The sequence below is a fragment of the Prionailurus viverrinus genome, chromosome F2 (genome assembly GCF_022837055.1).
Source record: "Prionailurus viverrinus isolate Anna chromosome F2, UM_Priviv_1.0, whole genome shotgun sequence".
Taxonomy (NCBI): domain Eukaryota; kingdom Metazoa; phylum Chordata; class Mammalia; order Carnivora; family Felidae; genus Prionailurus; species Prionailurus viverrinus.
Window position 1 is genome coordinate 17,194,452 of NC_062578.1, and position 225,997 is coordinate 17,420,448.

Sequence of the window (225,997 nt, forward strand, 5' to 3'; positions counted from 1 at the left end):
TATTTCAAACCAATATCCTTTGCTCTACTCTTTTGTGGTAAATGGCCACCCAAAGATATCCGTGTCCTAATTCCCAGAACCTGTGAATATAATACCTTCATGGCAAAAGGGACTTTGCAGGTGTGATTAAAATAAGAGTCTTGACCTGGGGAATTCAGTTTGGATTATCCAGGTGGATCCAGTGTAATCACAAGGGTCCTTAAGAGTAGAAGAAGGAGGGACACCTGGGTGGCTCAGTCAGTTGAGCATCTGACTTCAGCTCAGGTGATGACTTCACAATTCGTGGCCCAGTGCCATATCCAGCTTTGTGCTGACAGCATGGAGCCTGCTTCAGATTCTTTGTCTCCCTCTCTCTCTGCCCCTCCCCTGCTTGCTCTCTCTCAAAAATAAACGTTAAAACAAAAAAAAAAAGGAAGAAAGAAGCAGGAGAAAGAGAGAGATTTGGAGATGTTATGTGTTAGCTTTGAAAATGGAGAACAGGGTCATGAACCAAGGAATGTAAGCAGCCTGTAGGAGCTATTAAATAAATCAAGGAAATGGATTCTCCTCTAGAGCCTCCAGAAAGGAACACAACCATGCTGACACCTTGATTTTAGCCCAGGCAGATTCTTGTGGAACTTCTGACTTCCAGAATTTTAGGATATTAAGTTTTTACTGTTTTAAGCCACTGAGCTTGTGGTAATTAGTTATAGCAACAATAGGAAACTACACCTCTGAAATTTTCAACATTTTTAGCCTGTGGTAATAAAAGTAGTGCTTTCTTTTCAAAAGGTAATCTTTCATGGCATTCAAATTTTAGCACTTATTTACAACAAGTGAGCCTAATAACTGAGGATTCAAAATGAAGAATAGGAACTCCAAATTAAGAGTACTCAGAGCATTAAACAAGAGAAATAATTTACCAGATACCCCAAAATCCTTAAAGCAGGACTATTGCTTATCTATAGGAAACATGACATGTGCCAAGATACGAAGGTTATGTGCTTCTCCTCTTTAATTCTAAGCTTTCTACCTTTTTAATTTTATTAACTTCCACTTTATCAGGGACAATATCTTGTTTTTCTTTTGTTTTTGTTTTTGTTTTTGTTTTCAGCTTCCCCTACTCTCCTGGCTTAGGACATCCAGGAACTCCCAAATGGAACAATGAATTTGGAAGATTTGGAGGGAATTTGTGGTTATTGAAGATCATTACTGGCATTTAGTGTGCCAGTTCTACTAACAGAAAACTCTTTTCATGTTTGAAACAGTTCTGCACAAGGAAGAATTATCCTGACTTCCATTCAACATTCAACCCACACTAAATGATAAACCTGATTATATTTAAGCCCAGAATCAACTGTTTTTACTTATAAACACAAGTGCACACGTGTTTGGGTCTTTTTGCAGTTTTAAAATACACTGAATATTTCCAAAAGTACAACTACTATGTAAGCCAGAGGAAGGTTGTGTTTTATTTTGTTCAGACTTAATCAAGAGTTGTTTCTCCATTTTAGAAAATCACATCACTGAGGGTAACTCAGCTTAAGGGTTTAAGACAGAAATGGAGCCCACCAATATCTATGTTTCTAGCTATTTTCATAGCGATTCTACATATATATCAGCTGGATTTTATTATAAATCTCTTCTGTTTCTCCTCCGTATTATAGGGAGAACATTAAATTGATTTTTTAAAAATTTGTAAGTTATCTATTAATATCACTTTAGTAGGGTATAAGGAGTAGAATATATGGTTATAAAAAGGGGACACAGGCTCTGGTAGTTTTGAAAATATTGATCTAAATCGATTCATTCATCCATCTGTCCCTCCCTCCCATAACCCGGTGTCTGCTATCTTCCCTTCTTCCCTTTCAGGCAAACTTCAAAGGTGTCTTGACGTGGCTATCCCATCAGTCTTCAGTCCTAGTGTAATCTAACCTTTACCACCATGCAGTGGAATTGTGTCTGTAAAAGTCACCAAACCCTGTTAAATCCAATGGACACTTGAAGAAAGAAATTCAATTTCATTTTACTTGAACTTACTATAGCATTTGACTTTATTACTTCCTTTTATTTGAAACTTTCACCCTTGTTTTCCGTGACCTCACCTCCATGATTTCCTTACCTCAGACTGTTTTGGAAGTCTCTCTTCTGCCAGCTCCTTAAATGTTGGCATTCTCCCAAATTGCATTTAGCTGTCTTCTCACTGTACACTCTCTTCCTAGACTAGAATTCACTCCCTTTCTACCAATCTGGAATTACTCCAGTATCCTATTCCAAATTAGTAGGACTACCATCCAGCCTCTCAACTCCTAACCTGAGAGTCTGGATTCACTTTTTACTGTCTCTGCAATATCCTCTCCTTGACATGCCCACAGCCAGTGGGTCAGTTCAGGCTTCCATCTCTCACCAATTATAGCAAGACTTTTTTTTTTTTAATGTTTATTTATTTTTGAGGGAGAGAATGTGAGCTGGGAAGGGGCAGAGAGAGAGGGAGACAGAGGATCGGAAGCCAGCTCTGCACTTTAAGACCTCAGAGCCCAATTCAGGGCTCACATTCATGAGTCCCGAGATCATGACCTGAGTTGAAGTTGGACACTTAACCAACCCAGGCACCCCAATTACAGCAAGTCTTTTAACTGATCTCTCATCCTCTAGGCTTGTCCAATTCACTGTATCCTCTCTACTTGGCCACCTGAGGGATTTTTTAAAACACAAATCTGTTAAAAATTTTTTTTCTAATGTTTATTTATTTTTGGGAAAGACAGAGACAGAGCATGAGCATGAGCAGGGGAGGGGCGGAGGGAGAGGGAGACACAGAATCCAAGCAGGCTCCAGGCTCTGAGCTGTCAGCACAGAGCCAGACTCAGGGCCAGAACCCACGAACCATGAGATCATGACCTGAGCCAAAGTCGGATACTTACAACTGAGCCACCCAGGTGCCCCTAAAACACAAATCTATTTAACTTCTAATATCTGCCTTGGGAAAGTTTCAGCTTCTAGCTGGAGTCTCAAAAAACCCTTCTCATTTTGATATTTGGGATCACCTTGCCTATTTTCGAACTATATTTACTTTTAAAGTAATTATGGCTACAAAACATATTTTGAATAACATTAGGACTTGGCAACATAACGGTAATAGTATAGCTCATAAAAGTTAGGAAGTAGCAGGGGCGCCTGGGTGGCGCAGTCGGTTAAGCGTCCGACTTCAGCCAGGTCACGATCTCGCGGTCCGGGAGTTCGAGCCCCGCGTCGGGCTCTGGGCTGATGGCTCAGAGCCTGGAGCCTGTTTCCGATTCTGTGTCTCCCTCTCTCTCTGCCCCTCCCCCGTTCATGCTCTGTCTCTCTCTGTCCCCCCCAAAAAATAAATAAACGTTGAAAAAAAAAATTTAAAAAGTTAGGAAGTAGCATGGGAGGAACTCACGATTTATGAGTTCGAGTTCTGCATAGGGTTCTGTGCTGATGGTGTGGAGCCTGCCTGAGATTCTCTCTCTCCCTCTCTCTCTCTGCCCCTCCCCCACTTTCTTTCTTCTCTCAAAATAAACTTTAAAAAAATAAAATAAAAATGAAATAAAATAAAACTGATGACTCAATAAGACTTAAGTATATTATATGAAGTTAGAAGATGACCTAAAAATGGCAAGGGAATTCATCTTTCATAATGGAGGAATCAAATACTGTCTAACGTTGATAAATCAAGAGATTAGACCTGTTATGGAGGTAACCACCAAAATAGAAATAGTTGATTTAGCAATTGAGATGAAGGAACTGGGTGTCTTTCTATCTAGTTTTGAATTTTTTTTAAGTCAAATACATTCATTGCTTTGAGAATAACTTTTTAAAAAGGAATACAATTAAGGCCCATTTCAATGAAAACTTTTATAGAATACTTTTTCAGCTATTGATTTAATTTCTCTAATTATTTCACTGCACCAAAAAATAAATTTAATAACATTGTAAAGTTTATTATACTAAAGACATAGCCAAATCACTTGCCATAAGATCACAAAATGAAATAGTCTTAATTTGAAAAGCAAGCTTGGGGGCACCTGGTGGCTAAGTTGGTTAAGCATCAGACTCTTGATTTTGGCCCAGGTCATGATTTCACGGTTTGTGAGTTCGAGCCCTGCGTCAGGCTCTTCCCTATCTGCCCCTTCCCCCAACTCTCTCTCTCTCCCTCAAGATAAATAAAAAACACTTTTAAAAATCTTAAAAAAAAAAAAAAAGAAATATTCCAAGTGCAACTTTTACATTGGTTACTAGTCACTTAGGCAGTCCTACTGCTACATGGACACAGAGGAAATGACAAATACCATGACAGGGCCATGAGAAGCTAGAGGAAGAAATGGAACTAATCTTCCTATAATCCTGGTAATGCTGGAGAAAAAAGCAAATAATTGAGGGTTTCTAGCTCCTAATTTGATTCTTTCTTGACTATTTTGCTAAAATTTTTGTTATACATCCATGCATCTTATTTATACTGGTCATATTCAGTAGCAAAGATACCTTTTAGTTTCAAAGGATAGGCTCATATTCTCAAGTTGGTTTTATGCACTGAATTTAGAATCTCATTCTGCTACAGTGTGTTTCCTTTTCCTTAGCAACCCTATTTGCACGAGCTTTCTCAAACTTTTTCGTCCCTATCCATTAAACTGGATCACCACCCTCTTACAGGAAGGATTTGGGGTCTAAAGGGTGGCAAACATAAACGTCACACTTAATTTTGTTTGATTCACTGCCCTAAAAAATATTTTTGGTAATACTGAATCTTGCCAATTTGATTTTTAAACATCATATTAATTCTTTTGATCTCGAATGACATCACTTCTAAGGAATCCTTCTCTAAACCACTAGTAGGTCAGGTTAGTTCCTCCTGTAGTGTAACCCTCACCACCAAGGGATGCCCATGCTGACAAGTGAGCTTGTTTAAATGACTCCTTCACTAAAGATTATGATGGCAGGAAGTAAGTCTTTCTTACCATTTTATTATTTCTTATGTGTAGCAAAGTACCTGGCACATAATAGATTTCATAGAAATGTTTTCTAGGGGAAATGCAAGTAACCATGAGGGAACTGGACTTTCATCTAACCAATGATTCTCAAATTTACCCAGATCAATTATCTAAGAAATGTGGAAATCCTTCTCTAAAGCACCTCCCAATTTGGAGAAGGAAAATCCAAGAACTTGGGGTAGAGGATTGAGGTTCAGGAAGGGAAATTGTAGGAAGTGAAATTAAAGCCAGGTGGTACACACATTGAAATGATTTCAAACCAGGTTGGCGTACCTGAAAACGAGCTAGATTTAACAATAGACGTTTTTATAGACCTATGTGACCACCAAATTTTACTTGGCCACCTATTAAGTCCAGGACCTTGGGTTACTACCTAACCTACTTGAGTCTGTGTCCTGAAAGATGAAGACAATGGCGTTACCCAACCACAAAGAGTTGTTTTGAGGGTTTAACTAATTTTACATGTTGTGGTTCATCTATTGTCTGGATATAGGGAAATGGTCACTAAATGATAGTTATGAATGTGTTTATTGCTTGTCTCCATCATTGGGATGTAAGCTTCTACATGGGCTTTGTCTCATTTAGAATTGTTTCCCCAGTTCCTAGAACAGAAGCTTGGCTTTTGATCAGTGCTTAATAAACAGATTAAATGAATGAATGATTCAAGTATAATGTTGATTCCATAAATCAAATATAAAAATAAGTCATTATTTTACAGGTAGACCTCATACTATACGTGTTTCTTTCTATACATGGAACTGACAAACAGGAATAATCCCCCCAGATTCCCACACAGTTTGTTTTAGATGAAGATTTATGTGGTCTGACAAATGGACCAAAGACAGGTTTAGTTCCAACAAGGGAAGAGTACAGGTTTAAAAAAAAATTGTTTATTATTATTTTTTTTTTAATTTTTTTTTCAACGTTTATTTATTTTTTGGGGGGGACAGAGAGAGACAGAGCATGAACGGGGGAGGGGCAGAGAGAGAGGGAGACACAGAATCGGAAACAGGCTCCAGGCTCTGAGCCATCAGCCCAGAGCCCGACGCGGGGCTCGAACTCCCGGACCGCGAGATCGTGACCTGGCTGAAGTCGGACGCTTAACCGACTGCGCCACCCAGGCGCCTATTTTGAGAGCAAGAGAGAGAGAGAGAGAGAGAGAGAGAGAGAGAGAGAGAGAGAGAACAGGGGAGGGACAGAGAGAAGACACAGAATCTGAAGCAGGCTCCAGGCTCTGAGCTGTCAGCACAGAGCTGGATGCAGGGCTCAAACTCCCAGAACACGAGATCATGACCTTAGCTGAAGTCAGATGCTTAACTGACTCAGCCACCCATGTGCCCCAGGAAAGAGTACAGGTTTAAAGAACCTGTAAGTTTTTCATCTCAATATACCATATACAGTTTAGGAAATCAATTAAAGACTTACTTCATTTTTCTGTATACATTTTTAATGATTAGAAACAATCAACTATGCAGTCATAATTGCAGTTACTGGGGTCTGAAAAAGCCAGTCAATAAAAATAAAATCCATATTGAACTGTCATGAGTAGGATGTTTATCTCATTTTATTCACTGAAGTTTTTGAGAGCTTCCAACTATACGGTATGTGACCAGTGGGATGCATGTACAAGACCTCAAGTCCAAGTTTGGGACAAGTGTAGCCAGCCAAAGCATAAAGCAAAGCTAATTGTTTAGTTTACTTGGAGCCCACACCAATGTCACTTGTCCCATAAGCACTAGATCATCAGCAAGTGAGCCCATGATGACATGGTCAGCAGAACAAGAAGGTAACAACTGTAGAACCAAAAGATTATAGTAGAAATGGAGGCCTTGAGAGGCTCCATGACTTGCCTTAGGTCACAGAACAAGTTAGTGAGAAGCACAAGACTGTCAGTTCTCCAGATTTTCAGTATTGCATGTGGTCATAAAGCTCTTGCATAAATATTTGAACATACAAACCATTCAGTTTTTAGCCCATTAACCATATATCACAAATAAAGCAGGTTTTAACCTAACAAAACGAACTATTTAAATAATGTGTCCTGTATATGAGGATTTATCCCTTTTAGATGGCAACTGAACTCTACTGAATTACTGTGATATGTAAATAACAGTAATAGTAAACATTTGAGTGTTTATGTCAGGCACTATTCCAATCATCTGATAAGTATTAACTCTTTTAATCCTCACAACCACCCCAGGAGTAGATATCCTCATCATCCTCCTAGAGAGGAAAATGAAGCATAGAGCGATCATACCATAAGCAGCATGCCCAGACTCAGTTCTAGAAGTCTAGTGTCTGAGACTCTGCTCTCACTAAGTTAAACAGGTCTAACAAATTGGATATTAAACATACATATTAAAACTTCAAAGTAAGTATGTCATGTTGATTGCTAAGCTATACAAATGTTACTATTTTCTTTATTTCCCTTCATTTCATTATGTCTAACCAGTATTTTTTAAAAAAACAGCACAAAACTAAGTTCTGTCTTTATTGGAACATGTCTGTTTTGTCTTCAAATATTCAGTAAGCGTTCCATAACCCAATTATGTAAAATGCCTAAAGAAATTTTGCTCATTCTTTTCTAATTGAGTCCACTTCATTTCCATTGAGATCACATTAAGGGGGAAACTTCTGTCCCTATATGATGTCCCACTAAAAGTTTAGAAAAGACTTTATTATAGTAAGAATTCCTTTATAAAACTGAACTATATTTTCATGCATTATATTATTAAAGTATAATTCCAGGAAACTAAAGAATAAAAAATTATTTTAAAAAGCTACTGTGGAGAAGTCGAGGGGAAAATCAGTATGTATTAACTTATAGTTTTATTAATATAAAAGAAAACTTCAAATACTGTACAGTGTGAGGTGTGCTGTAGAACACTATATAGTTATAATACACTATTACCAATTATTTATTACTCAAATGTAATATATACAGCAACCACAAAATCAGAAAATAATGGGTAACAGCCAGTGCCTTAGGGATGATAGAACATTTATACTATTTAATTGAGCAATTAAAGCACTAGCTATGTGATTTTTCTAAATCTTTACATTACCACTTATTTTTACATATTCTAAAGAGTATTTCTCTCCAAAAAGTAGACTCTCCAGCTCTTGGCACTAATTCTTAAAGTCAAATAAACCTGAAATATTGATAACCTTTTCACTCTTTTATTGCCCTATCATAGGCATAAAAGGCTCAGGGACTTGTGCATTCTAAAGAAAAATATGCAATACCTTCAAATTTTAAATACTAAGTAATTGATACTCACAAGCAGATAATATCAACTAAAACTTTTTTTTTTTACTAATTTTCCTTTTCTTTTACAAGAGAATAATCATTGTATTAATATTATACTACAAAAGCATGTAGACTCCATAATTTAAAAAATTAAATGTCAGATATACAAGTAATGGCATTTTCTCCAATAATTCACAATTTTTTACAATTTCTGCTATTTTGGAACAAACGTTAAAATTCCCACAATTTAATTAACATTAAATATGAATTGAAACACAGTATCTCAAAGAATTATTAAGAATGGCAGAACTTACAGTTAACTATAAATCTTACAATAGCTCCGCTTTGTTATTTTATTTCTTAAGTAAACATTCTACTGTGGTATGTTTTCAAGTGAATAGTTCTCTTTTGCAAATTAATTTCTTATATTGTGAAGAGCCTTGAGAATGTACAATTTTGTTATATAATCTTGAACTGTAGGATATATCTACTCAACTTATGTAGAGTATGTATCTCACTACTGCTATGATAAGGGTCATTTTAAATTCGTATCAAATGCAGCTTAATTCAATTTTGCAAAGGCTTCTAGGAAAATCTTAATATGGAGATCTTGTTTTGGGAACCATGAAACTCTCAGTATCTACTCTGCAGTATTTTAAGTGTGGGCCAACTGAAATTCCTATTGAAAAATGAAGACAAAATTGTACTGATATTCTGAAATAAACACAGTATTAGATATTGTCACTATATTGATCAAAGCATAATTAATGACAGAAGTTACGAGTTTACTTCATAGCTAAAGATTAGTAATTAGCGAGTTCTAAATTTTTAAGAAAATGTTCACTAGCAGTCAGTATTAGTAGGCAGCTCCATAAAGTAATAGTTATAAATTGTGCATTTAGTAGCTAACATGTGATGTCAGTACAATTCTCAAAAACCTGTCATTAGTAATATATGAATTGCTAGCAAGTGATCTTCCCTGAGGTAAGAGACCATACACAAAAGTCTGCTCATTTCAAATCAAGTTAGATACTTAAAAAGAATGGCAATAGGGACCTGTGGCTGGGATTCACAGATGCATTTCAGATTGATGTCTTAATTGCAAGCAGTAGGCTTGATTGTGAAAACCAAACTAAAAATCATCAGAAGATATAAAGCAAATTTCACAGTCAATAGCATTTGCTAAATTTCTCTCAGGTCTTCATTCTAACATTTTCCAATAAAATACTTGAAACATAGTGAAAGGGGAAACTTGGGCTTACTTTTTAACCAGTTCCTGAGTAAACATTCTCTTGGAGTTCATTATATTCTAGCTTATAATATATGGCAGTGTCTTGTTTTCTTCAATTTCAACCAGTTTGTCATTACCACTATTCTAAACATACACCATCTTCAACTCTACTTGGACTTTTGGTCATCATTTCAAACTTGGTATGACTACTTATAAAATGTATTACTGAAGAGAAAAATTTACAATTTTACTTTAAGTTTCAGTGAAACATCGCAAATAGAATTTAATTATAAGATTGAGTTATGGTTATGTTACATCTAGGGCTAAAAAAAATATTTTAACGATTTATGATCTCTAGCTTGAACTCAAAGTTGTGGTGACCACAAATGGCAGTACTAAAAAATAAGAAGTCTGTGGTCATGTATTTGATTATGATAACCATATGGAAGGACAAAGGATGAAAATTAAGCACTTAAATTCTTTCTAAAACTTGTGAAGATGATACCTGGCCCACTTCTCAAAACCTGCTAGTTACTCCACCCAAATTTCAACAAATTTAAAATAATTTCAGAAAATCTGACCACTCTCAAAATCAAGCCTTTTATTCTTTATCAAGGGAGAACCCAAACTATTATAATATTCATACCTAACTGGCTTCTAAATAGCATTGCTGTGGCAAGAGAAATTAATAGTGTTATCAGAGTTTAAAGCCCTTCTTCTAATGTTCACAGGTGCATTCTAATTTGACTAAATGCAAATATTTAATATAATAGGAAGATAAAATTTATTCCTGACACTTTTACTTTATGCTGTGAGAGTGTATTTCTCAGTTATTAACTAAACATGCCAAGCCACAGGTGAAGAAAATATTTGTTAAAGAAAAGGTGATTATATCATTTACCTGGAAGCAGTGCATCTGCTTGCTAAACAGTTTTCCTGTATTTAAACTAATAAGAAAAAGCCAGTTTCAGTGGGTGAAAGAGCCCAAAAATAATTATAGTGGTTAGTGATAGTTCTAATTTCTAGTTTTATACCCAGAAGCCACCTATACTAACTAAATAATTATTTGGTAGCTGCAGTTCTTTATGCAAAACGAGTGCACAATATAAAAGTCCTAAATTTTCCTGCTAGGTATTAAGATAATTGAAACTAAATTTAGAAGAAAAGAGATAAAATATGGTTTAAAATGTGATGTGATAAAACCCAAATATATATCTTGCTCAGATATCACTTGCAAAATGTCTAGATTCTCCATTCTTTCCTGATTCAAAATGGAGTAGTTCATTTAGTAAGTGGATTAAGTCAGAAATACTTTCATAGAAAGAAATCTAAAACCTCCCTTCTTTGGAAACACAAGTCAAAGTACTGTATATATATTCCTTAATAAATCAACAGGTTGAAATTTTGAAACACCTGATAATATTACTTTCTGATGAACATTTTCTTAGACTGAAAACACAGTTCTGTATCTGTTACATGTGCAAACAGAGACAGCCAGGCTTTGAATGCTCTAGATAAGAGATTGTATTAACATACATTTTGTCTTTCATCCATTCAAATTCAACTTAATTTCAGTGAACAAAGGAAAAAGATGGATTGAAATGTACATTTCAGAATACAGCTTTGCAGAATAGGATAAAATAGTGCAATACCAATCTCAGGATAAACATTCTTTGTCTTTAAGGTATAATAAGCATGAAAGCTGCTTCTTGAGGAAACTGGCACTAAAGATTTGATGAATACACTATTTAAGCAAATGCCCAGTTGATCAGGGTATGATGCAGTAAAATTTGCATCCAAATCCAAGTGAAGCCAACAAATAAAGAAAATTTTATGGATGCTAAGGGAAAAAAGGAAACATTTTTGGTTCAAAGGGGCTCAAAGACATTTAGCATATACAAGCTTAAATACCATTGATCAAAATTGTAGAACAATGTAACTCATTCATAAAGATAAATTCTTATATATAAATTCTCTGTGAATCTGACAAACTCTGAAAATTAGAGATTAACTACTGCTACCATTATTTTCATATTTTCTACCACACTTTGAAATCAACTTTTCTGCAAGATTAAAGAAAAAAATTCAGTGGTACTTGACCAGGCCAGGATTAAAAAAATAATGGTAACATATTATCAACAACAGAGCACACAATTGGCTGTGTTGGCTCAGACAGCAACATTACTGAATCACATTGACTTTATCATTCTAGAATAGATATTTTCCCCCTAGCCTTGCTTAAATCAGCAAAATGTTATATCATTACACTCTATTCTCAAGGTATTTTTCATCAAGAATACGTATCTCTATGAATGTGTTTATGCTCATGGAAATGTCAGGATCCCAGTATCTAATAAATCTTTCTATGAATTTTAAGATACAATTTAGTTCAGATAACCTTCAAATTTACATAAATCTTTTGACACTCTAATAAATATGTGGAATGGTTATCTTGATGACATCAACATTAGCAAAATCTCATTTCCCCCTAGTTCTATCCTTTTCAGAAATCAAACATTAGCAAGAGAATTTTCATGTTTGAAACATTAAGACTTCCATGGAATTAAAGTTACAAAAACTTCCAATGAACCACATGTATGGAAGAAACTCATCTCAGCAGATCTAATAACTAATTTATAGGAATTCAGAGCCAGCCTGGGCAGCAGTATATTAAAAGCTATTGCCAATCACACACTTGCTGTCATGCACTGAATAACAAGATATAATCTTTGAATTATATACGTACAAGATTTTTTATGACTAATTGAGTTATGTGGCCCAGCCAACAAATGTTACATATTCACAATAAACATTCTGCCTTTATTATTAGCCTCTAAATAAATCAAGAGTGATCCATTGGCTCAGTTGTGTTTGTCATTTCAGCATCTTGGCTATCCATCTCTTCAGGCTCCTCCACTGAATTTCCCTTTTGTGCTTTTGACCTTGTGGCAAATGCTGCTCCCAGTGCCTCTGCCACACAGCTATCAGTTGTTTCTATATTCAAATTTTCAGTGCCACCAGTTAAGGAAAAAGATTCAGGTAAGCCAGTCTGAAGACTCCCAGACTTCACAGAAGAACTCACAACTTCTGCTTTCCTTTGAGGAAGATCAGATGGTGGCTGCTCTGTACTTTGATCCCGCAAGTGCTTGTCCATTGAAGCCTGGATAGAAGAAACCATTTCCTGCAATTTTTTTCGCTGGGCCTCAACCAAATCAGGATCAAGCTGCCTGCTGTCTCTCATTGTAACTACTCCAGGAGCTATTCGAATAAGCTCACTATTACTAGGAGCAGCTGTGAATACAGAAGGCTCTATTTTAATGGAACTAGTACTAAAGTCTGTCCCTGTGTTATGCTTCCGTACAACTGGGGCTTCCCTAGCTCTTGAATCAAGGTGTGGGTTACTGGATGCAGTTCCTAGAGAATGCCCTTTTCCCTGAAAGGCAGTTACGTTATGAAGCTGCTCAGATTTCTTTTTCACTACTCCACCACTACCTAGTTTTAATAGCCCATGTGAGGGACTGGATTCTCTACTTCTTGTAGTAGCCTCTGCTCGAACCTGACTTACAGCCTCTTTAACTAAATCTTCAACATCAGGACCGATGGGGAAATGTCCTGCAGCATCCACACACAACTCCAGTCTATCTTCAGAAGCATTATAGACAAAGGTTTTGCCAGGCAGATGTGGAAAAGTACAATGCTTGCCATCAGCCATACCTAAAGAAGGGGGGAAAAAGGTGTTTAACATATTAAAATCTTACTTAAAAAGTGTAGTAAAGACCATTATAGTTGAAATAGTGAATTTGCAACAATAGCCAGATCAGTTTTGAAAAACAAAACTAATTTAAAAATAACTCATTATATTTATTAATAGAATTTGACACTACTAAACAAAAAGAAATATAACAGACCTTACTGTAGTTCCCCAGGGGACTTTTTTTTTTCTTTTTTTAAAGACCATCATTAACCTATTACAAAGTTAGGAAAAGGGCTTGCAACAAACAACTGAGTTATGGGAAAATACTAGCAAAATTAGTAAAACAACTGCTTACAGTAAAGCAGTTAGAAAATATATTTTTATTTACTAAAACTCAAATTTAAAACTCAGCAAAAATACTTATAAGGGCAAAGTGTTGCACAAATAAGCTGCACATTGTGAATTACAATTAAAAAATCATAAGTAATTCTACTGAATTACAGAATACCAGAATAAAAGTAGTTTTCTCAGCATACCTTAGGTACATACTTTTCACAAATATAAAAAAATATGTACTTTCAAAATAAGATATCCCCTAGTTAAAGTAGTAATTATGAGAGCACATTCAGGAAAGCTAAAAAAGAGCTAAAAGATCTTAATTCAATTCCTTTAAAAAAGGAATTATATTTCAGTTACTTCTCTTATTCTTCTCTGGTAAGTCACAATCACCAAAATAAGCCTGACTTATAGATGCTCCTGCGATTTACTTCTGATCGTCAACTAATACAGCAACAGAAGAACTTGAAAGCAGCTTCTCTTTCTTTTCTAGTTGAGGGTCTTGACCGCACTATATGGCATTCCAAAACTGTATATTCTTTCCAGCGTACATGTAAGAAATATGTGTGTGTTTTAAACTATCCAATATTCCTACATTTTAAATTTGTTACTCAGAGTATACTCCAAGTATACAAAAATAGGGGTATAAAACCAAAGATTTTCCATGTTAGCAACAACAAAAGAAAGATGAAGTATAGAACTCTCAACAACATGTGATGAAAATGGTATGTTTATGGCAAAATATAAAGGCAAAAGCAAACTAGTTTAAAATGAATGAAACTATTAGTAAGTGCTGTAGAAACACAGAGGTGTAGGGTTAATGAATTCAAGAATGCTTAGTGGGCATTTAGGTAGTCTCCAGTTTTGTAGGTTGTTAAGAATAGTTCTTCCTGGGGCGCCTGGGTGGCTCAGTCGGTTGAGCGTCCAACTTCGGCTCAGGTCATGATCTCACAGTCTGTGAGTTTGAGCCCAGCGTCAGGCTCTGTGTGCTGACAGCTCGGAGCCTAGAGCTGCTTCGGATTCTGTGTCTCCCTCTCTCTCTGCCCCTCCCCAGCTCATGCTCTCTCTCTCTCTCTCTCTCTCTCTCTCTCTGTCAAAAATCAATAAACATTAAAAAAAAAAAAGTTGTGGGGCGCCTGGGTGGCGCAGTCGGTTAAGCGTCCGACTTCAGCCAGGTCATGATCTCGCGGTCCGGGAGTTCGAGCCCCGCGTCAGGCTCTGGGCTGATGGCTCAGAGCCTGGAGCCTGTTTCCGATTCTGTGTCTCCCTCTCTCTCTGCCCCTCCCCCGTTCATGCTCTGTCTCTCTCTGTCCCAAAAATAAATAAACGTTGAAAAAATAAAAATTAAAAAAAAAAAAAAAGTTGTTTAAAAAAAATATATAGTTCTTCCTCCCTCCACTGAAAAAAAGCTACAGAGTGGTTCTAATGTATCTCACTGAATATTCCAAATAACCAAAGAAAAGAACGAAACTGCAAATGAATAAATAACATATAGTAATTTTAAACACTCATTTCAGCAGAAGTATCCATTAATACAAATCCAACTAGAATTTCCTCTTGACAGAACATTTTTGGCAGAGATAACTGACAAAAAGAGACAAAGTTTAAAATCAGAGATGTGGTCTAAAAAGTGCCTTTCAGGCCACAACCCTGGAGTCAGTTTATTACCAATCCCCTCCCTCAAAGATCTGTAAAACTTGGCATGAGAAACAAAGGTAGCAGAGAAGGGAATTTTGAATGGTTAAGTCCAGGGATGACCCTAGGCAAAACTTTTCAAACATTCATTTCAGTAGATAACATCTATTGAGTCTCACTATGTGCCAGGAACTAAAACAGACCCTGAAGATTCAAATAAAATGTAATTCTTAGGAGACAGATACAAACAGATCATTATAATACAATCAGGTAAATATATGACAGGCATACTACTCATTTCACTGATTTGAGGATTAAATGAAAAAACATGTAAAGCATATACCACAGACTGCCTAATATTAATCAGTCAGTCAAAGTTTTAATTCCTCTGTTAGATCGAAAAAGGTTTTGTAATTGTTTCCAGGCTGCTATTGTGATGCTTTTCCTTGACCCTCCCTGGAAAGAATCATAGTCCCACACATGTTCATCACAGTATTTTTTATAACAAAATACCAGAAACAATCTAAATAAGCTTTCAACAAGAAGAGAATGGCTAAGAAAATTATGGTCTATCTCCCTAATGGAAGTAATATCCAGCTATTAATAACTGACATAAATAAGAAACCTATGATGTTTCATATATATAGTTAAATGTGCATGAATAGCAGGAAACAAATCTAAGTACTATAATTACAATCTGGCCAAAACATATATGTATAAGATAAATATTTAAAAATTATAGGTGATGTTTCCCATTTCTATATTTTCTAAACCTTTATATTATTAAAAAAATTTAAATTGTATTAAAAAATCACTGCAAATATGTTAAGGGTTGTGACCCCTTTAAGCATAATTATTTACATTTTATATAACTTATATAGTCCTTTGAATTTTAAGAATCAAAGTGTATTAAAGTTCCTATATCACATATCAACAATTCCATCACACTGGATACACCAAAAAATGTGTATACTAATGTTTATAGCTACATTCTTCCTTATATCAAAAAACCCAAAATGCATCAGAACAGTAGATGAATAATATTAAAATGATACAATAGAATACTATGTGGCAGTGAACATGAATGTAGTTGAATCCATCAACATGAACGAATCTGAAAAAGTGTTGCATAAAAGAAGCAAATCACAGAGAATGTATACAGCACAATTTTCAATGTCCATTTTCACAAAGTTCAAACACATTATAAAGATACCTGTACAAGTTTTAAAACTAAATTTTTCATTCATGTCTGCATTTATCTCTATAGAAAGACCTGCATGGAAAATTACTATACTTTAAGCAAATTAACTTTAATTTTTTTTTAATTCATTTATTTTGAGAGAGGGAGAAAGAGAGAGAGGGAGGGGCTGAGAGAGGCAGAGAAGAATCCCAAGTAGTCTCCTCACTGTCAGCATGGAGCCCAATGGAGAGTTCAAACCCACGAACCGTGAGATCATGACCTGAACTTAAACCAAGAGTCAGATGTTCAACCGACTGAGCCATCCAGGCACCCCTTAAACAAATTAATTTTAAAATATCTATCCAAATATAAAGACTAGGAACATTAATAGTCTGGTTAATTAAATTGGGAAATATTCCTGTTCAAATGTAGATATAACCATCTATTTGTTAGAGTGAATTTGAAAAAAGTAAGAGAAGTATGTTCCAATTTTTGGAGGATATGGTTGTAAATTTTGGGGTGAGGAGGGCTTGATATACTTTGATTCTTTGACCACCAGATAATAACAATGATTTGCCACATAAATCTGTCCTAAAAAAAGGAGAGATCAGGGGCACCTAGCTGGCTTGGTTGGAGGAGCATGCAACTCTTGATCTCAGGATCGTGAGTTCAAACCACACGTGGGGTGTAGAGATAACTTAAAAATAAGTTAATTTAAAAAAAAAAGAGGTAAAACTTTGCCACAAATATTAGAATTGTATTTTGAACAGTAAAATAATTTTCTGACAATGACCCATTTCAAATGGCTGTTGTAGTCAAAAGAATTTTAATTATTCTGCAAATGCCAGCTGAAATTCTAATAATAATAACAAACATTAGCTAATTATTTATTAGGTGCCAGGCCCTTTGCTAACTGTTTCATGTGCAGGATCTCATTTGATCCTAACAATCTCTAGATTATAATATCCACTTACAAATGAAGAAACTGAGACTTAGAAGTCACACAGGTAGGGGCACCTGGGTGGCTCGGCAGGTTAAGTTTCAGACTCTTGATTTCAGCTCCGATCATGATCTCACGGTTTGTGAGTTCCAGCCCTATGCACTGACAGCGTGAAGCCTGCTTGGGATTCTCTCTCTCTTTCTTTCTCTCTCTCTCTCTCTCTCTCTCTCTCTCTCTCTCTCTCTCTCTCTCTCCCTCCCTCCCTCCCTCCCTCCCTCCCTCCCTGTCTCTCTTAATAAATAAAGTTAAGAAAAAAAGTTTAAAAAAACTTTTTAAAAATAGTAGTAATGGGAGTAAATGGTAGAACCAAAATTTGCTATCAGATGTTCTTACTTCAGAGCTCTAAACTACTTCCTAATAAGGATAAGTAACACCGGTAACATTTAAAAAACTATAATGGCTCTATTGAGAAATAATTCACATACAATTCACCCGTTGTAAGTGTACAAATGAATGGTTTTTTGTATATTCACAGAGTTGTGCAACTGTTACCACAATCACTTTTAGAACATTTTCATCACGCTAAAAAGAAACCCAAACCCATTAGCAATCATTCTCATTTTCTCCCCTTTCCCTAACTCCCAGCCCTAGGCAACACTGATTTCTGTCTCTCTAGGTGTGCCTATTCTTGACATTTCATATAAATGGAATAGAATGTGTGGTCTACTGTGACTGGCTTGTTTCCTGTAACATAATATTCTCAAGGTTCATCCATGATATAGTACATACCAATACTTCATTCCTTTTTATTTCTAAATAATATTCCATTGTATGAATATACTAAATCTCACTTATCCATTCATCAGTTGATGGAAATACTGGGTTGTTTCCACTTTTGACAGTTATGAATAGTGTTATTATGACCATCTGTGTACAAGTTTTGTGTGGACAAGTTTCATTTCTCTTGGTTATACACCTAAGAGTAGAATTGCTGGGTTGTAACCATGTTAAATCTTTTGAGGAACTGTCAGACTGTTTTCCCAACTCACTGTACCATTTTACATTCCTACCAGCAGTACGAGGGTTCCAGTTTCTCTACATCTCCTTGCCAATAGTTCTTATTATCTGCCTCTTTAATTATAGCCATACTAGTGAGTGTGAAGTACTACCTCGTTGTGGTTTTGATTTGCATTTCTCTGGTTAATGATGCTGAGCATCCGAACATCAGTTCATGTACTTACTGGCTGTTTATATATTTTCTTTGGAGAAACATCTATTCAGATTTTGCCCATCTTTTAATTGAGTTAGTTGCCTTTTTACTGATGAGTTCTTTATATTCTAGATGCAAATCTATTATCAGGTACATAATTTGCAAAAATTTTCTCCCATTCTGTGGGCTGTCTTTTCACTTTCTTGATGGTGTCCTTTGTAGCACAAAAGTTTGCTTTTTTTTTTTTTAACGTTTATTTATTTTTGCGACAGAGAGAGACAGAGCATGAACAGGGGAGGGTCAGAAAGAGAGGGAGACACAGAATCTGAAACAAGCTCCAGGCTCTGAGCAGTCAGCACAGAGCCCGACGCGGGGCTCGAACTCACATACCGCGAGATCGTGACCTGAGCCGAAGTCGGATGCTTAACCGACTGAGCCACCCAGGCGCCCCCAAAAGTTTGCTTTTTATTTTCCTACTTTTTTCTTTCGTTGCTTGTACTTTTGGTGTCATATCTAAGGTTTTGCCAAATCCAAAGTCAGGAAGTTTTAGGCCTATGTTTTTTTCTAAGAGTTTTCTAGTTTTACTTCCTATACTCTGGTGGTGGATACATTTGGTGTGAGGTAGAGGTCAAATTTCATTCTTTTGTGTGTAACTATCCAGTTATCCTAGCACCATTTGTTGAAAAAATTATTCTTTCTTTATTAAATTGTCTTAGCATTACAGCTAACAGTTTAAAAATAATTTCAAACCAGAAACATATAAGTATTCAGAAAATAATCAAGAGTCATCCCCACAATCATCCACCTCCTCCCTCCCACACACAAAAAACTGAGGGAAGTTACTTTCAGTTGCATGAAAGACACTGCATACTTACCCTAATTACTGAAAACACCATAATCAATCCTAATTAAATACTAACTTTTAAAAAAACTATTAGCTGGTATCAATATAGTTCAGGATGTAGAATAAAGTGAAAATGGAAAGTTAAAAAGAAAAGGATTAAAAAAAGAGGGGAGGATGTTAAGAGAGAAATTTATAGCTTTAAATTTAAATAATTCTACCTTTATTAGAAAATAAAAATAGAGAAAAGCTGTGAAACCAAAACCTGTTTCTTTGAAAAGATCAATAAAACTGATAAACCATTAGCTGGATTGGCCAGCAAAACAAGAGAGGCACAGATTTACCTACATCAAAATGAAAGAGTTAGAGACTTTACAGATATTAAATAGATAGTAAGGGAAGATTATAAATAATTTTATGCCAATAAAATTGATAACTTGAATGAAATGGATAGATTTATTGAAAAATAAAACTAACAAAGCTTACTCAAGAAAAAAGACATAACCTTAAGAGGACTCTATTAAAGAAATTAAATTCATAGTTTAAAATGTCCAGCAAAGAAAATTCCAAGCACAAATGGCTTCACTGATGGATTCTACCAAATAGTTAAGAAAGAAATAATATCCTCTAGAAAACAGTATGGAGGTTCCTCAAAAAGTTAAAAAACAGAACTACCCTACAATCCAGTAATTGCACTACTAGGTATTTATCTATAGGATACAAAAAAACAGACTCAAAGGGGTACAGGCACCCCAATGTTTATACCAGCATTATCAACAACAGCCAAACTATGGAAAGAGCCCAAATGTCCATCAACTGATGAATGGATGAAGAAAATGTGGTAAACACACACACACACACACACACACACACACACACACACACACACACACACACTGGAATATTATCCAGTCATATAAAAGAATGAAATCTTGCCATTTGCAATGACATGGACGGAGCCAGAGTGTGAAGTAAGTCAGGGAGAGAAAGACAAATACCATTATGATTTAACTCATACATGGAATTTAAGGAACAAAAGAGATGAAAGGATGGGAGGGAGAGAAAAAAAGAGAGAGGGAAACAAACTGTAAGAGACTCCTAATGATAAAGAACTGAGGGCTGATGGAGGAAGGTGGGGGAGGAATGAAAGAGATGGGTGATGGGTATTAAGGAGGGCACTTGTTATGATAAGCACTGGGTGTTGTACATAAGTGATAAGTCATTGAATTCTACTCCTGAAAGCAATACTGCACTGTACGTAAACTGACTAGAATTTAAATAAAAATTTGAAGGGGAAAAAAAAAGAAATAATATCAGTTATTACAAAATCTACCTGAAAACAAAAGAGAAACACTTCTCAACTCTATTTTATGAAGCCAATATTACCCTGATTAAACGGTCATTACAAGACAACTACATTCTGGGGTATCTGGGTGGCTCAGTTGGTCAAATGTCTCTCTTGATTTTGGCTCAGGTCACGATCTCTCGGTTCATGGGATCGAGCCCTGTGTTGGGCTCTGCTCTGATAGTGTGGAGCCTGCTTGGGAATCTCTCTCCCATTCTCTCTGCCTCTCCCCAACTTATGCTCTCTGTCTCTTTCTCTCTCTCTCTCAAAATAAACATTAAAAAAAATTACATGCCATCATACCCACATAAGTCACAAAACACTCAACAAAATAAGTGATTTGAATCCAGCCGCAAAGTTGACTCAACATCCAAAAATCAATATAATTCACCCTATCGATAAACTAAAGAGAAAAACCATAAGATCATCTCAATAGATGCAGGAAGACAGCACCTAATAAAATTCAACATCCATTCAAAATATAAATTCTCGGTAAACTACCAATTGAAAGGAATGTCTTCAACCTGAAAAACCTAGAGGCTGAATGCTAATGCCTGCCCCCAAAGATCACCACTGTCACCACTCCTATTCCACAATGAACTTATAGCCAGTGCAATAAGGCAAGAGAGAGAAATACAAGGCATACTAACTGAAAAGGAAAAAAATAACTTTTTTACTTGCAAAAGATATGATAACCTACACAGACAATCCCATAGAATCTGATCAAAAGCTACTAGAATATGTGAATTTAGCAAGTCACAGGATACAAGGTCAATGCATAAAAATCAATTTTCTATGCACTAGCAAAGAACAAAAGGAAACTGGAATTTTTAAAAAGCATCTTTTACAAGCATTCCCAAAACATGAAATATTTAGGATTTCCAAGAATTGTATACTGAAAATTACAAAATTTTGATGACAGAAATTAAAGAACGCTTAAATAAATGGAGAAAAACAAAGTTTTCCTGAAATGAGAAGAATTGATGTAAAAATATCAATTATCCTCAATTTGATCTATATAGTCAACAAATCACAGTAAAAATCCCAGATTTTTTTTATAGAAACTGACAGGTTGATTCTAAAATTTATATGGATAAGCAAAGCACCTAAAATATCCAAAAAATTTTTTTGGTAAAGAATAAAGATGTTTGCAATGACATAGACAGAGCTAAAAAGTATTATGCTAAGTAAAATAAGTCAGAGAAAGACAAATACCATGTGATTTCACTCATGTGGAATTTAAGAAACAAATGAGCAAAGGGAAAAAAAGGGGGGTGAGGGAGAGGCAAATCAAGAAACAGACTCTTAACTACAGAGAACAAACTAATGGTTACCAAAGGGGAGGTGGGTGGGGGATGAGTTAAATAGGTTTGGGCATTAAGGAGTGCACTTGTTGTGATGAGCACTAAGTGTTGTATGGAAGTGTTGAATCACTATATTGTATACCTGAAACTAATTATTACACTGTATGTCAAATGGAATTTAAATTAAAACTTTTAGAAAATAGAAAAAAAAGAATAAAAATGGAAGACTCATTCCAACTGATTTCAAGAATTACTATAATGATACTGTAATCAAGACTACAGTATTTGTTAAAGGAGAGACATATAGATCAACAAATCAGAAAATAATATCTAAAAACAGACCCACATATACATGGTCAATTGATTTTTAAAAATAATTTTACTGATGCTATATTTTGCATATACCCTTTTCAAGTGTATAACCCATGGTCAGTTGATTTTTGATGAAGCTACCAAAGTAATTCAATGGACAAGGCATACTGTTTTCAACAAACAGTGCTGGCACAATTGGATGTCCATACATAAAAAAATGAACCTCAACTCATACCTTGTGACATATAAAAAAATCAACTTGAAATAGATCATAAACCTAAAACTATAAAAACCCCTAGAAGAAAACATAGAAGAAAAATTTTGTGACCTTTGATTAGGTAAGGATTGTTTGGATAGGGCACAAAAAGTATAAATCATGAAAGAAAAAAATTGTTAAATTGGTTATCAAAATTGAAATCTCTGATCTTCAAAAGATACTGTTAAGAGAATGAAAACACCAATTACAAACTGGGAGAAAATATTTGCAGAACACTTACCTGATAAATGATGTGTGCCTAGACTATATAAAGAACTCTCAAAACTCAACTTAAAATAAAGATTCAAGCCAATTTAAAGATGAGCAAATGATGGGGTGCCTGGATGGCTGTCAGTTGAGCGTCCGGCTTTGGTTCAGGTCATGATCTCACATTTCATGAGTTTGAGCCCCACATAGGGCCCACTGGTGTCAGAGCAGAGCTCACTTCCGATCCTCTGTCCCATTCTCTCTGCCCCTACCCTAATCACACTGTCTCAAAAATAAATAAAACATTTTAAACAAATGAGCAAAGGAAGAAGTAGGAAGCAAATAAGCATATGAGAAGATGGTCAACATCATTGGATATTAGGGAAATGCAAATTAAAACCACTATGAGATAGTACTATAAACCTATTAAAATCGTTTTAAAAACAAAAACTGATACTACCAAGTGTTGGTAAAGAAAGATACAGAGCAACTGGAACTCCAATGCAGTGCTAGTAGGAATAAAAAATGATCCTGCTACTTTGGAAAATGGTTTGGAAGCTTCTTATAAAGATAAACATACACTTACCATATGACTCAGCAATCCCATTCATAGGTATTTACAAAAGGGAAGTGAAACATATGTCCACACACAAAGACCTGTTCACAAATGTTTATGGTGGCCTTATCCATAGTAGACCAAAACTGAAAATAATCCAAATGTCCTTCAATTGGTTATGGATTTTTAAAAATGTTACATATCCATGTCCAATGGAGTATTACTCAGCATAAAAAACAATGAACTACTAATATATGCAACCAGATAGATGAATCTCAAAAGCATTAAGCTAAAACAGAAATTGGCAAATTTTTCCTGTAATGGAACAACACAGTAAATACTTTATGTTTTCAGACTATATAGTCTCTGTTACAACTATTCAACTCTGCCATTGTAGTGTGAAAGCAGCCATAGACAATGTGAGTATGGCTGTGTTCTTTTTGGCTGTGTTCTGATAAAACTTTATACACAACGGGCAGCAGACCTGATATGGCCCACAAGCAGTAGTTTGCCAACCCCTGTGCTAAATCAAAGAAGCCAGACACAAAGGGTTGTATTAAATTAATCCATTTATATGGCAATAATGAAAAAAGCAAACATAAAGAGACAGAAATAAAATCAGTGGTTGTCAGGGCCTAGGGGTAGGGGTAAGGGATTCATTAGAACGGAGCACAAGGCAACTTTTTGGAATGATGGAAATGTTCTGTATCTTGACTGTGGTGGTGGCTACTGGGCTGTATATGTTTGTCAAAATTCATATTACACTGAATACCTACAAAGGGTGAATTTTATTATATGCAAATATGCTTCAACAATCCGGTCTTAGAAAGAAAGGAATGAAAGAAGTAAGATCAAGGGAGAAAGGAAGGAAGCCAGCCATTCTTTGGTCCCTGATTCAAATAAAATCAAAGAAAAAAAAAATGGAGACAATCAAAAATCAAGGAAATTTAAGCACTCACTGGATATTTGGTGATGTTTTAAAAATTATTTTTCATGTTTTTAATATGTGATAATATATTGTAATTTTTTAAGGAAAGTTCTTACTTTTAGAGATACATACTAAAGTTCTTACAGATGAAATTATATTATGTCTGGATTTCTTTTAAAATAGTCCAGTTGATGTAAATAGAAATGTACTGAGAATTGCTGAAGACAAGTGGTGGGTTAACAGGGGTTCATTATATTATTCTTGCTACTTTTACATATGTTTGAACATTTCTACAACAGCCAAGTTGGGTTGTTTTTGTAAGAAGGAAAAAAGGTGTGTAAGAGATAAAATCCATAAATAGTGACTGTGCACTTAATGTCTACAGAGGTCCGGTAGGTGGAAAAATGAGAAAAGCCAGAGTGATAAAGTGTGGGGCCAAAATTATTCACATCAAATCTTTGAAAAAACATGTGAGATCCAAACACACACACACATATTGCCAACATTTCTCTTAAGACCTTAAAACTCTGAAGTTGCATACTTGCATATATCTTTACAAACAATGCATATACAATATGAGAAGTTAAATACATAAAATGAACTATTTCTTAAAATCCAGAAAACACTGAGGTATATAATAAGAATAGCCAAAACACAACAACAATAACAACAACAACAACAAAAATACTGTATTATCTGGTTCTGGAAGTCACTAGCATTACAATCAATTCTGCTTCTAATTTCACAATTTGTCCTTAGAATCATATACATAATTTAATGAGAAAATAGGAGCAAGAAAGTGATAGGAGACTTTTTGTAATATTATAGCAGAAAATATAGCTGACCATATCAAGAGAATAATCCACTTTAATTAGGCAGACTGCTGAAGAATATATACCTAAAATAAATGTTGGAAATAGCCTTATTTTTATTTAATTTTTTTGTTTCAGAGAGAAAGCAAGCATGAGCAGGGGAGAGGGGCAGAGAAGAGAGAAAGAGAGAGAATCTTAAGTAGGCTCAGCGTCTGTCACATAGCTCAACAAAAGGCTTGATCCCATGACCCTGGGATCATGACCTGAGCCAAAATCAAGAGTCGGATGGATGCTCAACCAACTGAGCCACCCAGGTGCCCTGGAAATAGCTTTTAGAAGAATACTATCTGATCTTTCTTAATCTTATAATAGCTTAAATGGAGATATTATCTAAGAATAAAATCATATATTAACTATACCCATGGTTTTCTTCATAATATTGTAGAACACTCCACCCTGCTGGAACATGTGAGGAAGCCCCTTTGCATAAGACCATACATCTTCTCCTGTAAAATAAAAACAAACAGTATTAGCAACAAACAAAAGAATTCCACCCAGTGTTGCTTAATGATTAACCTTGAACAGAGATTGCAAGGTAGATCTCCTAAATAAGTGATGCAGCTTGGTATAACATAAGGAGATGATATGGAGTGATGGGACTGCGGTAAACTAGAAAATCCATGACCTATCTAAAGGTGGCAGCCACTGACTGCCAAGTGCTATCATAGCAGAGTGTAAGCCCAATGCTTTAAGACCATCTGGCTTTTCAGAAGCCAGAAAGCTAGGTTTTTCATGTGAATTCTCCCTATTTTTAAATGTAGAAACTAATTCAAAAATGTCTTTAAAACTGCATGAGTCAATACTGGGCATATGAAACAAAATGTATCTGAAGACTCAATCCAACTCAAAGGAAAGTATTTCTCAACACTGAACTAAACCAACAGAGAGAGTGATAGGAAGATATTTATTTTTAACAAGTAGAATACAGAACATTCTATATTTATGTTAAAACTAAACAAAAATAGATGAAAGAGGCTAGGGAGAAAAGTCTATAGGTAGACTGAAGATAAGTAATTGATGTTGTATTGTGTTGTTCCAAAGTTGACTTTTTAAAATAGAAATTTAGAGGGGAAATGACTTGTTGAAGAGATTTAGAATAACCTTTAGAAGTCCACAAAATGTCCGCAAGCAAATCACCATTTCACGAAAATATTTTTTCAAGAACATCCTTTGACAGTGACTATTCAATAAGAAGGTTCAAATAAAAAGTTAAGAATGATAATCACTGTTCAAAAAGGTAATAAAGAATGGAAAGAACGTAATAGTTACTTCTGGTAACTACAGGAATGGTTGTTTTTGTTTCCTTATACTTTAACTATTTTCTCATCTGATAATGTACATGTACGATCAGAATTTTTTAAGTTAATCTTAACAAAGAAAGGTTTTTATTTTTCCTACTAGAAGATTATACTGGGTCTGAGTTTTGAATGGAGGTTACTGATGATGAGGCTTAATCACTATGTACATGCAATCTCTCAGAGCTCTAACCCCTTCCCACATTTATAAACAAGAATAGGAATTTGCATGGCAGTTGGCTAAAGTTATTCAGTACATCAGTTTAAAGTATGCAAATTTTAAAAGGCCAGGCACTTAAAGTTTCGGTTGAATAGAACATTTACTTACACACAAACACTTCATTCATTAATGATACAGTATTACCAGAAAATGGCTAAATTTAAGGGTGGGCATACAAATTTAAAATTTTAATATTAATAAAATCCCCAAATACAGAATGTTAATAACTTCTAGTAGAAGTTCTGGTTGCTGAATTTATCATTAGACTTCATTTGGATGAATTATTTCTATGATAACCTTTCATTTACTTATCAATATTACTTTGTACTATTTTATAAAATATCAGAATACAATTTATTTGGAAAACGTAAAAAATTATAATGGTAGCACTTAAGTTTTTTTGGTAAAAGTCTGAACAGGTCTCAAATTAGGGAACTCTTCAGAATTGACCACCATTAAATACTAGTAAAAAAAAAAAAATGACATTTCTTAGTGCTTTACATAACTTAACTATTCCTATTCCTTAACTATTCTGGAACTCTAACCGATTAGAACTCTACTGGAGTGGTTATTAATCTTGTTTTCATTCTGTCCCTCTAAGGATCCTTCTTTTTTTTAATTGTTCCTAAGGACCCTTTTAAGACACTATATTCCTATGCTGCCTCCTTCATTACATTTGAATACTACAGATATACAGATATACTGTTTGTCTATGTACTACATCAGAATTTTATTCATTAAAGTTTTTTTTACTCTCTCCATCTCCCAAGAACCAAATTCACCCCCTTTGAGAGCAATATGTGGCCCCACTGAGTATGCATGCTCTGTTGCTTAAGGGAAGGATAAATAAATCAAAACCTCTATTATCTACCCAGCTTTGAGCTGGAACTTTACAGTTTCATTTTTTCATCACAACTAAGTCCTATTTTACAGAAAAAGAAACAAGCTCAGAGTTTAACCAATTCTCCCAAGATCAAACAGCTAGTAAGTGGCAGAGCCAGGATTGGAATCCTGTGTATCATTCCAAAGCTTAAACCTACCCTTTCCATTGATATTAAACCTCTACCAGAGGTCAAATTGTGTTACTACAAATTTGACAGAACTATCCGCAGTCTTTTCTTACAGAAATCCATGGCATCAACAACTGGTTAGGAGGAAAAAGTAGGCAAATTATTTCCTTTGGTATACAGATACTTCCATTTGTTGGCAATAGAACCAAAAAAAGAAATTAGAGGTCAGGAAAAATGGATTGTGACATTCTGCACAAGAGCCCCATTAGCATCATATGGCTCTCCACTGCATTTGTCTCCATCAATTCTACAATTGCCCTGGTTCAGGCCTGTCTCCTATTCGAATTACTGCCACCATCTCCTTAACTGGTTTTCCCTCCAATCTTGTTCTCAAATCCCTCCTCCATAATACCTTCAGAGTGGCACCTTTAATGGTTCCCCCAAAAACATAAGGTAAAGTCCAAGCTCCTTTTTCATGGCAGATAAGAGTAACCCTTGCATTCTCTCCTATCCCACATCTCACATCATACCCTAACTTGAGTTTTACAAAGCAACACCACCAAAATGCTCTCTGGTTCCCAATGGCCAATAATTGCTATATATTCTTTAAAACTCAATTTAGGTGTCACTTTCTCTAGCATTCTTCAGAGTGGTGGATAGGTAGGTACCTTCCTTGCTACTCCTATGCATATGAGTACCACAGCCCTCATCACACTACAGGGTAATTTAGTGTATTTTTCTGTTTCCCCTTCTAGACTAGCCTTTCAAAGTCAGGAAAAGGTCACTGGTCTATCTGACTTTCTATTTCCAGGGCCTGGCACGGTGCTAGGTAGACAGTATCATTCTTAACATTCACTGAATGAATGTACATGAATGAACAGTATAAATGATGTTTTTCCTTTTAACAGTGCTCAAATAAGTTCAGAAAAACTTAACTGAAGCAGCACCATGATAATTGTTCTTCAGTGTCAATACTGATAAAATATAACTAATGGAACCATCTATACCTCTTCATGAATCTAATAAAAAAAATCACAGCAAAAACAAAGGAAAAGACTTTTAGGTACAAACTTCCAGTTATCAAATAAATAAGTCATGGGAATGTAAAGTACAGCATGGTGACTATAGTTAATACTGTATTGTCTATTTGAAAGTTACTAAGAGTAATCTTACAAAAAAGGGAAAGAATTATTTTTCTACCATTTCATTAGAAAGCAAACTCTTGGAGAATAGGAAAAGCTTGGTAAAACATTGAACAAATATTGTATTAATTCATATTGTTAGTCCTCAATTAATTTTACTTTTATTTTATTAAAAATTTTTTTTTAATTTATTTATTTTAAGAGAAAGAGAAACAGAGCACACAAGCAAGGGAGGGGCAGAGAAAGAGGGACAGAGAGAGAATCCCAAGCAGGCTCCATGCTGTCAGTGCAGAGCCCAATGTGGGGCTCGAACTCACAAACTGTGAGATCATGACCTTAGCTGAAGTCCGAAGAGCTGGATGCTTAACCAACTGAGCCACCCAGGTGCCCCAATTTTACTTTATAATTCATTTGTTTCTCCACAGTGAACAGTAAAATATTTATATTCAACATATTGTGTGTATGTATAAATGTAGAAAAAAGTCTGTATCACCATCAATAATCTCTGTCCAAACTTTGTCTTCCTCCTAAAAATCTTCAGTTCTCCTAAGTTATATATGGCAGTGATATTACAGATGGTTTTTCTTTTGGTTTATCTGACTTTTTTCCTCCTTAAGAAGCAATATTTAATTTTTAAAAAGCATGTTAAAATGAAACATTTTTAAAATTTTCATTTTTCTAACTTTTACTACTAATAAAATCATGGGGTTAAAAGTGGGCTTTAAGCTCATCATTCCAATCTTTTTTTTATTTGGGGAAGAGGGGCAGAGGGACAGAGAGAGAGAACCCCAAGCAGGCTCCACACTAAACAATGTGGGGTTCAATCCTACAACCCCAGGATCATGACCTGAGTTGAAATAAAGAGTCAGACACTCAACAGACTGAGTCACACAGGCACCCCCGTCATTCTAATTTTCTAACTAGATTTTTAAAAAGGCAATTTGAAGTTTCTACTTTGCAATTTATAAAGTGAGCAAATTTTAAATTCTAACACCTATATGTAATTTATTTATGTGTTTTTATCGAGGCATAATTGACACACAATGTTACATTAGTTTCAGGTGTGTAACACCATGATTTGACAACTCTATAGGTTATGCTACACTCAACATAAGTGTAGCTACCACCATACACTATTACAATACCGCTGACTATAGTCCCTAGGCTTTAACTTTCATCCCCATGACTTTTTCATTCTGCAACTAGAAGACTGTACCTCCCATGCCCCTTCACCCATTTGGCCCACTTCCCATCCCCACGACCATCAGTTTGTTTTCTGTATTTATGGGTCTGTTTCTGCTTTTTTGTTTTGTTTTTTAGATTCTGCATACATGTAAAATCATATGGTATTTGTCTTACTCTGTCTTATTTTACTTAGCATAATACCCTCTAGGTCCATCCATATTGTTGCAAATGGCAAGATCTCGTTCTTTCTTTATGGCTGAGTAATGAAATGAAATATATTTTTAAATGCCCCCCCCCTTTATATTTTTAAAGATGCCCAAAGGTACTAAACATTAACTCTGAACTCCAATATCTATGACCATAAAATAAACTGGCCAAAATGTAAATTTAAACTAGGAACATGGGACTGTTTCTACTAGAAATACTCCTAAGGGTATTCAGTAGCTGAAAGAACCATTGCCATCACTCCACCCTTCTTGCAGATCCTCCCATCTAAAAATGGATCTACTTTATCAGTAGTCAAAACCATTTCTAAGAAAGGCATGCCTGTTTTTCTCCTTATACTGAATCCCTGAAGTATATCCAGCCCATACAACTTTTAGCAGCATCATTAGCATTAAATGATGTATTTATCACACACACACACACACACACACACACACACATACACACACACACACACACACACACACAGTCTCTGGGGAGTAAAAATGTTACAGGCAACTATCATATTTTACTTTATACACACTTAAATTCTTTGAATTTTTAAAAATATTATCTTATAACTGAAAAATATGAAGGAAAATAAAAAATATCAAAGTAGCTAAGCACAGAAAGGAACAGAATCAATGTTTAACTTAATCTTCAAAATATGATAGTATAAATTCATGTATAGACTACTATCTCTGCCTTTGAGTAGTTTATAATAAATATGGTGGGGTAAGCAAATGAATAAGTAAACCAACAAATAAGATAATGGAAACCTGTAATAGGTGCTATAAGAGAAATGAACTGGGTACCATGAGAGAGGGGGCCTACTTAGAGTGGTTAGCAAAGGTCTCTCAAACCCTTAGAAAAGGTAGTCAGGAGAAAGCCTCTCTAAGGTGGTATTTAAGCCTACACCTAAACGAGAAGGAGCCAACAATTCAAACAGCATAATGCTTGATGAACTATTTTCATAACAGCTCAGTTCACATCTGGTAATTCACAAAGTAATTTCTGCATTTTGAAATTTGCAATTTTATAAATAAGCCCTGTCATTTTCCATTTTCCAGTCCTCTCCAAACTAAACATCAATAGTTCTCCAGCACTCTTTACATAAGGTTGTGTGTATATATAACTATCCCCAAACTGACATTTTTACCAACACATCAGCTTTTATTAAGAATGTCTTCTGCATAATTCAAATACAGTTATAAGAAAATTAGAGGTAAAAAAACTAATGTTTAATACAGGGACTAATACAGGCCACGCAGTGTCTTAGTACACTACAGCAGAAAGTCTCTCAAGTGCTACACTATGAAATCAGCAAAACACTCTTTTTTTGCTCAAATTTTGTGTTGGGAATAGAAGATTTAAAGAGATTTGTGTATTGAGAAGGGAAGCAACATAAATGTTGGAGGTAAAGAGGAAAGGGATCATAACAAGAAGACACTACTTTACTGAACTCATTGCAGTCAACAGTCTAGTACTCAGATATTCAGGTTGAGAAACCTCAAACTAAACTCAAAAAGTGACCAATCATAAACCAGAACTACATTTTACTAATTTTCATTATAAAATATATTATTATGCTAATCAGACTTTTACAGTACTGATCATAATCTCACCCTTGCCAATTTATTTATCTACAATGGAGAACACAGTCTTCTAAGTGAAGACTACAGGTATGCTCTCACCTGTACATCAATACTTAGGAAGTTAAATGAATGATCAGAATACTTGATGAATACAGAATCCCTAAACGGATACAGTTCTTTCAGCCAGGCCATGGTGAGGACTGATCAAATATTCCAGCCCCTAGAGATTATCTTTCTAGTTACCAGAATTTTCATGAACCCCAGATGATGTATCTTTTCCCTTTGTACAGTAGTGTATAAACAGTGCCAAATTCTGCTTTTCAACTCTTTTTCAATGTTCAATGCTGACCATCCATTCCATTTCTGCTGACACAGCCTTTCTTTAGACATGTTAATGTCATCTATTTAATCCAATCAAAAACATTCAGAGTGCCTACAACCTGCTGGGCACTATACTAGGTACTGAGCATCCAAGGTTAGATAAGAAATGAGCCACATCCTCAAGAGTTCATCTTCTACTGAGGAAGACCTTTTCTTTTCCTGTTTTTGACCTGGGAGATTGCCAGTTTTTAAACTACCTTCTGCATGTATCTAATTTTATCCATTCTTTGCTGATGTTATTTGATTTTCACAGTTCTAGGAGGATTTTACTGTTGCCCTGTGTATCAACCACAAAAGGCATTTTGTAAAGAGGCAACTGAAGTATCGGGGAGTTAAGCAGCTTGCCTGAATCACTAAGTTAATAAGTAGTGGAGCCAAATTCGAGGTCTTTCGGACTCCAAAGATCACACAATCTTTCCTACATTTCATGCAGTCTCTAAGAAACTAAAAACTCTAAGAGATAGAAATACACAAAGTGCCTAGTACATTTCTTGACATATCCCCCGATTTGATGGCTATGTCTGCCAAAATAAAATCTACAATATCAATATCAAGTTATTAATGTGTACAGGGCTTTTAGATCTCCTATTAACTTCTAGGCCCCCAAATTTAACAAGCCAGGAATAATCTTTATTTTGGTAGGTCAAGGCCCAACTCACTGATACTTAGTACTCTTAGAAAACAGAATCAAAACCCAGATCACTTTTCTAGTTAAAAACTCTAATCTCAGCAAAAGTAAGGCTCTTCTAATATGTAATATAAATTTTAACTCTACTTTAAGCCTTAGTAAAGCATATTAACAGTGATTTAAAAACAAAGAGTAAGCAAATAAAAATAACGTAAAAAGTGCACCACTGGATCATATCCCAAATCATCTAAAGCTTTAGTTTACATATTTGGTTGATATTTTTAATTTATGCTGAATTATTAAAAAGAAATGCTTCTTAAGAAACACATTAACATCCACCTCTGTTTCTTGTATTTCTCAGGAGTTATAATAGTACAATATGTTTGAAAGCAAAGAGTCACTGAGCAAGGAAATTACTTAAACACAAATCCTAATGTACAAATAAAAATGTGATGAACTAGGAAAGGAAGAACAGGAAATGGAGGACAGAGACTATTAGGTGGGAGTGCAGTGAGAATATAAACACCAGAAACTGCAATTCATCAAACAGGAAGTCCTGAAATCACATGACATGCAGGAAAAGAAAATTTTAAAATAAATGAAAAGGGACAAAGTGACCAGGCTCAATACAGCCCTGGGGGGAAAATATTTTAAAAGACTTTAAATAGATACATTATAAGCTATTAAAAAAATATGAGAATAAGTTATATTTAAATAATCTGGTGACAGTTAATGGACTACTTTCACTTTCTTAGTTGTCCTAATGTTTACTCAATGGAGAATCATGCTAACATCCATCTATTTAGGAGGAAGAAAATAATCTCTTCCTAAAATATTTATATAATCAAATCGTTTTTATAATGATCACAGATTGTTTTTCATGAAGGCAACAGAAAAATATTCACAATTAAGAAATACCATCTGAGTTAAAATGATCTTACCCATTAATGTTGCTAAAAGACACAAGGAGTACATTTCTTTGTCAGCTTGCTCCTGAAGTTCCTTGGATAGTTTACCAGTAACAGCAATCTCTTCTTGTTTCACAGTGTGGGCAGAGTGTGCTGCAGCAGACTGACCACCTTCCGCTTTACTTTTTAGAATCTCTATTGTAATTCTGTCACCATGCTGTAAAGGAACCGGCTCCTTTTCCATTCCTGCCTGGGGTGGCATTAACTCTTTAGGAGGAAAGCCATATCGAATACACTGTAAATATGGAGGAATGTTAAATTCTCTGGCTATGCTTTCTTGAAGTTCAAAAAAGGTTGTTGAAGATTTAAGTGTAACCATGGACTGTCGTCCATCATTAGTTGTTATTCGGATCTTCTTTTCCTTTGAAGTTGTTGGTGAATATGGAGCCTTGGTAGGGGTAGCAGGTGCAGAGGACGGACCATCACGAATGGTACTAGGAGAAACAGTCCTGGGTTGCCCTTTTTGTTCTTGTTTTAACTTCTCTGTTTTCCGTTTCTGCATTACAGCAGCCTGTTCCGTAATATTCTGTTGAATAGTTCTTTCAGTTTTACTCATGTTTAACTCCTCCTTGTGCAAAGTTTTTGTTTTCTGTCCAGTAAGAATAATTTTAGTTGGGAGCTGAGACTCTGACTCTTGTCCTTGTACATCTCCAACTCTTTGGGCGTGAGCACCATCTATATTTACAGGAGTATAATCATCGGGATTCTTTTTGGCAGTCTGATGCAGTATAGTATGGACAACTTTCTGAACTAGGATTTCACTCCCAAATTCACCTGGAAAGTGCTTGGTAACAAGTTTCATTGCAACATCATAAACATTACTATTCAAAGATGAATCACTTTCATACTGGAACCAATATACTGTTTCTCTGACCACTCTTCCACCCCATTCCAAAGTAATAGGAAAAGCTTCTGGTAGATTGTCATACTCTTTACCATCCCAAAAATGTTTGAATCCACAACCACATTTGCCACCAGTGGACCTAGAATTAGTTCTGTCCCCATCCAAATACACAATAGACCCATCTCCTCTGACCCTTCGCACAGATGTGCCATGGCACCAATTACAGGCTGTCAGGTTACTCAATCCATAGTCTGGTACCAGAACATCTTTCACTGAATCATATGAGCAAACTAAATTGTTCAAGGGAAAGCTATAATTTTTGTCAGGCCTCAGCTGTCCATGAGTACTTTTTGCCAGGTTATACAGTTTCCCTCCTGGAGCCAACCACTCTGGAGGAACATGAAGTTCAGAAAGGGCACCACAGAGCAAACATTTGTGAAGGCGATTATCCATTACTGCTTTTTTAGCAGCTGCTGTAACTTCTTCAGGCTGAACTCCTATCACCCCAGTCCTCCTGTAGAAATACTGATGGACATCAGCAACCAAACTAGGATGGATACCGTGTTTGTCCATAAAGACTTCTTCCATAGCAGCCACAAGCCTAAGTAAGTATTTATCCTGCAAACTTCTGTCTCCTCCAATAACACAACCACCATCCTCCTCAAGTTTAATGTACTTTTTAATAAGGTCCTGAGGCACACCCCATGCTTTAGGCAACAAATTCATAGGCAATTTGGGCAAAGCAGCCCCTTTTATGCCTACCAAGGGGATATAATGGTTCCTACCAGAGCTACTCCATGCAATACAGATTGGTTTGTTCAAATGACCATCTCTCCCTGTGCACTTCTCTGCAGGGATGAGCCCAGGCAGAAAGGTGGCTGAATAATCACCAGAGCTTCTCATGCCACTGAGAGAATCTAGCAGAATAATAGGGCGATGTAATACATTGGCAAGGCCAAATATGTGGATGTTCCTCAGGCCCAAGGGAACACCCTCAGGTGGTACAAACAGAGGGTCACACTCATTGATAATATCCTCCCATTCAGCGGCATCAATGAAGTCATGGAACAGGGCTTGATATTGGGCCAGGTGCTGCTGAAAGTGCTGTTTAAGATTCTCTCTCAAGGCATGCCAGAAGAGCTCCCGGCCTACTAGAGCACGGGACACAGCATGCACCAAGCAGTGTCCATCCCCGTCCACATGAACTGGAATGAGGCATTCCTGGCTTTTATTGGCCCGCTTGATGTCCTCAAGTGTGTCATGCAAATACAGGAGGCTTCCGGAGCGGTCCTTGCCATAGCCCACTGTGTTAACATGCTCTGGTTCGATGAGGAAGGCGCGGTCACCTAGCAAAGCGCAATCGAACAGTTCGCCCTGGTTCATGTCCCGGAGAAGCTTAGCCCTGCCTGTCTGTTTATCCATTCCATAGCGAGCTAATATGGGCGACAACAATTTGCAGTGGTAGTTAGAAAGGCCCATCACCTTTACCAGTTCCGTGTTCTTCTTGGGTGCCCCTGTCACCCCAAGCAGCGCGTTCCGCAGCAGGTTGTGTAGCACTACGTCCGGGTCGGTCACCTCCTCCACCCCCAGCAGCTGTTGCTGCTCGTGCCGCTGTCCGCACTCGGTACACTCGATGCTGACAGAACCGGAGGCCGGGAAGAACAGACGCGCCTGGCACTTCGGATCCGGGCAGCTCCCAGAGAGGATTCTCCGGTCTCTCCGTTTCGAGAGCCCCCCCGGAGGAGCCGCCGCCGCCGCCGCCGCCAGGGACGGCGGAGTCTGCGGAGCCTCAGGGGGAGGAGGTGGCGGCGGCAGCGGAGGCGGCGGCGGCGGCTGAGACATACCTCTCGGCTCTCGTGTCTCGCTCCGCGTCCCAAGCGACCCTCAAAGGCTCATAGCCCAGACACCCACCGGCCCGACTCTGTCTAGTCCAGGCCCAGGACGAATCACTTTCCTTTCCCTACCAGCTCCTCCTCCTCCTAAGCGAAGGCGGAAGCGCCGGACGTTGTTTCTCTTCTTACTTCTCCACTGCCGTAGCCGTTGCCCCGAACGTAACGGCCACCACCCTACCCAGCACTCACACTCACTCACTCTCGCTCTCTCTCTCCCTCAGACACACAGACATACACGCCCTCACTGGGAGTGCGCAGGCGCAGCTACCGCTCTGCCCTCTGGGAATTAGAGTCTTGCAGCCTCTCTCCGGGCCATTAAATGCTAGGATTTTGGATCCGCAAAGAACTACAATACCGTGAGGCCATGCGGTTCAGCACCAGCGGAGAGGAGGAAGAGGAAGGCAATAGGAAGGGGGGGCAGAAAGGAGATCGTCATTCGTGTTGCTTGCCGGGAGTTGTAGTTTTAACTGGATCTTCTTTGTCGTCTTCCTCACTCTGGGGCTCAAGCAAAAGAGAATGAGAGACCACATTTCCTAGGATGCCCTGCGGTGCGTTCAGCCTCACTTCCCCCTTAGGCGGAGAGAAGGATACAGGGAAGCTTGGTAAAAAACAGAATTAAAGGGAATGGGTGTCGGAAGCCGAGGGTCTGAAGTTCACGACTCATAGAAGGGGAGGGGAATTGAAAGGCTCTCAGTGAAGAAGGTACAGTAAATAAATGTCCAGCGGCATAGCGGGCTGGGAAGTTGAATGAAATGGCCTAATCTAGGCCGGAGGTCGTAAGAGAGAAGGGAGGGGGGGCGGGGGGTAAACAATGAATTGATTCTCGGAGTATTTCTTAAGGTCTTTTTTTCTGCCATACTTCTCCTCTCATTCCTACCGCTATTCCAAGCTACTGAGGCACCTAAGTCCCCTTCTCTGCTTTATTCCCCTTCTGTATTGAGGGTCACTGAGGCGCCATTTGTTTCCTAGTTCCCTGTACGTCTTTGCAGTTTACAGTACAAATAACAGTACTTTGGATGCGTGTAGAGTTGTATATACATGCAAAGGCTTTTAACTAGATATAATTTACTTACGATCCTCTCTTCAAAACTAATAATAGCTATCATTTATTAAGTTCTTAATATATTTCTGCCTCAATCTTTACGTACACATTATATTTGCTCTTCATAAAAACCTTGTTAGAAAACATGCCCAAAAGGAAGTGACTTCCTTAGGTTCACACAGCCAGCAAGCGACGGTTAGGCATTCAGATCTAGATATGTACCCATATTGCAGACGGGACATAGCAGGAAAGTTTAGGCCAGTATTATATAAAATAATAACTAACTTCCGGTTACTGTTGCTTTATAGTTTACATAATACGTTCACATATATCATTTCATTCTGGCACCAATCCTGTAATACGATACCAGGTATTGTCGACTCCATTTACAGTTATGGAAACAGACTAGGAATTAAGTGACTCGTCCAAGGTCAAACCACCAGTGTATCTCAGACCCAGAGAGTGTTTTTTATACTGTTTTCTACAAAAGAAAAGAGCTGTTAAGCTCACACCTTTTGTTAGGCCTCTGGATCTCTTAGGGGGAAGGAGCGATAAGGATGTTTACCCTTAAGGAGGCAACAGAGCTTTATTTTATTGTGTGCTTGGAAATTGCCTCTTCATGCACAACACATTGATATGTTAATTGAAAGCTAGTATTGTTTTAATTATTATTGTACAGTGAGCCCCTTTCACTTATTCTGGAAAGTCTTGCTTTCTGAAACCTTAGATAAGTGAACTATGTCAAAATTTCTGAAACGTCTGGGACGAAATGTATACATCAGTGCAGTCCATGAGGCCATTTGAGTCTTCTGTAGCTGCCAAGGGAATTGTTTACCATACTAGGTTTTTTGGGTAAATAGAATTTGATGCTTTGAAATGAACCATCTGTGAGACACTCCTAAAAGGTATTACTACTGACTTCCACCTTAATTATTGTCTACAGTTTTCTTCAAAAGAAATGACATGTTTGAAAGAGAAATTATTTAAACATTATTCTCTTATCCAATTCTCCTGGCCCATGGCACAAATGATGTTACCATAATACAAGATAGGTAATGTTACTTATCTTGAAAGGGATAATTTTCAATAAAGTTTTTTGGGGCGCCTGGGTGGCTCAATCGGTTGGGCATCCGACTTTGGCTCTGGTAATGATCTCATGGTTCGTGGGTTCAAGCCCTGTGTCTGACTCTGTGCTGACAGCTCAGAGCCTGGAGCCTGCTTTGAATTCTGTGTCTCCCTCTCTCTCTGCCCTTTCCCTACTCACACTCTCACTCTCTGTCTCTCAAAATTAAATAAACATTGAAAAAATAATTTTTTTAAATAAAGTTTTTCTTAATTCATGCAAGAAAAGTTGTTTATTTCTATTCTGACAATAGTTTGGTGGTAACTACATACATGGTCTTGGAACTGGTTTTTAATTGAGTGTTTTTAAGTTGAGAAATTGAATATGCCTAGTAGGTGGAAATTATTGTCTACTGTTACTGAGAAGTTACACCTTCAGTGAAATTTTATTTTCGTCATACAGAATCCAAAGAATTGAATTATGAAAGCCTCAAAACACATGAAAAATGACAGCAGTGTGCACATGGGCATGCACTTTTATGTTTTGACATCACCAAGCTAAATTTTCTTTACTGATAATACATATGAATAGTGAAATAGATTTTTTAAATCGCATTTGAATATGTCATTCTAAATCACCCTTGACAAAATAACCACTTCCCACCTTACTGAAAAAATGGGTAGCCTTTTGCTGGTTTGTCAAGCACAATCCATTTGACTCATCCAATGTTCATTTCCCCATGTGGAATGATTAGTTAGAAATACTCTTCCAAAACTAAATCTGACATTTAAACCCATTTGTTACTATAGTACTAATTTTAAGAATGATACTTTTGAAAGGAAAAAAATAAAATACCCTGATATAAAGCACAGTTCATAGGAGGAGGGAAAGGAGTTTTCGATCAATTCTAGAATTAAATTGGGTCATTTAACCTTCAAGTCACTTAATGAGTCTGTAGATGCAAAGTTCAGAAAGTAAGAAGGCTAACAAATAAAGGGGCATTAACCATGCCACGTTCAGTATGTGAATTATTTTTTTACAGGCATTTAGAAGGCATGGGTACCTGTAAAGTAAGAACGTTTTGTTAAGACAAAATAAGACATGCTGTTTCTTATAAGGCCATAGGAGTGCAGCAAGCTTCTAACTTGCTTATGTGAGATATACATGCTTCCTTCCTCTTCTTCCCCAAATCCATGATCTTAATTGCCTAATAACTTTTAAAAGATCTTGATGAGATTTCTAATAGTTTTTCTTTTTTTAAAGTTTATTTATTTTTGACAGAGAGAGAGAGAGAATGTGGCAGGGGAGGGGCAGAGGGAGAGGGAGACAGAATCTGAAGCAGACAGCAGAGAGCCTGATGCAGGGCTCAAACTCATACACCGTGAGATCATGACCTGAGCCAAAGTCAGATGCTTAACCGACTGAGCCACCCAGGAGCCCCACTAATAGTTCTTATTCTCATCTCAGTATTCCCTATGGGAAAATGAGCTGAGCCCCTAATGTTAGCTGCTCTGATATATACCTCTTCTATCACCATTACCCCAGCATCACCTCTATCTGAATTGACAAAATGCAGTTAAAACTGAAACCCTCTTTTTCCCCGTAAATTTCTAGTATGGCACTTCTAAAATTCCTCTATTGCTTTTTTTTTTTTTTTTCAATGTGTATTTATTTTTGAGAAGGAGAGGTGGAGAGAGAGGAAGACAGGATTCAAAGTGGGCCCTGCACTGACAACAGAGAGCCTGATGCGGGGCTTGAACTCACAAGCCGTGAGATCGTGACCTGAGCCAACGTTGGACACTTAATCAACTGAGCCACCCAGGCGCCCCTAAAATTCCTATATTGCTTTTAATAAACCTAGTAAATGTAAAAGCAAGAGGCACCCACTTAACAAGAGCATAACCATTATTGTTTTTCTTTTATATTGGAAAAGGAAGGGAATCATAACTTTGGGGATTGTTATAAGTCAGCCACATACTTTCTTATATGAAATATACATCTGTACTAAGAGTTGACTGTGTTCCTCCAGATCTCTACTCCAGATAATCAGACTTTGAGTCATCAGCTTTTGTTGAAGCTGAGGGTGGATATGTGAGGGACTTAATTACTGAAGTAGGTATTGTGAGAACTTGAAAGGATGCAGAATGCCATCCCTGATGCCGAGGAACTCCAAGTCTAGTAGAAGAAATAGGCTAAACTAAATTGTTCATAAATATAGGTAGAATAAAGTATGTAATCAATCAAAACAGTATAAGAAAATAAATACCACAAATGCTATGAAAAATTGAGGGCTTGTTGTAGGGGGAGTGTTTTTCAGAATATTATCTTAGTCTTTAAAACAGTCCTGTGAGATAGGTTTAACTCTGGAAGGTTAACATGATCATCATCATTATTACCACCCAGCTAGCAAGTAGCAGAGCTGGGCTTCAAATCAAGGTTTTCTTCCATGTTTAGTACTCACTCTTTCCACTACATCACAGCTGCTTAGTGATTTGAGAGAGAATTAGCCAAGAAGTGAGTGCAAACTGGTGGCCAGTGGCCAAACTTGGCTTACATGTGTTTTTGTTTGGCCAGCAGCAGTTTAACTTTTTTTTTTTTAATGTGAACATCTTTGTGCAGTGGCCAGCAGTTCTCTCTCTAAGGTCATATACCAGGTCCCTTGAGACATATTACCTGCTTGGCTCCAGAAAGCATTTGCGTTTTCTGTGTCAGGCAGTAACTGGTGACAGAGAGGAGATATTCTCAAAAGGCTCATGAGAGGTATTTCAAAGGGTGGAAGAAGGACTTTGTGAACAAGAGTTGCAGAGAGTATTTGCAGAGAGTATTTGAAGAAGAATGATTGGCAGTATTTCTTATTATATAAAGGTGAAAGAGGTCAAGTAGAGTTAAAGGTTATGCTTTAGCACTATAGTTTTCAAACTTTAGTGATCATCAGAATCGAATGTAACAGTGGGTTGCTGGGCTCCACCCCAGAATGAGTGCATTTGGGATGGAGCCTGAGAATTTGCATTTCTACCAAGTTCTTTGGTATTGCTGATACTGCTGGTCCAAGGATCATACATGGGAAACTAGTGTTTATCAGACTGTGGGTCATATCTGGGGAAGGACTTAAAACCCAGACTTTGGTTTCTGTTGTTTTAAGTACAACAGGAATTTACATAGAATGTTTAGAAAATAAGTAAAAAAATTAAAATTAGTCTTATCAATTAGAAGGTTACAATTAACATTTTTAATGGACTGTTCAATTTCCTTTTTTCTAAAAGTATTAGGAAACCAAAATTGTATCATCATTATTATCACCATAATAGTAGCTATTAAATTAACACTAATTAGGGATCTATTATGTGCCAGGGTCTTTACATATATTTACTTAATCCTTATAATATTTTTTGAGCCAGGTACTATTATTATTTTTATTTTACAGATGAGGACTGAGGCACAGAGAGGTTATTTAATTTGTTCAGTGTTTCATTGCTAGTAAGTGGCATACTTAGGATTAAAACCCAAGCAGTCTGGCTCCAAAGCCTGTATGCTTAATCATTATGTTTACTATAATGAGTCTTCTGTCATACTGACCATTATGCTGTACTAGTGTGCTAAACTACTTTTAACCTGAATTGTTTAATCAAATCATGAACAATTTTGATAACATTAAATATTCTTGTCCAACATTTAAAGTGAAAGCCTACATTTTTTTCTTTTAAAATATTTCAAACATTTTAAGTGTACAGAAAAATTATATAAAAATACTCATGTACCGACTACCAGGTTGAACATATGTTAATATTTCAGCATATTTGCTTTGAACCCCCCCTTTCAAAAAAGAAAAAAAATGTGTAATTTAGTAAGACCATGATTTTAAGATTTAATTTTACTTAAAATGGTGCCTTATGAGTTATAAAAGAAATCACCCTTTCCCTTAATAAAAGTAGGATCCTGGGGTGCCTGGGTAGCTCAGTCGGTTAAGTGTCTGACGCTTGGTTTCAGCTCGGGTCATGATCTGAGCCCATGGATCTGTGCTGATGGTTCAGAGCCTGGTTTAGATTCTTTCTCTCCCCTCTCTCTCTGCCCTACCTCGCTTGCTCTCTCTCTCAAAATAAATAAATAAACGTAAAAAAAAAAAAATAGGACATCCTTTAAACTTATAAAGGAGGAAGAATTTCTATGTAGTAAACAACCTCGTAATTACTGTTGTTATGCCATCCCAGTGAACACTTCTCCTCCTTCAACACTCTGGCCCATACGTGGGCTTTTAAAATTATTTGGTGATAAAGGTAATAAACACAGATAGTAACATAAAACTAGGTAATGTGACTTGTATGGTTTACTCAGTTTTCAGGCTGCTTAGCCTACTTTCATGTGGCAAAGGTCAGATTCCACCTGGGTAACAACTGTGCGTTGCCAAATAGAACTATCTGCAATGATGGAAAAGTCCTATGCCTGTCCTGTCCAATATGGCAGCCACTAGCGTAGCCCTTGAAATGTGGCTAGTACAACTTAGGAACTGAATTGGGTTTTTGTTGTTGTTGTTGTTGTTGTTTTGTTTTGTTTTGTTTTGTTTTTGAGAGAGAGAGCATGCACAAGTGAGCAAGGGGCAGAGAAAGAGAAAATCCCAGGAGAGGGGAGAGAGAGAGAGAGAGAGAGAGAGAGAGAGAGAGAGAGAGAGAGAGAGAGAGAGGAAACTTGGGCTCACCCAATGTAGGGCTTAAGCTCACCTGCAGCGTGGGCACATGCTCACCAGATGTGGGGCTTGTGCTCATGAACCACGAGATCATGACCTGAGCTGAAGTCAGATGCTTAATGACTGAGCCACCCAGGCGCCCAGAAACTGAATTGTTAACTTTATTCAATTTTAATTAAATTTAAGTAGCCACATGTGACTAGTGGCTCTCAATTGTCAGCACAGATCTAGGTCCTTACAGCTCTAAGTCTTCATTAAAAATAATGATTCTCCAGATTCCAGGGAGTTCCTGGTTCTGGTGCTGGGTCAAGGGATGCAGACTGTAAAAGGGAACAAGGGAGCTTTTTTAGGATGATGGAAATATTCTTTATTTTGATTATGGTGATGAGGAGATGGATATATACATTTGCCAAAACTCATCCAACTGAATTCTTAAAAGGGGTGCATTTATGTGTGTAAATTATACCTCAATAAAGTTGATTTTAAAAAGTAAAAGAAAAAAAAAGGGCTGAGTTCCAGGGACAGAAGTTCCACCTCTAGTCTATCTAAAGCATGCCTTCTGCAATCCCATTTTTTCCTTAGGAACCACCAAAGTCATTACTACAACATCATAGGACCCTTTGTGATCTGGCGCCTGGGTACTTCAGACATTTCCTTGGCTGGATGCTTTGGCACACTGACCACCTTGTTAGTCCTCAAACACTCCAATACATTCCTGTCTCAGGGCCTTTGCACTTGCTCTTCTTCTGATTGGAAAATTTTTCCCAGGTAATCATTTTAGGTGTCTGCTCAAATGTCAGCTCCAGCAAGATGCCATTCCTGCCAACCTCTGTCCTTTTCACTCTCCATTTCCTTATCCTGCTCACTTTATAGCACTAATCACTATCTGAAATTATATAGTTACTTGTCTATTGTCCTTCTTCCCCATTAGACTGTAAGGCTGTTCATAAGGGCAAGCAGTTTGTTGATTGTTAGATTCCCTGTGCCAGGCACACAGTAGCCTCAATAAATATTGTTGAATGAATGAATGGCTGTCATCCATGGTAGTGTTTCTCAGCCTGAGATCGAAGCATGCATTCATTGAAAATCCACAGATTCTCTAAAAACTTTTTAAAATTTTTGTGTTGTAATTTTGATACTAATCTAAAACAATATTTATGATTTCCTAAATGAGCACCTTAAAACATGAAGTTTTGAATGCCTGAATTCATGTAGAGTTTAGGATTTTGTTTGTATCAGGTAAAAACCAAAGAACATCATGACAAAACGTATAGATAAAGATTTCACAGTAATTTTGATAGAGTTAGGTCATCACATGTCACACAGTAGCCTAGACTTGCCAAACTCAAAAGAACTAGGCCTTTAACTGCCAGTGCTACATTCAGTTAGAAACAGAAATTGCACAAAGCATGCATGCATGTGTGCACACACAAACACACACACTCTCATATATTCTGAACTTAGTAGCATAAGTGAACTAGTAAATACACTGTAAGGAATTTTTTTTATGTTTTTATTTTATTTTTGAGAGAGAGAGAGAGAGAGAGAGAGAGAGAGAGACAGAGTGGGGGAGGGGCAGAGAGAAAGGGAGACAATCTGAAGCAGGCTCCAGGCTCTGAGCTAACAGCTCAGACTAACAGCTCTCCAGGCTCTGAGCTAACAGCTCCATGACATGGAGCTCAACCCCATGGACTGCGAGATCTTGACCTAAGCCAAAGTCGGACACCCAACCAATTGAGCCACCCAGGAGCCCCTCTCACAGTAAGGAATTGCTTTATGGTTTCCAGCAATACTCAGATTTGATACTACTTAACTAAGATGTCATACTTAAAGGGGGGATGCCTGATTGGCTCAGTTGGTAGAGCATGTGACTCTTGATCTTGAGGTCCTGAGCTCACACCCCATGTTGGGTATAGAGCTTACTTAAAAAAAAGAGAATGTCAAATACTCAAAAATACTAACCCTATCTTATGAGTGACCACTTTACAGTTATCAGGTGATCCTCAAAATTGGCATTCCAGGATTTTGTAGCACTAGAATTTTTATTGAAATATGTGATCTAATCTTCTCAAACTAGCAGCAGGAAACCTGGAAGATATTAATACAGTGTATTTGTACAAACAGGTGTCATTTGCATTGACATTATTAAAGTAAACATACAGAGACACATTTAATATAGATCAGAAGTTGCATCTTAATCTTCGTAAGCCTAACAGCTTGCAATTCAAACTAACATTAATTTTTAAATGGCTGGACCAAATAACCAATGTCTGTGGAGCAGGAGAATACTTATCACTGCAGTTTTATTACTTTTCCTTCTTCCTTTTCTTTTCCCTTTACTTAGAACTCAAAGGGTACTTTGGGGGTAAAAGAAAGTAAAGTTCAAGGGTTTACTGAAAGAAACTTTATCCTCATCCCAGTAGCATTCTTGAGTTTTTGTAGAATGGCCTGATCTCTCTGTCTGAACCTTCCGGCTCTATCTCCTGAACACAGTCTAATTCAGTTCCTTTCGTGGGTATGACCTAAAGAGTCAGAATAAGCATTACTTTTTTTTATATGTATAGTCTCATAAGACATATGTGAATGGGTAAGAGAAGAGCAAAAGTACAAGGTGACATACTTTCTTAGTCCTTTAGATTATTTACATAAATCCTTGCATAATATTCCAATATATAAGTGTGTTATAATTATGATGTACAAGAATATAAATCCAAGGCAGTCTGCAAGCAGGGATTTTTATTTAGGTGGACAGGAAAGTATTGAAAATTATGTATGCATGTACTAAATTAAAGCATCAGCACTAGGTGTCAGCAGATCACAACATTGGAGAGTGCCTCAATTTGGACATTGGTAAAATAGCAATAAATGGACAGAGTGTCTTTCATGACACCTCTTGCCTAGCATTTTCCCATTCATATATTAATTTTCAGCCTGGCATTTGCTAACTGTGTCCACAAATTCTATGGATATTAATGGGTATCATGTTGAGGGGAGGCTTCTACAGTGAAGTAAGTTTAGTAAACAATGAGTAAATAAAGTTAGTTTTTCTACTGAGGACTTTCAGAGCCTTTCTATGCTGATGACACTGTGACTCCAGAGAAAAAGCAGTGATGCCTCCAAAATGTCTAGGGAGAGGAAGGGTTTAATGGCAAGAGTCTGCTAGCAGCTTAAGATAATAGAATGTATTACATTTTTCATTTTGGACATTATTTTGTTTACAGTGTACATTTTGGGGTAATCTGGGTGTGCTGATAGAGATAACAGGGATGTTAATACCCTAAGCCACCCTGGCAGTATTATTGATATGTAGCATTTCTGCACTTTGTTAGCCACAAAAACATTTGAATCTGTCAGAGGCACATATTTTTAGGAAAAACCAACACAGAGAAATAGTGCCTCTCATTATGGCCTCTACTTTCATCAGTATGCTTAAAAAGGAGTTAATGCTCTCCCATATTCTCTGGTCATTATGGAGGTGTTTTCCATTTAGTGTTTTAATACAGCTGACATGTATTTTTGCATAGGATGTGAGGGAAAGATTCAAATGATTTTATTTACTTATTTTATATTGCAAAATACCGGTTGTCCCAAAACCTTGCATTAAATATGTTTTTGGTTTTGTTTTCAGGTCCAGAATCCTCCAGATCAATTTACCAATAAGTTCAATGTGTAAAACAGACCAATGTGATTGAAATGGGAACGAATGAGAATTATTCCAACTTGCCAGCAGTACTTACCCCCTTTTCCACCCTCCCCAAAGGGTGTACTTTGAAAACCATTGGAAAAACTCACCCCCTCATGAATGGCTTGAAATACCCCATCTGTAACATGCTACATTAAAACGTTTGCCTATCTCAGTTATTTTTCTGCCAGTCTCATACTTTAATTTATGGAGCCTAGGACCTTTATAATTTAACAAAAGAAATTGAAACATCTAATAAATAACAACATGAGATTTGGGGAGACCCATAAAATTAGGATATTTCTTTTAAATGTCTGTTGTTGGCAAGAGTTGATTAAGTCCCTTCAATATATATTTGAACTAAAATTATTTCTTTAAATTTTTTTTTTAACGTTTATTTTTGAGAGACAGACAGAGCATGAACGAGGGAGGGGCAGAGAGAGAGGGAGACACAGAATCGGAAGCAGGCTCCAGGCTCTGAGCCATCAGCCCAGAGCCCGACGCAGGGCTCGAACTCACGGACCGCGAGATCGTGACCTGAGCTGAAGTCGGACGCTCAACCGACTGAGCCACCCAGGTGCCCCTGAACTAAAATTATTTCTGAATAACTTGGTAAAACTATATACTGGTTGATAATATGATAATGTGTGTCACAAGTTTACAATGTGGATATTCTTTGATTGACTAAATCACTTGTAAGATTTAACCCTAAAGAAATAACCAGAAATGTATGGGAAAATTTTGCTGTTGTTTATTCATACTATTGAAGATGTTCCAGATTTTTAACAGTGTGGGACTGGTTAAATGGACCCTGGCACAGCCATAAGATGGAATACTCATTAGCCATTATAGTGATGTTATAAAAAGAAAACTACCTTATTGAGTACTTGTTACAAATCTGGCACTGTACCAGTCACCTTAATTGTATTGTCTTAAGTCTCACAATATCCCTAGGTGATAGGTATCACTCCCATTCATAGAAGAGAAAACAGTTCAAACAGCTAGTGAAGTAGTATTGTTGGAATTCAACCCATGTCTGCTCTTAACCCTTGTTCTTAATCACTATCGTAATGATATGGGAAAATATTCACTATTTACTGATAAGCAATTGTTTTAATGTAGTATAACTGACATTGAAATAAACAACAAGCAGAAAACTTCTGCCTGGGGTGCCTGGATGACTCAGTCGGTTGGACGCCTGACTCTTGATTTCGGGTAGGGTCATGATCTCATGGTTTGTGAATTCAAACCCTGTGTTGGGCTCTGCGCTGACAGGGCAGAGCCTGCTTGGGATTCTCTCTCCTTTTCTCTCTGCCCCTCCTCCACTCACTCTTTCTCTGTCTCTCTCAAAATAAATAAAAACTTAAAAAAAAAAAAACCACAACTTCCTCCTACATGAAATTCCTTCCTTTCCAAAGTTACTTATGCTTGGTAATGTTTCTCCCCAAATGAATCTACCTTTACGCACGTTTTTTAAGTTGATTTTGGAGGTCTTAAATGCCTGGTCTAAGAATTCAAACAGTACCCATGATTATAAAGTTGCTGTACCTTTATTCGTAAATTATATCACTATATATGAGTGGATACACTTGTAGGCTCTTTTTTATGTTCCCTGTATTCTATTTCTTCTTGCTCTGGCGTCAACTTGTAGGCAAAGTGAGGGGAGGGATCTGAAGGTCCATATGGCTAACTTTCAACACAGGAGTCCCTTGTGTGTGTGGTGTAGTGCGGTAGTTAGAAGTCCTAGTTCTGGAACTCAACTGGTTAGACTGAGTCCCAGCTTTTAAATGAAAGTGTTTTCATTAAAATGAAGTGCTCATTGTAGCCACCTCATAAGATTGTGGTGAGGATTAAACTAATTGACATGAAAAATGCTTAGAACAGTGCCTGTGACATAGTAAATGCTCAACCATCAGCTATTATTGTCAGGATGATGATGATGATGCACATGTGCAGAGATGGGGAAGAGAAGAAAAATTACTTAGGAATGTTCATTATGTACCACATACCTACATGATCTCTCCATTTGATCTCAGATATTTATTTGTATTCCCTTTTATTATAAAGGTGAGGAACTTAAAATTCAGGGTGGTTATATATGGAAGGAATAGAATGAGTTATTAGACCCATTTCTAGGACTAAGGACAAGATAAATACTGAAAGGTGCCTGACCAGGAGATAGCAAAACACTGAGAAAGGAGATGAGAAACAGACCTGTAGAGCCACACCACCCTTCGGGACCAAGGGACAGTGTTGTAATTTTCAGGACTGAGTGGGTGCCCAACCCAATCTGTATCAGAAAACTGTGCTTTGGAAATTCAACTGTTTTTACACTAGTTGTATTTTCTGTAAATATTTCTTGTTTTGTTCTGTTGTACGTACTAAAATTATTTCTGAATTGCCAGTCTGTCTCATTTGTACTTTGAGAGAGCCAAAAGGAAAAAAGAATTTTCGGGCATCTTCTGCAGGAGCTACATGTCAGACACCAGGTGTCCTGGGCTTCAAATGCCAGAAGCCCAAGACAGAAAAGAAATGCAAGGAAGAAAATCCTCTTCCCCAGAGGCTTCTACAGTGTTCTCTGTTCTAACCTTAGAAGGCTTTGAACAGTGTTGCCTAGAGAATGGCCTTTTACTTACTCATCCGTCCAGCATGACTCATCCCCAAGACTGTTGAGTAAGTGAAATTTTACAGTATGTATGTTTCTGTGACTTTTATAAACATGGTGATGTGGAAAGAGCATGGACTTTGGAATCGGACAGGCCTAAACTTTGTTACTTAGTGCTTGTGTAATTTGGGCTATTTAATGACTTCTCTCAACTTTCTTATGCATAAAATAGGAATAATAAAATCTATTTCACGGAATTGGTTTGGAAATTAAATGAGGCAGCAAAAATGAAGGTATAACCTCTGGCACATGTAGGCACCCATGCCTTTCCTTTCTCTGTCACGTTGTGGGTTTGGAGTGAGCGTTTGGCTACATCTTGTATTTATTTTTATACTTTTCTACTATATCCAGGGCCGTGCTTTGTTTACAGTGAGCATCCTATAAATAGTAACAACATCATTGGCATACATGCACAGAAATTGAATGATGGGTCAACAATTTTAGGTGTGTCTTAATGTTTATTAATCTATTTATCCTGTCATAGAGAAAAACTGCCAAATGTAGGTAAACAGGATGTGGAGCCAGGGCTGAAGAGCCAGGCAGGTTGTTCCCTGCATAGGGCCAGCAGCTGCAGAGGAGAGTGGGGACCAAGCCCTCAGCCCCTTCTGCTCCCAGAGCCCCCTGACACTCCCTATTTCAGGTCACTCAAAGGCAGTGTTCTGTGGGGGAACGACAGACTTGTCTCTTCTGACATCAGGGGTGCCTCTTACAGACAATTTGCTATGCTTGATTTTAATTGTTTTCTTTTTCTCTTTTAATTATTAAATACTTAAAAGGTAAAAAAGATAATGTGGGGCACCTGGGTGGCTCAGTCGGTTACGCCTCCAACTCTTGATTTCAGCTCAGGTCACTCACGGTTCGTGAGTTCAAGCCCTGAGTCAGGCTCTGCACTGACAGTGCACAGTCTGCTTGGGATTCTGTCTCTCCCTCTCTCTGTCCCTCCCCACTCACTCTGTCTCTAAAAAAAAACAAAAACAAAAAAATCCCAGATGCTCTCACCACATTACCATTATTATTATTTGTTATCTGGAATACTGCAATAACCTCCTAATTGGTTTTCCTGCTTTTACTTAGTTGTCTATTTTCTATTTTTTTTCAAGTTTATTTATTTATTTTGAGAGAGAGAGAGAGAGAGAGAGAGAGAGAGAGAGAGAGAGTGTGACAGGATCCCAAGCAGGCTCTGTGCTGGTAGCAGAGAGCCTGATGCGGGGCCTGAACCTATGAACCATGAGATCATGACCTGAGCTGAAGTCAGACACCCAAGCAACTGAGCCACCCAGGCACCCCACTAGTTTCTATTCTCCATAGAATAACCAAAGTGGAGTGATTCTATAAAAGTACAATTTACCACTTCATTCCTCTGCCTAATATTTTCTAACATCTATCACATTTAATCAAAATGTCTTTCCATGGGGATGCCTGGGTGGCTCAGTCAGTTAAATGTCCAACTCTTGGTTTTGGCTCAGGTCATGATCTCATGGTTTCGTGGGCTTGAGCCCCAAGTAGGGCTCTGTGCTGACAGTGCGGAGCCTGCTTAGGATTCTCTTTCTCTCTCTGCCCCTCCCCACTTGCTCTCTCGCTCTCTCTCACTCTCAAAATAAATAAATAAACTTAAAAAAAGATAATGTGATACTCCTTTACCCATAAATTGACATTACTATAATTGTTATAAAATCTTTGAAATTATAACTTAATTTCAGACTTTTAGAAAAATAGAAAAAATACTACAAAGTGTTCCCACACACCTTTCACCGTTTACCAAATGTCAATATTTTGCCACACTTGCATATCCTTGTCTCTCTGTATTACATATGCAGATTATTTTTGGACCACTTAAGAGAAATTTCCCTTCCTCTTCCTTCAATCATTTCTTCTTTCCCTCCTTCCTTCTTTCCTTTCTTCGTCTCAAATAAAACATTAGAGCTAATATTTCCCTGCTTCACCCATCCCCTTCTCTCCCTCTCTGCCTCTCCTTACCCTTGTCAGGGAACCTGCTGTCTTACATGTTTCTGTGCTTTTACTACATCTGATTAGATGTAAAGATATTGAATTTTCATTATTTGTTGAGGCTTGCTTTGTGATCAGTACATGATTACTTTTACAACTTTTCCATAGAACCTGAGAAAGAATATGTACTTTTTAAATGAGCCAATAGCTGTAAACCCCTTGCAATAGTGCCTGGCACATTATCAGCACTAAATAGTGTTAACATTTTTTAAATAATCATATGCTGTACAGTCACATAGAAGTCCACTGGCTCAGATTTGTTAACTGTCTTATTCAAATTTTGGATGCTTGAACTCTCAATTTTTATTTAAAAATTTTGTTTTTACTTATTTATTTTGAGAGAGAGAGTGAGCATGAGTGGGGGAGGGGCAGAGAGAGAGGGAGAGAGAGAGAATCCCAAGCAGGCTCCTCAATGTCAGCACAGAGCCTGATATGGGGCTGGAACTCACAAATCATGAGGTCATGACCTCAGCCAAAATCAAGAGTCAAAATCAAAATCAAGATGCTTAACTGAGCCACCCAGGTACCCCCTTGAGCTCTCAATTTTTAAAGAAATTTGCTAAAATCTTGTGATTGTGGATCTGTACATGTTTGTGTGTATTCCACCAACTTTCGCTCCCTGGCATAGGAGTGAGACCCTGGTCTGTTGTCTGCATCCCACCTCTAATCCCACCCTTGTTAGTGTTTCATCGCAGAGAACTGGGATGGAAATCAGGGCCCTGACTGAACAGAAAAAGCATCACAGGGAAATGGAAGTTTATGAATCCAAACCCATCAAAAATCACAGTGACCTTGACATTTCCCTTTTGTAAGGCTGCTCTGCAGCCTGATCATCATTTGCTACACTCTGATACTTGCTACACTCTGATATTTCTCCCCTCTAATGCCCACCACCATTCCCACCCTACCCCCACCCCCTCCCCCAGTCCCTCAACCATAATTCCTCTGAAGTTTAAGCCAATTTTTTTGGATAATATTCACCAAATTCCCTCTCGCTAATATTTCAAAACTAAATTTCCATATTCCTGTAGTTCTGGGACTAGAAGCTTGGGAAGAAATGTTTCTTAACTGATTCACTAAAAATTGAATATTGTTGGCTGTATTATGATAAACAGAATACACATGAAGAGTGGGAAAACAGACATGAAATAAATAAAACCAAATAAATTGTGAAAAATGCTAAAAGAGAAAAGAACTGTTTCTAGAAGAGAGAAAATGGAGGGGGCGTGTCCTGTGAAGATGTGTTGGGGGAGGATGTTCCAAGAGGGGTGACCGGGTCTGGGAAGGTCGTGGGGCAGAACAGAACTTGGTAGTGAAGAGCTGAAATAAGCCAGTGAGGAGGGATCAGTGAGTAGCCCAGAGGTCTTAGGAGAGACACAGGCTAGCTCACATAAGGCTGTATGAGCCACGTTAGAGCTTTTGATTTTATTCCAGAAACTGGAATCCATTGAAGGGTTTTAAGCAGAGAATGAGGTGACTAGATTTATGATTTTAAATGTAACTCTAGCCAGAAGGTAGAAATGACTACAGGAGATCAAGAGAGGAAGCAGGGATCCCATTCACAGCAACTTTAGCAAATGGGGGTTTTTGGTGAGCTCAACGGGTGTTTCATTCTTGTCAGAGAGTTTGCTAAAACCACAACGGCAAATGAAACAGATTTTAATTCATCTGTAAAAGATCATTTGTGCAGTTTGTGATGACCATCATAGACTTTTCACAGGTCTGGAAGGTCTAGAGTTATAACTAACTCCACCCCCAATTTAAATTTTGTGGGTATCTTGTGAGAACTTTTGATTTGAAAATTTTAAACTTTCATTTAAAAAAAGTACAGGGGTGCCTGGGTGGCTCCGTCTATTAAGCATCTGGCTCTTGATTTCTGCTCAGGTCATGATCTCACAATTTGTGAGTTCGAGTCCCGCACTGGACTCTGCACTGACAGTGTGGAGCCTGCTTGGAATTCTCTCTCTCTCCCTTTCTCTCTGCCCCTACCCCACTTGTGCATGCGCTCTCTCTCAAAATAAATAAATAAATAAATAAATAAAATTAATTCCCATCCCATTACCTTGGGAATTACTTAATGATTGTTAAGTTTGCTGACATTTACTTCATCTGTTACTTTTTTTCTTCCTTTGCTGAACTTTTTTTTTAAGTTTATTTGTTTGTTTATTTGTTTATTTTGAGAGAAAAATGAGAGTGTGTGCAAGCAGGGGTGGAGGGGCAGAGAGAAAGAGGGAGAGAGAGAATCCCAGGCAGGCTCTGTGCTGTCAGCACAGAGCCGCACGTGGGGCTCAAACTCATGAGCCGTGAGATCATGACCTGAGCTGAAATCAAGAGTCGGACACTTAACCAACTGAGACACCCAGGTTCCCCCCTTTGCTGAACTATTTAAAAGCAGATTCTAAATATATAATTTTGTCCCTTCATATATTAAGGAACCACCTCCAAAATATGAACATTTTCTTACATACCACAAAGCCATATTCACAAAATTAACAATTTATTGCTAACATCTAATGCCAATTCCATTACAAAATTTCTCTGATGTCTCAAAAATGTCTGTTTATAGTTGGTTTGTTCAAATCAGAATCTAAATAAGATCTGCACAATGCATTTGGTTGGTAAATCTTTTAAGTCTCTTCATCCACGGCACTGCTTTGTTCTTTTTTTTTTTTTCTTTTTTTCCTTTTTTAAAATTTCTATTATTGACCTGTTGTAGAAACTGGATTAGTTAATCCTGTAAAATGCCTAATATTTCATAATAAAAACCATTTTTATAAAGCAGGATAAAATATGGGGTTTGAGCCTTCAAACTTCCAGTAAGTCAGACCATCTCTCTGGAATGTTCTTTGAAGTGTCTGGCATACAAAACAGTTGGTGAACCATCAACACTCACCACACTTGGCACGCATAATGCAAGCTGTTAAATAAGAGTGCTTGTGCTTAAGGTTTTAATTTTATCATTCAGTCTTCTCAGGTTCTTGACCTGCTTACTCACTGTGATTTGCCTACTGTTATTAAATTAACAGAATCTGAAAATAGCAGTTTCTCAGATGTTTTTAAAAGCAATTAAGATAATGCTTCAGTTTGCTAACCTCAGCCTTTTTCACTTCAGAAATTAGAAAATTAAAAATAGTTGAACTGGAGGTAGCATTAATAAAAGCCCAGTTTGGTTCCACTCTGAGGATGCACAGAAGCAGCAGTGACCAAACTACATGTTTTCTTCACCTCAATGTCAGTCTCTCTGAGAAGGACGACTTTGGTTTCTTTGCTATAATTAGCCTCTGTTGCCAATGGAGCAGAGTCTTATTACTTGCAGTAAATAGAATTAGATCACTAGTTCTTTTGGCTTTGTTGATTCAACAGGTTGTGAGTGCATGAACATTATTGACAACAATACCATTGTTATGTAAAATGTTGACATTAGGAAAAACTGGATAAAGGGTATGTGGGAACTCTGTGCTATCTTTACAACTCCTCTAACTATACAATTATATCACAGTCAGACATTTTAAAATACTAATTTCCTCTTCTAAATGATTATCTTAGGGGAGTGCATGGTTATTCTGTTAATGATGTCATTGGTTTAATTATTTTTGAAGCCCCTCTTTTGGAACTGTCCTCAAAAACCTAAAGGTCATAAAATTGGAAAATTGTAAGAGATCTGAGGAGTTATCTAGTCCAGTCTGCCAACCATTCCGGAGAATTCTGCTATGTACCATAATTTATTTACCACCCCCCTAGTGATTAGTACTTAGGTTGTGTCCCAAATTGTCCCCTTTACGAAGTTTATGTGAATTTTTTGTACTTATATCTTTAGACATATTAGGGATATTTCAGTACTCTAGATTCAAAAAGTGGAATTATTGGGTCAAAGGAAATACACATTTAAAATATTGATCCAGGGGCGCCTGGGTGGCTCAGTCGGTTAAGTGTCCGACTTCAGCTCAGGTCACGATCTCGCGATCCCGCGGTCCGTGAGTTCGAGCCCCGCGTCGGGCTCTGGGCTGATGGCTCAGAGCCTGGAGCCTGCTTCCAGTTCTGTGTCTCCCTCTCTCTCTGCCCCTCCCCCGTTCATGCTCTGTCTCTCTCTGTCTCAAAAATAAATAAACGTTAAAAAAAAAAATTTAAAAAAAATAGAATAAAATATTGATCCTGAGAAACTTAACAGGAACCCATGGGGGAGGGGAAGGAAAAAAAAAAGAGAGAGGTTAGAGTGGGAGAGAGCCAAAGCATAAGAGACTCTTAAAAACTGAGAACAAACAGGGCTGATGGGGGGTGGGAGGAAGGGGAGGGTGGGTGATGGGTATTGAAGAGGGCATCTTTTGGGATGAGCACTGGGTGTTGTATGGAAACCAATTTGACAATAAATTTCATATATTAAAAAAAATAAATAAAATAAAATATTGATTAAGTCCTTCCAATTTGCCATCCAAAACAGCTGTATGTTTCTACCAACAGTGTGTGGGCTTATACTAACATGGGATGCTATCACTCTTATACATTTTTGCTGTTCTGATACAGGCCTGCTGACACACAGACAGTGTGAGTGGCCTGTCTCCATAGGGAAGAATATTTTGCCAATGACATATTTTAGAATTAGCATGATTATATGTTTCATAATTATTTTGAACCCTCCTTTCTGCTGACTGTTCACACCACCTATCCATCCCTCTATATGCTGCTGCTGCTAGGTAAAAAAACCATCTTGCTTTATTTGCATTTCTCTAATTAGCAGTGAGGTTGAACGCATGCTTATTTGTTTATTGACAGCATGTATTCCTTTCTCACTGAATTGCCTATTCACTTTCTTGGTCAGTTCTATTTTTTATTTTCTTTTTCTTATTTTAAAAGAACACTTGATATTTGGTGAATAATAACCCCTTGTTGCCCAGGTTGTGAATGTTTTCTGTGCGTCACTCATAACTTTATAGTCTCTTTTGCTATTTTGCTGTTCGAAAGTTATGTTGGTGTTTGGCAGAAGATACAAGAGAGTTTTCATTTCATTTAAATTCATTTCAAATTAGAAATACTGTGCTTATCTGAGCAGGGAGCAATGCTCAGGATCAAAGCAAAGCATAGTAAAAGACTCCTGGGTAGCCTTCCTGGACTCCCTCCACTTGCTTCCCAACTCCCATCTCTCACCCCATGCTATTGCTCCCCTGGGGATTCCAAGGAGAGAAGGATGACCATAAGGAAAGGCATCACTCTTTACGAGTGTTTAATCATCATACAATCTCATCAATCCATCATGGCTTCCAGGTTTTTGTGTCAGACTAAGGAAGTTCTTTCCTACCCAAAGTTTGTAAAGACATTTTTCTATATATATTTTTTACAAATAGTTTTATTATTTTGTTTTTTTACATTTAGATGTTTAAATCACCCATGGTTTATGGGTAATTAAGCCAATTATCCTTCTGCTGTTTATGTTGAATTATCTAGTCTTCCCCCACTGATTTGAAATGCCACCCTGAGGAGTACCTGGCTGGCTCAGGCAGTTGAGTATGCGACTCTTGATCTTGGGGGTTGTGAGTTCAAACCCCATGTTGCATGTAGAGATTACTTAATAAGATATCAAAAGGAAAGAGAAAGAAAGAAAGAGAAAGAAAGAAAGAAAGAAAGAAAGAAAGAAAAAAAGAAGTAAAGAAATGCCATCTTGAGCACATGTGAAATCCTGTAAGTATGAACCTGGATTACTTTCTGGACTCTGTTCCATTCCATTGATCTAGTTGTCTTTTTTCTGATCAGTACCATACTACCCTGTTTACTATATAGTTTTATAGTTCTTTTAGTGTGTTATAAGCCAATTTTTATTTTGTTACAGTTGTCTTTCAAAACCTTCTTAGCTATTTTCAAACATTTACTCTTCCAGAGAAACTAGAGAATCAATTTTTAAATTAAAAAAACTCCATTGGGGGGCGCCTGGGTGGCACAGTCGGTTAAGCGTCCGACTTCAGCCAGGTCACGATCTCACGGTCCGTGAGTTCGAGCCCCGCGTCGGGCTCTGGGCTGATGGCTCAGAGCCTGGAGCCTGTTTCCGATTCTGTGTCTCCCTCTCTCTCTGCCCCTCCCCCGTTCATGCTCTGTCTCTCTCTGTCCCAAAAATAAATAAACGTTGGAAAAAAAAATTAAAAAAAAAAACTCCATTGGGATTTTGATAAAAATTACATTTAATTTATAGATTGATATGGAGAGAATTGACTTTTAGGAAATACTGAGGTTTCTTATCCATATATGACTCTCCATTTTCAAAAAAATGATATGTCCTTCAGTAAAACATAATTTTAATGGGTTTTGAATATTTTTTATTAATTTTGTTTCTAGGTATTTTTTTTTCAATGTTATTCATTTTTGAGAGAGAGAATGAGAGAAAGACAGAGCATGAGTGGGGAAGGGGTAGAGATCTTGAGAGGGAGACACAGAATCCAAAGCAGGCCCCAGGCTCTGAGCTGTCAGCATAGAGCCTGACACGGGACTGGAGCTCACGAACTGTGAGATCATGACCCGAGTTGAAGTCGGACGCTTAACTGACTGAACCACCCAGACGCCCCAATTTGTAGGTATTTTAGAGTTGTGATTATTATGTGTCATTTTTCCATTATATTTTTGAAATGGTTCTTAATACATAGTAAAATCATGATTTTTGTATATTCCTTTTGTACTTAGTATCTTGTATTATTGTACTTTGTTTACTTAACTCTCCCCCATTTCTGGGCATTAGGTTGTTCCCAAGCTTTGAGGATCATAATTAGCCTTGCTATAAACATCTCTAAACTGGTAATTTTTTCTCTTTAAATTTCTTCCCACAAATGGAAAAACAGATTTAAAGAGTATATGGAACTTTATGGCTCTTATTACACATTGCTCTGAGTAATCTCCTGAAGGGCTAGACTCCTTTCCAATTCTGCCTATAATAATATCAGCAAATGAAGTAATAATGATGAAGATAATGATGACGAGGATGATGAGACTATTGGTAAGAGCCATATTATGCTCTGGGCTTCCCATGTCTTTTCATCTAATACTCACAATGAATCTATAATATGCTATTGCTGTCTCATATGGACAGATAAGGAAACTGAGGTACAGAGAGATTAACATCTGCACTCACACCTGGTAGGAGGCGAAGTCAGATGTGTTGTGTTCCATGGTCAGTGCCTTCTCAAATACCCATACTTTTTTTAAAAGCATTTTTAAAAGTTTATTTATTTATTTTGAGAGAGAGAGGGAGGGAGAGCAGGGGAGGGGCAGAGAGAATCCCAAACCAGCTCCACACCAGTAGCTCTGAGCCCGACTCAAGGCTCAAATTCACAAACCATGAGATCATGACCTGAGCCAAAACCAGGAGTCAGATGCTTACCAACTGAGCCACCCAGGCGCCCCATCTAATACCCATACTTTTTATATTTCATTTATATTTGAGACTTTAAAAGGTATATAAAAGCTGAAAGTTGTTTTACTTTGCATTTCTTAACCAAGAAGTAGGTTGCTAGATAACATACTTGTTAAACCTCTTTTTCATCTCCTTTGACCACTTATCCAATAGATTGGTGATGTTAATTAGATATTTGTAACAACGCCCTCTAAATTGGATAGAAATTGGATAGAGATTATAAAAAAAGATTGTATTTCTTCCCCATATGTTTACATATATTCTTAGGTTTTAGTGCCCATTGATTCTTCCTTTCCTCTATTCTAATTTATGTCTTCTGTAAATTCCTTTTTTTTAAATAAAATTTTTTAAGTTTATTTACTTATTTTGAGAGAGAGTGAGCATGAGCATGGGGAGCGGCAGAGAGGGAGAGCGAGAATCCCAAGCAGGCTCTGTGCTGTGCTGTCAGCACAGAGCCCAATGCAGGGTCCACCCAGGCACCCCTTCTGTAAATTCTCCTTATCTGAAAATTCCATTACCAGCATGGGGAATAGTATATTAAGTATTACTTAACACTCTTATCTTATTCATACAATGGTAGTCTTAGTAGAAGTAGTAGTAGTAATGGTAGTGATAGCAGCTTTCAAAAACTAAGTGCTTACCAAATGCTAAGGATATTACATACATGAACTCATTTAATTATCACTATAATCCAATGAGATATTATCTTTGTTTTACAGATGAATAAATAGGCCCAGGAGATCCTGGGTGGCTCAGTGGGTTAAGTGAGTAAGCATCCAACTCTTGATCTCAGCTCAGGTCATGATCTCGAGGTTCGTGGGTTTGAATCCTGTATCAGGCTCTGTGTTGACAGCATGAAGCCTGCTTGGGATTCTGTCTCTCCCTTTCTCTGCCCCTCCCCACTCTCTCTCTCTCTCTCAAAATAAATAAACTTAAAAAAGAAAAAAGAAATAGGCTCAGATTTATCAGCTTGGCCAAGGACACACAGTTAACAAAAGGAAGTCCTGTCTATGCCGAAGTCCATGTTCTTAATAACAGTACTGCTGGCCCCCCATTATGTAGAGTATAAAATTAACTCTCTTTGAAAACAAAATCTCTTTATAAACGTAAAGAAATCTTCCATACCAATTTATTTCTTTTTAAAATTTTGAATGAATGGGTTTTTATAACATTATATTAGTTTCACGTTTACAACATAATGATTCAATATTTGTACGTACTGTGAAATGATCACCACGCTAATCTAGTTAACATCCATCACCACATCTAGTTATAAATGGTTTATAATAACTTCTTACAAGCTTTGAATCAAAGAGGTTTTTAATTTAATCAAATATTTTCTTAACGTTTATAAAGAATTTTGTCATTACCCTTGCCTATCCTAGCTTCTACCTCTGGTGGTCTCTGGGCATTGCCACTCTGGCCTCCAGGGGGCACTGTTACCCCTTTAATACTGTGGCTCAAGCCTTTGCTAATTCCCTTAAGCACAGATAAGACCAGGAAAATATTTAAACAAAGTTTACAAGGGGCTCAGATGAACAGAAGGCAAATGAGTACAGAGAGTAATATACAACTAGATAATTTGGTTCACTGAATGCAGAGTAGGCATTTCAGTATTTGACACTGAAATACCTTGCTTCCCACTGCATGCACAAAGCAGAAAACTTTTTTTCTATCCTGCACTATGTCCTCAAGCAAGCAAAATTCTTCAAAAACTGGCTCTGAGATTAGTAAGGCTAGTTCCAGCTAAGGGCTTCCTTCCAAATTCTACTTTCCAGTTTCAGTGTCTGCCTCTCCCTACACACTGGACACTTAACATGTCAGCCCTCTTCTAGAAAGATGGCATTGTCTGCTTCTGGTTTGTAGCTTTACCCTGTTGTTTGGGAATGGTTATCTGTAGGTGTCTCATACTCCTTCATGTCTTAGACAGTATGCCAAGAATGTAAGGCCCTAACAGCTTATACAGCTTATATTACATATCTATTACTACATAACTGATTACTTCAAAATGTAGAGGCTTAAAAAACAAACTTCTTTTTTTTTTTTGACAGTTTCTTTTGATTAGGAATCTGGGCATAGCTTAGCTAGGTGCCCCTGGTTCCAGGTCAAGGTGTTGGCCAGGGTGCAGTCATCCCCAGTCTTGAATAAGGGAGATTCTTCTTCCAAGCTCATTCAACAGAGTTGTTGGTAGGCCTCAGGTTCTTACTGTGGCCAAAGACATCCTTTCCTTGCCATGCAGGTCTCTCCATAAGGCAGCTCACAACATGCTGTCTACCCTCGCAGTGAGTGAGAGAGAACATGAGAAGGTGCCCAAGACAGAAGCTACAGTCTTTTTATAACCTCATGTCAGAAGCAATATCCTGTCATTTGTGCTGTATTAAATTAGTTAGAAGTGAGTCAGTAGCTCTAGCCCACGGTCAACTGGAGGTGATTACACCAAGGAGTGAGTACCAGAAGGTAAGAATCGTTATGGGCCATTTTAGAGGCCTTCTACTATATCACTTTACGCAAGCCATTTCTCATGGTGGTGTTTACAGCAAGCAATCTTTTTTTCTTTTTAATTTTTTTAAATGTTTACTTATTTTTCAGAGAGGGGAGGGGAGGAGAGAGGGAGACACAGAATCCAAAGCAGGCTCCAGGCTCCGAGCTGTCAGCACAGAGCCCAATTTGGGGCTCAAATTCATGAACCAGGAGATCATGACCTGAGATGAAATCAGCACCCCAGTCCTTTTTTTTTTTTTTAAGTTTATTTATTTATTTTGAGAAAGAGAACAGGAGAAGGGCAGAGAGAGAGAGAGAGGGAGAAAAAGAACCCCAAGAAGTCTCCACACCCAGCCCGGTGCCTGATGTGGGGTTTGATCTCACAACTGTGAGATCATGACCAGAGCTGAAACCAAGAGTTGGACATTTAACCAACTGAGCTACCCAGGTTTCTTGCCCTTTTTAAAAAACTTATGTCTACTCCCATCTTGGGGCTTGAACTTACAACCCTGAGATCAAGAGTAGCAGGCCCTACTGACTGAGCCAGCCAGGATTGCCTACATCAAGCAGTCTTGAGGAATGAAGTAACCTCTCCCTCTGGGAAAGAGAAGCTGGCTTAGCTTGTTGCTTGCTAGAAAAGCAATGGGCTCCCCAAGCTCACTGTTACCCCCAATGAACACAAACCCACTGCACATGTGGCATCTATCTGGGGCTCTTAGTATCACACCTGTGGGACTTGAGGCAAGAGGAGTTAATGTAAATAATTCATGCTGTTTATGCTGTGCTGTGGGTAAAAAATTTTTTTTGCCTAGGTGGCTCAGTCTGTTGAACGTCAACTCTTGGTTTCAGCTCAGGTCATGATCTTACAGTTCATGAGTTCAAGCCCTGCCTGGGGATTCGCTCTCTCTTTCTCTCTCTCTGCCCGACCCTGCTCTCTCTCTTTCTCTCTCTCTCCTTTCTCTCTCAAAATAAATAAATAAACTTTTATAAAAGTTTTTTCCCCCTCTTCCTCAGATATTCCATGTCTTCTTTCAGCATCTGTAAAACAGTAAAGGTTAACTTGTTGGCTTGTAAGTAGGATAAAAACAAATTGCAGACCTGACAGTTTGACTCAACAGCACAATTCAGAATTGTATACAAGCCTGGGAGACCATCATTCATACAAGAGATCCACGTACATATATTTCATTTTATTTGACAAACACTTATGTGCCAGGTAATTATTCTCAGAGTTTATAGACATAAACTCATTTCATCCATGAGGTAGGCACTATTAAAAACCCCTGCTTTACAGATGAGGCAGAAGAGGCCCAAAGATGTTGAGTAACTTGCTGCAAGTCACATTGCTCATAAGCGTCAGAGCCTCAAATAGTCAAACAGAAACAAACACAAAAGTCCTGGCTACACCATCCATTGATCCACTGTATCATGCTAACTGTGTTCCAGGTTGGGAAGGGGTGAAGCAGAGACAAGATGGGGGGAAATGACAAAACAGAGAGTTCATTCCTCAAAACATGAGTTGAAATCAATTTAGAATTTTTCATTCTTAACATAGTAACATATTGTCTGTTGTTTCAAAGGATATTCAAAGGATAAACTCTACCAGTTATATTTGACTGGTTAGGATTTGACTTAGAACACTTGTTCTATATTCAGACTATGAAGGTTAAAATGTATTGTTCACACACACAAATCTGAACATGGAATTTATAACAGCTTTGTTCATAACTGCCCAAACTTGGAAGCAGCCAGGATGTTTTCAGTTGGTGAATGGACAAACTGTAGTACATACAGACAATAAAAATTAATTAATTTTTATTTTAGATAAAGAGAGTGTGTGAGCAGGGGAGAGGGGCAGAGGGGGAAAGAGAGAGAGAGAGAGAGAGAGAGAGAGAAGGAAAGAGAGAGAAACTTAAGCAGGCTCCATGCTCAGCACAGAGCCCGATGTGGGACTTGATCCAATGACTCTGGGATCATGACCTGAGCCAAAATCAAGAGTCAGACGCTCAACCAACTGAGCCACCCAGGCACCCCTCAATAGAAAATTATTTAATTCTAAAAACAAATGAGCTATTAAACCATGAAAAGATTGGGGGGAGGGGACTTTAATGCATGTTACTAAGTAAAAGAAGCCATATGATTCCAGCCATATGACAATCTGAAAAAGGCAAAACTATGGAGATAGTAAAAAGATCAGTGGTTTCCAGGGGGTGGGAGGAAGGGAGGGATGAATAGGCAGAGCTCAAAGGATTTCAGGGCAATGAAACTGTTTTGTAGGGTACTGTAATGGTGAAAACATGTTATTATACATTTGTCCAAGTCCACAGAATATGCAACAAGAGTGAACCCTAATGTAAACCATAGACTTTGATGATAATGATGTGTCAATGTAGGTTCATCCATAATAATGAATGTACCACTCTGATGGGGCAGGTTGTGCATGTGTGGGGACGGGTTATATAAGACCTCTACACTTTCCACCCAATGTTGTTATGAACCTAAAACTGCTTTAAAAAATAGTCTTTTTGGGGCGCCTGGGTGGCGCAGTCGGTTAAGCGTCCGACTTCAGCCAGGTCACGATCTTGCAGTCCGTGAGTTCGAGCCCCGCGTCGGGCTCTGGGCTGACGGCTCGGAGCCTGGAGCCTGTTTCCGATTCTGTGTCTCCCTCTCTCTCTGCCCCTCCCCCGTTCATGCTCTGTCTCTCTCTGTCCCAAAAATAAATAAATGTTGAAAAAAAAATTTAAAAAAAAAATAGTCTTTTAAAAAATGCTTTGAAAATTACAGTGTACTTAAATTTAAAAAAAAATTTTTTAAATTTATTTTTGAGAGAGAGAGGACACACCAGCAGGGGAGGAGCAGAGAGAAAGAGAGACACAGAACCCGAAGCAGGGTCCAGGCTCTGAGCTTTCAGCACAGAGCCCAATGCGGGACTCGAACCCACGAACCATGAGATCATGACCTGAGCTGAAGTCGGATGCTTAACCGACTGAGCTACCCAGGCACCCCAAAAAATTATAGTGTACTTTAAAATTTAAACTTTTTTAATTTTTTAATGTTTATTTATTTTTGAGAGAGAGAGAGGCCACGAGCAGGGGAGGGGAAGAGAGAGAGAGAGTCACAGGATCCGAATTTGCACGTCACCCTTGCACAGGGGCGGGCTAATCTTCTCTGTATTGTTCCAGTTTTAATACACGTGCTACCCAAGCGAGCACAGGAGTCGCAGAATCCGAAGCAGGCTCCAGGCTCCGAGCTGTCAGCATAGAGCCTAACTTGGAGCTAGAACCCATGGACCATGAGATCATGACCTGAGCTGAAGTTGGATGCTTAACTGACTGAGTCATCCAGCACCTCAAATGTAAACTATTATTAATAGTGTAAACGTGTAGTAAGTTTTTGTTAACCTCACTCTATACCTGTTCAAGTCCCCCTTGCTCTTGGTCTCATCCTCTGTCTGTTGCCTCCTCCTTTCCTTAATAAGTGTAAATGGCTTGGCCCCCACTTGGGCTCTCTTCCCCTCCTCCATTGTCCTTCTCTTCAACCTTCCTAACTCAGGTTTAATGCGGCTGTCTCCTCCATATCTATACCATGGCTGCAGAACTCTGCGAAGATGATATCTATTGTACAACTTGCATTTCTCCTACATCAGTTCATCCCTCAGTGTGTCCTGCAACTATTTCTGTTTCTCAAACCAGAGCTTTCTGCTTAATATATGTATCAGCAAATTTTAAGTGTAGTTTTTATTTTTGATATTGTACTATTTTGAATAAATATTTTCAAAGTCATGCCATTTCTTCTTACTCAACAGATTTTATATGTCAGGCTTTTTGCATATATATATGTAATTAGATTCATGTTATTAAGCTGTTTTCTATTTAAAAATTAAAATAATCTGGCTTCTAATGATCATGTACAGATATATGGCAGATAAGCATATCTATCAATGATGATTCACCGAAAAGTGCTTATGTATCAGCACACCCAGATGGGTTGATGTGTTTAGAGTTGCTTTAATTATTGGTCTCCTTTTTTTTTTTTTTTTTTTTTAAGAAAAGATGACTTTTATTTATTTTTATTTGAGAGAGTGAGTACAAGTGGAAGAGGAACAGAAGGAGAGGGAAAATCTTAAGCAGGTTCCATACTCAGGACCCTGTGATCATGACCCGAGCCGAAATCAAGAGCCTGATGCTCAACCAACTGAGCCACCCAGGTGCCCCAATTATTGGTCTCCTTAAGAAGATTCTGTGAAAAAGTTGAGTCATATTCCCTTCTTTAATGTGCCTCAATGCCTTGGAATAAGCCTCCCTTGTTCTTTAGATTAGGGTATTTCTTCACTCAGTGAGCTCAATCAGAATCTAATTCAATCCTTTCCATAGCTTCTCTTTTAGCAAGACTAGGGACCACTCCCTAGGGATTAACACTACTGGTCTCAAATTGTAGCCGATCGGGAAAATTTGCTTGATAGATGTGGCTCGTTTGGCCTGCACAGCATTTTAAGAAAATCTCAATTCGTTCCTAGCATTTTGGAATTATGCCATTTCACATTAAAAATGTGTATTGCTAGTTTTTATTGAAAGATTAGTGGATCTGGCCAATTGGGGCTTTGTGCTCACATAGCAACAATCAGCTGGTAGCAGCCATCAGCCATTCCATTTAGAGAGGTCATGCACCTCTTGCCACTCATGAAGACTGATGGTCAGTTGCCATTTATCACCTCACTTTCACCTCTTCTGACACTCACCATTAGAGGTGCTTCCCAGGTGCTTTAGGCATTTGAGTTTGTAAACTTCTACACCTGGTCCTTGCTGCCTTTCACCCAGAACCACCTATTGACATTGAAGGCTCTAGAAACACCAGGGCTTCAAATCAAATGGACTCAGCTCTGCCACTTTCCTGCCATGTGACCTGGGTAGGGTTATTTCACCTCTTTGAATTTCTGTTCCTTTATCTGTAAAAAGGGGATTATGATGGCATGGTTATGTGGATTAAAGGCAATAATGTATATAATGTGTTTCTGATAAAGCCAAGAAGAGGCAGGAAGGACTCAGTGAGTGTGGCCTGCCTCCTTTGACAACTGCTGTGCTCACCTCTCAAGATGACAGGGCTACTCCTGTAAGTCTCTGGGATAGTTAATTCACAACTAATTTGTATGATATTCTCAGGTGTCTAGACACAAATAAAAATATAAGAAACCAGGGGTACCTGGCTGGCTCAGTAGGTAGAGCATGGGACTCTTGATCTTGGGGTTGTGAGTTTGAGCCCCATGCTGTGGTAGAATTTAGTTTAAAAAATAAGATAAATTTTTAAAATAATAAATAAAAATAAATAAATAAAATATATGAAACCAGATAGTACTTAGGTAAAATTTATATTCTGTAACTGTCATCTGCCATCATCAAGGACCCATGATGGGTTAAGTAAGTTGTTAGCCAACAGCACTTAGATTGCTTGGAGAATAATCCTGTGGCATGGTAAATTGAACTCTTGCAATTAGTTATATAAAGAAAATAAAAATGGAAAAGTCTGTGAGTTGGCATGTTTTCTAAAACCACGTGGAGTGAGGGAGGGAGACAATTCTCTATATGCCACACTTGCCCTCACACTGCAACTTTTGTAGAGTTGCTGATGTATCTATATATCTAACTTGTTTTTTAATCTGCTGCTGTAACAAATTACCACAAAGTTAGAGACTTAAAACCACATTTTTATCCCTCTAGGTTTGAAGTCTGACATCAGTGTCACTGAACTAAAATTAACGTGTCAGCAGGGCTGCACCCTTTTGCAGGCTCTATGAGTGAATCCATTTTCTTGCCTTTTCCAGCTTCTAGAGACCACCCACATTCCATGGCTTGAGGCCCCCTTTTCCACCTTCAAAGCCAGCAATGTTGTATCTCTCCAACCATCCTTCCATAGTCACATCTTTTTCTCTAACTCTTCTTTTGCCTTCTTCTTCTTCCACTTTTGAGGACCCTTGTGATCACCTTGGACCCACTCAGAAAATCCAGGATATTCTTCCTATCTTAAGGTCAGCTGATTAGCAATCTTTATTTCATATAACCTTTCTTAAAATTAATTTTTTAAATTGAGATATAATTAACATATGACATTAGTTTCAAGTGTACAGCATCATGATTCGATAGACTGCTAAATAATCACTCCAAGTCTAGTTGACATCCATCACCACACATAGTTACGTTTTTCTTGTTATGATAAATTTTAAGATCTACTCTCTTAGCAGCTTTCACATATACAATACAGCATTATTAATTGTAGTCACCATGCTGTACATTACATCTTATGACTTATTTATTTTATAAATGGAAGCTTGTAGCTTGTGACCACCTTCACTCATTTCATCTACCCTCTCCCCAATCCCTGATGCTGTCAACCACGAACCTGTTCTCTGTATCTGAGTTCATTTTTGTTTTGTTTGTTTTAGATTCCATATATAAGTAAGATCATATAGTATTTGTCTTTTCCTGTCTGACTTAATTCACTTGCAATAATTGCCCCAAAGTCCATGCATATTGTCCATGCAAACTTAATTCTTTGCCATGTCATGTAACATATTTACAGGTTCCAGGGACTAGGATGTGATGTCTTTGGGATGCCATCGTTCTGCCTACCATAATGAGTAGGTACATTACTATAAGTTTATCTCACTTAATCTTCACAACCACCTTGTGAAGTAGGAACTACATTTGCGAGTAAGAAAACTGAGGCTGAGGAGTTAGGAAATGTGCCTGGGTCCAGAGCTAGTAAGCAGAAGTAAGATTCAAATCCAGAGCTGTTTTCCTCTGAAGCCATGTGCCTAATCACTACACTATTCTGAAATTTCTTCAAATGGTGTTTTTCTTTCTATTTTCTATGAGAATGATTATTATAGTGAAAATTGGATTTTGGGGAGGTTAGTGGGATAGCCCAAGGAGTACATATGTATCAGTTAAAATTCAGATTGTCTCTTTATTGCCTTAATGTGCTTATATTTTTCTAAATTGAATTTTCTGTTATCACAGACTTCTGCAACTAAGTCTGACTTTCCACACTATGCCCCAGATTGTTAACACCACTTGCTTTTAAAAAGCCAAACAGATACAGGTTCCTCCAAGGCTGTGAACTTTGACTTTGCAGAGTTTAAAAGTAAATAAGACCCCAGATAGTTATGTGATCCAGTTTCTTGCCTTCAGTACCTCACAGCGCTGTTTTTTGGTTTGGTTTGGGTTATTTTTATTTTATTTTTATTATTTTGCTATTTGGGGAAATGTTATGAGATTCCATTGTAGGAGTTTAATTTCTATGCTCTTAGCTTCTAGCAGTTTTTTCTTCTACCTGTTTTTCATTTTTTCATGATTGTTCTCCAATGGAAATAATTAGCAATTAAAAGCAATTTATCCCAGTCACTAGTGGAAATTATAAGTAACGAGATAAACTTTTAAAGCCAAATAGCACACTTGTAAAACTTTCAAACAGTATGGTATCAGGCTTGAAGAAATACACCAGGCAGAAGTGGTGAGATAGTTAAAAAGGCAAGGTACTGAGGAATATTCAATAGTGAACAGCATAAGGAAAAATTAATGTGCTTTTCTCATTTTCTATCAAGGATATAAAATCCCCTTGAAAGCACAATGCATGTTGTACCTTGAACCGCTGTATTAACACAGTGCTTGGAAGAGGAAATGTTTGTTGAATCAGTGGTATTTATATTTCAGAAAAGCACCTTGCAGATATCTAAAAGAGAAAATAAGTCAGAAATGGTTTATTTAAACTACATGAGGGGCATCTGGGTAGCTCAGTCGGTTAAGCATCCAACTCTTGCTTTCTGCTCAGGTCCTGATCTCACAGTTCATGGAATCGAGCCCTGCATTGGGCTCTGCTCTGACAGCATTGAGCCTGCTTGGGATTCTCTCTCTCCCTCTCTCTGCCCTTCCCCCACTTATGCGTGCACGCTCTCTCTCTCTCTCTCTCAAAACAAATTACTTAATTAAAAAAAAATTAAACTACATGAGGGGTGCCTGGGTGGCTCAGTCGGTTAAGAATCTTACTCTTGATTTGGGCTCAGGTCATGATTTCATGGTTCATGAGTTCAAGCCCCACATTAGTGGGGCTGTGCTGACAAAGCAGAGCCTGCTTGGGATTCTCTCTCTCTCTCTCTCTCTCTGCCCCTCCCCACAATAAATAAATAAACATTAAAAAAAAATAAACTACATGAAAACTAAGTGGGTGTTCAAATGACCAGTTTCAAATTCAAATCCTGACCCCACAGGAAATAATTATCTATGCCAAGGGCTGGGAGAAGAGGTAGGGGAGGGAGCTGAGAAATAGGTGATTCTGTGAAGATTAGTTGTTGGAACAGTTCTTTATTATATGCTTCATAAATTATTTAAACTGCTGTTTGTGGGTGAGAATTATATTTTTAATTTCTACCTCTCTGAGCATAGTACCGTACCTGGCACACACTAGGTACTCAACAAAAGCTACTGAATGTAGAAGAAAAAGAACAAAAGACATTAAATTCTTAGATGACACCAAACCAGCATGCACACACATATAATTTATGACCTCCTATACTAATATATTGTACACATTGTAAACCAGAAACCCGAAATTTAAAAACATGAAATAATCAATATATTTTAAATAATTCAATGGTATTTTATTAATAGTAGAAGAGCCTTTTTGCTTTCATTTGATGCTTTATTCCTTGGTAATTCATTACTTTTTAAAAATCTTGGTTTAACACCTTATGATATAGTGATTTGAAGATCGGGTACTAAGTTCAGCTTATTTTGATATTACATTTTAATAGCTGTCATAGCTGAAAAAGATACTTCAAAAAGCTATTTGGATTTAAATTGAAGAAATGCATTGTTGTTGGTTTCTACCTATTAAATTACTCATTTTCTTCTTCAGTCTTATCAACCAGTTCTGCAAAGGTTTTTGCTGAAGTCTTATTAGTACATTCTCATTTTCTCTGCTATCAATCAGCAGTTCTTGAAAACTAATTTAAAGGCATTGCATTTTAATTAGTTTGAGGCCCACTGAAATTACTTGAAAAATATTTAAAGAAATAAAAAATTGTTTCCAAAATTTTTAATTATGCATATGAGTTTTAAAAGGACACACACACACACACACACATTTTTTTGCAACAAAATTACACACTGATAGAAATATTTCTGAACGTAATTTTCAAACATTCTCTAAAGTGTTTCTTTCTAAACACATGTACACTTAAAGGAGAGGGTGGATGGAGTTAGTCTCTCAGGCAGTGTTAAAAGTTTGCCTTAAAAGGAAAATACCACTCACCACAAATGTAGGGAAATCTGGATCCCTTGTATTGTTGTCAGAGGAAAATGTATCATTCATCTTGCTATTTATTTATTTAAGTAATAATAATAACCCGTGCTTATGTAGTGCTTATTTTGGTGGTAGATTTTCACATTTTTAGCTCATGTCATCCTCAGAACAACCCGGTACAGCAGGTACAGTTATGCTCTCCAATTTACAGGTGGGGAAACTGAACCCCAGAGATGTTAAATAATTTGCCCAGGATTACATGGCTGGTCATGGCAGAACTATGGTCAGAACCAGGCAGTGTGTATGCAGGAACAATGCTTTTGACCCCAAGAAGTATCTTGGACACTTCAATAGAAGATAAAGAGTTTCCACGATTACTCTCCATCTCAGTACAAAGTATTATATATATTCTATTGAAAGCATTTGTTTTTACAAAATTAACCACATCAATGACCTCCTATGCTACACAAAACTGCAATACAGTGACGCTGGATAAAGGAGAGCTTCCCTGCAAGGGGGAAGCCCACCCTTCTCAGGATACCTCACAGAGCACATGAATGACTGCCTGACAAAGGACTGTATGAGCAAGCCATTGTCAATATGTATGTTAAATAAGAAAGCTTATCCTCTTTGTGTTTAGATAAAATAGACATTGGGGTATGTTCTTTCTAATCTGTATTAGATTGTCTTGAGCACCCTTAGGACATGCACCCTCTACCTTAGATGTTTTTGTCTTAACAAATATAAAATTCAAAATCACCAAGGAAAAGTACAGTTTGGATAAAATAGGTACAGGGGAGTTTCATAGGATAATCAAAATAACTTCTTAAATATAATGCAAGAATACATAAATGGGCTAAATAAGCACTTAGAGTTCAGATTTTAAAATCTGATAATGAAGAAATATAATTTTAAATGTGAGAATAATTTTAAGTTCCAATATAGGAGCGTGAATTGAAGAGCTGTGAGAGAATGCTCTCACTGTACTAAGGACTTACCTGATCTTTTATAGAGTTCCATGTCTCATACTGGGCATCTCATCTAAATAAGAACATGGAGTATTTGGAAAGAATTCATATGAGAGTCATTTCACATTTAAAAAAAAAAAAGAGGAGGGGAGGCTGGGTGGCTCAGTTGGTTGGCTCAGTTGGCATCTGACTTTGGCTCAGGTCATGATCTTGAGGTTGACGAGTTCAGGCCCCAAGTTGGGCTCTGTGCTGACAGCTCAGAGCCTGGAGCCTGCCTTGGATTCTGTCTCCCTCTCTCTCTGCCCCTCCCCTGCTCTTGCTCTGTCTCTCTCAGTTTCAAAAATAAATAAACATTAAAAAAAAAAAAAGAGGTGAGGGAGGGGGGATGGGCTAAATGGGTAAGGGGCATTAGGGAATCTACTCCTGAAATCATTGTTGCACTATATGCTAACTAACTTGGTTGTAAATTAAAAAAAAAAAAAAAAAAGTGAGAAAAAGTTAAAAGGACTGAGGTTGTTTATTCTAGAAAACCTAGAGAATTTAAGGGTTTCCCCATATATGAAGCGTTATAATCCCTTAAAGTCTATTTAAGTCTTTCACACATTTGGTGAGCCAGACACAGACTCCTCAAAGAATCAGTTGTGGAAATAACAGCAACACACTTCTTTAAGCCAGGGGCTATTAAGCTTTTGCATTTGAAATGGGTTCAATCATTAATTGCACATAATTAACAGTAAATAACTGAGTCACCAAATGAATAGTGTTTAAGAAAAGCTATTATTTCCTACTGATAAGCAACTAAAATAATTGTTATCTTCAAAGTCCACCCAGTAGGTTTGAGCTCACAGGCCCAATATGATTCTGAGGAACATCGTAACTGCTGACACATCTTATGTAAGTTATTGCCAACTATTTACAGATGTAGTTTATGTATGTAACAGACTAACCAGAGATCAAAACAAAAAAAGGAAAGAAAGAAAAAGAAAAAAATGAGAAAGAAAAAAAGGGTGATTTGTATTTTGTTCTTGATACTTATAATAACTAGATTGGAAGACAATGAGGTTTCCTTAATAGGGAAGGATAATGGTTTTACTTCAGATCTTAGCAAAATTTAAAGTAATTTCTAGCAACTATTTATCAAAAAGCTGTGCCAGCATTTTAAGGGTTCTGGTCTCTTAACACTTCCCCTGGATTTTTCTCAGGAGTCTAATACAGAAAGTGAAAAAGTCCTGTAATCTAAGAGGCCTTATATTTGATCCTAATGTAGTCTTGCTTTAAAATGGTTTTCACATTGTTACAAAACACACTTGAACTTTGGGCACTTCAGTTTTGAGTTTGAACATGGCTAATTTGGCCCAACAAAGATGTTGAGCTGTGGACCACTCCCACCCCCAACACACAGAATGAGAATACTCTGAACCATTTTCTAGATGAAGGAAACAAGTTAATTTGGCTCTGTGCCAAGGCAGTATAAAACAGTATCAATTTCAGTTCCCATGGATATCTGAGTTTTTTCTGCCTATACCTTGGGTGGCTTTGTGTTTTATTATATGGTTTTGCTCAGAAAATTCAATAAATTTGTCACTTTAATTCTCATATTCTTACCTATTTATAACAGGCTTTTCCGGGTTAATTATTTCCTGAGCCAATTCATGACTTTGGATATCCTTAAATTGCCTTTCCAAGAAAAGTGGTTTTCATTTTTTTTGAAGCTGTGGGATACTGCATTTGATATACCAAAGGATAAGCATAGCTGGAAACTATAGCAACAACTCGTGGTGTCTGACCCACTTAAGTAGATGAGTTTGTAGTAGAATGAAGGAAAAGGTGCTATGGAAGCAATACAAATAATATGAATCAAAAACATCTTTGCTTTTGTAATCATGTGGTTGGTAGCACTATTCTTCCTTCTCTAGTCTTGTTGATTTATCTGCTATAAAACAAATATTCCAATGAATGCTGGCCCTCATTTCCATTACCAACTGACTTATGAATGAATAGAAGCCATTCAGGTCCCGTAGGTGTCATTTTATCAATTTTTCTCCTTATGGGAAGTGGTATTTCTTTTCTTTTTTTTTAATTTTTTTTTTCAACGTTTATTTATTTTTGGGACAGAGAGAGACAGAGCATGAACGGGGGAGGGGCAGAAAGAGAGGGAGACATAGAATCGGAAACAGGCTCCAGGCTCTGAGCCATCAGCCCAGAGCCTGACGCGGGGCTTGAACTCACGGACCGCGAGATCGTGACGTGGCTGAAGTCGGACGCTTAACCGACTGTGCCACCCAGGCGCCCCGGGAAGTGGTATTTCTTATATTGTTATGCTCTTCAACTCTTCCAAAGTTACAATGAAAGAACTACAAACAACAGAGGACTTTATTATGATATAAAAAGTCATGATGGTTCCATATCAGGCACCAGTTTAGGGAAAAGGTTTCCCATTTTGAAAAGTAGGTAAAAACCAAGCACTGATCTCAGTGGAACATATTACCTAAAAAGAAAAAAAAAATGCTATATTACCTCCTTAGGTAGTTGTTTGTCTTTATTTTTAATATTCGGGTCAACAGTTTACAGTATCACCAGCCCAATTTTCTAAAGTTCTGAACATAACTATATCTTAGTATTTCTTTTATGGTTTTTTCCCTGTTACTTTTAGGACTTCTACAAAAAAAAAAAAAAAAAAAAAGAAAAGAAAACCTCTAAATGTTGACCATTCTTTAAACTAGCACAAAAGAAATATAAATATTGGTATTTTTATATCTGTGTTAGAGCTAATAATAATGATGATGACAATAGCAGTCTACTGATGTTATGTTCCAGGCATTCTACTAAGTTCATTTGATCCTCCTAGCAATTTTATATGATAAACACTATTATTATCTCTGTTTCACTGAGGAGAGAAAAGTACTATTATCCTTATGTTACTGATGAAACCAAAGCTCAGAGAGGTAAAATAATTTGCCCAAAGTAGAAAGTGGCAGAGCCAGAACTGAAACCTGAGTCTATTCAATGCCAAAGCTTGTGTTCATAATCTCTACATTATAGATAAAACAGATAAACAAAATATTTGCCCTATCTGTATGGAGTCCTATTTTAAAAGAAAATATTGGAACCCATAGTCTAAACAAAATACTTTCTGTTTTAAAATTTTACTTATATGAAACCTTTCATTTTTAATTGTTTTAAAGTTTATTATTTTGAGAGGGGAGAGAGAGAGAAAGAGAGAGAGAGAGAGAGAGAGAGAGAGAGAGAGAACGAACGGGGGAAGGGCAGAGAGAGAGGGAGAGAGAGAATTCCAAGCAGGCTCTGCACTGTCACCACAGAGCCCTACGTGGGGCTCAGTCTCATGAATCATGAGATCATGACCTGAGCTGAAATCAAAAGTTGGATGCTTAACAAACTGAGCCACCTAGGCGCCCCAATTTATATGAAACCTTTAATAAAAGCATAAATATCAGCTAGACATTTAGCTGAACATTCAACAACTTTTCTTTTACAATATAAGCTTAAAAAGACATTGGAACATAAGGGAAAATGGAGATTTGACCTATATAGGTGAATATGATTAATCAAAGTCATCAGCCTTAAAGTGAGCCTTTAAAATTAATTTTAAGTGAAAACCCCTTTAGTATTAAGTTCGTGAATATATTTACAACCACTAGTATTCTGAAGAAATCAAGCTAGTAAATTGTAGCTTTCTGATTATAAATGAAAATAACCATTTCTTATCAGTTGAATGTGGCTCATCTACCTTCTTGTCTTAAAATGTAGGAGGTGGTGTGTGTGTGTGCGTGCGCGCGCGCGCGTGTGCGTGTGTGTGTGTGTGTGTGTGTGTGTGTGTGTGTATGTATTCTTCACAGCAGGAAGACAGATTTATCCTGGAAATACAATGGTTTCCAGATGTTTGTTTTTTAAGAGGAAAGGAAGGAAGGAAGGAAGGAAGGAAGGAAGGAAGGAAGGAGAAAAGAGAAATAAGAAAGAAAGGAAGGAGGAAGGGAGGAAGGAAGAAAGTTGAAATATGGTGATAGACAGGTATGTATTTCTAAGGCGAGAATGGTGTCATTCCATTTGGAGTTTATTGACACAAAATTTCTTTTTGTCTGAGAATATTTTCAGCAATGTGAATATGGTTTTAATTAAGAGATACACTGATCACTTGTTGATTTTGTTACAAGGGAGGAAATTCTGTAGCTTCTCTGTGCCTTATTGTGTGGATCACAGGGAAAACATACAAAGGACCATGGCAACGTATTGAACTGTATCTGTTGTACTTTATATCCATTTCCTTGTGCCACTGAAAATCATTGTTTAGAAAGTTCTGCAGGATTATTATATTTCAAAGTATAAAAATTCGGTATTAAACATTCATTTTCTTTAAGAAGGAGAAAGCCTACTGTGTTAAATGACATTACAAATGAATATTCTTACCTTTAGCTGTGGTTTAAATTTTTCAATATTATTTAAAAAATTTTTTTTCAACGTTTATTTATTTTTGGGACAGAGAGAGACAGAGCATGAACGGGGGAGGGGCAGAGAGAGAGGGAGACACAGAATCGGAAACAGGCTCCAGGCTCTGAGCCATCAGCCCAGAGCCTGACGCGGGGCTCGAACTCCCGGACCGCGAGATCGTGACCTGGCTGAAGTCGGACGCTTAACCGACTGCGCCACCGAGGCACCCCAATATTATTTTAAAACATAAGGAAATGTCCCCTGAATTTAGGGAAGCCACACATGAATGCCAGTTCCTCTGCAACTACCTTTGGAAGTTTATTTGTTCATAGATTTGTGGCACATTCTCTGGAATCATATAGTCTGAAGTATAGATGGTTGCCTCAAAATCTGAAACACGATATGGACGTGGGAATCTTTATATAGTTGTCTGAGTCTATCTTCAAGTGATACCTGATAAAACATTAAACTACAGTAGTGTTGTGGGGCAAACAACAACCCACTCTACCTCAAAATCCTAACCACCTTACTCCACTCCCACTGAATCATGTAACCCTTAGGTTTCCACTCATCTTCTCTACCTCCCGCTATCTTACCTGGAAAAAAAGGAGACGAATAAGAGTCTAAAATGCAACTTCTATATTTAAAGAATAAGAAAGAGTCATAAGAAACTGTGAAGTGTGCCCTCATTTGACTTGGAGATTAATGGGAATGCAAAAAGAAAAAAAAAAAAAAGTAAATCTGAAAAATGTGTGTAAATTTTTCTGTACCCAGGATCCGCCAAATTGTGAACTCTTTACCTATAAACACAAAAGCCAAAACGTTGCTGATGGAAAAGAAAACAAAAAAAAAAGAAAGAAAACTTCAAACAATACTAAATGAAGCACAGTTGTTGCCCTAAATTACTCGGATACTCATTTCACTTCCCTGAGTTTCCAGGTTACACCCAGCCACAGGCCCACCAGGCCGCTCCTGGGGTGACTCTTACTCCTCTGGCGGTCCGGCGGTCCTGCTCGCTGCCTACGCCAGGGTCATCTTCACCGGGCGGCCGGGAGCGTTGGCCCACGCGGCTCCTGGGCCCCAGGGCGGCAGTCACTGTCAGCGAGGAGCCGTAGCCTCTAGATCGGATCCACCAGTGTCCCCAGAACTTCGCGTGCACGGCGGAGCGGGAGCCAGTCCGCGCGCTGTGGCCCGGGCTTTCCCGGGGTGCACGGGGAAGAGAGAGGGAGCGGCTTTCGGCGGCCGGGCCCGAGCAGGGGCCGCCCAGCCTGAGTCTCCTGCCGCGCGCCGGCAGCCCCCGGCTCGGAGCGGGCGCCCTACCGCCGCGCTGCCGGCCGCCCGGCTCTCTCCAGCCGCCCGACACACTGCGGGAGGAGCCGCCGGCCGCCGTGACGCGTCAGGGAGGAAACGGCGGCGCCCGGCGGCCCTGCGGGGAAGGAGGAAGCGCGCGAGTGCGCTCGCCTCCGCCCCGCCGCACTAGGAGGCAGCACCGCGCGGACCGGGGTAGGTGCGGGGACGCGGGGACGCGAGGCGGGTGGGCCGGCCGCAGGGTCCGCGCGCGTCCGGTCGCAGTCGGAGCCCCCCGGGCGGGTGAGACGGGGCGGGGCGAGCGGTGCCCGGGCCTCGACTGCTGCCTCTCCTCGAAGCAAACGTGACTTTTCGACCCCTCAGCCCGAAAACCTCCGAATTGATCAGAAGGGCAGAAGCAATACCCCCCGCGCAGCCCCCGACTCTGAGAGTTGGTGGTCTGTGTTTCCTCGAGGTGAATTCGGATTCTTTTTGATTCCTAAACGCTCGAGCCTTGTCGGTGGACGGACATTGTTAACCCGTGCGCGGCCTCGCAGCTTAGACGAGCCGGGAACCGTGAAGGTGGGGGACCCCCTCCTGGAGTCCAAAGAGGGTGCGGGTCACCTGCGAGGATCAGGGATGGCGGAGGGCAAGGGATTCATTAACCTGTTGTCAGCGGATGGTAGTCTCAGACTAATGCGTTCCTGTCCTTAAGTTCTCTGTGATTTATTTAAAGCCTTTCCATCTCTTTTAAAGTGAATTTGGCTCTATTGGTTCCCTCAGCTTTAGCATTAATATGTACCATCTAGAGTGCTTTGAGGTTTTTAGATCTGTCATTTTTAGTGGTGGTCAGTTGGAAAGGTAGAAGAGAGAAAGAGTTCATCTCTTGAGACTTAAACTCCATCATTTAATTTTGCACAGTGATTTCTGAACCATAAGTTGAATTTCGGTTCTGCACCAAGAGACTATATATTTGAGATGCAGGTACACTTGAGATGCGAGAATAAATACAGAGCACTATAGTTTCTAAATCTTTACTTAAAAATATTAGAGTTTAGTGTGTTTTGATTCTCTACTTGGTCTCTAGGTTGAGGATTTACCCAACCAATCTGGGAAGTGACTTATTTATTTAACAAACACTTAAATGGCTCTTACTACATGCTTGGGCTCCTTCTAAATGTTTTATAAATATTAACTCAAATTGTTAACTGAAAATACTAAATTGTAGCAGTTCTAGCAGTGAAGAGGTTGTGTACACTTCAGTTCCCCAAATGTCATTGCAAGAACTAGAAACATTAGAGGAAGTTTCAGGCATATTTTAGGACTGGGTGTGCCTTCTGGTGCACTTGGCTACCACTCCTGTAAGACAAGCCACCACCCCTTCATTCCCTGGGGGAAGGGAGTCTGGAGCTACAGGAATGAGACCTCTTCCTTTCAGATCTCCACCAGATCCCTAGTGTCTTCTATAAGATGGTCTTTCTCATCCACTATACTGTCCATCATTATTAGCTAATTCTGGAGAGACCAGAACTTCTCCCTTTTTTCAACTGCCACTACACTGAGCCTAATTTTGTTTTTAAAAGGAGCTTTGTTCCTAATCTGTTTGACAATTGATGAAACCATAGTTTAGTGAAATATACCATAAAATAGAATGTTTTGGTTTGTACACATCAACATAACAAATAATGCTCTGTGATTTCACTGCCATTTACTGTTGGTAATGTTGAGTTGATAGGTCAATCTGGTAGATGCCCATTTTGTGATTTGCAGACATATAGAGAGAATATTTTTCCAGAATAAAGTACCCTTTTCAAATGAGTCCTTGGCCTGATAGACTGTTACAGACCCAAAACAGTGAATCATGGTTTTTATCATTATGGTGATTATCAATTTGATGTCAAAATCTGCATGTTATACCAGCTTTCTCTCTTTGTAGCGTTTTCTCTCTCTCTCATTTAAATTTCCAGAGAGATGATTAAATGGGACTCTAAGCCTTATTTAATAGGTTTATGAAGTATCTCCTGGAAGTAGGAAGGCTCAGTTTCCTCTGATATAATTTATGGTACAACAGACAGTGGCATTCATGAATTCAGTTCAGTGAAATGACAACTAATACTTTCTTGGATTACAGAGTACTTCCAGATATATTTGTGAAGTTGGCAGCCATTTTTTTTTTTTCAACGTTTATTTATTTTTGGGACAGAGAGAGACAGAGCATGAACGGGGGAGGGGCAGAGAGAGAGGGAGACACAGAATCGGAAACAGGCTCCAGGCTCTGAGCCATCAGCCCAGAGCCCGACGCGGGGCTCGAACTCACGGACCGCGAGATCGTGACCTGGCTGAAGTCGGCCGCTTAACCGACTGCGCCACCCAGGCGCCCCTGCAGCCATTTTTTTTAAAGTTTGTTTATTTATTTATTTTGGCGGGGGGGGGGGGGGGGGGGGTAGAATTCCAAGCAGAATCTGCACTCACAGAGTCCAAGGTGGGGCTTGAAGTCATTAACCGTGAGATCATGACCTGAGCTGAAACTAAGAGTCAGACACTTAACCGACTCAACCACTGAGGCACCCTTAGCAGCCATTTTTTATTCGTGCTTTTACAGATGAGGAAACTGAGGCAGAGAAATGTTAAAATGCTTTAACCAGTATTGTATAGCTAGTGGGAGACAGAGCTTGAATAGAGAGCAGGTGTGTGGACAGAGCTTGGCATGTGCCAGGCTGTAGTAAACATTGTGGATGAATGACTCCGAATGACTTCAGATTTCTTGCTCTTTCTAAACATTATGCCTCTCAAATACCATAATTGATTTGTGCCTAAGAGATTTCCAGGCCTATACCAATATCCCTCAGTTATTTCAAACAGTATCTGATACAATAAACATCTTGTCTACAAAAAGAGATGAGAATGCCTTTTGGACTCATTTCATAGGATTTATCCACTCTGGCTTTTGAAAAAGCAAATAGGTTGGTTATTTTTTTTTCTTCTAAAATATCTTCCTTTTTCCCTATGATGTGGAGATAGTTTAGATTGGACATATGGTTTCATTGTTTGTGTTGATAGCTTCCTTATCTCTCCCTGCTCATTTAAGGTCATTTTTAAGGACTACAAATCACTGTAGGTTTTCAATGTCAGTGAACTCAATTAAGCTACTTAGATTCAAACACAATGATCATAGATACTGTCTTTTTTTTGCAGGGGCGGGGGAAGCATCTGACGTTACTACTACTGAATTCTTTGAAATGTTGCAAGTCCTTTAGTATAAAGGAGCTTTTAAAAAAGTTTTTTTTAATGTTTACTTTTGACAGAGAGAGAGACAGTGGGAACAGGGGAGGGGCAGAGAGAGAGAGGAAGACAGAATCTGAAGTAGGCTCCTAGCACAGAGCCCGATGCAGGGCTCAAACTCATGAACTGTGAGATCGTGACCCGAGCCAAAGTCAGACACTTCACCGACTGAGCCACCCAGGCACCCCAAGGATCTTTTTTTTTTAAACAAACCAAAAAACCCCTCAACTATTTATATCCTTCCAGCATAATCACTGAATCCTAATGTATGTGACCTCCAGATAGATAACCTTCAATTAGGAAATATGGCCATTACCTGGAGGGAGGAATTGAGAAGGGTATCATGGAAAAAAGAGAGATGGGATGGACTTACCCATGAGGAATATTAGGTGGTAAGAAGCTCTTAATGAAGCCAGACTGAGTCATCTGCCTGTCAACATTCTTCTGTGTGGGGGTGGAATAAAATACTTTTGAAACCTGCCTTGTTTCAGAAACCACTTTACCTTTTCTGATCCTCATGTTTTTTCTCTCTCTCTCTTTTTAATTCATGTAAATTACTGACTAAAGTGCTGATTCATGAAACTTAAATTATGTAACATGTTATTCCTGACAGAAACAGCTCCCACGTTATTTTAAGGGACTCAGTGCTTCTGTTTTCCTTTACCTATTCCATTACCTATGGTGGCTTCTTTGTTCTCATTTCACTTTTTTTTTTTTTCCTATTTCATGGAGAAAAGTAAATCTAAGAGGTGCCGATTCCACCTCTTGTAGTTCGTGTCAGAGTAATTTTAACTCAGTACTAACTTTGAGTTAATTGTCTTGCTGAGGAAGACGACATGGAAATCAAATGATGAAGGCCGATTCAGAGCATCAATAAGGGAAATTTTATTACCTGTATGAAACAGAGCCAGGGAACTTTCAAAGGGAATTAGGGCAGTGTACAATATCCTTGCCCTTGTCCAGTTTCCCACAGCCTCTCCTATTCCCCACGTCCTACAACCTGTCTTGGTCCATCTCCTTGTAGTCAGCATTTCTTCTGTTACTCAAAACCAAAATCTGTTTTCCTCAGGTGGGGTTGGGGGTGGGGGTGAGTGAAAGGAGGGTAGGAGGGTGATGATATAAAGGGAATTGTTGTAGGGTAAGAGATTGATAATGTGTAAGATGGAAGAGAGGAGATGTGTGGGTGAAGTAAGATATTTAGTGTGCTCTCAGGGTGGATTTGTGCAGAGTGCTGGCCCCTCAACAGGGCCATAAATATAGGGGAGACCTACATGTGATCAAAGAATGTCTGGCAAGGATTAAAAACGTCTGTGATATTGTATGATATCAGCAGGCAGAGCTCGTTTTTACCACCAAATGCAGAAGTATCATTATAGGTAGCTGTTTCTTCAGGCTGTGTTAGAAATTTGTCTGCACATAATCAAAATGTAGAGGGCTGATTTAATGGCTTTTAACTTGAGAGGAGGAATGATTTGATAGGACTTTGCTGAGTAAAGGCCTGGATTTTGTACCTTTTTAAAGGCTTACTTTTTTTTGGAGAATGCCTGTAACTTTGAGATGATAATGTTATTTATTTTACTGTATTTACTGTATTAAAATACATTGTATTTATATTGCATATAGTAATGAATATGATTCATGTTAGTTGCTTCCATTCAGGTTCTGGATATATATTCTATGCCAGTCAATACCAATTTTTTTTCTATAGGTAAAATAGACTTCATATAGGGGCGCCTGGGTGGCGCAGTCGGTTAAGCGTCCGACTTCAGCCAGGTCACGATCTCGCGGTCCGTGAGTTCGAGCCCCGCGTCAGGCTCTGGGCGGATGGCTCGGAGCCTGGAGCCTGTTTCCGATTCTGTGTCTTCCTCTCTCTCTGCCCCTCCCCCGTTCATGCTCTGTCTCTCTCTGTCCCAAAAATAAATAAAAAACGTTGAAAAAAAATTAAAAAAAAATAGACTTCATATACAATATATGCATACACAAAATTGGACTCATTGATAGACTAACCATTCCAGAGAGAGCTGGATGAGATGTCTTCAAGTACAGTGCAGTGTCACTAGGACTTGACTAATTGTTTGCTTGAGTTCAAAAATGAGAAGCACCTTTATTTCTCTAGTTATTTATTTCCCTGTTTTTAAAATAAAAATAGGTTAAAATTAACTTAAAATGATCTGGTTTCCAATTCAGCATCCATATATGCACACAAAAATACACATAAGACCAAGTGTATAGACTATATAATCTAATGCACATGTATATTATATGATATGACTAGCTAAGAAAGAATATAAGAATCATATCCTTAGTTTCCCAAGAAAATGCTATACATCATCTTCCCCCCACATTTCTATTATTATGTTGTATGTTTTCTAAACATTATTTTTGATTTACACCTCTGTAATTCAAAGGTATGCATGCCCTTAAATTTAAGCAACTGAGAAGTATGTTACATAAAAAATAAGTCAACTCCACTCAATCTTACCTACAAAGAGAACCACTGCCAGTTTTTATATCCTTCTAGACTTTTTCCCATGTTTATATAAATTTGTGTATCTGTAAATGTACATTGAAGGTTTTTTTTTTTAATGGTAATCATTCTACACAATTTGTTTTTTTCTTATTTAGTACTTGATCATGGACATCTATAGATGTATGTAAAATTTGACAGTTACATAGTTAATAATTTATCCATTTTCTAGTTCCAGTATTTATATGCTCCCTCTTTTGTGTCTTTTAAAATATATTTAAATCACCAAAGTAATACATTTTTTTCAAGAAAATTCTAAAGAAAAAGAGAAAATGGGGGCACCTGGGTGGCTCAGTCAGTTAAGTGTCTGACTCTTTATTTCATCTCAGGTCATGATCTCATGGTTCCTGAGTTTGAGCCCTGCATGGGGCTCTGCTCTGACAGCGTGGAGCCTGCTTGGGAAACAGGTGCTCGCGCTCTCTCTCTCTCTCTCTAATAAAATTTAAAAAAAAGAGAGAAAATAAGAATCACCAAAATCTGCCATCCATTAATAATCACTACTAGCATTTTAGAGTATATCTTTCTAAACTTCTGTGCGTGCATATCCATATTTTCAGTGCCATTTAAAAAATTTTTCTTAGCATAACACTCTCCAGTTCCATCCACGTTATGCTAAGTGAAATAAGTCATACAGAAAAAGACAGATACCATATGTTTTCACTCTTATGTGGGTCCTGAGAAACTTAACAGAAGACCATGGGGGAGAGGAAGGAAAAAAAAAAAGTTAGGGAGGGAGCCAAACCATAAGAGACTCTTAAAAACTGAGAATAAACTGAGGGTTGATGGGGGGGTGGGAGGGAGGGGAGGGTGGGTGATGGGCATTGAGGAGGGCACCTGTTGGGATGAGCACTGGGTGTTGTATGGAAACCAATTTGACAATAAATTCCATATTAAAAAAATAAAAAATTTCTCTTATACAGGCATGCTTTGTTGGTTAGAGAATCATGTTTATGTAGCCAACCAACGTCATAGATTCCATGCGTGTTTGAACCAGTTATTTACAGTTTCCTGGCCACCTGCCATACCCTAAACCTGGATAACACTCGTGGAAATTTATACTATACTGCTCATCAAGGGGATGAGGTGAAGGTATGTAGATGGACTGACAAATCCATCCAAATCAGCATAAATCCTTCTAGTGGAAGTCAGTCAATATTTGTATTTTAAGTACATCTAAAATACAAGATGTTTAAGAAGAGAAATAATGAAATATTCACATGCACTTGACTGTGATCACTACAGGAGAAGCAGAAGTAATAGACTTGAACCAAGAAAAGTGTTAAATTCAGTTAAGAATTAGAATAGCTGAACTTTAGATGTTTTGAAATCGTCTCTGAATGATAAGTACGTGGTTTGGACTATTTGGTTTAATAAAGCTCCCACCAGTGGTAGGGAGGAATAGGTGACCTTGAAGTTCCCTGTGATCCTATTCTATTATAGACTGTCTCAGAGTTAGTAACACCTGACTTAGTATAATTTCATACATACAACTCCCTAGTTGCATACTAACGCCACCAGTCTTTCCAGACAGCACCTGTCCAGGCTAATATCTCTCCACCCACTGAGCATGTGCACAGCTATCACCCACACAGTCCTCGTATACCTTTTTCCCGCCTTCCTCCCTTTCTGACAGTTTAGTAGCTTTTAAACCTCCCTATCCCCTTTTCTTCCAGCTTTTGCTTCAAGGAAATTTCTGTTCTTTTTCCATCCCACTCTCTTCATTTTCATCTTGAGCAAAAAAGATACTAATCATGGTGATACAGTTAGGAACAAGCCTTTCATAAGGGAAAGGAAAGCTTTTAGTTTGGGAGGGAAGGTAGACATTATAAAGAACCAGTGGTTTCAACCTTCAAAGTCCTTGAGAATACCCAGTAATTCCTTTCAAAATATCCATAGAAGTCTCCACCCACCTCCTTTTCTCTAAATAACCTGGTTTTCCTTAAGCATTAGCATTTATAATGAAATTTAAAACTGTTTATAATTTTGCAGGGGGGGGGAGTTCATATCATTGCAATAGCATTCTTTTGTGCTACTTTTTTCCTGTTGAAGATGTTAGCTATATAATGGATTGAGTTCACTGTTTTGGTCATGAAAGCTAACTCCTAGAAAAGACCACTCTTCCTTTCAGAAAACACATCTAGCTCTAGATACCTGGCTTAAAAACAGTCTCTTTTGTTTTAAGTAAGTGGAAGACTAAGAAAGCTATTTTAGATTAAAGCCTAGCTGTCTTTGAAAAGTGGTATGTCAGGATTCCAAACCCTTTCCTTCCAGATTTTCATCAGCAGGGATATGCATTGGTGAGAAGCATAGATCAGCCTTTGATCCTTGGGAGTCAGAGAAGAAGCAATACTGGTTACAAGAATGATAGGTTGCCACTGGAGAGTCTCTCAAGTCAGGCCCAGGTAGCTGACTTTATACCACCTTCAGCTCAGCTGTAAAAGTGCTTTGGCGAGATGTTTTGAGGAGCTCCACACCAAGACAATAGCTGCTTAATAGCTACCCTGAGAGTAAAGGCCTATTATTTTCATAGATATGAATGAAAAAGGTTGTGAAAAGACATTTTTATTCAGCTTTCAAACAACATGATGCTAAAATTGATGATGGCTTAAACATGAAAGTACTATGTCATTTGCTTATTTGAACTAGGTTAGTAAACATTCAGAAATTGAGACTGCTAGAATTTTAAAAAGTGGTTCTTATTTTTGTAGTTCTATGTGTGCATACTTGGCATTTAATCCTTTCTGACACAAGTACCTCTCTTTTCTGATTGATCTCCTTTTATCCCTCCTCTTTCTTTTCTCTTCTCATGAATATTTGGTTAATTTTTTTTTTTTGTCTGTAAGGAAATGATTTCTTTTTAATTAATGAAAGATAAGATACTTGTGTGTTTTAGCAGAGAACATTTTTAAAGAGATTAATAAGACTGTGCCCCCTTTTCTCCTTGAATTTTGTTTCCTCCTTTGGATTTCCTTTATTTCTGATTCTCATTGACATTAACATCATTTATGTTCCTCCTTTTAAAAGTCCACTCAAGTGTGAACAAAAGTCCTTGTCCTGTTGAATTTATTTGTTGTTTTTATTTGACATTTAGGATTAAAAATTTGCCTTTGAAATGCAGAATGGTATTATAAATTGCTACTTTTGTGTAGAAAAACAAGGAAAGAATAAGAATATATTTTTGCTTTGCTTTTCTTAAGCACAGACAGACTCTGGAAGGCTACTTAAGAAATTAACACTGTTTATCAAGTGGGATTGGGTGATGAGAGCTGTGTGGGTAGGGGCAGGGATGGGAAGCAGACTTTTCATGTGTATTTTTTGTATACTCTTGTTAGAATCATGTGAATATATAGCCCACTATAAAAATCTTTTTTAAAATCATGTCTATGGGGGGCACCTGGGTGGCTCAGTCAGCTAAGTGTCTGACTCTTGATCTCAGCTTAGTGGTTTTTTTTTTTTTAATGTTTATTTTTGAGAGAGAGAGAGAGAGAGACAGACAGACAGAGCATGAGCAGAGGAGGGACAAAGAGAGAAGGAGACCCAGAATCTGAAGCAGGCTCCAGACTCTGAGCTGTCTGCACAGAGCCTGATGCAGGGCTTGAACTCACGAACCGCAAGATCATGCCCAGAGCCTAAGTTGGACGCTTAATCGACTGAGCCTCCCAGGTGCCCCTCACCTTAGGTCTTGATCTCAGGGTCGTGAGTTCAGGCCCGGCATTGGGCTCCATGCTGGGTGTAGAGCCTACTTTAAAAAAAATTTTTTTTTTAATTAAAAAAAAAAATCATGTCTATGGGTTTCCTGACTTAACAGAAAATAGATCTACCCTTTTCTGTTTTCCCTTTTCCATATGTCCAATAACACAATTTTATATTTTTATTTTAAAAATTTTAATTCCAATTAATATACAGTGTAATATTAGTTTCAGGTGTACAATAGAGCAATTCAACACTTCCATGCATCACTGGTGCTCATCACAACAAATGCACTCCTTAATCCCTTTACCTATTCAACCCATCCTCCTACCCACCTCCCCTCTGGTAACCATCAGTTTTCTATAATTAAGAGTCTGTTTTTTGATTTGTCTCTCTCAAAAAAGTTGTTCTTTTAAATCTTTTTTAAAAGAATCCTTGTGTAGTCTAGTCTCAAAGGACTAATAGTATTTTGCGGGCATCTTGACCTGTTCCCTTCTGCTCTCTCAAGTGTGGTGGCTAAGATTCATTATTAAGCCTTCCCTTAGGAAATCCTGATACTGCAAATGCAGCCAAATCTTAAGTTATTGTTGGCTTATTCGCTGAATCAGTTAACTGAAAATGTCTGCAGTATTCTGCCAACTGGATACTCAGTTGTTTCCTAATAAAATGATTAGACAATACCAACATAATTAGTGGAAAATTATTTGATTTTCCCCCCATGGTATCTTGTATCTTATCATCATGATTATAATTTACCTACTTAAGATTGTATGAGTTTGATGCTTTTAGAAAATAAAGTTTGATTTACTTTTAGTATTTAGATAATTCTGCTCTTTTCAGCACACACTAAGCCAAATAGTTTCTTTCATCAGGATTTTTTTTTTTTTTTTTTTTTTTTACTTTTTGCCATTTATGACCTGTATTTTACTTTGTGGAGAGCAAAGAGAAAGGAATATTGTTGAGTATCTACCACGTGTTGGGTGCTTTAAGACATTATTTTATTAAATACTTAGAATAACTCTGGGGAGCAGGTGACTAGTTTTATTTTACAGATGAGCAAATTGGGGCTCAGTGAGGTTTTGAAGGTAGCTATATGTAGGCAACACAGGACAGTGCTGATCTGAACACATCTACCTGGATTTACCAGGAGATCTCCTCTGCCTTTGAGAAGGGGTTAAAGGCTGACTCTGCTCAAACCCCTCATCTGAAAGAACAGACAGAATTGATTTACAGATAACTCAGATTACCATCTGCTGTTGAGGTAGTAGTTAAATGAGTTTGAAGACTGGCTCTTTAGTTTTACTTTATTATTCTGAGATTACATTGTTTTTTTTTTTTTTAGTTTAGTAACTGGTGCCTGACTTCAAGGAGAAAGCTTACTGAAAATGTCTTAAATATAATATATTTCTTAATGAAAAAGAGCTTAAAGTTCTAAATTTAATTACTGAATGGGTTAAATCCCGAACCTAGAGGTTTTGAACGCCTTATGTTGGAATCTGCAGAGGTATTAAACTCCTATTATTAGCAACCAATGCCTGATGAACTTTGCCAACTCTAAGAAATGGTTGTCTAAAATCCCTTAAAGATGATAATCAGCAACCACTTATATAAATTTGGAGATAGAGCAGGTACAATCTATCATGTTAATCTTTGAGGGATGTTAGCTAAGGTAGGTATATCATGTGTCTTGGCAGTTACTGGATGAGCTCACAAGAATGAAAAAAACATTTTAGGTCTCAATTCATATTCTGTTATCTGAGGTATTTATATGATGGGCAAAGATGGTAGGAAAGATACTGAGGAAATTCAAGAAAGGTTTAAAAAGAAGTAAGAGTTCACAGACAGTGAATAAAGAGGACAGAATAAGCCTACCCACAGCATACTCCGGAGTCTGTTATATGTAATACTTAAGGAAAATAAAAAAGTTTTATATTCTTTTCCCATTGAATTATCTTGACATCCATGTAAAAAGTCAATTGACCATAAATGTAAAGGTATATTTCTATACTCTCATTTTTATTCTAATTCCAGTGTCACACTGTCTTAATTAGCTTAGTGCGGCTTTTTAGTAAGTTTTAAAATCAGAAAGTGTGAGTCCTCCAACTTTGTTCTTTTTCAAGATTGCACTGTTTGGGGTCCATTGCATTTTCTTTTTTTTTTTTTTTTTCAACGTTTATTTATTTTTAAGACAGAGAGAGACAGCATGAACGGGGGAGGGGCAGAGAGAGAGGGAGACACAGAATCGGAAGCAGGCTCCAGGCTCTGAGCCATCAGCCCAGAGCCCGACGCGGGGCTCGAACTCACGGACCGCGAGATCGTGACCTGGCTGAAGTCGGACGCTTAACCGACTGCGCCACCCAGGCGCCCCTCCATTGCATTTTCATATGAATTTTCGAATCTGCTTGTTGGGGCGCCTGGGTGGCTCAGTTGGTTAAGTATCTAACTTCAGCTCAGGTCATGATCTCATGGTTTGAGGATTCGAGCCCTGTGTTGGGCTCTGTAGTAACAGCTCAGAACTTGGAGCCTGCTTCGGATTCTGTGTCTCCCTGTCTCTCTGTTCCTCCCCCGCTTGTGTTTTCTCTCTCTCTCTCAAATAAACATTAAAAATTAAAAAGAATCTGCTTATCGATTTATCAAAAGATGACAACTAGGATTTTGATGGGGATTTGATTGAATCTGTAGCTCAGTTTGGAGAGTATTACCATCTTAATGATATTTGGTGTTCACATCCATGAACGTGGGTCATTTTTCCATTTATTAAGATCGTCTATAATTTTTCAACAGTGTTTTGTAGTTTTCAGTGTATAAGTCTTCTGCTTCATTTTTTTAAAAAAATTTTTTTTTCAACGTTTATTTATTTTTGGGACAGAGAGAGACGGAGCATGAACGGGGGAGGGGCAGAGAGAGAGGGAGACACAGAATTGGAAACAGGCTCCAGGCTCTGAGCCATCAGCCCAGAGCCCGACGCGGGGCTCGAACTCACAGACCACGAGATCGTGACCTGGCTGAAGTCGGACGCTTAACCGACTGCGCCACCCAGGCGCCCCTCCATTGCATTTTCATATGAATTTTCGAATCTGCTTGTTGGGGCGCCTGGGTGGCTCAGTTGGTTAAGTATCTAACTTCAGCTCAGGTCATGATCTCATGGTTTGAGGATTCGAGCCCTGTGTTGGGCTCTGTAGTAACAGCTCAGAACTTGGAGCCTGCTTCGGATTCTGTGTCTCCCTGTCTCTCTGTTCCTCCCCCGCTTGTGTTTTCTCTCTCTCTCTCAAATAAACATTAAAAATTAAAAAGAATCTGCTTATCGATTTATCAAAAGATGACAACTAGGATTTTGATGGGGATTTGATTGAATCTGTAGCTCAGTTTGGAGAGTATTACCATCTTAATGATATTTGGTGTTCACATCCATGAACGTGGGTCATTTTTCCATTTATTAAGATCGTCTATAATTTTTCAACAGTGTTTTGTAGTTTTCAGTGTATAAGTCTTCTGCTTCATTTTTTTAAAAAAATTTTTTTTTCAACGTTTATTTATTTTTGGGACAGAGAGAGACGGAGCATGAACGGGGGAGGGGCAGAGAGAGAGGGAGACACAGAATTGGAAACAGGCTCCAGGCTCTGAGCCATCAGCCCAGAGCCCGACGCGGGGCTCGAACTCACAGACCACGAGATCGTGACCTGGCTGAAGTCGGACGCTTAACCGACTGCGCCACCCAGGCGCCCCTCCATTGCATTTTCATATGAATTTTCGAATCTGCTTGTTGGGGCGCCTGGGTGGCTCAGTTGGTTAAGTATCTAACTTCAGCTCAGGTCATGATCTCATGGTTTGAGGATTCGAGCCCTGTGTTGGGCTCTGTAGTAACAGCTCAGAACTTGGAGCCTGCTTCGGATTCTGTGTCTCCCTGTCTCTCTGTTCCTCCCCCGCTTGTGTTTTCTCTCTCTCTCTCAAATAAACATTAAAAATTAAAAAGAATCTGCTTATCGATTTATCAAAAGATGACAACTAGGATTTTGATGGGGATTTGATTGAATCTGTAGCTCAGTTTGGAGAGTATTACCATCTTAATGATATTTGGTGTTCACATCCATGAACGTGGGTCATTTTTCCATTTATTAAGATCGTCTATAATTTTTCAACAGTGTTTTGTAGTTTTCAGTGTATAAGTCTTCTGCTTCATTTTTTTAAAAAAATTTTTTTTTCAACGTTTATTTATTTTTGGGACAGAGAGAGACGGAGCATGAACGGGGGAGGGGCAGAGAGAGAGGGAGACACAGAATCGGAAACAGGCTCCAGGCTCTGAGCCATCAGCCCAGAGCCCGACGCGGGGCTCGAACTCACAGACCACGAGATCGTGACCTGGCTGAAGTCGGACGCTTAACCAACTGTGCCACCCAGGCGCCCCTAGAAATAAATTTTAAAAATGAAGCAGAAGGGGCGCCAGGCGCCCCTAGAAATAAATTTTAAAAATGAAGCAGAAGGGGCGCCAGGCGCCCCTAGAAATAAATTTTAAAAATGAAGCAGAAGGGGCGCCAGGCGCCCCTAGAAATAAATTTTAAAAATGAAGCAGAAGGGGCGCCTGGGTGGCGCAGTCGGTTAAGCGTCCGACTTCAGCCAGGTCCCGATCTCGCGGTCTGTGAGTTCGAGCCCCGCGTCGGGCTCTGGGCTGATGGCTCAGAGCCTGGAGCCTGTTTCCGATTCTGTGTCTCCCTCTCTCTCTGCCCCTCCCCCGTTCATGCTCCATCTCTCTCTGTCCCAAAAATAAATAAACGTTGAAAAAAAAATTTTTTTTAAAAATAAATAAATAAAATAAAATTTATTTCTAAATATCTCATTCTTTTTGATACTGTTGTAAATGAAATTGTTTTCTTAATTCATTTTATGTTTGCTCATTGCTACTATATAGAAATACAATTAATTTTTTTTATTGAGGTACAATTGACATAATGTTATGTTAGTACAATTGATTTTTAATCATTGACCTTGTATTCTTTAATCTTGCTGAACTTAATTAGTTTGAATCGTTTTTTGGTGGATTCATTAGGATTTTCTATATATAAGATTATATTATCTGCACATATAGTTTTACTTCTTCCTTATCAATCTGAATGTTTTTTACAAATATTTTCTTGCCTGATTGCTATGACTAGAACCTCCAGTACAACATTGAACATAAATGAAGAGAGTTGATATCCTTGTCTTATTCCTTATATCAGGAGAAGAGCATCCAGTGTTTCCTCATTACATGTGATGTTAGCTGTGGGTTTTTTGTAGATGCCCTTTAATAGCTTGAGGACATTCTCTTCTTAGTTGCTATGTTTTTATCATTAAAGAGTGTTAGATTTTTCAAGTGCCTTTTCTGCCTCTGTTGAAATGATCGTGTAGTTTCTGTCCTTTATTTTGTTAATACAGTAATACATTTGATTATTTTTCAGATGTTAATCCATCTTTTCATCCCTGGGATAAATCACATTTGGTCAAGGTATATAATCCTTTTTATATGTTGCTGAATCTGGTTTGCTGGTATTTTGTTGCGAATTTTTGCACTATGTTGATCTGTAATTTTCTTCTGATATCTTTGGTTTTGGTATCGGTAATACTGGCCTCCTTGAATGAGTTCCTTCCTCTTCTTTTTCTTTAGGAGGAGGTGAGATTTGGTGAAAGATTGATATTAATTTTTCTTTAAGCTTTTGGTAGAATTCACCAGCAAAGCCATCTGGACCTTGGCTTTTATTTGTGGGATATATTTTTTTTTATTGCTAATTCAATCTCTTGTTATATATCTGTTTTTTTGAGAGAGAGAAAGGGAGAGCGGTGCATACATGAATGAGAGAGGAAGGGGCAGAGAGAGAGGGAGAGAGCATCTTAAGCAAGGCTCCACACCCAGCAAGGAGTCTGGCATAACATGAGCCTAAGTCGAGTTGCACGCTTAACTGACTGAGCCACCCAGGCACCTCTATATATATCTATTTAGTTTCCAGTTCTTCTTTAGTTTGTTTTGGTAGTTTTTTCCTTCCTACAAATTTGCCCATTTCATCTAGGTGATCTAATTGGCTCCCATTCATTCCTTATTTTACTAATGAGTCTTTTCTTGATCAGTATGGTTAAAGGTTTACCAATCTTGTTATTTTTTTTTTTTCAAAGAACCAACTTTTGATTTTCTCAATTGTTTTTCAGTTCTCTATTTCATTGATTTCTACTGTAGTCATTATTACTTCCTTTTGTTTGCTTTGGGTTTAGCTTGCTCTTTTTTTTCTAGTGTCTTAAGGTGGAAGTTTAGGCTATTGATTTGAGATCTTTTTTAAGGTAGGCATTCACAACTATAAAAATCCTTCTGAACACTATATTCGTTGAATTCTAGAAGGTTTGGTATGTTGTGTTTTCATTTTCATTTATCTGAAAGTGTTTCCTAATTTCTCTTGTGATTTCTTCTTTGACCCCTTGGTTACTTAAGAATGTGTTGTTTAATTTCCACATATTTGTGAATTTACCAAATTTCCTCTTGTTATTGCTTTCTAATTTAAATTCATTGTTGTCTGAGAACATAATTTGTATGATTGCTGTCTTTTTAAATTTAATGAGGCCTTATTATGGCCAAATATATGGGCTCCCCTAGAGAATGCTTCATGTATATGTGAGAGGATTGTGTATTTTGTTTCTGTTGTTGGAAATGTTCTATGTATGTCTAGTAGGTCTCATTGGTGTCTGGTGTTCATGTCTTCTCTTTCCTTATTGATATTCTGCTGAGATGTTCCCATTAAAGCATTTTAATGATTTATATTAGTATAGATGTGAAAACTTACTATCAAGATAAAAGACTGAAATGCAAACTTATAATGTTGTTTTAGTGGGCTATTTAAACAAAATTAAATTTAAAAATTATTTATTTTCAGCACACTGGAGTCCTGTGTCGGGCTCCATGCTGAGTGTGGAGACTGCTTGGGATTCTCTCTCTCCCTCTGTCCCTCTCCCCTGCTCTCACTCTTTCTCTCTAAAATAAAAAAAAAAATTTTAATTATTTACTTTCATTACTTTTTAATGTTAAAATTTAAATGTAACTTAAGTTCAGTGCTATTTTCTCAGGTCCATGATTCTTTTGTATCTTTGTGATAGGATTTGTTAGTAAAGTGCACTGAAATAGTTTTTCCAACAGTATTGACACTCATCTCATCTCAAATGAATCAACAGTCTTATTTGATCAACTTACCTATTAGGAATTAAGAATTTATTGCTAACATGTGGTGGAGGTGACTGCTCCAAAAAATGTAACAAATGTAACCCATATCTTCACGCTAAGCAGAATTGGTATATAGTTGAATTTTCTTGTTTTTAATTTTCAATGGTAACAGTTTTTGATCTGCACCTACAAGAATTCTATGAAATACACATTTCAAAATTTGCAGTGGTAGAAAGGCTATGTGAAATTCAGTTAATAGAGGCAATTTTTAAAATGTATAAATGTATGAATACCAGTAAATTCTTTTCCTTAAAGCATCATGTACTTGTGAAGACAATATAATTTTACTTGCCTTGCAGCACATATGGGAATTATCCTGCATTTTACAAATAAACTATTGTTTTGAAATTATACCCACATTTTAGTGTTTTGTTTTGTTTTTTTAACTGTAGTTAGAATGATCTCTCATTTAATGAATCCTGTTATCCAACAGTGACCATTTTGGAAGGCCATTTGGCCTAAGTAGATAAAGAGTGAGGGTCAGAACATAGAGGAAAAATTCTACATTATTTCTAGATTATCCAGATTTTTGGATTATCAGAGATGACAGCAGTTAGATAGATTGAAGAACAAACAGTAGCTACAGAAGAATCAAAAAGAATGTAATAGTGGAAAAAGTACAGAAGTGTATTAAGAGGGAGAACATAGCTGCAGAAGTCTTTTTAGGTCCTTGGCAAAGAGGCCAGTACACAGAAATGCATTCCTAGATTTTCTAAATCTATATCTACCCTGGGAGGGAAATTTCTGAGTGAAGTGTGTCATTGGAGCACATGCTCTTCAGTACTATACTTATTACAGTAATTGAATTTTCCCTCTCCATTTAGATCATGTGGCAATATTCTCTGTGGCAACACCAAATGACTAAAGGAATGAATTTGATTGGTTTATTAAGTGTTTTAAAAATCTAGGGGCACCTGGGTGACTCAGTTGGTTAAGTGTCTGACTTCGGCTCAGGTCATGATCTCATGGTTCGTGGGTTCAAGCCCCGTTTCAGGCTCTGTGCTGACAGCCTGAAGCCTGGAGCTGGCTTCAGATTTTTTGTCTCCCTCTCTCTCTCTCTGCCCCTCCCCTGCTCACGCTTTGTCTTTCTCTCTCAAAAATAAATAAACATTAAAAAAATAATAAAATAATAAATAAAAATAAAAATCTTATGAGCTGATTTAGGAAAGTGATGATAGATGTAAAAATGTTTGGCATAGTAAAGGGCACAAAGTAGGAATGTGATAAATGTTGGCTGATATTATCCTATCCATAATATTCTATAATACTTAATAGCTTTGGCTGAGGAATTTAGAAAGCCCCAGTTACAGTGCTAGATCTGCCACTAACTTATTAAGGGATCCTTAGCAAGTCACTTGATTTTCTTTGATTGTAAATTACTCAAATTTCCTTCTACCTCTAAAATTCTATGGTTCTATTAAATCCATATAAAGAAAAAAGCTTTAAATAAAGATTATTTTTTTAAATAGAGGTGGAAGTTTTGTTGTTTTCAACTTTTACAATTTTAACTAGGGTACACTACATGAATAAGATTCTTTATAGCATTATCTAAAACCAACCACTGATTTATTTGAAAACAAAGGGTTTCTTTACAGTGTCATTTAGCCTGGCATTGCCATGAATCCAAGAATTATTCCACACTAATCAGAGAACAGTAATTCAGTTGTACTTAAATTAGGAGTTCCACACAGCCATTCACCAGAGATGAATTGAGGTGAACAAGAACTTCTAACTTAATTTGCGAAAGTTCTAAAATGTACTGGTGGAATACACTGTAGGAGAGTGAAAAGTAGGTGGGAAGTGTGGCTCAGATCATGCAAAGCTGTTACAGAAACTGTCGCTGCTTTTTGTTAACATTTTCTGATCTGTGTGATTTCTAGTAAAAAAAATTAATGATACTGTAAATTTTGGGAGCATTTTTACCATTTTGAAATGTTGATGTATGGTGTGACTGTTAGATAATGAATCAGTGTGTTTGGTCATTTTTGTTTTTTAAAAAAACAAAATGTTATATGGATTCATATTCATGTAGTTGTGAAGGAAAAAACTCTTGTTTTCCTTTACATGAAATACCCTGAACAATTCTGTCCTCTGGTTATAAATGTGTGGCAGTTTTTCACACACCAAGCAGTTCTGAGACACCAGCTGGGTGTGTCCTACAAATTAACTCAATCCTGACACTGTCTGGAGATCCCACAGATTAAGAGCTCAGTTTTATAGAACTGTCGTCCCGCCCCCCTCTGCTGACAACTGCAAGGCCAGGTGGTTACCTGTGCTTCTGAAGGACAGGCTATAAATTTCCTACGATTCCCTCGTCAGGTTTGACTACTTTGCCAGTGTGGCTCACAGAATTCAGGAAAAACAGTTAACTTACTAGATTGCCAGTTTATTATAAAAGCTGTAACTCAGGAACAGCCAGATGGAAGAGATGCTTGGGGCAAGGTATGTGGGAAGGGATGAGGGAAGTTCCATGCCCTCAGTCAGGGGTGCACCACTCTCCCACATCTCTGTGTGCACCAATTCAGACGGAAACTTTCTGATCCCGTCCTTTTGGTTTTCTATGTAGGTTTCATTATGTAGGCATAGTTGGTTAAATCATTGGCCACTGGTGATTTATTCAACCTCCAGCCCCATTCCCCTCCCCAGGGGTGGGGGTGGGTGGGACTGAAAGGTCCATCCCTCTGATCTAATCAGATTGGTTCCCCCGGCAACCAGTCCCTATCCTTAAATTATCTAGGGGTTTTCGGGGCGCCTGGGTGGCTCAGTCAGTTAAGCGTCCGACTTCGGCTCAGGTCACGATCTCACGGTCCGTGAGTTCGAGCCCCGCATCAGGCTCTGGGCTGATGGCTCATAGCCTAGAGCCTGCTTCCGATTCTGTGTCTCCCTCTCTCTCTGCCCCTCCCCCGTTCATGCTCTGTCTCAAAAATAAATAAAAACGTTAAAAAAAAAAAATAAATTACCTAGGGGTTTTCCAGAAATCACCTAACATAAACTCAGGTGTGATTGAGACAGGCTTGTTACATGAATGACAAAAGACACCTGTTTCACCCTTATCATTTTTGTCACTTATGAGGGTTTTAGGAGCTCTGCCAGAAACTGATAAAGACCAAATAATATATGTATTTCTTTATATAAATCACAATATTGTAGTACATTTTTTTTGTTTTGAGAGGCAAATTATGCTCAGAGACTGAGTTTGTCTTTGCCAGTGAGAAAATTAATAATGGGAAACCTCAGGGCACCCAGGGGGCTCGGTTGTTTAAGCACCCAATTTTGGTTCAAGTCATGGTCTTCTGGTTCATGGGTCGAGCCCCATGTCAGGCTCCACGCTACCGTGGGTTCTCTCTCTCTTCCTCTCTCCCCCAATGCAAGTGCATGCATGCTCCCCTCTCTCTTTTTCACTTTCAAAAAAATAAACTTAAAAAAAATGTTTTTTTAATAATGGGAAACCTCACTAAAATGGGGACAGGTGAAACTCTCACACCCACACTTGTAGTCAACTGCAGACCCAACAGAAAGAGATAGACCTTGCATGTGGCTACTACTTTACTATCAACAGAAGGAAGAAAGGCTTATCTTATGTGGCTCTCTCCCAAAAACTCAGCCAATGAGAAATAGCCACAATCTAGCCAATGAAAATCCACTATACTTCCAGTTCCCAGTTTGCACCAATGGAATTCTTTCTTTATAACTGCCTTCCCAGCTTACCCTCTTTCTCTATAGGAGAGCCTGTGAGCCCTCTCTGGACTTGTCTGTCCTTTTGCTGTAGCTTACTTGTTCTGGCTTGCAGTTCTCTTTTACTCCCAGATAAACCCATCTTTTGCTGATAAAATAACTGGAAGTTTTATTTTTAAGGTTAACACCAGCAATTTATTTAATGTAGGTTCACTGTAGTAATTTCATAAGCCAATAGCATACAGGATAATGTCTCTTAATAAACCAATAAAGAAATAACATATCCCAAATAATGGTAGATGAATCACACTATTGTTCCAGGCAAGGGATGATAAAAGAAATAAAGCCCAAATTTAGTTGAGGTATATACTTTTATATAGTCGGCACTCAGGAGAGACAGCTCAGCCAACTGAGAGCTGACATTAAACTGTCAGAGCAAAAGTGAAAGTCCTTTGTTCCTAGAGCGTGTTGGTAAGGAACAGTGGCACTGATGTTGATCGGAAAGATGTTCTTCTTGGGACGACTGCACAGTTTTCACCGCTGCCGATAAAACAGTTGCCTTTACCACACCAGGGTCCAGTGCCCTGAGGTCTTGGGAGAGCTATTTATATCAGCAAAGAGTAGTCTTGCCAGACTGAATACACTCAGATAGTCCTTACAGACTCTGGGTATTTATAGTCTAAATGTCCACTTGCCATAGTTGCTTCTTCATATGTTTTTATTGATAAGCCCAAGCAGGGTCCTCAGCAGCTGAGCTATGGAGTAATTATCAATGATAATGGATGAGATGATGAAATCCTGACACAACTTACACCAACTTTACTCTTTATGAACTTTACTCTTTACTCCTTACCTTCCTCTTACAAATAGGTTCATTTATGTCACAAGCAGGTGGATTCAAAATCATATCAAAACAATATACAACATCATTGTTTAAGAATTGTTAAAATTGGGGCACCTGGGTGACTCGGTTAAGCATCTGACTTCAGCTCAGGTCATGATCTCCTGCTTTGTGGGTTTGAGACCCATGTCAGGCTCTGTGCTGACAGCTCTCTCTCTCAAAAATAAATAACATTAATTTTTTTTAGATAAAAAGAATTGTTAAATTATGACAACCAAAACTATTTTTCCACCTTCATTAAAAGAATACAGTACACTTTAAATGTCCATTTAAGTTTTAATGGAAAAACCTGGAGGCAAGCCATCGAAATGTACTCTGGGTTTTTCTCTTTTGTAATTTTAAGCTCTTACTATTAAAGTTCACTTATCATAATTCTGTGTACATTGCCTTAAGTTCAGTTTTAAAAGGAGGGAAAAGTGGAAAACAAGTTACGAAACACTAAGGTAATGGATGGTGGTTATGAGTCATTATGGTTTATTGTGCAAGTATGTTACAGAAGCAGAAGGATCTATCAGGCACACAGTTCTCTTAAAATGACAGATTTCTCAAATCCTCAGTGACAAGGATCTTGTATATGTGTAATGAAGTGTCTTCTCATGGACTTTCTAATCATTAAAATATAAAGTTTGTGTCGCTTGGAGAAAGAAGGTAAGTGATTGTGTTGAAGACTGTATATTTGTTGGATAATTGTATACTACCCTGGTCATCATTTGCTGTTAAGTCTTTCTAGGACCCACCAGAGCTAGCCATATCCTGAAGGACCATATTGATTTTCAGACTTTTTTTTTTAAACAATTTCTCTTTTTATTTTTATTTTTTATTTGTTTAATGTTTAGTTTTAAGAGAGAGAGAGAGACAGAATTCAAGTGGGGGAGGGGCAGAGAGAGAGGGAGACACAGAATCCGAAGCAGGCTCCAGGCTCTGAGCTGTCAGCACAGAGCCTGACATGGGGCTCCAACTCAGGAACCAGGAGATCATGACCTGAGCTGAAGTAGGACGCTCAACTGACTGAGCGACCAAGGTGCACCAATGAATAAACAATTAAAAAAAAAAAATTAGCATCGAAGCTATTTTGGATCTCTCTGCCCCTCCACAGCTTGTGCTCTCTCTCAAAAATAAACATTAAAAAAATTGTTTATTTATTTATTTTGAGAAAGAGTGCACGGTGCGGGGTGGGGGGGGCGGGAGAGACCCCCAAGCAGGTCCCACGCCATCAGCTCAGAGCCCAACGTGGGGCTTGATCCCGCTACCTCAAGTTCATGACCCAAGCTGAAATACATTTAGCTGACTGAGCCACCCAGGCACCCCCAGACTTACTTTTACAGGTAGAAAGCAAGAAGTACCTCATTTCATCTGAGGTAGTAGGCCATAAACAACATTTTGAGCTTATAAGGTGATTTTCTTTTATTTAAAAAAAATTTGTTTTTACTTTATTTTCTTTTGAGAGAGAGATAGCATGTGCGTGAGCAGGAGGGAGGGGCAGAGGAGAGAGAGAGAGAGAGAGAGAGAGAGAGAGAGAGAGAGAGAGAATCCTAAGCAGGCTGCATGCTCACAAAGGAGCCTGACTCAGGGCTTGATCCCATGACCCTGGGATTGTGACCTGAGCCAAAATCAAGAGTTGGACACTCAACTGACTAAGCCACCAGGTTCCCCTTTAAAATTTTTTTTTGAGGGGCGCCTGAGTGGCTCAATTGGTTAAGTGTCTGACTCTTGATTTCAGCTCAGGTCATGATCTCACAGTTTGTGAGTTCAAGCTCCACATCAGGCTCCATGCCAGCAGCAGGGAGCCTGCTTGGGATTCTCTCTCTCCCTCTCTCTCTCTGCCCCTCCCCTGCTCTCACACTCTCTTTCTGTCTCATTCAAAATAAATAAACTTTTTAAAATATAATAATCTATTTTTTATAATTTACATCCAAGTTAGCATATGGTGCAACAATGATTTCAGGAGTAGATTCCTTAAGCCCCTTACCCATTTAGCCATCCCCCCTCCCACAACCGCTCCAGCAACCCTCTGTTTGTTCTCTAAGAGTCTCTTATGTTTCATCTCCCTCCCTGTTTTTATATTATTTTTGCTTTCTTTCCCTTATGTTCATCTGTTTTGTATCTTAAAGTCCTCATATGAGTGAAATCATATGGTATTTGTCTTTCTCCAACTAATTCCATTTAGCATAATACCCTCTAGTTCCATCCACGTAGTTGCAAATGACAAGATTTCATTCTTTTTATTGCTGAGTAATACTCCATTTTATATATATACATGTATGCTCACAAAGGAGCATATACATACATATATATATATATATTTATATGTATGTATAATGGAGTATTACTCAGCAATCAAAAAGAATACACACACGCACGTGTGTATACACACACACACATTATATTTATACACACCACATCTGCTTTATCCATTCATCCATCGATGGACATTTAGGCGCTTTCCATACTTTGGCTATTGTATCCATACTTTGGATAGTGCTGCTGTAAACATTGGGGTGCATGTGTCCCTTTGAAACAGCATACCTGTATCCCTTGGATAAATGCCTAGTACTGCAATTGCTGGGTCATAGGGTAGTTCTAGTTTTAATTTTTTGAGGAACCTCTATACTGTTTTCCAGAGTGGCCGCACCAGCTTGCATTCCCACCAACAATGCAAAAGAGATCCTCTTACTCCACATCCTTGCCAACATCTGTTGTTGCCTGAGTTGTTAATGTTAGCCATTCTGACAGGTGTGAGGTGGTATCTCATTGTGGTTTTGTATTTCCCTGATGATGAGTGATGTTGAGCATTTTTTCATGTGTCAGTTGGCCATCTGGATGTCTTCTTTGGAGAAGCGTCTATTCATGTCTTTTGCCCATTTCTTCACTGGATTATTTGTTTTTGGGGTGTTGAGCTTGATACGTTCTTTATAGATTTTGGATACTAATCCTTTATCTGATATGTCGTTTGCAAATATCTTCTCCCATTCTGTCGGTTGCCTTTTAGTTTTGCTGATGGTTTCCTTTGCTGTGCAGAAGCTTTTTATTCTGATGAGGTCCCAATAGTTCATTTTTGCTTTTGTTTCCCTTGCCTCTGGAGACGTGTTGAGTAAGAAGTTGCTGTGGCCAAGGTCAGAGAGGTGTTTGCCTGCTTTCTCCTCGAGGATTTTTATGGCTTCCTGTCTTACATTTAGGTCTTTCATCCATTTTGAGTTTTTGTGTGTGTGTATGGTGTAAGAAAGTGGTCCAGGTTCATTTTCTGCATGTCGCTGTCCAGTTTTTCCAGCACCATTTGCTGAAGAGACTGTCTTTATTCCATTGGATATTCTTTCCTGCTTTGTCAAAGATTAGTTGGCCATACATTTGTGGGTCCATTTCTGGGATCTCTATTCTGTTCCATTGATCTGAGGTCTGTTTTTGTGCCATCAAAATAAATAAACTTTAAAATTATTTATCAATATAGGAGCACTAACAGTGTAAGAAAATAATAAGTAATGTAACTTGGTTCTATGAAAATAATACTAAGTTCAGTCATTTTATGTAGGCACTTTCCCATTTATACTTAAGCACCACAGACTCTCTTTACGGCATCAGAATGCTAACATTAATGTGGTTCAGCTCGCAATAATTTGTATTCATTTCATTAAAGCCCAAGTTACAGTTTATGAAGTTATTTCATTTAATATAATACAGCTCATAGAATATAGTAGAACCTCAAAAAATGTTTGTTGAGTAGTCTGGCCATCTGCTCACACTCAAAAAAAAAAAAAAGAAAACAGGCTAAAAAAATGGAGGAAAAATTCCCCCCATTCTATCTTGCATACCAGAAGAGACTAATCTTCGTAAAGCCCTATTTTAATGGCATGCCTACCTTTCTTAACCTACAATAGCTCTTTATTAGTTCAAATCCAAACTTTTCACCCTGCCTTACATAGTCAACCTAATTTGGGACAGCACTTCTGCAGAATCAGTCTGTACAGTTAGATCCACTTAATTAAAATACTGGCAGCATAGGTAGGGGATATGGATTGGTTGTACTAACTTAAAGCAGATTTTGGCTTTCCAAATCTAGACATTAACATCAGGGTATAGACTTTAAAGTTATATGTTGGTACACTAAACAAAAACTTTGTATTCATTAAATATTTATTGAGTGCTCACTATGGGCTAGGCACTGGAATAGTGGATGAGGCTTTGGTGATCATCAAAATCAACATAACCTCTGCCCTCATGGAGATTCTGGTGTAATTGTGAAGGCAAATAGTTATAATTCAGGGTAGAAAGTGCTAGAACAGGAGAAGTGCCCCAGGAGCCCAAGTTCACAGCAAGAGCATTTAACCCAGCTATATAGGATCAGAGAAGGCTTCTTAGGCTCATTGACTTCTAGCTTGGTGACAGTCAATGGGCTGTGCATTACAGGTTGAAGGCTCGTGAGTTTGAGCCCCGCTTGGGCTCTGTGCTGACAGCTCAGAGCCTTGAGCCTGCTTCGGATTCTGTGTCTCCCTCTCTCCGTGCCTCCCCCACTCGCATTGTGTGTGTCTCTCTCTCAAAAATAAATAAACATTAAAAAAATTTTTTAAAAGAAAAATAAATCAGAATGGATAAAATAAGCTGCTTTTACTGCTCAGCTTCTAGTCACGTACTATGTTGCCTTTAATTTATGTAATGTATGCATACAAAGTTACTAAGTCACACTGAGATAGTAGAAACATCAGTGTAATTTGCTAACACCCCCTAATCCCCTTGGAACATTTCCTTGGATCCACTCCTTGGATTTCCATGGCCATCAGAATAACATTAGACTCCTCAGCATAGTTGTCTAGCCTTTTGTGCTTAGTCTTTAATCTGCCTCCCTATCTCTATTTTCTATTTGTCTCCTTCATCTGAACTTACTCTTTGCTCTGCCATACCTTTTGCACACCCTGTTTCCTGCTTTTGAGCCTTTACTTAACCTTCTCTTCACTTGGAATAGCCGCCTTCCTTCCCTTTCACTGCCTATAAAATTATCCTTTCTTGAAAACTCATTTCCAATCCTTTTTCTATCAAGTCTCTGATTTTCTTGCTTTCCTTCTTGCCTCCTCCAATTCTCCAGAAGTGTTTTCTTTTTTGTTTTCAATAAAACATACTGTAGTCTTTTGCAGTGCTTTTAAAAAATGTGGGTTGCAACCCATTAGCGACTTGTGAAGTCAATTTAGTGGATTGTGATCAGCATTTTAAAACATGGAATAAAATAGACCACAATAGAAAATATCAAAATATGTTATATATCAAAAGGAGTACAGGTTTTCCCCACTATCCAAAAGTAGAGCGTTCTTATGAAAACTTTCATAAACCAAAATAGTGTAAAGGAAAGAAGCAATTACCATTAATTTATATGGCAAAAAAACTTTGAGAGTTCCCAGATCCGAAATTAACCTCTTAGGCTTTTCTGATACCTTAGGATGTATCTTGCTAATGGATGCCCAAAATAAATCATAGATAAAGTTCAGATGCTCACAGACACTGTACAAAGCTGGCACAGCTTGATGCTGAGATGCTGAGTGTGTTTCTGGGCAGGGAACTTGGTGGTGCCACTGTGGCTGCTTGAGGGGTGCCTTTTCCATAAAGGCTCACTGCAAAACAAATGCTGAATGCAGTTTTTGGTTTTTGTGTTTCACCTTTTTGGTAAAAGCGAAAATCCTCTTCAGATTTCTTTCAGGTAGCAAAAACAGGTACTGAAGTAGGTTTTTCATAAAAGCAAAGTGGTGTAAACACAAAGTTTCAAAAAGGGGATACTGGTGATATTGTTCTATGGTACTTTTGTTATAGATATTTATATATGCTGGCTCATCATGTAAGAAATATTTCTTATAGTTCTTGGTAAAAGAAAAAAATTTGAAAAACACTGGTTAATATATCTGTGGATTGGCTCCCCAATTAGATTTTATGTTACTTTATGACAAGGACTTATCACTTGAGCTCTAAATATTCTACCCTCTCTGCTTTATATCGTATCTAGGGTGTTTTGTTCATTTTAAGTGTTGATTTTCTTTGAACTTGTCTCTAATCCTTCCTAAATTCTTTTAATAGCATTTTCATAAAATTCCCCTTATGGTTCAGTCTAGCAAAGTGGAATCTCCCAGTTCTCTCTCTGCCTCTGGAGAATTTCCTTGGGGAGCCTTCCATTCTCCAGTTGCCATCTGGATTGCTGCTGGACTGTCACTCTTTTTTTTATAGTAAATTGTTTTTTTTTTTAATATGAAATTTATTGTCAAATTGGTTTCCATACAACACCCAGTGCTCATACCAAAAGGTGCCCTCCTCAATACCATCAACCACCCTCCCCTCCCTCCCACCCCCATCAACCCTCAGTTTGTTCTCAGTTTTTTTTTGTTTTTTTTTTTTATTTAAAACAAAAAATTTTTTTTCAACGTTTATTTATTTTTGGGACAGAGAGAGACAGAGCATGAACGGGGGAGGGGCAGAGAGAGAGGGAGACACAGAATCGGAAACAGGCTCCAGGCTCTGAGCCATCAGCCCAGAGCCCGACGCGGGCCTCGAACTCACAGACTGCGAGATCGTGACCTGGCTGAAGTCGGACGCTTAACCTACTGCGCCACCCAGGCGCCCCTGTTCTCAGTTTTTAAGAGTCTCTTATGCTTTGGCTCCCTCCCTCTCTAGCCTCTTTTTTTTTTTTCTTCCCCTCCCCCATGGACTTCTGTTAAGTTTCTCAGGATCCACATAAGAGTGAAAACATGGTATCTGTCTTTCTTTGTATGACTTATTTCACTTAGCATAACACTCTACAGTTCCATCCACGTTGCTACAAAAGGCCATATTTCATTCTTTCTCATTGCCATATAGTATTCCATTGTGTATATAAACCACAATTTCTTTTTTTTTTCAATGTATGAAATTTATTGTCAAATTGGTTTCCATACAACACCCAGTGCTCATCCCAAAAGATGCCCTCCTCGGTACCCATCACCCACCCTCCCCTCCCTCCCACCCCCCATCAACCCTCAGTTTGTTCTCAGTTTTTAACAGTCTCTTATGCTTTGGCTCTCTCCCACTCTAACCTCTTTTTTTTTTTTTTCCTTCCCCTCCCCCATGGGTTTCTGTTAAGTTTCTCAGGATCCACATAAGAGTGAAACCATATGGTATCTGTCTTCCTCTGTATGGCTTATTTCACTTAGCATCACACTCTCCAGTTCCATCCATGTTGCTACAAAGGGCCATATTTCATTTTTTCTCATTGCCACGTAGTATTCCATTGTGTATATAAACCACAATTTCTTTATCCATTCATCAGTTGATGGACATTTCGGCTCTTTCCATAATTTGGCTATTGTTGAAACTGCTGCTGTAACCATTGGGGTACAAGTGCCCCTATGCATCAGTACTCCTGTATCCCTTCGGTAAATTCCTAGCAGTGCTATTGCTGGGTCATAGGGTAGGTCTATTTTCAATTTTCTGAGGAACCTCCACACTGTTTTCCAGAGCGGCTGCACCAATTTGCATTCCCACCAACAGTGCAAGAGGGTTCCCGTTTCTCCACATCCTCTCCAGCATCTATAGTCTCCTGATTTGTTCATTTTGGCCACTCTGACTGGCGTCCCTCACACTTTTAAAAGCATTGCTTTGTTGTCTTCTAGTTTCCACTGAGGCATTTAAGCCATGCCATTCTTATTCCTGAACTTTGTGACCTCTTTAGTCCTCTCTGGAGCTGTTAAGATCTTCTTTTTATATTTTCTGTTCTAAAATGTTACAGTGATCTGCCTTGTGAGGTCCTCTCTTCAGCCATTGTACTAGTACTCAGTGCACATTCTTAACATAGAATTTATGTTGTTCATGTTTTGTAAAAGTTATTTGATAATTTCATCCTCACTATTTTCTCTTTGTAGGTCTTTGACTAGTTGTGTGTTTGGTCTTTTGGATTGGTCCTCTAATTCTTACCTGTTTTTCCTGTTGTCTGTCTCTTGCTATTTTTGTTCTGCTTTCTGTAAAAGTCCCTCAGCTGTATCTTCCAACCTTTTTATTGATTTTTTTGTTTTAGCAGCGTTGTTACTTTCCAATAACTCTTTCTTATTGTCTGATTATGCTTTTTAAAAATTATTTTATTGAAAAAAATCTTATTCTTGTTCCATGCATATTTTTCTATATCTCTGAAGGTATTTTTTTTTGTAGATTAAAAAACTTTTGGGGCGCCTGGGTGGCGCAGTCGGTTAAGCGTCCGACTTCAGCCAGGTCACGATCTCGCGGTCCGTGAGTTCGAGCCCCGCGTCAGGCTCTGGGCTGATGGCTCGGAGCCTGGAGCCTGTTTCCGATTCTGTGTCTCCCTCTCTCTCTGCCCCTCCCCCGTTCATGCTCTGTCTCTCTCTGTCCCAAAAATAAATAAACATTGAAAAAAAAATTAAAAAAAAAAAAACAACTTTTGTCTATTCCTAGCATTCTATTTCCTGTTTTTATTCTAGTTTGTTTGGTTCACATATTTTTTTCCTTTTCTCTTTGGTCCTTTATATTAGAAGTTTTCCTTAAGTCCCTGATGATCATTTAAGAGTAGGACACCAAGGGCACCTGGGTGGCTCAGTAGGTTAAGTGTCTGGCTTTGGCTTAGGTCATGATCTCAATGGTTTGTGAGTTCGATCCCTGCATTGGGCTCTGTGCTTTGTGTGGAGCCTGCTTCAAATTCTCTGTGCTCCTCCTTCTCTTGTGCTCTCTCTCTGTCTCCCTCTCTCTTTCTCAAAAATGAATAAACATTTAAAAAAAGAGTAATACATGTAAAATACATTAAAAATGGAATAAAGGTTCTGTGTATCTGAGTGGAACTTGTTAAAAGTGAGCCAGCTTTTTTGATGGGGACCATCACAGCTTTCATTCTCAGCAGCTGTTTTCTCAAGGACCATTCAGTGTTTTCAGATAAGAAGCCTCTCATCTCTTTCCTGTTGCACCAAATCCTGAGACTTTTCAAGGCATCTACAGGTTAGATTGACTCACTCCTGCCTGGTGTCCCCTCTGCAGACCCTCACGTTTCACCTTCTAACCTCTCTGCCCATTTACCACTCCTTCCTATGCTTTCTGTCTTCATATAGTATGGAGTTTGGTGTCTCTTGTGTTTTCCTATTGTTTTAAGGTGACTTCTGAGAGAAAGAGGTGAAACATCTTTCTACCCACATTTTAAAGTGATAAATCCCTTACTGAACTTTTTAATTCACAAATTTTTTCCATATACATTGTTAAAACTGCAGGGAATATGCTAATGTTTCTTCTACACAGGCATGTTGAGACCTAATTAATTGTTAATGTATTTATGTAGATGAAATCCTTGTGTAAGTATTAAGTGGCATACTGTTTTCCAGAGAGCATAGAAAGAATGCTGTAAATATTTTAATTTTTTTTAGTGTTTATTTATTTTTGAGACAGAGACAGAGCATGAACAGGGGAGGGGCAGAGAGAGAGGGAGACACAGAATCTGAAACAGGCTCCAGGCTCTGAGCTGTCAGCACAGAGCCCGACACGGGGTTCAAACTCACGGACCACTAGATCATGACCTGAGCCGAAGTCGGACGCTTAACCGACCAAGCCACCCAGGCGCCCCTAATTTTTTTAATTAAAAAAAAGTTTATTTATTTTGAGAGAGAGTGAGAGAGAGCAGAGGAGGGGCAGAGAGAGAGAGAGAGAGAGAGAGAGAGAGATTGAGAGAGAATCCCAAGCAGACTCTACTGCCAGCACAGACCCCGATACGGGGCTTGAACTCATGAAACATGAGATCATGAGCTGAGCCAAAATCAAGAGTTGGATGCTTAACTGACTGAGCCACCCAGGAGCCCCAAGAATGCTATATAGATTTTAAATTGCCTTTTGTGGTTTCTCTTTTTAAAAAAACAAAGTTTCTCCTTTTCCCCCACCCCTTTTAACTTTAGATTTTGGCAGGCCAGTATTTGTTGTTCTCTTGTTGCCAATTTAGATATCAAGAATATGACATCAGGAGGCAATTCATAATACGAAGCATGCTGAAGGTGGCCTTGTGAAAGTTGTTAGTTCTCATGATATTGAGGTGTGAAGTTTACTTTTAAAATAGGCTGTTTTATTCCCTAACCTCATTTTAGTGTTCTTTTTCTTTTTGAGCATATGACCATGGTTTCTCCGTCCCAGTAACTTCAGTAAAATTTCTTACAGAGTAATTCCTTACAAATAAAAGACTATCTTCAAGTAATTTAAACAGCCAAATAGTGTTTTTGAGTAAATAGTACAGAATGCCTGTTTTAGAAAGTCCAGGTCTAGAGGAGTAAGAAAGCTGGAGAAGCCTGAGATGGTGCCATGTTATGGAAGAATGGTATTACGCGCTATTTTAAAATTCCTTGACATGTGTGCCATTTTAGTATAAAGTTAAAAAGCTTCTTATCTTTTAAAGTTTTAGCCACTTAGCAATTACTTTTTTTAATTGATTTGATTTGCTCAGTCTCACTCAAAAGTTAATGCAATGTGCTTTACAGCATAGCATGGCAAGTAGAGCACCAGGAATTCTAGCAGTGCCGAGCAAGTTACTTAATGTTTCATTGTCCGCTTCTGTAGAATGGAGTTAAGAAGGTGTCCCTATGGGGATTACATGAGAGAATATGTGAAGTCCTCTGCACAGGGCTTGGCTCCATTAATGTTAGTTCCTTCTATTGAGGTATGTAAAGCATCTAGCTCAGTGCCTTTTCCATCTACTTTCCTCCTACTTATTCAGGATGTTCTGCTGAATCAAAACTAACAGTAGGAAGTTATATAATTCAGATCCTTTCTTCTGATTCTTAGAAGATTTAATTTGGAGATAGTTTTGGTGAATTCAAAAACCTACTGCCACTAAGGTAGTATCTATTTATGATCAGAGCTTTGTAAAAAAGTTAATCCTGTCTGTGGTGAATTAGCAACCTATTAAAACAACAGTACATTGCTGGAGGGAATTCCAAATTTTTGCAATCATTTTTTTGGCAAGCTACTCAGGCTTTGGGTATTACCTAGGGGAATTTATAAATATGTCAAGTCTTGATAGATTCTTCCTTTTTATGCTAATGTACTATAAATATGCTGGGCTCATCCTGCCTGTGGGACATATTTTGTCCAGGCTGTTCCTAGTATCACCAGCATCACGATTCTCCTGGACCTGACTAGCACTAGGGACACACAGGACCAGTTCAGCTCTGCCTTGACTTGCATTTCCCTCTATCACTGAGATCAATAAACTCTCTACTCTGACAAGTAGAAGGAGCAGGCTCATCAATTTTAATTTTGAAAATTGCCTACATGCTATTGTCATCAATTTGTCTGGGTTACCTTTGCAAAGATGGTGGACTCATCAATTTGAAACCCATTATGTCAGAGTTGGCCATTAGGGATTTCTGATTTTGCTATTAAAGTATTTCCAGTAAAAGTCTAACTCGATATTCTAGCTGTATGAATGCTTATATGAGAGAATGGTAAAGAAAATAGAGAGTAAGGGATGGATCCATTTTGTATTATTCAGAAAATTATTCTATAATACAGTTTCTGAAATTAACTACCTTTGGTCAACATATAACGAAATGGGTAAAATTTGATTAGTTTCATCTGATAGAAAAATTATCATTTTATTAATGGGCAGTTTCTTGCATTTGGAAGACTAAATTTTGAGGGTAAATAATATATAGCTTTACAGATATATTTTTATTAAACCAAAAATCTCCACTTATGCTTTTTAAATTAAAAAGTAGAAGGCTTAACATTCCAGGGATACAGTGGACTTAGATTTGAATTGCTTAAAATATTTTTTGTAAGATACTCTTTTTTAAACATATTATTAAACACACATAAAAGAATATTCACAACAAGAGTGTAAAATATAAAGAATAACACTAAAGCAGACCCCGATTTATCTACCACTCAGTTTAAGAAATAGAATACTAGTAATACATTAGATTCCCTATGTGCCCTATGCAATTCAGTTCATGTCCCTCCATCCACCAATTAACTATGGCAAAATTTTGTATTTATTATTCTCCTGAATTACTGTAAAATTATTTTTTCAACATTTGTATTTATCTCTAAACAGTAAATGCTGAATTTTTTGTTTTTGAAACTTATATAAATGGAATAATTTCTCCTGATACTTTTTTTTAAATTTTTTTTAACGTTTATTTATTATTTTTGAGACAGAGCGAGACAGTGCATGAACGGGGGAGGGGCAGAGAGAGAGGGAGATACAGAATCGGAAGCAGGCTCCAGGCTCTGAGCCATCAGCCCAGAGCCGGACGCGGGGCTCGAACCCACGGACCGCGAGATCGTGACCTGAGTCGAAGTCGGACGCTTAAACCGACTGAGCCACCCAGGTGCCCCTCTCCTGATACTTTTAACAGTAGTGTTGGTGACATTCATCCATGTTGATGTATACAGATGTGGTTCATTCATTTTCATTTCTGTGTAATATTCCATTGTATGACTGTCCCAATTTACTTATCTATTTTTCTCTTGATGGACATTTGGGTCATTGTTAGGTTTGGAGCTAGTACAAACATTGACTTCTTATACATGTCCCTTGTTGCACATGAGCAAAAGTGGAATTGCTAAACCAATTGCTTAATTTCTGAATTTCACGAAAACTTCAATTTGCTTTTCTTTGAAATTAGGAGGATTTGAAAGGGCACCTGGGTGGCTCAGTTGGTTAAGCGACTAACTCTTGATCTCAGCTCAGATCTCGATCTCAAAATCATAAGTTCAAGTCCTGTGTTGGGCTCTGCACTGGGCATGAAGCTTACTTTAAAAAAAATGAATTTAAGGAAGATTTGAGAGAAATTATTTCAAATCAGTGGTTTGATAATATGGTATCAATTTTAGCAATTTTTCTAGGAAAAATGAATGAATTAAAGATAGTTGATTTATTCAGAAAAGTCAGGAAGTGAGGAATTCTAGACTATTTAGATACGTTTAAACATGGATGTAGGGATATAGATATATAGATATGAGATAAAGACATAGTCAATTTCAGGAATCAGAATATAATCTTAATAATAATAATAGCTAATTTTTATTGAATATGTATTAACCCAAGATGATTGTCCTGGTACATACCAGTTGAATAATTGAATATAAGCCACTGCCTGGAAATGGTTTGTGTGTAGTGTATGTGTGTGTGTGTGTGTGTGTGTGTGAGAGAGAGAGAGAGAGAGAGAGAGAGAGAGATTGTCTGAATATGAACAGTGAAAAAATTTCCTTCAGATTGCTTGATTTTTGGACAAAAAAAGCATTTTATATTCATTCAGCCTGCTTTGATCAGGACATCTTCTACCATCTGGAAATAAGATGGACTGTAAGATGCTGAATTAATTTTTTTCACTGTGATATTTGAATTTCTACAAATTCAAGGAAAAGTGAGTCAATAATGGCTGTTGTGTCAAGTTTACAATTAGTGTTTATTGCCAATGCTTTCCTTTCTATATATCTGGAAGTGTTTTACAAATGAATTTATGTGAATTTCTCATACAATGTCCTCTCTTCTGAAAAATCCTTGCTTTACAACTATCTAAAATTTGCTCACTTTTTAAAAAAGTTTATTTATTTATTTTGAGAGAGAGAAAGCACGCACATACATGTGTGCAAATGCAAGTGGGGGAGGGGCAGAGAGAGTGAAAGAAAGAATCCCAAGTAGGCCCTGTGCTGTGACCATAGAGCCTGACTTGGGCCTTGATCCTGTAATCCATGAGATCATGGCCTGAGCCAAGATCAAGAGTTGTACACTTAACTCACTGAGCCACCCAGGCGCCACTAAAATTTGCTCACTTTTAGGATTTCCTCCCTTCCTCTCTACTTAAGATATTTATTTTTGCCCCTGCATGGGCCAGGCACCTATTTGTCTAAGTGCAGGAGATGTAGTAAGAAAATAGATCCAATCTTGCCCTCAAAGAACTTAGAGTTCAGTGAGAGAGAGAGAGGGATATGTGAACAGGCAATTCCTGGGCAATTTACTTTGATAGGATTAGTTAATCTTATAGTTAATCTTAAGAAGGGGGAAGGGAAAGCTTTCACTATTAAGATATTTTTAAAAACCTGTTCTTTGATTTAAAATAAATACTCAGTAAACTTAAGTACCTGTTTACTTACTCATTTTATAGGTAATTTTTAATACAGCTACTTTCAAAGCTTTCAGGATTTTTTTATGATTTTTTTTATGATTCTTCCTAAAGAGAATACCATTCTGTTTTCTTGTTTGGATTTCACAAAAAAGAAGAACTGCTTTTCTCATTGCTTCAAATATTTTTTTAATTCCATGAGTCATGACTTCTGGAAACTTCTTATTCAGAAAACATTTAGTAGTTCTTGATCACATCTTGTGATTATTTTAATGAACTCATAAGTATGGCATGACATTTAGAACTATGTAAACAACACATGGGACGGTGCCTTGAAGCCACATATACTCATGCACTTAATAAATGTGGGTATTTTAATACTGGCTTGCTTCACTAAAAGAAAAAGCAGGTATACCACATGAGTAATCTCTGGTTACTAAATATCATTTACTGAGAGGTCAATCTAAGAGGGACTATAAAGTGTCCAGTAGACTTAGCCATGAGGAGAGCACTGTGCTAAGTGTCAAAGCAGTTTGGGGAGATGAAGGGTGGACATTGAGTTGAAGAGTGAACAGTAGAGGAACAGAGAAGATGGGAAGTGTGGACCCTGTTGATTTCAATACATGAATGTGTAATAGGGTGACCATCTACCCAGGACTATGGGGTTTCCTTGGATTCAGGACTTTCAGGACACTCCCAGGCAAACAGGAGCATTAGGTTATTCTACATACTAGATTCTGTGCTGGGTTCTGAGGTTGTAAAAAATAAGAATGCAAAGAGAAAATTATTATATAATATGATAATTTAGGATATAAATTTAAGAGGCTGTGCAAACACAAAAGGGGACATGCCCTAGTTTGCAGATGTTGGTCAGAAAGAAGCCAAGGAGAAGATGAAATGAATTCAGTGAAACAGTAGGGGTTACCCCAACAAAAATCAGGGGGACAGAACATTTCAGGCAGAGAAAGAGTGCAGCAGTTGGTTTATAGAGAAATATAGGTAGTTTTTTCCTTAAAGAGAAGGGGAAGTCACTAAAGGCTAAGGAAGCCCAGGTTCTTTACCACAGGGTTTGGGGATGTGGGAGATGTTAATGGAGATAAAGATGTAAAGGGAAATAAGTTTGCAGTGAGACTAGGGCGCTGCTGAGGGAAAGAAAGAAGAAAGGAGGTGCTATGTTTAAGAATAGGGAAATCACAAGTTTCTGAGATGGTCAAATGTGATCATATTAGATGGAAAAGATCTAGGAATTACAAAGCGCTAAAATAAATAGCTAATACTAACTGAATGCTTCCTTTGTTTCAGGCACAAGAGGTAGATACTATTACTATCTCTATTTTACAGCTGAGGAAACTGAGGCACAAAGAAGTTAACACTTACCAGCAGTTATGCAGTTCCTAAGAGGCAGAAGCCAGAACTTTATAGATTCTATGGAACCCTTCAGTATATCTGCATTTAATATATTTCCACATGTGATTTCACCTGACATTCACAACCACCTCTTGTGGTATTTTTATCTCCAGTTGAGGGGACAGTAACAAAGGTAGAAACTTGTCCCGAGCCCCATGGATAATCAAGATATATGGTTAGGCAATGTGTAGAAAAGAACAACCAAAGACACTGTAAATTGCTGAAACTTTTCTTTTCCCCATATTACATACTTTCCCAACCTTAAAATAAAATAATATGATCCTGCCCTCTCCATATTCCAGAAATATTCTAGCCATTCGCTTGTATTTGTGTGTTTTTTTTAATTCAAATGCACTTCCCCCTTAAAGTCATAAATATCATTTCTTAATTCCTAACCAAGTTGCAAGATTACTAATATTGGCCCTAGACTTTAAATGCCCTTACGAACCTCTGAACTCCGGTTGCCCTCTGAGTCCTGAGTTTTGGGGAAGTGGTAGTGACTCTTTGGAACTTTGTTTGACTAGCAATCAACTAGCAAAACTTTGACTGTTGTGGTGGGAAAGAAGTCTACAGAAGTCTTGAGGTGAGACTCCCAGAGTTTCAGCAGAATTGGTTGATAAAAGTTGGGGTTGACTCTCCCATCAAGGGCAGACAAGGGCCCCAATAGCAAGAGTTGGTTTGTATATTTTTGGATATTCACAGATCAGAGGGTTTCTGTTTAAATTGTGACCAGTTTTGATTTTGGATAATTTCTGCATTTACAGATGGAATGAGAGACAATGCAAAGTTAAGGAACATTGTCCCCATTTTTTGCTAGTTAATGATTGAGCCAGGACTAGAGTTAAATCTCTACCCCCTTAACCTATTGCCCCAGTGGGATTAAAAGCCAGTGAGGCTTTACCACCAATATACTGATTTGCCAGTACATCTCTTATGGATGGCAGCTGTTTAAGTACTCAGAATGCTTCCCCAGAAGGCTCACAGACCTGGAGTTTCCATCAGTGAAACTCTCTAATGTTGTGACACACACAGCATTCCCTCACCCACTCATTAAATGGCTCTAGTATGTTAGGCATTATCCTAAACCCTTTCAGACTCAGTGGTGAATATGACAGACACAGTCTCTGTCCTCATGGTGCTTAAGGGGAGATGATCATAAAACAATTACACCAAGTGTTTCATTACATTTGTGTGATAAATGGTATGTAGGGTAAGTATTGGATACTATGTGAATGGAACAAGTACCCTAACCTAAATCCAGGGTGAAAGAATGCTTCCTTGAGGAAGTATGATTCAGGCTGATTCCCAAAAGGAAGTAGGAGTTTGCCAAGTCTTATGGAATGAATTGTCTCTCTCCAAATTCATATGTTGAAATCCTAACCCCCAGTACCTTAGAATGTGACTGTATTTGAAGATAGAATCTTTAAAGAGGTAACTTAGGTTAAATAAGGTCATTAGGGAGGACCCTAACCCAACATGACTAATGTCCTTATAAAAATAAATGAAGACACAGATACACACAAAGGGAGGGCCAAGTGAAGACACAAGGAGAAGATGGCCCTCTACAAGCCTTGAGAGAAGCTTCAGAAGAAACCAACTCTATAGACAGCTTGATCTTGGACTTCTAGCCTTTGCAGTTGTGAGAAAATAAATTTCTGTTCTTTAAGCTACCCAGTGTGTGGCACTTTGGTATGGCAGTCCTAGTAGACTGATACATCAGTAAAAAGTAGAGGTATGAGTGCTCCAGGTAGAGAGAATGACAGACTCAGAGAGTTGTAGTTGGCTAGTTTACTATCTAGTGTTGTAAAAGATAATAATAGGGGTACCTGGGTGGCTCAGTTGGTTGAGCGTCCAACTCTTGATTTCAGCTCAGGTCATGATCTCAGGGTTGTGGGATTGAACCCTGCATTGGGCTCCATGCCGAGCATGGAGCCTGCTTGAGATTCTCTCCCTTCCTCTTTTCATCCCTCCCCCACTCATGCTTGGGTGAGTGTATGCTCTCTCCCTCTCTCTCAAATAAAAAAAAAAATAATTTGGGTATGTAAAATTATGTTTATTAATGGCCCCATCTTCCAACATTATCATGTGTTCACCTGCTTCTAAAGTACATTATACGTTCATGGGGTTCTTTTGCCTAGAAGGGTCTTTCTCTGCCTTCCTGGCCCTGAAAATCCAATGCATAGTTCAAAATAACTGAAATCTTACGTACATGATACCTTTGACCACTCAGGCCCCTACTTGTCTATACTTTTTTACTGATTGTGTATGCCAGTGGTGCTCAGACTTTTTGGTCTCAAAACTCCTTACACTCTAAAAAATTATTGAGGACCCCAAAGAGTTTGTATTTATGTGAATTATCAATAATTACTATATAAGAAGTTAAAACTGAGAAATTTTTAAAAAATATATTTTTAAATGTTTACTTTTGAGAGAGACAGAGACAGAGCAGAGTGGGGGAGGGACAGAGAGGGAAACACAGAATTTGAAACAGGCTCTAGGCTCTGAATTGTCAGCACGGAGCCTGACATGGGGCTCGAACTCACAAACTGTGAGCCAAAGTTGGACGCTCAACTGACTGCACCACCAGGATGCCTCAAAAATATTTATTTAAATTAAAACAATTTACCTATTACATATTAGCATAAAACATTCTTATGATAAATAAGCGTTTTCACAAAGCAAAAAAAATAGATTATTGCCGTTCTACATATTTCAAATCTCTTGAATTATGTCTGTGTTACTAGGAAACAGCTGGATTCTTACACCTGTTTCTGCATTCCAACAGTTACAATATGTTGTTTTGATTGAGGTATGGAGAAAATAAGGCCTCACAAAGATATGTAGTGGGAAAAAGCAGGGATATTTTAGTAGCCTGTCCAGAAAACTGTGAAGATTCTTCTTTGATACTATACCAAGACTTGGCAAGTGGCCATTTTTTAAACACAAGCTGTGTGGCTTAAAACAACAAAAATTTATTCTCTCACAGTTCTGAAGGCTAGAAGTCTGAAATCAAGGTGTCAGCTGGGCCACAGTCTCTCCAAAGACTCAGCGGGACATTTGTTCCTTACCTCTTCTAGCTTCTGGTGTTTGTCTCCCTTTATCTTCACATGACCTTCTCCTCTGCTTGTCTTTGTGTCTTCTTTTCTGTCTCTTATAAGGACACTTGTCATTGGATTTAAGCCTCACCTGGATAATGTAAATTATTTTGTGTTCCATTTGGGACACCACCATTCAACCCACTATAGTCATCTTATATTTTGAATGGATCTTTGATGCAGGCATGATTTTGTAACTTCATGTATTAGTCTTTTGAAAAATACTGGTTCACTAATGTATGCAGATTTTCCAAATGTTGACACATTTTATTTAACAATATTTTTTAAAATCATATTTATTAATATCACTAAGTGCGTCAGAAAAATCTTTCAGTGGAAGGAAGCAGGCAAACTCAAGGGGGAAGAAACATATTTTCCAATACTCTTAATTTCACTTTAAAGGTTGAATTCTGTCAATGCCAACAAACACACTGAGTTGTTTTCCTTGATGTGACAGGCTTACTTTGTTCATTTTCAAGAAAATGTCTGCCAAATACCCAAGCTTGGCAAATATTGTCATTTGTCAGTCATCCTTTTCAGTAAAAATTGTGTTCTATATAAAGCAGCTACTTCAGCTTTTAACTCAATTACACAAGGAAGGACTTTCCCTCCAGACAATCATTAGAGTTTGGTATACAGCAGAAGTCCTTTATGCATACTTCCCATTTTGTCACACAAGAGTATTAAAAACTAATGTACTCAAAGGTCAAGATTTAATAAAATTTTTATTGCTTTTTCAAGGATATCCTTAAGTGAACTTGATTCCCCCCCCCCCCCTCTTTTTAAACTGCAAGTGAGTAATGGTGAGGAAAATAATGAGCAGTAAAGCAATGAGTCTGCCTTGTTTCATGCCAGGGCACCAGCAGTTCTAGCTACTATTACTTTTGCACCATCAGTGCAAATCAGTGAAAAACGCAAATAACATCTTATTATGAAAATAGACCTCACAGACCCCCCCCAGTAGGGTCATAGGGCCTTCCAGGGATCCACAGACTATACTTTGAAAACTGCTCGTGTATACTATTCATTTTAGACCTAGATCACCATAGACTGATTAAAGTTATAACATATATATATTTCTTTTTTTAAACATTTTTATTTTATTATTTTTTAAAAAGCTTATCTATTTATTTTGAGAGAGAGAGGGAGCAGAGAGATGGGGAGAAAGAGAGAATCCCAAGCAGGGTCCACACCCAGCATGGAGCCTGATGTGGGGCTCAGTCTCCCGCCCATGAGATCATAACCTGAGCCAAAACCAAGAGTCGGACACTTTACCTACCGACGGAGCCACCTAGGTGCCCCTGTTAACATATGTGTGTATCTTGTTATTTGACTGTTTCCTTAGAAATTAAATATATGTATGCATCTAAAAATAAAAATTAAAAAAAAAACCAAATAGTATAGGAAGGTTTATAATGAAAAACAAACACTCCCCCACCTCACCAGTCCTCTGAAGCAAACACTGTTTTAAGGAAAGAAACCTTTTTATTATAGCAAATTTCAACATATACAAAAGTAATCTGAAGTATAATTAGCCATTATAAACATGTTTCCCACTTTCAACAGTTACATACTTACAGCTAAATCTCATTCAGCTAATCACCCTCTCTTCCTGTCTCTATAATGAAGCAAATCTGTGACATCAGGTCATTTCATCCTTAAATATTTCAGCAGTATGTCTAAAATACAGACTCTTTTCAGAAAGATAACAGAAACATTGTATCTTAAAAAACAATTATTTCTTAATGTCATTAGATATCCAGTCATATTTAAATTTCCCTAGTTACCTCATAATTTTTTCAGTTTGTTTAGTCCAATTGAGATTCAAATAATATCTATATAATTGGTAGTTGATATATCTTTTCAGTCTTTTAATCTAAGTGTTTCTTGCCTTTCGTTTTTCCCTTACAGCTTACATCATGAAGAAACAAGGTCATTTGTCCTATATAATTTCCCACTAAATTTTGCTGATTGCATCCCTAAAATGTCATTTATCATGTATCTCTAGCCCTTGTATTTCTTATAAATTGGAAGTTAGAAGTAGAAACTTGATGAGATTTGGGTTCAAATTTTTTGGTGAGAATCCTCTGTGAGTGGTGATATGTTTTTCTATCAGGATTCATAAAAAATGTCCGGTTGGCTGTACTTTTGTAAGGTGAACAGTCATTGATGATCATTGCCTAGATGCATTAACTTGTTAGAGATTGCAAAATGGTCATATTCTAATTATGTTCTGCTTTATTCATTAGCTAGAATTATTCTATAAAAAGCAGCTTCCCCTCATCGACTATTTGGTTACCTTGGGGTGAAATTTGTATTGGAAAGGCAGTATAAAGGTTCGATTCTTACCATTGATTTACCAGTTAAAAGAGAAAAAAAAAGATTTAGTTCCTTAATATCACTCATAGGTAATCCATGAGGTTTGTTTTGTATTTTTTAGTGTCTTTGTAAACTCCTGTATTTAACATTCACGTGTTTTAGTTCACCATAGTCATTAATTCTTTTTTATGCTTGATTTTTCCATCTTTGGTTAGCTCTGAATTGGCCCTGAGGACTTTGACATGACTATAGTACTCACTGATACCATACCAGAAGTAAGGAAGTTAAGACATTCCAGACTCATTTTGTGTATTTCCCGACCCAGATCTGCAATCTGCTGATACTATAAGGAGCCCTGGTTCATTTTAGTGGAAAATGTCTAGAGACCACTATCTAGGTGCTGTTGGTGCTCATTTCTCTGAGATGATTGATATTAGGTCTTTTCTGCATCAAACCTGGGTAATACATATATGCATATATTTTAAAAGTAAAATACAAAATATATTCATAATGTTATTTCCAAGTGAAATTCAGTACTATAGATTTTTTGTGTTTTGGGTTTTTTAAAAACCAATCTCTTCTATATATCTCCTCTCTCTCACATCAAAATCCTTTGTTTTTAAAGACACAAAGATAATTACTCATTTTATTTATCCCACAACACAAACACAGTCTCAGAATAATAATACCGTTACCAACATATGATTGCTTGGATAGAGTTTAAGATTTTTTTTTAATGTTTATTTATTTTTGAGAGAGAGAGAGAGAGAGAGAGAGAGAGAGAGAGAGAGAGAATGAGAATGAGCGGGGGAGGGGCAGAGAGAGAGGGAGACCCAAAATCCAAAGTAGGGTCTAGGCTCTGAGCTGCCAGCACAGAGCCCTATGCAGGGCTTGAACTTACAAACTATAAGACTGTGACCTGAGCCAAAGTTGGATGCTTGATCGACTGAGCCACCCAGGCTCCCTGAGTTTAAGATTTTCTTTACAGTTCTTTTTTGTCTTTGGGATTTATCCCACCAGGAATACACAGCTGACCCTTGAACAACATGGGTTCAAACTGCACAGGTCACTTATATGCAGATTTTTTTCAATAAATACAGTACTTGTGCTTTTTTAAATAATATTTTTTTCTCTAGCTTACTTTATTGAAAGAATATAGTATATAGTACACATAACATACAAAATAAGTGTTAATTAGCTGTTACCAGTTAGGCAATTACCAAGTCAACAGTAGCTTATTAGTAGTTAAGTTTTTGAGGAGTCTAAAGTTATACATGGATTTTCAACTGCAGAATGGGGGCTATTGGTGTCCCCAACCCCCAGCATTGTTTGGGAGTCAGCTGTACTTTGTTTTGAAGTGACTTAAAATAATTCCTCTAATCAATTTGGTTAGGTCTATTTGTTTAACTTTGAGAAAGAGCCATTTTTATTTTTAATCTTTTCTGCTTGTAGTTCCTATTATATTTCCCTCCATGTATGTAAATAATAATCTTTATGTTTTTCTTTCTTGACTTTTGTTAACTTTGCACATTATCTTTGAACAAATAATTAGAATACATGACATCTGAGCTCTCATAGCATCTTCCCTCCCCCTCACTGTAGTAAATATAATTTATACTTAATAACCTTTGTTTCTTGTTTTGTCAATGATACATGGGGGGATTGAAAATTTCATTTTATACACTTGATATACTATACATAGAGCCCAGTAGAGAGCAGTATACATACTAGGTAATTAATACTTGCTGAATTAAATTGAAATTTTTTTTAGAGAGAGAGAGAGAGAGCGTGCGCACGTGTGAGTGGGGGAGGTGGCAGAGGGAGAGAGAGAGAAAGAGAGACTTAAACAGGCTCCACACTCAGCGCAGAGCCTGACATGGGACTCAATCCCATGACCCTGGTATAATAACGTGAGCCGAAATCAAGAGTTGGATAGGGCGCCTGAGTGGCTCAGTCAGTTAAGTGTCTGACTTCGGCTCAGGTCATGATCTTGCAATTGGTGAGTTTGAACTCAGAGCCTGGAGCCTGCTTCAGATTCTGTGTCTCTCTGTCTCTCTCTGCCCCTCCCTCCCTCGTGCTGTCTCTCTCAAAAATAAATAAACCTTAAAAAATTAAAATAAGAAAAAAAGAGGTGGACACTCAACTGACTGAGCCACCCAGGTGCCCCTAAATTGAATTTTTATTATACTGTTTGCCAAATAAAATGTTAGTCATCAATTAATGGAGACACTAGTTAAATCAATTAGTAATTTATAAATCATGGTATCAGATCAAGGATTTAGAATCAAAAACAGTTGTCTTTCTCTTCTTCCCTTTTTCCCTTTATCTGTAAATTATTTTGGTTGTCACATCATCTTTTTTGTGTTTCTTTTATTCTCTTATTAAAAGATATAAGTATTTTGATACAAATTTAATATGACTAGAGAAAAATTATAAAGGAAGAGAGCCTGTGAGTGTTTTAATGAGGTTAATGGTAAACCCACGTTAAAATCTTTAGAAAGGAAATACATACGAATGAAGCTGTTAGTGCTAAGCTCTGGGACCCAAACTGGAAAAAAAAATCACCTATTTATGACATAGTGTATTGAATCATGAAAATACACTGGAAAATAATTTTCCCCCTTAGCATACAAAAGAATGCATAAAAAATGTTCTTGTAATCTGTGTCTCCATTAATGGAATCTGAATTAGGCAGTCTTTTAAAAGAAATATGTGTAATTAATCATGGATTAAAAATTAGTAACCAGATCATATAAATCATTTGAGGCAAATTTAAACCCAAAGGCTTATTTCAAATTCCAGTGTCAAATAAAATTACTCAGCACATCATTAATAGATGATTTTCTGCATACAAGATTAATAGAAAAGATATGACTTCTGAGAGTTGAGAAAGGATTCAATTGGATGTCAAATTCAAAGATTTTATTTCCTTTCTAAGATAAATAGCCCCTAATTGTTGTTTATTGAATTTTATTTTCTCTGGCCCATTGCTGTATAGGGCTTCAATGTAATTATATCATAGGTCATTAATTCTCTTTTATAGAGTTAGGTCTCTTCACTATAACATTAATATTTATGTAAACCAACATGGATTTAAACAAAAGAGGGGCGCCTGGATGGCTCAGTCAGTTGAGGGTCTGACTTCGGCTCAGGTCATGATCTCACGGTCCATGAGTTCGAGCCCCGCGTCTGCTGACAGCTCAGAGCCTGGAGTCTGTTTCAGATTCTGTGTCTCCCTCTCTCTCTGACCCTCCCCTGTTCATGCTGTCTCTCCCTGTCTCAAAAATAAAATAAACATTAAAAAAAAATTTTTTTAAATAGACACAAGATATATAAGAACTATTATATGTAAGAATTATATGGAATTTGGGATTCAGAAAATAACATTTATAAGTTGTATGATCAGAAATTATACTTATCAGTCTTTCTTTTTAAGTTTCAGGTGCCTTTATATTTCAGTAAATGTATAGTCCCAGGGGTGTACTTAAACGTCTACTGTGTCCCTTTATTATATAGTTCATTTGTCATTATGTCTTTATTTAAAAAAATTTTTTTTACATTTATTTTTCAGAGACAGAGTGCAAGCAGGGGAGGGGCAGAGAGAGAAGGAGACACAGAATCCAAAACAGACTTCAGTCTCTGAGCAAGCTGTCAGCACAGAGTCTGACGTGGGGCTCAAACCCACTAACCGTGAGATCATGATCTGAGCCGAGGTCGGACACTCAACCGACTGAGCCACTCAGGTGTCCCAGTCATTATATCTTTAATAGTGCATTATGTTGAGTTCCTGCTTCAACTTTGTTTCTTAGTCAGTATATCTCAGTACATTGGAATCAAGTTTATTTCTAAAAATTATCTGCCATCTCAAAATTCCAGAGACAAAGTCTGAGAAAACAGTGAAAGTTTCATATTAACCTACTCTAGAATATTAGCAGTGGGTTTTTTCTTGGAAACTCATTGACTTTTCAAAGCCGTTTTATTATACATGGTAAGTTGTCATTATAGAAAGGTGATGTAGCATAGTGGTTAACAGCATGTACTATGGAACTAAAGTAGCCAGATTCTAATCCCTGATCTGCCAGTTAATAGCAAGTGACATTGAGCAAAGTGATTTGGCTTTGTGTTTCTTCACCTGTAAAATGGGGATGATAGTTGTGCATAGCTCATAAGCTTACTGTGAATATCAGTATATGTAAAAGTGATATATGACTGTTAGCTATTATTATTTTGACTCATACTATTAAGAACATTATTGGGGTGCCTGGGTGGCTCAGTTTCTTGAGCAACTGACTCTTGATTTCGCCTCAGGTCATGATCTCATGGTTTGTGAGTTTGAGCCCCACATCCAGGTTCTGCACTAACAGTGCAGAGCCTGCTTAGGATTCTCTCTCTCCCTCTGTCTCTACCTGCTTCTGTCTCTCCCCCTCAAAAAGACAAAAATGAACATTAGCAATTATTGTCAAGGATGCAAATAGGTCTAGTTATTTCCTATTAGTGTTCAGAAATGTGTTTATAACTGTTTCATCAGGAAACTGTAGTATTACCTATTTATGTGATTTTTTAAAGGGTTTTAGACATGCTAGAGTCAAATATATTCGCATAAAAACACATCTCCAGGGGCGCCTGGGTGGCGCAGTCGGTTAGGCGTCCGACTTCAGCCAGGTCACAATCTCGCGGTCCGTGAGTTCGAGCCCCGCGTCGGGCTCTGGGCAGATGGCTCGGAGCCTGGAGCCTGTTTCTGATCTGTGTCTCCCTCTCTCTCTGCCCCTCCCCCGTTCATGCTCTGTCTCTCTCTGTCCCAAAAATAAATTTAAAAAAAGTTGAAAAAAAATTTAAAAAAACAACAACAACAAAAAAAACACATCTCCAATTCTATAATGGAAGCCAAGAGGATTCATATGTAGAAATTTATATTAATCTTTTTCCTTCAATAAATATTATGTGGTTGATCCGTGTAAGAATATCCTAAGGACCCTGGAAATAATAGGGTGAATCACATATGGATCTTGCTGACAATTATTGACTAATAGGGGAAAAACAATAAATAACTCTGAGGTAGAAAGAAAGAGGTACAGATAAAATTCTCCTAAGGGCTTACAGGAAAGAGAGATTCCCCACTGAAAGATTGAGAAAAACGTTTGAAGGAGCTTGTATTTGAACAATGCCATGAAAGAAGAGCAGGACTTATATAAGTAGAGAAATGAAGTTCTGTGTTACATGTAAATAAAGGAAAGGGCTTGTTTTGCTTGGAGAATGGGAGGCATAAAGGGGAAGTAGGTTATATGATAGTCAGATACATAGGATCTAGGAGGCTAGGCTGAGAAGATCTTATTCAGTCATCAGTGGGATATTGTTAAGGCATTTTTCACAAAATTAAAGTGAGATTCACATAACATAAAATTAACCATTTAAAATGACCAATTCAGTGACATTTAGTATATTTACAGTGTTGTGCCACCAGTACTTCTGTCTAGTTTAAAACATTTTCTTAACCCGAGTTAAACCCCATGTCCATTAAGCAGTAATTTCCCATTCCCTCATCCCTCCTCGCCCTGGCAACTACCAATCTGCATTCTATTTTTGTAGATCTACCTATTCCAAGTAGTGGATTTATTCAGGATGTGACTTCTTGTGACAGGCCTCTTTTACTTAGCATAATGTTTTTGAGGTTCATCCATATTGTAGCATGTGTCAGTACTTCACTCCTTTTTATGACTGAATAATAATCTGTTGAATATATATACCACAGTTTGTCTACCCATTCATCCATTGATGGATATTTGGTTGTTTCCATCTTTTGGCTATTGTAAATAGTACAGCTGTTAACATGCACATGTAAATATTTATTTGGGCACAGGTATTCAGTCCTTCTGGGTATATATCTAGGTGTGGAATTGCCAGGTCATATGGTAATTCTGTGTTTAGCTTTTTTGAGGAACTGACAAACTGTTTTCCACAGTAAATGCACCATTTTACGTTCCTACCAACAATATACAAGGGCTCCAGTTTCTTAACATTCTTGCCAACACTTTGTTTCCACTTTTTAAAAATTATTATCATCCTAGTGTGTGTGACATGGTATCTCTTTGTGGTTTTAATTTGCATTTTCCTAATGACTAATGATGTGTAGCATCTTTTCATATGCTTCTTGGCCATTTATATATTTTCTTTGTAGAAATGTCTATTTAGGTCCTTTGCCCATTTTTTAATTGTTATTCATCTTTTTTTTAATGTCTATTTATTTTTGAGAGAGAGAGAAAGTATGAGTGGGGAAGGGGCAGAGAGAGAGAGAGGGACACAGATTCTGAAGCAGGCTCCAGGCTCTGAGCTGTCAGCACAGAGCCCGACATGGGACTCAAACCCACAAACTGTGAGATCATGACCTGAGCCCAAGTCGGATGCTAAACCAACTGAGCCACCCAGGCACCCTTGTTATTTATCTTTTTGTTATTGAATTGTAGGAGTTCTTTATATATTCTGTATACTAGACTCATCAAACATATGATTTGCAAATATTTTCTCCCACACCATAGGTTGTCTTTTCACTTTCTTGATAATGATCTTTGATTCACAAAGGTTTTTTTTTTAAGTTTATTTATTTTGAGAGGGAGAGAGAGAGAAAGAGTGGAGGAGGGGCAGAGAGAGAGGGTGAGAGAGAGAATTTGCACTGTCAGCACAGAGCCCAATGCAGGGCTCAAATGCATGAACTGTGAGATCATGACCTGAGCCAAAACCAAGAGTTGGATACTCAACCAACTGAGCCATCCAGGTGCCCCTGATTCACAAAGGTTTTTAATTTTTAATTTTAATTTTTTATGAAGTTCAATTTATCTATTTTGTTGTTGTTGCTCATGCTTTTAGGGTCATATCTGAGAATCCACTGCCAAATCCAAGTTCATGAATATTCATCTCTATGTTTTATATAAGATTTTTATAACTTTGGCTCTTATATTTAGGTCATCGATCCATCTTGAGTTAGTTTTTATATAGAGTGTGAATTCCTTCATTTTGTCATTTTGAAGGGAGAAAGGAATTAATGAGGTAGAAAAATTAAAATTAAAAAATTAAAGTTAAAAAATTAAAAACACACACACACACGAAAAAAAAATCGAAAAATTATGCTAGAACCTAGGTGTGTTTTGGTCTGGGTGTTGAAAGTGGTTTGACAGATTAGAGAAAAAAAGGGGGGGGAAGAAAAAAAAAAGGAAGTCGTTTGAGAATTTGAAAAAATGGATACACTGAAGTACACTAAAATGAGATGATGGGAGTAAAATAGAATTTGAAAAAATTTACACAAAAGTAAAGAATATAGTAGGAAAAAAATTAAAGAAAAACATTTTTAATAAAAATTAAAAATAAAAATGAATTTTTTTCTCTTTCTATATTCAAGAAAAAGAAAAAAGAGAAAAAAGAGAAAAAAAGAAGTTGTTTGAAAATTTGAAAAAGTGAATACACTGTAGTAGACTAAAATAAAATGATGGAAGTAAAATAGAGTTTGAAAACATTTACATAAAAGCAAAAAATATAGTAAAAAAATGAAAGAAAAATATTTTTAATAGAAATTGAAAGTAAAAATGAAGTTTTTCACTTTCTGCATTCCAGAAAAAGAAAAAAAAGAGAAAAAAGAAAAAGAAAAAAGAAAACAAAGAAATTGTTTGAAAATTTGAAAAGGTGAATACACTGAAGTAGACTAAAATAGAGTGATGGAAGTAAGATAGAATTTGAAAAAATTTACACAAAAGTGAAAAATATATTAAAAAAATTAAAGAAAAATATATTTAATAAAAATTCAAAATAAAAATTATTTTTTTCTCTTTCTGCTGAATTCTGTGGTTCAGGTTGTGCAGATTGTTGTGTTAATCCTCCAATCAGTTTTCTAGGTGTGTAGGATGGTTTAGTGTTGGTCTGGCTATATTTCATGGACGCGAGACACACAAAAAACTTCCATGCTGTTCTACCATCTTGGCTCTTCCCCAGTTTTTATATAGAGTGTGAAGTAGGAATCCAACTTCATTTTTTTCTTTTTTTTTTTTTTTGCATGTGGATACCCGGGTGGCCAACCACTCTATGAAGAGACTGCCCTTTCCCCATTGAATGATCTTAGCATCCTTGTTGAAAATTACTTGGCCATGGATTATAGGCTTATTTATGGACTCAATTCTATCCCACTGGTTTATAGGCTTATCTTTGTGCTTGTTATCATACTATTTTGATTACTATAACTTTATGGTAAGTTTTGAAATCAAAAGTGTGAGACCTTATTCTTTTTCAATATTGTTTCGGTATATAGGGCCTTTTGCAATTCTATATGAATTTGAGAATCAGTTTTTCCATTTCTGCAAAACAAGGCTGTTAGAGTTTTGATAAAGATTTCATTAAAATCATTACAGGATTTTGAACAGAGAAAATTATGTGACTAGAATTGTCTTAGACGACATTCTACAATATGGATAAAAAGAAGGAAAAGAGAGGAGTCTGGGAGACCATTTAAAAAGTTAGCACAACAGGAAGGCTCAGACCTATATTTTTGGAGTGAAGGAGAAGGGACAAATACCAGAGACTATGGAAGCAGACTTGAAGGGGCTGAAGTAATGGTCTGTTCGTTTAATGATTTGCACCCCATTGTTATATGCTCCAGGCCCTGAGGATGCTATAGTGAATAAGATGGATATGTTATTTTGCTTTCATGGACCTTGAACTCTAATGGGGCAGGAACAAGGGAACAATAAACAGTGAAATAAAGAGCAAACTGTGATCAGTGCTATGAAGAAAATGAACAAGCTTCTATTACAGAGATCACAGAGGAAGGACTATTTTAGATAGGAAAGGTCTTGATGAAGAACAGCTATTTAAACAAGACCTGAATGATGAGGAGTTAGCCTCTGGGAAATGGGAGGCAGACAAAAGAAAGGATGTTAACCTAAGAAAACAAAATTATCAGAGGCTCTGAGAAAGGAAAGGAAAGGGAGGGAGATCTAGGGAGAAGTCAAAGAGTAATCCAAAGTTTGAACATGGGTAACTGAGTAAATTGTAGTGCTGTTAATACAACAGGCATGGAGGGAAAACCATGCATTCATTTATTTTCGGGTGGAAGATATTTAGCAGGTACTTGGAAATTTGGAACTAGAGCTGAGGAAAGAGGTCAGGCTTCAGGTTAAGTATATTGTAGTCAGCTGTATGGAGGATGAAACTCAGATGTAAGCTTGTATGAAAAACCAGTTATAGTGAAAAGAGTTTAGGACTTAACGTTGAGGAGCTAGATTTAAGTCTTCTCTCTCTTATTGACTGGTAGTGATACTTCCGGCAATTTCTCTCTATAAGGTCACAAATCTCTATTTACTGTCTAGTTTGTTCTAATGATATATTTGTCTACCTTTATGACAATTATGATAGCTTTATAAGTCCTCAGTATCAGGTAGTCTAAGTCTTTGTTCTGTTTAAATCCTTTTTTGACTTTTCTAGCTTCTTGGTATTTCCACATGTATTAGTTTTCTATTGATGCCATAACAAATTACCACAAACTTAGTGGCTTAAAAACAACACAACTTTATTATCTTTTACTTATGTGTTTAGAAATCCAGCAGAGGAGGTCTCAGAGGGCTAAGTTCAAGGAGTCAGCAGGGCTGTCTTCTTTCTGGAGGCTTTAGGACAGGATTCCTTTCCTTGTCTTTTCCAGCTCCTAGAGGCTGCCTGCATCCCTTGGCACCTAACCCCCTTTCTCAGTCTTTTGTGTGTGTGTGCTGATTAGTCTGGTTTAGCAATTTGACTGATTTTTTTTTTTAATCAACTTTTGGTCTCATTGATTTTTCTCTTTGTCATTGGATGTACTCTTGATAGATTTCTTTCTTTACATTATTTTGGTTTAATTTGCTCTTTTTTATTTAATAAGGTAGAATCTGAGGTCATTGATTTAAGAACTTTCTTTTTTTATTATGGGTATTACCTCCTGAGTTCTACTTTAGTGCTGTCTACAAATTTTGATATATAGTGCAAAATATTTTCTAGTTTTCCTTTTGATTTCTTCTTTGACCCATGGGTTATTTAGAATTGTATATTTTGATTTCAAATATTTGGATATTTTCCAGATGTTTTTCTGTTATTGATTTCTAATTTAATTTCATTGCAGTTAGAGAACATAGTTTTTGTATGCCTTAAATCCTTATAAATTTATTGAAACTTATTTTATGGCCCAGTGTATGGTCCATCTTGATAAATGTCTTATGTGTACTTGAAAAGAATTATATTCTTGTGTCTTGTAGTGATCTGTAAATGTCAGTTAAGATGGTTAATAGTGTTGTTTAGGTCTTTTATATTTTGTATGGTCTGAATGTTTGTGTCTACCCCTGAATTCATATGTTGAAATCTTAACCTCCAAAGGTGATGATGGTAGTAGTAGGTGGGGCCTTTAGGAGCCCTCATGAATAGGATTAGTACTCTAGGGGTACCTGGGTGCTTCAGTCGGTTAAGTGCCCAACTCTTGTTTTCAGGCCGAGGTCATGATTTTGTGGTTTGTGAGTTTGAGCCCCAAGTCGAGCTCTGTGCTGACAGTGTGGAGATGCTTCGGATTTTCTCTCACTCTGTCTCCTCTCTCTCTCTTTCCCCCTCTCAAAAATAAGTAAATAAACTTAAAAAAAAAAAAAAAGGAGTAGTACTCTTACAAAAAGATACCCTCTATCAGATAAGGACACAGAAGGTGCTAGCCATAGACCATGAAGAGGGCCCTTATTCAACCATGCTGGCACCCTGATCTCAGACTTTCAGTCTCCAGAGCCCATGAGAATTAAATTTCAGTCATTTATAAGCTATACAGTCTGTGATGTTTTGTTACAGCAATCCAAATTGACTAAGCCAGTATCCTGGCCGATTTTCTCTCTACTTGTGCTATTATCATGAAGATTTTTTAAAAATCCCCCCCAAAAAGGATATGCCTATTTTTCCTTGAAGTTGTTTCAGTTTTTTTATCATTTATTTTGAAGCTCTGTTATTAGGTGCATAAAATATTTAGGACTTTTGTGTCCTCAATTGGCCCCTTTATAATTATGAAATGATCTTCTCTTTCCCTGGTAATATTTTTGCTCTGAAATCTATTTTATGTGATTATTATTTTAGCTGCTCCAGCTTTCTTTTGACTAGTGTTAGCATGATGTATCTTTTTCATCCTTTTACTTTTAACTTTGTGTCTTCATATTTTTGAAGTATAGTTTTTTTGTAGGTGAAATATAGTTGGGTCTTATTTTATTCAGCCAGTAAGACAAATTTTAATTGGGTTGTTTTGACTATTGCATTTAATGTTATTATTGATATGAGTTAAGTTTATGTCTGTCTTCTTGTTGTTTGTTTTCTATTTGTCTTATCTGTTCTTTGTGCCCTTTTTCCTATTATTCTACCTTATTTTGGATTGAGCATTATGCTTCCATTTTTTCCTCCTTTGTTGACTTTTTAGTTGTAACTCCTTTTCTCCCTTTGTTTTATGGCTATTTTAGGGTTTAAGTATATATCTTTAATTTATCACAGTCTATCTCCAAATGAATTATGCCATATCACTTATAGGATGCTTACAGTTAATTATAGAATACACTTTTCAATAATATACGTCCATGTCTCTCCTCACAACCGTTATGCTATTGTTGTCATACATTTTACTTACATATAGGCCACAAAACCCACAATAAATGATTACTGTTGTTGTTTAAACATTTGTTATCTTTTAAAAAGATTCAAATTATTAAAAAAAACCAACACCTCTATTGTTATTATTTCTAGTGTTCTTCATTCTTAGTGTACATCTATATTTCCAGAAATATGGAGTCATTTTCTGCCTATCATATGGACTTCCTTTAACATTTCTTGTAGTGCAAGTCTTCTGGTTATGGTCTTTTAGCTTCTGTGCATCTGAAAAAAATATATTATCTTGAGTTTTGAAAGATATTATTTGCTGGGTATAGAATTCTAGGTTTTTAGCTTTTTGTTCTGTACTTCAAAGATGTTGGTCCGCTGTCTTTTTCTTGCACGATTTCTGAGAAGAAATTTGTCATCTCTTGTTTCTCCATATATAGCATGTGTTTCCCCCACTGGCTGCTGTTAAGATTTTGCTTATCACTGGTTTTTAGTAATTGTATTATGAAATATCTTGGTGTAGTTTTCTTCATGTTTCTGGTGTTTAGGTTCATTGAGCTTGTCAAATCTGTGGGTTTATAATTTTCATCAAATTTTGAAAATACCATATTTCTTCAACTGTCTTTTCTGATACCCTTCCCCAAACCCTTCTTTCTCCTCTCCAACTACAAGTATATTAGGCTGCTTAAAGGTTTGCCATAGCTTATTGATTCTCTTTTCTTTTTTATTTAAAAACTTTTTTTTATTTTTAGAGAGAAAAACATTTTTTTATTTTGAGAGAGAGTGTGCATGAGCACGTGCAAGCTGGGGACTGGGGCAAAGGGAAAGGGAGAGAGAATACCAAGCAGGCTCAATGCTCAGCATGGAGGAGCCTGACACAGAGCTCAGTTCCATGACCTTGGGATCATGACCTGAGCCTAAGTCAAGAGTCAGACACTCAACCAATTGAGCCACCTAGGCACCCCCTTTTCTTTTTAAATCCTTTTTCTCTCTATAATTCATCTTGGAAATTTCATATTGTGTGTCTTCAGGTTCACTAACGCTTTCTTCTACAATGTCTATTCTTCTGTTAATCCCATCTAGTGTATTTTTCACCTTAGAGACTGCTTGCTTTTTTTTAATTTTTAATGTTTTATTTTTAAAGGGGAGAGAGACAGGGTGTGAGTGGGAGAGGGACAGAGAGAGAGAGGAAGACACAGAATCCAAAGCAGACTCCAGGCTCTGAGCTGTCAGCACAGTGCCTGATGCGGGCCTCAAACTCACAAGCTATGAAATCATGACATGAGCTGAAGTCAGATGCTCAACCGACAGAGCCACCCAGGTGCCCCTAGAGATTGTTATTTTCATCTCTAAAAGTCAGATGTAGAAAATTTTTATAACTTCCTTGTCTCTACTTAATTTTTTCAATATATTACCATAAAATAACTGTTTTAATGTTCTTGTCTGCTAATTCTAACATCTGTGTCAGTGATTGGTTAGTTTTAGTGATGGATTTTTCTCTTAGTTGTGGGTCATATTTTTGTTTCTTGACATGCCTTGTAATATCTGATTTAATGGCAGATGTTGTGAATTTCAATTTATTGGGTGCTGAATATTTTTGTATTTCTATAAACATCTGAATTTTTATTTGAGATGCAGTTAAATTACTTTAAAATTGTTAGATCCTTTTGGATATTTTATTTTTTGGCAGCACCAAAGCAGCATTTAATCTAGGGCTAATTACTCTCCAGTACTAAGGCAATGCTTCCAAGTACTCTACCTCATTGAATTGGGAGGTTTCTAGTTGGCCTGATATGAATAGCCACTATTCCTGGCCCTTTGCGAATGCCCAGTACTTTTCCTTCTAATGCTGAGACGGTTTGTTCTTTTCTTGACCTTGGGTGCAGGTATGCACTGATCAGCACTATTGAATTATCAAGGAAGACCCTCCGCAGATCTCTGGGATTCTCTATGTTGTTATCTTATCTCCCATATCTGAGTTGTGAACTCTAGCTGTCTTGTTTTTCTTGGACTTAGAGCTCCTGCAGTTCCTCTTTTATTGCCATGGCCTGTAAGTCCTCTGAAGATAATAAGCTGGGGAAAATCTTGTTCATTTTCCATCTCTGAGGCATCATTCTCCTTCATTGCCTAATATCCAGTATCTTGAAAACTGTTGTTTTATATATTTTGTCTAGCTCCTTTTTGTTGTTGTTGTTGTTGGTGGTGGTGGTCAGGTGGGAGAGTAAATATGGTCCTTGTTACCATATCTTGGCTGGATTCAGAAGTTCCCCAAGGCTCTAATCTTCATAGTCACTTCACATTTTGAGAAGAGGAAGAGAAACATTCCGAGAGTCTATAACCAGTTGCCTCTGGTACAACCAGTCTGTAAAATGAAGTGTGACTGTTGTTTAATCTGCCTACTTAATACTTATTAAACACCCAAAATATTATAAAGGTTTGTTGTGAATAGTGATTTATAGATTGTTTGGGCCAGACTTCAGAGCTCTGGGGCTTCCTTTAAACATGCCAGTGACATTTTCAAAACACAGGGGCCATTGATAGATTGCAAATCAGTTTTCACTCTTACTGGGTAGTCATTCTGAAAACTTGGTTCTGCTTCTACTTTTGTCATCTGGGTAAGGTTGCAATTAAGGCAAATTTACTCTCTAAAAATATTAGTACTATGTAGGACCCCCTAAAATAGGCAATTTACTGTGATTTCAGGGTTTATTTCTGGGACACTAAATACCTTTCTAGTCCAACTCCAAGCAGTGCAATGTGATTCTTGCTTATCTTATTCTTAAAAATTTATTTGAAATTGAAGGGGAAGCTCCTGCAATCATATTTGCATGGAAAGAAAAGATCAGCATTTTAATTAAAGCAAAGGAAAGAGAGGACTTAAGAAAGCTGAAAATATTCATAGACAAATATATTTTTAAGCACTTACTATGGGTATAGCATTTTTTCCGGCAATGCGGTGACAAAAGAATGTGTTAGCTACTTTTCATCTTTATGTACCTCTGTGAATGTCATAGATTTAGTCTTAAAAACAAGTCTTATTTAATAGTAATTTATCCCCCCACTTTTTAAAAGTAATCTCTATGCCCAAAGTGAGACTTGGAAATCTTGAACTCAAGACCCCAACTAAGATCAAGAGTCACATGCTCTACTGACAGCCAGGCAAGTGCCCCTGTTCCCCCCACCCCCCCCTTTTTTTTTAAGTTTATTTATTTATTTTGAGAGAGAGGGAGAGAATCCAACGCAGGCTCTTCATTGTCAGAGCAGAGCCTGATGGGGGGCTCAAACTTGAAACTGTGAGATCAGGAGCTGAGCTGAAGTTGAATGCTTAACCAACTGAGCCACCCAGTTGCCCCTGTTTTCCCCTTCTTAAAATCAGTCTCATGTAACTGCCCATCAAAACTTTGGTTAACATGAAGTAATTGGTGTTATGTCAGTGTCATATAATTTCAGATAAAAACAGAGAATCTTGGGATGCCTGGCTGGCTCAGTCAAGGGAGCATGTGACTCTTGATCTCAGGATTGTGAGTTTGAGCCCCAGATTGGGTGTAGAGATTACTTAAAACCTAAAAAAAAAAAAAAAAAAAAAAATTAAGTAAAAAACAGAATCTTGCTGGTATAGGTAACTTGAATAGCCTGTATAATTTCTTTCAGGTTTTTTGAGATACTGAAAATAGCTTTTTCTTCTTTAATTTACTGGGACCTAGGGTGATCCAGTAAGTAGCTTACAGTTTAGTTTTGGAGATAAATATTATAAATAACAGAAAAAACAAGGTAGGACTGTTAAGTGCCACATTTGAGCGGCATAGATCCTAAGTGTTATAGGATTTTATTGTATAGAAAGGTACCTGAGCTGAGCTATCACAATCTGGACAGGTAGCTAGGACTGAGAAGTATTCTGAGGTGGGAGGCAGTGGATATAAATGTTCAGTGGCCAGAATGTTGGCTGTATGTTGTGGATATTGTACAGTGAGAGACTCTTCTATCAGAGAGTAGTTGGAGATGAGGTAGGAAAAATAGGTGAGGGTCAGATCTAAGATCTTGAGTTCTTTGAATTTGTACTTTATACAGAGATGGCAGTGAAAATGAGAAGGGTCATTGAAGAGACTCTGTAATGGAGAAAGCCAAGGACCTGGTGACCAAATGTGAGGATTGAGAGGGAAGAGTAGAGGTTTTGAGCTAAGAGTTATTATTATTACAAATAGAAAAGTCAGAAGAGAGAGCTTAAATGAAGTGATGCCAAAGATCCCTGGGGCTTTTTCTAAAAATTCCCAATTTCTCTGTGTGGCTCCTGACTGGATAGCACTTTCCCTATGGTCCTTTGCCCTCAATTGTTGAGCCTGGCAGAATGAAATCAAGTTTGGAAGGGCATTTCCAGGTCATGAAGCCACCTGGCGTAATTTTTCATTTTACAGATAAGCAAATCAAAGGCTTCAGATATTGTGACTTCCCTTAAGACCACACAGCTTGGCTGGTTTCTTGCTACTGTTTTCTGAAATTCCTTCAGCAAATACTGTTGGTGAAGTGAGCCTTGTGTTTCCCCACCATAATTCAATTAGTGTTTGACATGATTCGCAAATAGTTTTTCACCTTCAAAAATCAAATATATTAATAGTTAAAGTATCTCCTTCTTAGTGGTCTGATTTTTTTCCTTTATCCATACATGTAGTAGCAAACTTCGTAGCAGTATACTATGGGCATTAATGCCAAACTCGTTTTGAATGTAATGAGTCTGCTCTCATGAAAAGTGCCTGAGCTGTTTGAGAAGGAATGATTAACATTAATTTAAGTCTGGAGCTATTCTTACTGAGAGTCCTTTCTAGAATTTTTTAAATGAACGAGATGTGGACGGAGATCAGTAAAGGATTTGCTTCCTTTCTTTGCTTCTCTAAACGCTATTCCTTATTCATGCATGGAACCCTAAATTCGCGTGTGACTCCTAACCTGCAGGAGAATGAGATTAGCTCATTAGCTAATGGAGCTGAAAAAGTGAACTCTTCTGCTTTAAGATGTCTCACCCACTACTACACCTCAGCTGGAACCTGGGGAGAGCGCCTTCTCTTTCGCCTCCCAAGCCTCTTTCCTTATCTTAGCCCTTGGCTCTCTCCCTTCCCCCTTCCCTCCGCCTGCATCGCGCACTTCCTTGCTTGGGGTCACGCACCCCAGGCTCCCCCTCCTTTATTTATTTAGGGCCGCGAGGCTGCATCCAGCTTACAGCTGGGCGGCGGTCCACCGCCTCCTAAAGCCCGGGGCGGAGCTGAGTGAGCATTAGCCCCGCCCTCAGTTGTGGGCGGGGCCGGCGGCCGAGACGGTTCCGTTTATTTGTGTGGGCGGGGCCTCCTGCGGGGGGCGGAACTAGGAGGTCGGGCCAAGGCAGGGAGGGTGGCTGGGCCAGCTGGGGGCGAGAGGCGCGGCGCCGAGGCTCGTTGATTGTGGCGCAGCTGTGGTGGCGTTTCCCACTCGCTATGCGTCGGGCGAGGATCTCCGAAGGTAAGTATGGGGAAGGGTCTGGGCGTAGCGAGAGCCAGGTGGAGGTACCCCCGCGGGCGCGTTTGAGTCAGGTGTTGTTTGGAACCGCCCCTGTGCTACTTCCGTGCGTAGTAGGAGCGCGTGGTACGAGTGGGCGGCCTCCTGGCGTGAACCCCCAGAGGGAGAGGCGCAGGTCTGTCTCTAGTTTTGCAGCACTTGTTCACGGCATTAGCTCCAGGACAGAAAGCATTTGCGTTGCTCTACACACCTCCCCAAATCTCGAGAGACCTCAGGTACTGAGGTTTTTGTGTTCTTTAAAATGCGTTTCTAGTTCGTGGTTCACGACTGGAGGAGAAAGTCGATAGTGAACTTGTAGTGTAGCTTTATTTTGACTTCATGTTAGTCAGTTTGCAAGAACTGTAAGAGTGCGACTGCCAATGGGACTGTTATTTAAACAAGAGGCAGCGTATTGTGGAGATTATTGTGGAGTATTTGAAGCTAGAATGCCTGAGTTTGAATCTACCTGTTAATTGTGAAAAGTTGGACAGGTTGCCTAATTCCTTTTTGACTTTGTTTCTGCATACATAAAATGAGGATAATGATAGTTCCGTCCTTATAGGATTGTTATGAGATTAAATCAGTTAATACTTAGTTCCACCTGGCGCATAGCCCACAATAACGTTGGCTGTTTTCTTTATTATGCATTCAGATGGGCTTTAATCTAACAAAGCCGTCAACACCGGAAAACCTTTCCGCAGAGTTGTTGATAGAAATGCTTGCAGATTCCTTTGGAATTTCAAAGGCTGAATCCCACCATAAGGTCTCATTATTTTTCTCATTTACCAGAGATGTGATCATCCACCTGGTTTCAAATCTAATCCACTCTCAAATGATAAAGAAGCCTTAAGAGTCTTGAAGGCTGTTCTTAAACGGGGATGAGAAAAGGCAGCACTTGCAGAGTGTAGCCTCATTTTAAACACCAAGCTCTGGCAGGTTTGTTTAAAAGAAGGTCGTATCCCTTTTACACAGAACTGACAAGTTGTGTTACTTGGGACTGGTGCTTATTTGTACTATTATTGGAAAAGGAGGTAAACCAGAGTACCCAAATATATAAATAAACTAAACATCATAGGAACCATAACTAGCCACCTAGAATCTCAGATCGAAAGGAATGTGAAAAATCACAACAGCTGCCCTTTACAGATAAAGATGAGGCCCCAGGACCCAGAATCAATAAAAGGCATAGCTTAGACTAGAATTCAGCTCTTCTGAACAATAAATTATAAAATCAAAGAATGATACTACTTCTGGTTTCGATAATTATACTATTTTTATTTTTGACAGTTTTATGGTGCTGTGAATGGTTTTCCTCTCTGTAGCATCCTCCTTAGTAGCTTAATTGCATGATTCATAATCATTCTTTAGCACCTTTGATTTAAATCTCAAGTCTCAAAGTTGCTACATCAGTGATTGCTTTGAGAACAAGATGATTGTCTTCCTAAGCTTTGTATAAACATGTTCTAACAGTGCTTTGGTTTTGTTGTTTTAAAATGTAGTCTTTTTCTCCCATGTAGGGAACATAAACAGCCAGTATAAACAAATTGACCTACTAGGTAGTTTGTTATCACTGTGTTTCTGGTGAAGTTTTCTTGATTGGGTAGGATAGAGTCAGGAAGTGGAACACTGAATGCTAGCCCAAGAAAATAGGACTGGGTCACCAAAGAGATATACTGCAATTGCTGCTGACTTCAAAAGCATCATAGGGTGACTGTTTGAAGATACTGGTGTTTACTTGCTGACTCCTCTCAGGCTTCTTGCGTAGTTCACTCCCTTACCTCTAGGTATTTGTTTAGATGTCACACTCTCAGTAAGACCCTCCTAATTAAAATTCCATACAACCCCATTCTTCCTGTAATATATATTTATCTCTTTATTTACTTGTTCATTATCTCTTGTCTGCCATTAGAGGGTAAGTTCCATGAGGGCTGGGGTACTTGCCAGTTGCATTCACTGCTGTGTCTTAGGTCCCTGGAAACAGTGCCTGGCACCAGAACGTGTTAGATGTGTGCATCTGATGCAGACATTTTCAGCTAAGGCTAGTAATTACTTAAGCCAATTCACTGTCATTTTGCCACACTCTCCCCTCCACCCAATTCTAGTTATTTCTAGGAAATAACCTAGGAATAAAACCTTGTTACCTAGGAATAAAACCTTGTTACCTAGGAATAAAACCTTGAGGCAGTGTTAATGCCTCCTTCTACCTGGCATTCCACATGCAAATAGCAATTGACAAATTTGTCCTGTCAATTTTTTGCAAACTTGCCATTCTTATTGTTGCCAAACCCCTCTTTCTTCAAGCCCTCCTCTATTTCATTCCATTTTCTACACCTATAGCCTTTCAGGTTCCCTTTTCAAATGCCTTTACATCTTCATCTAGAGAATTAAATCCAGAGTGAGAAGCCTGGCATTCAGAGTTCTCTTTGTGATCTCAAATGCACTTTTCTAGCCTCTGTTTCCTATATGTAAGAAAAGTGATTTCTAATTTATGCTTGTAAATATGAAAATAAAATAAGGCTTTAATGATAATGCCCTGTAAAAGCACAAAGTGAATGTTGCTTCTTGACTGTTTCTCTTTCTGTTTTTATGGAGTGAGTCTTTCCCTGCAAGGAGGCAGGAATTCAGACAAATGGGACGAATGGCTATTCCCTATTTGTTCTGAGGACTTTGGCTGCCCTTTCTGCTTTGAGTGCCCAGCCTTCAGGTTCTTCCTTCACCACCACCCCAGAAACCTAGATAAGTTCAGTTGGAAGTGGTTTTATTCTTCCTCTGAATTCTAGAAGCTTTTATACATTTTTTTTAAGTTTATTTTATTTTAGAGAGTGTGCATGCACACGTGCGCGCAAGTGGGGAGGGGCAGAGAGAGAGAGAGAGAGAGAGAGAGAGAGAGAGAGAGAATCCTAAGCAGGCCCTGTGCTGTGAGCACAGAGCCTGATGCTGGTCTGTCTCATGAAGCAGGAGATAATGACCTGAGCTGGAATCAAGAATTGATGCTTAACTGACTGAGCCACCCAAGTGCCCCTAGAATCTTTTCATACTTTGAGAGAATTTATCACAGTCTACTTTGAATTGTAATTCTTTGGGCATTTATCTTTTTCTTTTTTGCTACATACAAGCTCCTGGAGGACAAGAATCATACACACACAAATTCTAGTTCCTTTTTTTAAGAAAAAATAAGACACTCACTTCTTTGTTTCTTTAAATAAAGATGAACTTAAAGTTCTATTTTATAGGTCTTTAAATCATTAAATATTGAGCTTCAGTCACTTCTACAGTATGAGTAATTAAGAAAGAAGGCAGGGTGAAATTTAGTACTACATAAAAAGATCCAAATGAAGATAATATCTGGATTCATAAGGGAAGAGCTGTAGGGAGAACAGCATATCCAACACCCACATAGCTGGACAGGCAGAAGTTTAAAAAGATACACAAACTCACTCAGGAAACCATTAGGACAAGACACACTTTATGGAGCAACATCAGCTTTGGATTTTTCTTGTGGGGAATTACTTCTAAGCTTTATTTTGTTTTTGCATCTCTGTGCACAAATAATACTGTCTCCCTGCTTTGTTTTCTGTGCTGGATAAGACTGAACATTTTCTCTTCCTCTTTCTGGTCTGAAAGTAGTTACCTTCTTTCCTTTCATTGTTTAATAAAATGTTCATACTTTTTTCTTATTTTCCTGGTATATGGAGATGACACATGCCAGAAGCTTTTTGTTCTTCAGAGAAAGGTGATATATAACTTGAATTTATCTACTGTTAGAAGCTTTTGGTTTTATTTGATATCAGCATGTGGTTTAGTATATTTTGTTTCATTTTATTACAGACATATCCTTGCACATACTCCAGTTGTGTGAATGCTTTTATTTTACTTGTGACTTTTTCTCCTAAATTAAAACTTGTCTCTCTAAAGTCTACAGACATTTCTGAAATTTAATTTTTTCTCTTATTGCCTCTCAAACCTCAACTGGAGTTTACCCATTGTAGGGCATGCATTAGCCTAACTTACTTTTTTTGTTGATTTTGAGCACTTTTAGGTGTCAACTAAATTTATTTTACCACTCCTAGGATGAAGCTGTGGTTTCTGTTGGTAGGAAAAGAGTTGGTAGGGAAAATATATGTATAAGCCACAATTTTTTAAATGTTAGAACTTTAAGGTAAAATGTTGCTTATGTTTTTACTAATAAATAGCTAATATAAGGTCAGGATTTAAAGGTAATGTGCGACAATTTATTGTTTAAGTGGTACTGTGATTTAAATATTTTTTAATTTTGATTCTAAGTTTTGTCCTTTGGGAAATTTCTTATGTGCTAACCAGTAAAGTTTTACTGTCAGAAAAAGAATCTTGAAACCAAATATTTGCTTTGGAGTAAGGTTTCCTTTATCACACTGTATAAGCATCTGTGTTTATCCTGAGTTTTCCTTATTTTTAAAAAGCCTGGTTAAGGGTGCTTATCAGATAGGACCTTTCATACAAATAGTAAAAGTTGTGGCAGAGCCTAATTACATATCTCTAGCACATGGTTAACACTTTGTGTCTGTTAAATAAATAAATCTATGCTTTTCAGGAGGATTTTGTTAAGATACTGTAGCATATTAGTATATTTAATAATGGAATTGATCTAAGGATGCCTGGGTAGCTCAGTTGGTTAAGCATCCAGTTCTTGATTTCACCTCAGGTCATGATCTCAGTTTGTGTGTTCAGGCCCCGCATTGGGCTCAGTGCTGATGGTGTGGAACCTGCTTGGGATTCTCTCTCTCTCCCTCTCTGTCTGCTTGCTCTCTCTCAAAATACACCTAAACATTTTTTTTTTAAAAAAATGGAATTGATCTAGTAAAGAGGGAGAAATTGATGATTCAGGAGACTGATTTAGGAATGATGATCTGTTGGCTACTTTGAAGATCTCGCACACTTTAGCATATTGGAATTTTTACAAACTCCCTCCACCTGTTTGTTGAAAGAATAAATTAAATGTGTATCAATAAGTGTGTAGCAGTACATAAGTCACAATATCTACACTCTGGTCATAGAGGTTCTCAATAAATAACATGCAGTCTTAGATGATTATAAATGCTAAAATGGCAAGAACCAGGATGATGACAAGATTGCTTTGGGAAAGGAGCACTGTAGTTAGGGTGGTCTTGAAGGCTTGTTGCAGGAAGTGGCATTGGAACAAAGACCTCATTGGGAAGAGGGGACACAGGTACAAGAGATGAGGTGGGAGAGTGCTCTGTGTGTGAGAACTAGGAAGTGGGCTGTTCCTACGGGAGCCTAGTAAGTGGTGGGTTAGGAGGCACTGGTGGGATGCTGCTGAAGAGGTAGGAAAAGGTTAGACCATTCAGGTGCTTATAGGCTGACAGCAATAATTCAGAGTTTGGATTCTAAGAGCCGAGGGAAGCAATGGAAAGGGTTTAAGCAATGGGATGAAATTATCAGGTTTATAGGGATTAAGAAAATGACCCTGCCTACTGCAGGAATGAATAATGGATTGCAGAGGGTTAGAGAAGAAGTGGATATGTCAGGTTGGAGGTTCTCTAAAGATACTATGAAATGCGATATTGATTGTTGTCTTTTTGGGGAGGGGGTGGTAGTTGTTTTGTTTTTGGTTCCTCCTCAGTTCTCCCAATTTCCCCAGCCAAAACAAGGCTTCCTAGGGCCTGCAGTATTTTACCACTGCTAGTTCTGTATAAAATTCCACGTTTGTTTTCTCGTGCCTTATATAATCATCCATCCACCCATCACTCTGCCAGTGATCACAGTTGTCCAGGAATCATCCTTGGAAGTGTTCTGTATTCCCATCTTCTTGGAAGATACATTGGGAATGTGCCTTCCAATGGAAAAGCTTGGGAATCCAGGAAGAGGGCAGGTGTTCTGGCAATGGGGAGCCCAAGACAGTGACTTGAGGAGCCTGAGAAGAGCAGAGCATTGCAGTTGCGCTTAACATCCCTACCCTGTCAGTTCTGGAACCAGTGGAGGGACATGTTATCAGTTGGAGCAAATTTAGGACCTTCTTCCTTATCCTGGCAGCTTTGAGTCTAGTACTGGAGAACAGGACTGTCAGCTGTTACTTTTACCTCATTCAGTCCTTTTTTAAACTATCTGTATTAAATGAGCTAGTTTCAGAGAACCAACAGACTCCTGTAACTTTTGTCAAGGTTTTTGGATACTCCTGTCAAGGTGTTGGTCACAGATTATTTTTCTGTATTGTGTCCCAACATTGAATACTCTACACATATTTTATTTCTAATTCTTTTATCACTTTTTAAAATCACTTTTATCTATCAAGAAACAATAAATAGAAGGTACCTCAAATAAGAAATGTGATAAACTTTGGAAAAACTAGGACTGCTTTGTGATTATAAAGTGAGGGAAAAATCAAATGGGGGTGGAGTGGGAATTAGAGGAAGGATATATTAGGAAGGAAAACAGGAAAAGTTGTAACTGATTCATCATGTTGATATGTGTAGGGAGAATGTTACTATGCATCTTCCATTGGCACATCCTATTAGATTTTTAATCTGTTCTGCAGTGAATTTAATTTATAGATGTGACAAAGATGTGCTTTGTTTCTTTTGGATGTGTTTGGAGCTAGTATTCTGAGAGGCAGAAATAAACAGATACAGATTATGTACTATTACAGTAGGCTTTCTATTAGCAGTAAGAATTTCCTAAGGTCCTTTTAATGTGGTTTAAAATGAAACCCAACTTTCTTGGCCTGTCTTCTCAGGAATAATTCTTGCCCCTACCCCCATGCGATTCCTTTTCATATTCTCTGGGTCAGTCCCCATTTTCCAAACCAATCCCTATGTATATGGATTTTGTTTTGTCTCTTCCTTTGTCAGTTCCCTCCTTTGGAAACCTTGTTTCCAAACACCCACCACCCAGTCCTTGTCCCCCTGCTGGAGGAAATTTGTAGCTCTTCCAGGTCTGATTCCTGCCATTTGAAACGGGATTGTTCTTAATTTCCCTTTATGACTTGGTGTGAATCACTGAACTCCTCTCTACCGTATTAGTTAAGAGTGGTTACTGATACTTATAAATATATCTATCTCATAACTTGGGTAGGGTCTACTAGTCAGTACCAAACAGTATCCGTGATGTGTGAAAGAAACAGGGTTAAGAACTTTTCTGCTTAGGGGTACCTGGGTAGCTCAGTCAGTTAAGCATCCGACTTTGGCTCAGGTCATGATCTCGTGGTTGGTGAGTTTGAGCCCCACATCTGACTTTCTGCTGTCAGCACAGAGCCTGCTTTGGATCATCTGTCTCTCCCCTGCTTGCACACACGTGCACACTTGTGCACGCACTTGCTCTCAAGAATAAACACTTAAAAAACAGAACTTCACTGCTTAAATTTAGAGGTAAAAGCAGAAGAATCTTTGGATTTTCTCTAAAACATTTTTTTGGCTGTCTGAAACAAAGTTGGACAAGATCCAGGACAGTAATTGCATAAAATGGACAAAAAGATGGGCATGATGATGAAGGAAAAAATGCTTTAAAAAAAGCTTAACTAATGTTAACTATACTGGAATTGAAGTAAAAGGCTTATTTTTTTAAAAAAAAGCCTGTCTATTTTAAGTAGTATTTGTCAACAAAATCTTATGATGTTCAATGAATTTGGACAGTTTTCTATCATGGTGTTTCATCCATATTTCTACTTTTTACAGCCCCCCCCCCAAATGAAATCTATTCATGCTTAAAAAAAGAAACAACCTTCCCTTTCTCTTCAAAAAACCATATCTTGTGATAGCATCCTTTCTTGTGTCATCCTTACTTCATAATTTAGCCCACGATTGTCTTTGTGATGGGGCCAATACTCAGAACCTGCTCAGTACCACACTGGTAGTTATTGACGTTCTGGTGTTTTAAGAAGATGGGCCACTCCTGACACAGTGCTCCACAAACCTGACCCCTCCTGGTGGCAGAATCAGAAAACTGCTTTTCCTATGCCAAGGCTTTCTTTCTGTAACCTGAGAGCTGAGGGACACTTGGTATTTTCCTCTCTTCAACCCGTATCTCCAAAGGTAATTTAGAAGAAGGGAATGCCTGCAATAGTACTATAAGAAATTGAGAGTGTGTGCACACCAGGCTCTGAGGTCAGAGCTATGTTCACCTTACAGTGCTGCCATCCAGAGTTGTGTGAGGATGTGGACCTCAGAGCCTAGGTTCCTTCATCTGTAAAATGGAGATGAAGATACTTGCCTCATGGGCTTCTTTGAGGAGAACGTGATGGGTTAGATGTGAGCACTTAAAATAGTGCCTGGCATTAGTACTCAGTATATACTAGTGTCTTCACCTCCACATTATTGATATCTTGGGCTAGATAACTTTTGTCCTGTGCATTGTAGGATGTTTAGCATCATCCTTGACGTGTAGCCACTAGCAACCCCCCAAGTTGTGACAACCGAGGATATCCCCAGACATTGCCCGGTCTCCCCCTGAGGAGAACCACTATATAAGTATAATAATTTACTAGCTGTTAGATTACCTTTGCAAAACACTGTCCCTCTTAAAGTCTGGCTGGTCCCCAAAAGTTCTTTTCTCATCTGATCACTTCTTTTTGTCATGTTGGACTTGTCTGAGTTTGTCATGTTGGGCTTGTCATCACTGGATGAAGATTAAGATTAGTTCTTCCATTCTGGGTTAGTATCTGAATTTAGGCTCATTAGAACCGCATGATCTAGCCTTAGGCCAGCCAGCTGCCCTTGGGAACCAATCTACAAGACTTTATTGTGACTCTGCAGCAGAGTGAAGGCAGATTCTTTTCCTATTCTTCTTTTGAAAAGCTTAACATACATTATCTATGAACCTCCCCCCAAATTCCAAGTTTTATTCCCACATGAACAGCATAGCTTTTTGTTCTGTTCTTTTTAGTTGTGGGGGTTCTTATATCAGTCATCTTCTCATTTTGCTTTATTTGCCTGCCTGGCCATAAGATGATTTTGCAGAATTTTAATTGCTTCAGTTTCACAGAATAGACATAGATTTAATGTAAAGTAATAGCAGGGTTGCCTTTTCATAGTTTCATTCCTGACCTCTTAAGAATAAGTTTATGAACCTTCTTCATTGATCTCCAGAGGACTCTTTAGAGCATATATGTGTTAGATAGAGGTAGTGTGGTATAATTGGTAAAAGTCCTGAAGTTCAAATCCTGGCTCCACCACCTGGGGCAGGTTACCTCCTCCCTTTATGCTTTGGTTTCTCCTTGATTTTCCTGTCAGTAAAGCTTTTGTGAGCTGACTTGTAATAAGCTTAGCCACTGAATATTAAATATTGTGAGGTTACTAGATTGATTTAGCTTGAAGGGAAGGAACACCTTACTTAAGGTGAGGCAGTGTGGTATAGCAAACAAGTATATACAGGTTTTGGAGGTAGTCAAATTTGGACTTGAATCCTAGCCCATTAACTCGATAGTAGCTTGGGCTAGTGATTTCTTTCTTCTTGTTGTTATATGTGGAGGGAGGGGCAGGGAAGTGATTTAATCTCATTTTTTTCTTCACAGCAGCATTTTCATTTCCCAGTATATGATTTTAGCTCCCTTTTTCCAGAGAAAATTGAGGCAGACAAGGGTGATTTCTTTCAAACTTCTACTCCCATACCTGCCTGGCTTTATTTTTAGTTAGGCTGAGAATATATGGCAGTCTGCATCTGTGTCCCTTGTCTGTGCTTGCATGGTGTACCAGGCATACATGTAACATCACTTTATCACCCTTAGCCAACTATTGAAATTTTTATATTGCTTATCATTCTTTCCCATGAGGTAAGTTCTTTGCAGGTAGGATTTTCTCTTTGTCTTTTTATTACTTAATGCATAATGAGTGCTTAATAAGTGTCTGTTGAACAAAGGAATAAAAACTTATTTTAAACAAATTGCTGTGTATTAGATCCAATTTATTGACTACTACACAGAGCTAGGTCTTTTACACTTATCTCGAATTCTTAAAACAACCGTATGAAGTAGCTGTTGCTAACCTCATTTTCTAGATTGGGAAACTAGGGCTCAGATAATTTAATCTTGTCCAAGGACTTGAGATAGAGAATTACAGCATTTCATCCACATAAGAGTTGTAGTCACAGGAGAGAAGATCATCTCTCAGGAGTTTTTGGCCTTAGAGAGAGGAACACAGTAGCTATCAAACTGCAGTCTGCTCAGGAGGGAGCAAGATGAGCAAATACATGTCATTATCCCCCTTTGCCTACTCCATACCTTGCCAGTGCCTCTCTGGATGAAGTCAACCACCGCTAGAAGCAAAGGGAGCCTATAAGGTACAGGCTATAGAGGTCTTTGTCCTGGAGCATGGAGCGCGGTGGAGATGGGTCTGAAAAGACAAATCAAGAATAACCAGCAGAGTCCTCCCTTTCTGTCCCTTAGTAGTCCCTCTTATACTTTGGGCATAAAACTCTTTTTCCTGACTCAGGGGAAACACAAAGTCCTGTCACTCACTGCATCCAGTTCATTCATACTCCCACCTAAACCACTGCTAGTGTTCATAGAAGGGAGCAGAGAAGAAAACTAAAATAAAACAAAAGTACTATAGTCTCTGCATCTGTAGCTAGTTTTTTGGCTCAAGTTGGTAGCTAGTATATCTCCTACCCTCTTGCAACATGTTAGCTGGTCATAGTTGTTTACTGGTAGGGCACCCCAAACCTTCATTCCCACAGGATCCAAGTCTATAGTAGTGTCATTTAAAAAAAAATTTTTTTTAATGTTTATTCACTTTTGAGAGAGTGCTAGAGTGCATGAGTGGGTGAGGGGCAGAGAGAGGGAGACACAGAACTTGAATCAGGCTCCAGGCTCTGAGCTCTCAGCCACAGAGCCCAGTGCGGGGCTCAAACCCACGAACCATGGATCATAACCTGAGCCAAAGTCGGATGCTCAACTGAGTGAGCCACCCAGGCGCCCCTGTAGTAGTGTCATCTTTATTGAGTTGCCAACAGTTTCCCATTGACTAGTACTGTTGGACATGGCCCACTGAATCTCCTCAATTCAGATGTCATTCTCCTCCCCACACTATAATGGCATCCAAGTTTCCTCCTGGAAATTCAGATCAGTCACTTTACTTGGAGAGTAACCACTCTCTTATTAGGTTGGGTGGCTTAATAAACCACGAATGGCTAGTGGGTAGGCTTAGCTTTCAATTTAATAGGGCTAGACTATTCCTTGGTGAAAGCGTTCTTCCCAAACCCAAGGTTGCAATGGAAAGCAAAAATTCCTTAGAGATAACGCTGAGCGGAGCCATTCTTAGTTCCTGACCCACATATTTTGGCTGTGTGAGAGATAGAACCATATGTTGGCTCTGGGTATGGCACATATACCATATCCAGCCCCAGTGTCACAGGGTGTTTGCTCACAGGTGCTAAAGCTGAGCCTTCTGTAGCCATTCCACTGCTCTTTCAAGCAGCTGCTTCTAAGTGAAGAGATACATGGTAAAAAGAGCACATTCTATGGCTCTGAGCCTATTGTTATACTTCCTGGCTCTAAATGTGTGCCTTGGTCTGACGTGATGTTGTATAGGATTTTATGACAGTGAATAAGGCCTGCTGTAACCAAGGATGGTGCATCTGGTCAGAAACATTTCAGGCCAGGAAGGCAAGTCTGGCTTCTGTGAGGACAGATGTTGTCCCATGTGGCTGTCTGTTCCCCCTGTGGGATTGTGCCATAGTGGGGATCAGTGTTGGTTTTAGCTGTTGAGGTTGGGCACTCAGCACTGACAGAAGCTAGATCATTATCAGTGCAAGGAAGGCCATATTGTTGAGCCCCTCTATGACCTTTTATCTGTATGGGGGCAGGAGGTACATGGGAAATGTCTGTAACTTCCCCTCAATTTTGCTATGAGCCTTAAACTGGTCTGAAAAATAGTGTTAATAAAATATATAATAGAAGAAAATTTAATGTCTTGGGAGGGAATGTGGTATAGTGTCATGTTAAATCACAGATTCTGGAGTGAGGCATTACTTCAAATTCTGATTCCACCAACTTCCTGCTTCATGACTTCAAGCAATTACTTAACTTCATTATATGTCTGTTTGTTCACTTATGAGAGTGACCATAGTATCTTCCACAGTTACTGTGAAGATTATGTTAGCCCAGTCCTTGGCATATAGTAATAATCATCACTATTATTGGTATTAAAATATAAAGTTTAGGGGCACCTGGGTGGCTCAGTTGGTTGGGCAAACGACTTCAGTTTAGGTCATGATCTCATGGTCTGTGGGTTTGAGCCCCACATCAGGCTCTGTGCTGACAGCTCAGAGCCTGGAGCCTGCTTCAGATTTTGTGTCTCCCTCTCTCTCTTCTCCCCCACCCATTGTGTTCTCTCTATTAAAAATAAAAATTAAGAAAAAAATTTTTTAAATATAAAGTTTAAAAAGTTTGTAGAGCAGTATGTTCCATGATCTTAACACACACAAGCACACATATACACAGTAATACAGATATGTACAGACTTCTCACACCCATCTATGTTTATAGGCACATAGAAAAAAAAGGAATATATGCAAAATAATAATTGGTTGTACATGTCTGTTGTGTACTAAGATGATGTATATTTTTCTTTGTGCTTTTCTATACATTTCTATTTTTATGATTATTTTTGTATTCAAATGTCAAGTTGTTATGAATTATAAAGTGACTCAAGAAGGTAATTTGGCCAAATTTCATCACATAAAAACATAGTTTTTAGTCTAGGGTTAGTCAATCCTTGTTGATGAAATCAGGGGGTATACCACTATCAGCCTATATAGTATTTTTGGGAACTGAGGGTGCATTCAGTCAGGTACCATTGCAGTTCTGATACTAGGTTTATATTGATGATGGTGGATCTCAAGGTCAACAAAATGAAGTATATTGTCATGGAGCCATGCAAAGACAGTGCCCAAAGACTGAACCTGAGTACTCCAGAAACTGAGTGACACTGATAGGACATCATTCAGGAACCTTCTGCATTTAAGCATCAAAAGCAAGCAAAGAAGCTTAAGCCATGATTCACAGCACCAAAATATGTGAATTGCTTCTGAAAGAGTGATTTCATTTTCTCAGATATCTGCACTTCTTCAGAATTTCTGATCCCATGGAGTTCAGGTCAGGTCACAGTGGAAAAGAAGTCCAACTTTTCTTTGAGGTCTAATAGATTGATTGTCTCAGGATGCTCATGAATTCCTAGAAGTCTTAGATCTGAGTTGGGTAAATACCTTTAACAACTTTCTGCTACTCAGTTGTCTTAGCTGGTTAAAGTCTAACTTTCACAGTCAACTTCCACTCCTTCCAAGTAACCCATAAATTGTCAAAGGTCAAAGGTATTAGAATAAAGAAATCCTACCTTGTCTACTTTGTCATGGGTCCATTGAGCAAGCAATGGGTGATTGAGAAAGAGGCTGATTGATATCCATAGGACTTGTCATATTACCATCTGATTATTGAGAGTCTATAGTGGGCTTTTATGTAGGACACAAATATTTTCATATTCTGTGCTATATTGAAAGGTTCATTCAGACATCCACAAACCTCTCCCCCTTTTCAAACTTTAAAAATTTTTATTAAAGGGACACCTGGGTGGTTTAGTCAGTTAAGCTTCCAGCTCTTGGTTTCGGCTCAGGTCATGATCTCATGGTTCATGAGATTGAGCCCCATGTCAGTTTCTGTGCTTCAGCATGGAGCCTGCTTGGGATTCTCTCTCTCCTTTTTTCTCTGCTTCTCTTTCTCTCTCTCAAAATAAATATTTTGAAAAATTTTATTAAAAAAAAGATGAAACGAACGTTTGGGAATATACTCTCCCCTTTAAAAATTTTTTTAAAATGTTTATTTTTGAGAGATAGAGACAGAACAAGAGCAGCAGTGGGGCAGAGAGAGAGGGAGACACAGAATCTGAAGCAGGCTCCAGGCTCCGAACTGTCAGCACAGAGTGTGATGCGGGGCTCAAACCACAGACTGCAAGATCGTGACCTGAGCTGAAGTCAGACGCCTAACCGACTGAGCCACCCAGGCACCCCTATACTCTCCCCTTTAAAAAAATTTTGAATCTTACTCTTTATAACTGTTTCACCAGCAAGCCATCCATTAGCTACTGGCCACAAGTCAGCATAAATGTGTACCTTTGGCATACATTTCCCCTGACATCACATATACTGCTGAGAATTCTGCCCAATGGGAATATTTCCCTTTTGGGGACCATAAAAGACCATATGGTCTTTTTGGACCATGGGCTACATTATCTCATTTCTGGTCAGGGCTAGCACACCATGCATGTCCATTCATAAGTGGGTATGTCTTTTCCCTCCTCTGCTAACTGGTTGTAGGATGAACCCCATGAGCATGTGTTGAGAGAGCCAACAAGGGTTGGAGAATACTGTTCATGATGGGCTGTTCTTGTTATATAGTCTCTTGGTTTCCCATGGGCAGGTATACAGTCTTTACCTGAGCCTAGTAGCAAGCCAGGAACCAAATGGACAAAAGTTACTGACAGTACCTTAAAGAGTCTATAGCTCTTACACTTCTCTGGATTCTTGTTAGAGGCTCCTTACCCCATCCCTGTCTGCCGTGTCATTTTGTAGTACTAGTGGGTGTGCTAAGGCATAGCCCCAAGAGTTAGGGCAGCTTTTCTTGCTGAAGAGCCTTCTTTGGGATCAAGCCCCAGTAAAAACTGGCAGTCTCATGGGTTACCCAGTATTAAAGGTCAGAGCAGCATTTCCAAATAGGAAACTCACCAGTTGTTTTATCTGTTTCTTAGTGGATATAGTGCCAAGTGTAGCAATGTCTCACTTTACATGGGACTTCTGGAACCATAGAAACCGTCAGTGTGATCTTTGAACTTTCATGGGGTTTATAACTTCATCCTCTGGCTTTTACATGTGTCTTACAAAGGCATCCTGAGTGTTTGCTGCTTGTTGTTCACCAGATCCAGTTAACAATGCCATCAATGTGATAGACTAGTGTGGTGATCTGTGGGATATTGAGATGATCAGGGTCCTTCCAGACTATATTATGACAGTGCAGAAATAGCCCTCAGTTAAAACTTTGAAAGTGTACTGTTGTTTCTGGCACTTGATAGCAAATTGCATCATATTGTCCTTACTGATGATGATAGAAAAGAAAACATTTGCCAAGTCCATATTTATCTGCCGGATATCAGGGGTTATTCTCATTTTCTCCAGCAAGAAGTATTACATTTAGAAGTGCAGTCATGATTGGCCTCACCATCTGATTAAATTTATACTAATCTGTTGTCATGTTCCAAGATCTTTCTGGCTTTGGTACAGGTAAACAGGCAAGTTAAATGGAGATATGATAGGAATCAACGCCTCTGTATCCTTCAAGTTTTTTGATAGTAGTACTGATTCCTGAACTTCTCCCATGGATGTGGTAGAGCTTTGGGTTTACTTTCATAGTGGGGACAGAGGGAAGAGTTCCAAGGGCTTCTTCATGGCCCTTTCTTCGTAATATCTTTTATGACGTGGGATGGGAACCAATATGGGAACTTGGCCAGTTAGTAAGTATATCCGTTTGCAGAAAAATTTTAGGACTAGGGAAATAACCACAAAATGGGCCTGTGGTCCCATTGTACCCACCATGAAATACAAGGGTTGACTTCATCACACATTTCTTTTCTGGAATGAGATAGGTGCTCTGACTGGTGGGCCATGTTTTGGGTGTTTAAGGTTTAGTGTCAGTTTAGAGCTAGTGTCTAGTAACCTTTGGAAGAACTACACATTTCTCCTTCCCCAGTGGGCAGTCACCCTTGTGAATGGCTGTGGGTCCCTCTTAAGGAATGTCTGGAGAAACATTGATGGGATACAGTTATGGCCATGTATAGGTTCACAGTAATCTTATATATTTAGTTCTCCTTGGTCTGGTATGCTTCGAATGTACTCCCATTATGTGCTCCTCAGACGCTTGCTAATAAAAATTTTTGAGATCTGCAAATTTTTCAGTATAAAGGCAGTAGGCTTTGAACTTCTTTCTGTACTCTTTTGGGATCTAACTCCTGTTAGCATGCAACAAGAGGTGATAGGAATAGGTAGTGAGAATTGGCATCCTACTTAATTGTCTACTATGCATGCACATTTATATGTCCCCTGTACCTCATATGAAACAACTTATCCTGCTTCCCAGCTCTTTCCCCCTTATCTATTCCTGATGCCACTTAATGTCTTATCTTTTTTTTTTTTAAACGTTTATTCATTTTTGAGAGAGAGAGACCAAGTGTGAGTGGGGCAGGGGCAGAGAGGGAGGGAGACACAGAATCCGAAGCAAGCTCCAGGCTCTGAGCTGTCAGCACAGAGCCCGATGCTGGGCTCAAACTCACAGACTGTGAGATCATGACCTGAGCTGAAGTCAGACACTCAACTGAGTCACCCAGGTGCCCCAACTTAATGTCATATCTTAACGGTCCCTTCCAAAGGGAAGACCGGAGGCATGATGTTCTCCTGTAGTTCTCCTGTAGACCATGGACAGTAAGGCACAAACAGACATTCAAACTTGTACATAATACAATACCAGGAGGACCCACACTCCCTGTGTCCCACATTCTCAAGGGACAGGTGTGGAAAGCATAGCACTGTAATTTTCACCTTTTTGTCACTTCTCCTGCAGCTGGAGAATGGGCTGATGTGGGTCTGTCAGGTTAATCTGCCTTAGAAGAGCTGAGGTTCCACCTGCTCTGATTGTTTAGCAGTAGAGTGCTGGGGCTACAGGGCAAGACTGCTCAGGTGGCTGCCCTGGTCTAATGGGGGCGCTGAAGAAGCTGGCTGCTTTTATGGGGCACTCTGAGCTTAGGAGGTGGCAGTTACATTTCTGTTTTCTGACTACTAATTCAACTACATATAAATCCTTCTTGACTGCATTTCCAGCATCAAATCTAGCCAAGCAGGTTTTTAGTCACCTCAAAGGAAGTACCCTTATAATCAGTTAAAATTCACCCTACCCGAATATTCAATGCCTATTGATAGATATTTGAAATCATTAGTTGAATATAATTTACTTACAATTATTAGATCTGTCAGAGTGACTTCCTAAAATTAATCACCAGGGAAACTGCCAAACTAACTCTTTAAAGAGAATTATTTGGTGTCAGTGGAGAGTATGGGCTGCTGCGTTTAGCAAAAGTTACATCAGTTTAACATCTCGAGCCCTTTGTCCTTGGGTGGAATGATATTAACATAATTGTATTTATTCTACATGAAGATCTGTAATGTCTCTGACCAGAGGTCCAGCGCGTAAGAATTATCCAGTTATTATGATGCAGCACAACACAGTGGTTAAGAGTCAAGACTCTGGAGCCACGTAGCCTGGGTTCAAATCCTGGATGGGCGATTTATATAACGCCTTCATGTCTAAATTGTCTCTCACTTGTAAAACAGGAGTAAACAGTTATCTATACTGTATAAATATATATAATAAATAGTTGCATACTAACTATATATCTACTATATATGTGTGTGTATATACACACACTGTGTGTGTATATATATATATATATATATTTATTTACCTACCTACTATAGGTACTATATATACCTACTGTATACCTACTACATATAAGTGTATATATATACCTATTATAGGTATATATATTTCCATATACATATCTATATAGGTATGCAATAGGTATATAGGTATACCTATATAGGTATATATAGGTATGTATACTATAGGTATATACTATAGGTATATAGGTTGGCTTAGTTGGAAAAGCATGTGCCTCTTGATCTTGGGGTCTTGGGTTTGAGCCCCACATTGCACGTAGCAATTACTTAAACTTAAAATAAAAACACACTTTTTAAAAACACTGCTCTAGGTCTGCCTGGGTGGCTCAGTCGGTTAAGTGTCTGACTTCAGCTAAGGTCATGAGCCTGAACCTGCTTTGGATTCTTTGTCTCCCTGTCTGCCCCTCCCCTGCTTGCACACGCACGTGCTCTCTCTCAAAAATAAACATTAAACAAAAAATTAAAAACCCTGCTCTAAATCAAAGTAGAGACCTTTTAGGTGAAAGTTGCTCTCAGTCCCATGAACTGTGGTGTACAAGCTTTTAGAATTTAGCAGTAAGGAAGGTAGATGGGATGCACATGTTTGATTTTGGTTTAGCTATTTATAGGCCTGAGATCCTAAATCTCTAACCTGGACTGAAACTTACAATCAAATATAAATTCTTGTCAGAATAAGCATAAAATGGTTGCTATGAATAAGGAATGATGGTATTTTAAAATTATTTTGCTAATCTTTTTTCTTTGTTTTTTTCTGCTGGCTAAGGTTGCATGATGGAATTTGAATATTACCTCAAGAGGTTTTATGCTTTGGATTAGCTAACAGTGTTTGTCCTCTGCTGACTATTTCTCGGACTCATTTTTTGGTGTCCATTTGAGGCAATAAACCCAAAGGGATTATACCATGGACTACAAGGAAAGCTGCCCCAGTGTAAGCATTCCCAGCTCAGATGAACACAGAGAGAAAAAGAAGAGGTTTACTGTAAGTATATAATATAAAGCATATGGGGGAAAATTGAACATAGAGAGTATTTCCATTTCTGCTTTTGTTCTTCCTTAACCTGGAATGTCCTCCCCATGTTTCCACATATCCAGATTTTACTTATCTTTCAAATGATGTATCCTCCCCAGTCTTCCCTGAGTACTATAAGGGAATACAGTTACCTTTTCAGATTTTTGCCTGTTTACCTATCCCCTTGGAAAAGCTTATGAAACTCTGATAGATCCTCTCACCAGAAAATGTGCAGACACAAGGATCTACAAACATGCACGTAATTTTGCATGCAGTCAGGAGGTTAATGGACTCCAGAAGTCACTAGTCTTATGTTAAGAACTACTGTCTCAACAAAACAAAACAAAACAAAACAAAACAAAACAAACATGGTTTTGAAATTTCCATAGTGTCTTTCTTGACATTTATATTTTCTACCTCAATTTTTTAAAATTTTAATCCAGTATTTTATCTTTTGTTTACTTTAAAAGCAAAGTCCATTTCTAATTTTACTTTTGACCACTGTAATACATACTATGGAACTATAAAGAATAAGAACAGTGAGTGTTTGCTGAATCATTGTATCAGTGACTATTATTGGAGAATAGCCATTTTTCTAATTAGTGTAATGACACATACAGTATTTAGTTCCAGTAGCCCTGTTAGTGTGTATGTCCAGAGATCTGCCCGCCTCCCCCTGAAATAATACCATTTATCTTGTTTATAACTGATCCTTATAACTGATTCCTTGTAAGCCCCACCCACTGAGTAGTATGAAAAAATTCATTTAACCCAGTTCTGTTTAACACTTAGTTTGAGCTAAAATTTAAGCAGTTCTTTTAAGTTAAAATGCTCAGGCTGTCTTCATTCTGCTCTCTCTCTCCCATATGAACACACACTTCTCCAACTTGATGTCATGGTTTATGAGTGGAGAGGTGTCCCCTTTCACAGTATTTAAGTCAGTGACTGATCTCATGGTAGCCTGCTGAAGGCTCTTATATTCTTGTCATCCCTCTAGATCTTTGCTGTTCCAAATGTACAGTGACCGGTCTGGCAAGCAGCCAGCTGTGGTTGACCTGATCCAGGTCTGGGCATTTTCTTGGCATCCATTGCTGTCATCTGCAGTCAGCCAACTTATTTGTGATCTATTCTTTGTGGGCTTGGCCAGAGTGGTGGAGATTTACTGCCAATTCACCTTCTCCTTATCTCTTGATGGGTGTAGAGCCCACTGAGGCTCTGCTATGCCTTTCACTGCTCTTTTGATTCGAGTGATCTACCTTGGCCTCTGACTCGGGGGTCAGTCACCTGGTTCCTGCCACGTGCATCCTATGACAAATGACTTGCAACTCAGAATTCCTGTCACATTCCTGTCACTGAGGAGTTAAACTAAACCCTTTGGTCTGACAAATCCAGTTTCCCTTCTTAACTAGGTGGGGCTGGGGCCCCCAAATGATACTTCTCTCCCAAAGTCCCAGACGAGGAGCTGGAAATAGCTTCTGTCCTCTCTTCTCCTTTTTAAATAAACATACCTCCACACCCTGCACCAAAGCCCAGAGTAGAGATTGCAGTGTGTGTTTGGCCATTTGCCTCTGCTCAGTCTCTGTTGCAGCAATATCTTAAGCATTGTGCATTCCACAGTCTTATAAGCAAGTTTTAGAAGTATCTTGCTGATGGTAAACAAGAAGTCAGTATACCTTTAGTAAAATAGTGGAATGTGTGAAAGTTTGTTTTTTCTTCTCCTTATTTTTACTTTTGAGCATTCTCTCCTTCAAGGGCATAACCTCCTGTCAAGTTTGATGGAAATTCATATATATCAAATATAGGCAGTGAGTTATCTCAGGTCCATTTACTTTTTCATGGTAGAGGTATTTCCAGAGCACCTATGTGACTCAGCCAGTTGAGGATCTGACTCTTGATTTCGGCTCAGGTCATGATCAGGGGCTTGGAGTCGAGCCGCATGTTGGTCTTCATGCTGACTGTGGAACTTTGGTTGAGGTTCTTCCCCCCCCCCCCTCCCCATAACATCACTCCCTTGTGTAGGCACTCACCCTTTTCTAAAATAAAATTAAAAAAATTATATGCTGTACAGCTACTTCAGCCTAGAAGCTATGTGTGGGTTCTAGTCTTGGTTATACTTGGGTAACCATGGGAAGCCACCTTACCACACTAGGAAGCCAGCATAAGTAATTCAAGAAGCTTGCAATCATCTAAACATAAATTTCTGATCCTTTGGTAGCAGTCCTACTTCCAGTCCAATCTGATCCTAAATGCTCTACGAGATGAATCTGTAGTTAAGTCTTAGAAACATGGTGCAGTTTCACTGGCACCTTGACCAGGTTCTTTATTCTCTACTTCCGCATTCTCTCCTTATGAACAATTATCATTTCACAAACAAACAAATCTTACATCCAGCAGCTTCCTCTAAGAGAACTTGATGCCTTTTGGTTAAGACCAGAAGAGCCATGTTACCACCCATCATCACATGTGGCTCATGTAGGGGCCTGGATCCTCTTTTTCTCTTAGCCTATACGTAATACATCACTTACTCAGGTGACTGATACCAGTGACTTTGTTTCACCTTTCAGGTGAGGCCTTATCCTCTCCTATGGAGGAATGTGGCTTTACATTCTGGGACGCCTCTCACTGTGGCTTGTTAAGGTGACCGTATCTCACACAGTGCTATAGAGTTCATATGTTGTAATCACATGCAGTATCAGAGAAGTGCTTTTCTCACAGTATTTTCTCTAACTATGAACTTGTGAATGTAGCTTCCAATCTTTTATGGGAAAGGATAGTTTATACATATTTGTATGCCTATCTTCTAAAATAAACCTGGTTTACTCTAAGTTGCCTAATAGACTGTGGACAACTATTGTAAACCCCAAAGCAACTCCTATCTCTGTAATTCATACCCCAAGTCATGCATTAGTGAGCCTTTCCTCAAATGCCTGGATTCTTGTTATTTTTCTCCTTTGAATGACACAAGATCTCTGGGGTCCCAAACCATTGTCTCTATGTTACTATGATACTCTGAGAGTATCTGTGGGATGCATTATAAGAATCAATTCTGTGTTATAATTGTTGATGATTTGATACTGGTTCTGGTACATGAACGGTTAGAAGATTTAAATTTTAGTCACATAAGTCTATGAATTTGGGCAAGTTATTTGACTTTTTTGGGACATCATTTCCTTACATATATACTAGGGGTTATAATATTTGTTCTGCTTACTTCATAGCATTGTTGACTATGGTTATATGAAATTATGTGTATGTGAAATTATTAAACATATGTAAGACGATAGTAAATACGAAGGTAAATTTCTAGTTTGAAAAATACTGTGTACAAGATGATCTGGAGGGAGCAGAGCTAATCATTGAGTCTTTACTATGTGCCAGGCGTCACTTTTGAAAATACTTTATAATTTCAGGATAATGGTTACTGCTAGGGAAGAAGAGAGGAAAGTGGCATCAATTGAATCTATAATATTAGAAAAATTGGGGGGGAAATCTGAAACAAGAATGGCAAAATGTTAGAATTCAGAAGTTCTAAATGAGTTCACAGGTGTTCACTGTGTTATTGTCTGAAACTATGGAAATATTTCATAACATTTAAAAAATAAAATATCAAGAAGATGAAGTAAGTCTTTCAGCTGGTATACTTGTGTATTTTGGAGAATTATGTATAAACATGAATGTCTAATATCAGTTTCATGAGTATGAAAACAAGTTATTTGCCTGTTAAGTAGCTAATGGGTTTTTTTTTGCGGTCAAGTTTTGTTATGCTATGTTTTATTTCCACAGGTTTATAAAGTTTTGGTCTCAGTGGGCAGGAGTGAGTGGTTTGTCTTCAGGAGATATGCAGAGTTTGATAAACTTTACAATACTGTAAGTAAATGTCAGTCTTAATGATTTTTATTTAAAACAAAACATCTGAGGGGCATCTTGACTGGCTCAGTCAGAAGAACATGTGACTCTTGATCTCAGGGTCGTGAGTTTGAGCCCCGCCTTGGGTGTAAATTACTTAAACAAAGCTTTAAAAAATTAAAATAAAAAATAGAACATCTGAGAAAACTTGCAAATAAGAGAGATTTATTTGAGTGATTAAATAATATTCAGATAGAGAAGCAGAAAAGGGTATGAGAGTCTTCAAAAGCATCCAAACCTTGGAATTCCTACAAAGAAGGGTGGAGAGAGGATTGTTGAGAAATTCCAAATAAACTGTTGAAGATAGGGAAACTAGATCCAGCTTAAAATACATCTTAATGTCAGAATATTAGAAATAAATTCTGGGCATGTGGGTAGCTTAGTTGGTTAAGTGTCTGACTCTTGATTGGCTCAGGTCATGATCTCATGGTTCTTGAGATCGACCCCTGCGTTAGGCTCTGTGCTGACAATGAGGAACCTGCTTGGGATTCTGTCTCTCCCTTGTTCTCTTGCTCTCTCAAAATACATAAACTTAAAAAAAAAAAAAAAAGAAAGAAAAAAGAAAAGAATTTCTTTTACTACCTCTCTAATAACTGTTAATCATCTTGTTATTTCTGGTTAAATTGCCTAGCTATTAGATTTAGGTCTGAAAGTTTGTCATAAGCTTACCCTCCTTCCATAGTTTCATTCTTGGTTTAGGGATAAGTCTTTGGTTCCAGATTTTAAGTAGCTAATACAATTAAAATGTATATGGACTTTCATAAGTTCTGACAGTAGGGTGGGGGGTGAGGAGTGTGGGAGCATTAGCTATTTAAATAACTAAAACCTGTATATTCAAAATTCAAATATTAAATACTATTTTTAATCCAGTGTTTTTGTAATTACAAATACTCCCTGAAGTAGGAAGCAAGAGCACCATGGTCATTTTAACATATCAGGCCAGATCTATGCAGGGACCAGTGTTTGTAGAGTGTGTTGCCTCTAGTCATACATACCTTGGAGGCCAAAGAATACCACCTGAGTTGGTCATTATAGACCCCAGATTATAAAGACAGCTCTGGATTCCAGTTTTTGCTTCAGTTAAGAAAAAAAGACGGGGCGCCTGGGTGGCGCAGTCGGTTGAGCGTCCGACTTCAGCCAGGTCACGATCTTGCGGTCCGTGAGTTCGAGCCCCGCATCAGGCTCTGGGCTGATGGCTCAGAGCCTGGAGCCTGTTTCCGATTCTGTGTCTCCCTCTGTCTCTGCCCCTCCCCCGTTCATGCTCTGTCTCTCTCTGTCCCAAAAATAAATAAACGTTGAAAAAAAAAATTAAAAAAAAAAAAAGAAGGGGCGCCTGGGTGGCGCAGTCGGTTAAGCGTCCGACTTCAGCCGGGTCACGATCTTGTGGTTCGCGAGTTCGAGCCCCGCGTTGGGCTCTGGGCTGATGGCTCAGAGCCTGGAGCCTGTTTCCGATCCTGTGTCTCCCTCTCTCTCTGCCCCTTCCCCATTCATGCTCTATCTCTCTCTGTCCCAAAAATAAATAAACATTGAAAAAAAAAATTGAAAAAAAGAAATTCTTCAAATCCCAAATTTAATTTTTTTCTGGCCTAAGAATAAAAAGGAGTTTCCTTCTGTATTTAATAAGTGGTAGATTACCAGGCATCCTTCAGAAAAAAATTGTTTCATATTTAAGGTAATTTTTTTCAATTTTCTTAACCCTGTCTCTTGATTTTAAAAATAGGGTTAAATAGATACATAAGTCTGTAACTAACCATTTGTAAGATACTTTGTTATTACTTTTAAAAATTTATTTATTTTGAGAGAGAGGGAGAGAACTAGTGGGGGAGGGGCAGAGAGAAAGGAGGACAGAGAATTCGAACCTGGCTCTATGCTGACAACAGAGAGCCCGATATGGGGCTTGAATTCACAAACCGTGAGATCATGACCTGAGCCAAAGTCCACTGAGCCACCCAGGCGCCCCTGGTAAGATACTTACAGGGGAAGTTAAGTGTGTCTCAGTTAAGAGATAAATTACTTCCTAAATGGGCCAGAATGAACCAAACGTTGTCTAGCTGTGCAACATCTCATGTTCTGTTAAGTCATGAAATTTAGGCTTTTCATTCATCTCTATTTAGCATTTCACTATATTTCTTCCAAATAATATTCAAATGCTTTGCTAGTTAAAATTGAACTTTTAAAATAATACTTCAGTATTTTTAAATGGTATTTTTTCCAATGTAAAATTAATATATATTCTAGAAAATCTGGAATATGGAGGAAAATACATATTTAAGCTTAAAAATCACCTAAGGGGTACCTGGGTGGCTCAGTGAGTTAAGGGTCTGACTTCAGCTCAGGTCATGATCTATTGTATGGTTCACGAGTTTGAGGCCCGCATCAGCCTCTGTGCTGACAGCTTAGAGCCTGGAGCCTGCTTTGGAGTCTGTGTCTCCCTCGCTCCCTGCCCCTCCCCCACTCATGTTCTGTCTCTTTCTCCCTCTAAAAAAAATTTTTTTAATCACCTAAAACATACTGCTACTCAGAGATAACTAGTGTTTTTACTGTGCTTTTTTTCTTTAATTTTTCTTTAATACATACGTAACTGAACTTTGTATATATATTTTTAAAGTGCTTAATCAAAGGATATTGAGACAGCGTTTTTTACTTTAGAGACAAAATAATAGCCAAAAAGAGTTTTTACATGAAGATCTTTTCTGCAATGTTGAGTGATTTAAAAAAAAAAAAAAAGTTTATATTGGAGGCTGGGTGAGGGTTGAATTGCCAGTTCTAGTTGAAATTCTTGGATACCATTATATACATGATCAGCATTTTTTGAGGATTGTACAGATTTGACCGTAGCTATTATGATGGTAACATAACACACACACACATACACACAGAGATGATTTATATAAACTTCTTAGAGAAATAAGGTCAAATTTTGTTTAGTGAACTACTAATAACTGAAAATCTGAGATTTCTTTCTGTATTTTGATTAAAAGATTATATGGGCCAGAATTAGCTTCTAAATGTGTTTGCTTCTGTAGAACTATTCATAAGAAGGAGGAATGTCAGGGATGTCACCTAACAGCTCAGCAGTGTGGAAATCTGCATGAGTAAAAAGCCATCCTAATGTCATGATGGTTTCATGATTTAAGTAGCCAGAGATTAATTAAGTAGAGTGTTAATATTTGAGTATCTTTCAGTATAAAGGTAAAGTAGGACAGTGTGTTTGGGGCACCTTCCCCCCCCACCCCCCCGCCATGATCACTTTCATTCTTTTTCCATCATACACCCCATCTTAAGCTTTTTGCAGAAAATTTTCCTTAATATATAGTTGAGTTTTTATCCTTCCCCCTCATTTTTGCTTCATTTCTCTTCCTTTTTTCTTTTTTTCTTATTTCCCCCATTTTCTCTGTCTCTCTGTTTTTCTGTAACTCCTCTAATTCTGCCTCCTGTGGTGACAGGCAAAGCAAAGAACAGGGGAATGGTACCAGTTGTGTTCTTTGAAACCACGGAAGTGAGGTTAAACCTGGCCTGGATTACCCTAAGTTTGAAAACACAAATTCTTTCCTTGTGCTCCTTTTAGAATAAAAGAAAAAACAAAAAGTAAAATACCCAATTTGTAAACATTTTGATCATATAAATGTATTTTTATGAGTGTAGTTTGCATTTAAAATTTTTGTTGTAGAAATTGTTGAACACATACAGAAGTAGAATAGTACTACAAACACAGAAAATAATATAACGTACCATCCAGCTACAGCAGTTACAGATACATGGCCATTCTGGTTTTATCTCTGTCCCTAGCCTGTCCTCTGTAATTTTGAAGCAAATTTAAGACTTCGTATCATTTCATCTGTAAATATTTTTGTATTCATCTCTGAAAAGATCTTTAAAAAATAGGGTACTATTATCACATCTGAATATAATTAACAATAACATCTTAATATCAAATATTCAGTCAGTGCTTATATGACTGGTTGATAAATCTATAAAGTGTCTTTTGGTGACTAAGTTTCCCTGTCCGCCTCTCTTTTCTTTCCTTTATGATTTTTCATTGAAAAAGCAGGGTCAATTGTCTACAAATTTTTCAGTCTGGATTGTGCTGACAGCATACTCATGGTGTAGAGTGATTAATACATTCTTCTATTCTTTGTATTTCCTGACAGTTGGTAGTTTGGGATGTAGTTTATGTGTGTGTGTGTGGGTTTTTTTGACGTCAAACTTAAAAATGAGTGTTAATCCACATTTATGACTTTACTGCCCCGCATTTAATGTCTCCAGGGCCAAGTTCTTTGGGGATAAGCAAATCTGATAAACAAATGTATTAAAATATGAATAAGGGGAAGGCTAGAGCAGAAGATATTTAAAGCAAAATTCATCAGGTTTCTTAGAAAACAATTGTCAGTAGCATGTTCATATAGAAAGAACACAAAGGTCACAACTTCTCTTGAGGCAATAAACAGTGAGTAACATGTATTCAAAGCTTATACTCCAGGTTTTTGTCTAAGCACTTAACCTAAATGATTTCCTTTAAGGCTCTCAACAGATGTGTAAGGTAAGTGCTAAAATCATCTCCATTTTACAGACAAGAAAACTGAAGCACAGAAATGTTAAGTAACTTATCCAGGGTCACAAAGATACTAAATGTTCTCTTGGGACAAAATAGGATGATTAGTCAGACTAATGGTATTTTATTGGTATAATTTAATATTGTATATTTGATCATTATATACTTTAAAAGTATGTCTTATTGATGGAATTTCTTGAAAATCAGATTGTAATTTGTTTTGGTACGTGTATAACTAGAAGACTTAGAAAATTAAGTTCATATAATGTTATTTTTTTAAATTCTAGTTAAAGAAACAATTTCCTGCTATGGCCCTGAAGATTCCTGCCAAGAGAATATTTGGTGATAACTTTGACCCAGGTAAGCAATAACTTTACAGACCTGCCGTAAGTGATGGTTGAAGTTTGAAGAAGTAGTTAATGTGTTTGTTGTGCTATATAGTAGTACAAGTCTTCACAAAGCTATTTGATCTCATGTTCTATGAAAATAATAGCTCAGGAAGGTGCTCTCTGTGTACCAGGCATTGTTTTAAACACTTAACATGCTTTAATTGATTCAGTGGTCACAAAAATCGTTTGAAGCAGGTGTTCTTATTCTCATCATCGCTCTTCTATAGATAAGGAAACCCAGGTACATTTAGATTAATTAATTTGCCCAGAGTCACAGGTATTAAGTGTCTCATTTAAAAGTTAATTCAAGCAGTCTGGCTTCAGGTAAATTTATTGGTCATTAAGGATAATTTGTGTACTTTTCTAACCATGAAGGACATTCTTTGTTACATCCAGAAACATTTATTAAATACATAGTCTGTACACAGCACCTTGCAGGCCTCTGAATGGAATACTAAGATAATGTCCTATTATTTACTCTTAGGGAGCTTAATGACACATAGATCTCAGGAGTCTGGAGCTATATGTCTCAAGCCTCAAGCCTGGAACTTTTTTCACTGGAATCCATAATATCAATCCAGTCACAAATGGCTACATACAGAGGGACAGAAGGAAGGTTCTTTATCTGCCAGATAATCTCCTTATGCAGATTAGAAAAGCCATCTGTGCCACAGGTGAATCCTGACAAGCTAGAGTGCAGTCCATCCTCATCTATCTTACCTCTGTAACTAATTCACTTATAATCTTGTAACCTATTACACCTTTTATTCCTTACATGTGTGCTTTCTTGGCTCACTACTCAAAATATAAGCTCTCACGTCACTTAGGATATCCTAACTGTGCCTCCTGTCTGCAACTTAGCCTTATATCATTTCTTGCCCTCTCAAACCTTTTCACTGTGCCCTGTGGTATTCTGTCCACGATTAACAAACTTCTTTTTATCTTCCATCTTTTTCATATTTCTTTTATACTTTTGATTTAATTAAACTTAGGTTTTCCCTGTGGCTGTTTCTCCCTCTCAACTGGAGGCTCTTAATTATTTTATACTTTATGAACCTTAGGATTGGAGAGGCTGCTCACTTTCCCTATCGTAGGTAGAATTTTTTTCTCTTGGAAGAATTTAGCACACTTTATTGTCATTGCCAGTGTGTCTTGTCTAGTTGTAAATTTTATGAACATTGGTACTTTGTCTTTTTTATTGATTTATAGTGCCTGGTAGATCTTAGGTTTTTAGTAAATATTACTTAAATACATGAATTCATTAATAAAGAGAAGCAAATAAAAAGGAAAAAGAGAGAAAGCAAGAGAAGATTGAGTCACCACAACAAAACCAGATAGTACTTTCTGTAGAATTGATTCTATAGGCCAGTGCCTTTATACTAATTTTGCTTTTAGCTGCAGAACACTTATGTCCCAAGGAAATCTTCCACAGAAAATGTTATGTGTAGAACAAATAAAAATGAGGCTGCTTTGTTGGTACAGCAGTAAAGTATATCTGTGGAGCACAGGTTGAAAACCATCATCATGGGCAACATGTGGGTCTTAGAGTTATTTGGGTGAGGTGAATATGAAATACAACGTGAAACCGACTGTGGGTATTATACAGTAGGCACAGCAGAGAGAAGAGACAGGATGGAGAATGGGAAACTGCGTAAGCGAATATTCCAGTAGTCCTCACGTTAAATAATTAGAACCAGGACTAGGGTGGAAATGGGCTAACAAATGAGTTCGTATGTAGGAATTCTTTTAAGGAAAGATCTGTAAGAAATCTTGGTGATTGCTTAAGTAAAGGAGATCTAGAGAAGAGAATGAGAGATAATTGAGGTGTCAGGACTGGGTGAATGAGAGAATTAATTAATTTGAAGTGGCAGAAGGACATCTGAGGAATCCAGCTATGTGTTGCTGAATGGAGACTTGAACTCAGGCTGGAGTTCTGGAGAGCCCTTAGTTGAATCCTAATGATAGAATCGTTTCATTTTATCACAGGAAGAAGACAAAGAGATAAAAACCTGCAACTTCCTTCTTTAGGGCAAAATCCCAGATAGAATGCCCTGTAGTATTTATGTTCTGGTAGATTAATTTGATACTAAAAAAATAGATTTTTATTGAAGAACAATTTGAAATCGATCCAGAGCATATTGTATATGACTTGGCAACAGCGTAATGGACCATATGTCACAGAGATCTGGAAAGCTCTTTATTGGGGAGATCAAATCTAAGCCATACTCAAACAATCACAGAGTGACAAGATGCTCATTTGATTAGGCTTTGGGGAAACAGGCATATTTTGTTAGTGGGAATGATAAGTGGTACAATCCATATAGAAGGGAATTGGGTAGTATTTAGCAAAACTATATATGCATTTCAATGTGACCAGGAAATCACATATCTAGGAATCTGTTCCAAAGATAAACTGCATATGAAATGATGTGTATGTAAGACTGTTTATTGTGGCATTATTCTTAATAGCAAGAACTGGAAACAACTGAAATATCCTTCCAACCTTGGAATATGATGCAGCTTTAAAAAAGAATGAGCAAGCCCTTTGTGCATTATAGTAGAGTGATCTCCAAAACACATTTTTCAGTGGAAAAGACAAAGTACAGATATGTATAATATATCTTTTTTGTATTGGAAAAGGTATAGAAATAATGGAAGAATAAACTGAAAAACTAAAAACTAGTGACTTTAAGGAGCAGGAAGAGGCCAGTGGGAGGCAAATGGGATAGAAGTTAGATGTTCCTGAATAAGTCTTGTTTATAGCTTTGACTTTGGAATGATGTGCATATTTTAAATATATTTAAGAACAAAAATAAAATACAATAATAAAGCGATCTCTAACAAACTGAAGGAAAAAATCTAACTCTATTTTGATTGGTAGTGGAAACATGGACAATAATTATCTTAAATGACTTCAAAACAGAATTTTTACTGAATAGTCCTCCTGGGATGTATGCTAAGAACAAAAAAAGATGTACAGAAAATTTTACACTGCATCCAACAATCTTATTGTTATAATATGGAATTGTTATTTGGTAATTATGTTACTCTCATGGGAACCAAAGTTTTAAACAAGAAGAAAGAAAAACAGATTTTAAATAAAAATCTTACGATTTTTAACTTAATTTGGAAATACAGTTTGAAGTCATGATTTTTTTTTTCATTTTTTTTAATGTTTATTTTTGAGAGAGAGAGAGAGAGACAGAGTGTCAGCAGGGGAGGGACAGAGAGAGAGGGAGACACAGAATCCAAAGCAGGCTCCAGGTTCTGAGTTGTCAGCACAGAGCCGGATGTGGGCTCAAACTCATACACTGTGAGATCATGACCTGAGCCAAAGTGGGATGCTTAACCCACTGAACCACGCAGACATCCCATGATTTATTTTTTCTAAAACAACACATATTTCCTAGCTCTTACCTCTGGAAATGCCTAAAACAGTAACAAATAGCAGTGAACATTCCTAACGTCCAGGTTGTAATCTCCAAATACCATTTCCCCCTTAAAGCAACCAGAGTTCCATGGAAAAACAGTGATTCTAGATCTGGGGCAAGAAATGTAGAAGATGGCCCTAGGACATCTTGCCTAAAAAGCAATGAAGCCATACAAGATTACTAAGATTTTATCAAAAGGATGCAGGAACTCAATTGATGGGGCTTTCATTGGCCAAAGATGGAACAGTTAGAGCACAAGGAAAGAATTTGCCCTGTTAACCTACTTCATGCTTGACAGCCGTTGTGCAGAGCTTTTCCATATATCTCTCTTGAGTTCTTTTGTGTGTAGCTTAAGAGCATGTCTCCATGTTCTTTTTTTTTCACTTCTTTATTCTGGTGGTTGCCAACATCTATAAAATAAGTTTTACATATTTGAAGGTAGATTTCAAGGGTTATTTCTGCCCATACTTTTCAAAGTTAAAATTTCATTTTCAATTTAAGGATCTTTCCGTAGAGTGCAGAGAGATAGCTATACTCTTTATATTTTGAATGGTTTAATATCAAGCCTTTTGCCAATAGGACGCTAAGGTCAATATATAAACTACGTACTGGGTTTTTTTGAAGTTTAAAAAAAAAAGTTTATTTTATCTTAATTATTTAAAAAAAAGTACAAGGTAATTAAAATCAGTGTGAATCAAGAAACAGAGCATATGAATTTTAGAAACTACGAATGTTAGAATATATAATTGTTTAGTTATTTATTCACAAAAACATCAATTAAGTAACTCTCATTACACTGTGTTAAGGGCTAAAGAGGGCTAAGTTTTTTTAAAGGCATGACCCTTCAGTGGCTTACATAGAAACTGCTTTGGCTGGGTGGCCCAGTTAAGCATCCGACTCTTGATTTCAGTTCAGGTCATGATCTCACAGTTTGTGGTGTCGAGCCCCACATTGGGCTCCACACTGACAGTACAGAGTCAGCTTGGGATTCTCTCCCTCTATCTCTGCCCCTCCCCCGCTCACTTGCTCTCCCTCTCTTAAAAAAAAAAAAGTTAAAAGAAACCATTTTTATTTCTTTTAACTTTTACTAATTTAAGAGAAATAGATTCATACAAGATAAAAAGACAATTCCCCATTGTTATTCTAGTCTTTGAGTTCTGGTGAGGCCTATATGTCATACCCAGCTAGTTCTTTATAAAACTTGATGTAGATACCAGTGCCTTACAAAATTTTTCTTGGTGCAGTTGTGAATGGGATCAGTTTCTTTATTTGTCTTTGTGTTGCTTCATTATTAGTGTATAAGAATGCAACTGATTTCTGTACATTGATTTTGTATCCTGCAACTTTGCTGAATTCATGTATCAGTTCTAGCAGACTTTTGGTGGAGTCTATCGGATTTTCCATGTATAATATCATGCCATCTGCAAAAAGTGAAAGCTTGATTTCATCTTTGCCAGTTTTGATGCCTTTGATTTCCTTGTGTTGTCTAATTGCTGATGCTAGCACTTCCAACACTATGTTAAACAACAGCGGTGAGAGTGTACATCCCTGTCATGTTCCTGATCTCAGGGAAAAAGCTCTCAGTGTTTCCCCATTGAGGATGATGTTAGCTGTGGGCTTTTCATAAATGGCTTTTATGATCTTTAAGTATGTTCCTTCTATCCCGACTTTCTCAAGGGTTTTTATTAAGAAAGTTGCTGAATTCTGTCAAAGGCCTTTTCTGCATTGATTGACAGGATCATATGGTTCTTATCTTTTCTTTTATTGTGATGTATCACATTGATTTGCGAATGTTGAACCAGCCCTGCATCCCAGGAATGAATCCCACTTGATCATGGTGAATAATTCTTTTTATATGCTGTTGAATTTGATTTGCTAGTATCTTATTGAGAATTTTTGCATCCATAGTCATCAGAGATATGGGCCTGTAGTTCTCTTTTTTTACTGGGTCCCTGTCTGATTTAGGAATCAAAGTAATACTGGCTTCATAGAATGAGTCTGGAAGTTTTCCTTCCCTTTCAATTTTTTGGAATAGCTTGAGAAGGATAGGTATTATCTCTGCTTTAAACGTCTGGTAGAACTCCCCTGGGAAGCCATCTGGTCCTGGACTCTTATTTGTTGGGAGATTTTTGATGACTGATTCAATTTCTTTGCTGGTTATGGGTCTCTTCAAGCTTTCTATTTCCTCCTGATTGAGTTTTGGAAGCATGTGGGTGTTTAGGAATTTGTCCATTTCTTCCAGGTTGTCCAATTTGTTGGCATATAATTTTTCATAGTATTCCCTGATAATTGCTTGTATCTCTGAGGGATTGGTTGTAATAATTCCATTTTCATTCATGATTTTATCTATTTGGGTCATCTCCCTTTTCTTTTTGAGAAGCCTGGCTAGAGGTTTGTCAATTTTGTTTATTTTTTCAGAAAACAACTCTTGGTTTCATTGATCTGCTCTACAGTTTTTTTAGATTCTATATTGTTTATTTCTGCTCTCATCTTTATTATTTCTCTTCTTCTGCTGGATTTAGGCTGTCTTTGCTGTTCTGCTTTTATTTCCTTTAGATGTGCTATTAGATTTTGTATTTGGGATTTTTCTTGTTTCTTGAGATAGGCCTGGATTGCAATGTATTTTCCTCTCAGGACTGCCTTCGCTGCATCCCAAAGCATTTGGATTGTTGTCTTTTCATTTTCGTTTGTTTCCATATATTTTTTAATTTCTTCTCTAATTGCCTGGTTGACCCACTCATTCGTTAGTAGGGTGTTCTTTAACCTCCATGCTTTTGGAGGTTTTCCAGACTTTTTCCTGTGGTTGATTTCAAGCTTCATAGCATTGTGGTCTGAAAGTATGCATGGTATGATTTCAATTCTTGTAAACTTATGAAGGGCTGTTTTGTGACCCAGTATATGGTCTATCTTGGAGAATGTTCCATGTGCACTCGAGAAAAAAGTATATTCTGTTGTTTTGGGATGCAGAGTTCTAAATATATCTGTCAAGTCCATCTGACCCAATGTATCATTCAGGGCCCTTGTTTCTTTATTGACCATGTGTCTAGATGATCTGGCCATTTCTGTAAGTGGAATGTTAAAGTCCCCTGCAATTACCACATTCTTATCAATAAGGTTGCTTATGTTTGTGAGTAATTGTTTTATATATTTGGGGGCTCCTGTATTTGGCACATAGACATTTATAATTGTTAGCTCTTCCTGATGGATAGACCCTGTGATTATTATATAATGCCCTTCTTCATCTCTTGTTACAGCCTTTAATTTAAAGTCTAGTTTGTTTGATATAAATATGGCTACTCCAGCTTTCTTTTGGCTTCTGGTGGCATGATAAATAGTTCTCTATCCCCTCACTCTCAATCTGAAAGTGTCCTCAGGTCTAAAATGAGTCTCTTGTAGACAGCAAATAGATGGGTCTTGTTTTTTTATCCATTCTGATACCCTATGTCCTTTGGTTGGCACATTTAGTCTATTTACATTCAGTGTTATTATAGAAAGATATGGGTTTAGAGTCATTGTGATGTCCGTAGGTTTCATGCTTGTAGCGATGTCTCTGGTACTTTGTCTCACAGGATCCCCCTTAGGATCTCTTGTAGGGCTGGTTTAGTGGTGATGAATTCCTTCAGTTTTTGTTTGTTTGGGAAGACCTTTATCTCTCCTATTCTAAATGACAGACTTGCTGGATAAAGGATTCTCGGCTGCATATTTTTTCTATTCATCACATTGAAGATCTCCTGCCATTCCTTTCTGGCCTGCCAAGTTTCAGTAGAGAGATCCGTCACGAGTCTTATAGGTGTCCCTTTATATGTTAGAGCACGTTTATCTCTAGCTGCTTTCAGAATTTTCTCTTTATCCTTGTATTTTGCCAGTTTCACTATGATATGTCGTGCAGAATATCGATTCAAGTTATGTCTGACGGGAGTTCTCTGTGCCTCTTGGATTTCAATGCCTTTTTCCTTCCCCAGATCAGGGAAGTTCTCAGCTATTATTTCTTCAAGTACCCCTTCAACACCTTTCCCTCTCTCTTCCTCCTCTGGGAGACCAATTATGTGTAGATTATTTTTCTTTAGTGTATCACTTAGTTCTCTAATTTTCCCTTCATACTCCTGGATTTTTTTATCTCTTTTTCTCAGCTTCTTCTTTTTCCATAATTTTATCTTCTAGTTCACCTATTCTCTCCTCTGCCTCTTCAGTCCGAGCCGTGGTTTTCTCCATTTTATTTTGCAGTTCATTGATAGCATTTTTTAGCTCCTCCTGGCTGTTCCTTAATCCCTTGATCTCTGTAGCAATAGATTGTCTGCTGTCCTCTATACTGTTTTCAAGCCCAGCGATTAATTTTATGACTATTATTCTAAATTCACTTTGTGTTATATTGTTTAAATCCTTTTTGATCAGTTCGTTAGCTGTTGTTATTTTCTGGATGTTTTTCTGAGGGGAATTCTTCCGTTTGGTCATTTTGGATAGTCCCTGGAGTGGTGCGGACCTGCAGGGCACTTCCCCTGTGCTGTGGTGTATAACTGGAGTTGGTGGGTGGGGCCGCAGTCAGACATGATGTCTGCCCCCAGCCCACCGCTGGGGCCACAGTCAGACTGGTGTGTGCCTTCTCTTCCCCTCTCCTAGGGGCGGGATTCACTGTGGGGTGGCGTGGCCCGTCTGGGCTACTTGCACACTGCCAGGGTTGTGGTGCTGGGGATCTGGCGTATTAGCCGTTTCGGGAGGGGCCCTGTGGCACTGGGAGAGAGTCAGACCCGCCGGAGGGATGGATCCACAGAAGCACAACGTTGGGTGTTTGCGCGGTGCAAGCAAGTTCCCTGGCAGGAACTGGTTCCCTTTGGGATTTTGGCTGGGGGATGGGCGAGGGAGATTGAAATTTTTCTTAAACGCTAGTCTCTAGGTAGGGTTGGGAGCCTCTTTTCTGGTATCGTAGCAGCTTTTGAAATCTCCATTCCCTTGGTGGGGCTTGAACTCACAAACTGTGAGATCGTGACCTGAGCCAAAGTTGTATGCTTAACCTTGGTATGCCCAATTGTAGTGATTTCTTTAAATTTGTCTTCCACTAAATTTGTCTTCCTCCTATCTTTGAGGATAGATACCATGACTTAGTTAAACATTTTTATAAATTTCTGGTGCCTTGTACAGTACAAAATGTGTAATAGGTGATTGGTGAACAAATGAATACATGCATGCCATTGGTGAATACAAATGGAACACATGTGTGCCATTTTCAACTAGTCACTTGTTCTGGAAAGTCTGCCTAGTACTAGGTTAAAGATTTTAAATATCTCTCACAGAACTTAAATTTTCAAATAGTTGAGGATTCTGAATTAGGTACGTTAATTTCATTAGCCAGTCTTTCTCTTTTTTTCCCTTCTTTTCTGGATGACTTCTATTTCAAATCACAAAATGTTACAGCTAGAAAGAGAGCTTACAGATCATCTAATTCTATCCCCTGCTTGATAGACTACAGAAGGGAGGAGTTTGTGATTATAAAAACAGGCAGTGGTATCTGAGACTCAGTTACATCTAAGACTCTAACTCCAGTGTTGTTTAACTGTGGCAGGCTGTTTTTTAAAATGCTGCTATTGTTATAACAATAGTATAAATAGTATAATAACTATTTATAATAATAATACAATAATTTAATAGTAGTAGCAATAGTAATAACTGCTATTATTTGAGTTCCTTCCTGTAAAGTAGCTCTTTTACCTCTATTTCATGCATGAGGAAAATAGAGAGTTAGCAAGGTTAAGACACTGTCCCCAGCCACACAGCTAATAAATGATAGAATTACATTCATCTGGTTTGTTCTCTTTCACCTCACTCTATTGTCTGGTTTATGCATGGTACCTTTAGAAACAAAATTTACAATCTTTATGTTCATGTTATTTTAAAATGAAAAATTACTTGTTTGGAACATTACAAAAATCTTAACTTTGTTTCCTAATCTGAAAGGTGTGGGTTAAGACTAAAGAATCTCCGTGGTCCCCATGGGCTCTAAAACTCCTTTGATGATGAAAATAGGTCACTCTGGCCACCAGTAGCAGTATTAGCACTAAAACTCTAGGTTTCCTCAAATCAAGAGTTTGATGATGTTTTTACCCTATCCTACGGTATTGGAAATTGGGTCCTCCTGGTTCATTTTCTTGAAACAGTGAAATGACAGAGAAATTGGTGTAGGTCGGTTTCATACTTACTGTGGAGACTGAAGCTTTCATTTTGTCTAAACATTGAGTTCTTTTCAGTCTCTAACTGAAACTTCTTGAATGACAACAGATACATTCATATAAGTTCTTAGAGAGATTTTTAAAAATATCTCTTTCCAACTATAATTCTTAAAGATAATATGTCAGCTTTATGTAAACTTTTGGAATTTATCCAGCAATGAGCTTGTTAGCCATTTCAGTTTTACCTGGAATTTTTTCAGATATTTGCATGCTTAATGTTGATCTAAAAATTAAGTGTGGAATTTCCCCTAAACTCTGACCACTGTAGGCCTCTTTTTCCATTTATTGACTTCTTTGTTTTCTTATGTCAGGCTTTCTGTAGGGCCTTTAAAACTTTAAAATCAGTAATGGAAGTGGAAAGCACTTAGCCACAGCATAGGATGTAGTTCACAAAGGAAGGAAAATTACAGTTGGTCTCCCAATATAAAATGTACTTTTAGTAAGTCTCCGTAGAACAATTTAAAGCTGTTTCCTTATAATCATTAGATTTTCTCTAAATATTTCAAATGTAGTCATTCATTTTAGTTTTCTCCCTTATGTTAACTTACTAAGCTCAGTTCCTGAAAAATAACTGTTTCAAGTATAGTTTCTAATGTAAACCTTGCATATGCTTTACTGTCTTGTGATAACAAGGAATGCCCTTGGAAGAGTTTTATAAGATACTTTCCTGAGGGGGTGCCTGGGTGGCTCAGTCAGTTGAGTGTCCGACTTCGGCTCAGGTCATGATCTCACGGTTCGTGGGTTTGAGCCCCACATTGGACTCTGTGCTGACAGCTCAGAGCCTGTAGCCTGCTTCAGATTCTGTCTTCCCCTCTCTCTCTGTCCTTCCCCTGCTCACACTCTGTCAGTCTCTGTCTTGAAAAATAAATAAAAACATTAAAAAAAAATTTTTTTTAAAGATACGTTCCTGAAATTCTTCAAGAAATTCACAGTTGAACAAGAAGAAAATACTAAGTGCATCTGATCTAAGAGACCGGATCTAATTTCTGTTTGTTCTTTTATAGCCATACCTTACATTTAAGAAATGGAAATAAACCTATGTGACTAGAAACAACCTATAATTTTGGTGTCAAACGCTATACATTAAAAGCTTTATTGGGGCGCCTGGGTGGCGCAGTCGGTTAAGCATCCGACTTCAGCCAGGTCATGATCTCGCGGTCCGGGAGTTCGAGCCCCGCGTCAGGCTCTGGGCTGATGGCTCAGAGCCTGGAGCCTGTTTCCGATTCTGTGTCTCCCTCTCTCTCTGCCCCTCCCCCATTCATGCTCTGTCTCTCTCTGTCCCAAAAATAAATTAACGTTGAAAAAAAAATTAAAAAAAAAAAAAAAAAAGCTTTATTGAGTAAAAATAATTGTATTGAACCAAAACTCATTTTTAAGTTGAATATTGTTTCCAGATTTTATTGAGACGTTCACCAAGTGTCCTCTTTTTCCATTTTTAGAGTATATCTCTTAAGAATCAGGATTTAGGATGATGGATTTTTAACCCCACAACAACAAATAACAAAAGCATGAAAGTAGTTAAAGATTGTGTTATCTCTTCCAGGCATTCTACTGTAAACTTATATGCATTCTCTCAATCCTATAACAGAATTACTAGGTATAAATGTTATCCTCATTTTACAAGTAAGGATTTAAGTCTTCGGTTCAACGTCAGTTAGCTAGCAAGTAGCAGAAACAAGATATTTGAATTAAGTTTTCTATTTCCAAGAAACTTTTGTGCTTAACCTTTATTGCTAAAACTACTCTTGCATGGTCCTTAATTATCAATAGTACAGACACTTCTGAAACTGCTGGACAGTTGTTCTTTAGGAGTGTTCCATCGTATCTTTCAAGGGATGTTAAGCAGCAGTTTTTTAGCAGCCAAATTTTGGTGATATTCAACCAGTTAATCACCATTCCCCAGTTACAAGGACTACTAGTAATTCTTGTTTTTTTTATCTTAATTAGCAGGATTTTTCAGTCACCAGTGTCATAGTGTTAATTTTTATTCATTGCCTGGTAGTACTTGAGGAATTGGACAAAGCAAACCACCTTTCCACGTTTTGTTTTCTTTAATATTTGTTTTTAATGTTTGTTCATTTTGAGAGACAGAGAGACAGAGAGACAGAGCATGAGTGGGGGAGGGGCAGAGACAGACAGATACACAGAAGCCAAAGCAGGCTCCAGGCTCTGAGCTGTCAGCACAGAGCCTGATGTGGGGCTTGAACTCACGAGCTATGAGATCATGACCTGAGCGAAAGGTGGACGAATAACTGACTGAGCCACCCAGGCACCCCTACCTCTCCAAGTTTTGTAATGTGTCTATTTAGAACCTAAAATAGGCATTTCTTTGGAGAGTTTTCTTTTGGGAGATATGTTTTCTGCTTGATTTTAATTTTATAATCATTGTATTTATAGATTTAAAAACATATATATTTCTAAATATTTCTTATTGTAGATCAGGAAACATGAATTAAATAGCTTCTTGATCAGAATTCACTGTCTTGTGCTTGTCTATTCTTATATAACTGTATTGATGATAATTACATAGTCTGATGTTAAATAATCCTAATAGTTTGTCTCTCTTAACAGATTTTATTAAACAAAGAAGAGCAGGACTGAATGAATTCATTCAGAACTTAGTTAGATATCCAGAACTTTACAATCAGTAAGTAATTTTTATTGTTTTAAAGAGGCGCTGAAACCAAACCTAAGAATAATGAATAAGCTACTGATCTAGACTTTATACGTTCTGTGGAATGTTACTGTGCTGTATATGTTTGTAAAATTATCAAGCTGTTTTTCCCTGGTATTCTTTTTTTTTTTTTTTAACGTTTATTTATTTTTGAGATAGAGACAGAGCATGAACGGGGGAGGGTCAGAGAGAGGGAGACACAGAATCTGAAACAGACTCCAGGCTCTGAGCTGTCAGCACAGAGCCCGATGTGGGGCTTGAACCCACGGACTGCGAGATCATGACCTGAGCCAAAGTCGGCTGCTTAACGACTGAGCCACCCAGGCGCCCCTCCCTGGTATTCTTAAAACTCCTTTTCCTCCCATCAACTCAAGGCCTTGGTTATCTTCTTTCTTCCTTTTGTACTTGTATTAGTTTTGTAGATTAAACTTAAAAGAAATTTGCATAGCCCATAGTTAAGACATTTTTCTAACTATATTTGTTCATGTTATATTTATACTTGCATTCAAAAAGGATTTGTTAAATCACTATACTGTATACCTGAAACTAATATTACACTGTAATGTTAACTAACTGGAATTCAGATAAAACCTTTTTTTTCAATATATTTTTTAACATTTATTCATTTTTGAGAGACAGAGACAGAGTATGAGCAGGGGAGGGGCAGAGAGAGAAGGAAACACAGAATCCGAAGCAGGCTCCAGGCTCTGAGCTGTCAGCACAGAGCCTGACACAGAGCTCGAACTCACGGACCACAAGATCATGACCTGAGCTGAAGTCAGATACTTAACTGACTGAGCCACCCAGGAGCCCCTAGATAAAACCTTTTTTTAAAAAGCATTTATGAAGTACCTGCTGTATGCATTGGTATATAAGGAGAACTTTCCAAAGGCATAGGCTAGTCTAGTGGGAGAAACAGACATGTAAATCAGCAATTAAAGGTAGGAAAGTTTTATGATAGAGGTGCTAGAAGATAATGGAGAAAAATGTGGCCAGCTTTTCTTCAGAGGAGGTCAAGCAAGGCTTCCTGGAATTTAAAGGATGTGCAGTTGTTCAGGAAAAGGTAGGGAGAGAGCATCCAGACAAAGGGGGCAGAATCTGCAAAAAGCCTGACATATTGAAGATACTTACGTGTTTACATTTCATCTCATGTTAATGAGTTTAAGCTTCTTTCTGTAGGCCAGCAGCTCCTGATGAAGTCAGAAGTCAGAAGTCAGCAGCTCCTGATGAAGTTCCTCTATAGGAACATATAGGTAGATCCATGGTTTGAGATGTGTTTTCAGTTGAGTTTGATAATTCATGGGTATTCATTATATTTATTATGATTTTTAATTTACATATATGTTACCTACATTATCTTATTTTTACGATTTTTTTTTTTTTAATGTTCATCTTTGAGAGCAACAGAGAGCACAAGTGGGGAAGGGACGGAGAGAGAGGGAGACACAGAATCTGAAGCAGGCTCCAAGCTCTGAGCTGTCAGTATAGAGCCCAATGCGGGGCTCAAACTCACAAGCTGTGAGATCGTGACCTGAGCCAAAGTCAGACACTTAACCGACTGAGCCACCCAGGTGCCCCTTACATTGTTTTGTATATATAAAGTATTGTGTTCTAAGAAGAAGTAAAGGGGATAAAGTAAAATATCTGGGGAGCTTTTCCATAGCTCACCTATCTGTGTAGACATGAAGATTGCCTTATAGACAGTGATGCAAACAGGACACCCTTTAATAGTCTTTTCAGAATCACAGCCTGAAGGACTGTATATTTAGCAGTTCTAAAACAAGTGACTACCATTTGTGTAGGTCTTCACAGTATAATTATTGAGGGCTTATACCATTCTGAGCAAGTCTTCTGGCCTCTTTTTTTAACTTAATTTAATTTACTAAATTAGTAAAATTCTAGAACTGGACCTCCTCTGACCAAGGTCTCCTGTCCAGTGCTTTGGATTTTCCCTCAATGCTCACAGGTAGGATAAGCTCAGGGAGAGGTGTGGCACCTGTGGTAGCTCTGGGGTTAGCCAGTGCATTAAGGAGCAGGTGCCTTTCCATCCTGAGCCTCTAGCAAGTCACAAACACAAAATTAGGGAGGATCTTTGAACTCAGGGTTTGTACATCTGGTCTTTTCCTCAGCAAAGAGCCTTTTGTGATTCGGCTCTCTGTATAATTATTTTTTAAACATTATGCCTTTGCCCTAGGACAAATTCTGTGTCTTCAGCTTAGATCCATCCCTCTAATCTTTAACTTTTGCTGTATGCACTCATTACTTCTAATTGGAGTATTAGTGGCTTGTTTTAAATATAATGTATACATTAAGAGGTCGAACTTGTCTTCTTTGACAGAGCCTCACGTGGAATAAGTATAGAATAAATGGTGGTGATGGATATTATTTCTCCTGACATTTTGAAGTGTTACTCAGAACTTCTAACACTCTATATTAAGTTCTAAATATTCATCCTGGATCTGGAAAGTAATATTATAAAAATGTTATATTTGGTATTAAAGTTCAACTAAAAGCAATTTGATTATATTAATTTTAATTATACATATGAAATACACATACAATTCTTAAGTATACAACCCAGTGGATTTATATGTACATATACAACCTGTAACTACCACCATTCTATTCATGGTCGAGGACATTTCTCGACCAGTACTTCAAAAATAAATAGCCAAGAGTTTTTTCAAACTTAATTTTTAACTGATGTTTTCTTTTTAATAAAAAAATGACATTTCATATTTTCTGAATCTCATCTTGATGTTAACCAAGCTTTGCTAATTTTCACACTTTTCATTTAAACATCAAACTATAAAATAGTACAGATTTAAGAGAGCAAGAAGAGAAGCCAATCATCAAGTGTATTTCGAACACTTACTATGTGCCTCTTATTCCCAGTTAGGGAAATGCACTTTAAAAATACTTCTACTTGAAAAAAGAAAAAAAAATACTTCTACTTGATAAGGTGCCTGGCTGTTCCAGTCAGTGTAGCATGTGACTCTTGATCTTGGATTTGTGAGTTCAAGCCCCATGGTGGGTGTAGAGATTACTGAAAAGTGAAATCTTAAAAAAAATAGAAAAAAAAGTACCTTTATTTGCTTGTGTTAAAACAATTTTATTGGGGTGCCTGGGTGGCTCAGTCAGTTGAGCGTCCGACTTCGGCTCAGGTCATGATCTCACAGTTTGTGGGTTCGAGCCCCATGTCGGGCTCTGTGCTGACAGCTCAGAGCCTGGAGTCTGCTACAGATTCTGTGTCTCCCTCTCTCTCTGCCACCCCCCCCCCCCACTCACACTCTGTCTCTCTCTCCTTCAAAAATAAATAAACAAAAAAAATGTTTAAAACAATTTTATTAAAATTTATTTTTAAAATTATTTAAAAACTGGAATAAGGCAGGTTGACATTTCTCTGATCTCTGAATAAAAAAGGGTTTTCTGAACATATTGGCAATGCATGATACATGTAAAGTAAAACAATGACAAATTTGACTTAATAAAAACTTTTGAACCCCAGAAATCACAAGTGAAGTTAAAAACCAAAAATGTAGAAAAAGTTTCCCATAATAAAGAACAGTAGATAAATCTGCTTCATCTAGAAAGAGCTTGTGCAGACAGAACACACTTAAGACACCAAAAGAAATGGACAAAGCCCTTTAATGATTTATAAAAGAGGAGATGCAAGTGGCTGATTACCAGAGAAACTGAACATTTCTGTATTATTTAAGAAATGCAAGTTGGGGGGTACCTGGGTGGCTCAGTCGGTTAAGCCTCCGACTTTGGCTCGGGTCATGTTCTCACGGCCCGTGAGTTTGAGCCCTGTGTAGGGCTCTGTGCTGACAGCTCGGAGCCCGGAGCCTGCTTTGGATTCTGTGTCTGCCTCTCTCTCTGACCCTCCCCAGCTCAGGCTGTGTCTCTCTCTGTCTCAGAAATAAATAAACATTAAAAAAATTTTTAAATGCAAGTTGGAGTAAAAATACCTTATTTTAGCTTTATTGCAGCGTAACACATACTGAAAAGACCACAAATCATGATTATGCAGCTTAATGAACTACGAGAAGGTGAATGCATCTGAGTTGCCAGCCCCCAGGCCAAGAAATGTAGAACATTACTAGCATACCTGAATCCCCTCACATGCCTCCTCTCGATCACTGTTCCTTTGTTCCTTCCCAAAGATAACTGTTCTCCTGATTTTTAGCAGGAAAGATTAATGTGCCATTTTTGTACTTTATAATAAATGGAATCATACAGTATTCTCTATCTGGCTTATTTTCATGTTTATTTATTTTTGAGAGAGAGCGAGAATGAGCAGGGGAGGGGCAGAGAGCAAGGGAGACACAATCTGAAGCACGCTCCAGGCTCCAAGCTGTCAGCACAGAGCCTGGTGCGGGGCTCGAACCCATGAACTATGAGATCATAATCTGAGCCAAAGTCAGACTCTCAACTGACTGAGCTACCCAGGCACCCCTCTATCTGGCTTATTTTCAACCATTTGAGAGTCATTCATGTTGTTGCATATAGCTATAATCTGTTGATTTCCATTGCTGTATATTATCCCATTGTATGAATATACTCCATTTTATCCATTTTACTGCTCAGATGCACATTTGAGTTGTTTTTATTTTATTGTGAATAATGTTGCCATTAACATGTGCAGATATTTCTGATGTACTTGGAGTAGAACTTCTGGGTTTTATGCTATGTATATGTTTAACCTTAGGGGATAATGTTAAACATGTTTTCCAGAGTGATTGTACCAAATAATATTTCCACTATCCATTTATAAGATCACATTGCTCACCTCACCAACACTTAGTATTGTTAGCCGTTCTGGTAAGTGGGTTGTAGTATCTTACTGTTGCTTTATTTGTATTTCACTAACTACTAATACCTTTTCTTTAAATTACCGTTTTTCACTTTTAAATTATTAGAGATAATATAAACCGAAATATTTAATGCCAATCAGAGCTGGAGAGAGTCTTCAGGATATTCATACACTGCTGGGAGAGAATAAATTAGTATAGCCTTTCTGGAAATCAGCTTAACAAACTATATTTAAAACCTGAAAATGGTTTATAATTCAGACCAAATAATTTTGTTTTTAAAAATCATGAATGCACAAAGATTATCAATCACAACTTTATACCAGTGAAAATTCTATAGTAAAAATTTAGAATCTTTGTATCCATCTATGTATCCTAAAATGAAAGAATCATTGAGTAGCATTTAGTGCATTCTCACTGTACAACAGTATACATCTATCAAAAGTGACTGTTTACAAAGACTTTTTAACAACACGGGGAAATGTTCGTGATGTAATTTTTATGTGAAAAACATTAAAAATATTTTAAATAGAAGATGGTCTTAGTGGTACAAAAAAAAAAAGATTGAAATAAAATACCACCAAGATACTAGTAATAGTTGCTTCTGTGTGATAAGATTAAAGATCCTTGCCCTCACCTTTAAAAATTTTTTTTATTGAGGGTCCCCTGGGTGGCTCAGTTGGTTAAGTGTCTGACTTTGGCTCAGGTCATTATCTCACAGTTCATGAGTTTGAGCCCCGTGTTGGGCTCTGTGCTGACACCTCGGAGCCTGGAACTTTGTTCAAAGTTCTGTTTCTCTCTCTCTCTCTCTCTCTCTCTCTCTCTCTCTCTCTCTGTCTCTCTCTCCACCCCCCCCCCTTTCTCCTGCTTGTGCATGCTCTCTCTCTCTGTCACAAAAATAAACCTTAAAATTTTTTTTAATTTTTTTATTGAGATAAAATTCACATAAATATAATTCACCCTTTTAACTGTTTTCAAAAGTATACAATTTAGTGATGTTTAATATAGTCACAGTGCTATACAACCATCACCACTATCCTATTCTGTTGTCTCAAGCCTAATCTAACATTAACATCACTCCAGAAAGAGACTGCAGTTGACCCTTGAAAAATATGCATTTGAACTTTGCAGGTCCACTTATGCATGGATTATTTTTTGGTACAGTACTGTAAATGTATTTTCTCTTTATGATTTTCTTAACATTTTTTTCTCTAGGATACTTTATTGTAAGAATACACTATATAAAACACATAACACAAAATAAGTGTTAATCAACTGTTTATGTTATTGGTAAGGCTTCAGGTCAACAGTAGGCTGTTAGTAATTAAGTTTTGGGGGAGTCAAAAGTTACACATGGATTTTCAAGTGCATGGGGCGTCAGGGCCCCTAAATCCCCATGTTGTTTAAGGGTCAGCTGTACTTTTGAATTTCTCCTTTCACCCAACCCTTAGCAACCACTAATCTACTTTTCTGTCACTGTGAATTTGCCTATTCTGGACATGGCATATAAATGAGGTCATATAATATGTGATCTTTTTTGTCTTTTGTTTTTTCAGCATACTGTTTTTGAGGCTCATCCATGCAATATCATATGTCAGTACTTCATTCTTTTGTATGGCAGAATAATATTCCTTTGGATATGCTACATTTTGTCCATTTATCAGTTAATGGACAGTTGGGTTGTTACTACTTTCTGGCTATTGTGAATAATGCTGCTTATGAACATTTGTGAGTTTTTGTATGGATGTGTTTTTATTTCTCTTGGGTACCTGCTAGGAGTGGAATTGCTTAATATATGGAATTTCTACATTTAACTTTTTTAGGAACTGCCAAACTGTTATCCATAGTGGCTATACTAGTTTACATTCTCACCAGCTCCTCCCTTTTTTGAAAATTATTTTTCGGAGCACCTGGGTGGCTCAGTCAGTTAAGCAGCTGACTTCAGCTCAGGTCATGATCTCACTGTTCATGGGTTCAAGCCCTGCATCGGGCTCTGTGCTGGCAGCTCACAGCCTGGAGCCTGCTTCAGATTCTGTGTCTCCCTCTCTCTCTGCCCCTCCCTGCTTACTCTGTTTCCCTTTCTCAAAAATAATAAACATTAAAAAATTTTTAATAAAAAATTAAAAAATAAAAATTATTTTTCATCTTTCTGAGTTTCTTAGTAAGGCCTTTTATTTTAGTCCACTTTTTTTTTCTCTTCATGTTTGATCTTCATACCCATCCCTTCATCCCTACTGTTGATCCTTACTTGAATATGTTTGTTATGTGTCTTCAGATATTTTTTTATTGGGTGCTCCTTCATGTCTGTGAATATTTAAAATATACAAAATGATACTGTGCTACATGGTTCCTTGTTTCTGACTCTTGAGTGGAATTCTCTGGGTCGTTAACCATAGCTTTACTAGTTTCTCTATTGGTGGATGCCTATTCTTCTGATTTATTACTGTAGAGAAAGTTGCGATGAGTATCCCAGTTACATGTTTTTCACTGAACCTGTACAGAATTTTCTTGTGGTTTATTCCTACAACTGGAAATTATGGGCCCTACCCAGTTTAACCAATATTGCCAAATTCCTTTTCAGAAAAGTTTCCTCATTTTACTTTCTTACTAGCAATGCATGAGGGTGTCTCTTTCCCTATATCCCTATCAACTTTTGATACTATCTGTCTATCTAATCTTTGCCCATTAACGGACATAAAATGGTATCTCATTTGTTGTTTGACTTTGGATTTCTTTGATTATTAGTTAAGCTAGACATCTTTCTTACCATTTGGGGTTTTTCTTTATGAACTGCCTGTTTTTATCTTTGATCATTTGTCAGGTGGATTCCCTATATTTAAAAACTTAATCAGCTTGTTACTTTTATAATAGTAGTGATGGATTGTATTGGTATTCATACTGTAAATGCTATTACAGTTACTTTTATTTTCATTTTAAAAGGGAGAAAAGCTATAGAGATGCTTTTAAAGTTATAATAGAGTTAATTTTTGTTTTTAGTCCAGATGTCAGAGCATTCCTTCAAATGGACAGCCCAAAACATCAGTCGGATCCATCCGAAGATGAGGATGAAAGAAGCACTCAGAAGGTAATAAGAGGGATTGTATTTTTTAACAGAAAAAATACCATTCCCCAAAGATGAAATTACTGGCAACTTGAGGGCAACATTTACTTAAAATGATGTAATCTCATCCATTGTAAATTTTCTACCCTGTAGAATACAAAAAAACAAATGTGTACACTTCTTATTATTTCTTATAAAATTTATAAAATGAGTACTTTTATGATAAAAAGTAATCCATGGTAGTATTTAGTAGAAAGTTTTGAAAATAGTAAGAAGTATTTATCACTAACCAGACTAGTAATTTTTAACATTTTAGTGGTTTTCCAACTAATCTTCTCTTAATATATAGGGATTTTTTTAGTTACCTAATTTTAATTATACAGTATATACAATTTTATATGCTATTCTCTTCACTTTACATCTTAATTTTTGATCATTATATGTCTTCATAATCATTAACATACTTAAACTATTGTTTTGAATTTTGACCAGCAGGAAAGGCCTTTGTACTCATAATGTTAATTTAATACTTCTTCCTCTTCATTGCTGGGTTTCTATATGCAGAACAATCAATACGCATGTGCCAGTTGGCATCAACTAAGTTTTATTCCTGTAGGTACATGCACATAATCAGTATGTGTTCCAAATAAAGAATAGGGTATTCTTATTTTTTTTTAAACCAGTTGTGATAACCAATAAATAAATATAATAAGCTCTGGCTTATTATAATGATGTTTTCAACATTTACTTTAGGAAGTTACGTGGGAAAAGTAAATTATAGTAATTTAACACAGAGAATTATTATTTAGCAATTAAAATTATCATGAAAACTATTAATATAAACACGGTAATACCTTTATAATTAAAATTGATGAAAGCTATATGTATTTGCTAAATATATACATGAAAGTCAGAGATGTTGCCTGAAAGTACATTTTTTGTCTTTATAATGTTGTGTTTTTTCATGGTTCTGTTTCTGTGTTTTAAAAGATAGTATCACTCGGAATATTACTGTGCCATAGCTAAAATCTTCATTTGGAAAATAGTCCTATTCCTTTTTTGCAACTACTGTAAAGTAGTAATTTTACTTCTCTGATACCACTGGAGGGTTTTCAAGTTAAGAGAGCTGATTTATGTTTTCCATTTGTGACATGGTTGATCCCAGGACAACATAAAAGGATATTTTAATTTTATATCTGAAACTTGTCAAAAGAGAAACAACAAACTGGGAGAGCATTTGTAATAAGGCCTAAGAAGGGAAAACATTTATGTAAAAATATATAGATGGATTTTTGAAAAGAATGATATTTAAAGCCCTGTAGATAAAAAGCAAAGGGACATGAAGAAATACTGTTCGTAAACAGACATGTGGGAAATGTTCAACCTCAATGCCAACAGCAAGTGAAATTTTTAAAATAGAGATTTTTTTCTCTCTACCAAATTAACAAAAATGTAAATAAAATACTTCAGGACTGATAAGGGTAAGGCACAGCAGGCATCCCTGCCTGGGCTTTCCTGGCACCGCTATAATTTGACAGTTTGGCAGTGTGTATCAAACATGAAAATATTCAGGTCATTTAGGAGTTGACGCAAATGAAATAATCATTCACGCAGAAACAAACAAAGGTAATCATTTTAGTACAAAAAATTAGAATCAATGTAAATATAAACCAATTCAATAATTTGTCCCCATATATTGTACATTAAAAAAATTTGTTTTACGATTCCAGTCAGTTTTTCAAAGCTACGCAAAGACTATGTGAAATTACTGCAATATTTGCAAAATCATCTGTTAATAAGGTTATGGATTTTTTAAAAGCACCTTCCTGGTGTTTTCCATATTTTGTAACCATGTATATATATTTTTAATGCAAAAATGAAATATTAAAGACATTTTAAAGAAAATGTATATAATCCTGATTTTCTGTGTTTTACTTGCTAATCATGTTGAGAGTATGTAGGTTTAGGTTATTTGAAAAATATCTTGCCTTGCTATAGGAGGCAGCTGGCTTTGAAGAAAGAACCAAATGAAGAGAGCTTCCTGAGTTCTGATTCCTGTCTCTACCACTTTTGACCTTAGATCTGAATTCTATTTCCTTTCTCTTTTTTCATCCATAAAATCTGTAATTGGACTAGGATCTCTTGCAGTTTTAAAATACAGATAAAAAGAATCTGTTCAGAAAAGGGAAGAAGCTGTACTTTGTCTTACAGCTATAGCTATTTATTAAGGACTTCTAAGTGGATAACTAAATTAATAGCCAGAAAATATCTTCGAAGACATCAGGACCTTTCCCCTTACTTAGAGAAAAATAGAGTCCAAGAAACATGCTTTTGTTTAATTATCATTAATTATTAATGATAATTATGCTGTTAATAAACTATAACACATCCTCAGTTTAGTGATTAACTGTAATCTTTAAAAATAGTAGGTAGTAGGGTATCTCAGTTCAGCAACCGACTCTTGATTTTGGCTCAGGTCATCATCTCACGGGTTCCTGAAATAGGGTACTGCTGATAGCTCAGAGCCTGTTTGGGATTCTCTTTCTCTGTCCTCCCCCATGCACATGTGTGCACCCTTGCTCAAAATAAATAAATAAAACTTTTTTTAAAAAGGTCTTAAAAATAGTAGGTAAAAAATTAATTATGTTTCCCAATAATTTTCATTATTATTTTGGAAATATGCTCTGTTAGGAAAATCATTGCTATGTAATGAAATCTTTTTATGTATCGGTGTTAATTCAGGGCACAAGTTGCCCTCGTTTCATCCATGCTTACTGACTCCTCTTCCCTCACCTATATAATATATAAAGAAAGTTAATTGAATGGAAAAATGATCCAGTTTTCTGCACATTCATTCAAAGAATAAGTGTGTTGAAATTGTAATTTAGTTTGGATTATGTTATCAGATTCTCGGAAACACTATAATATATAAACAGAAAAGATTACTCCATGTTAAAATTATGACACAATAGGATCTCGTTTCATGAACCAGATTTTTTACACATTTTTTTTTTTTTTTTTTTTTTTTGGTCTTGTGCTAGATTGTATGGTTCTCTAAATTTCTGTCTTCTGGGGACTGAAAATGTAGTACTTGAAAATTTTTCATGTAAAGATATTGGTAGAAAATAAATTTGTAAGTAGGAAACTGGTGTCAATATTGTTTTTTTTTTTTAATTTTTTTTCAACGTTTATTTATTTTTGGGACAGAGAGAGACAGAGCATGAACAGGGGAGGGGCAGAGAGAGAGGGAGACACAGAATCAGAAACAGGCTCCAGGCTCTGAGCCATCAGCCCAGAGCCCGACGCGGGGTTCGAACTCACAGACCGCGAGATCATGACCTGGCTGAAGTCGGACGCTTAACCGGCTGCGCCACCCAGGCGCCCCATTATTGTTATTTTTATAAGAAACGTATTATGCTTAGGAAATTTTGCCCTACATTTTTCATTTTTTTTTAATTTATTTTGAGATAGAAAGGGCATGTGCATTAGTGGCGGAGGGACAGAGAGAGGAAGAGAGAGAATCCCAAGCAGGCTCCACACTGTCAGTGCAAAACCCAGTGTGTCCTCGATCTCACAAACTGTGAGATCATGACCTGTGCTGAAATCAAGAGTTGGATGCTTTAACTGACTCAGCCACCCAGGCGCCCCTTTGCCCTTATTTTTAAAAGTAGTTTGCATTGTGGAGATTTTCTATAATTTTCAAATGAATTTAAGTGGAAATATATATGATCTATATCACTAATAATAAATTGCTTAGATAAAATTTTTTAGTTCTGATGAGCTTAAAGAGAAAAGTTTTTACAGCTTATTTTGTATCTATAACGTATGGAAGTATAATTATATAATAAGGCTCTAGTAAAAGTATGCATATTTGGAATATCTGCAGCTTTGTGATTGTATGTATAAAGAATTTCAAAGGGAATTTATGTGAAGCAGAATTCACTTACACCTGGCTGTATAAAAAGTGCTCTCACTAACAAGATCACTAGATTAATTTTATGGGATTTGGGGATAAATTTCTAGCTAATTATTAGTGAACTAGAATCTTTTTTAGTTAAATTGCTTTATGGCATAGTAGGTAAGTAAAGATTTGGTTCTAAATTAATACTAGGGATTAAATTTATGTTAATTATTGTAAAGAGAAAAGACTATCTAAAATTTTTGTTAGACCACAGTGGTGGAATTAGAAAGAAAAACACTCCTGTCTGTGTGTATTTGCTTTAGAAATAAGTCTGTCTCCTATAATTCAGTCCAGCATCTGCAGTCTTCATCATCATCATATTATCATTTCCATGTCATAAAATTAATGAGCAGGTATTTGAAAATTTGAAACATAGGTAGCCATTTTAACCAGTTTTTAAACGTAGAAATGGTCCCTTGTAAATTGTGGTTTCTACACCCACCTCATCCAAGGAGCTTTCCCCAGTTTACTTCATTCATTTGACAACTTTGAGCTTCATTCCTGTGTTATTTTTTTCCTTACAACTGCTCTTGCAATTTGTCATAAAAATGTGTGTTTATATTGGTTGTGTGTTTCCAAATAAGTTTATGCATTTAATAAGAATTAGGACTTCAGTTTTCTTTAACATGGCGATGCATCAATATCTATGGGAGAGTTATATACATTTTATTTCAGAACCATTTATTTTATTGACTGATAATCTTTGAAGTGTTATTAACAGTGTTACTGTTTTTTCCTCCATCTCGATAGCTACACTCTACCTCACAGAACATCAACCTGGGACCATCTGGAAATCCTCAGTAAGTTTAATTTGTTTCAAAAATCCTCTAACTGAATTCTAGGAAGACCTGTCTTGTGAATGTGCAGATATACATAATTATATCAGTTTAACTAGAACCCAATAAAATACAATAACCATAGTTATGGTGAATATAATGCTATCATATGCTTTGCTTATCTATTTTACTGTTCTAGCTTTCCATTGCTGTAACAGAGTTCTGAGGATTTTGTAAATCCACAGATTATTTATTTGGTTCTGCTGTTTTGCCATTGTCATTTTTCTGGTGTGTGTGTGTGTGTGTGTGTGTGTGTGTGTGTGTGTGTGTGTGTGTGTGTGTAAAATCAGAAGACTGTATTTCTCAGGGGATCTTAAGTCGTCCTGGGAGGGACTCGAGGGGCTCTGACAGAAGTATCCATGCAGGTCTAACACATATTCTCACTGGTGCTCAGTGTTTATTGGTGCAACCCTGGTTGTCAGCCAGCTTGTTCCAGAGGAGTCATGATGGACATTACCATAGTAAAGTCTATTGAACTTGTTCTAACCAGTTTCTCCCACAGTGCCATATTTTTTTGAGCACGGGGAAAACATTTTGAGGAACACCAGGAATGGCAAATGTAGATTTGAGTATTAGATCTTGATTTTGAGTATCAACTCCAGCAGTTCATTAGAAGTGAATGCCTAGATTGCTGAATACATAGGATTCCAGGGCCACCTCTTGGCTCAGTTTGAGGAGTGCCCTGACAGATTAATGATACCTGCCATGGTTTGGATAAAAAGTGGCCCAAGGATTGGGTCCTGAGAGACATCAGCATTGTAGTAAGGTCAGGGAGGAACCAGTAAAGGAGAAAAAAAAAAAGTTAGTAAAATAGGAGAAAAACTGGGAATGTGATGTCTCAAAAGCAGGTGAAGAAAGTGTGTCAAGGGGGGGAGTAATTAACTATGTTAATGTTTCTGGTAAAGCAGGTAAGTGTTGAGAATTGACCATTGGGTTTGATAAATCATTGGCGACCTTTGTAAGCTGTTTCGGTGGTGTAATGGGTACAAACCCTGATAGGAAAGAGTTCAGGAGAGGACAGTGGGAATAGACAATGAATTTAAACCTCTTACTTGAAGAATTTTACTGCAAAGGAAAGCAAAGAATTGGAGTGGTAGCTGGAAGGGAGGTTTAGTTTTGAGCATGCTTTCCTGTCATCATACACTGAGTTGTTCATGCAGCACAGAAACAAACTCGCTTTCAGCTAGGGTTCATCACCAATAGTTAACAGTGGTGCCTTGGGTACGGCCTCAGTTAGCCTATTTACTATGTTTGAAAAATTTGCATGATTTTTTGCTATTTGTTTAAAAAAATTATTTCAGTATCTCAACATATCACTAAAGAACAAAATAGTCCAAAGAGCAGATTCTTGAAGAAGAAAAACACCTGAGCTTAGTTAAGTATTTATTTCCCTAATCTTTACCTGTTATTATTTAACCTAGGCCTGGTGCTACTCTAATGTTTGAATTGGCCATTTATTTTGATAGTAAATTAAAGGAAATTTAAACTCTAAATGGAGTCATTATCTTCTCCTGAGTCCAATTTAAGATTCAGACCGTGTTGAAGGAAACCTCTTTCCTGGCTGCTTACACTCTGCTTTCTGTTGCCATGTGCTTTTGTCTACCTGTAACCAATATTGTTTTTATCTGACAAGTTAATGTAAATAAAAGGACAAAATTAGTATTCTCTTTGATCTCTGTACTCCTGGATTTTCTGCATTGCCATCTATGAGAATAAGCGGAGAGGTCTTTTATCTGTAATGTATGATAAGTGATATATGTGCAAAATCTGTATGTGTCAGAAGAATTGCCAAACTAGATAGTCCTTGGGATAAATTACTCATTTATATAGTTATTCAGTTTCCTCATTAACAACACTGGTGAGGTTTATGGTTAACAAAATTGGTTTAAAGAGAAGCTACATTGAGTTCAAACAATATATAGATATAGATAAATGCTTTTCTCACAAAAAGACCATTATGGAAGTCTTTCTTAAGCAGAAATTAACAAGGCATTAAGAAGGTTATAAAATGTCTTATCAGAAAGTAGATATTACTTCTATTCATTATTACCTATTTTATATTCAAGATGAGGTATATTACCAGTGTGAAAGCTGGAGTCATCATGCTAGAATGTTGTGCCCAGCATTTACTTATTAAAGAGTGAGGTACTAAGAAATGTTTAAAAGTTAACATCTTTCCAATTTCTAGGAGGCTAATTTTTGTCATTGTTCATTTATTTCAGTGCTAAACCAACAGACTTTGATTTCTTAAAAGTTATTGGAAAAGGCAGCTTTGGCAAGGTAAGAGTTTTTATTTTTCCATACAATAAATAAATACTTAAGGAATGCACGCGTTATATATTCCAGGCCACGGTGCTTGTTGGTATGCAGGATATGGAGTTGTGATGTTTTCCTTACCTTCAAAGTACTTAAGGAGATAAGACATCTACTCAAATTTTAACATAAAATTCATTTGTTCAGCAAATATTTATTGAGCACCTATGATGTGCCAAGCACCATACTGGCTTTTGGTTAGATAGTACTGAACAAAACTGACATAGTCACTACCTTTGTGATGCTTAGAACCTAGTAGAAGTAACCAATTAAAAATATGCAGTCAGGGCACCTGGGTGGCTGAGTCGGTTAAGTGTCCAACTCTCTTGGTTTTGGCTCAGGTCATGATCCCATGGTTGGGGGAGTTCGAGCCCCATATCAGGCTCTGTACTGACAGCATGGAGCCTGCTTGGGATTCTCTCTCTCTCTCCCTCTCTCTGTCCCTCTGTGTGCCTGTGCTGTCTCTCAAAATAAGCTTTAAAAAAACAGTCAAATAATTGAAAGTAATGGGACTGTGAAGTAAATGAAGAATAGAAGACAATAGGCAGTGGCGGGAAAATTCCTATTTAGATGGGTCAAGGATGGCTTCTTTTTACTTTTTATTTTTTTTAATGTTTATTTTTGAGAGAGGGAGAGAAAGTGTGCAGGGGAGGGGCAGAGAGAGAGAGGGAGAGAGAGGGAGGGAGGGAGGGAGAGAGAGAGAGAGAGAGAGAGAGAGAGAGAGAGAGAGAGAATATCTCAAGCAGACTCAGTGCTGACATCGCAGGGCTCAAACCCATGAACTGTGAGATCATGACCTGAGCTGAAATCAAGTCAGACACTTAACCTACTGAGCGACGCAGGAACCCCAAGGATGGCTTCTTTAAAGGGATGCTATTTAAGCTGAAGCAGGAAAGACATAAATGAGCAGCTATGAAAATAACAATTGAGGAAGGAAAGGGATGTGTGAAAACCCTGCTGCTCCTCACACAGTGTCAGATGAATCATATAACTTGACCGTGTAGCCAAACCAAGGAAGGAGAATCTACTTTAAGGCCAGAAGCATCATAGATGGAGTTACCAGAATCATAAGATATATTTAATTGCTTTTTTGCATTATACTTCAATCTGCAGTGAAAATAAATATGCATGTGTTTAATTATAGGTTGCTACATTCCTAGCTTTCAGTATCTCTAGTTTGTTTTCTGAGTTCCCTAGATACCAGAAACTGTGACCATACAATTAAACCCATGTGTGTTTATTAGTTCAGCACATATATTGACCACCCACTACATGCTGGACATTGTGCTAGTATAGCAACAGAAAGTTAGAAAGGGATAGTGCACGCAAAGTGCTCCCTCACAGTCTGTTGGGATGTTTGAGATAATCTGTCATTAAAAACAAAAAGCATTCTTTTTTAGATCTAGATAATGATGTTTAGATCTAGAGTCTACCAGGAATTGGTTCTCACATATAGTATGAAGTTGTAGGGTCAGAGTTCATTTTTTACCCTATTGATATCCATCTGGTCCCACACAATTTATTGAAAAGACTGTTCTTTCCCCACTGATCTACAGGGTAACCTTCATCATTTATACAGTGTCCATATATGCATGCATCTGCTTCTAGATTTTATGTTTTATATTTCTGTTTTGAGTTTTTCTGTTTTGTTCTGTTAGTCTATGTCGTTTGATATCCAACAAAACAAGGCCTCCCTTGTTTTTCTTCAAGAGTCTTAGCCCTTTGCATGTATTTTTAATTAGCATACCAATTTCCACAAAATTTGCATGCCAATTTCCACAAATTCTGGATTTTGATTGGGATTGCATTGAATCTAGAACAATTTGGGAAGAATTGTCATTTTTACATTATTTAGTCTTCCAATCCATTAACCGTGGTATATCCCTTTGTTAATTTTTAGTTCTTCTTTAATTTTTTTCAATAATGTTTTATAATGTCCTATAGAGTTTTTATATATCTTTAATTGGATTTATTCCTATGTGTTTCATTTCTAAATGCTGTTGAAAACTGGTGTTAATTATTGAAGCTGAATATATGCATTACCTGTGTGACACATTGGTTTTACTTCTAGCTATATATCCTTCTAGCTACTTATCTTTCTAGCTATATATCCAACAGATATGCATGCACATACACACTAATATGGAATATGGAAAGGAATATGTCATAATATTCATGGCATTGTTATTCATAAACAATCTAAATGTCGGTCAATTAGAGTGGATTAAATTGTGTAATGCAGTTTTTCACAGAACAAATAATCATAAAATTTGTAAGGAGCCACAAAAGACCCCGAATAGCCAACGTAATTTTGAAAAAGAAAAAACAAAACCAGAGGTATCACAATCCCAGATTTCAAGATATTCTACAAACCCGTAGTCATCAAGACGGTATGGTAGTGGTACAAAAATAAACACATAGATCATTGGAGCAGAACAGGGAACCCAGAAATAAACCCACAATTATATAGTCAATTAACGTTCAACAAAGGAGGCAAGAATATGCACTGGGAGAAAGTCTCTTCAACAAATGATGCTTGGAAAACTACATGCAAAAAGATGAAACTGGACCACAGTTCTTACAACACACACAAAAATAAACTCAAAATGGATTAAGGACCTAACTGTGAGACCTGAAACCATAAAAATTCCCGGGGCGCCTGGGTGGCGCAGTCGGTTGAGTGTCCGACTTCAGCCAGGTCACGATCTCGCGGTCCGTGAGTTCGAGCCCCGTGTCGGGCGCTGGGCTGATGGCTCAGAGCCTGGAGCCTGTTTCCGATTCTGTGTCTCCCTCTCTCTCTGCCCCTTGCCCGTTCATGCTCTGTCTCTCTCTGTCCCCCCCCGAAAAAATAAATAAAAAACGTTGAAAAAAAAAAAATTCTAGAAGAGCGCACAGGCAGCAATTTCTCTGACATCGGCCAGAAAAACATTTTTCTAGATATGTCTCCTGAAGCAAGGAAAACAAAAGTAAAAATAAGCTATTGAGACCACATCAAAATAAAAAGTTTCTGCACAGCAAAGGAGATAATCAATAAAACAAAAAGGCAGCCTACTGAATGAGAGAAGATATTTGCAAATGACATATTTGATACAGGGTTAATATCCAACCTAGATAAGGAACTTCTGCAACTCAACACCAAAAAAAACAAATAGCCCAATTAAAAATCAGAAGACATGACCAGACGTTTCTCCAAAGAGGACACACAGATGGCCAACAGACACAAAAAGATGCTCAACATCATTCATCATCAGGGAAATGCAAATCAAAAGTACAATGAGATATCACGTTACAACTGTCATAATGGCTAAAATCAAAAACACAAGAAACAAGTGTTGGGAAGGATGTGGAGAAAAAGGAGGCCTTGTGCACTGTTGGTAGGAATGCAAACTGGTGCGGCCACTGGAAAACAGTATGGAGGTTCCTCAAAAAATTAAAAATAGAACTGTGTGATCCAGTAATTCTACCACTGGGTATGTACCCAAAGTATTAAAAAACACTAATTTGAAAATATATATTCACCCTTACGTTTCAAGCAGCATTGCTTTCAATAGCCAAATTATGGAAACAGCCCAAGTGTCCATTAATGAATGGATAAAGAAGATGTGGTTTGTATTATATATACAATGGGATATTACGGAGCTATGAAAAAAAATGAAATCTTGCCATTTACAACAACATGGGAACATCTAGAGAGTATAATGCTAAGTGAAATAGGTCAGTCAGAGAAAGACAAATACCATATGATTTCATTCATATATGGAATTTAAGAAATAAAAATAAAAGAGACAAACCAAGAAATAGACTCTTAACTATAGAGAACAAAGTGATAGTTACCGGGGGGGGGGGGGGGGGGGGGGTGTGACTTGGGTGGGGGGAATGTGTGAAGTAGGTGAAAGGGATTAAGAATATACTTACTGTTAAAAAAAAAAGTACATTTATCATAATGAACAGTGAGTAATATATAGAGTTGTTGAATAACTGTATTATACACCTAAAACTAATATAACACTGTATGTTAACTATATTAGAATTAAATTTTTTAAAATTGTATAATGCATTATTCTGCACAGTAAAAAACAAAAATTATGCTACGTGATACAACATGAATGCATATTACATTATTTAGAATGAAAGAAGTCACAGACAACTTTATATGATTCTAATTACATAAAACCCAAAAAAAGACAAAACTTAATCTGTGTTATTAAAAATTGCGATAGTTGAGGAAGACAGGGATAAGTAGTTTCTGAAATCAGGGGAAAGGTGAGGCTTCAAGCTACTGATAATGTTTTATTTTTATTTTTATTTTTTTATTTCTTTTTAAAAGTTTTATTTAAATTTCAGTTAGTTAATATTCAGTGTGATATATCAGCTTCAGGTGTGCAACTTGGTGATTCAGTATTTATATACAATTCCTGGTGCTCATCACAAGTGCACTCTTTAATCCCCATCACCCATTTAACCCATCCCCCCATCCACCTCCCCTCTGATAACCATCAGTTTCTTCTCTATAGTTAAGAATCTGTTTCTTGGCTTGCCAATCCCTATGATTGTTTATTTTGTTTCTTAAATTCCACATATGAATGAATGAAATACAGACTTTGTCTTTCTCTGACTTACTTCGCTCAGCATAATGTGCTCTAGCTCCATTCATGTCATTGCAAATGGCAAGATTTCATTCATTTTATGGCTGAATAATATTCCATTGTGTATATATACCACGTCTTCTTTATCCATTCATCAGTCAGTGGACATTTAGGTTTTTTCTATGATTTGGATATATTACATAATGCTGCTGTAAACATCTTATGTAAGGGTGCAGGTTTGCCTTCGAATTAGTATTTTTGTATTTTTGGGGTAAATACAAACATAGACACATAGATCAATGGAATAGAAAACCCAGAAATGAACCCACAACTGTATGATAATGTTTTATTTTTTGACCTGGATAGTGGTTACACAGTGTGACTTCATTTTGTAGTAATTTACTGAGCTATAATGATTTGTGAGTTTTTTTTATATATATGTTATGTTTAACAAAAATTCAAAGTCTTATAAAATGGTTAGAAGCCAATAAAATACAATAAAACAAATTAAAGAATACATAAAAAGGAAAAGTAAACAAATACAAATCCACAGTGTGTCTGAAAAGTAGAAAAAATATATGATAGACTAAAATAAATAATGGCAACCTAAAATTTATTACCAACTCTTGTCCACTGAGTGGTCTTGGTTCCATTTTCATTTTCCCAGTTTGTTTCTTAACAGTTCTCCAATCTACCAGTCTATTGAAAAAATACTTAGCTCTATTAAGGGAATCAGTATCCCTTGATTGCCACATTTGAATTATTTTCTCTTAATATACTTGAAGATGAACCAATCAAAATAGAGAAGGAAAGGTCAGGCTGGGAGGTGGGAGGTGTTGAGAAAAGGAAAAATTTAAGAAAGGAAAGATGTTCAGTAGAGTCAAATATTGTAGCAAACAAAAGAATGGAAAATTGGAGAAATGGCCAACAGTTGAGCACAAGACATTTTTACCTTGAAGATGTTTTGAGTCTACTTTGATTAAAAACATTTTTTTAAATTAATAGGCTTTATTTTTAGAACAGTTAAGATTTATAGAAAAGATGAATATAGAGAAAATACAGGAAATTCAGAGAATTCCCAAACCATCCTCCATTCCACACAATTTCCCTATTGTGAATATCTTACATTAACATGGTATATTTGTTCCAAAATTCAGCCAATATGGATGCATATTATTAACTAATGTCCACTGTTCATTTAGATTTCCTTACTTTTTGCCTAATGGCCTGTTTTTGTTCCAGGATCTCACCCACAATACCACATTACATAAAGTTGTCATGTCTCCTTAAGCTTCTCTTAGCTGTGACTGTTTCTTAGACTTTCCTTGTTTTTGAGGACCTTGATGGTTTTGAGAAGTACTAGTTAGGTATATTGTAAGATTGGAATTTGTCTGGTACTTTACTCATGATTAGTCTGGGGTTATAAGTTTTAGCAAGGTTAACAACACCGGGACTAGAATATGAGGCCCAGCAGTGTCCCTACTTGCTGTGTCAGATAATCTCAAAACGCTTTGGAACGTACCCCGTTTAATAGTTACACAGCTTGCTGGGCATCTTGAATCCCTTAAAATTATTTGTAAAATCCTAAGTCTGTTACTTTTTTTTCTGGAGCAAAAGCCTCTAAGTTGCTTCACATCTTTGAAAGTGCATGCAACCTGCCCATTATAAAAACTCGGCTATACAGGGTGCTTCTTCTTCTGAATGTTCCTGAATTTGAGACTTGTATTAAAACCTAAATGCTCAAACAGAAATGCACTTTGATCATATAGAAACCATTTCCTTCTCCTTTTTTTTAAAAAAATATATTCATGAAGTTTATAGCTTTAGTATTTTCACTCTTTAGGACTCAGGGCTGGTGCTTGCACGCGTGGGCACACACACACACACACACACACACACACGAGGATCTCAAGCAGTTTAGATTTGGGGACTTGAGTAAAAATCTCAAACTTTGGCACATTAAGTGACAAAGAAATGGTATCTGGCTATTCAAGTGATAAATATTTTTTTTGTAAAGTATCTAAAGAGAAGTGAAATAGAAATAAATTCAGTACTTTTCAGTTTTCAAAACTAAAACATACAATCTAGGTCCCTTGTAGACTTTTTTGGTACATAATTTAAGTACGAATTTATTGACAAATGAATTATTTCTATCAAAATACTGAAATTTCTAATAGTATGCACAATCTTTACAACAGGTTCTTCTTGCAAAACGGAAACTGGATGGAAAATTTTATGCTGTCAAAGTGTTACAGAAAAAAATAGTTCTCAACAGAAAAGAGGTAAAGTAGAATGGCATTTTTTTCTCCTAAATCCATTTTCTCAAATAACAAATGTTTTCTGGCATATAATACAAGTGGATCCTTTACTTTTTTCTTTTTTTTTTTTTTTAACAGCAAAAACATATCATGGCTGAACGTAATGTGCTTTTGAAAAATGTGAAACATCCATTTTTGGTTGGATTACATTATTCTTTCCAAACAACTGAAAAGCTTTATTTTGTTCTGGATTTTGTTAATGGAGGGGAGGTGAGTTTTATAATTAGTTTTCTTTCTTTTTTTTTTTTTTTGTATGTTTTTATTTATTTAAGCAATCTCTACACCCAACGTGGTGCTCGAACTCATGACCCTGAGATCAAGAGTCTAATGCTCTACTGACCCAGCCAGCCAGGTGCCCTTATGATTAGTATTCTTAAGTTGATAATGTTTAGAAAAAGTAGAAGGAAGTCACAGTTTTTATTCACTTATCAGTTTTTGGAAGGATAGGCCAGCATTAACACTATTATGTTCAAGATTCTGGCTAATAGGCACAAAGCAAGCTAATGAAGAATTGTAAACAAAGCTCTTTTCTTAAGCAGTTTATGGTGTAGGTGGAAGATTCATAAAAGAGCCTTGGTTTGAATCTGCAGACTTCACAGATACTATAGCAAGAATAATATACTGAAATGTTAACAATAAAACATGATTTGTATTTAGATAATTATTGTCTCCACAGTTGCGTTTAAAGATTACTCTAGCCTGTCATTTTCTAAAACGTGCAAACTATAATCAGATGAGATGATCCTCTAATAAAGAGTTCTGTGGTGAAGTCAGTGGAAAATATTTCATGTTCTATCCCATTGGCAATTACCAATATGTTTCTTGGTGACTCACAATATGTTTCAGCATGTTAAAGACTTTGAGTTCTGCCTTAAACAAAGCAAAGATTTCTTTGAAAATATTTTCTTACCATGTAGTTCCTTTTTGTTTGAACCAAATCTATTAATTATATTCTCCAAAACTCTGAATCAGAGGGATATTGAAATATATTTTGGGAAATGCTACTATCATCATAATAATTACAGTAATAGCTAACATGCATCAAGTGTACTTGATGTGCCCAGCACTCTGGCTCTTTGTATGTATTATTTTCACAACAATTCTGTTATATAAGATAAAGAAACTGAGGCACAGAGAAGCTAGTAACTTGCTCAGGTCATGTGTTCAGTAAGTATTAGAGCCAGGAATTAAACTCAGGCAGTGTGATTCCAGGATTTAGGCAGCTGACAGTCCTGTTCCTCTGTTGCTCAGCCCCCATGCCTTTGTAATTAGTTTGCTCTCTGACCTATGAATGTCTCTAAAAATTATTCTGGTAGGTAGTGTCATATTTTTATCAAAGGGTCTTTGATCCCCTAGTCCCAGAACAGAAAGAGAGGAAAATAATTATTTCAGCCTTGCTGTAGTACACTTAGCTGTAGAATAAAGGAATTAGAAGAAAGACTAATGTCTATTCTGCAAACCTGAAAGATGGTCAGACATACCTAGATCATTTTGGGTTTTGTTTTTGGTGTGTGTGTGTGTGTGTGTGTGTGTGTGTGTGTGTGTGTTTAAAGATTGTATTTTTAAGTAATCTCTGCACCCAACGTGGGCTCGAACTCACAACCCCAAGATCAAGCATCACGCACTCTACTGATTGAGTCAGCCAGGTGCCCTACCCCTATATCATTTTGGGGGAAGATCATAAAAGAATCATTATTCAACCACCTACATCTATGACAGAAGTGCTGAATGCCTCCTCAGTGTAGAAGCAAGACTATGAAGGTTGAAGATTTTAAGGTTGTCATTTTATTTTGTGTGTACATGAGTGCTAACATATATTGAGAATTTATTGAGGGCCTGGCACTTTGTAATTATTTTACCTGCATTATTTGAATTAGTCAATATAATTGTTTTAGATATACACTCTTCTGCCCATTTTATATATAAGGAAACTAAGGCTCAGAGAAGTTAAGTAACTTTTTCAGTGTCATCATGTGTAAGTGTCAGGTCCTGGATTTAATTAACCTAGACCTCAGTACCACTCTGTGTATTTGAAATGTCATGCAAGGCGTTAAATGCAGATCCTCTTGCAGGCTTCCTGTTTTGTCCGTGGTTTCTTCATGCTGTTTTAGGACCTTGCTTCTGAGCTCTTTTTACCCAGTCATCACTCATAAACTGAGTGGCAAAGGTGGAAAGAGGTAGGATTGTGTTCTAAAAAATAGACTTGGCCAGGATAATGAGGAATGAAAAGAATGGAATAGAATATTGGGGTTGGTGGAGGAGGTGTTGAAAGGGCAGTAGTAGGTAGAATAGCAGTAAAGACAAGGAGAACAGATAGAGGTACGAAGAGTATAATTTCATTATGGGTTTCCTGTTGTTATTACTAGTGTTGTCCCCTGATTCTCATACTTAACATTTTAACCTTGATGTGTGATACTTACTTTTGCATGCTACTTCACATCTGTTTTGGAGCCAGGTAGAGTATAAAGAAGTAAGTTTTATGATACGAGGCATATAAACAAGCCTTCCTGAGCCTCAGCTTCCTCATTAATTTTCTACCTCAAAATAGTTGGGTGGATTTAAATAATACAAGCATATAAAGTCCTTAGCATGCTGCCTTTGATTTAGTAAATAGTGTTAGCTATCATTAGTGAATGGTCAGTTTTTCATTTGGGGTAATTTTCATTACTATTATATTAGATGTGATCAGATCAATATAGCATATTGTAATAGTATAAGCCACAGCTAACAAAGGCAGTAATAGGGCTAAATAGGAGGGAGTATTCCAGAAATAATTAAAGGATAACAGCAGAAGAATTTATTCATTAGTTAGAGACAGAGGCTGAGGGTAAAGGAGCAGTCTAGGTGAATCCCAGGCCAGCATCCACTTATCTACTGTGTCAGGATCTGGTATAACTGATCTTCACCATAACCTTTCAGAAGAGGTTAAGAAAAATTGGGGGACAATTTTTGTTAAGTCAGAGAAGTGGAACGAATTGCACACAAAAGGAGAAAATTTGAATCCAGGTCTGATCAGCTATAAAACCTGTACCTTGTTGCCTTCCATGGCTTAGAGAGCTGGATAGAAAGTGATGTCATTAAAGGAGTAGAATACCACAGTGGCAGTTAAGTTTGTAAAAGAAGACAAGGGGCTCTGTTCTAGACAAGTTGAGTTTGTTGGCTTGTGAAATAGTCAAGAAAGAACAGCAGGCAGCAGGTCTTTGTAGAAGAAGCCCTAAGCAGAGGTCTAGGTGGGGTATGGCCATATGAAAGACCTCAGTGTTGAGGGGGTTAGTTAAAATCACTGGAATGGACTAGGTCACCCAGGCAGGGTGGGTATCCAGAGGAAGGATGACTGTGAAGAGACCGAGGACAAAAACCTTGTTATCCCTGCAGAGTAAAGGGGCAGAAAGGAGCAGAGATGGAACTCTCCAAGGAAGGAGACCTAAGGTGAGATCATTGTTTTAAGAGCCAGGGAACTTAGAGGAAGGACCTAGGACAAACTTCACCCAGGCAGGTAACCTAAGGAGTAAAGGGCAGATTGTAAGTAAGACATAAGTTAAGGATTCAGAAGTGTAAGAAGTGAACTGGAGAGTCCAGCTGCTGCTCAGTTCCCACCATTTGCTACCACATTGGAATTTAGGCTTAATGTTGCAGAGTTTCCTTCTCTTCCCCCACCCGCCCCCCCCCCAGAAGAAACCAGAACTATGAGTTTTTATCCCCCAAAAATTTCTCCCGTTTTTAAATGTTACCATTTAATTGAGATTTTTCTAAAAACAGTATTTGGCTCAAACAAATGAGATCTGTGGGTTATATTTGGTCTGCCTGCCGCTTGTTTTCAATCTCTGAATAGGGTTTGATTTTTTTTTTTTCCAAATGAAAGCACAGTTAAGAAAGGTCTAGTGAGATAACCACATGGCTATGGTCTTTGTTGATAATCTTTTCCAGAGTGATAAGGACACTGATGCATTGAAGATTGAGGAGTAAATGAGAGATGAGCAAGTTAGCAAGGGTAAAGAAAGATGCATGGTTCAAGAGAGAATAATTGCTATGTGGGGGACACACAAGGGAGAGTCACAGTTCTGGGCTTTGGGGCATTTTTATCTCATGTTCAGAATAACAAAAATCCTATTTTTGTATTTATAGGATATGTTTGTTTCACTTTATGTGTGAATGATCTTAATATCTTTCTTTTTCCCCCATTTTACAGCTGTTTTTCCACTTACAGAGAGAACGGTCCTTTCCCGAACACAGAGCTAGGTTTTATGCTGCTGAAATTGCCAGTGCATTGGGTTACTTGCACTCCATCAAAATAGTGTACAGGTAAATTTTAATGTATTTCTTGTAAAAATGTCATTTTATTACTTTCAGTTAATATTCAGTTTTGCTTTCCTTTCAATTTAATAGGGACTTGAAACCAGAAAATATTCTTCTGGATTCAGTAGTAAGTATTTTAAAAATCTACTGATTGTCAATTTTATTCTCATTTATGCTTAGTGGAAAAAAAATCTATCTCAAAAGCTCTACACTGCATGATTCCATTTATATAACATTCTCAAAATGACAAAACTGTAGACATGGAAAGCAGATTAATGGTTGTAAAGTGACAGGGACAGTGGGAAAAGCAGAGTGAAAAGATAAAGGGGTAGCATGAGTGAGTTCTTTTGATCCTTTGAGGTGTTGGACAGTTCTTTGTCTTGATTGTGGTGATAGTTACACAAATCTGCACACCTCTATTGCATAGAACCACACATACCCAAATGCATGTAAAAAACCCAAAACTGGGTAAAATTGGCAATCTGGTTAACAGTATTCTACCAATGTCAGTTTCCTGATTTTGATATTTTACTGCAGTTATATAAGATATTAGCATTGGTGAAGGGTATACAAAACTCTTTGTAATATTTTTGCAAATTCCTGTGTGTCTACAATTATTTAAAAGTGAAATGGTTTTAAAAATTGTGAGTTTATGCCCATGCACTGTTTTATCTTACTGCCCCTGTATTTGTCAGGGACATGTTGTCTTAACAGATTTTGGGCTTTGTAAAGAAGGAATTGCTATTTCTGACACGACAACAACATTTTGTGGGACACCAGAGGTAAGAAATATGTCTCATTTGTCATTTATATAATCATGTTTAAAATGCAAAAATGAATCACAAATTGCATATATAATATTTGAAATCAGAAAAGTAGAATATTTTCTGCTTTCTACTGAAGTAGAATTTCAGCTTCCAGCCACTTGGAAATATATGATAATCATCCCTTCAGAACATTTAAAGTTTACTGATAGTATTTTTAATTATGATTGCAAGCTACCACAGATAACCCAACAAAGATATAAATTATGCTTATAATGTTAAAAGTTTACCATATCCTTTATTTTAAAAAAATCACAAATCAGTAATGAAAAAGTCCTAAAGTTGTGGTAATGTTTACACCATTCTAAATGTACTAACAGCCATTGAATTACACTAAGTGTTCATTAACAGAAGAGAGTAAAGTAGTGAATATGGAAGGAAAAAATTGCAAGTCAGAATTAATCAGAACATCTCACTCTCTAATCATGTTAGCTAGCAGAAAATGTATCCTTCTATTTGAAACAATAATAATAATCCTTACAAGCTATGTTAAAGCCTTGTTATTCTCACTACACACACACACACACACACACACACACACACACACACACACACACACACACGTATGTTTAGTTTATTTTAAACTGTCCTAATTTTAATGTATTTATAGTGATCTTAGATGCCAGGTAGTATTTCATCTTTATCATAGAGTAGTTGCGAATATTGTGTTGCAATGTGTGGTAAAATGGCTCATGAGTCTTTTAATCAAGATCAGAAAAAAATTTTTAACTTAAAAGTGAGAGTACTTTGAAATGTCTTTTTCTTTTCTTCCTTCCTTCCTTCCTTCCTTCCTTTCTCTATCACCCTAGCTCTTGTGTATATTTGTAATCATTCTGTTTCAGTTTGTGTATGAAGAAACCTTTTTTTTGTGAATGTGTGTTGATTTCATAGTTAACAAAATCTTTAAGTCCTGTAATTTTTAGAAAGGAAACACAAGTTTTTTTGGTCATCTAAATCTAAATGTAATCAGAAATTATTAAACCCTTTTTATATATTTTGCCATATCTTTGGATCACATTAGAAAGAAGGCTTAAGAAATTATTTCCTTATTTCATATGGGAACAGAAAATATATGTCTTGGAATCTAGAATTCAAATTCAGCATTTTATATGTGTGAAATTGTGATGAGTTTAAATGTTTCACAAATTAAAATGTGCATAGCCATCTAATCACAACTTTTCTAAATAATTATATTAGAGAATTGCTATTTGTAATTCTCTAGTAAAAATTATAGAATTATTTTTTCTTTAAAGGGAAAAAACATTATATTTGCTACATTAAAAATTCTTGTTTAAAGAGAAACAATTACAAGTAATGACTAGAAGAATTTCTAAAATAAATTTCTTGTGAAAGACTCCCTGCCCTTCCAGCCCAATATCTAGTTTACATAGTGTTACAGATTTCTACATTTGTTCTTATCTTCTGTTTGCCTTAATTGCATCACAGTTTATGGAGGAAAGTACTTGAATATGTGTATTTTGAAAAATGTCCCAGATGATTCTGAAGAGTATTATCACCTTGGAACCACTGATACAGGATGAGAATACCTAGCCAATTAAAAATCTAGATGATAGGTTTTTAGTGTCATAGTAACATCTTAAATTTGTTAAATTTCTTAATTATTCCTAAATTTTACCATGAGTTGTGTATCAAGTTGCTCTAATATTTAATGTTTTCCACAGTACCTTGCTCCTGAAGTAATCAGAAAACAGCCCTATGACAACACTGTAGATTGGTGGTGCCTTGGTGCTGTTCTCTATGAAATGCTGTATGGATTGGTATGTATTTCTACTCTTTCATTATTATTCCAGTATATTTTAATTCTTTGAGTTTTCGCTCTCATTTTAGTAATCTGGAGGACTCTTATTTAACACTAATAGAGCAATAGTAACCTGGTTAAACAAATCCAAAATCACATTAGGGATATGCACACACACACCAAAAAACTTTTGCTTTGTTACTGGTCTTTTAATGTCATTTTTTCTGTTGTACTAATCAGGTGTTCTCATCCCACTTGGATTTTTTAGAAGTAGATACTAGTTACAACGTTAATATTATCCACTTTATTTTTTTTTTAATATTATCCACTTTCATTCAGTTTACCCCAGTCATCATTCTGCCCAATTTCAAAAAGATGGGAAGAAAAATATTTTTGTATTTATCAGAAGATAGTATCTTTTGGGTTTTGCCTTGTATTTTATTTTTATAAGATATAATACACTGGTGCTCCACTTTTTCCACCATTGGGAACTTTCTCTTGCCTTTACCATAAACACCATGTCTGGGAGATTTTATTGAAAAAAAAAAGGGATGTTCACTATGAAATCAATTGCCCTGGTTTTTATTAATTAAAGACACATAAGACCAACCAGAGCTTCTGATTAACATGTGTAAAGTTGTTCTACTGTATTGATTAATATCATTCCAACCAAAGCAAACAATTTAGGCAGTCAGTTTACATACTCTTACAGGAACAACACATGTTTTTCTTTAGGCTTTTTGAGATTTTTAGAATAGTTTCTAGAGTCCTTTTGTGGTCCCCTGAGTGTCCAGCAACCTCATGCTGGGAACTGTGCACTCATCTCCTATGCTGCTTCCCACACAAAGCCAAATAATACCATCAGCTGAGACCTGAGCTGGGGCTTGGTTTTTTTGTTTGTTTCACTTGTTTTGTGTGGGCTTCCCCCCTCCCCCCCCCCCCACTGAAAACTGGGGAGCTCTTAGTGTAATCTAACACATAAGGCACATGTTAGAACATTTGTCTTATGTTGCAAACTTTGAATGATAGATTCCTATGACAGCCAACACTGTCTCTTCTTTGCCCTTGCTTATGAAAAGAGTCGATTTCCTGGTTATGCTAGTGACTTGGAATACCTGATACACCTTACTTTCTTTAACTGCTGGATATTTGCCATCCTGTTATCTCTGAACCTTTCAAATTTCTTTAGAGGACCATGAAAATGTAAAATACTATCCTTGTATGTAAAATGCAGTTGCCTCAAAAGGGAACATTTGAAACATATATTTCATAAATGAGACTTTATTTAAAAATGAAGTTCAAGGGTGACCCAGTTAAGCATCTGACTCTTGATTTCGGGTCAGGTCATGATCTCATGGTGGTGAGATTGAGGCCTTATGTGGAGCTCCATACTGAGTGTGGAGCCTGCTTGGGATTCTCTTTCTATGCTCCTCCCCAGCTCACTTGCATGCTCTCACTCTCTCTTTCTCTCAAACCTTTAAAAGATTTTTTTTAAATAGAAAAATGAAAAAATTAATTTCAGTTTTAAAAAGTAAAAATGTTACGGGGTGCCTGAGTGGCTTAATCGGTTAAGTGTCCGACTTCAGCTTGGGTCATGATCTCACAGCTTATGGGTTCGAGCCCCATGTCGGGCTTTGTGCTGTCAGCTCAGAGCCCTGGAGCTGCTTTGGACTCTGTGTCTCCCTCTCTCTCTGCCCCTCCCCCCACTGGTGCTCTGTCTCTCTCTCAAAAATAAATAAAAGTGACAAGCCTATAACTCCCTTAACTTTAAAAATTATTTTGAGTTTAAAACTTAACTGCATGATTAGTTAATCCTCATGTGGAAGCTCTACAGGTCTTTAAGCTGTAGCAATAGAATTGTAATTCTGCAGAGTACACCCATAATACTGCCATTACCGCAAGTACTTAGGAAGGAGCACTATCTTCAGGTCTTCTCTCCTAGCAATCTCTGTTTTAATTAGTTTATTCTGAAGTCTCAAGAAATTATTTAATGTTTGATCTGTGTGGAATCTCTGCAATAATTCTTCCATTATGCTTCTTTTTTTTTTTTTTTTAATTTTTTTTTTCAACGTTTTATTTATTTTTGGGACAGAGAGAGACAGAGCATGAACGGGGGAGGGGCAGAGAGAGAGGGAGACACAGAATTGGAAACAGGCTCCAGGCTCTGAGCCATCAGCCCAGAGCCTGACGCGGGGCTCAAACTCACGGACCGTGAGATCGTGACCTGGCTGAAATCGGACACTTAACCGACTGCGCCACCCAGGCGCCCCTCTTCCATTATGCTTCTGATGAGGTTGGTGGTTTTCTGTCAGGTACTATTATGCAGTTTACACCTGTCTGCAGGGTGTTCCTAAACATTTCAGTGAGCACATAGTGGGCTCTACATGATGCTGGCTTTAAAAATTTTTTTTAACATTATTTATTTTTGAGAGACAGAGCGTGAGCGGGGGAGGGGCAGAGAGAGAGGGAGACACAGAATGCGAAGCAGGCTCCATCCAGTCTCTGAGCTGTCAGCACAGAGCCCGACGTGGGGCTTGAACTCATGAACCATGAGATCGTGACCTGAGCCGAAATCAGACGCCCACCCAACTCTTGATTTTGGTTCAGGTCATGGTCTCACGGTTCATGAGAACGAGCCCCACATCTGGTTCCCTGCTGACAGTGCGGAGCCTGCTTGGGATTTTCTTTCTTTCTCTCTCTCTCTTTCTCTGTCTCTCTCTGTCCCCCCTCCCCTCCCTTCCCCTCCCCTCCCCTCCCTCCCTCCTTTTCTGCCCCTCCCCTGCTCTCTCTCTCTCTCTCTCTCTCTCTCTAAAAATAAACTTAAAAAAATAAAAACCAACCTCTTTGCATTGGAGACTATGCTGCAGATGTACACGTGCCCACAGAAACCTTTGCATTTCTGCAGCTGTCCAGACCCAGGCTGATTCCTGTAGATCAAGGCTGAATCCAATTCTTTCAACCTCATTTTGGTATAGTTCAATTAACACTAACTTCTGGGGCACCTGGGTGGCTTAGTTGGTTAAGTGTCCAACTTCGGCTCAGATCACGATCTCATGATTTGTGAGTTTGAGCCCTGCTTAGAGCCCTGTGTCAGGCTCTTCACTGGCATTGCAGAGCCTGCTTCAGATTCTCTCTCTCTCTGCCCTGCCCGGCTCACACTCTCTCTCTAAAAAATAAACATAAAAAAAAAACAAACACTGGGTGCTTAAGTGGCTCAGTCGTTTAAGTGTCTGACTTAGGCTCAGGTCATGATCTCATTGTGGGTTCAAGCCCTGCATGGATCTCTGTGCTGACAGTGTGGAGCCTGCTTGGGATTCTCTCTCTGTCCTCTCTCTGCCCCTCCCCTGCGCGCACACGCACGTGCACACACACATACACTCTCTCTCTCTCTCTCAAAATGAATAAACTTTAAAAATAAAATAAACTTTAAAAATAAACTTTAAAAATAAAATAATAATTAAAAAAACCCTAACTTTTTTTTCCTTTTTTTCCCAGCCTCCTTTTTATTGCCGAGATGTAGCTGAAATGTATGACAATATTCTTCACAAGCCCCTAAGTTTGAGGCCAGGAGTGAGCCTCACAGCCTGGTCCATTCTGGAAGAACTCCTAGAGAAAGACAGGCAAAATCGACTCGGTGCCAAAGAAGACTTTGTATGTACATCCTTCCCAGTACCACTTTATTTAAGCTTATTTGAGACTTGAAGAAAAATTCTTATTTTATGTGGCATTTAATGGGATGAATGTAACTCTTACATAACACCATGAAAAAAAAGCACATGTGTCCCAGCAGTTTTTACCATGTTTATATGGCGTGAAGCACTTGCATGTATGTTTTTTTGTTTGATCTTTATGACCGTTTGAGCCTCTCCACTTCACCCCTCACATCATGCTTTCATACCCTATATAAAATTTTTTTTTAATTTTGAGAGCACACGTGGGGAGAGTGGTGGAGAGAGAGAGAGAGAGAGAGAGAGAGAGAGAGAGAGAGAGAGAGAAAGAATCTTAAGCCAGCTCCACGCTCAGCGTGGAGCCCAATGTAGGGCTCAATCCCATGAACCCTCAGCTGAAATTGGGAGTCGGACTCTCAGCCAACTGAGCCACCCAGACACCCCTCATACCCTATTATATATTTTTTTCATTTATAAGAATTTCCCCTCCCTTTTTAAAAAATGTGTGGCATGAATTTTGTGATTACCTAAACTTTTAAATCATTTTATTGAAACAATTTATAAGTGGCTCCTGTCTGCATGAGGTAATGCCTTTTGCCTTGAACTAACATTAAATAACTTTTTTTCCTGAGAATTTGGTGACACCTCTCTGAGGTAATTATAGAATCTACAGGTTTGATGGGTCTTTTTTGGTTTTTTGGTTTTTTTAAAATTAGGGGCACCCGGCTGACTCAGTTGGTGTAGCATGTGACTCTTGATCTTGAGGTTGTGGGTTTGAGCCCCACCTTGGGTGTAGAGATTACTTAAAAATAAAAAAATCTTTTTAAAAAATTAGTGTAAATTAAATTGCTTATGTAGCTACTGGTGTTATGTTGGTGTGTCAACATGGACTTTTAAACTCAAGTTTCTCACAAATTCTTGGGGATTCTTTCATCAGTCGTGAACTTGAGCTGTGAATAACAAACTTGTCTGCTGGAGCTTTTCCTTTCCCACACTCCCCAGTACGTAGCTCTGTCAACAGTTTTCTGCCTAGCTTGGATTCATTCCATAGTCCATTGGTTTTATTCAGTCTTTCTAATACTTCACATCTTCTTGACCCTTGGGCCTTTTATGGAATTCGCTGACACAAATCACAACCCTGGATGAATCCACTTGTCATCTTCTGGGCTGCTAAACAGTGCTGAAGAAGGCTGTCCCACTGGGCATATTGGAAGCACTATGAAGTTTAGTCATTAATCTCCTTTGTGCTTCATCGCTGCTTGGTAATGTTCCTGTGTTTCTCTAGCTGCTTCTCCTACTGTCTGTATTAATGATTTCAGACCTTCTCTCCAAATTTCCAGACTCCTTTTCTTCACTTTTAGCAGATGATCTTGCCTTCTATTTTATAGGGAGAGTAGAATCAGCAGAGTGGAACTAGCTCAGCCTCGCTGTCAGATTTGAAGACCTGCACACTCCTGCTTGCTGTCATTTCCTTCTTCCTAATGTAGTGGACAAGGCCAGTTTGTACATCTGCCCTGGATCCTGACTTCTTGCAGGGAACCCTGTGCATGCTATTTTTCTGCACAGATAACTGCTTCCTTTTGTTAGAGTGCATTCCAAGCAATAATGAGACATATTCAAATCTCTTCTTAAACTGAAAGCCCTCAACCATGCTGGCCTGCCAGGTAATAACTTTTTCCCGTCATAAAAGTTTCTGTGTTGATTTTTTTCTTTCCCAGCCTCTTCTCATTTCTCAATTTACCAAAAATAGCTACTAGAATTGCTAAATCCCTCTATTCCTCAACTTGCCTTCTCAGCAGTATTTAAACTTCCAACACTCTTTCTTGTTCCATAGGCTTCTGCAAGAGCCCACAGTCATCTCATTCTGTATTTCCAGGCCCTCCTCCGTAATGTCCTGTATAAGCCACTTTCCTCAACCTGATGGTTAAATGTTGTGGTTCCTTTTGGTTGGCCTAAACCCCCTTTTCTTCTGTGTTCTCTTTCTGGACAGTCTCAGTTGGCCCAGTGGCTTTGGTTATCTCTGTGTTTTCATCTCACACGTTTATAACTTCAGTCCAGACCTCTCTTCTTAACTCTGGACTCATAATACTTACATGTTCAGCACCAGTCTTTGGATTTCTGGTTAGTACCTTAAACACAGCATATTCAAAACTGCTGAACTCCTGCCATCTTCCTTTTGTGTGCCTCAGGTCAGAAATATGAGTCATTCTCTACTTCTCTCTCTTCCTTACTTCCATATTCAACCAACAGCCAGATCCTGTTGCATTTGCCTCCTAAATCTTTCCTATAGCTATACACTCTTCTACTTGACTGTGACTACACTTTTCCTACCTTTTTCAACTTTTTTTTTTTAATTTTATTTTTAAGTAATCTTTCCATCCAGCTTGAGCCCCAAACCCACAACCCCGAGATCAAGAGTTGCACACTCCACCAACTGAGCCAGGTACCCTTACCATTTTCAACTTTTTTTTGCCACAACAGTAGCTCTGTTTCCTTAATCTGGCCATGGCTTTCCAGTCCATTTCCCTATTACATTCAGGTCTTAAAAAAAAAACAAACCGGAAATCCCTTATATTTGTGACATTCCCGTATCTAAAATACCCTGATGGCTTTTCATAATCCTAGGATAAAATTCAAAATTCTTAATGTAATTCTTTAACCAGTATGATATGTCAGTTTACCTCTTAGGCTTCACCTTGTGTGACAGTCCCAATCCTTCCCTGTATTTTAAGTTTGTTTATTTATTTTGAGAGAGAGCACGCACATGCATGCACGTACAAGCAGGGGGAGGGACTGAGAGAGGAAGAGGGAGAATCCCAAGCAGGCTCTGTGCTGTCAGTTTAGAGCCCGATGTGGGGCTCAAACTCACGAATCATGAGATTTTGTCCTGAGCTGAAACCAGGAGTCAGACACTTAGCCAACTGAATCACCCAGGTGCCCCTTGGCTCGTTTTCTTCATCAAACTAACCTCTTTGCCACATGAGGGCCTTCATATTCTGCCTGGAATGTTCTCCCTGTCATTTTTTATCTAATTTTTATCATCTTTCAGACTTCTGATCAAACATTACTTAGTCTCCAAGGTGTCTTTTTAAACCCACCAAACTAGGTTGGATCCTACTTTATACACTTCTGTGTCACCTTGCAGGGAAAATAACTGGAATAAATACTGTGCCATCTTTTGATAATACTAACCCAGAATAGAATTTTTTTTTTTTTTTTTGGTAAAATAGCTCATCCCCTTGATTTTACCTCTGCCCCACTGTGTAAAAAACTTTTTGCCTAACTTCTTTTTTATCTCTGCCATTCAGACAATAATTATAGTTCTTTGTAGCTATGTAGTACCTTATTCTTTTCATACCTCTTTTATTTCCATATTTTCCATTGGTCCTTAAAGCAGCCTGTGAGGTATCTTTATTTTACCTATGAAGAAACTATTACTGTGAAGAGGATATCACTTAAGTTGGTCATTCCAAGTAACTGTCTTTCCTGTTTTGCTCTGGCAGTCTCTCCCCTATGCCATTTTGCTACATGAATAACATAAACATGTACCTAAAAATAATTAGTGAGGGACAAAGTGGTAATGGTTTGCCTTCATATAATTCTTCAGTGAGTACTTAATTATATTTTTCAACATTATAAAAAATATATGTATTTTTTTTAACATTCTAGCTTGAAATTCAGAATCATCCTTTTTTTGAATCACTCAGCTGGACTGATCTTGTACAAAAGAAGATTCCACCACCATTTAATCCTAATGTGGTAAGTATATATCCAAATCTTGCTTTCTAAAATAGTAAAATGGAATAAATAAATAAATAGTGAAATGTAGAACTATATAGCTCATCATAACTTTGGCAATAGATCTCAAAATCTCATGTGAATGAAATTGAATCAGTACCTTAAATACTTTAAAAATCTGTTTCTCAGCATTTTCTAGTATACTGATAACTTCAAGATGACCAATAAGATTATAGCTACATTGCATTGGTAAAAGTATCACCCAGCACAGCAATTATGAAATGTTTCTTTGGAGCATGTATAAGAAAGGGATAAGTTCATTAGATTAAAAAAGATGCAAATTGGGGCACCTGGGTGGCTCAGTCTGTTAAAGCTCCAACTCTTGATTTTGGCTCAGGTCATAATCTTAGGGTCATGGGATTGAGCCCCATATCCACGTTCAGTGTGGAACCACCTTAAGATTCTCTCTCTGTCCCTTTGCTCCTCTCCCCTGCCTCATGCTCTCTCTCTCTCTCTCTCTTTAAAAAAAAAAAAAAAAAAAAAAAAAAATTAAAAAAAAGCATACCTCTAGATTTAGAGAGGATTGTGCTTTAAATAAATTTTTTTTAATTTTAAGTAACATTAATGCATCTTTTTTCTACATTGATATAAAACTAGGCACAGGCAAACATTAATGGTAATGTAAATTGTCATATCCCTTTTTGGAAAATAAAATTTTCATGTTAGCTTGACTTGGTAAATCAGCTGATAGAAAAAATTTACATAAACATAATTTTTTTTAAAGCTGAAAGCTGCATTGAAGATTATGTTGGAAATTTGGGGAAATAAATATAGAACAATAGGGAATTTTTTAATCATCCATAATAGACCAATAATGATATTACTAAACTATTGATAGCTATATATATAGGCATATATACTTTTATGATACTTTTATGCATCACAGTATGAAGTTTATTCCCCATACTGCCAGGTTACTGCCATTACTGTCCTCCTTATTATACATGATTTATAAATGAAGAAATAAAAGTCAGAGATGCCACATAGCTGATTTGAAAAGTAGCAGAGCAAGGATTCAAATCTGTGCCTTATTCCAAAGTCACTATTCTTTCTATGCTTTCTTGTGCTTGAGTGTCTAATTAAGTAAATGATAACAATAAATACAGAAATAAGGGTGCATCTGGGTGGCTCAGTAGGTTGAGCATCTGACTCTGGCTCATGTCATGATCTCCCATGAGTTTGAGGCCTACATCGGACTTGCTGCTGTCAGCGCAGAGCCTGCTTCGGATCCTCTATCCCCCCTCTCTCTGCCCCTCCCCCGCTGTTTCCCTCCCTCCCACCTACCCCCCCCCCCAAATATTTTTTTAAATGAGCACACACTTAGAAAATTCTTATAATGCTAAATAAAAACATGGCAATTATGGGGTGCCTGGGTGGAATTCTTTCTTCCTCTCTCTTTGCCCCTACCCAACTTGTGCTCTCTCTCTCAAATAAACTTAAAAAAAATGGCAGTTATAATTTTTGTGACTTACGATTATAGCAGTAAAAATAACACATAAGGACTGGAAGAGAATATAATATAAACCAAGATTAATTTGGGTTTGCAGGGTCATGGGTGAACTTGTGTTTCTTTTATTTAAAGTTTTTTGGTGTTGCGAAATTCATGAAAGACTTTTTAGTAGATTAGTGCAGGATAAGGAAAATACTTTAGGAAAGTATTATTTAGTCTACTCAGATTTTGTTAAATGTTTGTTTCAGTGCATTGCTCATGGCTGGTAATATTTAGTAGGTGTGATATTGTACACCTATTAACAGAACATTTATAGATTGCCTCATTTCATTTAACTTATCCAGAAGTGACTGTTTCAGAAGTAAGGACAGACTCCATTAAGGACAGTTTTGTCCCTAATTTCTAGAGTTTGCAGTAAGAACCTAGGGCCTTTAAAAATTATTTTCTTTTTTGGGGCGCCTGGGTGGCGCAGTCGGTTAAGCGTCCGATTTCAGCCAGGTCACTATCTCGCGGTCCGTGAATTCGAGCCCCGCGTCAGGCTCTGGGCTGATGGCTCAGAGCCTGGAGCCTGTGTCCGATTCTGTGTCTCCCTCTCTCTCTGCCCCTCCCCCGTTCATGCTCTGTCTCTCTCTGTCCCAAAAATAAATAAACGTTGAAAAAAAAAAATTTTTTTTAAAAAGAATTATTTTCTTTTTACTTTTACATTGAAAGTCTTACTGACTTTAGTTATCTTCAGATAAATAGGTCATCAGGCACATTGAAGAGTTGAGTTAGGTACTCCTAAGCAATACTGGAAATGGAAACAATGTAGACTTCAGAGTTAGATACCTCAGTTGGGATTCCTGCTTTTTTATGACTAATTGAACTTTTTTAAAGCAAGATCCACAACCAAGAAGCCACAGGGGGGGAAATTGTAAATTTGGCCACATTAAATCTAGAAAGGTCTACATGAAAAAAAAAATGCAGACAACAAACTGGAGAAAATTTCTTTAACACATAAAGCATTCTTGTAAGTCAATGAGAAAAAAGACCAATTACCAATAGAAACATGAACAAAAGACACAAAATACACAGTTACAGAAGAATAAATACAGCTTTTAAATATATGAAAAGAGTTCAAACTCAGGTTACCATTTTTCACTTAACAGATTAACAAAGATCAGAAAGCTAGAGTATGATTAAGTAGATGTTCTCAATACTTGTATCCTTTTTTTTTTTTAACATTGACAGCAATTCTTTGAAATAGTTCTGTTATTTTCCATATAATACAGGTGAGTTAACTTAGTCACAGAAATGGTTAATAGTTTGCCCAGAGTTTAAAATTGAAGAACTAGGGGCGTCTGGGTGGCTCAGTCGGTTAAGCCTCTGACTCTTGATTTTGGCTCAGGTAGGTCATGATACTTAGCCCCTCATCCAGTTCTGTGCAGATGGCACGGAGCCTGCTTGGGATTCTCTCTCTCCCTCTCTCTCTTCCCCTTTCCCGCTTGTGCATGCACACACACACATGCTTGCTCATGCACGCTCTCTCAAAATAAACATTTTTTAAAAATAAAATAAAGTTGAAGAACTAGAATTTGAGCTCAGGCTCTTTGAAGACAAAACCTCCCTAACTCTTAACATAAGCAATACAGTATTATCCCTGTTACTACTAGCCAACCCATAACGGCATTCACAAAATACCTATAAAATCAAGTAGAAGAATATTTGCCATCATTTACTGAACACCTTCTACATGTCAGATTCTGGGAATTTTATGTATTCACACATCAGATCCTCAAAAAAACCTTAACAGGTGGGTGGTACTATTTTTACAGAAGCAGAAATGAGCTCACAGAGAGGTAGTTTATATAAAAAATTATAGCTAGCAAATTTCATAGCCAGAATTCAAACCTTAGTCTTATTCCAGAGCCCATACTTCTTAGAATAACATGTAAGGATTTGACATTTTTTATATGTACCTAAATTCAGTTTCTTCCTCTTCAGTGGGGGAATTTCTCATATTGAGGGATCTAGTATTCTGGGTTTCCCTTGTCTCTGCTCCACTGTTTGCAGACCTACCTGCCAGACTAACTATATCCTTAGCTTAGAATATCTTCTCTGGATCCTTGTCTTTTACCTCAGTTAGACTTGATGACTTGGACATGCTAAGGATTCCTGCCCCCTTGGCCCCTTAAAGCAGAGGTAACCTAGAGATTCAGGGATGAGCTCTAAGAGTGAGTCACCTGAATTTGTATCTCAACTTTTATCTGCAAATACATTGGAAGTGGAGAGTCCATTAGGTTGTATCAAATTTGTAAAGGAAGATTAAGAACCACTGCCATCGAGCAGCTGCCATGCTTTACTTCCCAGGTTCTTGGCCACTTCAGGCCTCTAAAGCTAAGGTGTCACAGGCGAATGCTTAACGACCTCTGTAGCGCAAAGAGTGTTTAATTTGCACGGTTTTATTTACAACGCCTTCATTCTTTAAGCAAAAGGCTTTACCTACCCAGAGTTCAGAAACTAACAGGCAAGCATTTTTCTGTAAGTTCAAGTGAAAAGTGCCATCTTGAAAACCTACTTGGGCTCCTTTTCTAAACTTAGAGGTGGTGATGGGTAGAAAGGGAGTCAGTTGGAGGGCCTGAGGTTCACATTGACTTAGGTAAGGACTCTGTTATGCTAGCCACCCTTGTCTCCCCACAGCTCCCAACAGAAAGAACTTTGTTAGGACAGATAACCTCACCTAAATAATAAACTCTGGAAAGGAAAAGCAGAAATTGCTTCGAAGAAGTGACGAAGTAGGAAGACATCTAAACTTGCCAGGAATAAATACACAAATTCGTGAAGGGGTTTTAATGAAAGACTAAATTAATGAAAACAAAAGCTAAGATGAGGGGCACCTGGGTGGCTCAGTCGGTTAAGCATCCAACTTGAGCTCAGGTCATGACCTCGTGGTTTGTGAGATCCAACCCCATGTCGGGCTCTGTGCTGACAGCTCAGAGCCTGGAGCCTGCTTCGGATTCTGTGTCTCCCTCTCTCTCTCTGCCCCTTCGCCATTCACACTGTCTCTCTTTCTCTCTCTCTCTCTCAAAAATATTTTTTAAAAAAAGCTAAGAGGAATAATAATATGCTTTTGATGTTTTAGGCGGGACCAGATGATATCAGGAACTTTGATGCAGCATTTACAGAAGAAACAGTTCCGTATTCTGTGTGTGTGTCTTCTGACTATTCTATAGTGAATGCCAGTGTACTGGAGGCAGATGATGCATTTGTCGGTTTCTCTTATGCACCTCCTTCAGAAGATTTATTTTTGTGAACAGTTTGCCATCCAGAAACCATTGAGGCGAATACAAGCCTACAGATGAGACTGAAACTCCTGTTTGTGTGAATATATTCAAATCTGTTTAACTAGTGCCTCATTTTTACATGTAATGTTAAATATGAAAAATGTATTTTCTGCTGTATGCAAGAAAATAGGGCATTTCAAAGAGCTAAGTTTTGGATTAAAATTTGTATTATTGTTTATTAGCTTATTTTTAAACAAATTTTAAAAGCTATTGTTCTCAGCATTAACCTATTTTTAAAGAAAACTTTTTGCTAATGACTGTTTTTCCCCCTCAGTTTACACTAACATCTACCCAAGACAGACTATTTTGCAACAGCCTATTTCAGTTCAGTTAACATAAATTAATGCCTTTGTAACTCTCTACTTTGACCTTTGTTCTCAGATCAGAACTATGCAATTGGTATGTGGTTAAGAAGAAATCACATCTTTCCATGAGAAGTCGTTGGTTGACATAATCAGTTCTTCGTAGGATTAAAATGTAAAAGCATAGTTAACACATGGGCTGTGAGTTAACACTTGGAGTAAGTGTTCATTCTGCAGATCAAATTAAGAAATAACAAGGAGATCCTTTACTTTTGAAATACCAATTCAAATTTGCGAATTTTTTTTTTCTGTAAGAAAAGTAAAAGCTTAATAGTTAGAAGGTTTAAATATTCCCAAAGATCTGAAGGGTAATAAAATACTACTGGATTTTTTTTTAGGTGGTGCCAAAAATGAATGTCTCTGTGTCATGTATTTATATTACAAATACATTCTATTTACGTTCTTTCTGGTCTTTTGATGTTATTGTTAAGTAGGCCTAAATCTCAGTATTTGCTTTTGCAGACAGCTGTGTAAAACTGTTTTTCTAATTGGTTAATAAGTGAAAAATATTGAGCTTTCTGGAGTTTTTACCTAATTGGGAATTAAAAAACAGAATAGCAAATTCTAGGTCAGTGTAAATATATATTTCGCTACAATGTAACAAGTTAAAAATAATTCCAACAGATGCAATGACAGTATCTTACTTGTCTTATGAAAAGTACAGGAAACTGACCTTAAAATCATACTAAAAACCAACTAACTGTGGACTTGTCACTATGAAGAGAATACAGAAAAACTAAAAAGAGTGCTTGTCTTGGAATTCTGCTTCTTAGAGTAGAGATTCTTCAAGTCATGTAGGAAACATTGTGAAAGTTTCGAGACCAACTTTAAAAGCTTAAGGAACAAGCATTCTTTCCATGTATTTCCTCTTGAGAAAAAAATCACAGAAGCATTTCACACCAATACCCTTTGGCTTAAAAATGTTCATCAAAATGGGGTGGGGGAGTGTGCTTTTGTTAGATTAATAATATTTGCATCCAATACACTGAATCTTACTTTAGAGGTAAGACTTTAATAGGGACACTGTAAATATTTGGTTTATTTGGCACTACTGTAAGTTCTGCTTTTACACAAAGCTCTTTGCTTATTATAAAGCAAAATAAAAACTGTAATCTCCTGTATGATTTATTTTTTACTCAGCCACTCCTTAATTAAACTGCCAAAAATTAAAGTGCAATATTGTATATTTTTAAGAACAAATTTAAAATATTATGCTGATGTTTATTGGATACAAGAAATACAACTCTTACAGTAAAATAAAACTAGCAAAAAGATTAATAATCCTCTAATTCCTGTCATTATTTTAAATTAAATTGGTGATGGTTTATAAAAGTCATTACAAAAATGATTTGTATATGTGAGGAATAAAAGTATAAAACTTAAATATTTGGACACACATAAAAATTAGATTATATGGATTATCATAGGCTGACATATTTAATATTCAGGGAACAAAACCTCTTCCAAGTTTCAAGTTTATTTTTTCTTTCATAGCATGCTAAATCTTTTAGAAAAGAAGTGTGTGCCCTTTGAATAGTTGAACCATTTCATGGCTATTACCAAAATAAACTCAGAGGTCTAAATGAAGACTGCCTAACATTCTTCATGTTATCCATACCTCTTATTTTATTGCATATGGTACAGTGTAGAGCTTCCCAGCCATTGTTACATTATAGCACACACTGAAAATTACAAATTTTTGGCATACCTGAGGAGAGGTGCTAAATGATGCAGGTACTGGCAAGCAGGTTCTCTGTTCAAGATTTTTAAATTCCAAAATAATTTCTGAACTTAAGATATTTACAGAGAGAGCCAACAAACACTGTTTGGATTTAATTTTAGCAATGGTGAACATTTAAAAGGTGGTTTAAATATTTGAAAGATTTATTGTAAAATTTTATCACTATAAAAACCATTACCAGTGTCTTTTAGCATACTTGTTAACTAGTAATTATCCATAGGCATAATATTACAAAACTTTACATATTTTATGAGTCATTCTTTTGTACATCATACACTATGTGAAAAACAGGAGTGAGAATTACAGGAACGTTTTTGGTGATGTTTGAATGACTTTTTTCAATAAAGTGTTTTGAAATTAATAACTTAATTCCTCATTTATGTAGTTTGGAAATTAGGTCTGTTTTAAAAATGGGATTTCCTGCCACTTACCTTTAAAGTCAGTGTTTACAATTCTGTGGGTTTTTATAGATTATTCCATATCCCAAGGTCATTGTTCATTTATGTAGAACCCTAGAAATATGTAGACGAGTTTTAGGTGGCTTGAGTACGTTGAAATAATATGCCAACTTCTGTGTATAAATGAAATTGACTTGGGACAGGAAGTTGTGTTACATGGCTTTGTTCAGATGCCCAAAAGGATTCACTGCTGTAAAATGGTTGGGCTTCTTCTCTGCCATTTTTGTTCTCCTTTACTCACCTACAATTAAGAGAAATTGCTCTTGGGGCACCTGAGTGGCTCAGTTGATGGAGCATCCGACTCTTGATTTCAGCTCAGGTCATGATCCCCAGGGTCGTGGGATCGAGCCCCAATTGGGCTCCACACTGGGTGTGTGTAGCCTACTTAAGATTCTCTCTCTCTCTAAAAATAAAAAGAATTAATTTTGTTGTTGTTGTTTAAAGAAATTGCCTTCTAACTTCCCTGAAATCATTCCAATTGGGAATTTTTGTATCTTTAGCATTTTTGGTGTGTTGGGAATATTGCATAATCATTCATTTGTAATCCTTTAAACATAGTCCTTAATAGTTAAAAGGACCACTATGCAAAAATATTTAATTTTGCTATTCCCTTACATCATGCCCATTTTTATAGAGGTAATTGAGAAAGAAATACAGCTGTCTCAAAATGTACCTTTTAAATAATTTACCCAAAGTCAAGAGAGTATAGTTTAAAAGCATATTACACAAAGCCTATGAGAAGTATAAATTCAGAGTGATATTTATAGCAGTGAAGTAGCTAATCAAAGGATCCTACAAACAAAAGGTTAATTTTACATATACTGAAAATGATGAATCATATGAATCTTAGTAACGTAAAACAAAAATTGCATCACTTTACATAACCTTCTTACTGGAAGAACCAGACACATTTGGTGATATTACAAATCTTGTGCTCAAATGTAACATGGAAGTTTTTACTATAAATTCTCTTTTGCAGTAATATATCTCACAGATTTATCATTTTCTTCTAACATTTTTCAGCATTTTCATGTTATTAGGAAGCAGAGATTTGCACTTCAAGTTTAGGTAAGTTTCTGTGGGGAATTCCACAATGAGTTGTCAATATTTAAGTGTTACTGTGTTAACTTACGGAATCCAGTAGGCGGTAAAACAGACTTACCCAAATAGTCTAATTTGATCTCAGTGTGTTAGACGTTTTCAGTTCTTTCCAGATAGTAGTTAATATAGCCTTGCTTTGTTGAATTTTTCTCTTATATGTCAATGATAGTAATAATAGAAAAATTACAACCTACTTTGCTAATGATACAGTGATGTTGAACATTAACACTTACCTTAGATAGCCCTAGCTATATGCCTCAGTTGGGTGTCAAAAGCAAAGTTTTGTGTTTGTCAAAACTCATACGACTTGAATACTTAAGAGTTGTGTATTTTGCTTCATATAAGTTATACCTCAGTGAAAAATATTCAAAATAAAAACATATATGATAAAAAGTAAAATGTAAGTAATCTATAATGCTACCATCTTAAGTATTTGAGCCATTGTGCCACATTACATGTGAAAGAATTCAGGAATTTGCAGCCAAAGAAAAACTAAAGGCAAAGAGGTGAAAATAGCACAACCTGAGGCATGTAAGCATATAAGAATGCACAACAGGGACTTCCAGTTTCCCCTGTAAAGTGCTTAGAAGCTGCCAAGTAAAAAACTGAACAGACTGAATCATCGACTCTTCTTGGATACAGAAGAAGAGAGAGGACACAGGGCAAACTGCTACCCCTAACACTGGGGAGATGGGTGAATATAGAGAGTTGGAACTTACTGGAGCAGAGACTCAAACACTGCGGGAGCCAGTGCAGGAGTAAGAAAACCTGAACTAGATTTAACAAATTGCTGGAGGCTAAGTGTAGACCACTGAGAGTTCAAAAGTCCAGGGGGACCCAGTCTTAGGGATCCCTACAGTTTTGTGAAATTGACCACCTAGCTTCTCACAATAAATATTGGGGAAAAATTCTCTTGTGCTTCCAGCAGGAGGAGAAAAGGGACAATTTTCTGTCTTTTTTAAAGAATGCAAGCAAAGGAGGGCAAAGTGAGGGGGACAGAGGATCTGAAGCAGGCTCTGTGCTGACAGCAGTGAGCCTAATGTGAGGCTTGAACTCACAAACTGTGAGATGAAAACCTGAGCTGAAGTTGGACGCCCAACCGACTGAGCAACCCAGGTGCCCCAGGGACAATTTTCAAATATGCCAGGATATTCTGGTCTTCTAACTTTAGGAAAAACTAGTTAGTCACCTGCAGGGGTTTTCTCAGAGTCTAACAGAGACTAATGTACAAGAAGGAAAGTACCAAACTTATAGTCAGTTCAACTCTTATGTGTAGGAGAAGGGACCCAAGTTCAGTCCACTCCACCCACCCTGTCCCACCTAATGAGGGAGAAAAAATCTAAGAAAGACACTTGTTAAGTTTGTCCAGGGGCATGGGTTTACTAAAATAAGGACCTATCAAAAGGAGTATAGAACACTTCCCCTTCCACTATACCACATTGCCACATTTTAAAAGACGTATTTGTAGCACTTCCTTTTACCCACTACATCATATCTGGCTACCAAGAAAAATTACAAGGCATACTAAAAGGCAAAAAGCAAAACAAAACAAAAAAACCCCACAAATTACAATTTGAACAGATACAGCATCAGAAACAGACATGGCAGGATGTTGGAATTATCAGACCATGAGTTTTAAAAAATTATGTTTAATATGTTTAGGGCCCAAATGGATAAAGCAAGAACAGATGGGTTATGTAAGCAAAGAGAAGGAAATCATAAGACTAAAGAGAAATGCTGGAGATTTAAACAACAAAAACTAACAAATGAGAAATACCTTTCATGAGCTTATTAGTATACTGGACATGGCTGAGGAAAGAATCTCTGAGCTTGAGGTTATTTCAGTAAAAATCTCCAAAGCTGAAAAGCAAAGAACAAAGACTGAAGAAAACAGAACCATATCTAGGGACAGTGGGACAACTACAAAAGGTTTGTAATGTACATGTATAGAAATACCAGAGGGTCAAGAAAGAGAAAGAAAAAATATTTGAAGTTATGACAGAATTTTCCCAAATTAATATCAGACACTATCCCATGATTGAAGAAGCTCAGGATTACCAAGTAAGATAAATACCAAAAAATTATACTGAGGCATGTCATTTTCAAACTTCAGAAAATCAAAGATAATGAAAACAACCTGAAAGAAACTGGAGGAAAAACATTATAGAGGAACAAAGATAAGAATTACACCTGACTTGCACCTAGGTGGCTCAGTTAAGTGTCCAACTCTTGATTTCAGCTCAGGTCATGATCTCACAATTTGTAGGATCAAGCCCAAAGTCAGTCTGTGCGTTGACAGTGCAGAGCCTGCTTGTGATTCTCTCTCCCTCTCTCTCTGACCTTCACCCCTCCCCCTCTCGCAAAATAAATAAACATTTAAGGGAAAAAAAGAATTACACCTGATTTGTCGTCAGAAATCCTGCAAGCAAAAAGAATGGAGTGAAAGTGCTGAGAGAGGGGCACCTGCCAGGCTCAGTCAGTGGAGCATGCAACTTTTGATCTGTGGGCTGTGAGTTTGAGCCCCACATTGGGTGTAGATATTGCTTAAAAGTAAAATCTTTTGGGGGCACCTGGGTGTGTCAGTCGTTTAAGTGTCCAACTCTTGATTTCAGCTCAGGTTATGATCTCACAGTTCATGGGATCAAGCTCCGCATTGGACTCTGTGCTAGCAGCATGAAACCTGCTTCAGATCCTCTGTCTCCCTCTCTCTCTCTCTCTTTCTCTGCCCCTCCCCTGCTCATTCTCTGTCAAAAATAAACAAACTTTTAAAAATAAAAAATTTTTTAAAAGATGGGGGTGCCTGGGTGGCTCAGTCAGTTGAGCATCCAACTTCAGCTCAGGTCATGATCTCGTGGTTCATGAGTTTGAGCCCCACACTGGGCTCACTGCTGTCAGAGCCTGCTTTGGATTCTCTGTCTCCCCTTCTTTCTTGGCCCCTCCCCCGCTTGCTCTCTCTCTCTTTCAAAAATAAACATTTTTAGGAGGAGCCAAGATGGTGGAACAGCATGGAAGTTTTTGTGTGTCTCGCGTCCATGAATTACAGCCAGACCAACACTAAACCATCCTGCACACCTAGAAAACTGATCTGAGGATTAACACAACAATCTGCACAACCTGAAGCACAGAATTCAGCAGGTATGCAGTGTGGAGAGGTGAACTTGGGGAGAGAGAACCTGTGGAGGGCAGGGAGCCGCTTTTGCCTGAGGAGAGAGGATGGAGATGGGGGTGGGGGTAGAATATGGGAAAAGCACCCCTCCCGAAAAGCAGCTGGAGAGAAAGTAGAAAATTGAAAATAGCCACAGGGACTGAAAAAGGGAGAAACAAAAAGGGAGAGGGTTTAAATTCCATTAAGACTGTAAATGGGGAGCACAGAGAGTCTGCAACTCCAGAGCTCGATACCTGATGGTGGTCTGGTGGGAAGGGTGAATCCCCAGGAGTAGAGTGGGGACAGTGAGGTTCTCAGGCCACATGGGGAGAAGCAGTTCCACTGCTGGGAAGACATTTGGTAGAGGCTGTGAGGCCACCTGGGCCCAGCAGACCCCAGAGAAAAGCCACATTTGCTGGTGCTGGAACAAGGTCATTGGGGGTGAAGGCTGGTGCCAGATGTGTGTTGTGATTCTCCATAATCCCTGAGGCACTGCTGCTACACTGTCTCGTGAACTTTTTCTAGGGCAGGCTGGTACCTGGCCACAGTTTCTGGGCATCGGCAGCAGCACGGTCCCACAAGCATTCCTGGGTGCGAATGACACACAGCCATTGCTCTGTGAGACCCTCCGCAGAGGACTGGAGTGGATCAAAGTCTCAGTCCTCAGGAGTGGGGGGGGGGGGGGGGGGGGGTGCTGGGAAGGCAGCCACATCTGAGACAAAACTCAGGAGGGAGGTGCTGCCTGGGGCTTGGTCACTGACAGTGTGGAAGCAGGGAGTGGACAGGAGCCAAAAATGAAGGACAGGTGCGTGATTGTTGATGGGGAGAACAGAGTTCTGAAACTAGAGACTGGATAGCTGGGTGATACCATTTTAACTGCTCCTGCTCATGCACATATGCACCTACAATTGCCACAACAATCCACCCCAGGAGGCTAGCAGAGCCATCTAGTGGAGAACAGAGCCATTACACTAAGCCCCACCCAACTGGGCCAACCTTGCTCTTCAAGAACACAAGTCTCACCACCTGTTTAGTTTATGGGCTATAAAGTACTTCATAGTTTGACTCCTAGGGGAAAATGAAGTAATTTCAGTCGTATTTCAGTCTGTTAGCTGGTCCAACTATTCAATTTTCTTTTTTTTTTTATTTTTATTAAAAATATTTTTAATTTTTTTCTACTATATTTTTTCTACTATATATTTTTCTACTATATTTTGTGTAAATTTTTTCAAATTCTATTTTACTTCCATCATTTAATTTTAGTCTACTTCAGTGTACTCGTTTTTTCAAGTTTTCAAACGATTTCCTTTTTTTCTTCTTTTTCCCCTTTTTTTCTCTAATCTATCAAGCCACTTTCAACACCCAGACCAAAACACACCTAGGAACTAGCACCATTTATTTTATTTATTTTGTGTGCGTGTGTTTTTTATTTTTTAATTTTAATATTTTTTAACTTTTAATATTTTTAAATTGTAATTTTTTCTACCTCATTAATTCCTTTTCTCCCTTCAAAATGATGAAATGAAGAAATTCACCCCAAAAGAAAGAGCAGGAAGAAACGACAGCCAGGTACTTAACCAACACAGATACAAGCAAGATGTCTGAACCAGAATTTAGAATCATGATAATAAGAATATTAGCTGGAGTCAAAATTAGATTAGACTCCTTTCTGTGGAGATAAAAGAAGTAAAAGCTAGTCAGGATAAAATAAAAAGTGCTATAACTGAGCTGCAATCTTGAATGGA

General features: G+C 37.6%; 2 protein-coding genes, 1 long non-coding RNA gene and 1 other non-coding gene across 8 annotated transcripts; 2 read left to right on the forward strand and 2 right to left on the reverse strand.

The window, feature by feature from the left end:
• Positions 1-9,903: 9,903 nt before the first annotated feature.
• VCPIP1 (valosin containing protein interacting protein 1) lies at positions 9,904-36,677 on the reverse strand. The gene is made up of 3 exons (XM_047842274.1): positions 33,687-36,677; positions 25,445-25,531; positions 9,904-13,183 (listed from the first exon to the last, which is right to left on the reverse strand). Exons 1-3 carry the CDS (start codon positions 36,397-36,399, stop codon positions 12,312-12,314), a joined length of 3,672 nt encoding a protein of 1,223 aa, XP_047698230.1. The 5' UTR covers positions 36,400-36,677; the 3' UTR covers positions 9,904-12,311.
• Positions 36,678-37,003: 326 nt separating this feature from the next.
• On the forward strand, positions 37,004-47,092 carry LOC125156333 (uncharacterized). Its single transcript, XR_007148550.1, has 2 exons — positions 37,004-37,151; positions 46,864-47,092. It is a non-coding gene; the product is annotated as an uncharacterized LOC125156333 (long non-coding RNA).
• A 17,474-nt stretch (positions 47,093-64,566) lies between these two features.
• Positions 64,567-64,672, reverse strand: LOC125156830 (U6 spliceosomal RNA). The gene has a single exon (XR_007148805.1). It is a non-coding gene; the product is annotated as a U6 spliceosomal RNA (small nuclear RNA).
• A 12,580-nt stretch (positions 64,673-77,252) lies between these two features.
• SGK3 (serum/glucocorticoid regulated kinase family member 3) lies at positions 77,253-219,909 on the forward strand. Of its 5 annotated transcripts, XM_047842618.1 has the most exons (18): positions 77,623-77,671; positions 92,390-92,436; positions 155,020-155,235; positions 159,049-159,132; positions 164,011-164,083; positions 176,336-176,411; positions 184,250-184,337; positions 189,025-189,074; positions 191,333-191,390; positions 198,208-198,291; positions 198,406-198,537; positions 202,517-202,629; positions 202,714-202,750; positions 203,319-203,405; positions 205,130-205,225; positions 208,702-208,857; positions 212,544-212,633; positions 217,244-219,909. In XM_047842618.1, the coding sequence occupies exons 3-18, from the start codon at positions 155,158-155,160 to the stop codon at positions 217,412-217,414; spliced, it is 1,473 nt and encodes a 490-aa protein (XP_047698574.1). In that variant the 5' UTR covers positions 77,623-77,671; positions 92,390-92,436; positions 155,020-155,157; the 3' UTR covers positions 217,415-219,909. The 5 variants fall into 5 exon arrangements, with proteins under 5 accessions (XP_047698573.1, XP_047698574.1, XP_047698575.1 ...); XM_047842617.1 differs by lacking the exon at positions 92,390-92,436 and having other exon boundaries at positions 77,253-77,671; XM_047842619.1 differs by lacking the exons at positions 77,623-77,671; positions 92,390-92,436 and adding an exon at positions 78,015-78,037.
• The last annotated feature ends 6,088 nt before the right edge of the window (positions 219,910-225,997 follow it).

What these genes read in the sequence shown, in the direction of transcription:
- VCPIP1 (XM_047842274.1), bottom strand. Translation starts at nt 36,399, where the DNA reads ATGTCTCAGCCGCCGCCGCCGCCTCCGCTGCCGCCGCCACCTCCTCCC. An exon ending in TCTTTTAGCAACATTAATGG is followed by an intron (nt 25,532 to 33,686) that starts GTAAGATCATTT and finishes TTTATTTTACAG; the next exon opens with GAGAAGATGTATGGTCTTAT. An exon ending in TATTATGAAGAAAACCATGG is followed by an intron (nt 13,184 to 25,444) that starts GTATAGTTAATA and finishes CCCCTTCTTTAG; the next exon opens with GTATGGCTGATGGCAAGCAT.
- SGK3 (XM_047842617.1), top strand. Translation starts at nt 155,158, where the DNA reads ATGGACTACAAGGAAAGCTGCCCCAGTGTAAGCATTCCCAGCTCAGAT. An exon ending in ATGAAATGCTGTATGGATTG is followed by an intron (nt 205,226 to 208,701) that starts GTATGTATTTCT and finishes TTTTTTTCCCAG; the next exon opens with CCTCCTTTTTATTGCCGAGA. An exon ending in TCGGTGCCAAAGAAGACTTT is followed by an intron (nt 208,858 to 212,543) that starts GTATGTACATCC and finishes TTAACATTCTAG; the next exon opens with CTTGAAATTCAGAATCATCC.